This window comes from Microtus pennsylvanicus, chromosome 5, assembly GCF_037038515.1.
Source record: "Microtus pennsylvanicus isolate mMicPen1 chromosome 5, mMicPen1.hap1, whole genome shotgun sequence".
In the NCBI taxonomy this organism is placed as follows: domain Eukaryota; kingdom Metazoa; phylum Chordata; class Mammalia; order Rodentia; family Cricetidae; genus Microtus; species Microtus pennsylvanicus.
In genome coordinates, this window is record NC_134583.1 from 133,715,280 (window position 1) to 134,002,114 (window position 286,835).

The window sequence follows — 286,835 nt, forward strand, 5'->3', positions numbered from 1 at the left end:
TAACGTCCAGCTGGTCCGCCAGCCCTTCTGAGTCACAGGCTCCACAATTCAGGGTAAGACAGGCAGTGGATGGTACAGGGCAGAGGGAAGACAGGAACAAAAGAGGAAGCAAAAGGAATCTCAAAAGGGCCAAGAGCCGGGCAGAGTCCCATGCTGCCAGCCCCACTTCTCTGGCTTGGCTCTGGGGCGAATAAGGCTGGAAAACTAGGTAGCAAGTCAAGAAGGTGGAACTGCTGCGGGAGCTCCTTCCGCTCCTTCAGCCAATAGCCTTTAAGATACCAGCCCACTGGGGCGTGGTCTCTTATAATTTAAAAAGCAAGGGGAACATGGCGCTCTTTCTCTTGCTTCTGGCTCCCTTTCCAGCGGCTAGACTCTGTTTCCTGTTTGCGACGAGAGGACTGTTGTTTGGGTCGGTGATCTGTAAATTTTCCTCCTCAAATAAATAACCTTTTTATTATCCCTAATTCTTAAGTGGTGTGGGATTGTTTTGCAGCTTCATGGAACTGTGCAGACACGGGAGAAAACAGGGAGGCCAGGAGCATACAGACGCATGTGGAAGGCTGGCCCGGGTTGTACAGTAAGTACTTTCTTAAAACAATAAATAGAAATAAGCAGAATGGTATTTTCATGTACTCACACAATTCTCTCATGACTCTCGTTGGGGCAGTAGGATCCCAGGCTTTTGAGGGTGAGGAGAAGCCCAGCGTTCCTGGAAAACTGTGATCCTGGAAAGCTCAGGCACGTGAACCGAGCTGGATTATTTGGAGATAAAGGAGAAGATGGGAGTACATGGTCTCCACAGTCTGTACCATCACTCTCTAGCCTGGATAACTTCACAGTATAGGAGGGCACCAGCCAGAGACCAGGGACTGGGCGTGTTCCTGGTGTCTAGCAAAATCTTTTCTCTTAGAGACCACGAACAGAGGATGGGGGCAGGATGGGGTGGGGGAGAAGATAAAACGATTACAAATTTACACCCAAAATGTCCTGAACATTGGGTCAAAAGCAAGCCACCACATTAAGACCTTGGAAAGGTAAAGACACTGCCATTTTGGAAAATAGTATGAAAGTCCCTCAGAAAATTCAATGCGGGATCATTGTGGGATCCGCCAACCCTAGTTTTGAGCCTAGAAGAAGGCGATTGGAGCCAGTGTGTTAAAGAGGGATCTCCGGCTCTGTTGGCGATAAACAGTCCTGATAGAGAACACTGGAATATGATTCCTCTTCATTGTCAACTTGACTGGACCTGAAATCACCACGGAAACACACCTCTGAGCGTGTCGGTGAGGGCGTTTCCAGAAAGAAATAACTGCGGTAGAAAGGCCCAACCTGAAGGTAGGCACTGCAGGCACTGCAGTCCCATGGGCCAGGGTCCAAAGGACACGTGCCCAGAACACCAGCTCCCTGCTTCCCGACGGCAAATGGGACCAGCTGCCGGCCGTCCTGCCTCCATTACCCACCCCCACCTTCCACCAACCCACTGGGCCACACCCTCAAAGCCTAGCTAAACACCACTCTCTCCTTAAGCGATGTTAGTAGGGTGTCTGGGCACAGTAATGTAGCAACGGCAAGCATGATTCACAACAGCCAAGATGTAGAATCAATCAGACTGATTCTTCTACGAAAAATGATATTCCCAAATAGTGGCTTATGTACGTAATAGAACGCTGTTCAGCCTTGAGAAGAAAAACGAAAAGATTTTGTTACTTGGAAAAAACCGGATACAGCTAGAGAATTTTATTATGCGGGAGCTGGGGTGTGTGTCTCAACAGCAGAGACCTCATCTTGCACGCCTAAGGCTTCAGGCGCTGTCGCCAGCACCACGCGCAAGAGAACATGGTGAGAAGCGAAAGGCTAGAAAGATAAACGCTGAACCGTCTCAGCTATATATGGAAGCTGAAGCAGACAAAGTCCTGGGAGAAGAATGAGGGAGGAGCTCAGAGTGGGTGGGGACCGGGCTCAGGGGGCGTGGCCGTCTTGGCGCCGAGCTTCTGGGCAGTGCCATGCTGCCAGGTGGCTGGAATTCAAGGCGGTGTGTCGCATGCTTCTTTATAGTTTTATATTTCATTTATTTATTTTGTTGGGGGATGTGTGGGTGCTTGTTATGGTGTACACATGAACGTCAGAGGACAACTCGTAGGAATCAGTTCTCTCCTTCTACCGGGAGTCCCAGGAACTGAGCTCTGAGGTTCAGGCTTGGCAGCAAGCGTGTACCCACTAAGCCGTCTGTCTCACTTGCCTCTGTATAATGTATTTCAAAATGTAGGATTATAAAGAGTCTCATCATGAGGAAATGACAAATACCAGATTGCTTGGCTTGTTGACTAGATTCATTTGATCATTTCACAATGTATACGTGTATGAAAAGACCACAAGGCGGCTGCTGGGGGTGGGCTCAGCAGAAACATGCCAAGTAGGTTCGAGTCGGCACTGCTGAAAACACCTCATTGTGTTGCATAGGTTTATATACACAAAATTATTTGTCAATTAAAAATAATAAAGTAGAAAGAAAGCAGAGAGGAAAGGAGGGTGGGCCAAGCCTGGAGCTGCCTTCCCTGCTGGCTCTTCTGGGCCAGTGTGGTGGTTGCAGGGCTAAGCCTGTGTGTGGCAGGATTTGTCTTTACCTTGGTAAGAAAAACATTGCAGAAGCCCGGCTTTCTGGCCAGTGCTCTGCCTTGGGAATGAACCTGAAGTGAGGAGTGTCCTGGGGGCCTCTGAACCCACAGTGAGCGTCTCTTCTGTGGTTCCTCTCCAGGCTCATTGCTCCCAGAATGAAGACTGAGGCCGTGTGGTCTAGATGGCCTCTGAGCACCGTGGTGGCCGTGTGCCCTGGGCAGGACCTCTTCTGGCGTTGCTGGGTTTTGCAGCATGCTCTGGGTCAGCCCTGGCCCTCTCTCCTTCCTCAGCCACGGGGTCATCCTCCAAGTGTCTGTCATTTCCCACCGGCCTCCTTCATGTCCCGTGTGCAGTTATCTGCAGCCGCGGAGCAAATCCTGCCAACACTTAATGGCTTAATATGACGATGGCATTATTCTGTTTGCAGATCTGCAAGTTGGACCTGGCCCATTCTCTTGGCATCTGCTGTAGTGGCAGAAAGGCTGGAACCACCCGAAGCAGCTCTCTTTGTCAGGCCTGCCGTTAGCTGGAGGATTTCCATGTGGCCGTGAGGCTGCTGCCCAGCATGGAGGCTGGACTGCAAGAAAACGAGATCGAAGGGACTCGTGCTTAGCATGATGTCTGCTGTGGTCACAGACCTGCTCACCTTGAAAGGAAGAAAGCGTGTCCCTTACCTTTCGATGGATGAGTAGAATGTTACTTCCGTAAGAAAAGCCATGGCTCACAGCGAGGCAGCCGTCTTTGGAAAATGCACTCTGCCCACTCTGCCCCACACAGCCGCTCTCTCAGGCCACAGGCCCTTTGCACATTCTGTGTCTGGTGCCTGGAACAGTCCTTCTTGTCTTCCTCTGACAGGAACTCATCCAGTTCCGCACTTCTCAACTGAGTCATTTCACCTGCGAAGAATTTCCTCAACTCAATGATCAGGTCAGCGCCTCTCAGTGCTCAGAGGTAAGTTTTATGTATGTATATGTGCATATTGTATGTATATAAGTATATGCATATATGTCTGTATATACACGTGCACATTAATTATGTGTATGTGTGTATGTGTATGTTGTATGTATGCGTATAAGTATATGCACACATGTATGTGTGCACATGTGTATACCACATATGTATGTTATGTGCATATAGCATACATATGGTAAGCACTCTGGACAGCTGAGCCATCTCTCCAGCCCTGGTTCTGTGCTATTTTGTTCATATAAACACATACATCAGACCCAGATCCTCATGAGTGAGCCAGCTCCCACCCTTGTTCTCTTTCCTACACAAAAGTACATGAGACATACTGTATGTCCATCCATGAGGAGGGACTGAGGGGGGTGCTGGGCAGAACCAAACACGGTCCAGTGTACTTAGGAGGCTACAACCTAGGAGCTACAACTGTGTGTGTGTGTGATTGTGTGTGTATATGTGTTTGTGTGTACAGTGTTTATGTATGCGTGTGCGTGATTGTGTGTGCATACAAAAGAGCACAGAACTGGGCTAGAAGAGAGTGCAGCAGCTGAGAGCACTTACTCTCGCAGAGGACGTGAACTCTGTTCCTAGTATTACACAGCCACCCGTAACTCCAGCTTCAGGAATTCCTCTTCTGGCCTCCTCGGGCTGTACTCATGTGCACACATCCATATGCACACACACATAAACACACTATGAAAAGTAAAATAAATCTTTTTTAAAAGGAGATAGGATGATTAATAGAGGAAGACACAGAGTGACTGGCCTTTGTGTGCACACTTACATGCATGTGTGTACATACATAAACAAGTGCACACATATACTGCACACATATGTTCACACATGTATGTCTACCTCTCACACGCACACACATACGAACCCAGGGCACTGAAATGCGTGGACAGCCATGTCTGCTTGTGGCACGGCTGCGTGAAACCCCGCAGAGATCCGGAGAAAGAAATTCTGAACTTTGGACCTGAGTGGCCATGGTGAGACTGTGGCCCAGTGCCCGGCCTCAGACCACTTGCAAACGCTGATGGTTTCCTCTCATTGGTCCCAGCCCAGCCGCCATAGGAGCTTGGGTGGAATTGGAGCGCTGGGGTTGACTGGGCCAACACACAGCTTTCAGGCGGAGTCAGAGGCAGCCCCCTGTCGTGACGTCACACCAGGATTGCCCACATACTCTGCTGGGGCCCCAAGGTCCTGCGTGGGCAGACGTTCCACTTCAGGAAGTGAGAGCTTTAATTACAGAGAGGGAAAAGGGCGGAGTCTAGCGGGGATGGGAAGTGTTTCCAGGAAGGACCCCGAGAAAGGAACAAAAGGTTAATAAGCAGGTCTGCTGTGAGATTAAAACCCCAGGCAGTTTGGGCAAAGCCAGCAGAGGATCTGCAGCCCTTCCCACCAGAAGCGGCTGAGGGCAGCCCAGAAGGGCGAGAAGGCTAGAGATGGGGTAACAACCGGCCAACCTGCCAGAGTTCCTCATCGGCCCAGACTCCTTCAGAGCGAGGGGACACTAGGGCTTGCTCCTTCTGCCCCTGGGAATGCTGGGAGGCTCCAGAAGAGTGAGGTGCTGAGCAAGATTTCTAACCTTTGGTTTGTGTGTCATGGTCCACTCTGGCAACCTACTGAAGGGAATGGATACCCCATGACCCTTATCTTGTTTCAAGGTCATTACATAAAACATATAGAGTTTCACCACTGACAAACAAGGGCAAGCAAGGGATGACATATTAGACTTATTTTTCTGTCCCAACAACTGGATAACCAGAGGCTACAAAACATTGTCCTCGGAGAGAGGAGGAACAAGCTCAGTCAGTACCAGGACACCTGCCGCTACTGCCTGGAGGGGAGAAGGAAGGTGGTTGTCAGGCCCTGAGGTGAGGCCTAAAACTGGGCAGAAGGACAGGCCCAGGGGGGCTGGAATTTGTGAAACAGAATACCAAAGAGGAGAGGCCTGTCCCAGAGGGAACCCTAGGGGGTCACAGGGTTTCCTTTAACTGAGACCCAATCACTGTGTGAGTGTGCTTGTGTTCATATGGGCATGTATGTGTGTGTGACTGACTATATGTGCATGTATGTAAGTGTGTGTGTCCCCATGTGTGTGCACTTTGAAAAGTCAGAGAATCTACACCTTAAAGGGTGCCTGATTCCTGGAGCTCCCCTGCAGGCAGAGCAGGAATGGGGAGCTCCACTGCTGGGATCTGAGGGGTCTTCTGCACAAGGCTCGCCCCAACTCCTGGGAGGCAAAAGTTAGTGGAAGGCTAACGATTTAATCAAGGCTGGCCCTAAGGAGAGCAGCAGACTTCTCAAGTGTCCGTCTTTGAGGAGGAGCTCCAGACCGGCTTTAAGGACATCTGATGGAGGAACAGGCAGGCTAAAGGAATCCCCATGCTGGGTGGGCTTTCTGTGTAGAGCAGACATCTCCTTTTCTTCTTTATCCAAACCATTCTAGAGGCAGGAGTGGTGGCACATGACTGTGATCCCAGCACTCAAGAAGTCCAGACAGTAAGATCCTGAGTTCAGGGTCAGCCTGGACTACATACAATACCCAAGTTAAAAAAAAAAGAAAAGAAAGAAAAAAAGGAAACTCTTATTCAATGCTTATAGCAGCTTTGATAAAAATTGGGAAAACTTGAAAGCAATAGAACGCCCTTTAGAAGGCAAAGGGGTAAACAAACTATGGTGTCTTCCTCCACATGATAGAATAGAAAAAAGGAACATAAAAGATAGAATAGAAAGAAAGGAACAGAGCTAGAAAAAAGGCTCAGAAGTGAGGAGCACTCACTAACTGCTCTTCCAGAGCACCTGTGTTTGATTCCCAGCACCTACATGGTAGCTCATAAACATCTGTATCTCCAGTCAAGGGATCGGACACCCTCTTCTGGCCTCTGCAGACACTGTACGCATGCAGTGCACAGATAGACATGCAGTCAAAACACCCATGCACATAAAATAAGTAAAAATCTTAAATAGAGTTATGGGGCCATGAAAAGAGATGGAAGAAACCTAAGTGCATACTCCTAAGTGAAGGAAGCCAGCGGAGAAAGGGTACACGTTATACAATTCCAGCTGTTTGATTTGATAAGAAGCCAGCAGATAAAGGGTACCTGTTATACAATTCCAGCTGTTTGTTAAGAAGCCCGCAGGGAAGGGTACACATTATACAATCCCAGCTGTTTGATAAGAAGCCGGTGGAAGAAAAGTATGCCTTCTATGATCCCAGCTGTTTGATATCCAGGAAAAAGTGTGATAATGGACATAGTGAAAGAACCAACAGCTGCCAGAGCTTGGGAGAGAAGGAAGGAGAAGCAGAAGGAACTTAGATTTTTAGAGTGGTGAAGTTACTGTTTTTGAAATTATAATGTTGGAGGCATGTCATTACCCATTTCTCGTAGCCATAGAATGAATCCCACCACTTGGGAAGCTGAGGCAGGAGGACCATGAAGTAGAAGGTATCACGGGTTATACAGTAAGACTGTAAGATGGGCCAGGGAGGACCTTGCTTGTGAAGTTATAGAGAGTAAGCTTGGGTGGAAGCAGGCTGCCTGGACAGATGTGTCAGATGTAGTAAATACACCACTGTGGAAGAAGGTGTGTGTGTATAGGGTGAGGGAGGTATGGAAAAGGCTTGCATCCTCAGCTCCGTGCCCTCTGTTCTCCTTTATCAATGCTGGGGTCACAGATGCTTCCATACAGATGCTGATGCTGTGATAACTGTACCAATAAACTGTACCCTCTCCCTGTCCCTAAGGACTGTATGTGTGTGTTTGCATGTGCGTTCTTGTGCTTGAACACAACCTGGAATGCCATTGCTTGGGCATCATCTACCTTGTTTTCTGAGACAGGGTCTCTGCATGTCCTGGGGTTCACCAAGCAGGCTAGGTTAGCTGGCCACTGAGACACAGGCCTCTGCCTGCCTCCGATTCGCTTGCACTGGGATTATAAGAATGAATATACTATTATTTTTGTTTGACCTGGGTTCTGGGAATCCAGCTTAGAGCCTCATGCTTATAAGTGAAGCAAAAACTTTTAAAAGCCAATGCTGCAAGAAATATGAAAACAGAAGAAAATTTTATTAGTTTATATCAATTGTAAATTCACAACTACCCAAAGAAGAAATATATCACCAGATTTTCCTTGGGTAAATATATTTCAGAAATACTTGACTATTTTATGTTAAACTACAAATAATGCATTGGGCTCATAAAATTGGTTCCATATCAAATTTACAAATTACATAATAATGACAAAAGACTGAGTAAGAAGAAATAGAAACGCATCACTGTGAAGTTCTTATATGGATAGAAGGATGTGATTGTTTTATTTGATAATGATAAAGTTAACCATAAAACAATATCAAATGACACAACAAAGAATTATTAGCTAACAAGCCAACAAAGGTAACAAAATGAAAACATAAAAATGCTCAAATAATTGAAAGGAAGAAGAAAATTAAGGAAAAAGGAACAAAGGAAACATAAAACAAATAAAACAAGCAAGATGAAAGACTTAAACCCAAATAGTTGATACTCACATTAAATATAAGTGATCAAAACTCCAAGTTAAAAGGCAGAGACTATCAGACTGAATTTTTAAAAAGCCAATTTTGTCAATAAATGCCTTCAAAACATAAATATCTACAACAGTAAAGACATAAAGAGATTAAAATCAAAAGTATTAAAAATATATTGTCCATGTTGGGGTCTGAGGGATGAGGAAGGATTGGGATGCATGATGCAAAATTCCCAAAGAACCAATAAAAAAATTATGTTTTAAAAAAAAGTATGCTAGGCAGTCGTACTAAAAAATATAATAAGTGTAAGATAAACATTACCAAAAGCGATCATTTAGAAATAGTGAAAGGCTGAGGATTGGTGCAGTTGGTAGAGCGCTCACCTAGTGTTCTGGTTTATCCCCAGCATCCCTTCAAACCAGGTGTGGACTAGCCCTGGGTAAGCAGAGGAAGGCATATTAGAAGCTTAGTGTTATCCTTGCTGCCTACATAGTGAGTGTGGAGTCAGTTCAGTCTGTCTACATGAGACTTGCCTTAAAGAATTGTAAGTCTTACATATGTTGAGTTTGCTTCTTGTTTCTGTTTTATTGTTTTAGAGACAGTTTCTTGTTATATCATCCAGGGCTTTGAACTTGCCATTCAGCCTGCTGAGTGCAGGTGCATGCTACCACACCCAACATAAAACAGATTTAAATAAAAATCTAGACATTTGATATAGGTCAAATCTTGCTTCATTTTTTTCCTTTTTTTTTTCTCTTCCTAAGAGTAGCAATATCACAAGACCCAGGATCTGAAGACCTTGGGACCAGAGAAGCCAGGAGCCACCTGGACAGGGCACTTGGACTTGGGCTGGCTTCTTCCTTTTTGACCCAGACTTCCTCCTTTCTCACCCATGTGGCTGGAGCCAGTGTTTCTCGGTGGCCTCCCTTTGAGAGCTGAGGCCGGATGGGAGTGTAGCAGCCTCCCTCCTTAGAGCTGGTAGTCTTTGCTGAAGGCTGAGCATTCTTCAATGGCTAGCCAATTGAGAGGGAGCCTTGGGGACTTTGGAAAGTTGTCCACTGCTCTAACTGGGCGGGAGGGACTTAGCTGGAGACACCCTCTGAGGGACTGCCCCCTTCCTGAAGTCCAGCCCTTCAAAGGGAGGCTATCAGGCTCCTGCAGCCAGGGCCTGCTTGTCTTTGGAGGTCCACAGTTTAGCTCAGGGGGAGCTAGAGTTCTCTTGTTATCAAGTGGCTGCATCTGGACAAAGTTACCAGGAAGGTATGAGCAGGGATGAGAACGCAGGCCTCCCAGGTGCCAGGACTTGGGTAGTCCTGGCATTCCATACCCTCTGGAGAGGCGAGGAAGGGAAAGGGAGACCGCCCTAGGAAACGCCACAGTCTACAGTAATCAAGGCTATTAATTTTACGTGCTCATTCCCTGAGTCATGATAACCCTCCGACGCAGTTACTGCACCTTCGCTTTATAGGCAAGGGAGGAGTCGGGTGATTTATGGGCGGGCCCAAGGTCACAGGTTTCCGGTCCTGCTGGTGAGGCCCCCTCTGCTGAGTGTGGGTTCTCAGCATGAGTGATGGGGTCTTGTTGAAGGAAAAAAAAACCCAAACCCTCCCAGACCATTCTGCTACTGCCCTCCACTCCCAACCAGTGGGGAAGGAGGGCTGGAGAGCCCCTTCCAGATAGAAAACCAATTTAGTAAGTTGAGTATGGTGGCGTTGGGGGTGCCGTACCAACAGCTGGGAGGCAGAGGGAAGGGGGATCAGGATTCAAGGCCAGCCTTTGCTACACAGTAGGTCTGAGGCAGCTAGGGCTTCCCCAGACCCTGACTGGAACGTGAACCATATACCAGGCTGTTGTCCACTAACTGCCTCGCCTGATACCAGAGGGACCCCAAAAGGCTCTCAAAGGCATGTGTCAATCTCTTCCAAGGCCCCCAGCCTGGAAGAACACTGGTAAAAAGGAAGGCGGGACCGTGGCAAGGGGAGATGAGCTAGAGGCTAAAGAGCTCACATTTCCCCAGAAACTTCTGGGCAGAGCAGCTGTTCCCTACATAGGGGAATGCCACCTCCAACCTCTGCAGTTTTGTTTGTTTATTTATTGAGACAGGATCTCTCATAGCCCAGGCTGGCCCCAAACTTTCGCTGTAGCTGAGGTTGTCCTTGAACTCCTGATCCTCTGATTGTAAAATGTGTCACCATGGTCTGCTTGTGTGGGGCTGGAAATGCAACCCAGGGCCTCATGCATGCGGGCAAGTACTCCACTCAGTGATTGACATCCTAAGCTCTGCATGTCTCCTGACCACCAAAGGGAGTTACTACTGACCACTGTGGTAGGGGTTTCAAATTCGGGTCAGTTTCAGCAGGTGCAGAGAAGGAGAGCCCACTTCCCCACCGACTCCTTCCATCCCTGAAGTTTCCAAGACTGGCAAGGCAGAGAAACTTCAGTGTCTAGTACACAATGATATTATGGGGTAAAACAGGGATTTACTGGGGGAGAGAACTCTGGGCACCTCAGGAAAAAGGATAAAGGGAGGAGCAAATGCCTTTGAAAGAATAGATTTCTCTTTTTGTTGAGATCCCCTTTATTATTTATTTATTTTTATTTTAAAAATGTATTTGCTGTGTTTGAGTGTTTTAGAAACGTTTGTGTGCCATGCTTGTGCCCAGTGCCTGCAGAGGCCAGAAGAGGGCATCGGCTCTACCGACACTGGAGTTACAGACAACTGAGAGCCACTAATCCTGGGTCCTCAGCAAGAGCAGCCCATCCTCTTAATCATTGAGCCATCTCTCCAGTATCAGAAAAATCCTGGGGACGATTCTGTTGTTGACTTGACCGGGTTCCAGGAACAAAGCAGGGCTCGGCTCAGGGCCAGGAAACTGGAGTTCAACTCCTGGCCTGGCCACTCAGCGGCTGCATGACACCTGGGTCTCTTGGAACCTGTTTCCTTACTGGTAAAATGGAATGAGTTTGTTTGTTCTCTGCCTCTGTTGGCCTTGTGGGAGGACCAGAGCCTTCTAGGACAGCCCATTCTTGCCTTTGGGAAGCTTGGGTACAGTGGTACTGGGGAAATTCATCACATATTTGTTACTTTGTTTCTTTTGTTACATTGTGTTGAGCTTGGGATAGAAGCCACGCATCCTTAGTAGGCTTTGCCCCGTGACTGACCCTATCATTTACTTTTAAATTAAAAGAGTAAAATTGAGTATTTTGTCATGTATGTGCCGTGTGTGTGTGTGTGTGTGTGTGTGTGTGTGTGTGTGTGCAATTAGAAACACTCAGTCTCTCTGGCTCTCTGGGAACCTTTAAGGAATAACGATTAATGCTTTCTCGCCTGCTCAGGGTATTTACAGTGTGCCCTCAGGCTATGAAGAAGCCGAGTTTGCTCAAGATGACAGCCAACTGCAAGCTCTGTCATAGCTGAACCCTGTGCTGCAGGCTGCTGTCTGTACTGAGATCCAAAGTCACTCCGGACCGGGGACTCATTTCACTCTCTCCTCTCCCCCAGCCAGAAGGATGTTTCATTAGGAAACATGATCCACCCCCCTCCCCAATGAACAGAGATAACCGAGATTTTACAGTAGAGAAAGGTGTTGATTTTGATCCACACTCCAGCGATTAAATCAACATGATTTTATCCTTCCTCTGAACACACAGGCTTGATGGTGCATGAATTCCTACGGGGCTCAAGCCCTGGACCTTCCCAGTCTGAGTCTAGGAGTCTCTTTTGATCCAGCACCTCTTCTATCCCATGATGCTCTTGGCCAAAGGCAGGTGTGTCAGCCTACACCTAGATAAATTACAAGGAAACAATAGCATTGTCTTCTGAAATTTCACCTGCTCTGTCCCTTGAACATGTGTAAACCACCTTATGAGATTGCTCAACGCTGCCTGATGGTGTGTCTGACTCAATTTAAAGTGCCCACATTTTTTTTTTGTGGTAGTTGCTTTGGTTTGCAAGACACTTTTAAACATGGCACTGGGTCAGAGGGGGCAAAGATGCTCAGTGATACAGGATGGGATCATTGAAGCATTCATTTACTTATTTATTTAAAGAGGAAAGGAAAAGGAAATGCATGGGAGATGGGTATGATGGCTTCATCTGGAAAGCTTTGCCATCCGAACACGAGGACCTGAGTCTGGGTTCCCAGCACCTGCATAAACATTGGGGTATGGTGATGCATGCTGGTTATCTCAGTGCAGGGGAAGTAGAGAAGAACAGGGATCCCTAGAGTTTATTCAAAAGCCAGCCCAGCCTAGCGGGCAAGCTATACTTCAATGAGAGACCCTGTCTCAAAAAAAGCAAGGCGGATGGAGCCTGAGGAATGACCCTTAAGGTTGACCTTTGGCTCCCACATACACATCCCTGCACTGACACAAACACACACCCAACTCATACAAAGAAAATGAAAAGAAAACATTGGCATTTTCACATGTTAAACACGCAAGCCATCATTCTGAAGCCATCCGCAAGATCAACTTACATGGAATTTTTCACCTTTTCCCCATCTGTTTTTGCTGCTCAGAAACATTTAGACCTACCCTATGGCAATGACTGCAAGGAAGGCTCTGCCCTGTATACCAGGCAAGCACAAATAATTTGGTACAAAAGCAGCCTGGCTCCTGTAGCCTGGCATTAGGGTAAGTATATCTTAAGGAAGCTCTTATGCAGACTTGGCTCCAGGCGATGAAACGTCACGGCCGTGTAACTGTAGCAAGTGAGATTTCTAGGGAGCAAATTAGTGAACAAACGTCTGCTAGCGATGGCAAGAAAGGAATCATACGCCACCCCAAAATAAAGCAAGTTGTGCAGTAAGTATTTCATTTATTGGCCTTCTTCTAATGCTATTAGGGTTAAAAGGCATCCTGTTGATAAAAGGGGTCTCTTTAGAGAGGACCGATGTCTTCTGGCAGCTGCTCTCATGACAGATACCTATAGTGGCCATGATCAGTTTACAAGTGTGGGGGACACAGTATTTAACAAGTGTATACACTTCCCACTGGTCTCTGGGACATGGGGCATCATTGTCCCTTTATTACCTGGATGGACGTCAATTGCTTTGGAAGTTGGTAGAACTCAGGGGAGGGCATGGGCAACTCACAGGAGTTGGTTTTCTCAATTTACCACGTAGGCTCTGGAATCTGAACTCAGGTTGTCAGGCTTGGCTAATCTAGTCTATCATCTATGTCTGTCTGTCTGTATGCATGTATGTATGTAGTTGTCTATCTATCTAATCTTAGGTAAGGTCTCCTGTATCTCTCACACTGATTTAAACTCTGGAATCTGAACTCAGGTTGTCAGGCTTGGCTAATCTAGTCTATCATCTATGTCTGTCTGTATGCACGTATGCATGTATGTATGTATCTGTCTATCTATCTAATCGTAGGTAAGGCCACTGATTTAAACTCACTATTTAGCAGAAGATGACCTTGAACTTCTGACCTGCCTTCTACTTCCTGATGTTAGGGTTACAGGCAGGTGTCACCACTCCTCCCTGATGCAGCGCTGGGAGTTGAACCCAGGTCTCTTGCACGCTAGGCAAGCACTCTACCAACTGAGCTACACCCCAGCCCAGATGTCTGCTCCTATGTTGGCTAAGGGAGGAGCCTTCCTTTCCTGAACTTCCAGATGAATGCTCATCACCCACATGGGACAAAAGCAAACAAAAAGATCTCTCAGTGGAATCAGGACTTTGGCTTCTAAACAACCCCTCCCCCGCTCACCTTTATAGCTTCCTTGTACTTCTAAATGCTTTTTTTCTTCCCTCAGTCAGCACACTCCCTGCCAAGATAAGCCCAACACAGTGGGTGACAGATCACCCATCTTACAGCTAGATCTGCAAGGGGAAATCGAACAAGAACAGAAACACACACATATACATGCGCGCACAAACACACACACAAACACACACACATTCACACACATGCGGCCTCATGCACGCATAGGCTGATATCAAAGGTCCTTGAATAGACTCTCGTCTAGTGATTGGAGGAGCTGAGGGTTGCCTTCATTATGAAACCCCCGCTTCTAGATGATGCAAGCCAACCACCCTGGTAACCCCAGTATCACAAAGCCAGCCTCTTACTATGGCTTCTCTTTGCTGGGGTGCTGAGAAAATTTTGGTAATGACTGTAGTCTGGGAGAAAATGATAGACTCATGGGCTCTTTTGAACATAAAAAATGTAACAGAAAATATCTATACCTCATCCCCAAGGTGATGCAGGACAGAAAGGCCACAGGTAACGCGGCTTGGTTTAAAGTCAATCTATTATTCCAGTTGCTAACCCCCCCCCCCCCCAGTGCCGAGAGGATGATTGGTGTAAACAACAGCCACCATCTCACTCCCATGGTTAGAAATCACACCCTACTCTCCTTGGCAACCTGGTCTTTTAGGGCGTATTTATTTATGTAACACACTTCATAAGTGAGGCTCTTCATACACAAACCTAGCTCTTCTGTCACTTACTCCGTAGACCAGGCTTCCGCCTCCTGAGCGCTAGGTTCGCAGACTTGAGTCACATAGGGCTAGTTCAGTACTTAGGTTTTAAGGCAATATACAAATTAAAAAATTTAAAACCACAAAGAGAGAGCCAATAAAAGGAAGGCCTAGGCAAGACCAAGAAGACAGGCATGGAGTAAAGAGGACAAAGGGTGGATGTGGGACAGCCTGGCACTTGGGGACCTGGGCTGGCCCAGGAAGAGGCACCAAATGCTAAGAACAACATCTTCATCTCTTCTGCCTACTCCCACATGCAAGGACCAGGATGTCCAAACGCCATGCAAGGCTCAAGCGACCATTAGAACCAGTTTGATGTCCCTCTTGCATTTTTGTTATCTTTGCCAATTGGTCAGAATTAGGTCATTTAAACCAAGAGTCATCAGGGCTTAGAGAGATGGTCCCTCAGCGCTTGGACATGAACCAGCTGGAGTCTAAAGAGTCCTTGTCAAATCTATAAACCGCAGGTCCGCATGATGGGCCAACCTGGCTTTTCCTTGCTGCCGGCCAGTGGCAAGCCTTACCCATCCCCCCCCCCCACTGCCGCCTTTCTGTGAACCACTATAAGCAGCAACAGGGACTGGAGGTCAATCAAGACCTTGAGGCTTTCTCTCCCCCAAGTCTTTTTATAGCATCATGCAATGAGATTAAATGTGGCACAAGACTTGTTATGGAATAACTTTTAATTGCTTAATTAAGTTGGAGATTGAAGGGACGATTCAAAGGTTTCCTATGAGTGAGAAAAATAAGGCTGTGCCAAACTAGATGATGGTATTGGTCACCGGAGAAAGTCCTTAGTGTTGGCGCATGACAAAAATGCAGTGTTAAAAACAATGACACTTTAACAACTTCAAGTATATTCATAAGCTTTTATTGTACAATCAACCCCCTAAGGAACACAGAAGACCTCCCTACTCAACCTGATTCAGATCAGGGTTTGATTAAAATCCAAAAAGAACCCATCCTACAGGACAGACTTGTTCATTAAACGCAGACTCACTGTAGAAGTGTTCCATTTATGTCAACAAGCTCCAAACAGACTTGGCATAGTCTATACGGGACACGTTGTATACAGTTAGCAAGTGGGGAAAGCTGCAGCTGTATTGGCTGGATGTGGACTCTAAAGGTATCCAGAGGAAAGACCCAGAAAGGGCATCAGCCATCTGTACGTGGATTCAAGACAGGGCTGCGCGTCATGCTTAGCGCCTGTACTTGGTGTCTTGAAATATTCCCCTTTCTGTCTCCACTCTCCTCTTAGACTGCGCCCGCCGTCTGTCTTATTTAGTTAGGAAGTCTGAAGGTTAGTCCTACCTGCTGAGACTAATTAGCCCTCCACTCTGTGTCCCACGCAATCTGCCCAATGAAACGTACACATTTGTCTTGTTTTATTATTTTTTCCCCGGGTTCTTTCTCCCTCCACTTCTGGTTTTCTGATGAATATGGAGGTTGGGAGCTGGTGGGATAGTGATCTCGCTGTCTGCCTCCCCCACCCCATCCTTATTTTGCCTGCATCTTCCGCGTTAGTGTGCTGATGTGCCTGGGATTTTTTTCTTTCCGGTGCAGGGGAATTCGCCGGTCTTGTCAATCTCAGTATCATTATTTTCAGTTGTCTTCTTTCTGAGGCCTGAGCCCGTAGAACAGTTTCGTTGAAACCCCAAACTCTCTAAATATTACACGGCAAATTGGTGACTTTTGGAAATCTACAACAGATGCGCTTTTTAAAGGGGGAGGGTGGGCTAATTTAATGCTTTGTAGACCCCGGAGTAACATCACACCTAATAGTAAATTGACAATTCCTATTCTTTCTTTCTTTGGGGGTGGGAGGGATGGGGGCTTCTCTTTCACCTTGGAATTCCCAGTTCACTTCTCACTGTATACTTACAAGAAAAAGGACCTTCTCACTCTACCATCCAGGAACACTGTTTGGGAATCCGCCTTTCTCCTTTAACATAATTTTCTTCCCCATTTCATAGCAAATCAGTTTGCCCTCCCCGAGCCTAATAACCAACAGATACCTGTCTCAGAATTCTGGGCCTCCTCCCGCCTCCCCAAGGGCTTCCAGGCCAGCTTTGGGCATTTCCTCTCAGACCCTCTTGGGGAAAAACTGCAGTCCCACTCCTCCCAGGGCTTCCAGGCCAGCTTTGGACATCTCCTCTCAGACCCTCTTGGGGAAAAGCTGCAGTCCCGCTCCTCCCAGGGCTTGGTGAACTTGGTGACTGTCTCAGCTTTGGTGACATCTCCTCTCAGACCCTCTCGGGGGAAAAGCTGCAGTCCCACTCCTCCCAGGGCTTGGTGAACTTTCACTTTTACTTTCCCTGGCGCTGTTAACGCCCAAACTTTTCACCTCCAAAGTCAGAACGGACTTTGGATCCTACATCACTTCCTACTTCCAACGTCAGTTAAAAAAAAAAAAAAAAGAAAGAAAGAAGAAAACCCAAAACCAACAACTTTACATTTCCCTTAAGGATATTTTTAGTTACCCCAGACAAACCTAAACTATTTGTTTTTTTGGATAAAACGCCTTCTTGGCATATTTAACCGAGTGGGTCCTTACATTTAATGACGTGACTCACTGTCATTAAAGAAAAAAGGGAGGGGAGCCCTTGTGGGTTAGCCTCCTTGAATGTTCGCGGCCCAGCCCCTCAGCTTCCCCAGGTTTTCTCAGAGCAGAAGGGTGAGCTTTTTGGACCAGTTGTGTCTTATCCCGCCCCAGGGCGTCCGACTTCTCTGCGGGATTAACCATTGAGCACCCTGTCCCCATGTCCCACAGTCCTTCCCTATTGGTCCCCATCCTCCAGACTTCTGGCTAATACTTTTTCTGGGCCTCTCCCCATCCCCGCCCCCCAAGTGGGCTTTCCTTCCGCCTTCCCCGGCTCAGATTCCGGACTCGGTTGCCACCCCCTTCCCCTCCTCTCCCGGTCCGCATTGTCTTTCGGAACCCGCCCCCTCCAGGAGCGGGGGCCCGCACCGTCTGGGCGCCCAGCTCGCGCAGTGCGCACAGGCCGCACCCCGCTCGCCTCCCGCGGCCCGGCCCGCCCCGCTCGCTCTCCCGGCGCCCAAAGGATCATTGTTGGCCGCCCCCGCCCCGCCCACCCCGGCTGTTTATTTATGCACACGTCACCCGGTTCGCCCCGCCCCCTGGCATCTCATTAAGGCGAGTGTGTTCCTCTCGCCCTGTCAATAATCTCCGCTCCCAGACTACTCCGTTCCTCCGGATTTCGATCCCCCTTTTTCTATCTGTCAATCAGCGCCGCCTTTGAACTGAAAAGCTCAGTCTAACTTCAACTCACTCAAATCCGAGCGGCACGAGCTCCTTCGGTGTCTTCGGCTTCCCCCCACTTTGCTCTTATATCTGACTTGTTGTTGTTGTTTTTTTTTAACCCCCGTTTTTTATTTATTATTTTTTTGCACATTGATCGGATCCTTGGGAACGAGAGAAAAAAAGAAATCCAAACTCACGCGTGCAGAAGATCTCCCCCTTCCCCTCCCCTCCTCCCTCTTTTCCCCTCCCCAGGAGAGAAAGACCCCAAAGAAGGAAAAAAAAGTTAACCTTGGACTCGTCTTTTTCTTGCAATATTTTTTGGGGGGCTCGCAAAACTTTTTTTTTTTTTGCTTTTCTTCCTCCTTCATTTTTCTTCCAAAATTGCTGCTGGTGGGTGAAAAAAAAATGCCGCAGCTGAACGGCGGTGGAGGAGATGACCTAGGCGCTAACGACGAACTGATCTCCTTCAAAGACGAGGGCGAGCAGGAGGAGAAGAACTCGGAAAACTCCTCGGCGGAGAGGGATTTAGCCGATGTCAAGTCGTCGCTGGTCAATGAATCAGAGACGAATCAAAACAGCTCCTCCGATTCCGAGGTAGGAAGAGCCCCTCGGGCTGGCGAGGTTGTTCTTGCCGGTTCCCGGGCTCGGAGACTAGGGCTGGAAGGCGAGGCGGGTCGGGGTTGCGGGCGGCGGGCGGCACGGACGGTTGCCGGGGCTGCTGACTGCAAAAACTTGTAACCGTGTTTTTTCTGCACCCCTTTCCCCGCCGACCCTCCCTCCTCCGCACCCCCTCGGCGCGGCGATTGCCCCTCGCCCTCTCCACTTCGCCCCTCCGGGAAGGCGGAAAGACGGCCTCCGCCTCGCTCCGAAAGTTTCCGAGATAAATCCCGGGAAAGTTTGGAAGAAGGTGAGTGTGCCCCGCGCGCCCCCAAACCGCGCGATCGCGTTGCCCCCCTCCCCGGGGTCGGCCTGGTGGGTACCCTCGTCCCGCTCCCTACCCACCCTACCCGAGTTCCCGCGCCGGCCGGGCCCCGGGGACGCGCGGGCCCTCCGGGGGGACACTTGCTAAAAAGTTTCTCCCGCTCTCTCCCGCGCCGCGCGGCCGCCGCCGTCCCCTCCGCCGCCCCGCCATGTTAGCGGCCAAGAGGCAAGATGGAGGGCTCTTTAAGGGGCCACCGTATCCCGGCTACCCCTTCATCATGATCCCCGACCTGACGAGCCCCTACCTCCCCAACGGATCGCTCTCGCCCACCGCCCGAACCGTAAGTGCCACCGCGCTCCCCGCCCTGCCCGCCCTGCTCGCCCGCCCGCCTGCCGGCCCCGCATGCCCTGCCCCTCCCCCGCCCCGCCCCTCCCCCCTCCCCTCCCCCCTTCGCGGCCCGAACTCTCCAAACTTTTTCTCTGCCTTTTGTGGACTGGGTTTGTTTGCGCTTCGCCATGTTCTGGCTTTTCTCGTGCTTGCCTTGCGATTCGGGGAGTCTTTTCTTTCCCAGGCAGGGCTCTGTTGGGGTGGTGGGATGCCAATCTAAACTTTTAGTTTTTCTTTCTCCTTTTTTCCTTTTCTTCTTCTTTTTCCTACTCCTTTCTTTTCTCTCTTTTTTTTAAGCTCTGATTCCCCCTCCCCCTCCCCTTGCTTAGTGGTGTTTGTTTCTTGTCCCTGGGAAGAGGACTGTGTGGCTCTTTCTTCTCCCTCTCTTCCTTCCCTCTTCTGTGCGTCTTGGGCTTTCCCCAGGTTAACCCCTTGGTTGCTGGTTGGGAGGCCGGTCCCCGGCCGCGCTGCGCGGATTCCCGGTGCCTTTGGCTCCAGGCACTGCTGTGCCGTGCGCGCAGCCTTGACCCTGCGGAAGCGCCCGGCCCTGTCCCCAGCCGGTCGTTTTTGTAGCTTTCTAGTGGTGATCGCAGGCTCGCGGGCCTCCTAGCCCCTTCTTCCACGGGAAGGTCACACTTGCCAGGCTTGGTCCCCTTGCAGGCCCGGGGTTCCTGGGCGTGCTTTTCTCTGCAGACCCGGCAGGGCTTGGCTGCCCCACGCTACCTAGCTGCGAGCTGTGCGTGTTGGGAAGGCCGATTTGAAGGGCTTCTGGGTTTGTGTGTAGTCAGGATGGCCTGTTTTGAGTGGACTTTTGTGTCAAGGGAAACTCGGTGTCTTCGGATGGGGTGTAGAGGCCTTCTTTTCCCTGACCAGCTAGCTCACCGTGGGCCCCTGGGAAGGGGGCAGAGGCCAGAGTGAGCGCTTTCAAGGAGGTGTAGGAGACTTGGGGATGCCTTCCTGTCTGGGGCTTCCCAACTTTGAGGGGCCCAGGGCAGCGCGGGGTGCCATGCTCCTCAGGAGCTCTCTGCGGCATACCTCTCACCCACCGTAGACATTTGTTCCTGTTCTCCCGGGGCCTCTGCCCCTGCCCTCACACTGTCCTCTGCTCCCCCACCCCCGAAAAAAAAGAAAGAAAAGAAAAAAGAAAAGCCTGGATTGCGGAGCTCTAGACACATTAGCCCGGTTTGTGCCTGTCTTCCCGGGGTTGTCACTTTGCACCTCTGGCCGTGGTCCCTACCTCGTGTTTACACACACTGGTTTTGTTTTTCCTCTTTGGCTCATTCAAGGTGGCAGTCTGGAATAATGTGCTCACTATGAGCAGAGCTGGGATTGGAGTCAGCCAAATCTACAAGTGTTTTTAAGCATTAAAATATTAACTATCAAGTTTAACTTGTTTTTTTTTCTGTTTTTTTCCCCCCTTTCCCTTTGGCTCTGGCAGAATAGCAAGAGCACGCTAGACCGGTAATTTTTTTTTTTAGTGCCTAGGAAAGAGAAACAATCACCGCCCCCAGCCCCCCCCAGCGCCCGTGCCTTCCTTGGAAGCCGGGACAGAGGTACAGCCTGACCTCGCCCAGGAGGGCCCGCGCTTTCCGGAGGCTGCTCGGCGGCCTCGGAAGCAGCGCCTGGTATTTTTCTTGGTAGCTGACGGGATCTTAAAGAATCGGAGTGTTAGCAAACGAGACCCACAACATTCCAAAGTAATCCTGGGAATTTCCTCCTCCCCCTCCTCCTCTTCTCCTTAGGACGCAGACCTCTTTGGTTTTATTTTAAAATCCACTTAGCCACCCGAAAGGCCATCAGAATATTGAGCTTTGATGGCAGGCTTGTTGGCTTTCTTGACCCTTTTCAAACTGCACGTCCGTGACCGCTGGCGATCTGGCCACACCATCGCTTCAAACCCACACAGTTGTGTTGTGCTGTAATTAGGGAACAGGGAAATTGTTAAAGGCAAATAAATGATTTCCCGGGGAGACAAGGAAGGCTCCCAACCCACGGCCCCCTTTGTGGGCTTTGTAGGAATAGACAGCGTCTAGTTATTTTAATTGTGGACATAGCGGGTGGCCCTGTGCTGTGACATCAGACTGACTCGGAGAAGGCATTTCTGAACCCAGTAGGCTGTTAGGATTTGCGTGTCAGACATCAGACGTCTTTGTGCACACTGCCTCTGCTTCTTTGCTTTCCCTTACCTGGATAAGCTTGTATGCTACAAAATTGAAGTTATTTATTTAGGCTGCTGAGCAGAGCGTTGGCAAGGAGCTGCAAGGCGGTTGTATGTCCCTCTAGTGCCTTTGAACGCTTGGGCCAGCTTGCAATTCCAGATTCGATACAGCCCCGGGTGTAACACACAGGCCAGCCAGCGGTCCCGGGTCTGAAATTCTCAGGGTTTCCTAGGGTCTGGTTTTGTGTACGAGTTGTAAGCACAAATTCAGGATAAGCTCATTCATTCTCCTTCCTCTTGGCCAGGGCTCTTTTTGGTACATTTTCTGTAACTTGTGAGCAAGTACCGGCCAAAGGGCCGAATCCTTTAAGAAACAGATTCTCTGGAACCCCGGCTTCTGCTTTTCTGTTTAAGAATGTGAAGAATTAAGGAGTATCATTAGATTGGCTTTTGATGAATAATAGATCATCTCTAGAACAATCTTTTAATTACCAAAGAAGCCGTAAAGCCTGGTAGTAATGATTTTACTTTAAAACGACAAAGATTTCCTCAGAACGTTAATTTAATCTTTGCTACAGCAGTAGAAATGGCTTATGAAGAGGATACATTCAGATAGAAACATACATTAAGGAGAACTCTAAGTACAGGGGAAGGGCTGGAAGTGCCAATATTCTGATTCGGGTACCATTGTGTTCTGGAGAATACTGTTACAGGATTGAGGTCCATTGGTAGGGCAAGCTTAACTTTTCTGTTTTTCCTCCTGGCTTGCAAGAAATGGTCCTGCAGTGCTGGGGACTGCGACAGGCGTGAGGTGGCATTTCAGGGTATTCTCACAGCGCTTCATCTCCCCAAAGCATTGGCTTTTCAGCACAACTGTTTGCTACTAGGTTGAGCAGATAAGTAACAGCATCTTGAATTCATTTTGGAGCATTTCAAGGAAATCGGGAGGGAGCCTGTTCATTGAGGAGGTTTTATTTAGCCCGGCAATTTTTTTCCCCCCCGGCTTGTGGAAAAATGGATGTTTTCGACTTTCTCAAACAACATAATCCTTCCTGACACAAAAGATTGAGACACTGGAGTGTGAGGGGTTAATGTTGGACCTTCCCTGTTGTCTTCCCACCCCCCACCTTCACCCCTGATTGTTTTGACAACACTTTTCAAAGTGTGACATTCCAAGCCCCTCCATAACAATGCAATATTACTGTGATTACACAGGTCGTTACATTTTAAATAGAGAACAATAAAATGCTTATCGCCTTGAAAAAGAACAGGTGCTCTCAGCCTCCTTTCGTATTTATGCTAATTGTTTTCATCTCCTTCAGAAATATTTATGGCAGACATGTTTAGATTTTAATCTCAATGCAGCAAGTCTTCTATGCTAATCTTGTAAGTTAGGGTTTAACGTCTGGGCTCAGCGTTCACTCAGTAAGCATATGATTATAAATCTAGTATGTTTGTGCTTTGCAGTTTGGCTTCCTGAAACCCCAGAAACAAATGTGGGGTTTGGGAGTCTGAAAGGCTTCTCCAGGAAAACCATTTTGGGGAGATCTTTGCTACCATTTAGGGGACGCCAGCGTTGACTGCTGTCCTTTATCTTAGATGTTGAAAAGATCTGGAGACTAACCATGCTGTTTCTTGCTTGGAGTTCGCCTGAATTTTCTGTTTCCTGAGAGAGATTGCCTTTGGAGTTGCTGCTGGCTGTTGGCTAGCTTTCTGTTCCGTAGCCAGCTATGAAAAAGTTACAGGAAGGTTTCCCAGAGTGACATCTAGAACGCTGCTGCATTCTCTGTTAGTGGCACGGGGTGGCTGCAATTCTGCATGCCATTTAAGGGGGGGGGAGGGCATTTAATGATTATACCAGAGGCTATGCTTTTCCAGATTAGGGTAGAAGTCTTTTCAAGATCTGAGCACCTTCTCCCGTCTCACAAGGTGCCCGGGTGCATAGGGAAAGTGTCTTCAGAGACCATCCATCCGAAAAGTGCTGGCCTGCTCTCTCCCATGCACACAGGGGAGAGGAGAGGAAGGATTTGCGTTTTTTTCAGATGTCACACAACGGGGGCTCCCGAATCACGTTAACAATGCACTGTAGAGAAAGGACAGCTGCAAATTTTTGTGTGGACTCGTGTTTAGGACCGTGACTAAAAACTCCCGAGGACCTTTCCCCCAGCTGTCTGGAAGTTATGTGGAAGTTGGTTTATTGGCAGTTAAGTATGGGACAACCTGGATTTAGCAGATGCTTTCTCCTGCACAGGAAGTAGATGACATTGTACTGGGGGCAGGGAGGAGACGAGGCAGGGAATGATTTACTCCCTTAAAAAAAAAATCTCGGCGTTGCCAAATAAATAAGCTTCCAAGGAAGTAGGTGCTAGCTAGATTTTTAGTCTTGGTGGGAGTGGAATTTGATGATATCTTTGGCTACTTTTATAGCTTTGACGACTCATTTCAACATTTTGAAAAGGAGAGCTGACCAAGATTCTCTAGGGTTTTGTTTTGTGTGTGTGTGTGTGTGTGTGTGTGTGTGTGTGTGTGTGTGTGTGTGTGTGGTGGGTATCTGATTTTCTTTAGGGAGTAGAAATTGGCAACCTTGTAAGTAAATCTTCAGCTTGGATTTATAATTTATAATTGAGCACATTTGTGAAGGAAATGGTTAATTTTACAACCAAAGGCGTGCTTGCGCCCCGACAGGGCCCTGCTGAAAGACATGTGCCCCAGTCCTTTGCTGGCAAGCTCCCCGAGTCATAAATCCACTGGCTTTATTTGCAGCCCATAACACTTATGAATGTTGAGATATTTGACGCCACGTTGCCCTTATGATATTCAAGGTCCGCAGACATTGGCAGTGGCTCAGATTTCTCTCACTAATTATAAGCAATGAGATGGGGGGGTGCATGGCAAGAGCTGTTCTCCCCTCTCCTCCACCCACCCCACACCTCTTCAGTCCCCGTTGACTTAGACAGGCATCCCCTTCTTTTGGCAGCAGACCTGTTCTTTGCTCTAAGCTATTGTTATATAGGTTTATAAAGAGCACTCCGAGGGCTGGGAATTCAGGGGACTCCACTCTAATGCTCTTTTCAAAAGCAAAGTTGCTTGGGGTGTTTGCTTCTTTCTCCTTTTCTTCTGCATTCCCCCTCTTTACTCTCTTAATCCCTCACTTTTCCTGGAGTCCACTTTGACTCTCCTGTGCATGTTTCCCACAATACTTAAGGAAACCTGATATGGGAGAATGGACTTTCATTTAAAAGATGTTCCACTAGGCTAGAAGGGGAAATACACATTGTATAGTGTTCTGGTTGATACTAAGGCTTAGGAAGAAGTGAGGTACAATGAGAAAAGCCTGTAAGAAGAATTTAATAGACAAGCAAGCAAAACAAAACAGAAACAGTTTATGGTGGGATGGGGGGGGGCACGCTGCTCTGTGGAAACTGTATCCAGCCAGAGGTGCAGAGGAAATGATAGAGAAGTATTGAAGAGCAGGGGGTGGGGGCCTTGTGTGGGACAGGAGGACAGTGGGTGGAACCCTGCAGAGCTATGTGGCTTTTGCTCTGGAGTGAGAGACCGGCTGCAATCCTGTCTTTACCCATGCTGTTCTATCTGGCAACCAATATGTTTCCTATCAGTTACCCCCAAACATCTGGAGGTGGAGAGTCTGGCTGGAGAATTATCTGAGGTCCAGATCCAGCTGTGAGAGAAGGTTTAACTAAGTTTTAAAGAGTCGATTGTTTTGGCGAACATTGGGCGAAGTGGGCCACATAGTGCTGTTGTTGCTGCTGCCGCCGCCGCTGCTGTGTGTGCGTGTGTGTGTGTGTGTGTGTGTGTGCGTGTGTGTGTGTGTGTGTGTGTGTGTGTGTGTGTAAGCAAGTGTGGGGACCGCTGAATGGTACAACCATTTCTAGGCAAATGCTTTCCCTCCAATCCAACTCAAGTTTAAAGACCCAGGCTGAAAGGTTTTATTTTCTAATCAATGGAATGCAGAAACTTACTAGCCCTTAGGGATCTGTGAATCCCTTAACAGCTCATTACAAGGACTGGGCTGTGGGATCTTTGAAGGGTTATCAGGCACGGTGTTTTTCCGCTTTTCCCAGGGTAGGTTTTTCTTCCTTAGGCACATCTGATTTTGTGTGGGTAATTCAGTTTGTGATATATATATATATATATATATATATATATATATATGAATGAAGTGGCCCTAGATAGTTCATGCTGCAGTGGTAATGTCAGTTCTGAAGGAGTTAACAATGGTCTGCCCAAGTTTGGCATCATGAAAATAGATGTGAGGCCTGGTAGGCATTAGCAGGGCCCGGCACATTTACAGAGCCTAATTAGTACGCACTGTAATTGTTCATGGTCTGCCAGAAGAAGTAATACTCAGGAAAGCGGAGTCCCTCTCTTGCAGTCTCCAGTTTAAAACCGATAAATCACTTGCATATTTGTGTAGTGATTCAAATGGAGCTAAGACCTCTCCCATCCCAACATGTGGTAAATTGTAAAGTCAATGAATTGCAGATGTAGGGCTACAGTGAGATCCTCCACGAAATTCACGATGAATGGTAAAGAGTGACGCTATAAATATTTACTGAGAAGATAACTAGATTCCCCCGTACTGGGCCAATTATGATGTACTAAATATATTAGCAAAAATGCTTGAAAAAAATTGCGAGGATCCGTGTGGGTCTTTGGGTGGGTTTGTTTGTTTTAGAAAGTGAAATAGAGGCACTGAGTTACTGTCCTGTCAGTGTGAGTGAGCGGGGGACGCGCCATGGCATACCCAGGGAAGGACGCAGGAGAGCCACATTAATGCCAATTAATTCATTATGAGTTCTAACTCTGGGACGACGGCGCATCGTTCTGCGGGTGTTCTGTAGCAAGTGTTAATGAAAACTGCTGCGTTAAGAACATGCTTCAGCACTTCAGCCCACGTGCCCCTGTGTGCTGGAACTGTGGCTTCAGCTTCCCTCCCAGATGAAGAACTTTAATTATGTTTTGATGTTTAAAGCACACCAACTAGTCTCTCCTCAACCCAGGAGAGCCTACAGCTATCTGCACCAAGCTCAGCCCCGGCCTTTCTTTGCCAGGGATTCTAGCTCCAGGAGAAAAACAATGAAGGGAGCATCCCCCGGTAGAGGCGCGAAGAAAACTTTCTTGAAGCGATTCTCCCGACCCCTCCCCCTTGTTTCCTTTTAGAGGATTTTGGTCTCAGGCAATGTTGCGAGTCAATACTTCTTTCCCCAAACGTGAGTAGGTGGGTGTGTATGAAAGCTGTAAAAGTTAATGACCCACGTCTGACTCATAGCTCAGGGTTTCAAGTTGAGGAGAAGTGGGGAATGAAAAGAAAGAAAGAAATTAATGAGGGTAAAGAGACATGCACTGGAACCATCAATGGGACAGTGGGAGAGCCCGTTCTAAGGTCTGAGGGCGCGTTCTGTGGCGTGTGTTTTCCTGTGGTAGAATACCAGGAAGTGAGGAGGCACTGCCTTTGTTAGATGGTGGTTTTAGGGTGTTGCAAAGATTCTCTGTCTGGATCTCCGCAGGGATTGTAAACCCAGGAATCTATTAGCCATTCCCGTTTGCACCCCCCCCCCCCCCAAGTGTGAGACTTCTCTGGCACTTTTTAAGCAGACAGTATCAGAATGTCAGGATGGGTGGAAGTCACCCAAGTCCTGGGCAAGAGTCTATTTTCCATTGAGTGAAAAGCCCCAGTTATTGTGGTGGGGTGGGGCGTGTTTGTTTCTGCCTCGGTCTCCCCAAATGGATGAGGACCTAAGACAAGGTCTCAGATAAACTATTAAAAAACATTTAAAAACTGGTGATGTGGAAATTACAGTTCAAGTGAGAAAAAGGCAGAAGGAAAATAGACCAAGACCCCAAGAAAACCCAAGCTGCTTAGGAAATGGATGAGTGAGTGCATACGTGCATGCGTGTGTGTGTGTGCCTGTGTGTGCTCGCATGTGTGGGCATGCAAGTGTGCTTGTGCACATGTGCATACAGATAGATATGAGACAGCCAGGTGATTCATAAAACTGAAAAGTAAGCCTGTGCCCCGCCTCATCCCTTAAGTCACGTGGACGGTGCAGAAGTTCCTCTTCTCCCCATTGGAGGACTGCTGTTTTGTTTGTGGCTTGGAGCATGAGATTCCTGTGGTTGACAAAGGCCGTTTCCTCTTCTATCCCCCGGGTATCTCTGATCTCCAGTATCTGCAGCATCAAATTTAGAGTCAGTGGTAATGATTAGAAATAAAGCCAGAGGAATCAAGATAGGGTAATAAGGGAAGCAGAGAGTGTTGCAAGCATTTGCCTAAACTGTCGACTCTTCCTGACTCTTCTGGACCAGACGGGGACTGGCTGCTAGGGTGCTCTAATAGGGAGGGGTGTCTGACTGTTGTGACTTAGGAAGGGAAGGTGTTATTTTGTGGGGCTTCCTAGGAGGGAAGGAAGGAACCAAGTCTGCTGGCACCCTGGACAGTCCAAGGGGCGAGGCTCTTATCCTGAGCACCAGACACACCCACATAAGGAAGCCACAGAGATGGGCTGGGGAAGTGACTTGGAGCCTTCCAGGTGACCTGTACAAAACGGGTTAAACATTTTTAATCTCAGATAAGGCATAAGCCATCTTGCCCTGGACCTCTGTCTTCGTGTAACCTCAAAACACAGAGGCCTAAACAGGCTTTGTTTTCTCCTTTCTTACTGTGGGGGTGGGAGGCAGGAAAACAGGAGCTGGTTCGGGCTGGAGTGCCAAGTTCTTATGGAACATCTGCATTATATCTTTAAGAAGCTGGGCTGTAAACAAACAAAAAAGCCGCTTCATGATTTATAGGGAAGCAAAAAATACGCTGGTTACAGCCTGTGTTTCAGAAAAGCATTTTGGGGGAAAGTGAGGGTAGAAACCCCAAGGAGAAACTAAAACATTTGGTATTCTTCGCTCTGGCTGGAGGGAGCCTAGGTTCCGAATTCTCTAGAACACAGTGGTTGGTGGCTGGGAGAAATCTTATTTACTGAGGGAGCCTTTTGCACTGGCTGGGGCTGGGAGTGGGTCAGAGGATTCCTGCACTCTTGGATATACCCTAAGGAAGTTACATTGTTTGGAGGTGTAAAAACGGTGTGGGGGCGAATGTAGGCCCACATGGGCTTCCTGTGCAGGCACGCTTAACTGGAGGTAAATTGGTTCTTGATGTAGGCTTCTCTGCTAGTGTCTTTAGAAACTTTCACATATGTGTGTGTGTGTGTGTGTGTGTGTGTGTGTGTGTGTGTGTGTGTGTATTTTTACTCTTTTAATTGCTGCATTCACTCCAGGCTCACTGGTGTTTTATGGGAAGGTGATGAATGCAAGGATTAAGAATGGAACTGGACAAGTGAAAATTGCGTTTGGCAGAGTCACAGTTTCATTAATTTATTCATAAGACGATGACTACATGAAATTATTTTCCACGGCATATCCGAAGTTATCAGGTGTCCATTCAGTTTTAATTGACAATATAAGATTCCTGTGGTTACCCTGAGTACAGATTGCCTGGGGCTCCGCAGGGTTTGTGGGAACAGAAGCTTGGAAAAGTTTCCATTAGCTCTGAATTGGGCAATTGGAAAAGAGGAGAATAAAACCCTTGAAAGGAAGGACCAAGTTGTTACTGTTGCCTGCTCTGCTGAGGAGAGAGGACCCTCCTCTCAGATAAGAGCTGTTCCCTTGCAAGGAATTCCAAACTCGCAAAGAGACCTGTCCCCCACACAAAAGTTGTTTTAACATGGTGGAAAACTGTCCCAGTAATGAGTGAGATCCCAGCTTCCCTGACTGGGGTGGGTGGTTGGGGGACAAAGGGCACAGACAGACGCACCTTTCTTTTTGAGCCGATTGCTTTGGACAGGCTCCTTGAATGTGGTGGGGAGGGCTGTGTGCACAGAGGCTAAGTTTACTTTGTCCATAGTAACTTGTATGAGGGGAGTGGTTTATTGCTCTGCTTTGGCATGTAGAGAGATTATTGTTATTTTTGCCCAACTTTAGTTTGTCTTCTTTTAATTTGATTACCATGTTTTGTTACAAAAAGCATACATCATTTTTAGGTTTTTATTTGTTTTTGTTTGTTTGTTGTTTGTTTCGAGACAGGGTTTCTCTGTAGCTTTGGAGCCTGGCCTGGAACTAGCTCTTGTAGACCAGGCTGGCTTCAAACTCAGAGATCCGCCTGGCTCTGCCTCCTAAGTGCTGAGATTAAAGGTGTGCATCACCACTGCCCGGCAGTTTTTAGTTTTTTTTTGGGGGGGGATAACTGTTGAGATCCTCTTCAAGTCCACTGCATCCTAAAAATGGGTACTTATTATATTACATTTTGAGTAATGTGGGTTTAGACTGTATTATTACAGTGTTGTTACATTTTAGTTCAGAATTTACGGGAATCTTTATCCTTTTTAAAAGCGCTAACAGATCCTATTGAATGACTTTCTTTCCAAGGAACAAGATAACAAATTAATTGAGTTTACAACTCTGCTGCAGCCCCAATGGTACTTGAAGCACAGGATTCTGATAACTGAGTTCTGAAGCAGTCATGGCTATAGTTTCTGGGGATAAAGATAATAATGTAGATGTCGATCCACGTGTTTGGAGAAGGTACCCCAGACTTGCCTGCTACAGGAGTGGGTAGGCAGGGAAGCTTCCTCAGCTGTCTGAGTATGGTGATGCATTTCAGATACCTGCCGAGACCCTTCTGTGATATTGGGTCAATTATCAAATGTCTCAACCCTGGTGCCTGTTTATACCAGTGGGTAGCAGCCTAAGGGTAACACGCATCATTTGGGAGGAGGAGGATTTGGGGAGGAGTCTTGGTGTTTCTGTAGGGACTTTCCCTTCTTCAGTGGGGGGATGTGTATGGCTGTAGAGGGAAATCCTGGGTTGAGAGCCATGGTCCTAGGACTAAGGCAGAGATTCACTGAGAGGTGGTCCTTCCCGACCTGGGGCTCTTGGGTAATGCTTGGCTCCCTTTGAGGGAGGTGCAGATCACTAGAGTGCGGGTTGTGGAGATGATGCCTTAGAATCTAACGGCTTAGTCATGGTGAAAGAATGTATAAGGTGCGGGGTGGCCCCTGAATTCCGTAGAGACATTTGTTTTCCCAGAAATAGATTTCTGTCTGCGAGCCAGGGTTCAGTTGTTAGAGATATGGGGGTGGGGCTTGCATTGCTGACCGTGGCTGCTCACAGCACTCTCTTTCTGTCTTCGCTCTTGCCTGTGTGTCGCCACCTTTTGCAGCACCCTGTTCAGTTTTCCTTAGCCTTCTGCTCAGCACCCACCGACTTCCTCTGTGTCTTCATGGGCTTCCGTCTGCTTCCTGTGTCATTCCTGCCCCTCCTCCTCCCCTTTTCGATTTTTGAATGGGTGCTTAAAACAAAACAAAAACAACAAAAAACAAAACTAAAAACAAAAGCAACAGTTCAGATGAGTGTGATCCTCTCCTCCATAATGGTGCAAGTCCTCAGGTCTTGACTGAACGCCAGGGCGGCCGTTCGGTCCAGGGAGGTTTGTCTGCTATTCATGAACTGCTTAAGATGTTTCCTTGTAGTCTGTGACGTGAGCAGAACGCTTTGGTTTGGTTTCTTCCTACAGCTCCATTTTCAATCCGGCAGCAATCATTACTCTGCGTACAAAACGATTGAACACCAGATTGCAATTCAGGTAGGAGGCGCAAGAGATTCTGAAGCTTGAATTGCCAATGTGTAGGTCTCTTGTGTCTTTTTATTCTCTGCCTCCCCCACCCAGATGATGATGATGGTGATGATGGTGATGAGGATGGTCATGATGATGGTGATAATGATGATGATGCCATTATGATGATGAGGTGGTGGTGGTTTGAATCATTGAGGGAGGTGGGAAGTCAAGAAGAACAGAAGAAATGTTGCTAAATGATTGAAAGTTATGAAAAGAGTCTGTGTTGTCTAAGACTGTCTGGATCAGGCATTGAGGGTGCTCAGACCCCACGTCGGTTGTGGTTACTGCATGCATTTTACAGAAGGAAGGGCCTTGCGTTGGGAGTCAAACAGGTTGGTGAATTGGGAGAGGAAGCTGGTGAGGAGGCCATGTGACAGCCAGGGATTGTTGTTGCCTGTGGATCAAAATCATGGCCAATGGTGCCAAGAGTACCACTTTCGACCTGATCATCCCGAATGTTGATTTCTTTGGGGCCTCTTGATATACGACATGAGAAGTATTGGAAGGGAAAGGCGACAGATCCCAGCCCCTGATGAGTGTCCTGTTTCCTGCTCACGTAGTACTTCCATCCTTCTAAATCCAAAGGCTAAACAAACCCCAGACTAATATAGACATGGGGTTGAACAGCAGCCAGCAAACAGCCGCAGCGGAGTCAGGCAGACCAGCTCGCTTTTGTCCCGTGGCCTGGCCTTGCTGAGAGGGATGTCTCATGGTGTCCCTCCCCGTACCCTCACACCTTGAGTGATCTGCGTTAATGCTCGACTGGAGAGCAGAAATCTGACTTAGGGTCTCCTAGGTTGCTTTTGACTTGGTGAATGCCCACTTCCTGCTGTCTTTTTGGGAGGACGCCTTTATAGGGTGGTGTGAGTGTGCTTGTGCTTGTGGACATGCATGCCTATGTCCAGATTAGTGTGGACATGTGTGCAAATGCACATAGGTGTGTGAGGGTACATATAAATACACGTATGTACGTGTGTGTGTGTGTACTTGTGTGGCCTGGTAGAACTCCTGTTTCCCACCCATCCTCCTGCGTCTTCTTAACCTTGCCATTTCAAATCTGCTTCAGCCTCCATATTACTCTGAAATAGCCATTTGCCCCAGGTGAATGGAACTTCTCTCCAGCAAGAGGCATGACTGAGCAGGTCTTTCAAAAATGTGGTTGGGTTCCTAGTCTTTTTGCATTTATTTCAAGGCTACAGTAGCTGTGCCTAGCAATATTGAGGCTACACTGTGCTTGGGTAAGGTACTGATTGCCTGTATGTCTCTCGACTGTAATCCCTCCACACCCAGATATTTTCAAAAGTGCTGTGTGTGATGAGCACGAAGCTCCGATTCTTTCTGACACGCTTCCTGTTGGAAGTTGCTTCCTTTTAAGGCCCAGTACGTCTTGCTTTTGGAAAACAGTTTAGACTCAGGGCTAGCTTAGAGAGCAAGTCTAAACCCCAGCCCTGGGTGAAGGGGTGGATAACCAGAGTGTCCGCAGGCTAGGGAGGCCTACTCCAGCACAGGAGGGCTGGAGATCCTTGTTGCCTGGGGTGTGGGAATTGTCGAGACTGAAAAGGACAGTGATCCTTATCTTGGTGTGGAAAGGCTGGCTGGGGCCATGTCACTGGGAGACCAGCCCGAGAGCAGCCCAGCTGCTGGATCTTTACACCAGCGCTGAAGTGGCCCTTGTTTGAAGGTGCAGTTCGTCTTTCTCCAAACCACCTGGCACGATGCGGGCCATGGGAAGCCCTTTCTCAGGAGGAAGATGGAGTGAATTACAGAGCTTATTGTTTGAAGGACTGAAACCATCCCTGTTCCTCCATGAACAGGTAGTATTGTTCTTTTCTGCTTCTGTTTGCTGAGGCCTGATGCCCGTGTGGGCAAACAGAGGGACATTTTATGGAGTCCTGGCTGTACGCTTTCAAAAGTGACCATTCTCCCTCAGCTTCTGCTCGGCCAGCACAAGGCCAAGCCAAATGGCAGCTAGCTGTAGTTTTAGCGTGATCATCAAAGGATAAATGGTCAAAAACAAAACAAAAGAAGCAGAGGGAAAAAAAGGCAAAGCTCAGACAGAATAAGATTGTTCTCTGAATTCTCTGGGTGTTTCAGCAGCCGTCTGGGTTGGGGGGCGGGCAGATACAGCAGCCTTGGGGGGGAGACAGAAGCCTGGGAGGGGGACAACACCCTGGGGGGGGAGACAGAAGCCTAAGAGGGGGACAACACCCTGGTGGGGGGGCAGACAGCAGCCTGGGGTGGGGCCAGCATCTCCTGGCACACAGAAAAACCGACCTGGCCTTCTCTCATCCCAAGCTTAAATCCAGCGTGATGCCGGGGCAGCCGTTTCTTCCCTGGAAACTTAAAACTGGCTGAACCTTAACAAATACTGTATTTCAGGAGCTGAGCTTGCTGCTCTTCGCCAAGCTCCGTCCTAAAATAACCTGGTACTATGACACCGGGCATCACATGAGGTTCATTCCTCCCGCCCGCCCTGCCCTCCCCACCCCTTCTGTCATCTCAGCACTCAGCCAAGCTCACCACGGGTGTGATTCCACGGACCTGTCGCTTTGTCCCCCAGTGTCACTCACTGTGCTGGGCACTTCCCACTTTTGGTTCCATCCCAGCTCTCTGTGGTTCTGACATGACAAGGGCAGTGAGAATGACCCAGAACACAGTATAACTGGACTAAACATTAAAGGGGCATGAATATATGTACTGCTTGGTTTTTATTAGCAGTGATAATAAATGGTTACTAAATTCTCTTGTGTGTGCGCATGTCAGTGATGGAACACAGGTCCTCCTGGATGTTGAGTGTGAGCTTGTTCCCTGAGCAACATCCAGACCATTGGTTTTTTAAAAGTGCCACTGAGCCACACAGCACAGCCCGCGAGTGTTTAGTAAGGAGGAGCATGGACTTACAAATGTGAGAACAGCCAAGAGGCCCCACCCACGTCAGTGCACACTTGGGGGCTCAGGCGTAGTTTAAGCTTTTGAGGCTATGTAGTCAGTCTGGCTAACTTAATGTTACTTTAGTTTGAAAGCATCTTGAGAGAAATATGAGGGAAAAGCATGGCTGTGTTCCAATAAAGCTTTATTTATAAATACAAACACTGGCTGGAATTGGACCCAGGGTGAAGCTTGCTACCCTCTGATGAAATACTCTTGTCTGCCTTGTTCTTCCCCCTTCCCAGTGTTGTGACTTCCTCTCTCTCCAATCTGCAACAAGAATTCCAACAGTAGATTCCTTTAACTTGTTGTTTTTTAATGGAATTGTCCAGTAAATATTGTCCTGTGTTGTGGGATGCTTGGTTGCTTCCAGGTTTACACTATCCCTAATTTGGGACTAGTAGTTTTGGATTTCTTTTGGAGGAACGGCAGTGTCTGCGCCTGTTGTCCTACGCTAGCAAATGCACCTAGGGCTGGTGTTGGGTGTGCATGTGTAGCTTTGCATTGATCTTTTATAGCTAGAAGCCTCCCCTGGGACTGTTGAGTGTCATCTTTGAGATGTACGGTCATTAGTTGTGGGGAGCGTGAGTGGCATATTTGAGGGGAGCGGTGACATAGTGATCTTCATCAGGTCAGAGGTTACTTGCCAATGCTCTTCTGGGTCACCCCATCATGCGGGAGTTTGACCTCTGGTCCCAGCTCTTAGGACCAAATTCCTCCACCATCTCTGTTAAATGGCGTCAAGGACTCATGCTGACTCAGGAGGGTGACCCTGATTGCAAATGTACAGACCGAGCTGCCTCCCGGGGATGGCCTGCAGGTGGTTGTACACAGCTGGGCATCTCTGTAGCCTCTTCCTAAGGGGACCCGGTCCCACATTCCTACTCCCATCATGGTCGCAGCCTCCAAGAGAAGTTCTGTAACCAAGGCGGAGGGAGACAGACCTACGCGAGGTCTTTCCCTGGGCTCTGTGAAGGGCTACTTGAAAACCAATTAAGCTTTGTTTTTAAGAGTGTTTTGGCCAAAGGTTGATGTTTTAACGCGACGTCAGATGTGATTCAGGGGAAAAAGCGTTGCACCCAACAAAAACAAACCGCATCGACCTTTCGTGGTTGTTTCTCTTTGGAGATGCGAAGGGGTTTCTGTGTGTACATACGCACTCACACACATGTGCGTGCTCGTGTGTGTGGCCAAAGACAGCTAGGAGAGGATCCAGGAGAAATGGGCCTTTTTGTTTGTTTGCACAGCTGAGCCGTGGAGACTTTGCCATGATTTTTGCTTTCCCTCTTGTTAAACTTGCAAGATCTTGTGTGAGCTTTCCAAGGCCCATCGTTCTACGCCTCCTCAACAGGGATTCACTGGGCACCCAGAACCTCCTTCCAGATCATGGGTGCTGTCTGGAGTCAAAGCAGGCATGAAAAGCTTGTCCACCCCAAGGGTGTCTTGTCCCATAGACATGTGAGCTACTGTGGCTGGACCGCCTCGTTCTACTCACGTGATGAAGATGGTTAGAGATTAGTATAAGAAGATCTGTTCAGAAAATATGAGGTGTGAGGGTTCCTGGTTGTTCCCTAATTTGGGGTTCTGATGTTGGTCTCCACTGTGGGTTGTTTTGTTGTTTGTTTGTTTTGTGGGTTCCCCCTCCCCCCAAGACAGGGTTTCTCTAGCTTTGGGACCTGTCCTGGAACTAGCTCTTGTAGACCAGGCTGGCCTTGAACTCACAGAGATCTGCCTGTCTCTGCCTCCTGAGTGCTGGTATTAAAGGCGTGTACTATCATGTGTTCTTAATCTGTCGTCTTCCCTACTCTGTTTCCTGCCTTTCATTTCATATAGATGTGCAGAGTGGGGCTCAGTGGAAACATTCCCCAAAATCAGTCCGTTTGAGCTAAAAAAGAAAACAAACCATTATTATTATTTTTAAACTTGAGACAGTGTCTCATGTGGCGCAGACTGGTCTAGAATTCACTACTAATCATGGCTGTGTTGAGCACCTAACTTCCTGAGGTTGCACCAGGCCTGGCCTCCACGCTCGGGGCTTGGCGTAAGCACTTGTGTTAGACATGAGAGTGTGCAGCCTCCACTTCCACGAAGACCACTTGAGAGGCTGGCTGAGGTAGGTGAGTGCTTGCCTGCTCCTTTAGGAGTTTCCTTCACTGGGAATGTATTTGTGAGTAAAACAGACAAAACCCCCTCATTCTTGGCTACCTCTGTGCTGTTTTGAACACTGTTAAAATGTCTGTTTCTTTATGTTGATCCAGTGTGTGTTTTGGTGTGTGTATAGCCTTGGGGATATAACTTGTATGTCATGCTAGTGACAGCTATACCTTTACTTGCTGAGCCATCTTACCAGATACAGATACTGGCATCTAAGTACCATGCCTTGCTCTGACCCAGCAGTCTCAACCTTCCTAACATTGTGACCCTTTAATACAGTTCCTCAAGTTGTGGTGACCCTCAACTATAAAATTATTTTCATTGTTGCTTCACAACTATAATTTTTGCTATGAATTGTAATGTCAATATCTGTGTTTTTCAATGGTCTTCGGCGATCCCTGTGAAAGGGTCGTTGGCTCTCAACTCACAGTTGAGAACCTCTGCTCTAACTGATAGACTTCCTGCTTAGTCCAAGACTCGTCCAAGAGTGGTTGTCATCACCATGATCATTGTTACTCGTGGTTCAGGGGATCGAACCCAGGGCCTCGCGCATGCTGGGGGCGGGAGTGTTCCATCTCTAGTCAGAACTGTGATTTTTCAGCTACCAAAGGTTGGAAGGGCAGCCTTAGAGGCTTCTGAAATTGATCTCTTGGTTATTTATTGGAAGCTCTGACGCTTTCAGGTGCCCAATCAGAACTGAGGGCTGCTAATGTTCCCAGGTGACAGTGTCTTAGCCTGTGAGTGAGGGCAGACTACAGTTCTATTTCAGTGAGCTTTGGCCGGGGGCCTTTGCTGCCCAGGCTTCTGTGAAGAGGGCATTTGGTTCTGAAAGAGCAGCTGGGACAATGAGGTGCTTGGTGTGGGGTCAGAGGCGACAACAACGACAATAATAATAGCTCGTTTATTGAGTTCTGGCACACTGGGTCAAGTGTTGAGTGCTGTCTGTGGGTTGTTCATTGATTTCTCACTGGTGCGTGGAGGGGAGCTTGAGTGGCAGAGTTGCTGTTATTATCGTCACTACCCCATTTTGCAAATGAGGAAGTAGACACCTGACATGTTATTTTCCCCATGGTCATCCAGGATTCCAACCTGGGGCCGTGTGTTTGGAGCAAGGCTGCTGGCATAGGTTCATAACCGTGCTCAAGGCCAAGGATGCACCTCAGAGGTGGAGAGCAGGCCTCGGGTTGGGTTCCCAGCACTAGAAAGACTAAATCGAGGGCTGGCCTGTCTTCGAGGCCGTGGCTGCCTTCCAGCTTCCTAGACTATACAGATGGCCCATGGGACCTGTGCTGCAAACACGTCCTGGGTGTTTGTCCCTGGAAGTTCCTGTTCTGTAGGACTGGGTTAGTGTGTCCTGAATTTGAGCCACTATCTCCTGGGAACATCTTGGAGAGCTTCAGAAGACTGGGATCGCGTGCCAGGCTCATGTTCTGTACTGCTGGGATTGGCACCTGTCTTGGTAGTTTAACCACGTTGTTGGGCAAAGCTGGGGCCCTTCTCTGGGTTGATGGAGAACCATGGCTCCAAGGCAGTGGTTCCCAGCTCTAGCAGCGCACCACAGGGAAGTGTTGAGAGCAGGACTCAGACTCCTGACCTAGACACCTCGGTTAGTGTCCCCTGGGTGTCTGCCTGTCTAGCATCTCTGGTGATAGCCTCCCAGGTGACTGGAGTGAAGCCTAGCAGAGACGCTCTCTGGCCTTGCCATACTGGAGTTTACAGCAGCTGTGGGCATGTGGCTTCTCAGGACAGAGCTGTGCATGTATAGTCTTTGTGGTGAAGGAGAGTTGCATCAAGACCCTCTTTTTGCCGGGGGGGGCTGTGTGTGTGGGGGTGTCTGCTTTCTTTGAACTTGACTTCTCCCACACGGAGAAAAAGGCTGTCTGGATTCTGAGTTCTGCAGATGGCTGGGGTCTGTGGGATGGTAAGAGTCTGTTTTAGAAGGCGCCATCAACGGGGAACCTGTGGTGAGCACTGTCTCCTAGGTTAGAGCCTGTGGGGAGAGGTGGATCATGGTCTGGGAAGTAGAGCAGAGGCACTGGCCACCACGGCAGGTCTTGCTGAAATAACAGGTCTGGATTCTGTTGCTCTGAAGCTGGGCTTGGGCATGCATTTTTCAGACTAGCCAAAGCTGATATCGCCTCCAGGACTACTCTTGGAATAGAGCAAGAAGCATCAGTTTTGATAGGCCAGGAAAGTGAGTGACACAGGGAAGCAGCAGGCTTCACTTTTCCCGGTCCAACACTTTGGTGGGAAGCGGGCAAGACTTGAGGGTCCTGGTGGAGCTTTATTTTTATGAGTGTCTTGCTTGAATGTTAGATTATATGCACTATTTGTATGCCTGGTGCCCATGGCACTCAGAGAGGACCTTGGGTCCCCCACGACTGGAGTGTGGATGGTTGTGAGCCACAGTGTGGGTGCTGGGAACCAAACCTGGATCCTCCCCAAGAGCAACCATCTCTCTCCAGCTCCTATGCTGCCTGTCTTTTAAGTACAAGTTAATGTCCTGACTCTAAGTCCGCCGCCCTGAGCTGATCAGATAGCCTGGCTTCCCCGTGCTCTGCTCCCCCACGGCTTTCAACTTCGGCTTACTCTCTCTGTGGCAGCCTTCGCACCTGTTGAGGCTGCACTCAGGCTGCCCATTGTGAGGCGGGGAGAGACCAGCGTGTGTGTTCATGGAGAGGATGGGCACAGTTCTAGCTGTCTTCGGCCAGAAAGTGAAAACAAATGTCTCTCCAGCTGTCCTGGTGTCCCCTTATGCGCCACCGTGAGCGCATATGGAGTCCTGGTCTGTGGCAGGCAGCTGGCTACGTTTTCTCAGTATAAGAGAGGGTTTCTATATTTTGTTTTATGGTATTTATGTTTTTATAAAGCCCTTGACAATTTTGGGAGCTGCTTAGCTGAGCACTGAACTTTCTAAATGGCTTTTATCAGGCCTGACACTTCGTTTCTGGAGTTGGATTGGGACAGCTGGTATCAAGTCCTAATCAAGCAGATAAGTGGCTGTTGTTTCTCCCCACCCCCCCTTTTCTGGCTTCCCATTGCTGGCAGCAGTCTTATTGTGGAGGGTCCCACCCAAACCATTGCTTGGCAGTGAGTTTAGTGCTTAATAAGATTGGAAAGAAAGTTTCAAAGTCGCTACCTGTACTGTGTATCTTCTTATAGAAAGAAACACCAGCATCAGATGTGTGGACTCTTTCAAGCATCCTTATAGAACCTTGGCTTTGAGGCATGTATTTGGAAAAGCATTGGTCAAACCAGTTTCCATGCAGGCTGAGGGCAGGGCTGCAAATGGCCCTGTCTGCATTGGTTGTTTGCTCTTGGAGGTCAGGGATGGGGTGAATGGCAGAGGGGAGGGGGCAACACAGCTCAGTGTCCCAGCCTCAGGATCCAGGTGGTTCTTCGGTGCAGAGAACTATCCTGTGTTACCATCTCTGGCCTCAACGGAGCTCTCAACAGAGTCACTAAAAGTACTCCCAGAAATGATTCGGTGCTCCCTGGAGGTCAAAGTCACCTTTGGATGGGAACCACTGGCCTGGTGTAAGAGTTTAATGTTTGTGCCCTTCCACTGACTGATGCTACGGTAGCCCCGCCCCCTGCCTTTGCATTTTTAGGGAACAGAAGAATTAGTGGGCATTGAGGGTGGAGTGGCCTAGACAGCCTGGGTTTGCGTCTCGGGCATGCCAAGCTCCCCTCTCCTGATTTGTGGGGCTAATGGTGGCACCTGAGGTGGTTTCCTGAAGGCTGATGAGATACAGAACGGGAATGGTTTGGCATGCTGCAAAGGAGGATGCTTGCTGCGTGCAAGCTCCTGTCTTTGCTCCTCGTCTGCAGGTCTGGAGTCTGGCTTCTCCCCACACACAGTGGATATTTTTTATTTGCTGTCAAGAGCCTCACACATGATGAATTTGATAGCCTTGGCTATCTTCACTGGGTAACATAGATTTATGACTCCTGTTCGCTGCCGTTCGCATTTGTCTTATGTCACTTAAGGATTCTTCCTCAACTCCATGACATTTGATAAGCAGGCAGGCCCTTTCTAGAGGCTGGCATTGTGCTTCGCTCATATCCGTGTCCCAGTAGTTGGAGATGCAGTAAGTGGACAGGAGGTTGTGCGCTTGCCTAGCCTGCATGGACGTAGGTTCAATCCCAGCACGGTACAAATTGCATGCATCGATGACCTGTAATCCCAGCACTCAGAAGGCAGAGGTCCTCCTCAGCTGCCAAGTGAATTCAAGGTTAACACGGGCTACATGAGATCCTGCCACAGACAGACAAACAAACCAATTAATCAGCCGTTGACCCAAACCACATCCAGCTGAGCAGAAAGGAAATATGTTTGAGTGAGATCGGAGTAGGTCTGTGCATTCGAAAAGGCAATGGAGTACTTGTCCAGATTTTGAAATGCTAGCCCCTTTCTAACATAGAAAGGCAATAATAACTTGTTTCTCATCTTCTACTGAATAATTTGAGCCAGGCATTCAAACTTTCTGTCAACTTGATGTTCTTTCCCGGGTTTTTCTGTTTGACTTCAGCTGTCCTTGTTGCTAATGGCTGTGGGTGCCGTGGTATTAGCGAGTAGCCATGTCTAAGCTGGTTTGCATTTGTTTGACTGCTTTCTGGTTCCCAGAATGTGGGACTGGCTGGGTGTTACAAGCTCTTTTAGCCTTCTCTCTTTTGATTGTTCCTTTTGAAATGATGAGTAGTGATGTCCATGGGATCACACCATACTTCGAGGCTGTGACAGCTGTCAGTCATCTCTGAAGAGGGCTTTGCTACATGTGGGTGCCTAAGTCACTTAAACTTGAGCCAGTCCCTTCCGCTCTCAAGTCCGACGCCTCCCTGAATTTCTGGGGCTGAGATGAAGCCTCAGAATGAATGGCCCTGGTTGATAGCTGGACAATTTCCAAGACCTGAAAATGGATGTCTGGGGTGGTTGTCCACCCTAGTGGGACCAGGAGAGTCTTCCCACTCGGTCTCTGGTGGAGACTGCCCTGTGTCCGTAGTTTCTCAGTTGATCCAGGAAGCATTGCTGATGATTGAAATTGAAGAATCGCCAGGACAATTCATCTTGAGGAGCAGAGAGCATCGGGTGTGAGCCAGGCTGCGGGGAGCAGACATTGACATACGGGCGGTCATCAAACTAATTGTTGTTTGAATTACCTGTTATGATCCGATGACAAATTTGCCCCGCTCCTGTCACTGGAGCAGAAAATGGAGCTTGAATTGGCGTGATGTTAGCAAGTGTAAACCGTACTTCAACAAGATGGATAAACCCAATTATGGGGCAGACCTGTAGAGAGAAAATCCATTTAAATCTCGTAATGTTAAGCAGAGCTGTGTTTAATTCATTTGGACCAATTTGGGGATGATATATGAGTGTTGGTGAGCATTCGTCAAAGGGGTGACCATGGGGGAGAGGGATGTGCTGGGCTGTGGCCATTCTTGGTGAGGCAGCTGCGTGTCGGCCTGCACTAATGGCGGGGAAAACAGAATGACAAAAAGATGTACTCAGTGCCGCAGGGGAACGCGCTGCGTAAATGAACCAATAAGGAAAACACGCGAAGCAGAAAGGGGATCTGCTTTTCCTGAATGCCACTGACAGTCAAAATCCAAAAGGACTAGAGGGCTCTGCCCGGTTTCCAGCCCAACACACCCCTATGGGCTTTTCCGAGCCTTGCGATGAGAGACCTAGGAAAGTTCATTCTAGAAAGCAAAAGGAGAGGGAGAGAGATTGTGTCGGGAGAGCTCATGCTTATTAAATATATATCCTGGAGTATTTCATTCTCTTTTGGAAAGTTAAAGGGGTTTGGAGATACATGCATATTTGAAGGTGTTTGAAAAGTCTTGCTTATTTAAAAGGAGTTTATTTCAAACAGCTTTTTGGTGACGTAGCTTTGCACATGGTAACTGCTTTACTAATTACGTAAATGAAAACATTGAAGTGAGGGAGGCGCTTTTCCAGCCAGACACCTGAGCTCCTCATGGGGACATAGAAGTAAGGACCTTGTGTGACGGTGGTGGCACACACTTTCAATCCCAGCACTCGGGAGGCAGAGGCAGGAGGATCTCTGTGAGTTCGAGGCCAGCCTGGTCTACAGAGTGAGTTCCAGGGTAGCCAGGACTGTTACACAGAGAAACCCTGTCTTGAGCAGGGGAGAAAAGGAAAAAGAAAAGAAGGACCTGGTGCCCATTTTGTACTCTGGTCTCCCCTGGCTTGTCATTTTTCATTCCTGAGCGTTTGTTTAATTGTATAACAATGGATGGATTTGATTTACTATGTATTATTTTAAAGTTTTTTTAATGATTGTAATAGCATTTTACTTATTCTGTGTTATTCATGGGTATGCTGGTACACTCATGCTAACATGTATGTGTAGGTCAGAGGATAGCTTGCTTGTGTAAATTCTGTCCTTCCAGTATGTGGGCTGCAGGGTGGAACTGAAGAGGTCTTGGTGGAAGGTGCATTGCCTGCTGAGTCATCCCACCGGCCCTATTAATTCAGCTTTTCTATGAATATATATTGTGTATTGAGCACATCCCCCTGGCTTTCGCTTTTTATTGGTCAGCGTTGCTGGCAGTGGTGTTCTTGGAAGCCTGTAACCTTTTTATATTTTGGGAGGAGGGATGCCAGCCTAGTCACCAGAAGGTGGTAGGTAGGCTACTTGGAGGAATTTAAACTCCTTACTCCTCCAGAAAGTCCCCGGTACAGTCACTTAGCCCTCCCTTGGCTGTGTCCCATGGCAGGTCTCCAAATAGCACAGACTAGGGAGAACATATTTCGGCAAGCATGGAGGAAGTGAGCTTGCATACACCCCCTCCCAATTTGAAGAAGTCTGTCTGCACTGGACAGTGGTTCTTGAAGGTGGGCTAGAGATTGAGTCGGGCAGAGAAGTGAGTTAGGCCTCTGGAAAATGGTTAGGGTCCGGAAGTGTGCCCCCTACCCCTGACTTCCTGCTTTCTGGTACCACAGCCAAGCTGAAATCTTGCAGCCACATTCAGAGAGGAACCCTTGTCCTTTTGATTCGCTCCCAAGATATAGACACATAAAAAAGGGCTGGGAGCGAAATGACTAGAGAGATGGCCACGTAAGGGCTTTATTGGTTTATGAAATGTGTGAGACTCAACTCGGGATTGTTCGAGGAGTCACCAAGTGCTAGACTTGATTCTTATCCTTAACACAGGAAGAGCAAACCTCCCCTGGTCCTTCCTCCTGCTCCTTTAGTGACTTCATTCTCAGGCTGGAAGCAGACAGCCTTCATTTCTTCCTAATTCCTGGAGGAGCAGAGAGCTTCTCCATAATGACACAAACCAGCAGCCAGGGCAGCAAGCCGCAGTCACAGGCTCAATGTATCGAGACGGCTTTTGTTTTGTTTCTTTTCACCAAAGAGAAATTAAAGGAAGGCTGGAAAGTGCCGGGATCTTGTGCACACTACTTTGGTTTGTGTTTTCTTAAAATGTGTCACTGCTGTCACAGCTCTGAGTGAAAGCAGATGACAAACGTCACTAGCAGAAGGCTCGGCTTGTGAAGCCATTTGTTATGAAGGACTGCTACTCAGCTTGAGTCCTTGAGTCTGGATGAAGCTTTGTGGGGATGGGGAGGGGTGAGAACAGGAGGGTGAGGGCAGGGGGTTCTTCCTTGCAGGACAGTCTGTCTCCCCATCCCCCCTGTTCAGAAAGAAAAAAAAGGAAAGTCTGTTTTGGTTGGGTCACTTTTCAGCTGGGTCAGGTTTTCTGGTCAATCTTCACCAGGAAGTAAATGCTCCTGGGTTGTTTCTCCTGACATGACTCTTGTCATCCTAGGGTCCTTTGGGCATCAAGGAACTTGCTTCCTGTTGTGGAGTTGGAGCTTCTGCTGCCCCCACTGTTAACTTAAGTGACAAAGTTGGAGTCGCTGGGTGACTCCTGCACTCTGCTGGTTTGGGATTTTTGGGGCGTGCCAGTTAAAGGGACATAGCAATGGCTTAACTGTGACCGAAACCCAGGACCTGACGCATAAAAGGTGCATACTCAAAACCACAGGCCGCATGCAAAGGAGCGATGGTTTTGATTCTGGCCTCGTGGCTCCCGTATCTCCGCTTTTACCCCAGGGGTGTATTTTTTTTTTTTATCTTTTGGTTTGACTTTTGGTTTGTGGCTTTCAGTCATCACCACCTCTCGAGAATCTGGACGCCGTGGAACCGAGGTGACCAGAACTGGTTTGAGAGGCTACCCAGGATGGTGGCAGAATACTTGTACAGTGGCAGGTCCATTGAGAGCCATTGTTTCCATCACAGGCTTCTCCCTCTGGGGTTTTCAGCCCCTCTTCCTGTGCCTGTTATGTCGTACCTCTGAGGATTTTAGTGGCAGCCAGGCTTGCTTTCCACCGAGTTTCCTGTTCTGTGTGTTTCCCGATTTCCTGTTGCCTTGTTGGCAGGTTATGTTTTCTTCATTAACCAGTTTCCCTCTCAGCGTTCTCTGACGGAGCAGGGACCTTTCTTTTCACCCTAGCATCAATCATTTCCTACTTTGTTGCTTTTTGGTTAGTGCAAAAACAATGTATGTCATGATGAGAGTCTCATCCACAGTACGTACACTTTCACTCCTGCCCAGCCACACTGTGTTCCCTGTCCCTTCTCCCTGCCTGCACTGGACTCCTCCTCCCAGTCTGTGTGTGTGTGTGTGTATGTGTGTGTGTGTGTGTCCGTGTGTGTGTGTCTGTGTGTGTCCTAGGAATTCACCACCCTTGACCCGGAAGCACACGCACTTGCTGAGCCAGCTCTCTGCCTCTGTTTCTGTGTTTCGGAAGTCTCATGTAGCCCAGGCTGGCCCGGAACTTGCTGTGTAGTCAAGGATGATGGGGAATTTCTGATCCTCCTGCCTCCGTATCCCCAGTCTTGCCGAGGTTACAGATATGTGCCACCAGGCCTGTGCTCTCTCTCTCCCCCTCCCTGTCTCACTCTGTCTCTCTCTGCCGCGCGCGCGCACACACACACACACACACACACACACACACACACACACACACACACTCACCCCTAGATTCCGTGTATGACAGAATGCATGTTTTCGTTATCTCTCTGAGTCAGGCTTATTTTTGCCTGGCACGATCTCCAATTCCATCCGCTTTTCTCCAGATGACGTGATTTAGTTCTTGGTTAGGGCTGAACTTTTTGTTTTGACATTCGGTTGAAAATTTTGAGATGGACGGTGGCAGGATTGCTGTGTGCTGCTCTTTTCTGGTCTGAGAGAACTAAGTTTAATGAGAGGTCTGGCGTGTCGTGGAGAGGCTCTCGCCTGTCATCTGACACGTGAGAACCGTGTACACCACTCGCTGTTCCTGAGGTGTGGCACTTAGCTCACCATCCTGTGCCACGCTGTGTTGACCACCTGCGGCGCCCCTTCCCCCATCACATAGTGGTCCTGGCTCGGGAGTTACTTCTTTCTCAAGTGAGCGTGGTAGAGTTTCCCTTCCGAAGAGAAGGGTGTTATGGTGCCAGAGGCCATTCACCGTGATTTACCTCCCCGTGGAGCGTAGACAAAACAGCATCGAGTCGGGGAACTGGACTCAGAATCAGTCAACTTCTGATGGGCATGAAATTAGTGGCCGCAAGACAGGAATTTGTGACCCTCTGGTTGTGGCGTCCCTTCTCTTTGCTTACAGTTCTCTTGCTCAAGTCTTCAATAACAACATAAATTTAAAAGCCGTTCCCTTCTGGTTCTTGAAAGGCAGACTTCTGGCTCCTGGCTTGTGAACTAACAGCACATTTGTTTCCGTAGGAGGCATTTTTCTCCGGCTCTTCTGGTCGGCCTCTTGTTTGTCTGAGTCTTAATGAGCATGTAACAGCTCCCTCCTCCTGCTGCTCTTCCAATTTGCCTCAAAGATACCCACGCTACTTGGTTAGCAAGGATGAGAGATCTGGGAAACTTGGCACAGATGCTCACTTTTGGGTCCCGGCACCTATAGGACAAAGTGCTGGCGCCTCTGTAGCTGAGCTTGAGCCCTTAGCCCAGGCCAGCTTGCGGGAACTTCCTTGTGGTTTTCTCTTGAGTGAGAAATCCATCAGTGGCCAGCCAGCTTGGGTCTGTTCACGCTTAGACGTGGGTGATGCTGGTGCGGAAAGGAGTTTGTCCAGGATGATTCATTTCTCCAGGGCTCGGAGAAATGATGTCTATTCTCCCCATTGACATGAAGGCGGCCATCGTCTCTTTACCATCTCCTGGTTCTAGACGTTAAAACCTCCCTGTTTGCAGATGGCTGGTTTTGAAACACAGTGCCTTAGGGACTGTGGCTGTCTGCTGCTTCCCGGAGATTTTCAGGGGTTCTATGAAGAGAGGGGAGTGAAATGTGAGGACCCGGAGGGCAGTCTGCGTCCATTGGATTTAAATGCTTCTTTCTTTATGACGTGTGTGTGTGTTTGCATGCTTATAAGTACATGTATGGCGTGGTGTGCTCAGGTCAGAGGACAGCTTGAGGGAGTTGGTTCTTTTCTTCTACCATGGGTCTCAAAGACTGAATTCAGTTTGTCAGGCTTGGTGGCCAGTGCTCTTGCTGTCCCCTCTTTGGATTTTCTGTCCATACTCTCTTCCACTTGTCTTGTATGTGTGTCCGTAAAACAATAGGCAAGTGTGATTATCCCTTCTAAACATCCCTAAGATGGTAATAGTAATAATAAAATAGTAATAATAACAAATTAGACTTGTGTACCAATCCCTTATTTTAATTAATTAATTTATTTTTAAGATTATTTTGTTTTATTTATTTCTGTACTAGCCATACCTTGCCAGCTGCCAATGGCTGTGGAAATGGCTTCCATTCTATGCTGTTGTGCCGGGTATCCCGGCAGATGGCCTGACTTTCAACAGCAGCTGTGCTTGGCTACCTGAAATATCTTAATTTATTTAATCTAATATTCATCCTCTCTATACCCAATCAATACCCACACTGACCTGTTTCCCTAGGTAGCACTTGGTAAGACCAGGTATTTTCCTCTGGGAGAACCTCATTTTGTGTATAATGGTGGCAGATGACTTTTAATTATGGGCATATGAAACTAGCTGAACTCTCCTAGATCCCCTCTCCAATGACCTGGCCGTGGACAGCTGACCTTGGCTCAGCTGTGAGATGCCTCTGTAGGATGTATGCAGTAGCAGGGCCAACGAGAAGCCAGAATGCTCTTGTGGCTTTAAAAGCTGCTCTGTAGGGGTTAGGAGAGTGGGTGAGTGGGCCAGCACCCGCCCCACATGTCAGGGCCCTCCATTGACCTGTGCGGCCCATGGCCAGTTCCATCCCTGCCCTGAATGTGAGGTGAGCCCCACTCTGCTGCTGCAGAATCTCTCAGGGTTGGAGGAGACAGCGTATAAACAGCCTGGACACAGTAGCCAGCACCAAGCCACAGTGGTTACTTCTGTCTGAAGGGAATAATATTGTACTCTTGGCCCCTACGACAGCTTGGGTTACTTGGTTCATTGCTCCTAGCAAAATAGATAAACTATTTGGTTTATTTTACTGTCTCTTTTCAGTCCATCTTTTCTGTGCCTTTCTTCTGCTTCTTAGAAGTCATGAGAGGGGAATGGTATTCTGCCTAAATAATGGATATCTAAATAGGGCTTTGAAATAAACTTCAGGCTCATTCCATCAAATGAAGTAAATTCATTTACTCCTAAGAATTTAACTCCTGTTGGAGCCATCCCCTCCCCCAGCACATGTATAAACACATGCATTGATCTCTTTCTTCTTTCTCTTGTATTACTACAAGGATCAGTTTCTTCTGGCTTAATTCCAGGAACAACATGCCTGTCTTTTTTCATCGTTGAGGAAAAACAGTCTGAAGGCACCATAATTCCTTAAATTGGATTTCAATTCTTGATCCCCTCATATTCAGTAAACAGAGTGTTCTATGAACTGTTGTTTAGGAGGGAGACACTGCCAGCCTTGCTGTTTGGAGTGTTGGAGACTTGTAGGCTGAGGCCGTAGGTGGGGGAGCCCTTAAGAGGTGACTGCTGACCTTTACACAAGGTTGGGACCTTAATCACTTCAGAAAAAAATGCTGGCAAAAGTTGAGAAAGCTGTCTGGAGTTTAGCTTGGAAGAAGTGTGTGGGGGGAGTGTATGGTGTGTGTGGTGCATGCACACGCATGTGTGTGTGTCTTGTTAACTCTATTAGTGCCGTGGGCAGCTGCCGCGATGTCACTTGAAAGCCTTGAAATTCCTGTATTCAAATCAAAGGCATCCTGAAGCAGAGATAAAGGGGACAGTGTGATCTTCAAAGATGAGGGACTAAGGCAGCGGTGGGGGATATTTTCCTGGGTAATTCTGCCTCCCCATCCTTTTGTAAGGAACAGCTCCTTCTCCTTCACTGGCGGTTATGTGGGTACTTGGGCTCTGGTCGAACCCGCGGTTGCTTGTGGGTCAGGAGGCAGATGACTTGCAGCAAGCAAAATGGAACTGTTGGCTGCGTCTGCACTTGCTTCAGGGAGCTGGTTCTGTCTCTCGCTCCCTTTTCCTCCCTTCTGAGAACACTGCCTTGGCACCTCCTCACCCAGGAACTGATTAGTTCCTGAGAGCAGCGGGCCAGTTGCTCACAGAGATGAGGTCAGCTTTGCTCTGGGGTCCATCAACTTGGATTTCTCATGCTTTATCTTATAAAGCCTAAATTAACAGCTGGTTTGGTTTGAGTTCTCCGGGATCTGACTAAGGGATTAGAGTCCATTCTCAAGTGGGTCAATCTAGTTTAATTTATTTCAGGTCTATCAAAAAAGATCAATCAAAGCTCTTTTGAAAGTAAAGCGATAATCGGTCTGCACACTTAGAAGTCACTGTTGCTGCGGCACTTGGTGGAAAAAATGCTCGGGCTGCAGCTAAGGTGACTAGAGCGTTTTCTAACCCCCCTTCCTCCTGGCCTCCATGCCACTTGAGGAAGTGTCACTTTGAGAACTTTGCCGAGATGGTGGCCAGGCAACAACTCCCTGAGCTTCCTTTTCTTTGGCTATGCAACAAAGCTCCTGGTTTGTAGATTTCCAGTCGGGTGTGATTTAATACCTGGAGGTGAACACGCCCAGCTTGTTCCATGTCTGTGGTTTCGCTCCCGGGCTTGGAGAGATTGCTGGGTAAAGATGCTCGGCAGGCTCTTTCTCTCAATCTTCTTCAGTGAGGAATTACTTTGCAAGGCTTAAGATAGATGCGCTTTCTGCTGGGGTCGATCTTGACCTTGGGAGCTTGGGAGCTATAGACTGAGCCTTGCATTCCCTTTGTAGTGCAGTCAGGGAAAACAGAGCTGAGCTGAGAACTTTCTAGGTGCACACGGTGTCCCCAGAGAAATGCTGAGACCGAGGAAGCCAGTGGCTGAGAACTTGACTGCAAGCTGCCAGACCTGTCTGTCCATCATGGCTGTATAGCTTTGGGGCTACACCTTACTCTGAGCTGGCACCCCCCAATTTGTCTCCTTCTATAAAACAGGTGCAATAAAAGATCTTTCTCAAGTGATCATTGCCGAAATAAATTAGGCTATAATTTTTGGTTTTTATATAAAATGAAGCTACTTAGAGGCAGCTTTGAGAAACCTGAACCCTTTCTGAAATTGCATTTATTTATGTGTACATGTGTGTGTGAACATGTAAATATGCGTGCATTTGTGTGTGTGCAGGTGCATGAGTGCATGCTTGCTTGTATGCCTGCATGCTACAGTGCCTGTGGACTTCAGAGGACAGCTTGGTTGGTTCTCCCATTCTACCCCTTGTGGGTCCCAGGGATCAAACTAAGGTCATCAGTTCGGGCAGTGAACTGTGTTGCCCACTAAGACACCTTGTTTTTATTCCCTCCCATGCATTAAGTAGGCAGAAACACTGTCTTTCTCCTCCCCCTTTTCCTCAGTCCCTGTGTGGGTTTTTTTTTTTTAATGCTGCAGACTGGCCTGGATCTCTTTATGTAGCTAAGGCTGACCTTGAATTTCTCATTCTTCTGCCTTTTCCGTTGAGTGCTGGAATTATAGGCCTGCGCCACCATACCCGCACCCCACTTCTGCAGTGCTGAGGATCACATGTCCCACATGTCCTACGCATGCTAGGTGAGCACCCTATCACCCTCTTGAGCCACACCCCTAGCCTTTGCCGTGGATGTCTGAAATCTGCCCCAGTGCTTAGCAAATAAGTCAGTGCCGAGTTTTCAATCGGCTGTACTAGAATCCTCTTTAAGTTTGCAGCTGCGGAGGTAAAATCTGAGCACCTCGGTGAATCTGAAATCTCTGGTCACCACAAATTCAGGAAGACTCTTGTGAACCCTACAGGCACGCAAAATGGGTGTGATAAGGTCAGCCACAGGTTTGACATTCTCCCGACTTCAGCTGCTATCATGGACTCAAGCAGTGAGATGGAAACACAGAACTTGCTTTTCTTTTGCTGGAGACGTAGGGCATACATTTTTAAAAAGCCCTGTGTGTGTGCGCGCGCAGATCTACATATATATGTAATGTCTGTGTACATCTGTCTGTGTGTGTACATCTGTGTGTGTTTGTAGTATATGTATACATTTGTGTGTTTGCAGTGTGTGTACATCTGTATGTGTAGTGTGTGTATACATCTGTGTGTATTTGTGTACATCTGTGTTAGTGTGCGTATGTGTGTGGTGTTGGTGTGTGTATACATCTGTGTGTGTCTCTGCATGTGTATATATGTGTGTGGTGTGTGTATACATCTCTGTATAGTATGTATATACTGTGTGTGTTTGTGTACATCTGTATGTGTAGTAGATGTGTATATATGTGTATTGTATGTATACACACACCTCTGTGTGTTTATGGTATGTGTGTTTGTGTGTGTGTTTAGCCCCCACTAGCAAGCAATATTTATTGAGCAATATTGAGCCTGGAGCTATGGCTCAGTGATTAAGAGCACTGACTGTGGATTCCTAGCACCCATGTGGCAGCTCACAACCATCTACTTCAGTCCCAGAGAATTTGATGATGTCGTCTGTCTGCTGCTGACACCATGCATGCTTGTGGTGTGCAGACACAAAATAAATACAATTAGAGAAAAGAAGGAGCTGTTATTTGTTCAGGCTTGTTACGCGTCGACTGTGCGCGTTAGGGATGATGTACAGGTGGTTAAGAGCAAATATGAGCAGAAGAGGAGTCTGCAGTTCCTGTTTCGGCTGAGCCTGCCTCACCTCGACTCAGGAGATGCCAGAAACCCTAGATGCTCTCCACCTGACTTCTTCACTAGCTCCTTTTGGAAAGAGGCCAGCTGAGTGCCCACCTTCCCTGACCCCCAGTTTTCAAGGTGAGCAAGACTGACCAATGACCCTTGCCTCAGTTTCTTCAGCTTGGAAACGGGCCCAATATTAACTCAGGAGTGTGCATTAAAAGAGAGGAAGGACCTTAAAGTTTTCAGATCTTTTCTCTTTTTGTGGTTTTTCTTTGTTTCTGAGATGGGGGTCTCACTGTGTAGCCCTGATTGACCTGGAACTTGCTCTGTAGACCAGACTGGTTTCACACTCACAGAGATCTGCCAGCCTTTGCCTTCCAAGTGCTAGGATTAAAGGTGTGTGCCACCACACCTGCCGTGTGTGTGTGTGTGTGTGTGTGTGTGTGTGTGTGTGTGTGTGTGTGCTGATGCTGTGGGGCGTATGTAGAGGTCAGAGGACAACCTTGGGACAACTTCAACTTTCACCTTGTCTGAAACAGTCTCAGTAATGTGCACACCAGGCTAGCTGACCCGTGAACTTGTGGACATTCTGTTTCTGCCTCCTGCCTCGCTGTAGGAACACTGGGATTATATACATGCCTTATCCAGTTGAACTTTGAACTTTATATGGATTCCTGGTGCTAGAGTCCTTGGTGGCTCTTGCTTTATATAGGGACTTAGGTCTTGTTTGTTCAATCATAATAGTAAAAAGGAAAGGTGACATTTTATTTGAGTGCTTAGCATGGCCAGTTTCTGAATCATCCTATGTATTTTCCTACCTGATGTTCACAATAATGTTATATATCAACTCTATTGGACAGTTGTTTTTTATTTATTTATGTTTTCTGGATCAGCTTGACACTAGAGTTATTGGAGAAGAAGAGGAAATCTTAATTAGAAAATGCCACCCATTTTGGTCTATAGGCACGTTATTGGGGTGTGACTGATGTGGGAGGGCGTGGCTTACTATTGGTGATACCACCCCTCGACTGGTGGTCCTGGCCATAAGAAAAATAGACTGAGCAAGCCGTGGAGAGCAAGCCGGTAAGCAGCATCTTCCGTGGTCTCTGCATCCGTTATTGACGAGAGTTCTTTGCCTGACATCCCTTCGTGAGATGAAATAAACCCCTTCCTCCCAGGCTGCCTTTGGTCATGGTGTTTTAGGATAGTAATAGAAGCTGAAATGAAACACACACGAGAAAAGTGAGTTCCGAAGTCCAGGGTCTGTTGAGGTCCACATGGCTAGCAAGTGGCTGAGATGTGACCTCAGAGTGTCTGAGGCTAGAGCTCTTGCTGTGCTCAGGAGGGAGGCGAGGGAGAGTCTGCAGTTGGGAATATGTTAAGATTGCCTTTTTAATTCTGGATTTATTTTTCAAACCACCTAATGGCGGGTTCCTGTGTCTCCCAGAGGCCAGAACAAAATTGTCCCCCCTCCCAATAAAACAAGGCCTACTGTGTGTCCGGCCATTTCTGGATTTCTCCTTTGACTGGAGTGATTGAGGCCTCCCTTGTACCTCGCCAGACCCATGAGCTCAACATTGAGTCTCAGCCTCAAGCCCAGCTCTTCCTGAAACCCCTCCTCTCCTTCTCTGCCGGTGGGGGCTACCCAGGAGAAAAAGAAGCAACCAAACCACTTTAGAAAGCCACACACTGGGCTTCCACTCTGCCTTAGCCACTGCCTGGGTTCATTTCCCCCTTTACTCTTGCTTGGGTGGGAAGGGAAAAAGAAGATACTGCTAATAATTGTGGCATGGCCTGTGACGGGAAGTTTTTCATTGACATGCTCGTGAGAGTTTGCAGCTTCATCTTTGGGCTCGAATGCAGCACCAGGCTTGCCTTGAGTGTCTGGAGCCTTTGATGCAGGTAGACCATATTATAAACAGGCGCGTTGCTATGGCAAGGACGGCAGTCCTTGCCTGCTGTGGGTAACGTTTCCCACCTTCTCGGACACGGCTTTAAAACACAGCAGCGTGATAGCGTTTCATTTTCTTTGGACTGAGGTGTGGTAGATGAGTTAGTGAGGACATTGAGATCTAAGTTCCTTTGTGATGATGTCTTAGGGAGGGGATGATTTGACTTTCTTAGCATGATGCGGTCCTTCGCAGATTGGGCTTCCTTCTGATTTATTGAGAAATGTATGTTCTAATGGATGGGACGTGTAGTGGGGGTGGCAGGCAGAGGGCCAGGCTTTCTTCTCCTCCTTTCCCTGAGCGCTTCTACGAATTCCTTGGCTTTGATGCCCCACATCTCTTACAGAGAAACCAAAGTTTGGGTTGGCACGGTACAGAAGTGATTATTCTTGGTAGGACATTTGCATTACTGCTCATAGTACCAAGACAATGGCTTGCCTCTCAGAACTACCTGTGGCTCGCCAGAGTGCCTTCTCCATCACACTGGGCACATAGGGATGGGAACAGGGACAGTAATTTCATCCTATGACTCCCAGGCTAACTAAGATGAGACCCGCCTACTTGTTTATTCCTGTTCCTTGAAGGGACTTGTTTTACAGCAACCCTTCACCAATGCAGTTCAAGGTAGCAGCGTTCTTTCTCCACTTCCTTTCCCACCCTGCACCCCTGGCCCCACCATCGCAGAATCTCCGATTTCTTAACCACGGAGTTGATCTGATTCTTCAGTCTTTCGCATCTCCAAGCGTGTTCCTCACTTTTTAAATGGGGATGATGTTTCATTGCTCAATAAGTATCAAGAGTAACAGAATTTGATCCATGTTGGAGGTGTGCGTCATAGAGATAGGCCTGAACAGACGAGAAGTTTCTTTTATTTTATTGCTTGTGCTAGAACCCGGGACTGTGTACATGCTCAACCATTGGCCCTGGAGCTGGAGCCCTGGACGAAGAGCTCCTGTCTATAGTACCATACAACAAACACTCCTCCCTAAAACCTTCCCTGTTGAGATGAGTTCTGTGGCTTTCTCCTGGAATGCTTAGGAACCTTTTAGCCAGGCGGGGAGTATGAGGGTCCAGACTGTGCACACCTGGCTTCCTTGAGCACATTCAGGGCTCAGCTCCTTCCGCCAGCTAGTGGAACATTAGAGCGATTCTGCTGGTACATATGTTGTACTATGTTGTATGTTGTGACAGGATTAAGGTAGACTCCTGAGAGGGTCAGAGAGTGCCCAAGCCCCCCCCCCCCCCCGCAGGGTGAGGAGAGTCAGAGGGTGAATCTCTTCCTGCTACCAAATGGGCCAGGCTCAGAGACTGACAGGGCTACTGAGTTCTCTTCCAGGGCGGCCCAGCCACCAGCCAGGGTAGCATTATCTTTGGGGGCAGAGGTAATGCAGACTGCTGTGTCGTGTCCTTGGTGGAGGCCTCTGTCAACATGTTCAACCACAGACCATACAGTCCCTGTCTGGAGACCACGGTCCCTATTTGGTGCTTTTCTGGGGAAGATACCTTGGAAGAAGAGTTTGTCTCTGTCCCATGTCCTATACTGTGCGGCTATGGGTTTGAACTCTGAGTCCCAGGAAGTCCTAGGAAAGCTGGTGCTGCACCGTAGAGGAGGCATCACTGAGATGGTCCTGCACAGGGACCTGGGGATGGGATGCTTGAATTGACTTAGAAGTTTTCTGGAGGGTACCCTCCCCGGCTCACAGGCTTGTCTGAATGAGAGCTCTGCTTGCTTCTGTCCCCTTCCCCAGGCAGGATGCAGTCTCCCAGTGGCTTGTTGTTCAGGCCTGGGATTCAGAGCTATGAGATCTGATGGGGGCAGCGTGGTGGAGGTCCTGATTCTCTGCAGGGCATCCATGCCAAGCTCTGCCCATCCGTTCCCTCAGGTACTGTTGTTGGGCAACCTGTCAGTAGCATAGATGCCATTCCACACACCACCCTCGCCTCGGCTTCCCAGCTCTGGGAGGGAAATATGCCCTCTGGGAGACACCCAAGCCCTACAAAGGGAGCTTTGTTGGACCTGGAGGTGAGAATCTGTGGGTGTCGGGATTCCTGGGTTCGAGTTCCAGGCGTCTGCCAATCGCCTGAATGCTGGGCGAACGTTTCTGGAACAAGAAGCAGTGCGGCCCGCCCATCAAGTCCCGCTGGGCGCTAAGGTTGCATTTCCTCTGCCAAAGTGTGGAGCTCCTGGGAGGAGACTGGGCTAGACTCAGGGCGGGAGGGGCTGGGCTTCTGGTCCCTGGAGCATCCTGAAGAAGACCAGAGTTCAGAGCGGAGGCTTCTGAGGTCCTGGAGGGCAGGGCTATACTGCTGAGGCTTTTCTGTGTGCTGTCTCTCAGCTCGCTCCCAGTTGAGATTGGTCGTCTTGTATAGTGAAGCAAGTCTCTGGGGCAGGGCCTGGGAACACTCTCGATCAGCAGTGTGATGTCCTGGCTATGGACTGTGTCCTGAATCGGGCCTCCGTGCTTACATGATGAGGTTCCTCAGGTGCGCCTGCACTCATGGGTGCCTGGAAGTTGTCGTAGCAAGCATATGTACTCTCCCAAAGAAGGGACAGGCCAAGCTCGCAGCTGTGTCTTCCTCCTTTTCTGTGGCTGTAACAGCTGTGTGAAGAAATGGAGAGACCCCAGGGCCACCCTATTTGAAGTGAATTTTAGTAGATTCAGAATTGTGCAGCCATCTAACTACAAAACATATTCCCCATCCCCTGTAGTTCCTGCCACAGACTATGGATTTACCTTGTTTTAAAAATTATTTATTTATTAGCATGTGTGTGTTTGTGCATGTGCGTGTGGGGGTCAGAAGACAATGCTGTACAGTCAGCTTTCGCCAATCTTTTTTGTTTGTTTGTTTTTTTGTTTTTTGTGTTTTTTGAGACAGGGTTTCTCTGTGTAGCTCTGGCTGTCCTGGAACTCATTTTTTTTGACCAGGCTGGCCTCACATTCAAAGAGATCCACCTGCCTCTGCCTCCCGACTGCTGGGATTAAAGACGTGCGCCACCACTGCCTGGGTTTGTTCTTCAATCTTGGCATAGATTCTGGGGATACAGTTTGGGTTGCCAAGCTTGCATTTTCGGTAAGCAAGTGCCTTTAGCCACTGTGCCAGCTGGGATTCACCTACTGCTGACATTTCTTTTGAGCATTCGGAATCAGTGGGTGCGGGGCCTTTTATGTCTCGATTCTCCCACTTTTTGTTTTCAAGGCTCATCCGTGGGGCAGCATTAAGAGTTTTTTGTTTCTTTTAAGGGCCGAATAGTCCATTATAGACAACACTGGTTTTGTTCATTCATTCGCTCGTCCATCTGTTGACACTGCTGTGGACACGTGTGCATACTTTTCTATGTAAGTGTGTTTTCGCATCCCGTGTCCATGCTTAGGAGTGCAATTGCCGTGTCATGTGATAACCGTGTTGAACTTTTCCAGCTACTACCAGACTTTTAGAATGAATCTGTGATGCCCCAATTGTGTTAGGCAAGACAACAGTGATAGAAACAGTATGAAATTGCTCATTAGGAGATTCCTCCATTGTTTTAACTGAATGGACCCCCCCCTCCACTCACCCACCCCACCTACACACACACACACACACACACACACACACACACACACACACACTCGCACACACTCGTGTAGACCAGGAAAGGCATGGCACACTGTCTTATAAGGAAGCCTGGGTTGCTGTCAGAGTAGATGAGGACTCAGGGCTTATTCAGGGAAGTGGGAAACTTATGAAAAGCCGGACATGTCTGGGATGGAGAACAATCTATTATAGTCGGAGGTTGCATTTCCCGTTTCCCCAGAAGGAGAGCCTGGCCGCCCATGGTGTCAGCCATGAGATTCTTGTCCCTGGCTAGTAGTTGGTGGTTCATTTTAGCTTTTGCTTCTACTATGGAGATGGGAGGCTGCCCCAGTTTGTGCAATTCATAAGGCACCCATGGTCCAGGGGGAAGGAAGAGCTGGGGGTAGAGAGACCCCATCACATGTGCTGGCACCTGCACGGTACCCATGGGATTCACCCTGTGCCAGGAAGCTGGGGTGGATTCCTTTCATCTGGCTGTTCTGTGATGCAGCGTGTCTCCGAAGCCCACCACGGCCTGTGTTGGTTCACGCGGGCTTAGAGGTCCGTGGGGATATCCTATTCCCCAGACTCTCCTTTGCTTGCTTCTCTCCGTTGGTTTCCTAGAGTTGATTGAACCGTTACATCTTTTTTTATCTCTCTCTCCCCTCCCCTTGATGTTGGCCCCATAAAGGTAGGGGATGCCTATCATGGCTTTTTCTTCCTTTTCTCCGAACTCCAGAAACACTGTTGAAAATAAATTAGTTACTGAATTGTACCCTCAATTCCCAGTGGTGTAGGGTGTAGCTGGGAGCCCCTTGGAGTAGAGAATTCTTTGTCCTTTCTCTTCCATTCCTTCCACCTCAATTGGGTAAACTGTTTTCAACGTAAAATAATGATTAAATGCTGTCCATAAACTCTGTGCCCAGCACAGCTGTGGACTCTATTCATGACCCTCCCATCCCTCCGGCAGCCTTCCAAGGTGGACGAAGGTCTCTAGAGACCCCCAGCAAGCAGACTGGGAAGGAGAATGCCTCCTGCAGGCCCTCTGGCTCCAGGGTCCTTACTGTCCTGTTGCTCTGACTGAAGTACACGGAGACATGGCACTTACCCAGGGGATCTGGGCCCTGCAGCTCATACCCGCCACAGCACCGATGCTTTCATTATGGTGATGTGACCGAGGGAGGTGACGTTGTAATTCCTTACAAGTGGAGCAAAGACTATCCAGGTTCTAGAGGTCAGCATCTCTGTGGCCTCTTGGGGGAGTCTCTCCTCCCAGACTGCAAGAGAAACTCTGGGTTCCTCAGAGCTGTTAGAATTCATCTTGAGGAATAAAATGGGGGTGGTTTGCTCAGCCATGGTTGTGGGGATAAGGAATGGGAGGCAGAGGAATTTCATTTGATGCTTCAGGTTTGGTGAGAGTTCTGCTCAAGTTCCCCACGAAGTAATGAGGCTTCAGGACAGCTGTCAGTCAAGCAGTTACCAGACTAAGTGCTCACGGACATTAGATGATCCGTCGTAGCATGGAGCACACGGCTTTTTAGAGGTGGCACAGGGAAGGCAAACAACTTGCCCAGTGTCACACAGCTGTGAGGGGCTGGCTGGGGCCCCGGACTGAGGCTTGTGTTGTGAGAAGCTCAAACAGTGGCCACACTTCCTCCCATCAGTGCTTGGGATTCCTTTTGTAGACTAGGAATGATACACAGTATCTGGAAATGGTTTCAGAAATCTGATTGAAAAAAAAAATTAAGCACTGTAGCATTTCCTTCAAGGTAAACTTGGGCCCAGCAGTGCCAGAGCTAGCATTTATAGCTCTCCCCAGGGGGAGTCCCCTGTAGACGCTAATTAATTATTCTCATTATCTGTGTTGGGTCCTCTGTAGTCATTCTGCCTGTTCCCAAGGGAATGCCCCCAAAGTGTATTCTAGGCTTTTTCTCCACATGTGACCTTCTGGTCAGTGAGGCCATTACTGGGGGACCCCTATCTGTTCAAAGATTCACAATGCACTCTGTGGTCCCATGTCTTAGCTGTGTGTGCTCCGTAGAGTTAAGCGGGCAGCCTTTAGGAGACTGAGTGGCTCACACAGAAGCCCCATCGCCTGAGTTGCAGGGAGGCAGCGAAGCACCTTTTAGCACACTGGGCATGGGGTCTGAACAAGTCTGCATGCTGCTGCTGTCTTTGTGATGAGCTTCCAAGGCCTTGTTTTCATAGAATAGTAGCCTGGCTTCGCTTGGTGCCTTTCTTTCTGGAAGCTCCAGGCGCTCTGTGGATACTGTCTCTGCTTTATGGAGGGAAAGGAGGAAGCTCTCCATGAGGGGAAGTCCTTGCTGTGGGGCTTGGGTACAAGTCACTGTGTTGTTGTTAGCCGTTTTCTTGGTAAGGATGGGAAATCTGCATTCTAAGATTTAGTCACTTGGCGCATAGGTGGGGATGTATCAAAATCACCTACGCCTAAGCAGTTTACATTCTAGAGTGCGTTGCTACCTAATGGACATGAACTGTGGATCTGGGGAGCCACAGCCATCCAGGTCACTGGTAGTTTTGGCCACTTCTGGTTTGCTCGTGAATGCCCTTATCTCTGTTATGTGTAATATAGAAAGGACTGGAGAGAAGCTGGGCTGGGATTAGGAGACATGGGGCTTACCACTGGCCATGACTTTCCCTTCTGTTGTCTTAAAGAGGGGCCAGGCAGTCACTGTGTATGACCCCTAGGAAGCTCCCCTGAGTATCCTCTCCACAAGGTCAGGGACAACTTTGGGTGGTACTCTTCAGGATCCTGGATACTCTGGGGAGTCCTGCTGCTTAAAGTAAAGTCTGGATAGCTTTGGGGGACGGATAGCCGCCCTATGGGACTGATGCACCCTGGGAAACGTGGAGCTGTCTGAGCATCCTTTCAGACCTGGGCTGAGTCTCATGTCACCCCTCTTTCCTGTTTCCTTTTGCGAACAGGGCACAGGCACCTGCATTTTAAATCAAGGAGTATTACCCACTTAGGTGACAATGGTGCCTGTGGGTGCCAGTTCGCTGCTGGGTGCCTGGAACTTTCCTGTAAGCTCTGGAGAGGAAGGAAAAAACCCGGCACGGATTGAGACTGGGGCCTTTGACAAAGAGAAGTAGAGGCGGTCTGGATTTAGGACGGTTTGACCAGGAGTTCTGTTCCGCACTGGTGTTCAAACATTCAGTCCAGTGCTTGGTGAGTGACAGACGAGTATACAGCACTTCATTGTAAAGTCGGCTTTGTGTGAGATGAGTTTGCTCAATGGTAAGCTAACAGAAGCATTCTAGCACACTGAAGGCAGGCTAGGAGGGGCCACGAAGCTTGCCAAGTCAGCCGCTGTAGTAAATGCGTTTTTGACGTGGTAAGTCAAGGAGCACTTGTCTACCCTTGAGTGACTAGGAGGGCTTGGCACAGTCTGGCCAGCCTCTTCCCCATCAAGGTGAGGACTCTTTAGACGTAGAGAAGCAGAGCGACATGCCTGAGAGCCCGCAGTTAACTGGTGGCCCAGAGCTGACAAATAGCTCGTAGCAGGTCGCCAGGACTATTAATCTGCCAAGTGGCATGGGGATGATCGCTTTCCTGGATGGTGTGTGCCACGGTGTTTGCTTAGGATGGCCTTGGCAGCGCGGCTGTTGTCTTAGCTCTGGCAAACCATCATCTGGGCCCGGAGGGGAGGCTGGAAGTCTCATTCTGCTAGAAGGCACGGCACACACCGTGTGTTGCACGGATTCCTGGGCTCTGTCCATGTTGCCCACGGCTGAAGGTTTACCATGTACATCTGGGAATCTGATGTGCTGGCATGCTGTGTCTTTTCCAGAGGCACCTCTGTTCTCCATCTGCCACCTCCCGGACTTCTACTGGACACCTGTGCCACAGACTCTGAGGATTCCTAGGTGTCTCTACCTCCCTCTGAGCTGACATTCAGCGGGCATGACTAGCAGGTGCTTTTTGGACAGCCAATCGCCCCTCAGTGCAGGCACTCAGGGGTAGGAGGAGCAGGATGTTTCCTGTGCCTTGTGTATATGGAGGAGCTGCCTTCCCTTCCTGCCTTGCCCTTGGCATGTGCTGGAGGGCAGGGGGCTCCTGCTTCAGACAGCCTGAGAACTCCAGGCTCATCTCAGTCGTCGGATGGCTTCTGTGAAAGCGGGGCCTAAAACTTTTATCACTACCGCTGCACCGGAGAAAGGCTTTCATTGGGCTGTCTGCTCCAACAAAGACTATTTTATTTATGTGTTTCCAAGCCCTTAAAAATTCTTTTAGGGCACATCAGTAGGGAGTTAATAGAAACTTTGAAAGAAGAAAAATGCCTGCAGGGTTAGTAGAACCCCAGCCAGCCAGCTTGGAGCTCAGTGCTGTTAGCCGATGCACCATGCTCAGAAGAGACTGGCTGGCTGGGCTGGGGAACAGCTTTCCCCATCAGAGAGGTTTTAATCATTCAGTATTTTCTCTTCTGCTTCTTTTGTGGTGAGGGAAGGTGATTTAACTTTTTTTCTGGACTTGGTAGCAGCTCCTGGAAAGGACCTGTAGTCTTTTCATATGAAACTTAAAGGGTTGGAAAGATGACTTAGTCAATAGAGAGTCTTGTTGTGCAAACATAGGGGCCTGAGTTTGGATCCCTGGCACCCATGTAGAAGTCAGGTGCGTATCGCTTCACCTGTGACCCCCCAGCTGTGTTGAGTCCTCCTTCAGTGCCCACTGCGAGTTAGAAGAGCTGGTCACCAAGGATCTCTGTGGGGGCAGGGAAGTGGGCATGAGCTTCCTTGCTGTTCCTGGGGATTGCTAGTTCCAGGTTGCTTCATTAGTCGTTGTCAAGCACAGGTGATTTGTTCTTCAGGGTCATTTGATGTTTTAGATGGCCAGTCTTGGGCAGAGGTAAGAGTACTGCTGCTGGATCCGCCTCCCATGGCACCCAAGGATGGGCGTCTAAAGGCTCCAGGAAGCTGTTGAATGCCTCTTAGGATTTTTTAGGACAAAGGATTTCATCTGCTTTATTTAGCAGCTCTAGGAAGTTGTCTTAGAAAAATGCAACACAACACTGGGGGCTAGGGAGGTGGTTTGACAGCAGCGTGCTTACTCTGCAAGCATGAAGGCGGCAGTTAAGACCCCCAGCTCCCATGCTCAGTAGGAAAAGCTGGGCATGGCAGCACGGATCTGCAGCCTCAGTGCTGGGGCCTGGGTGGGAGGAGGCCCCCGGGAGCTGAGGAAGTCACTAGCCAGTCAGCCTAGCTTAAATGTTGAGACAGCCTGTCTCAACACAGTGATGATGATGATGACGACGACGATGGTGGTGATGATGATGAAGACATCACAGAGGAAGATATCCCGATGTTAGTCTCTGGCTTCCACGCGTGCCTGTGTGTGCAAGCATACATGCACATTCATAAGCGTACAGCCACAGACACACCACACATACACAAAGTGTAAACACGCACGCACACACACACTAAAAACTACATATTTCCTTCATTTATTTGAAGGGTGTGCATTGCAGAGGAAATGAGAGTCATTACACTTTCAGGTAGCTGTGGCCGTTTTTAACAATTTGATAAGTCTGTTTCGCTCATTTCTAAGTCTTCATTCTGAGCCCTGTGCTCTTGGGGTGCCTGTGTGTGCCCAAACCAGAAGTGTGTATTTCTTGTGAATAGATGTCAAAGGAAATTCATTCTGGGATTCTCACTGCATTGGAGACTTATGTAATGCGAGGCAGAGGCAGGCCTGATTATGTATGGGCAAAGTACTTGTGAACAATATCTCCATTGTACAATCCACAGAACATGCCTTTCTTCCACAGTGAATGTGCCAGCCGGCCTCATCCAATAAGGGCCTGTCTCTGTCCACCCCCCTTTCCCTCCCACCTCTGAGCAAACATTATTTGTTGTGGCCAATGTGTGATCAGGTCTTCATTTGGGGCATCTTTTGATGTCCTTTTCTGTGGGGGCTCACCTCTTTGCCCCAGAGATCCCTTGGCTGCCAGGACATTTGTTTCTCGCCACTCATGTGGTGCCAATTGTGACTGTTTGGTGATGAGCTCTCCCCCGGGCCTCGGCACAGCATGGGGATGCCCGTCTGTGGTTGCACTTGAACTCTTTTGAGTTGCTCTTGGGCTCAGGAATAATGATGGTCCCACCCCTCTTTCTCTCTTCCCTCTCTGACCCCTTTTCCTAGCCAGAACCATTGGTTTGGTTGTTTTTAGTCTTGTTTCTCGTAACTTACCAAATGCTTCATGGATAAGCTGGGGGAGTGGGGCTCATCTGTCAAGATAACCTACTTTGTTTGGGCTGCTGAGTACAGCAGTGGCCTCTGGTGCCGCTGAGATTGGGAGCTGGGATTCTCATCAACCAAGTGGGAAACCCAGGGCTTCCGGTAGGGAGTTTGCTCAAGTTCCCTTGGGTGTCAGGCATCAGCACCAGGATTGGAAGCTCAGTGCTGTTGGACACTGTCCACTCAGGAAGGTGTCCGTGTGTCCTGTGTAAGGGTGTTTAGATGGCTGCGCATCAGGCATGGAGAAGCTGGAGGGGTATGTCATTGGCAACAGGGACCATGGATCCGCTCCTTCCGTGCGGCGAAACTATCTACCTTCCAAGGCTGAAAAGATCAAGCCTTGCTACTGTACTTGTTAGTTTTTAACTCTTTACTCTTTGGGGGCTTTCCACCCAGCTCCCAAATAAATCACATACAGGGAGACTTATTTCTTTCTTGTGAGTGCCCAGCCTTAGCTTGGCTTGTTTGTAGCCAGCTTTTCTTAACTTAAATTATTCCACCTATCTTTTGCCTCTGGGATTTTACCTTTCTCTATTTCTGTGTATCTTTCTTTACTTCTCACTCCGTGGCTTGCCAGGTAGCTGGGTGGCTGGTCCCTGATGCCCTCCTCTCCTTGTTCTCTTGCTCCTGTAATCTCCCCTTCCAGATTTCTCCTATTTATTCTCTCTGCTTGCCAGTTCCACCTACCCTTTCTCCTGCCTTTCTATTGGCTGTTCAACTCTTTATTAGACCAATCAGGTGTTTTAGACAGGCAAAGTAACACAGCTTCACAGAGTTAAACAAATCCAACATAAAAGAATGCGACACATCTTTGTATCATTAAAACAGATGTTCCACAGCTTAAACAAATGTAACCCATCTTAAAACAACATTCTACAGCATGGTTTTGTTGGGGTTTTCCATGCTGGAAACTTAAAAGATTGCGTAGAAAGGGGAAGTAGGCCGCCCAAGGCATGTCAGATACTGTTGGGTTCTTTGTGGAGGAGATGGCACCGCTCCACTTTATTGAGGAGACCTTGCTTGAACTTCTGCTCGGAGAAAGGGAGACTCCAAATGAGCAGGAAGAATCTGGCAGGGTGCTTCGGGTCAGGAGGTGGGAACTGAGGAGTTCTGGAAGGATGGAAGGGTCTCTGTAGCCACATAACTGTCTCCTTGTCTGCAGGGTGTGTGTTCCATTGTGTGCCTGCGTCTACGCGGTACTGAAGTACTGAGCACAAAGCTCCACCCTGCCTTCCCTACAATGCACTAGTGTATGCTCTCTATAATGTACTCTCGTATGTTCCTATAATGCACTGTATGTTCTGCATAATGCACTACTGCATACTCCCTATAATGCAGTAGCTAGTGCATGTTCTCTATAACGCACTATTGTACTTTCCCTAGTATGCACTCCGTGTTCCCTGTATAATGCACACTAGTGTAAGTTCTCTATAATTCACAGTTGATAAAGCTCAACTTATAAATTAAGGTACAGCAACAGGTCAAGAACGACAATAGCAAAACCAGAATAATTATAATGAGTCATTATAATGGAAGTTATTTAAATCTTAAAATTTATTTCTGGAATTTTCCATTTAATATTTTTGGACCATGACTGATTGGGGGTCACTGACACTTCAGAAAGTGAAGAAACACAGATAAGGGGGCACCGCTGTCTGTATGTCAGGAAGCCGCGGTGGGCTGCTGGTGGGTGCGGAAGCCAGGGTGCACAGCTCTCTGCTTCTCCTTTCCCTGCAGAATGTGCAGTCAAAAGGACAGCGGTGCTTTAAGGCCCCCGAGTCTTTTTTCAGATCAAAAGGTTAATAGGGTCATCAGCCAGAGATAGCAGCTGGCTGTGGTGACAGAATTCCCTTTTCAGAAGCCCCACTTCTTCCAGCAAGGCCGCTCTGTCTCGAGCTGGGATGGCATGCCTCCTCTGCCAGCTGTGATTTCCCACGTCTGCAGACAATAGACACGGGGCTTCCCACACAGCTTGGAGGGCACTCTCAGGAGTGGGCCTTTGCACAGTTGAGCTCTTTCAGGCTGCTTCCTGATCTCGGGAGATGGCTTCTGTGTAAAGTGTCTGTTGTGAGGGGGTTGTTCAAGGGAAGGGGGTGGGGTGGGGGCAGGGGTGTCTGATGATTTTCCTGACATACTTCCTGGTACCTGGGAGTTGCTGAGTCAACCATGGATGGAAGAGTGGGCGGGAGCATGGATGTGTCAGTGGTGTGTGGGCGAGCGGACTGATGAATGGGTGGGTGGGTGGATGGCTAGATAGATGGATGAGTGTGTAGGTAGGTGATGGGTGGACAGATGGATGCGTGGGTGGACGGGGATCTTAGTGTTTAAGCTGGTGTTCTTCATGGCCTGGCCCTGCTATTCAGTTTGTCTGGTGGCGCATCATGAAGTTGCTGGGGGTGGGATCCATCCCAACAGTTGCCATGGTGCTGTTTGGGGAGAAAGGTGGATTCTTAGGGTGGGCCAGAGGTGAATCTGCCGCTGTTCCCAAGGTTACTGTGTAGGTGTAGCATCTCTTCACTATTTAATTCTCTCACAGTGGATGAGAGCTTAGAATGGCAACATTTTACTTTTTTCTCCTGTGTTCACCATAGGCGTGGCCTGCTGGGCTCCGCTCTGTCCTTTGGAAACCCTTAGCAGAGCACTGGTTCGTGACTGCATGGCCTCTCCTTCATGCCCTCCCTGCCTCTGGGATTGCACAGGGTTTGACATGGAACTGCTATGCTTGCCCTAGGAGCGAGGCTTGCCCTAGCGGTGAGCCTTGCCCTAGCAGCGAGCCCTGCCCTAGCAGCGAGCCCTGCCCTAGCAGCGAGCCCTGCCCTAGCAGCGAGCCCTGCTCTAGCAGCGAGCCCTGCCCTAGCAGTGAGCCTTGCCCTAGCAGTGAGCGAGCCTTGCCCTAGCAGTGAGCCTTGTCCTAGCAGTGAGCGAGCCTTGCCCTAGCAGTGAGCCTTGCCCTAGCAGTGAGCGAGCCTTGCCCTAGCAGTGAGCCTTGCCCTAGCAGTGAGCGAGCCTTGCCCTAGCAGTGAGCCTTGCCCTAGCAGTGAGCGAGCCTTGCCCTAGCAGTGAGCCTTGCCCTAGCAGTGAGTGAGCCTTGCCCTAGCAGTGAGCGAGCCTTGCCCTAGCAGTGAGCCTTGCCCTAGCAGCGAGCCTTGCCCTAGCAGTGAGCCTTGCCCTAGGAGCGAGCCTTGCCCTAGCAGTGAGCCTTGCCCTAGGAGTGAGCCTTGCCCTAGCAGCGAGCCTTGCCCTAGCAGTGAGCCTTGCCCTAGCAGTGAGTGAGCCTTGCCCTAGCAGCGAGCCTTGCCCTAGCAGCAAGCCTTACCCTAGCAGTGAGGTTTGCCTAGCAGTGAGCCCTGCCCTAGGAGCGAGCCTTGCCCTAGGAGTTCCTGGCAGGTTGGAGAATGGCGAACAAGTCGTGTGCTCAGCGCTGGTCATGTTTCCCAGAGATGCCTGGGCAGAGAAAGGACAAGAAGAAAGTGCAAGGTGAGCTAGGAAGGGCTTTTGTTTATGGTTGGTGACTTCATTTTAGCCTGTTTCCTTCAGGCCTCTGGGCCTCATGTTATTGTCTAAATACCAAATGCAGTGGTCCAAGAATAACAGCCAAGCCTGGCGCAGGCTGTCCTCAGAGGCTGAAGGAGGGAGGAGGAGGGCTCCATAGGATACGGCTGGGCCCTGACCGCAGGGGAGGAGGCAGGTTCTACTGGTGTCCTGGAGGAAGAAACGGCTGGATTTGCAGAGAATGAGGATAAATTTGGCCCTCAGGGCTTGATTCCTTTTAGAGACTTTTATTGTAAGAAATAAAATGGAACCCAGGAGGGGAGACAACTTGGGAAACAGCACATTCTGTCCATAGTGAGAGTCGTCCCACAAGAATTTCTCTATTTTATCCCGTTAGCCAAATTTCTGTTTCTAAAAGTGGAAAGGGGCCAGAGATAGGCTTGTTTTGTTTGCTCAGTTGAAATCTTGGGTTTTGTATTTCCAGTCCATTCTCCGGGTGTCAACAGGCATAGCTAGGGGTGGGGTGCTCTGGAGTCCTCTGGAGCCCGCTCTGCACGGTTCAGTGGTGGGAGCCGACACGGAACAAAATGTCAAAGATTGAGTGCCCATCTCCTGCTTTACTATGCTTATCAGGGTGGCGTCAGAGTGCACAGACCTGGATCTACGCTGGCATGGACGGGTCTGGATTAAGGACTGTCCCAGCCTTCCCTCAGGGGGCACCCATAACCCAGACTTTTTTTTTATTAAAAAAAATCTGTTTAAGTCTTCATCCAAAGCATAATCTGCTGGAATTTGAGGTGTTTCTTTATGTATAAGCATTTGTAGCATATCTACAGAATCAGAGTATAAGGCTCCGAGTTTGGCAGATGGCTGGAAACTCTATGCGGCTGCTGGCCTCTGCCCACCCTTGACCACACTTCATTGTGCAGCTCCTCCAACCTCTTGCTTCCCTGTTGCTGAGCTGGGCCCCTGTGCAGGCTCTCATCCAGGCTTCCTGGTCCTCTTCCTTCCCACCCTACGTGTGTCACAACCTTAGAAGGAAGGGGAAAGGTCTTCATAGTCCCCAACCAAAGCTCGAGGTCAGGGCTGTGCTGTGTGATCTTAAACTTCCATTCCTTTTCTATAGCGCTGGCATCTCTGTCACCCTGTGCTACCTGCTGTGATTATTCAGTTCAGCTTTCCCTTTGGCGCTTGGGACAGCAAGCACCCGGTTCCCCAGTCTGCTCACGTTTCGTGGGAGATGGGCGGAGGTTCACGGTGAATTCAAGGCCCTTTGGAGCAGGGTTTGGCTCTTGCAGGGTGTGTTGTGAGAGTGCGTGACATCTGGCAAGACTGATTCCTTTTGGGGGGGTATTGTGACTTCCAAGCACCTGCAATATATGTCCCTGATGTCTCTGTCACCGATGACCTCATTCCTTCCCTGGCCTTGTTCTGTGAGCTGCCCGCCCACCCCAGGCCTCTCAGGAGCTGGTTCCCTCTCCTGCCTGCTCCTCTTTTGGCCAGGATTTTAACATATATCAGAGGCTGCTAGGCTAAGAGCTTGGGACTTCCCCTCACCACACTCAAAGCCTTTGATCTTTTGCTTTGGAGGAAACATCAAAAGGAAGGCTGAGGAAGACAGCCAGGCTGTGAAGTTCAACGTTCAAGTTAATAGCTTGACTGGAGGTTGTGCCGCGTGGCGACAGCATCACCGGGGCTGGAGTAAACAGTGATTCCACCTTGGTTTCCTGGACGTGCACTTAACATTGAAAACGGGCTTCATTTGCATCTCCGTTGGATTCAGGCTGATCTCCCTCTTTCCTTCTCTCGGGCATGTGAAAACGTGGGAAAAGGGTGTGCACGGGGTGGGGTGGGGTGGGGAATAGGTCTGGTGAGGAGAGGGCTCCCAGCGTGATCAGCACCCTTGAAGCATCCGCATCCCGATGCTGAGGATTGCTGTCGGCCTGTCCTTCTGATTTCTGCAATTCATCATTGGTTCCCATTTAACTGGACGCTTCTAAATTCTGGCGGGACCCAGAGCCCGCCCGAGCAGGTGGCTTGGCTACTATTGGGCCTTGGACCTGAGAACTAGGAAGGGAATTACATCGAAAGCAACAGCGACAGCTCCATGGCCTGGTCTCCGCAGAGTCTTGATGACACTTGTCTAGAGTTTGTTCAGTTTACAAAGCTCTTTAATGCTTTGCCTTAGATTTTCCTCCAAAACCACGTTTGAGTGGTTTCCTTTGTCTCTGACCTTGGTCTCCGACACTATTTGGTGTACGAGTCCCATCTGGAGATGGTCATTCTTGTTACACTGCCGTGGATCCCTTTGTGGGATGTATCCAGAATGCCCTTAGATTCCTTTCACTGCCTTTTGCTCTTGCCCTCCTGGACTCAACTGTCTCTCTGATATCCTGTAGCCACTGCCTCCAGCAGGGTCTTTAATCTGACGTCATCACGGTGGGCCAGAATTCCCACTAGATTTCCTTAGTATTTCTCTTCCTGGGAACACCCCTGTATGATCTTTGACACAACTCTATGCCACCCGGACTGTTATCATTTGATGTATCCAAATATTTGATTCATTAGCTCAGCCCTCTGTAGTCCTTGCCTTTTGGGAAACCACAGTTTTGGTGAGATGTTTGTTTGTTTTTTTTCCTCTAATGCACATTCAACCTAAAAGACCCTTGGTGGCCATCACATATGTGGAAACTGCTTTTTCCCCCTCCTTCTTTGGGGACTCATAATTTGGAGTGTCTCGTATTGCCGTGCTGATCCTTATGTCCCCGAGGCTGGCTGATGCCATGGCCAGGTGAAGTGCTGAGTGCACAGGCCTACTCAGAGTGTGGACATCTCTGTACAGTGATACGTACTGACTCCGGATGCAGTGGCTTCTGTCCCTTTGCTTGTCCCCATGATTCCGCATATGTGATTGCAAGGGTAACCCTCTTTTCTAATGGGGTGTGGAAACTGGCCTGGGGAAGCCTATGCTTTCTCTGAGTTGAGTTCCTTTTTGTAAGATCCCCACATATCCTTCCCACCTCTTTATCACAAGGAAATCCTCCGATGTTTTTGGCTCTGAAGACCCGGCTGCATTAATTTTAGATACCCAAGTATCACCTCGTGGGAAAGGCATCTCCTGCTCTCAGCAGACCAGGACTTGGAGAAACTCATTAGGAAATCGTAGATGCCAACCCCTAGGGAGGAATTCTCTTAAGCTCTGGGGACACATCCTGGCCAGTGAGGAAATGCTCCCTGAAAGTGGCCCCCCTGAGGAAGGTATTGCTGCCCTCCCAGGCCAGCCAGTGCCCACGGGACTTTGCTGGCAGGGTCTTCGTTTTTTGTCTCTGTTTAACGCTGTAAAGGGCCATTGTCAGGTTTGTTTTGCTTCTTGGTTCATTTTCCTTAGAGGATGGTAAATTAAAGATAGCATTCCTGGACAGATTCTTTCATACATTTAAGAAAACCTGTTGCGGCTCCCCGGGGGAGCCAAAGGGAGAGATGAAAGGGTCTTCCAGCTCGCTCTGGAGCACGGACTGTTCTTCTTTTAGGTAATTAAGGAGACTGTAAAAGATGAGGCCTGAGTCCATTTACCTTTCGCGCAGGGATGGGTGCTGGTTCTTCAGCCCGTTGACTTGACCACTTCCCTCTGTGTCACACCCAAGGGCTACAGTGACTCCATTGTCATGGTTGTCCTTTCTAGTTGGAGAATGGCATTGGGAACTTTGCTGGTAGGTTCTATCGGAGCTGGCTTCTGCGATTGCTCTTGGACGCCATTTGCTGGGGTAGGGCAGCTAGACAAGATCCTTCACCCTCAAGGACAAGTGTGCAAAGCCCAATGTCTTTGTAGTTCTCTGTGATAGTAGCCCCAACTCATGGTGCCTCTGGCTTCCCGAGAGTTAGGACCAGGGTTCCCTCAACTTTCAGAAGGTTGGAATCACCTGGAGAGGTTTCCTTCTATGTATGTATGTATGCATGCATGCATTTATGTATTTATTTGTTTATGCATGTCTGTGTGCACATGTGTATATGTACATGTGTGCATATATGTGGCATGCAAGTGGAGGTCAAAGGATAACTTGGGTCTGGTGGTGGCACACGCCTTTAATCCCAGCACTCGGGAGTCAGATGTCTGTGAGTTTGAGGCCAACCTGGTCTACAAGAGCTAGTTCCAGGACAGGCTCCAAAGCTACAGAGAAACCCTGTCTTGAAAAACCAGAAGGAAAAAAAGGACAACGTGGGGGTAGTTCTCTCCTTCTACCATGTGTGGTTCCTAGGAATCAAACTCAGGCAATATGGTTCACCTCCTAAGCCATCTTGCCTGACCCTGGGGAAATGTTTTATTTTTATTACTTTTATTTATGTCTGTGCATGTGTGAGTATGTATATATGAGTGTGGGAGCCCACGGAGGCCAGATTATGAGTGATGTAACTGAAACTAAGGGAGTTTAAGACCATCAGCAGTAGGAGGTGGCTTTGAATCCAGGCTCCCTGCCTATAGGCCCATACAGTCCCCATCCTGAGGACACCCAGCTTTAGCTGATGCTTGATGGTCAAGGACCTGGAGGGGTAGAGTGGGAATCGTTGTTCCTCAGAGACTGGAAAGAGTGTGATACCTGAATTTGGCAGATAAATAGAACTTTCAGACTTGCCAGAAGAAAGACACTGGCAAAGAAAGGCTTGGCATTCTCAGAAGGGCCAGGCAAGAAGAATGTTCTGAAGGCCATGTGGGCATCTCTCACAAATGTCTTCACTTCTCTGTACTGCCTAAACCCCGTGCTCCCCCAGCTCCTGTATGTCTCCTACACTCTCTGCAGTTACGGCTATTGCACCCTCATCGTGAGAGTTTTGTTAGTGGTCCCCAAACTCTGCTGCTCATCAGAATGGCCTAATGTCTCGATTGCACTGTGTTCCATTAAGTCAGACTGTTCAGGGAAGAGCATCCAGGCAGATGTAGCATTAGGTGGTCTCCTAGTGACTCCTTCAGGCTGGAACTTTTGGGAAATAACTGCTTTCAGAGAGTGGGCTAGGTCTGGCTGTTGGAATGTTCACCACGGCTGAGTGCTCCATCGTAAACATGGGAGCCAGACCGTAGCTGGGTTTGGGAAGTATTCGTGCTTTCTTAATTTGTCGAGCAGAGTTTGTTGATTGCCTGCAGTGGGCCAGGGACTCATCTGCGGAGGTGGGAGGTTAGGGAACGGCAGCTTGCTGCTAGGATGATGGTCTGAACTTGTGTGAAGGCCGCGGGGAAGGAAGAAAGGCTGGACGCTGAGAGCAGAGGCATTTTAGGAAAGAGATATGAGGCCTTTGGAATTACAGGTAATTTCGTCAGGACCCAAACTGAAATTTCTCTTCTCTATGATGAAAGGGCTTGCTGGGTGTCGAGCTGGCAGAGGGTCCATTAACTTGTAGCCAGTTCTTTCAGAAGCCCTATCATTTACATACAAGCACCTGCCTAGCTCAGCCGTTCGGTTCTGCACTTCGTTAAGAGTCTATCCAGGGAATATTTGCTTTGTGTATTTTGGGGTTAGTTTAAGTGCTTGAGGAGGATCGGAACATTTTTCTCTCATAGAACACTGATCTTCAGCTCACCGTATTCATACATTTTTAACTAATCTGTGGGAAGTAGTACATGCAAAAGGTCCCTGTGTATTCAGGTGCCCCTCTCTCTGGTTCACATATTTTGCTGAAACTTGGAGTCCAAAACCTGTTCTCTCTATATGTAAGAACTGATGTGTGTACCAAAAGGATGGGCCCAGAGGAGCCTGGTCTGTTGGTGGAGCTTGGTAGAGAGAGTGTTACTGACCTCCAGGTTGACTTCCGGCTGAAATGCTGCTGGTTGAAATCCTGAAGTGTGGGGTGTCCTTGCTGTGCATTCCTCTCCCAATGCTGTGTGACCCCATAGCTGTAAAGCCCCTGCCATGGAAATGGCAAGGGACTGAGGTCCAGGGATCCTCCCTCAGAGGGTCCTTCACTGGTAATTACATTATGAATGTTTCTTTGCCTGGGACCAGATTTAGGCTGTCTGATGACAATTTTGCAAGGTTTCATTTCAAGGCCAAAGGTTCTTCTAGAATGTAAGTCTATGCTTGGTATTGGGTGTCAGCTCCAAAGCCTAGAAAGGCCTAAGTGAGTGGGCCCTCCTCCCTCAGCCCTAAGTGAGTGATCCCTCCTCCCTCAGCCCTAAGTGAGTGGGCCCTCCTCCCTCATCCCTAAGTGAGTGATCCCTCCTCCCTCAGCCCTAAGTGAGTGATCCCTCTTCCCTCAGCCCTAAGTGAGTGGCCCCTCCTCTCTCAGCCCTAAGTGAGTGATCCCTCCTCCCTCAGCCCTTTGTGAGTGGGCCCTCCTCCCTCAGCCCTAAGTGAGTGGTCTCTCCTCCCATAGCCCTTAAGACCTAGACTTGGGGGAGTTTGGAATCCCTGGATGTTAGCAATCCTAAGGGTTATTTTCTTTTCCTTTTCTCCTCATTCTTTACTCTTCTGTCTCGCAGAATTCTGCGAGCAATAATTAGCTAATGTTTTCAGAGCACTTTGAAATCCTCAGATGAAAGGCATCCCAGAAGCACAAAGTATTATTATTTATTATTAGCCTGAGCCAGAATAGGAGCACACTCGGCCTGGCACTGTGTCTGGGCTCTGCTGGTCTTTTCTGCACGATGAGCCTTCTTTATTAAAAATCCAAAGTCAAGAAAGTGAGAGAGATTGGGAGCAGGGAGTGCCATGTGCTTATGACAGAGCGTGGTGTCACCGGTTGATGATGGGCTGGGCTCAGGCAGGGGCTTACTGATGACACCTGCTTGCCTGATGGGAATGCATTCATGAGCATCAGGACCAAGCTACGTCATGCTTTATACATTTGCTTTTATTTTCCTTGATAATAAACTTAATGATACCCAAGGAATCTGTTTCCTGGGGAATTAGGTGTGTGCCCGGGTCCTAAGGGCAGGGATAACTTGTTCTCCGACAGGGCGGAGTGTTCCTGCTCTGTTTGTGTAGTGCTCAAGAGTGGGTCTATAGTCCAGTTCTTGTGAGATGGTGGCAGGCCCAGGCAAGCACCCTGGAGCTCAGGCAGCGTTAGGAGGCACCGTCGGGAATCCGTGGTTCGCGCCTGTCCATCTCAGGTGGCTTCCACTGGAGTTAAATCCGCCATTTGCTGGAGGGCGGGTCATGTCATCTACTCTGACTGCAGAAAGGGAAGACAGGAAGGAGTTGATTTACCTTCATAATGTCCTACACCTGTACCCTCCCCTCATTGCCACCTCGCTCATTGTGGTTGTGCCCTTAATGCTACTGTCCCCTACACAAGAACTCCAGCATAAACGCCAGCAGCCTGGACTGCCTGTTAGCTCTGTGAGTGGGATCTGTTGCTGCCCCAAACTCACAAGCTGAGGACTGAACAGGGTTTTAGCTCAGTTTGCAGAGTTCCTGGCGAGGGATTTATGTAGCAGTACTTTCTCGCCCCATAACCAACAGCACGCAGATACTTGTCTGCTATGAAGCCAAGCTAGCCTCCTGAGCAATTCTCATGGTTCCCTGGGATTCATTCCTAAGACGCTCCCAAACTGGAGAGACATGAGCCCCTCTGGTGGGGAATGGTGTCCAGGCAGAGCCTGGGCTGTCTGTGTAATGTCCATGAGCCAGCAGTGGCGGCTTGGTGAAGGGACACTCTGAGACGGGTAGAAACAGACATTATCCTATGATACAGAGGAAGAAGCAGGAACCGCTTAGCAGTGGAGCAGATGCTGGGCATTTTTGTTCCCTGTTTGTCCTGTGATGTGTTCTTTGTCAGACTTCTGCAGTCACTGAGAGGGGAAGGATTCTGCTTCATCTGGTGGGAGCCTGGCTGAGAAGCAGCCAGGGGCCAGCGTGGGGGTTCTCTTTGATTTGGTCCATTGCAGTTGAGCCAAGGGGAAGGCTGTTCTCCTGGACATGGTTTTTCCTGTCAGCAGACTTTCTCTTCTATGGTCAATCTCCTCCCTGATGGACAGGTGCCTTGTAGGTAGAACCTCCTAAGAAGATGTGTATTTATTGGTCTGTCCAAGCACTGTTGCCCTGGTCAGTGAATTTGAGAGGGCTGCAGAGAGCTGCACGGGGTGATGGTTAGTTAGTCAACGCGTGGTTCCGAGGTGCGCATTGCAGAGCAGGCCCAGTGTTGGGTCACTGGACGCGAGTTGCTCCTGGAGTCTCATCCTAACTGTGGAGGTAACAGACACATTTATGTCATCCGAGGTTGTGAAAATTACATGAGCTCTGCTCAGTGTTTGCCCAGGGTCTGCCACACAGAAGGTGTTCGGTGAAGAGTGCCTTGTCTCACAGGTGTGTTGCCCTGTTTTCTGTTGTCTCTTTTGGACAGTTATGCTTCAAGCATGCTGGATTGAGCAGTGAAGTCTGCAAGCTGTTAACCTGCTGGTTTAAAGATGGGTGGAGGTCCCCTGAGCTGTGCCTGCAGGCATTCTCCTGAGCCCTCTGGTGGAAGGACCCCCTTTGGGGTAGACTGTCCCCTGGGTAGCTCCTGTATACCAAGTGCTTGCTGGCATGCTGTGGGTTGCTGGGAAAAGGTACTTGAGCAGGATGTGGCTCTAGGAGGCAGCAATGCAAACTGGGAAGTCACTTCAGTCACCAAGTTTGTGATAGGACAAGTAGAGCTCCGCAGTAGGCACAAGAGTGAGGTACAGCCCAGTAGATTTCCGGGGCTGGTGAGACGTGGGTCATGACATTGGAACCATCTTGGGTAGAGCAGCCCTGCAGAGCATTCTTGTACTTGACTCCTCTACCAAGTCACCTTTGTGGAAGGTGACTAGAATGTCATGCACCTCAGACTGTGGACAGACACAATGTGAAGTAAATACATTCTTGTGTTGACATTGCAGGGACCTCTTAACAGGCTCGAAACTGCGGTTCTGGTAGGGTCTGGGGTGAGGCATTGGTCGATACCATCGGTCCTGCTTGTCTCTTGGTGATTTGACAATAGAGGGACGAGTCCTTGTTCGTCAGGCCTTCTGGGGAAGCAAATACAAGGTCTGAGTGGATACTGACCCTCTTGTCTCTGACATAGGACTCCTCTGAGGTAGCGTAATGGACCCATTTGGATTTTTTTTAGCCAAATTTAAACGTCATTTTTCTTGTTAGCCCTTCTTACTTCTTATGTCCTCTATTATAAGTTATGGTGTTCAGAAAATCAAACATCATACACAACACGTCCTTCTCAAGCAGACAAAGGCTAGCCTTGAACTCCTGACCCCCCCTCCTTCCCAAGTGCTGGGGTTACAGGTATGCTACCATGCCCGCGACAGTTAGCTGTCAATATATTATCTTAGAAGGACCAAAGAAGCAAGAGTTTTCTGTAATCCTACCACCCAGAGGACAGTGTCAAATGGCCACACTTTCCTTTTTAAAGTAGTGAACAACAGGGCTTTGTGGACGTTGTCGCATGGGTGGCCCAGCACATTTGCCTGTGAGTTTCAGCCACCGCTCCTTAAGGAAAAGTCAACTGAGTCATTGCCAGTTTTAACTGGGATAACCCGGGGGAGACCAGTTTCCATTTGGTTGCAGACAGGGCCAGAAACCCTTGTAAGTTTCTTTGTTGCAGTGCACAGTTGTCACCTTTGCCCTTTTTTAAGAGCAGGGATGCTAGGTGGTGCGCGACGGCTGCTCTGACCGTGCTGGGGGAGCTGTGGTTTGAGCACAGTCTTTACAAGTTGGTATGGACAATGTGTTGTTCTCACTAATGAATCGTTGGAGCCTGAAGATAATGAGGTCAGCGAGGGCAAATGTGTCATCTTGCCATTCACGTTAGCATCTGTGTCACCTGCTATTAAGACCTAAGAACACTCCTGATTGACAGCTGGGGTAGAATGGGAGGCAGAAGCAGTGGCCTTCGTGCTAAGGGGCAGGCAGCCGGCTAGGACTCGGTGGGTGCCATCTTGGAGCCTGCAGAAAGCCTCCCTGTCCGTCACTGGGTGTATGTGGACTCTACTTCAGGCTGTGTGGTGACCTTCTTGCCTGGAAGTCTGCCTGCAGCTCCCCCACCCCACCTCATTTCCAAGTCCCCCTTCTCAATGCCGCCATCCCTGCTTCAGGCTGGAGGACCAACTTGGCTTTGCCTGAAGCAGCATGTTTTGCCACCAAGATGATGGCAGCAGATTCCAGTGCTACCTGTGGGGACAGCTGTGTTCCCACACTAGTGACGGTGTGAGCTTATGTGGTCCACATGGCTTTCAGTTGCCTCAGCTCCTTTAGTGCTCCCCCCAGCTGTGGGGGCGGGGCATCATTGTCTCTGTTTTATAGATGTGGTGACCAAGACTCCGCTGGTGGGGAGGGCATGTAGCATAGAGCAGGGAACCCGCACTGAGTCTGTCCTGAGGCTCTGCCATAACTGTTGCTTACCGAGGAGAAATTATTTTATAATTACAGAGTTCAAGGAGATTGAGTCTCTGCTCACTGCCATATAGCAAGTTGGGTGAGAACCAGGCGTGGCCATCCAGGTCACCTGACCCTCAGGCTCTGGAATGAACACACATTTGCTCAGTGTTCAGTGGGGCCTAAAGAGATAGTCCACACCTTCACAGGGCCTTGGTGAGAGGAGCCTGCACCTGCCCTTAGGACCCTCACATCCAATCCCAAGACTTTGGGCTACTTGAGCTATCTCCCGCCTGTGTCTGAAATGTTCACTGGGGAAAAACTGGGTAGGATGTCACAGGGTGCTCCTTACAGCGAGACTGCAGATGTCCTAATCCTTCCGCTCCCTTGCTTTGCATTTTCCCACCACTCAGTTTCCCTTTTGGTTTCTGCCACTTAGAAAACAAACCCAACCACCCCTTCCCTTCTCTTCCCTACCCCTTTCTACCCAGATCTCCACTTTCTACTCCTATTTTTCTTCTGACGGAGTCTTCATGGGAGCCCAGGCTCACTGAACTCCAGGCCCTTCTGCTTCAGCCTCCCTTGTGTTAGGGTCATAGGACACACGCCGCCACAACCCTAGGGAATGGATTTCAGATGGCATACTGCCCTGCTGGACGGCAAGAGGAACTAAAAGGTCTTATTGACACTATTGCCCAACCCATCAAATGTAGCAAATGTCAGCCTCGTAATAACAACTGTGCCCTAGGAGAGCTGGTTCTTGAGCACTGACCATGTGATGATGGGCAGCTTTTATCCACCATGCGATGGCAGAGAAATCAAGGCGCAGGGGACTAACTGTTCTTTTAGGAAGTTGTTGGTGGCTGAGAGTCACACAGGAGCTTCCCTGATTTCCCTCTGTAAGCCACACTTCGAGCTACATCCCCACATGGGTACATTCTGGGCATTTCCCCGTCGCCCTTGGCTGGATTTTGCATTCCCCATGCTTGGCAACCATTGTCCATGCAGACGAAATCCATGCCAGGCTCTGGATTGAAAGGGACTGGCAGTCTGTTGTGCACTGGGTGCTAAATGGCTGACCGTTGTTTTTATTATGCCTTATGGTATCAAGCCAGGCCAGGGTACTCCATGATTTTTTGAATTTTTCTTCCCCAACTGTGTACCCTCCTTTAGACAATCTTTCTATTAGCTTGGATTTTTCAATCATATTGACATCTTGGAGGAAAGATGAAAAAGAGAAAACCTTGACCTATGGCCGGGGAGAAGGGTGACAAGTTTCCTTTGCAAATTTCTTTCCTTTCCCCTTTTTTGTTTCTTGCACATCGCAGAACCTCTCTGGGTTGATGAGTTGGTGTGGTTTCTGCATGGCCGCGAACAGCTGCTGCTGTGTTGAACCCAGTGCACTGTGGGCCAGCTTGTGCCCCCATGTGCCTACTTGTGCCCTGGGTACTTGCTGTGTGCAGAGCGTGTTGGACACGAGTAAGAACGCAGATGGTTTTGCAAACATTTGTACCACATCTCTAAGTGTGCAGGGCGGTTGCAGAAAGAGAGACAGCAAGAAAACGGGAGTGCTGGGCCTGCAGCTGAACTTGCGGTACCTGGGAATCACCCAAACAAAGAGGAGCATCCTGCTTAATCAGAAGTCAGGGTGGCTGAGCGGATATGGCATGGGGCTGGAAGAGCTGGAGGCTAGTTAGCTAGAATGTGTTTGATACTTTTTTTTTTAAACCAGGGAAGTGTTCTGTCCCCTTGGGGCACTGTGCAGTGTATCTGTCTGGTACTTACTGCTTAGGTGATTGAGCATCTTGCAGTGGCTCAAGGGATTTTCAGATGATGCTGATTATATTAATTGAGATATAATAGTGAGCTAATAATATAATAGCTGGCATTTGTGGAGCACTCACCAGGCACCAGACCCCTTGCCAAGCCTTTGATTTCGACAAGATCCCCCAGAGATGGCTGCTTGTTTGTGTTCTCATTTTCCTGACAAGGAAGCCTCTGCTTACCTGCCTTTGGATGGTCCCCTTCAGTGGCCTTTCTTAAAGCATCCAGCTCTTCCGAATGGCAGCATTAGCGACTCAGTCGGTGTTTCTCGGGCGACTTGGGTCGAGCCTGCCTCCGAGTGCCTTCGAGCTCCTGGATTCGTTCTCCAGCTTTAGGTACTGTTCCTAACAGTGGGCCCAATTAATCCAGCTGCAGAAGGTGGGGATGGCTCAGTGGTGCAGGAGCAAGGAGACACTGCTGTGGCACGGCCTGGACTCCTGGGGTGTTCTGGGCACACAGGTGTTAAGGCAGCGCATAAATTGCCATTGAGGAGAATTTGCTGAGGCAGCACTTCTCTCGGCCGGTGTCAGTGTGACAGTCTCTGGGCTGTGTCTGCAGTAGGTCACTCTACAGGTCCGTTAGATTGGGTGATGCTAACTCACTTGTAGCCCAGTAGGCACTGGGCCGTACTTGCCAGTTCTACAGCTGGGACTTCATTAAACTTCATAACCTGAGTGGTGCTGCTGCCTCCACTCGGGTGACTGGGGAACTTTAGACAACTGGTGTTGAATTCTCAAGGCCAAACTCATTTCTGAGCCGAAGGAGAGAAGGTAAGGTCTGTTTGAAACAAGGGAAGGAATAATTTCTGACTTGCCCATTTGTACGTGGGTAAGAAGGCTGGATTACCAGCTAGTTGGTGAATCAGGCACACAAACCTGGGCAGCCTGGCATCTGGGCAGAGTCTATGTGCATATCAAATGAATATTTCCTCCCAGTGATGAGAGCGTGTGTTGATGAACATACATGTGTAAGACTAGCTCATGCCTCATGGAGCCTAGTTGGTGGGTCAGCCGCTCTTCCCTGACTCTTAGGTACCTGGTAAGAGGATGCAGTTACCACCCACGCTGCTATCCTCATGTTACAGGCAAGGGTTCAGAAGCTGACAGAAGTAAAGGTGTATGTCCAGGGCCCTGGAGTTACCAACCAGGAACCCAGCTTCCCAGTGAGCCCTCATACCCCTGGGTTTGCATGCGCTAACCTTCTGTGTCATCCAGGACAGAATTAGGGAGGCCTCCTGCCTCCTGGCCCTGCCCCATTCCTCAGTGCTGGAGGTGGAACCCAGGGCCTCATGCAGGCGAAGCAAGCCTTCTACCACTGCTGTGGTGTAGCCTCCACGCTAGAGAAATTTTAACTTAGATGTTTTTATTTGGCCTGATCCTTCTAGAACCTTATGCCAGTCAGCTCCATGATGGAGAGAGAAGGTGTGTGTGTGTGTGTGTGTGTGTGTGTGTGTGTGCTGGAGAGGTTGTACATGTGCACATGGGGACAGTGGTAGTTTGGGCCAGGAGAGCCCAGGAGCCATGTTGTGTGGTTAAAAAGGTAGATCTTGGGCCAAGTCCTCTTTGGCCTGAGTCCCCCACTCTGTCTTTGTCTGCTGGATTCCTGGGAGTTCTGGGAGTATATGGGACCAGGTTCTATGGTCATGACTGATTGGGATCACAAATGAACCAAATCCTGGGAAATTCTCTTGCTACAAATAGTGAAGACCCCAGAGAAAGAGAGAGAGAGAGAGAGAGAGATCTTGGTGCTGTTGGACTTGAGTCTGCCTGTCCGGAGGACATACTGGTCAGCTAAGTGGTTAACTTCTGATGGTCAATGCTCCTTCTCCAGCTAGGTTCTAAACCCTAAAGGAAGAGAAAAAGTTGATCTAAAGAGGTAATGTGTCACCTAGAGCATAGTGGTCAGCCCCTGCCTAAACAAGAGCATGAAGCTGGAACTCTGGATCAGGTTCCAAGTTTCTAGCTGGACCTAGGGCCAGCTCTTCTTCGTCTTCGGCTGGGTTTGTTCTCTGGGGAGGCAGGCGTGTGATGTGTGTTCCTTGTTGATCATGTGTCAAGGAGCTTGCTGTCAGCCATGTGCTGCCCCTCTTTGAAAGTCGCACTTAGAGCAGCTCCTGTGATCCTTATCTCCTTATCGCCCCCTTTGATTATAAGACCCATTGTTCTGCCCTTTGCTCCTCACTGTATACAGGCCCGGCTGTGTATACAATTAAAAAATCCTCAACAACCCTGTGTGTCTGAAGTGCCCGGAATCTCCCAGTGTTTCAGAGGTGACTTGGAAGTGAACAGAACTGTATTTCCTTTTCCCAATGAGCTTATTGTGCTCGAAATATCTCCTGCTAGTTTATGAAGGGAAGCCACAGGCCGGGGCCCCAAGGGCACTTCTGAATGCAGCCTGCAACCCCGTCCCTTCCTCTGCCCTGTTACCCCATTAAGCCCGGCCCCAGATGCTCTGTCACCCCTGGGGCATAGCCCTGCTTCCTAGGCACCGGGTGTTAGCCTGCACAGAGCAGCTGGGTGGGGGCTCATCCTTATGGACTGCTAGGAAGGAATTTGGGGTGACTGGAATCGGGGCAGTCTGTCTGTAGGCAGATCGAAATGTGTGAGCAGAGAGAACCATCCTGAGCCGTGTCTGGGGACAGAAAGCCCGCCTTCATCCTTGTGCCCGGTGGACAATTGAGACATTCAGTGTGCCTGGGAGAGCAGAGCGGGTCAGGATGGCCTAGCTGACCTGGTAGACCTCCCAGATGAAGCTCGCAGGAGAAGCAAATAGAGCTGGGGATTACTAACCAGGGGAACAACTGGGCCAGAGTCCTGGGAGAGAATGTTTATTTCCTTGCTCTCTAGGAGGGATTTGGAAAGCGCAGTAATCCTGGGCTAGGAGTAATTTGTTACAGCAAGATGATACTTGACTGGCAGGCTGCTCTGGCTGAGGCAGCAGAGATGAGCAGGCGGGGGGTAGGGGGCCCACAGAAGGTCAGACATCTCTACCCGGACCCGGGGCTCTTTCTTCTCAGTGCAAAATTAACCAGAGGCGCTGCTGACCCCCGGCTCCCTGGGTGTAGGGTTAGGAAGCATCCTTGCTACAAGCTGGTCACAGCTAGAAACCAACAATAAAAGTTGGGAAGGGGAGACCTCCTTGGAGCCACTGACCCTTTTCAGATGTGACGAGGGGAAAAAGTGCAAAGGAGAATACATTTAGGGCTGCAATTTCAGCTGGAATTGGAAGCGGGGCCGGTTGCCTTGTATTTGTTTCCTGTGCGGGCTGGACGAAGTGAGTCACTTCTTTCTCCCACTGCCAGTTTGGGGCTGTCTTCTGTCATGGCGGATGGGGGGATTATGGTATGGGGAACGAGACTCTGCTTGGGAAAGTTTGAGCCTTGAGTGCCCCAAGACACAGAAATAAAGGAATTAAGAAAAGTTTTGATTAAACAAATCAGCAGCAACTGAATGATTTAAAAATTAAAATTATCTTCTCAGAAGAGCAAGACCCTATCACTCAGTCCCTCAACCTCTCAGGTCCCTTGTCTCTTTGGGAGACCTGTCGTTTTAAATCCCCTGAATAGTTGGAAGAAAAAAAATCTAAATATTAACTGTCTCCACTGTGTAATAATTTCCCCCCTTTATTTCATTTCTGTAGTTTATGTTTTTAAGTTTATTTTTGTTTTTTAATTTTTACATGGATTGATTGACTGTGTGCATACCTGCCATGATGAGTGTGTGAGATCGGGGGACAGTTGTGGGAGAGAGGTCTCACTTTCTGTGTGGGTCCTGGAGTCAAACCCAGGTGGTCAGGGGTGCTGGCAGTGTTTCAATCCACAGGGCCATCTTGCCTCTCCATCGTATCTGGGAGGAAGCTGGTGCATGTCGGACAGACACTTGGTCTGTTGACTTGGCCATTTCTCCAGGCATTTCCTGTGTGCCCTTCTGCCCTGTGCCCTTCTGCATGGTGTGTCTTTCTGCGTGTGCCCTTCCACCTTGCTCCTCCATTCTCCCCAACAGCACCTTTCATTCAGGAAGGACTGTGTCTGTGGCTCTTGCTTTTGTGATCCCACCCCCCTTGCCAGAGACCCAGCCGACCAGCTTCCCCTTTCTCTGTCCCATCATTGATATGGTGTGGCTTGGAGGGGGAGCGTGTTCTTCCCTCCCCCCTGAGTCTCCTGACTGTGGTGATGAGACACAGCCATCAAACCACCGGCACCTTCTCTTAAAACAACTACTTTAAATTGGGATATAATTCCCGTACTTTAGAATGTATCTGTTTTAAAGCCCACAGCCAGGGTAGGTCAGAGGGTCAAGCAGTCAAGAGCACTGGTGCCCTTGTGGGAGACCAGAGTTCGATTCCTACCACCTGTGACAGATGGCACACAACCACCTTTAACTCGGCTCCTGGGAATCAGGTGCCCTCTTCTGGACTCTGTGGATGCCTTCATACACCTGCATATACACACACACACGCACACACACGCACACACACGCACACACACACACACACACAGAGAGAGAGAGAGAGAGAATATAAATCTTAAAAAAGTAGAGGACACAATTCATTGGTTTTTAGAGTGCTCACAGGGTCACTGGTACTCTACTTTTGGGAGATTTGATCCTTTATAAAGAATGCCCATTTTCCCTAGCTGGCATTCCCCCACCCCTTTCTCCTCAGCTCCTGTGTGTTTTATGTAAATGGAAGAATACATGTGTGTGTTGCTCCCTCCCCTCTCCCCCACCTTTTTGTCTGCCTGCTTTAGAATAGCATAGAATGTATCCAGGAGTGCCCAGGGTGTAGCGTGCATCAGTATGCTGACTTTCTCATTGGATAATATTCTGTTTTGTGAGTGTAGCACACTTCAGCTATCTGGTTTTAGTATTCTACAGACTGAAAGGCGTGGTGCCTTTTAGTTCAGGACAGCCAGCCCACTGCTTAGCTCCTAGCAGTGCCCACGTTTGCTCCCTAGACTTCTGTGTCTTCCGGTTGATTTTTCTGTCTGCAGATGGCCTGTGTCTCTCTTGGCATGTTGTGGAGGCACAGGTGGTAAGTCAGACATTCCAATTAACTGTTCTTGGCCTTTCTATAAAATAAAAACGGTGGTGGCTGTAATTGGTTGATTTTAAAATGAGACATCGTAAGTGTTTTCTGCCTAAAGGTGACCCTTCTCTGGTCTGCCTGTTCATGGGAGGTTCCTGCAGGGGCTCGCAGGCAAGAGGTCAGTTAATCAGTGGTTGGGGGGCTCAGGAAAGGACCCGTGTGGCTCTGGCTGGAGGCTGGATCATGGTCTGGGAGAGCTCATGTCCTCTAAGTCGGGTCAAGGGATTTGGGTACTTGAAACATTGACTTAGCATTCGTGGCTCTTTTCTCTGGTTGGAGCTTGGTGGCCATAGACACCCGGTAGAAGAGCAGGGAAGGCAGAGGGGAGTTAGGAGATGAGCCTGGAGGGAACAGAGAAAGGTGGTGGCCTGAAGCCCTGTGTCTGTGTCTGCCATGGGACCAGCCTTGTGTCTTGTAGTAAGCTGGGTCCCATCTGATTGGCCCGAGTTTTCTTCTTGTACAAATGCTAGTTAGTTCTCCATCCACTTCCCCTTCATCTCGCAGGGTTAGTCTTGATGTAGCGGTCACTGCCGAGGTATCTCAGTGGTGAGTATTGCTGAGTACTGTTCTGTTCCTGTGATGGAAGCCGAGGTATCCCAGTGGTGAGTTGCTGAGAACTGCTCTGTTCCTGTGATGGAAGCCAACCACAGCATTTCATTCACCTTCTTTAAAATGACACACGGAAACAAAGGCTAATCTGTTGGGCCCTAGCATCTATCTGCACGTAGCTTTTTCTCTTGGTCGTTTTCTGTGAGAAGTAGTACGGTGCTTTTAAGAGAAACTCCTTGAGTTTCTGCTGTGTCGGGTTTTATTACAGAATGAACAATCTCACCAGCTCTCGTGGCTCCATTCCTCGGTTGACTTTGGAGAACATTCAGCTTCAGGCTGGGGTAACTTCTCCTTGTTGGTCCAGAGGGTGTGCTCAGCATGCTGAATCCCAAACCGGAAATCACAGATGCCTGCATCTCGTCATGCTTTATAGACAAAAAGACCTTTAAAGATAGAATTACTGTGGATCGTCTGCAATAGGTCTAGCTCTGGAGTTTGTAATCGCCTGTACCACTGGTTCTCAATCTGTGGGTCTTGATTCCTTGGCATATAATATATGCCAAGTTACATACAATTCATAACAGTAGCAGAGTTAGTATGAAGTAGCAACAAAGTAATTTTATGGTGGAGAGTCACAAGTTCCGCAAATGGGGATCTGTGTTAAAGGGTGGAAACATTAGGAGGGTAAGAACCCCTGTCCTGTACCTTCTGCTGTGGAAGCCGTGGAAGCATAACAGGCCTTACGGGGACAGCCTAGAAGGCTCCGAAGGGACTTCTAGAACGTTCCATGTATTTTCAGTGTCAGTATAGTTGATGGATGTTAACTTTCTGATATAGACAGAACATTGAACAAACTTAATTTTATCACAACTGTTCACATTTTTACCATTGTGGATAAGCTGAGATGTCTTGCGTACCAGGAAAAGACCTCCTTCTTCATAGGGGATGGGCTGGATTGTTTTCTTCCCATTCCCAAGAAACGAAGAAGGGTCAGAAAGGTTCAATTCAGTCTACTCTTGAGGAGTGTGTGTGTGTGTGTGTGTGTGTGTGTGTATGTCTGTGAAGTGTATGTATCTGTGTGAGCTATGTGTGCCTGTGTTTGAGTGTGTGTGTCTGTGTGGGCGTGTGTGAGTGTCTCTGTGTGTGTGTTCTTCCTTACAGCCTGACCTCCTGAAGAGACCCAGAGATGATTGCTATTGAGAAGGTACTCCAACAGCCTGTTTGCTTATTTCTGGTACTTTCTTCTTTGAGCTAAGTGGCTTCTGGTGGTGTTTTCTTTAGTAAGGTTTGGCATATAGTCACTTCTCTTTCTGTCCTGTGTTGCCCATTGGCAGGGGAGTCAGCATCTGGCCCATGCTGCTTTGAGGGGAGGACTTGATTTTGGACATGGTGGACCATGGGTGACCCTTCCCTCCCTTTGGGACGTGTCTGACATTTCATTAGAAACAAGACATTTGCAGCTTCCTGGTACCAGGGCACTAGGAGATCTTGTCAGTGGTGATCCATTGAGGGGCCACTGTGAAGATGGATCCAGACTAATTAGATTTCATGAGAAATAGATTTTCCTAGTCAGAATCGGCTTGAGTTGCGAAGAGGCGCCTGTCACTTGTTTTTGCTAATTGTCTGGGCTGACTGCTGACTCTGGACCTTTCTTTTCTGGAAGAGGCAGTTTCTCTTTCTTTGTCTTGTGTGTGCTTCTGTGCTTGTGTGTGCAGTGCTCATTGAGGGAGGCAAGAAGTCACACTCAGGTTTTCTTTCTCAGGACCCATCCACCTTTTTTTAGACACGGTCTCTTACTGGCCTAGAACTTACTACTTAGGCCAGGCTGGTTGGTCCACGAGCCTCGGGGATCCGATGCCTCCCTCCTCACACGGAATTGTAAGTGCTTGTCACCATGCTGGGCCTGCTATGCCAGCTCCTGGCAGCGAATCCAGGCCCTTGTGTTAGCAAAGCTGCCACTTTACCAGACGGAGCCACCTCCCTAACCCCGAGCTTCACTTTCCCTGAACAAAGTATTTCCTCACTGTTCCCCTAACCACCTCGAACATTGTCTTTTGTGTAAGCCCGTGACCATTGGCATCTGTTGGTGGAGAGCAGAGGAGTGGGCACCATGGGGCCTTCATTCCAGCCTTGTCTTAAGGGAACGTTCTGGAGACAGGAAGTAGACAGTTGCTCTCAAAGCGCTGAGATCATTTCTCTGTGCCCTGAAGACAGCCCACCTGTGGCTCTCTTGGGGATGATCTGATCTGTTGTTACCTGATACACTGCCTCTGGGGAGTGGTGAGCCCTTCCCAGTCAGAACTGCTCAGTGATTTCTAGAACTTCCATCTTGACAGTAGAGGTAGGTGACGGCTTCGGAATGGTGGTCTGTGTGTGATTGTGTGCCTTGGACAGAGACCAGATTTTTGCTGTTGTTTTGTTTGACAGAGGCTCTCATTATGTACCTCTGGCTCTACTGGAACTTGCTGTGTAGACCAGACAGGCCTCAGATTCCCAAAGTCCAGCTACAATTCAGGGTGTGAGCCACACACAACATACAGCGCAGGTTCTTTTATAATCCTTAAAACACAAGCCTGCCTGTGACATCTCAGTTTAAAATGCTGCCTTTGAGCCACGGGACACGCTTTCTTACATGACTGTATTCGAATGTCCAGACCAGTGCCCACGTAGCTCACGATTGGCTTGCATCTGTGTTCAGATGGTTTGAAAGTGAAGAATAACACTGCTTTAATTAGTGAATTAATTTCTTATTTTTGAGTTTTATTATTTATAAATGATTCAAGAAATCAAGAGAAGTCTTCTAGAGGCCTGGTATCCATGTCATGTGGCTCAGATTCCAGCGGTCTGAGGTGCTTCTTCTGACCTCCGTGCCTGAACATGTGTGCCCTTATCCCCCACAGACTCACACAAAGGTGTACAATTAAAAAAATAAAATGAATTTAAGAAGAAAAAAAAGCATGAGGAGAATAGTATCTCTAGGTACAGAAAGTTCAGATATCAGTGTCCTTTAAATGCACTTTATTGGAGTGCGTGGGCCATAATATAACACAACACAACCTGATATAACATAACACAACACAACACAACCTAACACAATATAACATAACACAAGATAATACAACCTAACACAACACAACATAACATAACCCAACCCAACCCAACACAACCCAACACAACACAACCTAAGGTAAAACATCCGTGGATGTTTACCTAATGTAAAACAGCCTGGAGCTGCTTTCAAGTTACTACGGTGAGCATGGTCATGGACCACAGAGCCTGAGATAGTCACTATCTGACGAGCCCTGCCCTGAATAAATAAGGGGGTGGAGCCAGTCTCTGCTCGCCTGTCCATCTGTGGGACGGGTAAATGAAAGGAAGTGCTGGGAAGCCTTGCTGGTGTGTAATTAAGGATGTGAACTTTCCTGGCAACTTTGTCATCTTTGTCACTGTGCTTTGAGTCCTGTTTGTTTAGGAACGTGCACCCGGGCCCCAGCAGGAGCTATGAAGGAGCAGGTTCCGACCGTGGGGTCCTGGAGATGCGGGTGACCCGCGGGGGGGGGGGGCAGACTCTGGCCGGCTGGTCCGGTGAGGGGCCGGCGGCTCTGAAAGAGTCTGTTTGGAAGCTCTTCCCCGTCAGCTTAGATTTTTTTCCTTTTATTGGAGGAAGTGGAAGAAGGAAGACAATTAGAGATGCTTACATTCTCTCTGTGTCTCTCTGTCTCTCTGTCTCTGTCTCTGTCTCTCTCTCTCTCTCTCTCTCTGTGTGTGTGTGTGTGTATGGAGATTATCAGTGAACTTTAAGTGTCTACTTCAATCACTATCCATATTGTTGTGTTATTTTGAGACAGGATGTCAGACTGAACTTGGGGTTCCAGCATTTGGTTAGACTGTCCGGCTACTGCGACCCAGGGGAGAGGGTGTCCTTCTTCCCCTACCTCTCCACACTGATTTTACAGGTGCGCCCTGGGTCTGAACTCAAGTCTTCACGCTTGCGTGGCAAGCGCATTACTGACCGAGTCATCTCCCTGGCTCTTCCTTTTTGTTGACGAGTCAGCAGGATTTTGAGCTCTGACTCCTTGCAGACCCTTGGCATTGTATGTATCCCGTGAGCCTTTACCCACAGGTCCTAAACTTAGGCTTCAGCTCCTAGAGCTACAGCGTAAAACATGATTTGGAGGAAGGCCTAATGGGGCAAAATCAGAACACTATTATTAAACAAAAGATGAAATGCTTAAGCCAAGATGGCCTTATTAGCATTATTATTATTTTTTTGACTAAATGAAAGCTGAGCAGACCCGTTTCAACAGTTCTCAATGTAGGAATTCCCTCAGCCCCGTTTGATTGCCGTTTGTTGAAAAGTTTAATGTTTTTGTAGGCAATTCATAATTTCCATGTGGAGTGCTCGAGAGGAAGCGAGCAGGAGCCCAGTGTTGTTTTTATTCTAGGATGGTGGAGATATTTTCCCCCCGAAGGATATAAACCTGCAGTGGAGCCTGGACAAGAGAGATGGTCCGGCTCTTCTGTGAGTCTCCATTGCATGTCCTCCTGTAGGAGAGCAGAATAGAATTTCTCACAGCTAAATGTCTCCAGGAAGGAAGAGATTTTCCTTTAGGCTGTAATTGTACCTAATTTCCTCCTTCTTCCCTTTATGTATTTATTTTCCCTATTACTCAGATGAAGGAACCAGGGAGCATCACTTTGGGAAGAAGTTAATGTCTTCCTTTAAAATAAAAATCCCAACATAAATGTTTGCTTTCCCAAAAGGAGCCCTGTCACCCAGCATGCTGGTTAGGACTCTAGAGTGAGCATGGATTTGTGGGTGCCTGGCTGCAGTGGTATCAAGTTGCGCCCAAAAGGAGCATTGGAGGCTGTCATTGGGGCGTCCCCGCCAGCCGGCAGGGCCAGGGGCTGCCCTCCACCATCTGGATTTGGTTAACTCTCTCTGGGCAGCAGGGGTGACTCTCATTTCCTCCAACCAGTAATGTTATATAGGCAGCGGGCCTGCGCTGCCCTGACATAATTGAAAATTATGTGTATTGTAGGCTCAGAGCGCTGAAATGTAGGCTCATAAAAACATGTGGTGCAGGTAGCCTATGGAGATTGGAACACAATGAAGCTTTTATGTGCGCTAAGAATTAGAAGTCTCCGAGTTGATAGTGCATTCTGAGTGTGCCAGTTCTTGCGTGGGTTCCTCAGGGCTAGCCTGTCACCTTAAACCAAGCCTACATGTTCTAATTCAATAGAGCTGGCATCAGGATGCAATCAGATCTCCTTTACAGATGGTCAGAGATGCAAACGTCTCCACTCATCAAACCCTCCCGTTGGAGCATAGCGGGAGGTGTGGGTGTGTCTGTTCGGCTTTGCAGTTTCTTCTGTGGGTTCTTGTGAGATGGAGAGGTAGTGCTGGCCAGGCTTCATTTCTGGTTGGCCTCAAGGAAATGACTCTATTGAGTGGTTTTGACCAAGGCAGCCCCTGTAGTTATGTGGCAAGTGTGAATGGGAAGAAGTCAGGGTGAGACAGGGCAGAATAGCTTCCCAGAGACTCTTGGCTCGGAGTCAGGACTGAGGATACCTTGGGAATTCTGTCTTCAGTGGTTTTAAACTTAGGGTTATCCTGGCTCCAGTTTGGAAGTGGTTTGGTTGTAAAGATGAATGGGAGGGTCTTGCTAGGATTCAATGCCTGGAATCTTAATTTCTTTCAAAATTCAGGCAGATCTATTTTTCCGTCACAGATATGGCAACCCCTCCAATTAGTAAAAGGCAGCTAGAGATTGGTAGAAACAGCTTTGGTGGAAGATCTTGTCAGGCTAAAACTTTACCAGGGACGGTTTTTGGTAAAAGTCTCCTAAGCTGTAGAAGATGAACCCACCATGCGTGGATCTAGGCAGGAAAAGCAGACAGCAGCTGTTGGGCTCCGATCACCCCGCCTTAGGTGTGACCACGTTTGGTTTTAGTTTGCCAAACAGGCATGTCTCTGAGCAACACGCGCTTGTTTTCAGATACCTTTGACCTCTCTGTTCCCACATGGAGTCTGAGCAAAGTTTCTTCCTGGACGGTCCTTTGCTGTCTTTTCTTTCTACAGAAGTCCTAAAGACATAGCTACATCTACTAGGTATAGTAGTTTGTCAGAAACTCTGCTATCTTTCTTGGCATTACCTGGGCATGGCTGCCCACATTCTGCTTTGAGCTAGCGGTATGTGTGCTAGCTGCCTCACCAGTATGCACTTCCCAAGGGCAGACATATCATGAGCCTCCTTATTCTCGGCAGGGTGAACAGACACCAAGCAATTTTCCATAGTGTCCATTGACTACACAACTCTGGAACTAAGTAGGGAAAGGTACTTGCCACCAAGCCTGATGACCTGAGCTTGATCCTTCGAACTCTCATGGTGGAAGGGGAGAATGGACTGCCGCGAGCTGTTCTCTGAACCCCGCCTGTGACCCACGGCACCCCTTCACCTGCATTCATTTCTATAAAATGAATATTAAGACTAGTCAGTTTGCTTCAAATCTCTGGAACGATGAAGACTGCTCTTTATGTGCCCTCTAAGCAATACTGATGCCTAGTCACAAGAGATTTAGAATTCACATGCCCTTAGGGGATCTGGAGCATCTCCACACTGAACAAACGATGTCGCCTCAGTTTCCCCATCTGTCTAACTAAAGAGGCATTAGGCCAGTTGGTCTCGTGCCATCCTCGGACCGCCGCTCTGTCGATTTCAACAGAAGTAGCTGGTTTTGTGCCTTCTCCTGCTCCGGAGAAAGGCAGGGAGGGATGTATTGACTCTCATGCTAATTCTGCCCAAATGTAAGAATTGCGCTGTTCTTTTGAAAAGACTGTGTAAATTGCACTGTGCCCTGGGTGTATGTCTACTGCCATGAAGTACTTCAGTTGTCCATGTCTTGGGGTCAGTTGAGGAGTGCCATGTGTGGTCATGACTGGACGCCCTCTGCGTGTAAAGGAAGTGAAGGATGACACTGTTTTAAAGATGAAGGGCCGCCGGAAGAGCAGGGGATCTAGGGGGTCTTCTAGGACTTTTCTGGCTGAGGTTCTGTTTTGGCTTTCTGTCTTCGCCCCTTCTTTGCTCTCCTGCACCCTTCTTCCCTCCACTGCCCATCTCATGCCTCCATCACTTCCCTCTGAAGAAGGTTGCACTATTGAACCCCCTTTTCAGGAGCCACCCCGTAAGTTACCTTGCAAAGACAAGACTGTGCCTGTTAGTGACGTTGATTTTCTGCATTTGAACTTACTCATACCTTTGCCTTTGCATGTTTTTAGATTGTTCTTTACTTCTTTCTTTTTCACTTTCCAATGTAAATAATGCACACAATGCGTATTTCTTGGTAACTAACTTGCCTCCTCTCCTTCCCTGAATGAATTGTTTCCCTTTATTCCCAGTATCTGCAGATGAAATGGCCGCTGCTCGATGTCCAAGCAGGAAGCCTCCAGAGCAGACAAGCCCTCAAGGATGCCCGTTCCCCCTCGCCCGCACACATCGTGGTGAGTGTTTCTCAGTGGCACCCCTTTCTTGGGGGCAAATAGTAGATACTCTCCTTTTTTTATTTTTCTTTTGATTATGAAAACTTGTATTTGTCAGTTCTTTGAGAAAATGTTTTTCTGGAGATTAGCTTTGCGTATGGTCTGTGTGACAAGCTATTCCTCCCCCGTGACGGCACCACAGCGACTGTCATGAGGAAATTTCCCGAGTCTTCCTTCCCCACGTTGCTCTGTGTTCTGGGTTAGACGCTAGACTTGTGGGCGTCTGTTGAGAGGATGCATCCTCCCTGAATCAGGGAAGCTACGGATGGTTCTGAAGCAGTTGTTTAGAAAATATGCATTTTAGGGGAAGCAAGGCTGCAGGAAAGATGAGAAAAAAAAGGGAGTCCTTGGTCTGAAATTTCCATCCACCCTATTTATCTTGATATGTACTTGAGAGTAACACTCTACATGAAGACTGACAAATGATCTGAGCTGACTGACTGTAAGCCTAGAGTAGAAATGAACTTAGAAAGGCCCAAATTAAACTTAATCCGTGCACCCACAGCTTTGAAAGCATGTGGGCGCCACACAGAAAACATTTGTTTTTGCTCAGACTACAGCATCAAGTCTGTGTCAACATATATTTTTAATGCACCTTCCTGGCGTATCGTAGGCTACGAAAGTCAATAAATTAGCCTCCCGAGAAGGTAGCTCAGCCTTATTAGAATATCTATTTCCTTCTCTATATTTATACCATGAGCTGGACTTCAGACATTTGAAATAATTAATGAAAGACATATTTTTATAATGAATTCATGACAGGTAGAATTATGCAAAGCAGGAGATAATTCATACATTTTTTATTTACGCTATCACAAATGTTACCCATTAGTCTGTTTGGCTTCTACATTACTCAGAATCTTTAAAAAATTGCAAAATGATTTAAAGTAGAAAAACCTTAAGATGCATTTTGTCAGATTTCAGGCCACCTCCTGATTTGTTAGCTTGGTCTAATTGATTATGTATTATTGAATGAGTTAGGCCTCAGTTGGATGTGTGTATATCAGAACATAATTTATTTCTGTAAAACCGCATTTGGAACCTTGATTGGTGGAAATGTCTTAACTTCTCATGGTATAAATAGGGCATGAAGAAGAAGGCTGACAATTGCTAGAAGTCTTCCCTCTTCCAGCCCCACGGTCAAATGAATGCTGAGGGCTGGAGGTGATAGCCTTAGACAGCTTTAGGCCCAATCTGATGTCAGGAGAGGAAACTGAGGCCCAGAGATGCCTTAAGTGAACTGCCCAATGTCACACGCCGACATAGAAGCTGGGGCAAAGGCTGGATCCAGCTCTTTGTGCCCTTTTGGGAACCTTCTGGTACATTCTCTTTTGTGAGAGGTGAGAGCAAGGCTCGTGGCTGGCTCTTGTTGACTGTAAGCTGCTGGCCATCAGCAACTGACGAGAGTGAGGGTGAAGAAGCTGCCGGTGTGGGTGCTGATTCAAGTTATTCTGGAACATCAAATGCCATGTTAGAAAAGACAATCTTCACACATGGTTATGGGACCCAAGCGTGCGATGCTGTCAGGGTTTCCGGTCTCCTAAGCCGATGCATTCCCCAGCATCTGCCCAGACTTTGGAATTGATTTCTCTCCCTTTGGAAGCTCTCCCTAGAGGTTTCCCCACATTTTACCTGAAGACAAGAGAGTCTCTGCAAACCTACCCCAATTCAGAGTGTGCACAACTCTGGTAGTGAAGGATCATAGGCCATAGCAGCACTGAGCAAGACCCTCATCACAACTGTCCCCTCTTGTCCTGCTTAAATCCGGCGAGAACAGCTGCCACAGCTGGGGTCGTCAGAGTCTTATTTCCTTGGTGGAAATGGACAGTCTGTAGATGGTGGGGAAGGGGTCTTTGCAGAACCAGTGTGAATCTTGGCAAGGGACTCAGAGGGGAAACTGAGGCTCCTTTTCCTCTACTGTTTTCTAGAAGGCACATGTACCATATGTCCACCACTCAGGAATACCCATGTCATCTTTAAGGTTGGCCGTGGTCACAAAGCCTTGTTTGCTGACTGCTGTGCCTTTAGGGACCTGGGGACTAGTCATCTGGTGGAGGTTATAGGTTTGTGGGGAAAGGTGGTCCTGGGAGCTGAGAAGGGAAAAACGCTAAGTTCGGTCAACAGGAGACCACATTTGGAAAATACTTAATTATCTTCTCACTGGATACGGAGCTGTGTGTCAACCCAAACCACCCACACCACAGCGGGCGCAGCGGCTGAGTCAGCCCTGAGAACTTTCTGCACTGTGGCTCATGCATCATTTGGGTTTCTGTACGGCTTCACAGTGGCCGGAGGGGTTTGTTTGTGTTTGTGTTTGGTCACGAATGCCAGCTTTCCTCCTCACCCTCAGGTTTCCATCCTGTTAGACACAGTGTCGTCATATCCTAGCACAGAACCAGACGCGTTTCAAAATAGCCTTCTACGGACTGTTTCCCAATTTCTTTGAAATCTGGATTATTGTAACTCGTGGGCCGAGCTGTTTCCAAACGACTTCTGCTGTTTCGCTGTACAAACAGGGAAGTGTTGGGGTTCCTTGTCACTCCCTTGAGGTCATGACTATCAGATTGCTCAGGAAACAGCTATCCCCAGAGCCTCCACCTGGAAGAGAATCCTCACCTGGGAATTTCAAGTATTTTTAGTCTGATTGGGTTTTTTTCCCCCCATGTGGTGGGAGGTTTCCATGCCGAATGAAGTTGATGTGTGGGGGGCTGGAGAGATGGCTCAGCAGTTAAAAGCTTTCATTTACTGATCTACAGAGGACCACGTTAGGCGACTCACAGTTGCCTGAAAGAAACTCTAGTTCCAAGAGGTCTGATACCCGCTTCTGGCCTCCATGGGCACCTGCAGACACATTACTCACCCAGCACACACGCTAATGTAATAATAATAATTAATAAACAACCTTAAAAAGTTAATGTGTGGAATGAATGTTCATGTTAGGACACAGGTGTGTCCTCACACTTCACAATGTGTGTTCATTCATCCATTGCCTGGAGCTGGGGTTAGAACCAGAGGCTTTGCTCAGGCTAAGCAAACATTTTGTTACTGAGCCACAGTCTAGTCCTATCCAAGAATGTTTAAGCTGATCCTCCCCCACAAAATATCCGTGCATCTTTTGCTGCATCTTGTTAGACCCTGGTGATTCCCAATCTGTGTTCTGAGAAGAAAAGAAATTATTTCCTAGGGCTGCCTTGATTGGCTGGTCGAGACTCATCAGTCCCCTTGATTGGCTGGCCGATGACTCATCAGTCCTGCAAGGAGTCAGTCCTTGCTCCATCCCCCATACCCACTCTGCCCCACCACCCAATCCTGACTTTGTAAAACCTCAGAAATGCCGAGGAGCCTGTTCTAAGACCCTCCTCTCTCCAATTCCATTTTCTCATTGGGTCCATTTTGCTTTCTCTGGCATTTCTGAAATTTATATTCTAATTCTTTTTTTTCTTCCTCTCACAAGTCGAAGGAGGAAGTGCAGGCCTCTGCTGGGTGGTAGTGTCTCGTGCCAGTCTTGTACAGATTGCCTCCAGCTCCTGGAAGCCGTGGGGTTAGGACTTGCTCCCTGGGTATCACCCCCGGTGCCTTTGCTACACAAAGACTTTCATTTAACTTTCTTTGTACCCAGAAAAGAAAAAAAAAGATTCTAGACCCCAAATGGTGGTATTTTGGTCTAGCATGTGTCTTACAACTCAGTAAAAAGGCTTCAAAAGTTTTTACAATTTTATCTCGGGGGTTTCCTTTTGAAGTCGGCGTGCAGTTTTACCTTGGGGTGGATTCTTCCTGTCTCTCTGTCTTGGTGTTTTGTTGTGTAATGAGCATCTAAGAGTGGGATGGGAGAGCAGGCTGAATCCCAGAAAGAAAGCCTGCCAGACAGTGGTAATACACATTTTTTTTTAATTGCTTAAATGTTGATGACAAGTGGAAATCTTACAAGATGTAGCATAGCCAGGAGGACCTCACACAGGGTCTCTGCCCTCCGTGCTGACATTTCCTAGGGACACAGGGCTCAAGGAACTGGGAGCTTTTTTTCCTACAGAATCTAGGTGGACCTACTCCTTGTTAATTAAAAAACGACCTCAAGAACATTTTCTTTGTAGCTAAATACATGTGAAGGCTTCTAACTTTTTTTTTTAATGTTCCCATGCTTACAGGGATCAACTACATGCCAGGAGGCTCTGTGGTAGAAAGATGTCAAGGCTGGCAAAACATTGTGGAGTGTACCTGGAAAGATTACAGGGCCCCTGCAGGTGTGACCAGGGAACCCCAGCTGTGACTAGGATGTTGGTGGGGATTACGCTCCTGGACATTTAAGGTGGTTAAATGGTGCAGTGATAGGAGGGGTGACTTCTCGCCTTCTGTGACATGCTAGGCTGATGACGACAATTGTCACCACTTAATTGGGCGTTTCAAAATGGCGAGTCTCGAAGATTCTAAATGTCCTTGTGTGGGGGTGTATTAAAGGGATGACAGAAGAGAGAATGAATTCGCGGGGTCCAGCTTCTAAGCCTGTCTACGGTGTACATGCATGGAAATAGCCCATCATAAGACATACGTTTCTACATTTCTTATGAGCCGACAGAAGCTAGAAGTATTAAAACTGGGATTTGGAAGATTTATGGAAGATGGCGTATGAAGCTGTAGAGAGGGCGAGAATAGGAGGCCATGCTAGGCAGAAGGAAGAGAGTGCGTAGCTTCTAAAGGAAAGAGTAGATGCAGACAGAAACAGAGACAGCCTGGCTAAGGTAGAGACCCTGCTGCTGTGCCATCAGATCTATAAGGGGAATCACACAGGGTTTGGTGATTGTGTTACGCTGTAGGCCCTGGGGACGGTGGACATGGACAGAGTTGGATGGAACTGAAGGGGCCGGGAAGGGGTAGGTGTTTGGAGAATGCCATTCTCTGGGTGAAGCAGGTTTGGGATAGAATAGCTCTTTGGTTTTTTAGTTGAGAGATCATGCTTCTGTTGATTCAACCATGGACTCGTTCACGGGTGCTGCAAATACGTTGTGGTTGTTCGCTGTGTGGGAAGAAGCCTTCCAGACATTGAGGAAAATGACACCAGTGGCAACCAGTAATCCCAATGATGCTACAGAGGATTGTACTGGGTGACACTCTGAGTTCATTTGAGATGTTCCAGCCTTCTGCGGAGGGGTTGTGTTCACAGGAGGACTCAGGCTTCACTCGGGGTGGGAGTCAGGGTACGGAACAAGGCCACTGGGCGCCAGCACCCCATCGTCCTGGCCCTGAGTGGACAGCTGAGAGAAGCTGAGTAGATGGGTTCTAAAACATTCTGGACACGCTACTTCACAAACTGTCAGTGAGCATGCCAGTGGGAGCTCCCACTCCCCCTGTGCCGGGGTGTGGCTCTAGGATCCCTGCCAGTTTCTAGAGTGTCTGAGATGTGGCTTCTCATGGTGGAGACTGTAGCTATTGCAAAGGACTCCTTGGCACCATGCAGGACAGAATGTATGTGTACTTGTTTCTGTGGAGAATGGTGGCTTTTAGATGAGGAGCAAGAACCTATACTGAGTCTCCCTACCCTCCTGTGGACTGTCCTCATCCCCTCTGCTAAGTATGTATCTACCTTTCTTGTTATTTATTTAATCCACTTACCCGTGACTCAGCCAGGCTTTCTAGAACACCTGGCCTGTGTTTCCAGGTAACAGCTGAGTCAGAACCATCCCATTTCACAGACAAGGCTGTACTGAGCATGTCTGTTCTGTCTATTAAACAAGCCATCATCACTGCACACTGCCTTGTGATTTTTATGAGGACAGTTAGCGCAGAGAACTAGACCCCCAGGCTTTCTTTTGGAGGGAAAAGAAGCCACAGATGGCATCACTGCGCTCTGAAGAACGTGTGTAGCCAAGTCCCCAAAGTACATTCTGGGCTGGGGTCATGGTGGAGTTCCAGGTCAAACGGCTAAATCATCCTTAGGTCCTAATGAATCTCCAGCGTTCTTGGTTTTGGGTTCTGGTGTGGCAGCCGCCCACCGTGGTGGCAGAACTGGTGTCATAAAGTATTGTGTAACCTCTGTGGTAACCCCTTCCTTCAGAGTAGATTCAAGGTTTAAGGGCCGTGGAATCCCATCTCAGGCCTCCTATTGCCTCTGTGTTACAGCTTCCCTGCTGTTTGGTAGTTGACTCTCACCCTAGAGACTCTGACATAGGAAGGAAGCATCCTAAGGAGACTGTTTAGGTGTTTGGTTTTGGCACCACATGGCCCCCGTGGGAGTGTAGTCCTCATTGTGCACTGGCTGAATGCAGTGCTTCACTCCCTGAAGCACTGGCTCCTTGTTGCCTATACATGCCGAAGATGCTGCTATCCTGACCCCAAGAACAACTTTTTTCCTTAGAATTTCCCTGTTTATCTCTTACTCATATCACTGGGGACTGACAAACCCCCGACTATTTAAGAACGGAAATTGCTCATATTTTAATTACAAACCATTCTACCTCGAGGGAGAATAAAGCCATTTGTTCCCAGTTCATGCGCATTGGTGTTTCTCCCACACGTGTGTCTGTGTGAGGGTGCTGGATCCCTCGGGACTGGAGTCACAGACAGTTGTGAGCTGCCGTGTGGGTGCTGGAAATTGAACCCAGGTCCTCTGGAAGTGCAGTCCGTGCTCTCAACTGCTGAGACATTGCTCCAGCCGTGTGATAGGAATTTTTAAATTAACGTAGCTTCTTTTTTCATAGATTTTGTGCCTATTGTAGACAGTTGGAAACCCACCCATAGCCTCACCTCTCGGATATTTGTTTCCTTTTAGGTTTTTTCCTTCTGACCATGTTGATATTTCTTCCTAACATTCTGTAGCTCCTAGCTTCAATGGTTCCAGCTTTGTCTTTATTTATAACAAAAATTACCAAAGTCAGTAAGTACTTCTCCATGTCATTACAATTCTTAAGGCTTTTAATGACCCATCAGAGCCCCTAATGTGATTTTGCCCTGATTTATAAGATCGATGCCGTGTTGATCTTCCTTTATGTCATGTTTTGTTTCTGCTTTCATTAGATGCCTCGTGGCAATGGTGTTTACATGTCTGTGCCCTCCCCTGGCTCTTTCCTTTTGGGGTAGATTTGGAGGAAGAATTTAGATAAAGAACAGAGTTTTAAGAATTGCTCTTGAGGTCCATAGCCATGAATTATCTTCCCGAGAGTCTCCATTCTGCCGGTGTCACCGCAGTCCGGAGACTCGGTGTCAGTTCCCATGGTCAGAATGGTTTAATTCTCCGGGGGGCATACAAAGGGAGAGGTTTATGTTTCCCTGGAAAGCTGGGCCCCTAACTCCCCTTGCCCCAGAACTGAAGCGATAAGGCCTCACCTTTCCTGCCTTCACGGTCAGTGCCTGTGCTACGCTTTCCCTGAGTTCCGGTTAGTCCTCTTAGCCAGTTCACGCAGGACATCTGCTTCTTCTGCGCTCCACCCCCAGCATGCTCAGCTTTTGCAGGGCTATTTCAGAGGCCCTGAGTGTACTGATAATCTTTGTTAATTAGTTTTTCATGTAATTATTTATTTCATCTTTTTTTCCTTCCCTTGTTGAGACAGAATGTTACTGTGTAGCCCAGGCTGGCCTCAAACTTTCAATTCTCCACTGTGGAGATCTAGGGTTACAGGTGCGAGCTGGGATGAGCATTTAGTTACAGTCTTGTTTTTAGAGGCTTCATCTCAGTGGGCAGAGTCATCTCAGAGGGCGGAGTCATCTTAGTGGGCGGAGGGTGTTCATTTGATGCTCTCTGTGAGCTTGGTCAGACCTCCCGATTGGGTTGTTGGGCAGACACACCCACTTTTCAGAGAGGCCATTGGCTCCCCTGTGAAAGCTATACCCAGAGTATAAGGGGGAGGGCTGGCAGCCTGGCTTGGCTCTCTGCCATCTCTTCTAGCTGGGTCCTGGTGTGCTTTGGAGAAGCGTCTCTGGCAGATCCTGGCTAGCTAGTGTTTCCTGACATTTGTTTCCCAGAGTGTTTAATAAGGTTACTGGGAAAAAAAGATTCTCTCTTAAAATAGGTTTAGCAAGCTCTGGGTCTCTCTCTGGGCCTTGGCTCTGCAGGAGGCTTCAGACCTTTTTGTAGAAGAGGGGGTGCTTCTCTGCTGAAGTCTACTTAGCATAAAGGGACAAGATGGGAACCCTCTTTGTGAAGCCGATTTGGTTTTAGCACCTGCTCTGTTTACTGAACACAGGAGCCTGTTTTAAGTTATCACGGGCCTTAGAGCCCAGCTCATGCTTTGGGCCGTGTTTATCTTTCCAGTATATAAAAAGTATTCTTTCGGCACCCATCCATTCTGCTTGTTGCTTCTTGCCTTGCTGATTACTCTGTTTGGGGCCTGCTTATTTCTCCAACCAGACTGTAAGTTTCTTGAAGCCAAGGAGCCCCATGTTCCATTTCTCTGCATGTGGCTTCCTCCCTTCCCACTGTGGTGCTGTTAATTAAGCAGAAAACCAGTTTCTGGTAAAGAACTGGAGCTAATTTGGTTTGAACCCAGTGTGACTTCATCGTGCCCAGAGTGTTCGCAGTATCTCGGTTAGCCCATAGCTTCTGCATGTGTCTGCTCTCTCTCTACCTAATGTGGTAGCATGTTTTTGGAGAGATATAATTTGGGGTTGTGATATGGGGCAGGGCTTGGCCAGGAACTTGAGAATCCATCCTTATACACTCCAGTTCACGGCTGAGCGTGTCTGATTGCTATGGTAGGACTTAGCTACAAGAAAGCTCCAAAAGTCAGGGTGTGGGGCTTCTGTTTCCTAATTTCCTAATTAGGGGTGCTCCAATGTGATACCCAGGGCTTGGTTATTGATGGGAAATGGTTGCAGATTGCTAATGTTTCCTCAAGTGTTTATGGGGTTTCTTTGTGATTGCAAGTTGTCTTTTCATCTTCCATAACACGGAACTATGTGTGGGAGTCAGTTCTGTCTACATACGGTGTGTGTGCATGCGCGTGTGTGTGTTCCTGATCCCTTTTTAACCCCTTACCATTGCTACACAGTCTAGTCTCACTTGTCTCTCACTTGGATGTGGCGCTGCCCTTCCCTCCCTCCCACATTTGTGACTTCACCCATAAATCCTTGAATCCCTGTAGTTGTTTCTACACTTATGATAGCCTTTGAAAACCTCGTATATACCCCATAATGTACTTCTGAAAATCTGGCCTAAATATCCATCTTAGGAAAAAGGCCCAGAGCAGCTACAAACAGACCCTTGTCTCTGCCAGTGGCTATAAGGTTGGTTCTGAGAACCAAGGACTGAGAATTGACAGCCCCAGGCCAGTTAAGTCTGGACACCCATTATGCTTTCTGCAGCCTGGGCACAAGAAGTCGGTGTGACGATATGACCAATGTCTTTGTTGCAGACCCTCAGTGGGAGCCACATACCCCTGGTGGTGTGCATCCTTGAGCCCTGCCTCACCCTGAAGCTTCTCGTCCACCCAGCTGCAGGCTCTTGCAATCTCAAGTCGCCACTAAGCAGCTCCAGACAGCGTGATGCAATCTGTTTTCCAGCCCAGACCCGCAGAGCGGGTGGATCTGGGCAGTGATTAAGTGTATCACTGAGGCAGTTTAATGAGATTGAGATGGGGGTCTCCGTGGGTCTCAGAGCAATGAGGGGAAAGGCCTCCTCTCCAAGGGTGCAAGCTTCCTGCTACCCTTTCTCTTTCCATTTGTATCCACTGAGTTTGAGGGTGAGGAAAACAGTAAGTGGATAAGTAAGGCTGAGGAAAGAAGGAGAAAACAGCCCAGCGCAGCCTCGGGCCTGGTCCATCGGAGCTCTCCAGAGACTGGGTGGGTCTCGCGCCCTTATCTACATCTGCCTCGTTCACTTTTTCTGTGGCTTTTGATGTTAGGCCCAGCTCAGGGTTAAGAGAGGCTGTCCACGGAGTGTTTATCCCTAGCCTTTTGCTACTCAAGGAAGAAGTTGGCCTTGATGGGCATAGGGACAGAAATAAAATGCATGGATAAACAAACATACCTCATAATGAACTGAGGACATGGCTAGGTTTCCTGGGAAATCTTGTTGGAACTCAGGAACAAAAATAGTGTTTTGTTTTGAGACAGAGTTTCATGCAGCTCATGTTCAGCCTCAAACTCATTGTGTAGCCCAGGAGACCTTGGACATCTGATCCTGCTGCCTGCAAGTCCGGAGTGCTGAGATTACAGGTGTGCACAGCCATCTCTGGTTTGTGCGGTCCTGGGGATCGAACCCGGGGCTTCTTGCATGTTAGCCAGACTTCCTGAGCTACATCTTCAGTCTTCTCCAATAGATTATTTGGGACATGGTAGCAGTCCTCTTCCCCTACAGCACAGTGAGGGGTGATGTGGAGAATCATCATCTGCATGACATCGTCACAGGCCAGGATCAGCACTAGACTGGGAGCAGCCAGTTCATCCGGATGCTCTGGGCAAGAACATTCCAGGGCTTTCCCTTAGGGCCCTTCCCACCCCATTTCTGCCAAGTGCTTGGCCTGCATAGCCTTGGCAAACAGTGCATGGGGGCTATACTGTCCATCCAGCCTGGGAACTGAGACGTTAGAATGGACTCGGTGCTGAGGTCACCTGTCTCTACATTGGTGCTGAGGTCACCTCCATTGCCATTCTTCCTAATCACAGCCTCGCTTCCCTCCTCACTGTGGTGGGCTCCCTTGCCCTGCCCTTCCCGGTCTGTCTGATGAACACCAGGTTGGATGGGGGCACACAGGTGATGCAGGTTTGTGCATTTTTATACAGACAACCTAAACCTGTGGCCTGTACTCACGTAGGCACATAGTGGCCGTGGCGTGCACGTGCCCCTGGCCTGGAATGGAAGGCTGCCATTTGCAGAGGGCTAACATGGGTGCAGGGAGAATGAGCAGACAGCACAATTTAATTCTATGTACCAGCTCTGGGCCTGGATTATCCCAGGGAGCCAACGCCTTAGCTGGTGGTTTTCTGTTGCCAACCCAGTTCTGATGGTTATTCAAGCCTTTAGGCTTATGATGTCATTTTTTTTTTATTTTTAGTTTTATTTCTCTCAGTAAAAGTTCTGGGTCATGGACCAGGTCTGCCACGATTGCACAGAGAGCCCTCAGGTGCAGAGCACACCTGCCTCTCCAAGGACAGTTGCTTTGAGCTGGTCTCAGAGTTCCTGTAGGAAGGGGACAGACAAATCGGGCCCCACACCCACACGAGCGACTTCTAAAGGGAGGCTTGTATGGGTATAGGAGTTTCTGGGATTTGTTCCTGCGGTCATGGGGAATTTTAAAAATGAAGTTTAGGTATTTTCATGAAATTCCTGATTTTATATTTTTAGATCTTCAGACTTTTTCTCTGGCATATTCATGGTTGCCAGAAAATTCTTTTCTTTTGTTTCTTTGTGACATTTACTTGCGTATATTAGAAACATTGTTTTCTGATCCCAGATAATGGGTGGCCAGTGGAGAATTCTGTTGTTTCTCTTTCACTTATTGTGACTACTTTTCTATCTTTTGGAGACTGTGTCCATTTTTCATGAAAACATCACATTGTACAAAGGGTGATACAGTCGAGAAACACGCAGACTGTTGTTCCCAGGCCCTGCTTGTCCCTGCTAGCCCCTTTGTGTCTGCCTGCGGTAGCAAGCACAGCACTTCTGAGGCCTCAGATGTCAGGATTCTCAGGTTTAGGGCATGTGGATGGCTTTGGATCTGCCCTGGGGTGAAGCAGGAGAGCAAAGGGTAGCATCGGGCTCAGCGCTGCATCAGTGCCTTTTGGAGAATGTCAGAAACTCAGCTCCCTACCTGCAAATGCCCACGGAGATGTCATGGCAAATCGTCTTCAAGTTTTTGAGACAGAGTCTCTCTCTATAGCCCTCTGCTGTCTTGCACTCCCTGTGTAGACCAGGCTGGTCTTGAACTCTCAGAGATCCTCCTGCTTCTGCTTCCCAATTTCCAGACCTCAGCCCACCACCAAGAGAAGTTAAGGCGGGAACTCAAAGCAGGGACTTAAAGGTGAGGCTGCTTGCTATTTCACACTGCATGGCCTTCCACCAAGCACCTCACTTCACAGTCAGGAAACAGCAGGAACTATGGAGGGTGTTACTGCTGGCTGGCTGGGAAGCTAGCTTATACTGGCAGTTCAGGCCAGCCTGCCTACTTTGGACTTGACACAGATGCTCTCTCTCATCAATTAACAATTAAGACAATCCCTAACAGCCACAGGGCAATCTGATCTAGGCCATTTCTCAATTGATCTCCTTCTAGATGACCCTAGGCTCTGTCAGATTGATAGAGATATCCAGGTCAGATGGGAAAGGGGACACGTTTTCATCAGAACCAGACTGAAGATGCGCCAAGAAATGAAGTTAGGGCTATGGCTCTGCAGTCAGGAGCAATTGGCACAAGTCTCAATTCTTCCCACCCTTAAGTTACGTGTGCCATGATAAAACCAAACCAAACCAAACCAAACCAAACCAAACCAAACCAAACCAAACCAAACCAAAATATGGTGTTTCTAAAGAGGGTGCCGACTTCTCATGCTGCCTGGACGTTTAGTTTGGAAAGTGGTTTTCTTTTTCTTTCTATAATGCAAGTGTTTTATGGATCCATTTTGCTGCTTTGCGCAGATGTGATGATTCTCAGTTTGATGGATTTACCACAATACACGTTTATCGCGTGTGAGGCACAAGCTCGGGCCTCAAGCCAGTAACCGTACGCGAAGTTTGAGTGCGCGATTTAAAGTCTGGCCTGTGAGCCAGTGTGCATTTGGACATCTGTGTGGAATAAGTGAGTGGCAAAGGACATTTGTGAGGGAGAGGCAGGCAGCCATTGGCCTAGAGAGATGGGCTTGGGCTGTGAGGTGGCCAATGCTAGGCAGAGGCCAGCAGGGCTGGACTTGGTGAAGCCTTCCGCTGTCTGGAACCCTCTGTGAAATTTCCTGTACGGGTTTTCAGCTGGCAAGGTCCGGATCCTTCCGGACCCAAGGCCGTGTACCAAAATTCAGAACAGAAACCAAGTTGACAGGTTTGCCGAACTTTTGGTCATGTTCATTTCAGGGCCAAAGTTACTACAAGATTGCACAAAATCACAGGGCAGAACAATGTCCTCTAAGGCTCTTTCCTGGTCCTGTTTTTTCTTCTACTATTAGACTTAATCCTAGAATTTACATGTTGATAGTTTTCCTGGTAGCAAGCTCACATCTTGTGTGTATACATGTGTATAGAAACCAAAGGCCAACCTTGTGGGGGGAGGGGGTTCTTCCTTCTCTCTTTCTCTCTCTTGAGCCAGGGGCTCTCTTTCACTTGGCACTTGAGGACTGAGCTAGGTTGGCTGGCCAGTGAGCCCCGATGCCTTTCCTGTTTCTGCCCCCCAGCACTGGGATGAGAGGCATGCATCACTACCACCCGGCTCTCCTGGCTTTCTTCTACGGGTTCTGGGGATGAACCAAATCAGGTTCTCTTGCTTATGCAGCAAGCACTTAACACACTGGGCCATCTCCAGCCCATGACTGCATTTTGATAATTGAACCGACACCTGGAGAAGATGCACGGGCCCTGTCTTGGGGGATGTCCACTGAACATTTGGCCAGATCATCAAACCCTTGGGAACTAGCTGTTGCCACTCCTGTTTTAGGGATAAGGAAACAGGAGAGGGAGACTCATTTGGGAGGATGGTGTAAGAAAGGCCACACAACTGGAGGCTGAATTCTGACAGGTGGACTAAGGAGCTGTCGCCTCACACTTTGGAAGTGAGTGCAGGCAAAGGTGGGGCGGATCTCTGGACACCGTCTCCACACTTGTGTCTGTCTTTCTGCTTTAGGACCTTAAGCCTTGTCAGAGGCAGATTGTTCCTCTGTGATGTGTTGAGGAAATGAGACTTTGTGAACTTATGAGCCTTCAATTCATCCCTAATTATATCCCTGTTAACCATGTGGGCTGATGCCTACAGACGTGTGGGCAGGTTACAAGTGGACAATTTGACGAACTTGTGACAGCAGTTTTTGTTGAGTGTTCTTCTCAGAGCATAAACCATGTGGAACTGAGAGGTTTACTTCCTGGTCGATCCTTGAGTCCTTCATAGAGTGTGCTTGCCTGGTCTCCTATCAAAGTTGGGTAGCTCAAGATGAGACCCCAGGTTTGAGTGGGTGTTGTTTCTTTGTTTCCTCTGTTCTCTAGGACAGGTGAGATAGATTACTCCCTAACTCTTTAAAAATGGAAACAGACTAACAACAGCATACAGAAAAGGACCAGGGACAGTGTAGCAACAGCCACACAAAGTAGCAATCCTTAGTCATCTCCTTGTATGAAACCTGCTATTTTAAAAATAACAAAACCAGGGACTGCAGAAGCAGTTCAGTGGTTAAGTCTGCTCTCCCAGAGGACCTGAGTTTAATTTCCAGCACCCACGTCAGGTAGTTCACAATCATCTGTAACTCCAGCTCCAGAAGATTGAACATGTCAGGCCTCAACAGGCAGGCCCCTGAGAAACACATACCTGCATGTACACATACACACCTACACATAATTAAAACCTGCATTCACACACACACTGACTTGCAGACACACTACGGGCACACAAAAAGCATGAACAAAGCCAGAGAGACTTCTGTTGTTCTAAGTCCAGTCCTCATTCCTAAGCAATCACTTTGTTGAACTTCAGAGTCTATGTAGTTCAGTGTAGGCGCTTGTACAGTTGCCCACGTGTGTAAAATCTGTGGTGTAGCATAATCAATGTCAGTGGTTTCCTATTTCAGGAGTTATGCAAATTACTCCTTTTAAAAAAAATAGCCACTGTGTTTGAATTTCATGCTGTACATTTAATTTAGATTTTTTCATTTCACGGCTATTCCATATTCTACCGTAAGGCTACAATCCTAGTTTTCTTAGGCTGTATTGATGGCTCTTAGCTCACTTCCAGTCTTCTTGCTTATTTCGTCTTAAAGAATTGTGTGCTTAAAGAGAAGATAAGAAGAAAAAAAATAAAAAGAAAAAAAAGAAAAATAAATAAAATAATTGTGTGCTTAAGTGTCCGTCTTTAAGTTTCTTTATCACATTAGTGCCTGGTGCCCTTGGAGGCCAGAAGAGGGCATCAGATCCCATGGAACTCGAGTTACAGACTGTGTGAGCTGCCTTGTGGGCGCTGGGAACTGAACCCCAATCCTGTAAGAGCATCAAGTACTCTTGGGAGGCTCCTCAGCCACCTCTCTAGCCCCTGCTAAGTGTCTCTTGAGGTTACGAATTGTGCCGTAGTGACAGTGGTTGGGCGGCTGTGTGGCCGTTAGCAGGCCTGACTCTCTAGGATAAGACAGTGCTTCCAATGCAACAACTGCCCTTTTACTAATGTTCGTTCTTCCTTATGCAGTGAGATCTAATTTGTGCTTCTTTCACCTCTGAGCTTGCGTATCATATTGTATATTTATTAGTATACTCAATTTAGTCCTTTCTTTATTGAAAAGAATCCAGTAATTCTCCATGGTGATGTACAGAAGCCCTGTATAGAAGTTGGAGGCAAGATGGTTAGAGATAGAAATACTTTCCCCTACTCCACGTTGTTACTGAACTTTGTAAAATGGACTTTTTTTTTTAAATAAGCAAATTTTAAATTTCAGTGCATTTGAACACATCAGTATCTTCTGTGTTTATATTTTGTACCTCCAGATTGTAGCTCCAGATTTGGCAAATGCTGCACGAACTCTGTTGTTTACATGCATGTCCACATGTGTGCCTATATGTGTGTGTCCATGGGCACATGTGTTCACGTGTGTGGAGGACAGAGGATACTTTATGTATTGTCATTCTCCTCGCTTCTCTACCCTTTTCCTTCTCCCCTCCCCTTCTGCCCTCCTCCCTCTTTGTGTTAACACCAAAGTTTCTCATTGGCCTTGAACTTGCCCTGGTGGCTAGCTGGCCACCGAGTACCTATGGCCTGCCTGTCTGTGTCTCCAGTGGTAGGATTATAAGCATCTTCCATACACCCAGATTTTTGAATGTGGAGTCTAAGAACTGAACTTGGGTCCTTGCGCTTTGTAGATTGGCATCTCCTCAGCCTCAGGAACTCAGGTTCGATTGCACATCTGCTACCTCAGCCATAACTGCAGAAGTCACCTTTTTTAGGCAGCTAAGCCAAGGAGTCCGTCGGAATGCAGAAGTGTGTCTGGGAATTCGACAGTGCAGGGACAGTAGGTAATGCTGCCATGTATTGATGAGGTGTAAGCCCCAGCACTGAGGCACAAGTGTTCTGATTGACTTGATCGGTCTTTCCTACAGCTCCAGTTGACGTAAGTGCTCATATTCCCATTTTAGAGCTAAGAAACCCAGGATCTAAAGAGGTTAGATTGTTATGTGGTGAGGGGCAGAGCCCGGGTTCAGATCAGAGTCTCTTGATCACAAGTCCTGGATGCAGCCACACCCTCTTCACAAAGATTAACTTGGAGTTCGAGTCCTGGGCATCTTTCTAAGTTGTTATTTTTTTTTTTTTATTTTTGAGTCATGATCTCCCTGTGTAACACTGACCTGCATGGTTGTAGACCAGCCTGGCCTTGAACTCATGATCTCACTGTGTAACACTGACCTGCATGATGGTAGATCAGCCTAGCCTTGAACTCATGATCTCCCTGTGTAACACTGACCTGCGTGGTTGTAGACCAGCCTGACCTTGAACTCATGATCTCACTGTGTAACACTGACCTGCATGGTTGTAGAACAGCCTGGCCTTGAACTCATGATCTCACTGTGTAACACTGACCTGCATGATGGTAGACCAGCCTAGCCTTGAACTCATGATCTCCCTGTGTAACACTGACCTGCATGGTTGTAGAACAGCCTGGCCTTGAACTCGCAGCAGTCTGCCTGCCTCTGCTTCCCGAGTGCTGAGATTACCTCAAGTGTTCTAGGTTGTTAATTTAAAAACATCGCTTGATTATTTATATATTTACTGTGAGATCACATGCATGCGGAGGTGGGATAACAAACTGGGCTCAGTTCCTATTTTCTACCACTAGTAGATTCTGGGCCCTGAACTCAGGGCCTCAGGCATCATGCCCCCTTTCCCGCTGAGTCATACCACTGGCCTTCAATGTTATTTTTGATTTGAATCTAATTGGAAAGAAAGAGGGATATGATGGAGGACAGGATGGAGAAGGGAAGGGCTTGAGACTCTGAGATTCAGCAACAGAAGCTAAGAGCCCCGAGCAGAGAGGGCAGTCCAAGAGGAAGAGGTCCTTATTTCATGCAACTGAAACGTTAAATAAAAACCCAAATAATTACATCACGCAGGTTTGATGCAGAGTCATTAACTTCCCTGAATTGTTGGTGTGTGTGTGTGTGTGTGTGTGTGTGTGTGTGTGTGTGTGTGTGTGGAGGGGGGAGTCAAGAAGTCTGGGAAGCTGTTTTTTGCCTAAGGAATTACATTCCAGGGGACTCCGAGGATTTAGGTAACCACAAAAGCCATTTATTTCAAGTACACCACGATTTCTTCTGCTTTGATCCTAATCCATAGCATAATTAATAAATGGAAGGAGCCGGAGCATGGGCCTTTTACAGCGTGTACTTTTCACATGGCTTTGGCCTGACATGACTCACTTGCCACTTGGAAAAGCATCGTCATTTCGGGTGGGCAGGCTAGAGCTTCTTCCTGGGGTTCAGGTTCCCACCGTCTCCCTAGCTCTGCCATCTAGGAAACATTTGAGAACACAGTGACCAGGAATGACATGGCTTCTGCTCTAAGCCCCCAGACCAGTTCTTACAGGGTCCATCTTTCTATTGGCCCCTGCCCCCCTTCTATCACTGAGGAAGAGTAGCTGCAGGCTGGTCATTGAGGGGGTGGTGGAGGAAGTCAGGCACTGGATGTCTGAAGGGAAGAGCTAGGTAATTGTTGCAGTTGTACCTTCTCCTCCCCGACACTAGTGGGGTGCTCCCTGACACGTACCCTCCAGCACTAATGGAACACCCCCCGACACATAGGTTTGAAAGTGTATCAGAAGAATCCCCACACTTTTCATCCTGCTGGAGACACCCAGATATCGACCCGAGAAATAGCATAGTTCAAATGGACAAATTAATAAACAATAAAACAGAAATGCTATTTTGACAATTCGCAGCATGTGGCAGGCTCTGTGCGTGACAGCTTCCCCACTGTGAACCTCAGTTGTTAGTGTGACTCCCATCTGACAGATAGTGAAACTGACGTCCGGGGAAGAAGGTGACCTTTTCACGGATAGAGGTTAAGAGCGTGGCTGTGTTAGTGTGGTAGGAGCCCAGGTCTTGTTTGCTCTGCTGTCTTTCAGCTGGGATTGGGTGAGGCTTGACGCTCCTGGGAGGTTAAGCTGGGCAGTGGGGCAGAAGAAGCTGGGCCTGGGACTTTTCTAAGGCAGGGCCCAGGGCCCAGATGCTCCCCTGCATGCGGGCACCAGCAGTGCCAGCCATCCTGCCAAGAAGAAGCTCCCAGCTCCTGTGCCTTTCCCTCGGTCATCAGAGCCTCAGAACTGGGAGAAGGTGGTGGCTATAACCTTACCATCTTCCCTTTGACTGGGCTGGGGGAGGGTTCTGTTTTTTGACTAGGGTTGGGTAATGATAACTCAGGGCTGCTTGCAGGGCCTCCTCCTTTGAAAAGGGAGGGAATGGTTTTTTACTTTCAAATATGCTGTAAAACTATTACCACCAGGTGATAGGAGCTGGTGGTGGTGGCTGAAACGGTCTGGGGAGGCCTGTTCCAGCAGGGATGAAAGGGGGTGTGAACGGTTCATCCCGGTACAAAGCGCACGGTGGAGAGATAGCCAGACCCGGGCTTGGAGTGGGTGAGGAGAAAGGTGACAGGGCTGGTAGCGACTGTGGCTTTGGACAGTTTGGGTAGAGTCACCAAGGCAACATGGGCTTGTTTGCTATGGCGCCTTGGGGCAGTAGGAGCCCTGAGCCTCATCTTTGGGCTTCCATGTCTCTGATTTGAATAGTGAGGGGATTCAGGGACTTGGGATTCCTGTGGCTTTCAGGTTGTGAGGAGTCTTATTTCCTGTGAGGAACTCTGCGTGTGTGCGTGCGTGTGTGGACACCTTGTGTGCACTTGGGTGTGACTGCCTGCTTATATCCACCTCTCTATGTGTCCGTGTGTATGCACCGGTGTGGCGTGCCCACTGTTCGTGGCAGAACTGTGTATGCACCTGTGTATGTATATACACACCTGTGTGTGCCTGTGCGAGAGCACCTGTGTGCTCTGTGTGTATACACACACACTCCTGTGCACCCTCCCCTAGGTGACTCCGGGCTAATGGGGGAGTGTCTCTGTGCAGAGTGGTAGGACCGCCCTGCATTCCCTGAGCTACCGCGGGAGTAAAAGTGCTCTCCGTTCTCCAGACAGGAAGCAGGCTGACTGCTGAGTAGGTTTTCACAGACAGAATGTCTGAGCAGGCCCCAAACCTGCAGAAATCACCCCAGCCTTTGCCCATGTCCTTTAAGGATGGTGTGGGGGGGGGCATTTTTGGGCTGTGGTCCGAGGAGTACCTCAGGCAGTAGCCTGGACTGGGTAAATTATGTTGTTCTTTGAGCCTAAAGCTTGGGTGTTTTGGAGGCAGCTGTGGATTTTGAAACGTTTTCTCCCTGCCAGTTTGAATGTGAGGTCATTCGGTACCTACTCGCCTGTACTCATTTTAGAGGAGTATTTTTGAGAGTCCATAAAAACACCCTGGCTTTCAAGGCCGGGCCACTTGTCGGGACTTCTCCTCCCTCCCGCCCACCTACCCCCACCCCTTTTTGACCAAACCATGCAAACATTGGTATTCAAAAATATTTTGTTACTTTTCTTGGCAAAGGATTCCAAGAAGGAATTGCAACAGAGTGTCAGAGTTAGGAGGCAACTTTCTGGGGTAAAAGGCGGGGTGCTGGGGAGGGGAAGTTTGGGGTTTGAATCAAAAACAGACTCCGAAGCTTTAAAATAAGCCAAGCGGAGCCCTTTCAGCTGGCAGAGCTCCGTGTTGCTGTGGGTCAGGCTTTAACGTGCCCAGTGGAAACTGATGGTGTGAGAACTGGGACATAAACAAAAATGTCGTCCCTGGGAGTCTTGTTCACTGGACAATGTCTCAATTGTTCCTCTGCCTTTCAAGGCAGCAGGGGAGGGTGGGATATTAACTGTTTATTGCCCGAGGCTGACGGAGAAACTGCTTAGAGAGAGGAAAAAGGAAAGACAGAAAACAACATTAAAAAAAAGATTGAAAATGTCAGTCAGTGATAAAACAACAGATTGCTTTTTGTACTGTGTGCTGTTCACCTCTGTGCTGGGCACTCCTTGGAGGCTGTGTGATAGCCTGGTATGGTTTCTTAAGTCTGTGTGTTAGCTTGGCGCACCATAAGCTTTTTAGAGATCGCTGCCTGTAAGTAGCTGCTCCCTGGGCATGAGGCTGGAGTGGAGGGAAGGAAGCAGGATTTCTGATAACAAGTCAGCTGGTAGATTTTGCTAGTATTTATTCTTCCTGAAAACTGCACCAGTAGACTTAGCCCCCCCCCCCAAATTTCAAGTAATTGGAATTTAGAGAAACAAAACTAGAGTTTCAGAACTCCCTCATAAAAATACACTTAGTGCTTAAGAAAGAGAGAAAAGTAACTTTGTCTTGGAGGGAGCTGGAGGCACAAAGGGAGGCCAGCGTTCTATTCACACTTGAACTTGGTTGATTAGAGGAGCAAACAGCACAGGCTGCTGTATCGGCCTTTATCTGGGCAAAGTTCAAAACTCAACTGGTAATTATGTCCTCAGAAGCTTTGAAAGAGCTGTTGTTTCCACAGCAGAGACCAGACTCACTTCTTTAGGACAGAGTGCGCTTGGGGTGTTTGTTAGATAAACTCATTTTAATAAATAGGGGTCAGGGGAGAGGTTGGCCATCTTGGAAGAGTTGGCCTCTGCCTGATAAAGGGCTGGCTTCTCTCGAGGGGAACTTGAGGCTTTCTCTCTGTTTAACTTTTCCGCAAGAATTTTGCAGGCAGCTAAAGTGAGCTTTGGCATCTGCTTCCTGTCAGACAGGAAGTCACTTCCTTCGCCAAAATTACAAGCTATGGCAGAACTCCCTGGCCACACTGAAGAGAGCATGTTTTTCCCAGAAGACCATGTTTCTAGATGCGGAAGTGTAAATTGGTACACAGTGTGATCACAGAGCCCAAAATATACAGGGAAGAGCTTTGCTGGGAAGAACGCGTCCTACAGTAAAGGCTCTACTCAGAGTGGTGGCTGCTCCGGCCCTTGTGAGCGTGAGCTGTGGCCTGCCACTGCATGGAGAGGAGGCTGTGTCCCCTTGCCAAGTTCATGCGCAGGGAAGAGCCTCCCTCGGTTATTTAGGAGGCTGAGGTCTTCATGTTGCCAGCTCTATGCCGATAGCCTCAGAGGGTCAAGATCTGGGGTCCATTACTTAGCTTTATTATGATCTTCCTCCCCCCTTAATTTATAGTGCAGGAACTCAATCGCGCACCTTGCCTTTGCCTGTCCACTACCTCTGATCACAGCTTCTTTCAGAAGACAGTTCAGCGAATTGCCTAAGGGTGACTGCAGTTGAAGTGTGTGTGTGTGTGTGTGTGTGTGTGTGTGTGTGTGTGTGTGTGTGTGTACATGACGGCCAGAGGCCAACAGCTAGCATCTTCCTCAATAGCTCCCTCCCTTCTGTGTTGACACAGATTCTCACTGAACCTGGGACTTGACAACTGATCTAGACAGGCCAGTCAGCAAGTTCCAGGGAGCAACCTGCCTCTGATTCCCCGACATCTTTTTTTTTTCTGGCATGGGTTCTGGGGAATTTAACTCAGGTCTTTATGATTGGGTTGCAAGTCCATTATGGACTGAGCCATCTCCCCAGCTCGGGGTCTTATCACATATGGTCCTTTCACCGAGCTGTGGACTGTTCTCCCACTCGGCTGGCGGTCTGAGAGGTCCTGTGTGGATGCCTGGGCATCCTTTCCCGGGAATCGCTCAGCGGCTAGACCACATCTTGGTTTTGTGTGTCCTCGCTGCAGTGGGTCAGTAAAGTGGATGAGTGTCTCCCACGACTCAGCGAACTTCAGGCTCGGTTCCCTCTGGTGTCTAGTACTAATGAGTGCATTTGTAACGCGTGTTTCAGGTATTATCTGGAAAGGCTGCTCGTAAATATTTCACACATTCCTCCTTGGTCAAGACTTCGGAGGAGAAGGAAGGCCTTGTCACCCTGGAAATTTGCTCCTCCCTTGAGATGAAAGGGCGGTGAATTAAGTGCCTGCTTTCTTTCTTTCCTCCTGACGGTTATTGATCTTCCCCTGGGACTGGACAGTTACATTCTGATCTTTTTCTTGACAAAGGGAATTCCCAGTTTGTTAGCTGGCATGCGCACACAGTAGCTGCTCAGTAGTTAGAAGTTGACGGTGTGTGTCCTCTTGAGAGTCCTCGTATTTTCCAGTCCCCCCTTCAGAGGTAGGGAGATAGTTCTCAAAGAATCGCTTTGGTGACTGTGGAGTGGAGAGAGCTTCAGAAGCAAAGAGGCAGTCACTGTCACAGTGGACATCTGTCTCTTGTTGCTGACAAAAGGTGACAGTTTGCTTACTAAACTTTTGCCAGGGAAGGAGGAGGGCACGGAGGGTACAAGTTTCAAGTGTTGCCGTGGCTGAAATAGTCTGGGTGAGACATTCTGTGACAGAGGAGAAAATAAGTTCTATGAAAATGACACTGCTGAGAAATGCAATAGTATTGGTTGCTTTTCCAAGAGGGAAACCCAGAGAACACTGTGGGGGGCTGTCCCCCCATGCTGACGCTTTCCCAGACTGTGTTGAAACTGGTAACCTCCCATGCAGATGGACTTCCTTGGAACCTGGCTAAGTGTTACCATGTCCACATTAGGTACAAGAAAAATAAACTTTTTTTTTAAACCTAATGTACACCTTTCCCTAAAATCTTTGGCTCTTATTGACCCCCATAGAAGCAGGAATTCCTTTGTTTTCCTGGCCATGTTCCTGACATGTCTGGTTCTCTTCTGGACGTAATGCTATTTGTCACTATTCACTTCCATCCTAACCCCTATTTGGGGGCAAGGATGGCAAGCAGATAACAGTTTTTAACAGTTTAGTCTTTCCAGGACAGATTATTTGGTTTTTGACGTCTAGGTGATATTCAATCCAATCAAGAGTCCATTTGGTGTTTGTATAAGCCAGGGAAGGAACTGAACCATGACCTGGAGGTCAGGGCTTTGTGGTTTTGTTATAATCCCCTTGGGGTCTGTGGCCTGTGGGATGCTTAGGAGTCTTTAATAAGTGAGGGAGGGTTTCATTTTGAGCTCTTTACTGCCAATGACCGAGTGATGAACCGGGTGTGATATTTCGTGAGAAATATCAGCACCCACACATATAAAGTGTGTTTGTCCGCATAGTCTGTAATCGATCGGTTGGCGACTCCATGAATCTCTTGCCTAGGAGTGGAGACAGAGCACTGAAGAAAAACTGCACCTGCACTCTTGAGCCTCAGTTCTTCTGCCTGCTGATAACCTCTGTTGTAGGGTTGTGGTTGCTGCTGTTTGTCTGGACCTGAAAACTTGAACGTCAGTTCTTCCGCCTGCTGATAACCTCTGTTGTAGGGTTGCAGTTGCTGCCGTCTGTCTAGGGCCGGCCTTCCTACCTGGACCCCAGTATGGCTAGAGCATTCTAGGTGACTCTGTTACGTTTCATGTGCTTAACTCTGCCTGGCTCCTGCTCCTGCTCCTGCTCCTCCTCCTCCTCCTCCTCCTCCTCCTCCTCCTCCTTCTCCATCTTTCCCTGTGGCTGGGACTGAGCCCAGAACCTGTGCTCGTCAGCCAAGCCTTCTGCCCTGGAGATCCACTCCCGTCCCTGGTTTCTTGAACAATGAGGTGTGACAATTTCATAGTCACGTCTGCATTGTTGACTGGATCTTAATGACCCTGGCGTGGGGGTGTGAGGAAGAGAAGCGGGAGGGAGCATGAAACCTGTAAACCATGTTGGACAGGGTATGACTTTGGCTCAGGTACCCAAAGCTGTCCAGTCTGTCATCCCCTCCCCCCTTTCTGGCTTGCTTCTCTTGAGAGCTCCTCGCCTCACTGATTCTGAGCCTCTTCCAAGGGGCCTGCAGGAGGAGAAAACATAACAGAAGAGAAAAGAACCAAGAAACCATCAGCAAAAGAGTCTTTAGTCAAGAGAAGGGAAATATGCTGAAAGATTTGCTAACTGTGGTCTAGAAAGATGAGTGTGGACGAGATGAGAGAGGTGGACGGAGAGTGGGAGGGGGCAGGTTTTTGTTGAGTGAGCTGGCAAGCTGTGTCACCCAGGCAGGTTGGAGGAGGTTCCTATAAGGCCTTGGTACATCTAGTAGATAAACCTAGAGAACTCCTGGGAGGAAGGAGGGCTGCTTATTGCTACCTGGAAAGATCAATACAGGCTTGAAACTGGCTGGGACGGCCCCTTTTCGCTTTGCAGAGGGACTGTGCTCTTTGGAACAGGTAACAGGTTTCCAGGCAGGTATCAAAATTTTCTTACTCTAGGTTTTTATTCATCCATCCATCCATCCATCCATCCATCCATCCATCCATCTACCTACATACCTCCCTATTTATGTTCTTTGGCTTGGGCTGGCTGCAAGAAGTCTAACTTGTGTCAGGGACAAGCCTCCTCTTTGGGGAGAGAGAGGGAGGGGCCAGGACGGGCTGGCTTCCAGTTGAGTTGTGGCCCTGGATACCTTTTCCAGCCAGGCCCGCTTCTTGCAGGAGGCTAGTGAGCGTTTAACTGTAAGTAGTAGTCTGACATCTGCTTCTATTTTCCCCCTTTCTGCAGGCCAGACTGAAAACTTAATAAATTGTATGAAACCTAAGTAAGCATGGATGTTAGAGAACATTAAATAAATTACATAAGTATGTCTACCTGTAACACTTTTATAAGGTAAATGCATGCGGGTTAGTTTACCATAAATGTGCACATGAACTGAGCTTTATTCTAAAGCCCCCTTGTTGCAACTCAGCCGTTGTGAAGGTGGTGTAGTTCCCAGTTCTTTCCTCCCTTCCTGGCAGGCACCATCCCGGGCTTGGAAAATTCGATAATGATGCCGTAAGTACCCTTGTGTAAAACTTGTTTTTTGTTCCAAAACATTGCCAGTTCATGGCACATAAAACCACCACGATCCTTCAGCCAGTTTTCTCTCTCCCCAAATAAGGCAAGCGTTAATGAAGCGGCCTAGGGCCTGGGAAAATATTTGGTCACTCCAAAATTTCTCCTGTTCTTGGGGCAAACTCATAGATTGTTCAGCTCGAGTGTGCCAGTGTCTAGCCAGACGCTCAGTAAAACTTGTTTATTACCAATGACTTGAAACAACCTCCCATCTATGTAGCGGTCCGCCTTCCCGTGTCCACGTGTGTGACTGGAGAGCCTGGAAAGGGTGGCTAGATCACCCTGTTCTACAGAGAGGAAACTTCAGATCAGTTAGTTCAGCCCACTTCCCTGACCTGTCTCTCAGGCCTGACAGCTCTGGCTTCCAATGGCGGCAGACTCTCTGATACTCAACAGCTCCTTCTGGACCCCTGTGTGAGGCTGTATTTTCAGTAAAGTTGCTAGGGCAGCAACCTCCAGCCAGCTGTGGAAGCTACAGGAAAGCCTGTTTTGAATGTGGGGCATGTAGTTTCTAATTGGGTGTGTGAACACATTATAACCAGGCAAGTTTGGAAGTCTTTTGGGCAGTCTGGGGGTTGAGATAGGATATGCACAGATTTACTATTATATAGAAGACTTTGTTCAAATACCTGATGTGTGTCTTTGTCTGGTATAACTTTGGGGGGGTATTAGGTGGGGTGGGGTTGGAAATAGAACTTAAGCTTTGTATATGGTACAGGGGTATTTTGTCAGTGGGCTACCTCCCCAGCCCAGAACTGCTTTTATCTAGGTTTTTGAAAGTGTTTCTTGCCTCTTAACTTGCATAGCTCACATGGCTGTCTTGGCTCCTCCGCATACAGCTGTGGGCTGTCATAGTAAAAGTTGAATATGGGACCTTGGCTCCTTTCCCTATGAAGCACAGGCTGGCCATGACTCCAGAAGGGAAAGGCCACCATGTCCAGTAAAAAGTGCTTCGGCTTTGGAGGTGGGCTTGCTTTGGAGATCTGGACTTAGCTGTCTCCTTGTGTGCCAGCTCGGAAAGTTGCTGATTGTCCAGTGGGCTTATCTGTGAAGTAAGGAAAGTTATAATTGCCTCCCTTAGGGGCTGCAGTTATGGAAAAGTGCAGGGGTCAGGAGCTCTCAACTGGGGATAGACTCGCTTTCCTTGCATCGCCGCTCTGGGTGTTTAGGAGTCGCTGTTCACGAGAGCTTGGCAAATGACAGGCCTTTGTGCAAATACCAGACTAGCGTCATTCCCCCCCCGCCCCCCCCGACCCCAGACAGGGTTTCTCTGTGTAACACACCTGGCTGTCTCAGAACTCACTTTGTACCAGGCTGGCCTCAAACTCGTAAAGATTCACCTGCCTCTGCCTCCCAAATGCTGGGACTAATGGCAAGTACCACCACTGACCAGCCACTAGTGGCTAACGTCATTCCTAACAGGTCTTATGTCTTGCACAAAAGCAAGAAACAGTGCAGATTCCAGGGCCCAGAAGTACTCTCTTCAACACAATGTTTTCTCAATTATGATACATCTTGAATTGTAATTGTTGCCCAGAGTAATATATTTTCAAGGAGAAAAGAAACACTGTGTTCAATTTGTATGGTTAGGACCCCTGTTGTAGAATTGTAAGAGTGCAGAAGCAGCCTTAGAACTGAGGCGGTAATGCTCCTCTGGGGATACACTTTGCAATCAACAGGCTGCTCTCAGAAGTGCACACTAAGGAAGTTCCAACACGATTTGGACCACATGGGGTGGGGCTGGGGGCGGAGTCTAATGGACCAGTCTGAAGCTGTATTAAAAGAGTGACCCCAAAGCTGGAGTGAACCTAAGGGTCAGTCAAGCAGCTGGGAGGAGCCTCCCGACTGGTTTTGCAGGAGTCTATGAACAAAGGCTCTGCCACCCCAAGTTTTCATGTTTCTGACCACTTGGAGGAATCACCAGCACTGACAGAGGATGCGGTTAGATCGCTGCTTCTCCATAGGCACACCACTGGACACGGGTCCACCTACCTGCCTCCGGGTCCGCTCTGCCCATCTTCCCATGGGGAGGAGTCGGTCTGCAGTGTGAATGGGAACAATAACTGCAGAGTCCTCTCAGGGAGACAAAATCAGAGCATTCAGTGCACTGCTGTTCTGTCAGGAAGAGTGGACCCTGCACATTAACTAACCTTTGTAGAAGTATGGCGGGTTCGAACATCTAAACAAAGGAGGCCCCAAAGAATATGCATTTCTGCAGTGAGTGACTCAGAATAAATCAACATAATAGCCCTTGGTTATTAACACATTATGTGGATTGGACAGCGATATACACTCTGAGGACCTTGAACTAAATCCACCAGCCAAGAGCCTGCCGTACTGGCTCCAGAAAGCCTGGAGTCCTGAGCGTGGATGCTGTCATACGAAGAAATGGGCTTCAGACCGCTCCCTGGCAGGAGAGTTTTCTGGGTCTAGTCAACCCAGAGTGAATTTTCAAATGTTTGCGCTGTAGCACTGATTTGACTAACGTCAGATTAATTGGATCTTGGTTTCTAAATGTGGGTCAGTTGGGGTTGGAAGTGATTTTATTAGCAAGAACCTCCCTGTGACCTCCATCCACCCCCACCTTGAAACATGAGGCCCCACGTGCTCCTCTGTGGCCCAGGCACTCTGGAAGCTGTTGAGAAGCGACGTGTTTTCTCTGTGAGATTTCAAGAGAAGCAGTGCTAGGATTTGGTGAAATTATGTTTGGATTTCGCAGAATTTCTCAGTGTGTTGAAAGTTAAATTCCAGAACAGAAGGCAAGGAGTGCTGGGCTCAGTCCCTGGAGCCAGAATTCCTGTTGGAGCCTGGCCCCTAACTTGCTGCAGGACCCTGGGCAAGTCTTGGCATGGTTTTCCTCAGGGAAAAAAACATTCTTTTTTTTTTCCCAAAGGAAGAAGGGCTACCTAGTATTTTTATCTATCTATCTATCTATCTATCTATCTATCTATCTATCTATCTATCTATCTATCCATCCATCCATCCATCCATCCATCCATCCATCCATCCATCCATCCATCTATCTATCTATCTATCTATCTATCTATCTATCTATCTATCTATCTATCTAATTAATTTAATTTCTTAGAGCCTGGACACTTAGAGGCTGTGGAAGACAGAGTGATGGGTAGAACCTCAAAGTCCAGGGAGAGCCTGGATTTTCTCTTCTCATAGTCTCCGAGGATCCTTAAGAATTCTTTTAACTGGGTCCATGTCTTTCTCTGTGACATGTACTACAGTTTTGTAGACCAGCTAGATCCTGAAGTCATTTTGAAAAAACACTAAAAAAATTTAAATGCCTTGTTAAAGTTTGCTGAGGACACTCGGTCCTAAGGGACTGTCCCTCTCATGTGGAAGCATGCTGGGTCAGCAGATCTCCTCAGTGGAACCACTTTGCATGGAAAAGGCTTTCTGCATCTGAACTGTGGGATCTGTCTACTCTTGGTTTTCTTCCTGTGAAAGCTTACCTGGGCGCTCTCGCACGGGGACTTAGTTAACTAGTGATGGTTAGCCACCAGAAGTCCCCTTTGGGTCATCCAGGCTGCTGGAAATGAGAACAACTCTCTGGGGAGCAACAGTTTTTAGCTGGGTGTGGGGGCAGTTATTATGAGAGGGCACGAGAGTCAGGGACGGGACCCTTTACCATGGCTGGGACCACTCAGAAGGACGTCAGAATTCAAAGTGTCCATAGCTCAGATATTCACTAAACTGCGGCTGCTGGATGCCAGCAGGCCATGAGAGGCCTTGGGGTGGAGGCGCTTGCAGCTCAGCCTGTTTGAAGAACCACCAGAGGTGTTGTTACCAATCTTTTGTGCCTCCATATGGTTTTACATGACCTCACCTACTCTGTTACTTCCTGATTGTTGCAGGTTCACCCTGCTCCCCATCTTGGCCCCTTCATACTTTGTGCCCTAAGTCTACTCACACTCCACCTTGGCTCTTTTCCACTTTGTGAGTGCCCCGTAGCTATCCCTTTACCTTGGGCTCCCCCATCCCTCTCTCTCAGTTTCTAGACAAACAAACAAGGATACCGTCTTTAATTCTGGATGGAAGTAGCTGTACTTAAGCAGGACTGTGTTGCCTGTCGCTGTCCAGGCTTGGATAGCATCCAGTTATCCTGAGTTCTGTCACATGGGTTTGACAGGGAGCCGGCTGTTTCTCAGGGGTTCAGAATGGGGCTGACTTCAAAACCAGGAGAGGTTAGTAAGTGAGGGGGCATTATTAATACCTTAGGATAGCTTAGGGGGCCAGTGTTTTGGTGACCTAGAGCTGTTTGCCACCTGCTTGCTCAAGTCAGAGACGCCTTCCAGAAGACTATGAAGAACCCCCCTTTTCAGAGAGAATGGGAGAGCTCTGGTAGACATGCTGGCCAGCTGTAAGCCTTGATTTCTGCAGTTGTCCTTCTGATGATTAACACTGGGGTTAGTCACTTTGTTGAGGTTCCTTCACCAAAGCTGATTCCCCAGAGCAGCAGGACTCAGGTGACGATGCTTCCTGTGTGGGAGAGCTCTGTTTGCCAAGTTCTCAGTGAAGGCGCCAAGTTCAAGTTCCGAAGAAGCCGGATGAGTCATCCTGAGATGAGTGTGTCCTTGCTCTTGTCTTGATGCTTCCACATGGAGAGCCTCTATTTCTTTGTGCACAGGGAGCGTGGGCCTAGGAGACACACAGGTGCTTTATCACAAGGGATGATTAGAGGCTTTGGGCTTGCTTACTCTGGGGCTTGCTGGCAGAGGGCTTTGTGTGTTTGCACTTGACTCTTGAGGATCCAGGTTTGTACTGAGGAGACTGTGGAGTCTTTAGGCCAACTAAAGATCTCACTGAGTGCCCTGGCGTCCTGTTGTGGGGTAGAGGGTTCTAGTAGGAACGGTGGGTTGGTATTAGCCCGTAGAATGCACCAACCAAAGCCATGGGCTAGAGAGGAAACCAGGTGTTTTGTAATAGTCCTCTCCTGTCTACTGAACACATCTTTAAGACCTGGGAAGCCATGCTGTAGTAATAAGAACGGCGGGGCTGCGTTCCCAGCACCCCGGCTGCCTGCTTGGCTAGCTTATGCCCCGAAATAATTACACGGACACTGTATTCTTTTAATCACTGCTTGGCCCATTTCTATCTAGCCTCTTCTAGGCTAATTCTCACATCTGGACTAGCCCATTTCTAATATTCTATGTAGCACAGCTAGTGCGCTTACCGGGAAGATTCTAGCCTAAGTCCATCCTGGGTCAGAGCTTCATTGTGTGCATCTTCCCTGGAGCAGGGAGCATGGCGTCTCTCTGAGGCGTCTGCTCCCGAGAGGAGAGCTGTGGAGTCTGATCTCACTTCCTCTTCCTCCCAGCGTTCTGTTCTGTTTACTCCACCTACCTATGTTCTAACCAATAAAATGGGCCAAGGCAGTTCCTTTATTAGCCAATGACCTTCCTCCATCATTTCCCCTTTTTCTGTTTAAACAAAAAAAAAAAGGAAGGCTTTAACTTTAACATAGCAAAATTACATATAACAAAACAGTTATCAAGTAAAAATTACAATAATCTTTATCATAACTAAGGAAAACTATAACTATAACTAACTATTCTTAACTTCATCAAAGACTCCAAAAAGATACAATATGACCTAAGCAAACAAGAAAAAAGCAACTTTTAAACTCTAGAAATGACAGAGACATCTCGCTGCCTGGACAGTCACTCAAAGTGTTGTTGTCACGAGCCCAGTCAGTTGTAGGATATTCACACCACTTACCCATAAGCCCACGGGTCCCTTAGTGCAGACTCCCCATTTTTCACAATAACCCCAGTCATAGGTGACAACGGCAGTAGACCCTTTTTTTGTGGACCAGCCTGCCCTGAAATCTGTTCCTTTCACTTAGACAAGTGAGGGTTTTTTTTTTTTATTTCGAGACAGGGTTTCTCTGTGGCTTTGGAGCCTATCCTGGAACTAGCTCTGTAGACCAGGCTGGTCTCGAACTCGCAGAGATCCGCCTGCCTCTGCCTCCCGAGTGCTGGGATTAAAGGTGTGCGCCACCACCGCCCGGCAAAGTGAGGGTTTTGATGGACACCTGGTCAGGCCAGCCTCTCGGTCCCGGATTTCTGGAAATCATTCTACCTTTGCTTCCCTCTCCTTGACCCCGGAAGACAGAAAACCCCCAAGGTGACTTTCTGCGGGGCCTAGCGGGTGTCAGAATGAGTGCAGTGTTGCGTATTAGTGCTTCTGCGGGTGGGTGGCGAGGTGGGGCGTGTGTTAGCGGGCTGGTGCTTCTGCTAGGGTGGGGTGCATTCCTCCCTCACTATGTCTGTTCCCTGCTGCAGGTGCTCACACTTCCAGGGAGCTCTTACCTCAGGGCTCTGCCGGGGCAGGGAACATGACACCTGTCTTCTGTGATGTAGGAGAGTGTGCAGTGTACAGATTTGCCTGTGCAGAAGCCACCTCGGGGGCTCTGCAGAAACCTTCCCTGATCCTGCCTTTCCCTCTGCCACTGCTTTCTTCAGCTCACACTCTGGAGGGGGATCCTACCTTTCCTCCCAGAGCAGCAGCTGAGGGGAGTGTTAGTGGTGTTGGGACCGGGCCCCTGCCCAGATTCTGCTGGTGCCTGAACTGACACTGAGCTGCGCTGGAGACAGTTGGGTGCTTTCATATGAGCTAGCTGTCACCAAGTCCGTAAGCCTGTCCTCAGGAAATTTTCCCTGGTTAGCCCGGCAGGCAGGGGACTGTGGTAGAGGAGATGGTGCCATCCTCCCTGAGGCAGATGTTGCAAGCCTAGACCCAGGGGTTGTGCTCATGGCTTGCTAGCATGAGCCGATCACTGTAGGTCAGGGCTGGCCTGATTGTGGTGCTTGAGCAGAGTTATGTCTCTGCACTGTCTGCAGCCCAGTCCCAAGCACATGCTTATTTCTGCTCCTCTGACAACTTGCTATGAATACATTTTTTCTATCTTTTTTTTTGAGACAGGGTTTCCCAGAACTAGCTCTTGTAGACCAGGCTGGCCTCAAACTCACAGAGATCTGCCTGCCTCTGCCTCCCAAGTGCCGGGTTTAAAGGCGCCATTTTTCTACTTATGCACCTGCTTTTGTGCTAAGTACACAAAGGGAGCCAGCATACCCGGTTATGTTCGGGAAACTTGCATGAGATATTGGGGCGGCTCACTGGACAAAGTACTCACTTCCCAAGCATGAGGACCAGAGTTTGGGTCCCTGGTACTCATGTAAGTATGGTGGCCTACTAGTAACCGTAGCACTGAAGAGACTCAGCCAGGGGTCCCTAGAGCAGCCGGCTAACAGCGCTAGCTGAATCAGAAAGCTCCGGATTCAAACGAAAGATCCTGCCTTGGTATGTGAGGCAGAGAATGATGAAGAAAGACTCTTGAATCTAGTCTTTGGCATACCTCTATGTGCATGCGTGCACACCAGCACACACTGGAGCATTCATGTTCACACATGACTGCTTGACTTCGGGGCGGGGGTGGGGAGGAAGAGAATGAAGCAATTTCATTTTCTGTATGCATCGTAGTAGTCATGGTAATGGATGTGAAATCTTTTTCGGTGTCTGCTGGTGGCCAGAGGGTTCGAAAGACAGAACTAGGTGGGTCTCTGCTTTCCTTCCTTCCTTCCTTCCTTCCTTCCTTCCTTCCTTCCTTCCTTCCTTCCTTCCTTCCTTCCTTCCCTTCATCCTGACAGGGTTTCTCTGTGTAGCCTTGGCTATCCTACAGCTCACTCTGTGGTCCAGGTTGGCTTCAAACTCACAAATATCCACCTGCCTCAGCCTCCTGGGTGCTAGAATTAAAGATGTGCACCACCACCGCTTGGCTGGGTCTCTAAGCAAGCAGCCTTCAGTTTTCACTTGTGACCGCAGAAACAGTTTAGATTTCCTTTCTCCTTGGGTCCCAGAGAGAAGGGTTGCCATGGTAACCTGATTCACCCCCAAAGTCCGGGTTCTGGTGATCATGATTGTTAACATTTGCGTGAGCAGAGACTGTCCCTGACTCTCCCACTGCAACTGCTTCCTCTCCCACCTTGCCTTCAGTTGTCAGCTGTTAGCCTGAACCTGGGTCACCCTGCCAGGCAGCCAGGCCCTCACGCTTGCCGCCCTTCCTTGTGGCCCGGACTGTTCCCAGAGTCGGTAGCTGGCATAGTGTCCAGAAAGCCAGCCCCACCCCAGGAATGGCGCTTTCTCTTTGGTGGGAGTGTTCTGGAGTTGTGCCCTGGGTTTAGGGTCTGAGCACCCCACATCTCCTTCTGCTGCAGCTCTGTCTCCCCTTTCCAGCTGGCGTTTTGCTGCACAGAGGGGCGTGGACCCTTCGGTGAGAAGGAGGTCGGCATCTGACTCATACACCAAAGGTCAGCACGGTGGCCGGTGCCAGCTCTCCTCTTCCCTGGGCATGCACAGCGTCTTGGACCTTTTAGACACTTGGACTGACTTTATGCAGAACATTCTGGGTTTATGAGTTAGACTTGGGCTTGGGTTTATTATTTTGTACTTTGGATTCTTCCTTTAAGAAGACCAGAGATAAAAATACTCTCCTTTGCCAACCATCAGCCTTACCTCACTTCCCTCCAGAAAGGAGAGGATATGAGGGGATTAAGGGGTTTTGTGTGTGTGTGTGTGTGTGTGTGTGTGTGTGTGTGTGTGTGTGTGTAGTGTGTTACGGATAGGCAGACTTGGAAAGCTGTGGGTTTCAAAGAAGCATCTGTATACCTGAAACTTCACCCCGCTCCCATCTGTAACCTTACTCTTCTTGTTATTCCTAATTCTGTGGTTTCATACCTGGTAATTTACAGTATTGGGGACACTTGGACTCGTGGGGCTCCAGAGGTGGGTGAGCCATGGCATGTGCAGTATTTGGGTTTCCCGATTTCCATTGACTCTTTGGATTTGAACTTGAAGGTCGGAGGCTGGCTGCTGGCTCCCGCGGTGACTCAAGTCTTTGCCGGCCAGGGTGTGTGCGCGTCAGCCCTGGGCCTGTGAACATTTTCAGAACCGTACTGTTGACTCAGTGGTTTTCCAATGGGTGGTTGTGTTCAACAGACGGCAGCTGGACGCAGTCTGGATTGTCCCAGCTGGGCAGGGGCTGCTGTGTCATCCAGGGGATAGAAGCAGTTCTGTTCCTCCACCCTTGGCTCCCAAACACGGAGAAGTATCCTCTGGACATTAGCACGGCAGGCAGTAGAGGAGCCCCACTTTAATAGAAGGGTTTATCGGGCAGCTAAAGAATAAGATGTAGAGAGATGCCTCGAACAGAACCAGTGTGCAAGTGTGTAAATGGGTGTTTTAACACTCACAGTTATTTTATACACCTAAGACAGTTTAGTGGTTTGCTGAATATTATTTCCTTATTTGTTCATTTGCTTATTTGTTTTATTAAGACAGGATCTCATAACCCAGGCTACACTCAGAGTTGCTATTTACTTGAGGATAACTTTGAACTTCTGATCTTTTTGCCTCTATCTCCTGAGTGCTGGGGTTCCAGGCGTGCCCCACCACACCAACTGGCTTACTGAGTGTAAAAATCTGTTCCTTCTAGGGGCCTGGCAGTGGTGGCACACACCTTTAATCCCAGCACTTGGGAGGCAGAGGCAGGCGGATCTCTATAAGTTTGAGGCCAGCCTGGGAGAGGCTCCAAAGCTATAGAGAAACCCTGTCTCCAAAAACAAAAACCAAACAAACAAAAAAATCTGTTTCTTCTAAATGTGTTTTGCTTTAGTATAAGCAAGAATATGGGGTGTGTGTGCGCGCGCGCACGCGCCTGTGTGTCTGTGTGTCAGGGTTGAGGGAGAACAGAGTTCTATTAGCTTCCTGCTCACCCAACATTCTTCTTAAAAAGAAAAGACCCAACCCCAGCTTACCTTGCTAGGCACTAAAGCTTCCTCCATACCCAACAGTATAGTTGGGATCTGGGGCTGGCTCAGTTGGGAAAGTGTTCTGTGCACAAGCAGGAGACCTGACTTCCATCCACAACACCCAATTGAAAAGCCAGACATGGCTGTGCACACTTAGAACCCCAGAGTTTGGGAGATGGAGATGGGCCCTGGAGTACACTGGCTGGCCAGCTTAGCCTAAATGGTGAGTCCAGGTCCCAGTGACAGAATAAAGAGAAAGAAATGAGAGGGACGGCTCCTGAGGAGCGACCTATGGCTTCCACACCCACGTACAGACTCATGCACCTGCACGCTCACACAGAAAAATGAAAGCGATAAATCAAAATTAAAGAATAGTTTTATGTTATCTTCTGGGATTCACGTTTGCTTTGTAAATCTTCTTAAGAGGGTGCCGCGGACATACATCATCAGTTGCCTGGCCCTTCCAAGACACGTCTGGGGAAGTAGCTGAAAGGTGTAAATTAAGAAAAGCAAGTGTTTGTGGCTTCCACCTTAACCTTCTGTTACGTTAAATGGCTCTGTTGAAGAGGGCTGTCACGGCTCTTGAAAACTCGGGAAAGTCCAAGCCAGCTGTGCCATTAGTCACCTTTGGGAGACCAGAATGTTTGATGTGAAAATTATATGGGCACATCTAATTGCGTGCTTTCTCACCCCATAAGATATGTACTAAAGGGGTGACACTCTCCCTCCCCTTCTTTTTAAGCTAAATTGTTTAATCTGAATTTCATAATATTTAGAGGAGTTCCAACGAGTCGGCTGCCATTTTTCGACGTCTTTTGTTTCACCACACTGTGTGAGCCAACCACATACATCTCTAGACACCCAGGGAGAGCTGGCGATCCCTCCCTCCCTTATGTGGGGAATTGTGAGACGTATGACCCATAATTCAGTCTTCCTCTGAATGTCCCCAGACTCCAGCAAGCAGGAAAGAGACAAGGAAACAAATCCACCCTGCGGGGGTTGGAGGGGAGAGAGAGAGAGAGAACCTGTGCTTCCTGTAAAATGGGAAGAATAATTCTTGTCTAGTCCGAGTCTCAGAGCCGTGCACACGTTTCCAGTAAAATGTGCTCAGAGCGAAATAGAAAGCATTCACGCAGAGATAAGATAATGGACAATTAAGTTAATTTAAACCCTGGAGTTAACGACTGATCAGTTTACACACACACTGTGGAGTTCACCCATCTCAGCCGAGCAATGGTTTTGATATATTCATTTATGGAGCTGTTCAACTGTCACCACAGTGTTAAGCTGTTGTCTGTTTCCTCCTGACCAAAGCTCTCCGTAACATCCCTCCGTCAGCTGCCGCTCCTGTCCACGTGTTCTCCCGTCTCCAGACAACAGTCACTCTTTTCCTTCTGTGTTTCTTGTTTTAAGTCTTCATGTACCCATGAATATTCCACAGTCTGTGATCCTTTGTGATTGGCTTCTTTCACTTGGCTTCATGCTTTCAAGCTCCATGTTTATCAGTACCTCATTCTTTACCTGACTGAGTAATATTCCATTCTATAGATAGATTGTGCTTTATTTATGATAAATTTCAAATTTAAAAACCACCAACTAACCTCATGTTTCTTTCATTTTCTAAACCTTTTTCTTTTTTTTAAAGTTAAGGGATATTAGGGGACAGTCATTTCCAAACCTACGAAGATCCTGTGTCTTTCATATGTCCATACCTCGGCAGAGGCTACCTAGGTGCAAATGCTGGATGGAGCAAAGGGACATCAACATCCAGTCTATGAGGACTCAAGGTTTACAGTCTGTGAAACAGTTTTTGGTTAGTCTTTCCGTGGGCTGATTGGGTTAAGGTGTTATCTCCAGCGGCTGGAGCAGGCCCTGATAGAGCCGTCCCTTTTGTGCCTGTGTTTTCTGCTAGTGATCCTTGCTGACGTGCTAATCAGCCAGCTGGCAGCCAACAGTCTGAGGAGGTGCCACTGTGTCCAACCTGGGACTCTCCTCCTGCCTGGGGGTTCTTTCCTGGTTATTGTTCCAGGTGTTGAAGGGTTGAGAGGCATAGCTGTGTTTGTGTTCTGAGAGGTGGGGCAGAAGCCGTCTGCTTTGTGGACATTGTATTGGAGAGAAGGCAGCTTGTAGCTTAGACCGAAAACAATCACACAAAAACTGTATTAATTAAATCACTGCTTGGCCCATTAGCTCTAGCTTCTTATTGGCTAACTCTTACATATTAATTTAACCCATTTCTATTAATCTGTGTATCGCCATGTGGCAGTGGCTTACCGGCAAAGTTTCAGCATGTTTGACTCTGGCAGCGGCTCCATGGCTTCTCCCGACTCCATCCTTCTTTCTCCCAGCATTCAGCTTAGTTTTCCCCACCTAGCTCTAAGTTCTGCCCTGCTATAGGTTCAAAGCAGTTTCTTTATTGATTAACCAATAAAAGAAACACATAGATGGAAGGACCTCCCACACCAACATTGCTCTTTGGGTGAGTGTGTGGAGGCAGGGCCTCTCCTTTGGTTGATTGGCTGAAGGAAGGCGGGGTCTTGCTCAGGATGGAGTCTGCCTGGGTCATGTGCTCTGCTGACTGTCCTCCACATTGCCAGCATTCGTGTCCTGTAAATGTGTTCTCTACTCACAGTGTACATGTGGTGCTGGCTTCACTTTATAAAGCAGGGATGTGGTGGTCCAGAGGCAGGCAGAGGCAGACAGATCTCTGTGACCTTGAGGTCAGCCTGGTCTACATAGCAAGTTCTAGGCCACGTGGAACTATATACTGAGATTATGTCTCAAAAACAAAACAAGCACAACAGAAAAAGTTGTAGAGGGCTTGCCCAGCATGTACCAGGCCTGGCACCACACAATTCAGGATGATAGGGTAGACCTATAATCCCAACATTTTGGAGGTAGAGGCAGGAGGATCAAGTCTGCATGGTCTGTCTCACTTCTACAATGAACCTGAGCCTGAGATCCTTAAGACTCTGCCTAGAACAACAATAAAAGATGGAACACCACAAACACTGAAGCAACACAGAGAAACCCTGTCTCGAAAAAAACCAAACCAAAACAAACAAGATGGAACATTGTCTGATCCTTCTACACACACACACACACACACACACACACACACACACACACACTGCACACACACTGTACACAGAGTCTCCTTTACTCATAAAAAGACAAGTATTTAATCAGAAGGAGGAGGTAGGTCAAGGCTTAGGCTCTCCAGATTCTTTTGTACCAGGATTCTCACTTCTCCTTTCCCATGTATATGCCCATGGATGACAGCGGTTGCAATGTCAAAAGCTTAGCCACATGTAGGCATTTCTCCCCAAAGCTGGCCTGGGAGAAAGAGCTCCCTCTATCCACAGTGAGTGCCATGGTGTTTGCTTTATCAGCTGGCCTCCTCAAGCTCTCTGCAGGCTTTTGTTCCTAAGTTTTTCTGCAGTGGGTCACTGCTGAGGCTTGGGCTTGAGTGTGTCCTCCTTGTGTGTGGTCTTACAGGCACTGTTTGCTTACCTCAAGAGGTGACATTGCCCAGAGAAGGGACAATAGGTTACACGTGGAGGTGAGGACTGAGAAAATGACAACAGCGTCGCTTCTATCGGCCTGAGGTCGCATGGAGCCCCTCACTGCCACAGAGAGCAGAGAGGAACACCGCATGGGAGGTCAGCCAGGGTCAGCCAGGGTCTGGGTGTGAGACTTGATATTCCACCAGGCCTGGGCCTCTTCGAACTCTATTTGCTGACTTTTCATACGCTCTGACTGCTTTCTCAAGCCTGGGCAAAGCGGTGGCCCCCACTTGAGCGTGTTACAGGGTTAGAGATTATTGGGGTTGATAACAGATGAAAGAGTAAAAACACCCCTGTACTCAAAATGACTCCAATCACCCTCCCCCTCCTTTCCAAACCATCCCAACTCTTTACACACACACACACACACACACACACACACACACACACACACACACACACACACACACCCTCATTTCTTTTCTGGTGTATGATAAAATATATCATATTTCCAACTTCGCAATATTTGATAACGATTTGTTTTTGAAAGATGGGGAGGGGAGAACAAGTTGTCAAAGCTTTGTTTTATCCAAGAAGGACCTTTGGGATGATGTCATGGGTTCAAACTCTGGAGTCTTCCCTGGCCATGTAGAACATTTATGTAGCAAAGTGGATCTTCGTCCTGTGTTGCCTTTTCTATTGAATACAGCTGTCTGCCTCCAGGTAGATACTTTCTTCGTCTATAATGGCAGTGACCAGAGAGAAGGAGGCCTAGGGCTCTTGGACTTGCTAACTAGCAACCTCATTGACAGGACACACAGAGCCCCTTGGCGGTCCTCATCTGCCAGTATGGAGCTCGGGGGCGTTACAGGGTGCTGGGATCATTAAGTGTGAAGATGGCTTTGCTCCCATGCCTCTGTGGGAGTGCTCCCATGCCTCTGTGGGAGTGCTCCCATTCCGTTTGGACTTTTGCCTCCTGTCTGTATTGGGGTATGTGAAGGCCCAGGTGGACTTCATGCCCATATTCTTTGACCCTAGGGATGGTCACTCCATGCCAGTCAATGCCAAGTAGTCAAAGTCAAGTAGGGTGCTTGAGTGACAAGAGCTTGTGCACTTAGAGAGGGAGAGGCCATGTTTATGGCCTGGACACTTGTCTGTCCTGACACTGAGACTTCTTGCTTCATGATCCGGTCCTGGCTGACCAGGCATGCAGTCCTGCACATGTGTGTACCTACTCACACTAGCCTGAGTTTCTGGAACATTGCTAGTGGAACAGTGCTGCAAGCGCTTGCTTGTTAATGGTAATACCTTAGTTTGGGGACAGACTGGGCTTGTTCTTAATGATAAAAATGGTAGCTTGCCCAGAGGCCAATTACAGTTGCTCTGCCTCCACTGTAAGTTGTTAGAACATAGTTCAAATGTAATTAGTTCCCATTTAAGTTACCTCATCTCCTGAGGTCAGAATTGTTGATGGTGCTTATAAAGTTAGGTCAGCATGACCCGCGGAGCCCCGTGTCTCTCCAAGGTGATATTTATATGTACGTACATGGTGGTTTGTTTGGTTGGATGGCTGCTGCTGTTTTCTGTTGGCCTTGTTTGTATGCACGTGTACATTTGTGTGTATATATGACAGAGAGATGAGCATTCCTCCCGTTAACTTGCACTACTTTGCTTGTTTTTGTAAACTGGTCCTTGTTGGCGACTCTATTAAATGGCTTCTTTATTCCTATGAAGATACAACATTTTCTTCGAGAACCCTGAACTATTATTGTTTCTTTAAAGTCTGGGTTTCTGTTTTTTATTTTTCTCTTTTCACTTCTGCATCCCAGCCACATGGACCTGGGGAGGCTTTCGGATCTGCAGAGTGATTGCAAAATTCATTCCACGATCAAGTTCTGCTCTCACGTAGAGACTCATGGGCAGTCTTTCTACACGTACAGTGGAAGAGAAAAATGGCCTCAGCCATCTATATTAGGGTTCTGCAGAGACAAAACCAAATGAGTGTTGTGTAGGGGGCATAGAAAGTGATTTGCCATCAGGAACTGACCCACAGAGTTAGGCTGAGAGATCCGGCACATCAGACACTCAGGAGGACCGAGGGCTGCATTCTAGTTTAGTCAGAGAACCCAGGACTAGCAAAGGAGGTGGCGTGATGTCCTTTTGAAGCCTGGTGTCTCTATGCTTAGGAAGGAGTTGTGTTTTATGTTCAAAGGCAATTGGGCCAGAGGAATCCCCCCCCCCCAAAAAAAAAGTCTTTATAATTTTATCTCCCCCTCCTCCAACAGGGTTTCTCTGTGTACCTCTGTTTGTCCTGGAACTCCTGCTGTAGGCCAGGCTGACCTCAAACGTAGGGATCCTCCTGCCTCTTCCTCCCGAGCGTGGGATTAAAGGTGTGTACCACCACTGCCCTCATTTTCTTTCTTTCCTGTGTCAGGAACTAAACTAGGGCCTTGAACATGTCAGGCGTCTGCTGAGCCATATCCCGAGCCAAGAATAATGTTTGAATAAATATCTGGACAGCCTGAGCACACTCCAGTCCAACAAACATGTAAAATTGATTAAAGACGCAGAGCCAATAGAAGGTACATATAGTACATGTTGTACATATAATAAAGAGTCTTCATGTAAGGAATTGGCTTGCACAGAGCTGGGACTTTTCTGGACCCAAAAGTAAAGCTTAAACCTTCCTCCCCCACCTCCAGTCTGGTTCAGTTTCTTCCAGAGCGAACAGCTGTTGGCTAGTTTCACTCTGATATTATTTTATGCAAAACATTTAGAATGTTTTAGCATTTTTAGAGCCTGTCATTTTGTTTAGTCTTGTTTTCTTTTAAATTGTTGTCCAGCTCTTTCCGTACTTCCCATTTATGGTGTATACGTGCGTGCCTGTGTGTGTGTGTGTGAGCGTGTGGGCGTTTCCCAGTAAAGCAGTTGATATATTTTAACTTGTTGGCCTCCGTTCTGTCATGTGATGTCGACTATCACCAGCATCTTACGGAAGAAGGCAGTAAGGTCACAAGGAAGTATGGTATTGGAATATGCAAACACTGCTGGACCCTGTGGGTGTCTCCTGCAGCTGTGTATCGATCTGCCTAATGCAACTGCAGCCTGCCTTCCGTGTTAGCATGCCACCGTGCTACAGCCCCTTAATGTCATTTCCTTCTTTGGAAGACATCCCCTTCAGAAATCCACTCACATCCAGGCAGTGTTTCCCGAGTTCAGGGCCATTGCCAAGGATAAGTGGCTCCCACTTCCGGATCCGTATTCTGTATTCCCAGTTTGATCAGGGTTGCAGTGGCTTTGATGGGGGACAGAGGAGAGCAGGGTCACTCTACCGGTAAGTTTTGTGTGGCTGGTGGAGATTGATGGACTCTCAAGTGCCACCCCAACCCTGGAGCAGCAGGGAGCTCACAGGCCTTCGCTTCCTTTCCTACAGAGTATTCCTATTCCTCTTCTACTTTACCACCTGCTGATGGACAATTCCTGAGCTCAGGCTACGATGACCAGAGCGCTCTCCTCCCAGATCTCTTCCTCTCTCTTCATCCCTAAAGCAAGCTAGCCTGAGAAAAGGAGCATGCGGATCTATAACCGAAAAGTCCAGGGGAAGGAGACAGCTCAGTGGCTGGGTCCAGTTGTCTGTGTTTCAGAATGTTTTCCAGGAGCCTTTGCTCTGCCATCCTCCGAGCTGACTTCCTTGCAGAGAAGCTTATTCAAGTCCAGAGAGATCTTATCTTTGCCCCTTAATGTCTGTGCTGTGGTTTCCAGTGGGCAGCTGGGGTAAGGGATTGCAGTGTGCAGGGTGGGCACACATTGAGTACACCTGCCCAGGCCTCAAGCTGGGGGAGCAATGCACTCTACCTAAGCTAACAGCTTCATGGACTCAGGTTAGTGTCTCCTAAATAATTTAAGATTTTATTACTGGAAAAGCCGGGAAAGGCCATGAAGCACAAAACACAGAAACTGCTGATTCATCGTTCTTAGTCCCCTGCTTGAGCTTCCTGCACCTCCGCTGCAAAGACCCTCCCTTCCCTAGATTCCTGTGGATGCCCAGAGTTTTCGAACACTTCCATGTTCTCAAGCTTTTTTTTTGCTTTTTTTAAAATTTATTTATTTACTTATTATGTATACAACATTCTGTTTGTGTATATGCCTGCAGACCAGAAGAGGGCACCAGACCTCATTACAGATGGATGTGAGCCACCATGTGGTTGCTGGGAATTGAACTCAGGACCTTTGGAAGAGCAGGCAATGCTCTTAACCACTGAGCCATCTCTCCAGCCCCCTGTTCTCAAGCTGTTAAGGAGTTTATAAAACTCACTCTATTCTATGAAAATATTATGAATGAATATCTTAAAGACATTAGATAAAGTGGGGATAAGTTGAATCCTACAAGTTCAAAGCTGTTGGCTCCTTGAAGAGAGGGGCTATGACCACCGAGTTTGACTCTGAGATTCCCTGGCTCCTAAGCATAGAAGGAAAGATATCTATGGTTATAGAGTGCTGTGTGTGTGTGTGTTTGGAGAGAGAGAGAGAGAGAGAGAGAGAGAGAGAGAGAGAGAGAGAGAGAGAGAGAGAGAGAGAGAGAGCCCTCTAAGAGGATAGGTGGCAGGGAAGCGTCCATGGATGGTGACGGAGACAATGTACTTGAAGGCAGCCCTAGCTCTTCAGATGGCTCTAGTGTTTCTTTGCCAAGCTCCCTTCTCCAGCCACTTGCCCCTGAGAGACTTGCTTTTTCGTGCTTTTTGCTTTGTTAGTCAGCGAAGTAAGGAGATAAGCATTAAGCCCTCACACTGCTGGGCTCCTTCCAGATAAAGCTGGATAGTTCCTGGTACTGCCCTTGAAGACAGCACTCAGGCGAGTCAGGGTTGTAGACAGAGCTAGGCACAGTCACCTCCACTCTAAAGCTGGTCCGAGCTAGCTCACTCATCTTGTGATCGCTCTATTTATCAGTGAGCGCCGTGGAGGCCTTGCTTCCCAGATGGACCCAAGACAGCTCTGTGATAGCAAGCCACGCTGCTGCTGGCCCTTGGCTGCTCTTCCTGGAAAGGTCTCCAGCGGCCAGCAGTTGATTGCCCTTTGTCACCTGGGGAGCTGAGTTTCCCTGTGAGTGGTTGCAATACCCCGAAGCAGCCCAGCGCACATGGATAGATGGCATTGTGACAGCCTCAGAAGCTGCTCCAGGGTTGTGGCTCCCAGTCTTTATTTTTATTGATTTGTCTTCCAGAATTATCTGTAGTCATCTGGGCTGGACAAGTTTACTCAGTCCATCTTTTGCAATGAATATAAAAAGATAGAATCTCCCTCCCTCTCTCCCTCCCTCCCTCCTTCTCTCTCTCCTTCCCTCCCTCTCTCCTTCCCATGCTGGGTCACAGCTCCGGGGCAGAGCTCATGCATAGCCTGTACAAGACCCTGGGTTCAGCCCCCAGGAGCACTAGCCAACCACCCAACAACATGAAGCGAGTGGAAAGGCATTTGTTCCTTTCAGGGAGCCCGTCTTCACACCCTGCAATTCTATCTCCAAATTTTCTACCTGGTAAATGGGGCTGTAACAAACTTCTGACCAGGAATTGTGGGTCTACACAGCGGCCATTTGCTGGAGAAGACTACACACAGTCCATACTGTCCCTCTAGCTGTGTGACCTTGGGCACGCTCCTTAACGTCTCTGAGTCGGTTTCCTCCTCTGTGAACTAGGCAGAGCACTCTTAGCCTGTGTGCTGGTTGTAGGAGTTAATGGAGCAGTCAGCACAACCTTGTCTAGGGGCCTGGATGGGGAAGGCAGCTTTTGGGACCAGATGCCTACTGAGTAGACTTGGCTTCAGCACACTTTCCTGAACACATGGGGGTCCTGATCTATAGAGGGGTCCCAGATGGTGTTATTGTGGCTTCTCTTAGGAAGCTGTAGTCTAAGAGAACAAAGGGGTGTTAAGACAGGAGCCTCAACAGCTCAGGGAGTACAGTCATACATGAGAGTGTATGACGGCAAGGTATACACACATAGAAAGTATGTATGATTACAAGGTGCAAACACCGGCAAACCCACAAAATTTATCCAAATAGAAGCTGCAGCAAGGTAAGTTAAGAGGGAAGGCTCAGCCAGGTGGCTGGTTGCTTAGAGGAAGGAGCAACTGTCCGTGTACATCAGGGGATGGATGCGGTTAGGGCTGGGCACAGTGGAAAAAGATCATGGCAGGAAGGCCGCTTGAGGAAGCTGTGTTCGAGAGGTCTCTCAGGGACCCCAGCTGCATGGCAGGGAGGCGTGGAGAGTTCTGGGCTCCCGTGGTTGTGGGGCACCTAGGAAAACGTGGGTTAGGTGGTGAGCCAGGCTGGGGCTGCTGTGTGTGCCTTGGGGAGTCTCTCCCGGCCACGCCTCACTCTGTTCCCCTTTCTTCCTGGCAGCAGAGCCCCCTCCCTTGCTGCACTCAGGGACATGCCTGTGAGCACTTCTACCCCCCCTCAGACTTCACTGTCAGCACGCAAGTCTTCAGGGACATGAAAAGCAGCCACTCCTTACAAAAGGTTGGGGAGCCCTGGTGTCTGGAGGTAGGTCTCGGAGCAGAATGACGGTATGAGATGAGCCAGCCCTGAAACGAAGCCACCCATCCAAAGTTTACCTCCCGCGAGGGCAGGGCCCATGCATCCACCTCCATCCCTGAATCCTCCTTGGGTCCCTTTCATTTCAGGTGCCATGATGTCTGGCTGCTGACCACTGATAGGGAAGTCATAGCCGTTAAATCACCACTTTACAAGAAGAGGGTGGAGGCGGTGCTAGGGAGGATACGTGATGCCCAGCTGCCTCGTAAAGGCCACGTGACCCAGCATCACACGCAAGAATGTGCAGTATTCCATCAGACTTGAATCTGGGAAGTCATTTCCTGGCGTTCCTTATGACTCCCGCTGGAAGGGAAGCTGTCACCTCAACTTTGCCATTGCTACTAGCAATTAGTTGTCTATAGTATAGATTTTCTTTTCAAATTCAGGGTGCTGAGAACTGCCCCCCACCCTGCAAGGTCCCTGGCTGGCAGAGGCAGGCACAGCCCAATGCCTGCTCACAGATGCTGTTCTCCAAGGACAGGAAGCATTGTTAATTTCCTTTAAATAATTCAATGCGATGTCAATACCCCACACGACTCTGGGCTCCGGAGTGACAGCTCTCTTCAAATTAGTTGTCCCAAGAATAAAGAACTTCCAGAACATTCTTTTATCTTCAGGAAAGCAAACATCAATGCAGACTTTCAAAAAAAATTTAAAGTAACTCTTAGATTTAGATAGAAGATGATGTTTTGGTTTTCATGAATATTCACGAGCCAATTAGTGGAGACTTTAAAAACCCACGTTGTGTCCCTACTAGGTGCTGAGCTTATGCTATATGCTCGATGGTGCCGGGTGAGAAAGCAAGTTTCTCTAGTGGGCAGAATGGGCACCTGGAGAGATAGGGAGCACGCGCATATATGTCTTGCCTCTAGAGAGGGAAACAGTGGAAGAGATCATGTTAAAAACCCTTGTTCTTCTTAAGAAACAGTAGACAGCCATTTAGGAGAACCAGAGAGATATAGAAAAACATGTAGAAGGCACATCACCCAGACCCTCGCACGACCTGTAGATTGTCTTGTTTTTGACAAGTTTCTTGAGCCGTTCATGTTCACTGATGTTGGGGTCTCACTGACATGGTTTTGCACTCTCCCCTCACCTGATGTCACGGCAGGGGATGTTTTCCTTTGCCAGACCATGTGCTAGCAAGATCCTACGTCTGTGTCCTTGGAATTCCCGTGCTCTAACCTTACTCTTAGTCCAGGTGGCGCTAGAACAGACAGGTGTTCTGAGGCTTTGACCCTCTCCTGCTCTCTTGCCTTTGACATGCCCACTATGGGCTGTACTTACCCTCTGACTACCTGGTGCGTGTGTGTGAGTGTGTGTGTTCAGCCGGTTCTGTGTGGCAGGGCGCTGAGGCCTCCACTCTGCAGTGGTTGTGATCTTAGCAGATCCTGCCTGGTCAGCTTCTCCTAAGGAAAGCAGCCCATTCTGACTCTCAAGGATAAGGCTATCCCACCAGGCCTGGCAGATAAGGCTAGCCCACTGGGCCCGGCAAAAGGTAGCTCATTAACCTTTGGTCAGAGTCGGGACAGAGATAAAGGAGAACCAGGTGCCTGTTTTGGTACAAGGAAATAGAAACAGAAAGACTGGCTGTCTTCCTTGTAGCTTGAGATTTGCAGGAGCCGATTAGAACCCTGGCGCCAGTGACCTTGAACATTTCTTCTGTTTGTCCCTAGTACAGAAAAACAAAAAACAAAAAAACATGTTTCCAGGTGAAGGATAAACCCACAGATTGTGAATAGGCCAGGCACGAAGGTGCCGAGAATGAGCAAGTTACCAAACTGTTCTCTGCCTCAGTTTCTCTATCCTGTAGATAGGCAGTGTAAAAAGCCAGTATGTGTGAGATTGCAAGCACAAACAGCAGATCCCACATGCCTGCCTGAGCATCATTTTGATGGACTGGTCACTGATGGTCTGCTTGGCTATGTGCCCTGCACACTTTCCTCCCTTGCTTTCTGTCCCGCATGGAAAATCATGCTTAACATTGCTAGTACCTGCTACTTCAGGAATTTTGGTGGAGTGTGAAAATCCTGACCTGTGGTGTGAGCATTCTAGAAATGGCTCTAGGGAACTAGATGATTGGCAGTCAGCAAGCAGTAAGTCCCGAGTCTGTCACCTCTGTTGGCAAGGCTCTCGCTCCTCCTTGATGCAATGTTTGGATGTGTAAAAAGCCCGGTAATAGAATACGGGCCAGGCTTGCTCCGCTGGGTACCGAGGGAGATCCTTTGACATGTCTCACAGACTTCCTGCGGTCCGGGCACTACTGTAAAGAACTGTACTACTGTATTAACTCTTTGGACCCTGACAGCAGCCTTAAGAGGCAGCGCTGCACACACCCCTTCTGCAAATAGGGGTAACCTGAGCCAAAGCCATGGAGCTGCTTAAGATCCCAAGCCAGAGAACCCGTGCCGTAAAACACTGCTAATGACGGGACGTGCTGTTGTTCATGGTCCAGTATTTCCTCCATTTTCCGGAAGGAGGGTGCATTTGATCCTGTTGCCACCCTGCGCTCTCGGGAAGTGGAGTAAATGTCCCGGTCAGAAGATCTTTCCCATCGTCTCCAATTAATAACCATTGTCCTCCTCCCCTCTGCCTTGTTGTTCTGCCATCTCTTCCTCCAGGGAATTCAGTAGATAGACCGGTTGAGTAAATATGACTAAGAAAGTCAATACCCACCTGGGCAGACATGAGTCACTTCTTTCTAGTTAGCTATTCGTGTCCACGTTAGAGCCGGCCACACAGCACACTGCCCTGGGGCTGCGAGGAGCCACAGGGATAGGGTGTGACCCCGCACAACTGCCCTCAGATAAGAGGGCTTTCCTGTAACTGCTTAGTCACTGTCGCTGCGGCCTCTGAAATACAGGCAAACAACCTTTGCAAATAGCTCTTTGTCAGAAGTCTTCTCTCATTCCCCATTTCCTTCCTCTTCGGGGGTTCACAGAAGCTTTCCCAGTCGGTGCCAGGGACTAGTAAGCTCCCTCTCGCTCTGCCTCTCCAGTGTTTATTCTTTTGGGCTGACTTACCCCCTGACTAGCATTGAACCTGTTTTGACTTCATTTTTAGGTTGCATTTTCAAAAAGGGCCAAGTGAGGGATTCCCTTATTCTTCAGCCTCGTGACCTGCAATGGAAGGGGGAAAGACAGCTTCGCTCCGTCTGCGAAGCCAGCGTAGAGACAGGGAGTTGACCAGTTGGAGAGAGGAAATGAAACTTCTCTTAGGTTTATTAGACCACATCCTATAAGTCTGTGGCTTCTTATAAGTCAGATTTCTGAAAAGCATGGTTCATGACTGGCTTCAGTTTTGCTTATTCGTCATTTAAAACTAATAAAGATATTACTTCATTTCCCGAGTTCTTCAGTGTTCAGCTGTATAGGGCTGTGTATTAGGGGGGATGCTCTGTGTGTGTGTGTGTGTGTGTGTGTGTGTGTGTGTGTGTGTGTGTGCTGATTTAACTGCTATAACTCCAGGTTAGCAAGCATTCATCTAGTCTCCCTCCCCCAAATAGAAGCATGGTCTGCCCTCTTATTAGAAGCAGCCTGAGTAACAATGTCAAATGCACCCCCTAAAGGCAAAGTTTGAATTGGGATGAACTTCCAGTGTTCCAAAGCTGAGCTCCAAAAGTCACAGGTGGACTCATGTTGTGTATGTTCCCCCCGTGTTTTGTGACTCCTAAATGTGGGGAGGACTTTTACTTTCTCCTGGCTGTCCATGCTAGAAGTGGGGACCGCTTGCCATTGCTCCCAATGAAACGAGGCTCTGCTCTGTGTTTCCCTGCTGTAGGCACTCGGCAGAGGGTGTCTGTTGAAAATCCTGGAGAGGCAGATTCTGCGATGGTTTATAACGACCCCCCCAATGTACGAGCCTTGGTTTCCTTATACAACCCAGGATCCTTCTGTACAGACACGGACCACCCATCTCCTCCCATCTATACTTAGTCTTGTCACTGTGGCCTTCTAGGCTAAGTGCATGGTCCTCTGTCACTCTGAAGTCCCACCCAAGTGTTTCTCACACCTCAGTGAGGTCACATCCTAGTGTATGGGAATGTGGTGACGTCCCCCTCCACCCTCTGGTACTCACTGCCCACAGAAGAGGGCTGTCCCATGTCCTCTATCATTCCTTAGACTGAAAAGACCATGTCACCATGGATATTACTGTCGCCTTGGACACTTGTCTCCTACCCTGTGAGCTGGTATATGGGACCAGAAGTCCCTGTGTGTGGGACAGTGATCTGAGGGATTCACCTGTGGAAAATGGCTGGTTCTTTGCCTTGTGTGAAGCCATGGGGGGTCCAGCTTATCCTGCTGACAGGACAGCCTTTGACTCTCAACACAGTGTCTGCCTCAGTTTCCCTCTTCTGAGCTAGTCATGTATTTCCTCCACATCCCTGACAGAGGTCATTGATATAGAAGACTCAGGCCTCTGTGGGTGGCATTGGGCTTCCTCTTTTATAATTCTTTGAGGTGAAAGACTGACTGGTTTTTCATGGGCTAGGTTGTACCAAAAGAAAGTGTAAATCAGCACAAGACCCCCATTCTTCACCCCCCCCCCAATAAAAACAGTACCTGGGCTCTAACGTCATGTGCCAGTCTCCCTCCCTCCAGCTCCCCCACTGCCCATGTTGTATGTCTGGTTCTGTGTCAGCCTCTTTAGTGATGTCAGAGAAGCAGACATTTGGACTTGGACAGAGAGGGGAACCATGCCTACTCTGGAATGAGACTTTCTTGTATATTAAGGGTGTCACTGCGGAGCGAAAGCTCTTGGTGTCACACCCCACCTCCTGTGTCCTGTGAGCCTCATTTGAAAGGCATTTATTGTCTCAGCTACTGGTTTAGCAAGAACCTATAAAAGAAGCTTGCTCATCCTCTGTCCTTCACACAAACCTTCCTTCCTCTGCCTTGTTTCTGAAAGGCCATTTCAAGTCTGTTTGCTTTTAAAAAAGAAGTGAGGTGTGTGTGTGTGTGGGGGGGGAGGCGTGTATACCTGCTGGAGCGTGTGTGCACTTGTATGTCTGTACATGTGTGTGAAGAAGCCTGCCATCATCCACGGGAACCTTTCCAGAGGCTCGCCACCTTGTGTTTGAGGGTCTCTCACTGAACCTGGAGCTCACTGCGTGACCAGACATTCTGGGTAGTGAGCATCAGGACATCCCCTGTGTATACTGCAACGATGGACTTTTCTATGCAGCTGAGGATTTGAATTCAAGTCCTGAGGCTTGGGCTCAAAGAACCTAACTGAGTCATTACCCCCACATGGCCATACACTCTCAGTTTGGGGGTAGTGTGGTAGAAGTCACATGACCCTTGATGAAATCAGGATCAAGTTTTGGTTACCCTGTCCTGATCCACCGCTGGTCACCTCTGCTCGGGCTGAGAATGAGGATGAGGTGACTCTCATACAGCCAAAGTTTATATAGTTCTGTTCCAACCCACTTGGGTGTGTGTTTGTCTGAGCATACATCTGCCTGTCCCTATGTCTGTGGTGTCATACAACGTATGATCACTGTCACCCTTCATGGCCACTGCCACAGGAGAGCAAAGCCTTTCTCTGGAGGTGTGCGTGTGTGTGCATGTGAGTGCATGCTCGCACGTGTGTGCATGTGTGCGTGCATATGTGTATGTGTGTGTGCATGTATGCGTGTGTGTGCATATGTGTGTGCATGTGTGTGTGCATGTGCTCGTGTGTGTGCATGTGTGTGTGCATGTGCTCGTGTGTGTGCTCTCTCATGTGTGTGTGCCTGTATGTGTGTGTGTGTGTGTGCATGTGCTCGTGTGTGTGCATATGTGTGTGCATGTGCGTGTGTGTGCGCTCTCACGTGTGTGTGCCTGTGTGTGTGTATGTGTGTGTGTGTGTGCTCAGAAGCTTCTGTCTTGAAAATGCCAATTCCTTTCAGAAGGAATGCAGGGAAGTAAAAAGTGAAGACATTGGAGACAGACGAAATGAGACTTGAGAAGCAGGAAGAACTGGGGTGGCCAAAGGACACGTGCTGACCCAGTCCCCTCACTACTCAGCCATGCTGGGCACTTGGCCGACAGACCTGTAGGCCCCACCAAGAAACCCTGTCCTTGGTGCTAGTGTCTCGTGTTGAGAGAAGCGGGTTTGGTGGGAGGCGACTTGATGGTACATGTGTTCTGCTAGGCGGGTTCGGGAGGGGTCCTGGAGGCCCCCAGTCACGGTGTTTCTGGTCTGCCTTCTGTCCACCAGGACCCTGGAAGGCCTGTGTTGAGCTGGGGTTTTGTGTAAGAGGTGAGAAGTCTTCTTGTCCCCAGAGAAATGAGAAAGTCCCTGACTAGAAAACAGACCAAGTTGTAACCATCTGTAGGGGGGTCCAGTTGTGTGACTGTCCCTTGGACAGTCTTCATGTCACTTTCCTGAGAACCGCTGGGAAAGGTGGGTGTCCTTTGGGAGGATGACTTAGGAAGCATGGTGACTCTAAAGGAGCCATTTCCTGTCCTTCCTCTAGGGAGGGAGCAGTGCCTGGGGTTGGCTTGTGGGCCTTCGGATGTAGAATATGCTTGCACCCAAGAAGAATGGGGGCCTGACCCCTAGGACCCTGCCCTGTTTGGACTGCAAAATATTCCCAAATCCGGTTCCCCTGGGTCTCCCTCTCTGTGGGCTGGCTTGATTGGACCTCCTGCAGCTGTCTGTCTTCTTCCTATTTCCCCCTCTCTGTGCACACTTGATTTGAAGTTGAAAGACAAAGTGTCTTTTGGGATATAGGATTAGGAAATTATTACATATATTTACATATACCAACAATAAAATTTTCTTCTTTTTCCTCCCTCCCTCCCTCCCTCCTTGAGAAGATGTCAGTTTCTTCTCCTCCCCATCTCTAGGCATTCTTGGACACACAGAGGGCACACTTGCTTTGGCTTTTGGCTTCTTAGTTATCAGCTCGTCTCCACTGGCCGTTACTGCATTTCCCTGAGAGATGTTCTGGCCTGCACACTAGAGTGCCTTCTGCCACCTTATGGACTTGGGAGAACTCAGGTGGCATTGGTGATGGCGACATGTTATCGCTATCCATAAGAGGCAGCAGGGTGAAATGAAAGGGTCTTTGGGATATTTTCTGTTGAATTACCTGTGATTTGCCCATGCCGGGATAGATGGCCAGTATTTGGGCATGGTGTCTTAGAGTGGATCTGTTGATCTAAACCTGCTTCTCTCAGGCTCTCTCACTTGTCGCCTTAGCTGGAAGAAGGGAAGAGTTGGGAGATGCAGGTTCTCCAACACGCCTGTCCGTGCCTGGGGAGACTTAGCTGTTGTTGCCCCAGCTGTTTGGAGGTTGTGCTTTCTAAGGGAGGAGCGGAAGGAGGGGAGCCTATCTCTGCGTTGTCCTCTTGGGAAATGATGAGAGGTGACCTGAAAAGTCATCTGCTCAGGGTGTCACACTCGAGTGAACCGAAGACGCTGCATTTGGCTAGGGAAGGTGAAAGCGGCCGCACATGTGCATGCTCGTGCAATCTAATTCCTGCTTTGTAATTACTTGGAGACCCGCCATTGCAGCCAAATGAGAAGTATGAGCGGTGACCCAGGCAGGAAGCAGAAACTGGAGGGGAGGAGAAGGAGGGCGTCCAGAACAAGTTGTGGCTTTCCTGTTTCTTCAAACCCCTTTAGAAGCAGGGAAAGACGCAATAAGCATCTTCAGTACACGCCGCTCAGCTTTCGCACCACAGCCTGCAGTCTCCCGGAGCGTGCGAGGGTCTCAAAGCTCTCATGAGTTCTAGTCACGGAGAAGGACGGGTACTGATGAGCAAAGAAAGGCAGCAGGTTGCTGGGGGTAGGGGGACCTTTCAGAAGGGAGAATGAACACCATTTAAAATAAATCACAAAACAAAACAGATGGCTGCCTGGCAAGGGCCGAACCCAGCAGTCCCGGGTTGATGTGGGCACTGTAAGAAACCAGGTGTGACGATCTGTTCTGTCTTGATTCTCACCTGTCTGTGGAAAGCGGAGCACAAAATTACCAGAGGTGCACTGAGAGAGGTTGCCATTTGTCTGACTGACGTCAGGGGTTTGGAAATGTGACGTCATTTCTATAAACACCCACATGAGAAGCGCCACCTCCCCCTCCATTTGGATGACAGATCACATGTCAGGGCACGGAAAGATAAAAGCACTAAATATTTGCTTTAGAAAACGCAGCAAAAGATCCTCTCATCCTCCCAGCTGCAAGCCTCGTGTTCCGTTAACAAAAATGACCGGCTGCAGCTGAAACCGCTGCCACCCTCTGGCCGTGATTGACAAGTGAGTCACAAGTGGACATGGTTAGCGGAGGCTCTACTGGATTTCTGGGGAATGTGGAATAGGAACCCCAGCTCCAAGTCGGCCATAGCAAAGAAAGAGAGCCCTGCCTTCTCCCTTTCCTTTCTTCCTCTTGACTCTTTGAGTTGGGTATTTTCTCAGTGGATTTTCTTCCCATTAAAAGCAACTGCGTGTTATTTGAATTTAGTAATAAAGACCTGACGTTTTATGCAAGTTATGTTGGTTAGGTTGGCTTCACACTTAAGATCCCCCTGCCTCAGCTCCTTCATGCTGGGAGCACAGGTGTGTGCTACCCCGCCTACTCCAATAAGGTTATAATTCATGCAGGCCCTTGTGAAAGGGCGCCCTTAATAAGAGAGCCTTATGTGGTCTTGGTCCCTGGCGGTGGCTGGAGGGGTCTGCTTTACGGGTAATTGAGAACATGGGTCAGGACTCTGAGTTCACCTTGACCTCGCGAGGAACTGGCGGAGTGACCAAGTTTACCTTATAGAACCTGGGGAATTTCCTGTTCCTGCCTTCGTTTGCCAAGAGAGTTGAGTTAGCAGGTGATGTGTGGAAACTGACATAAGTCTGTATTCTTTCATTGGTCCTCATCCCTTGTAGGACCTGGTAGGGTTTGATATCAATACTCCCTATTCTCCTTTGGACATCTTCCATCTTGAGCTGGGTGGCATGTGACTGTAGTCCCAGCTACTTGGAAGCTCAAATGGGAAGGACCACTTGAACTCACAGAGTTCAAAGCCAGCATGGGGGACATAACAAGATCCCACCTCTTAAATATCCGTGAGCAGCCGTCCTGTAGACAGAGCTCTATTCACACATATTCTTGCTTCCCCCTTCTGGCTCCCCCAGGGCACAAATATTCCCTTCTAACTTTGTGTATAAATAAAGTAATGACTAACATTTACTGCACGCTTATTCTATACCCCAGGCTTTGTTTAAAGTCTGTTTCTGTATAATTCTCACTCAGTCCTCCCAGTCAGTAGCAGCTGTTTACTTTAACAAGAAGGAAACTAACACAGTTTTTATTTTATTTTTTTAATGATTCATCCCCAGTTCTTCTGAGAGTAATTGGGACCTGGGGATTGAAAGCCTGGGGCTTCAGATGTTTTCCAAGACAGGGTGCCCACCTCCCTCTGCCAGGACCCTTCTGCCCTGCAACACGGAAGCTGTAAGCGGAGCAGCACATGCTCTCCAGACGCCCTGGCTGAGGATGGTTGGGACAGGAGGCTGGGAGAACAGTCTCTGAGCCGGAAGTTGTTCCGAGTCTCTCAGCAGTTGGCAGCATCCAGTTTTGTTTTGTTTTGTGTGTGTGGTTTTGTTTTTTAAATAATTAGAAACAGTTTGACTCTTGTTACCACCCACAGTAAAAAAATTGCTTAGCTCCCCACAAATTAAGAGAGAAAGGGGGAAAAAAACAAGGCCACTTGGTGGAAGGCTGAGAGCGGTTTTGAGAGAGAGCACTGGACAGGTGTGGGAGTGGGGTCCTCAGTGTGACTCCTTTGTTACCTGTTGAGGTTCATGGCTTATGAAGGAAGGGAGTCTAATGCCCAAGCTGACTCTGGGAGGAAACCCACATTTTTCTGTACTTACTAATGGTATGCCTTCTCTGTGGGTGTGAGCATTGAGAGCGCAAAGCCCGTATTTGCACAGTGTGTGGTCCTCACAGGGCTGTGCTCCAGTGCTCACGGTGGTGGCCCATGAGGAGAGCGAAGAGGAGGAGGTCTTGGCACGGCAGCACCTTGTCCCATTGTATGGACTGAATCACTGAGGCAGGTTCCTTAGGGTTGTGCTTGTGTGGTCAGTCACCACCATTGCTTGTAAAGCAGCCCAGGGTCTGTGAACATTTATGGCTCCATTCACCCACCCTTCTTAGGGCTGACAGTGGCCAGAGTCTGAGCTGAGTCTCTCTGCCAAGCCAGACATGCCATCCACCGGACACCCTTTGCCCATGCTTCCTTCTGTTCTTCTAAGTGGTCACATGGGCAGAGGGATGACTGACTTCCTCATCCTCCTGGGGGGATGGAGGACTTGCTGCAGGGAGTGGAGGGACATCCCACTTGAGGGCCCTGGGCCCCTGTGGCACTCTGAGCCACATTGCTTTGATTTCCATCTGGGACGACTCCTGTGGGGTGGCCTCCTCCTGTCATCCTGACTTGTTTAAGTTTGTGCTTTGTTGGCAAGCAATTTTTTGATGCTATTCTTCTCATAGCCAGAGGCCAAGGTCCCTTGTGGAGCAATGCCTGAACTTAATAGTTTTCATCTGGATACTAGGGAGGGTATCAATAGACAGGGGTGTGGTGGGGGGGTGGGGAGGTCTTAGACACCACTCACTCCATCTCCCAGCCTCGTGGTTCTGTTTCCTTTTAGGTCACAGTATTAAGAGTAATCCCCCCCCCCCCCGTCCCGAGGGTTGTGTTCCTTGGTGTTACATACTGACCCTATAATTGTAGGTCAAAAGACAAAGCTCCCTGATGGTCTTGCAGATGATTTACAAATACACATGCCAAAGTCCCTATTAAAGTTGGTCTGGAGTATCTTGGCAATACCTGGCTTCTTTCCTGGCTGTTCCCAGAGTTTAGGCATCCACCTATATGGTTTGTAACTTTGGGTGACTGGGGGCCTGGTTCCCTGACCAGATTCTTAGGCACACAGAACAGTACTGTTTGAGCTTGGCAGATGAGGAGTAGACACATTGGAAGGTGTGGGGCACATGGGGACAAAGGGTACCCGTGATCTTCAAGTCCTGCTTGTCTAGACTGGACCTCCTCCCCAGTTTGGGCATGTGTCTGTGACAGGGATTGCAGCCCCAGGAGAACTGGACTCCAATTCACAGAAGGTCCTCCAGTGCTGGTACCGGTCTATCTGAAGAGAAGGGATGAGAACAGAAGGGACCTTTCTACTTCCAGCTCAAAGTCATGGGCTGAGTAGTTAGTAGTTAGCTCACACTGAGACCCGTTCTTCTCTGAGGGGATCACCTGAACGAATTCCTCCGTCAGCTTCTAGGAGTCTTGAGCTCTATCCGTAGTCAGAGCCTTTACCTGTGTGAATGGTCTCAGTGTGAATAGACTCAGTGTGAATAGCCTCAGTTGTGAAGCTGTCAGGGAAAGCCGCATTGAAACGAGTGGGCAAATTCACCTCCCAAGCTTCTGGAATTGTCAGAGCTGTGATTCTGAACCGAGCCTGGATACCGTGAGGTCCGTTTCTCGGCTTCTCCAACTCTGAACTTCTGCAGTGACTGTGGCTCTTTTTGCCCAAGTCTTGCTGAGCCACCTCCCCAATCTCGCAGTTTTAGGCTGCATTTCCATCCTTGCCTCTTTAGCACCAAGCCTTTGCTCCTCCCCTCTTAGCCCATATCGATCCAGGGTGCATACCTGCCTGTCAGAAACAGACCCACTGGGTGGTGACTGGCCTTAGCTTCTGAGCAGTCGGGCCTCAGACACTCTTAGAGAGCAGAAGTGACGTAAGAAGCGACCTGTTCAGATGAGAGCGAGCTGCCTGAGATTTTAGTCATAGGTTTCGTAATGGCCGTCCTCATTTACTTGAAAAGGTTGTCTCCAGGACGAAAGATCCTTCAGGGAGATGAGGCCTGTCCTTCCTGTGCGTAGACAGATGCCAGCGAGATGATGGTCAATTGAATGTCACCTGACAGCTCAGGTTTATGTGCAAGTGGGCTTCAAGATTTGTCGGGCCTGGACTCCTAGGGAAAAGCAATAAAATAACTCAGACAAGGAAATGGTCTTATCAGAGTGACCTAAAAATCCAAAAGCACACAGTACAGGCTCCAGAGTAACTAACCCCAGCCAGAGTAGTTTTAATTTGTTCGCAGTAGCTGGTGGGTTGGAAGAAGTCTGCTGCAGAACCCCGGAATTGTTCAGAGGAGATTAACAATACCCGCCTACTTGGTCTCGCCACTTCCTGCACTTTGGAAACTGAGGCCCAGGTACAGAAGACCGCTGTAAGACTCCAAAGCCACATTGCCGGGCGATAAAGGAGCCCAGGACAGAAATAGGCCCCCATGGTTTTCCCTTCCCATCATGCCACTCCTGACTGATGACAGAGTTGCACCCTGTTCAGCAGCATTGATGTCCTGTGCCAAAGTGGAAGCTCCTTGGATGCGTGTGTGGGACCCAGAGTGTCCGCCAGGGGTTCACTTATTTCCCTCTTGAAATCATGACTTTTCTCATACCCTGGATGCTGCTGGGCCCGTCAGGAGGCTTTCAGTGGTGACGAGGGATGAATGCAGTCATCTCTGCTGAGAGACAGCTAGGAAGCAGGGACCTAGAACTTATGCATAAAGAATACTAGGAATCCTTCAAGCAACGACGAGCCTTTTAGCAACACTTAGCAAGACAAGTCACACATAGTGTCTCCCACCAGCATTCCGGAGGCTGAGGCAGGAGCGTTGCTATGACTTTGAGGCTACAGACCACATCCTAACCATTTATAAGAGAGATGTATATTTGTGTGTTTGTGCTGCCTTCTTTCCCCGAGGACTGGTGCTTGGGAATTCTTCTAGGGTGTTGCTTTCTGGGATTTTATTACCAGCTCAGGAATGTGGAAAAGAGACCCTCTGAAAACAGCTTTCATCCCTGCATTACGTATAGGAAGTAGGATGGAGATCACCAAGGTAACCGTGATGCTGTCGACCAAGTGAGATGTTTCCAGCTTTGCTAAGAAGTCCATTCTGCTGTTAGTGTCTCATGTCGTGTAACCAGGAAGCAAGCTGATGCCCTGGTTTGAGTTCAGAAAGTTTGTTTTGACTGGTGGCCCGTGAAGAAAGCGAAGCCCTCATTACGTAATGTTCCCTGGGCCCAGAATGTCAGCCGGGCCCTGCTTGCCAGAGCTTGAAGAGCTGCTTGGGAGCAGACTGAGTCCTACGAGCTATACCAGCGATCCAGCTTGGCAGGCTGAAGGGGTGGGTGTCGCTCTGAGAGCGAAGGATGGCTTATACTGTTTCAAATATTAGCACTTTGTAGCACCATGGCTGTCCCCAAAGTGACTTAAGTAGCTGGCTAACTAAGTTGAGGCCTCATTAATCAAAGAGTACAACGCTGACTGTTGACTGATGGAGTCAAGACACCAAGGTATTCCGTTTGCGATTAGGAAGGAGAGTCAGGCTTTCAGGTCCTGGGAAATGCTTCCTATAGGAGCCTGTGTTGGCCAAGTGTGGCTGGCAGGGTCCTCAGTAATTAAACCGGCATACAAAGTCAACACCAGATTCCGCAATAAAAGTCGCAGTGAACCCCAATAAAAATGTAAAGTAAAAAAAAATGTGGCCCACTTTCCTAATAAAAGATTCCAGAGTGTAATTTAGCCTCCGGTCTCCGACCTTCTCGGTCTTTATTTGGGCGCCTTTTACTCCTTTTCTCCCTCCTCCCCCCAAAAGGTCCCTCTTGGTCCTCCTTATGGGACAAAAGATTCCCATTTTTATGCAGATGTCTTTAGTTGGAGGCAAAAATAATCCAGAAGCATGTTTGCACAGCCATGCTTAAACAGCGCGGTCCCTGCCCCCATCACTGAAAGGTTGCTCTTTGGCGGGATAGATGCCCTGACTGAGGTGAAGTGAGGAATCGCTTTTGTCCCTTCCCTGATGAATGGATGTAAAATGTTCACTGAACCTGGAAACACCTCCTTTTGTGCCCGGTGCCCCCCTAACACAGGCTGTTAAACTTGGGGCAATTGCTCATGGTGGGGGATTGAATGGGGCCATTGTGGGTGGAGGGGCTCACACTGAAGCCATTGTGGGTATAGAGATGTCATTGTTTTCCACGTATTAAGGAGTAGACTCTGGGGACCCCCAGGCATCAGTGTGCCCAGCCACTGTGCTAACTGCCCAGCATTTGTAGGTTTGAATTGTCCCCTAACCCCACCCTCCATCAGAAAGGCCTCGCAGGGTCTTCTTAGACAGGACATGCTGCGCTGCGCCCCCTAGAGGTTGTATATGGTATTTCTTACACCCAGGGTCACAGGGTCTTCTTTTTTTCTTTGATTCTCAGCCATCCTTTCTGCAGGGAGATCACTTCAGGCATCAAGGGGGAAACGTTTGTTAAAAATCATTCTTCCACCTTAGGAATAAGAAAACTCCCCCGTTCTTGCTGGTGGCAGCTTCATTCTGCTTTCCTCTGGCCATATGGCCTTCTGAGGCACTTCTGATCTTAATTGCAGCATTTGGCCTTTGTTTATTTAAAAATCAAAAGGCGGATAGGCTATTGATGGTTTATCTGTATTAATTGCAGCACCATACCTGCCAACTGTCCCTTCGGTTAGTGAAGGAAACCGCTGCAACCCCTGCCAACACTAACACGGTGTGTTCAGTAGAGTAGGAATATTGTGCAGCTTTAGAATTGCCACATGGACGTTTTCCGCTGCGACCCTCTGTTACCTAGTGATGACTCCCAGGAAGGTAGATGTAAGGGTTAGGGAGCACAAGCAGCCAGGAAGTTCTTGAGTTCAAACCCCGAGCCTTCACTTAGGTTAACTTACAGGCTTGGAGGTATATTCTTGGCCACCTCGGTATTGGTTTCTGTAAAATAGGGACAGTAGTGGGGTTAATGTCCTGGGGGTGCTATAAGATTTCAACTACATGCTTAGGAAAGGTGATCCTGTATTTTACTTTCCTTGCAGAGGGTCACATAGGGCTTAAGGACTGTCAGCTGGAACTCCCGTTTCAGCTCCTGAGTAAGCGACTTATTGCAGGGGCACTCATCATGGTGTTCAGCCTGACTCACTGATTGTTTTAACATTATGACTAAACCACGGTTCAGACTAAATGTATAGGAAAGAAGATCTTTTCCAAATGGTTCTCGCTTGAAGATGTTGACAAACCATCGTAGAAGCCGGCCGTGTGGCTTATGCTTCAGCCAACTGAAGCCAGTGAAGAGATGTCAGGAAACACTAAACACATTTGCTTTGCCCCTGTTTTTAACAAGCATGGTAATTCTTGCCTTCTTCCTCTAACTGTGAGAAGCCCTGCTATTAGAAATGTCAGTTCTTCTGGATCGCTGCAGTGTCCGCGTCTAGGTGTCTTTAGATGATGATGACCATTCAGGCGCTCTTGTAGGTTCTCACGCCTGTTTCGTGAGCCCATCTCTCTAGAAATAATGATGTTTAAAGAGGTGGGGTTTAGGAGCTGTATTTAAAAAATTTTTAATTTCAATACTGAGATCTCGCCTTTTGTTTTCCACCCCCCTCCGACGCCTCCTCCTCTTCCCTTCCTTCTTTTATGATTCCATATTCTAGTAAGAGTGTCTTTAGGTATAAATTCTTGCATCTTGCATTTATCAAGCATTTAATCAGTGTTTAGTTGGCTCTATGTATTTATACTCGGCATGGCAGGAAGCGTGTTTTAAACTTACATACTTCATTGGCTTCACAAGTGCTTTTTCTGACAGGCTTGGCTGCCTCAAAATTACAGTGAAGGCAAAGTAGATTCTAATTGTGGGCTCTCGACCCCAGAGCTTCTATATATTTTACCTAATTTAGAGTTGGGAAAGCAGCTAAAAATGTGTGTCTATGCCAGGCATTTAGGTTGTTGTAGTTTATAAAGCCTGGAACCAAACGTGAAAATGCTAAGCAGGACACACTAAGTCCTGGGTCAAAGAGACAAAAATCCAGGGGACTGGACAGACGGCTCAGTGGTTACGAGCGAGGACCTGGTACCCACATGCGGCTCACACCATGAATAACTCCAGGTCCAGGAATCGACACTCTCGTGACCTCCGCAGGAACCAGCCACCCTCACAGAACACTTGTACATATAAAAATTTAAAAATCTAAAATATATTTTTGAAAGAGACAAAAATCCAAATTTGTATTGACATTTATGAATACTGCCTGTGTGCTGATATTTCTGTCCCCGTTGTAGACTAATTTTGCCAAGTGAGTGGGCTACACAAAAGGCTGAGTTTAAGTTTAAGGTAGACTTTGAGAACATAGGGAGTCTGGTTGTTGACGTTGAGTTCCGTGGCAGCCCATAGTTAGATAACTTGACAGCATAGCATAGCATTTAGTTTTTTTTTTAACTTTTAAAAAGTTATTTAAAACTTGTGTTATCTCCCTGACGTGTAGGCAAAGCAAGCTTTTCGTTCATGTTTTCCAGGGAACCATAATTGAGGGGAGCCGAGCTTTGGCTTCCGGTTCTGTTTGATGTTACTTAGTTGTGCCAGAGCTAACTTTCACCAGCCTGAGCCCAGCACTTTCCCTCAATTAATTTACTGATTTAGCTTTAGTAGGAGGAGTCTGCCCGGGTGCTGTTTACTAAATGTGTGGATGTCCTGATGCCCTTAAGGGTGGGATGCGAGAGAGCTGTGAGCCTACCCCAGCAGCAGAGCCTTTCCTTTCTCATCTCCCTCCTAATTTTCCTCCTCTTCCTCCTCTTCTTTCTCTTCTCCTCCTCTTTTTTTCTTTTTCCTCTTCTTCCTCCTGCCTTTCCTCTTCTTCATTTATTAAAATTACTAACCAGCTATCATTAGATCAGTTCTTCCATATTCTCTGAGTTTGTTTGCTTTTTTGTCTGCAAAACGGGGTTGCTGTCGTGTGTGGCTTTATTTGGGTATGAGAAATAGTCTCCCCTCAGCTTCCTTGAAGGGATGTGCTAGGCAAAAACAAGATGGGTTTGAAACAAACAACCCACAGTCCAGACTGTTCCAAGACGCTTGGTTGCGTTCAAAACCAGTTTCCCAGTCTGCTTCAGGCAGGCAATTGCAACATGCCTTCCATCTGGGCCTAATGTAAGTGTGTTCCTAACTCCACACTGGGGCAGGAACCCTGGCAGGGCTTCACCTGGGAGAGCCAATGGGCGTTGTTGCTGTGGTGAGACATGCCATGATTTCATTTTACGTTATTATTCACTGGATGTGCCCATTGGGTGTCGCCCTCTGGGCGTGTTTACAAGAAACTTAGGAAAGCAGAGGCTGCCACATCTGTTGTCTGCCTTGACACTGTATGGTGGGTGAGTTCACGCATGTGCTTGTAGGCACATACACACGCCTTTCTTCCCTATTATCCAGCACTAATTTGGGGGCTGGGGAGACATCCTGCGTTAGCAGATGACCCTCCTTCACAAGTCCCTTTCCTTCAGCCTGGAGAATTCCCCTGAAGCAGCTTGGGCTTAGGCATGTGTGCTCCTAATTTCTCAAATAACACATCTGCTATGAACAAGTCCCCATGCTTCCTCAAGTAAAGTATCAATCAGCCTACTGGTTTTGGGGATGCTCATTGACAGCCGTCCTGAACTTCATGTGACACACAAAAGTTCAAAGTGTACAAAAAACATCATTTGTCCCTTAATAAAAACTGGGGACTTTCAGAATGGCATCATGTCTTCCCGCTATCCCTTGGCCCCTGCTGTGATGACGATTGTGGTCTTTCTGCAGAGATGAGTGGTATGGTGTATTTCCAGCATCCGAGTCAAGACAGGGAGGTGAATTTGGCCAGGGACCACATATTTAGATTCCCCTCCTTATTTGAAAAAAAAAAATGAAGAAGCATCTTTTCCATTTTAAAGCATAGCAGGTGTTTCTGTCATGACTGGCATTAAAAATGCCCATCCCCCAAATAACTTGTTAGTTTTGACTCTTGCTTCCCTTGGCAAGTTACACTGAGCTGAAGGGCCAATTCTCCAATTTTTGTCATTTAGCTATAATAATTCTTAGTTGGATGCCCCATGAATGATAGAAGTCTTTTGGTTCAGTAATCAAAACCCAACCCATGCCATGGCCATGCAGAGTTTTTTGTTTTGTTTTGTTTTGTTTTTTTGAGACCGGGTTTCTCTGTAACTTTGGTGTCTGTCCTGGAACTAGCTCTCACAGACCAGGCTGGTCTCAAACTCACAGAGATCCGCCTGCCTCTGCCTCCCGAGTGCTGGGATTAAAGGCGTGCAGAGTTTTAAGCATCACCTGTCCTTACATACAAAAATAATTCTGGTCAAGCACATTGGTGCAGAAATCCCCACAAGCCTGACTCCCTCAAGCAACTTGCTGTCCTTATATAACTCTTCCCTGCCCTATACTTCATTAAGTGGGCAGTGGCTTTGAAGACTTGAGTCTCATGAGTAGGTTGTATTGTTACCTAGGAGAGGAGGAGAGCTGGCTGCTGGGGCACACTGCTGTTGGGTGAGGTCTCCTACGGGGGGTCTGCGAGGACAGCCGTTTGTCCTCTTGAGAAATTATGATCCTTTGTTCCTATTAGTCTTAGCCCACACCTCTCCTGGTCTCAGAACAACCCGTGGTTTCTCTTTTTCCCCACCATCATTTAAAGAAATATTATTATAGATTGATGGCCTTGTAGGCACTGTAAACTCAAGGATTTCTGTTAGCTGACCACATTGTTTTTAAAATAAAGACTGGGAGGCGGCCGAACCGTCAAGTCGGACACAGATGTAAACGGTTCTTCTAAAATTTGAGTGCGCAGGCAGTCACTCCCTTTAAGGTTCCCAAGGATGATTCGACTTTTCAGAACCCATCACGTAGGTGCAGTGTGACCCAGCTGTTCAGGTCAAATACGGTCTTCTGGTTGTTAAAATCCTGATGATGCCATCGAGTTCTGCAAAGGAACCCCTGATGAACAGTCAGTGATTGCTGCTGCTAACATCTTACTTGTTAGCAGTGTGACTGGCTAAGTTCTCGGTTAGTGTGTTTGTTCTGAGATTGCTATCTATCTATCTATCTATCTATCTATCTATCTATCTATCTATCTATCTATCTATCTTCTGTCTATCTATATTAGAAATGTTTATCAATGAGTTGAGCTTTTAGAGAACATAAGTTTTGTTTTATATTTTCCCAAATAATCTGGAGAATCTCACAGAATGCCCCACATGTACTAGTCCTTAGTGTTGTGATTTCTATAGAAAATTTTTCTTTGCAGAGGGACGAGCAGAAAGTCCCTCACTGGGTGCCGTGCAGGCGCTCCTCACGAAAGCAATGGTGTGTGGTCTTTGGAGAAGCCACAGTGTTAGCAGGTCCGTGTTTTCCTCCAGCATTGAGTTTTGTCATTTCTAATGGTGACAATCCATCAGTCCACACAGCTCGAAATGAAGATAAATTGAATTAGTAAACGTGAGTTAAATGACTCATTGGTATGATTAAACTGTGACAATTTCTGGAGTGTGACCTCACAGGTTTAGTGGTGTTAATTGTAACAGCCTTTCATGGGAACATTTGATTTCATAAGCAAACAGAGTAAGTTATTAATTGTCAAAAATAAAAAAAATCTATGTCAAGGCATGCATTTAAAAAGAATACACGTTTAACTGGCTCAGTTTGCTTCGGCTTATCAAGATGGAAATAGCTGAGAGTTTTCCTGGTTAATTCCAGGTTATATGGATTTGTAGCTACAGTTGCTTAAATCAGTGGTCTATCAAAATGGAGGCAGAGATAGGTGACGTCCAGTAAATCTCAGTAAGTTACTGAACACAGCAGAGGACTCTGAGCGCGGCTGAAACGGTGCCCTCAGCAGACGGGACCGAGGAAGGGTCCAGGAGCTTAGGAGCTGTGCGAATGGCAGGAGACACAGGACTCGAGACACGGGCTCAATTCAAATATTTTGTGAGATGTGGGCATGCTGTGTAAACCCTTTTTTTTCCTTTCTTTCTTTCTTTTTTTTTTTGCCAAAAAGCATGTTTTCTCTTATGTCAGAAATGATCACAGGAATCCTTTTAATATTCATTTAAATAGTTCTTAATTGGCTTCAGCGAGTTTAAAGTTCAGTCCGAAGGTGAGATCTGAGCTTACTAATTAGATAGAATGCAGTTTGACTTAAGGAGCAGACTCCATAATTAAAGAATTCCGCATCAAATGTGCATTTTGAAAACATTCCTTTTCTCATCCTTTAGGTTTTTTTTTAAATCTCCCTCGTTTATCACAAACAGGAATTTTCTCTTATAGAGGATTAAAAAAGAAAACAAAACAACAAAGCCTCTTGTGTGTCTTTTTAAAATCTGACAATCAGATTTTTAGCACAAACCTCTCGTTTGTCAGTTATTCGACATCTCCGTTCGGGTTTTTCCTTCATTTTTCTCCATCCGAGTAGAATTTGACTTGCTCAGAACGCTGGGATGAACACAAGTTGTTGTCTTGTGTGTCCCCCGCGAAGTTGTTTGATGCTGTTGAAATGGAAGGCTGAAGTAGAAGGGGGCACTTAAGCAGTGAAGGGTTTTTCTTTGTAAATAATAGATCAAGAACGCTGGATGTGTATCTAATGGAGCTGTGTGCGGCCTCGGTTTCAAGGACAGTGCGCGGTTTTAGAAACTGCAACTACCGGCCATCCAGTCTGCAACCTGTGGTCAGTTTTAAGCCCGTGTGTGTGTGTTTGTGTGTTTCTCTGTGTGTATTTGAATGGTTTGTTCAGATATCACATTTTATTTAGTAAACCTAAAAAGCAACACACCTCAAATAGTAGTAAAGGTATATTTATCTAGTCCCTTGCTATCAACTGCCTTCTGAAATTGTGGAATGGATTTATAGTAGCCAGGTCTGCCTCACTGAAATGTTTAGCGGAGTCTGTTTGGCTGTGGCATGCTTCACCAAGAAAGGCTGGCTGGAGGGAGCCGAAGTGAATGCACAAATCACTTTGGCAAAGGAGCAGAAAAATTGGGTTGGTTATATTCTCCAATATTCTGTATCTTGACAATGATCATTTTTACTGTGTCATTTTCTCCTCTGTTTTTGGAGTTCACAGATCTGTTCTTGTGTTTGCTACTGAGAAAATTCCCTGTTTAATACTCTGTCAGTGGCTACTGCACATAACTGCCAAAGGCATCACAAAGCTTTGTGTCCCCTGGATATGAAGACACCCTTTCCCACCATCAAAATATGATGCATAATTAATATTTACCACATATGTGAGTACACATGCATTTTGATATCTTAAATGTTTAGCCTCTCCAGAGTGAAATAGAAAAGTAAATGTAAAATATGGTTGTCGAGTGAGAACCCATGTAAGGAAAACGGAAGCAACACCAGATGGCCTTCAATTGTTCCTCAGGAGCCTGTTAGTTTCTCTAAATTGAGCCGACTATTTTTACGTACGTCTTTTCTAAGTGAACTCCAATTCATTTGAGTGCCCACTGCAATTATTAAGGGGTAAAAAGTAATTTCCTAAAATAAGTTTCCAAATAAGCAAAGGTCTAAATAAACAGATTTTTAAACCAAACCTTTTTCTTACAAACAATACTATGTGTAGGTTACTGTTGCTCCTGACCGTTTAGAAGAAAAGCATGCATCTTCTCACACCTAAGTGTAAAATTTGTTCAGCTTACCCTTCCCATTCTCTAAATCATTGATTATTGGATTTTAAAGGAAAGTGTGCGGAATGGGTGTGGTTTGATTTTTAACTCTGAAATTCTGGATGTACCAGGGCTTCATGCAGTCCTACCAGAAGCGTAGACAGCCCTCTGACACAGTGTCTAAAGTGTCCTGTCAGAACATTACTTAATGAAATGGCTTTTAGATTTTAGTTTGTACAGAAGGGGAGATTGGCCACACTGTAGATCTCCTATGTAACTGCTCTGCAGGGAGAAAGGCTTGTTTTGAGGGGAAGCCAATAACTTCGGGGACATCAGTTCCTTCTTTTCCAATCTTTCATCCCTAAGTGTCACAAATTATTTATTTTATTAATTCGGTTCTTGCACTGTGGTGGTGGTTCTGAGGGGAACATGCGATCAGGAGGATGTACTTCTGTCAGATGCTGCAGCCTAAAATACGCTAGTACATCCTTGAAGGGGTTTGTCATCTCTCTCCCTCTCCCTTTCCTTCCTCCCTCTTTCTCCTCCCAACAAATATAGCTAATGTAACAAATTATAGAAATGGATACAATGTATTTTCTCCTTTCTCTCATAGTATGTTTTGGTCAGTTGAGAAAGGACAAGGGTATTAGAATATGATTATCCCGATTTCAGGAAAAAAATGATATAATTTTTTATCTTACCAGTTCTCGGCATTCTTTGTGGTATGCGCTTAGTCAACGCTGGGAAAACCTCGTCGTGACAGCTAATAGATATCTCTGCCTCCATTGTTCAGACATTTCTGTCTTTTGTGACACTGGAGAATAAACAAGGAAGGGGATAGAAACAACTAAAAAATGTCAAAAGATCAAAAAATCAATGGGCAACAGGAATGTGATCTGTGTACCAGGGCGTAGCTGCTCTTTCTCTTCTGCCACGAGTCCGTCTGAGGCGGTGTCCGGGGCAGCCACCAAAGTCCAGCCGGCTCCCTCCCTGGGAGATGCCACACGGCACACAAAGTGGGCACATTAGACGGCTCGCACACCACCCGCCCCCACCTCTCCGGAAATAATAAAATAACTGTAGGATTGTCTCCTAAGTCTATATCTACAAAGCTAGGGATTTAGTTTGTTTATTTGGTTGGTTGGTTTTTTTGTTTTGTTTTGTTTTTTGATGCTGGACTGTTTTTACTCTCAACCACTCCCTGGTTGTCTTTAGTTCTGCCCAGCGGACTTGTTAAGAGATTGACTAATAGTGTTTTAGTTTTCTGGTCAGGGGTGAACCCGTGGCCATTTGTTTGTTTGATCTGAGAAGGAAGAGGTCACTAGGAATGAAATTGGTGATCATTTGGTAGATTGCGTGTACGGGATGAAGAATGTTTTGTCTCTACCTTGGCCAGTTTGAACTTGTCACAAGTTGAGCGAGTCGGTGGGGACAGTTGAGATATTATTTAAATATCTGTTTCAAATAATTCAGTTATTGTTAGCCTTGTTAGTTTTGTATGGAAGATGCAGTGCCAGTTAATTCCCCCAAAGCTCTCTTGGATTTGTGGCTGTAGACAGAAGTTACCATTTTAATTCAGAAAACTTTTCAACTAGTTGGCTATCTGGGGTGGTGTGTGTGTGTGTGTTCACCGACACATTTTCCTTAATCATAATGAGAGACCGAGACAAGGGATCATCCGTTCCAGGGAGATTGTTCTCTGCCAGGGAAGTTTGGTGCTAAGCCTTGTAGTTGCTGTTTGATAGGAAGGGTGGTCCGGGCTACATATTTTATAAACTTTCTATTAGAGTTGTGGCATGTTATCATAAAACTCAATTGTGATACTTTGTATTGCGCTCTGGGATGGAGAGATAGACATAGGATTAAAAAAACAATTTCTAGGCATTTCTAGATGATAAATTTAATTTTCTTTGCTATTTGGAGGTCTTCTTTGAAAATGCAATTGTAATGAACGCATTCAGGACTGGAGAATAGATTTCCCGTTGGCTTCAAATAGTCCACGTTATCAGACTCTGTCATTCGTTCCTTCCTATTTTCGGGCTGCTAATTGATGTTTTTGATGTCAGCAAGAAAATTGAAGAAAATGTCATGTGTGAACCAGTGCGGAAGTTAATAAGATTGACTTCGTTGACAGAATGTACAATGAGAGCAGAGACCGCATAATGGGACCACTGCGAATTCGTGTGCTCTCTTTGGAGTCAAAATTGACACCTCACGCTAGGCCAGTGGTCGATAGGAGAGATGGAACATTTGGGAAAGTTCCTAATCTCATTTTTCCCCCCTTACCTTTTGGTCTCTGATGGTTTTGTAGTTTCTCCAGCAGCTGCTTTTCCAGGGGGCTGTTGCTGCCGACCACGCCAGGCCCTCAGTTCAGGCTCCTGGTGCCCCCAACAATGCTTATTTCTTATGCTGTTTTGAGTTTGAAAGCAAAGGAGTCTTAGAAAGGTTAGATTAAGATGTGTCTTAGGGAAGGATATACTAATATCGGTCAGGGTCATTGTAGATGCTCGGGTTATGTGCAAGAAAAGCCCAAACGCAAATCCTCCCCTGAATAAAAAGATCTGTTGGTAGTAAGATCAGTCCTTGAACATAACAGAAGGCAGAAAAAGAATAAAGTTCTGAGCCACATGTCTCTGCCCTGGGGTGGGGAGCATTTTGGCCATGATGCCCTTAAGGTTTTAATTTTATTATTATTTATCAAGGTTTCAATATAATAGTTTCATTTTCTAGGAGAGTGGCAAAGTTTATTGGAGCTGTATGTATAATTATGGATTGGATTAGTTGAGTTTGGTTCAGTGCATCTGATTATCTTCTGGCCTTCAGGGAAATGCGCTAAAACCCTAATATGTCCAGTACCCCCAAGCGGTCTCTTTTTGAAGGCGCCGCACAAAATGTGGTCTCGACCAGCGCTCGGCCTCCAAGGATCTTCAGTGAGAGACATTATTCTTGGAATATCCAATTAATTCCACGGGCAGTGATCAGTTAGCGCTCCTTCCTCCTTTCTCGCCATTTGAAATGCTAACACAATGAATATTTTCTCATTGGTCTGTGTCCCTCGGCTAAGCTGTTGCCGCGGGCTGAGAATTTCATCGACTGATGAGACCAGAGGCTCCGCCAATAAAAGGTTACAGTACGTGATTTGCATGCCAAGTGGGGTTTGGTTTCATGAACTTAAAAGTTCTTTAACTTTTATTTGACTTTTTTCTTTTGTTCAAAGTAGATTGAGGGGGTAGTATATTTGTGATTATTGAAAATATGAAAATTACCCGGGACCGTAGGCCACAACGATATTATGGACCATAGTATGGGCGAGAAGATGGCCTTTGTGTTATTTATTAGCTTTCATGGAAAACAAGCAGAGCAACCTCAAGATCAAGTCAACAGAAAGAAGTTTTGTGAATGTCACAAGCTGGCACGAGTCCCGCTAGACCCCTTTAGCAGTTTGACATTTTGGGGTGGTCCTGGGAAGACTACCTTGTAGCACATACAATGGCATTTGAGATGACTAGGGAGCCATTGAGCAGGACGTCTGGAGGAGTGAGAGATGTCCTTTGCTTTGGAGTGGTTGGTAAGCAGTTGGGTACCAGGGCTACTATTCCTGGAGGCCCCTCAGAGACAGAACATCCTGTTTCCAAGGGTATGAGGAGGTGGTTATAGACAGCGGGTTATATCCAGCCCTTGAAGATGCCCAACAAACTCAGCACATGGCCACTGGAGGATGCCCATGGTGCCACAGATGAGACCATAACCCACAGGGCCCTAGCTTAAGGAATGTGGGAAGTATGCAGCCAACAGCAGCATTCATTGACTGTGTCTTCCAGGGTATCTTTTTCATCTTCTAACTCTTACAAATAAGTATTTTTTATGAAGTCGGGAGGCTCCTCGTTGATTTAAAACCATCCTAGATGTCTTCTGGCCTCCACAGTAGTGTTTGACAATGGGGTGAGGCAACAGTGGTGGTGGAAAAATAAAGGATGCTCTGTCTCTCTGCAGAATGTGGGGGTGGAGGTGGGGTGGGAGGGCAGAAGTAACGGAAAGCGTTAGCCTTGGGACCATTGTCATCTCCAGTCCTGGTAGTATTACCCGAGACTTGACAGATTTCCTCTGAATGAAAAATCATGACTCCTTTGCCTGAATCGTTAGCAAAAGGGAACTGGCAGGGATCAGGACAGAAGGCCTGTCCCCTCTTCCTCCCCTCCTGCCCTCTTCCTTCCTTCCTCCCTTCCTTCTTCCTTCCTTTCCTGGCTGTCTGTGAGGAGCAAAGCAGGTGGCTCCCTGTGGCTGACTTTTCATGACAACATGCCATTAGAAATTGCCGTGCCGTTGATCAATCCTCTCGTCATGACAGGTTTGCCGCAAGGCCTGGCTCTTTGAGCGCCAGCACTGTGGCTTTTCCCTCCTTTTTTCCTGCACTAATTGGTGAAAGTTTTTTTACTGTGCTAGTGGCAGAGGAAATTCTTTTGAACGTTGTCACAATCAAGTGTTGACTTCTTTAGAATTGCAAGTAGATTAAGTGGCTATCAACATGGGGGGGCACCCAATGCAGTCACTCTCCACCACCCCCATTTCGTGATTTGAGTTGTATTGTAAAATCAGCTAATTGGATTTACACCCCCAACATGCGTGTGCACGCGTGCACGCACGACTGAAGGCAAGTATTAAGATTATGGCCCTTTAAACTCCCATTATCTTTTACCGTGGGGTAGGCACAGTCCTGCTGTTTGGAATGGGGAGCACATGTTGCCATATTGATTGAAGAAAATACATCCATTACTTTCTTCCTATAATTAGTAGATTCAGAACAACCAGAACCCAAATGCTATCGAGCATGCTATTAATCAAAGGGCCACACAGGACTCCTGACTGTAGAGTATGTTTTACTAGAAACTACCCATGTTCTTCCGTCCAAAATCAGCACACAAAGACGACTCTCTTGGCAAAGGGTTTGTTCTCTGGTACTGAGTCTTTGCTCAGATATCAGGAAGCTTACTCTTTCTGTTCTCGCTACATTCCAGGATATTTTCAGCCGGTAATATTATAACCCATTTTATGCTTTATAAACCACACTGAAACAGGGTTCATATTAATGCATCTTGGAGTGCAGGCCCTATTTTTATTTTCTGTGATTCAAAATATTGGCTAGAAAGTTGCAAAAATAAGCTGTGCTTAAGTACATATTCCTTGGCAACAACAAAAAATTAGCTTTTCGATTCAAAGCCGTTGAGATGGCTCACATGAGGAGGTATTGGAGGTGCCGTTTCAGAGTCTGTGTGCTACAATCCTAGCCTTGCCTTGCTGTCACATCAGGTAATTCCTAATTGGAAAACAGTAGTGAAGCGTGCAAAATCCCGAAACTTTGTGGATTTGTGACCTCCTTCCCCCCAAAAAAGTCCTGCATAAAAATAAAAGATTTTTTTTTTTGTTTGGTATTGACCATCATAGGTAGCTAGTAACCACCTTCAGAAGGCTGCTTCTGCTCTGAGGCAGCGACTGACAAGGCAATGGGGCTACAGGAAAAGGCGTCGCCAGGATTGTTAGGGACATTTTTATTAAATTAGGCTACTGTGCAAACAGGAAAGGTGAGGGGACAGAGTGAAGTGTTGTTCAGAATTACCCAGACCGGGGACTCCCCGAGTGACCATAATCACCCAGTTGTTATGTTATAGGAGAGAGGAGAGCAGAGAGCCCGACTGCAGAACGCAGCAGTTCATATAATTAATTTTGCCATTGTAAAAATCATTTGTAAAATTTGCATTATTAACATTATCAAGTCACTGGTTGGTGAGACATCAGACATGATGAGAGTGAAGGGCAGCTTAGGGAGAATTGGGCTTTAAACCCTCAGTAGATCGGAGTTAGGATCAAAGGCGCTTGCTTTATGTGGCTGTGCTGCACTTTGAAGTCACGGCTGCACCTACAGCACTCATTTCATCAAGTTCACTGGTGTCTTAATAGCAGATCAATAAGTTTCAAAGTCGGAGAGTTAATTTGATACTAGTGCTGATGCGGTCGTGCTGGGGAAGCCGGGAGAGGCAGAGAAGGCTGCCTATTAGCAACTCGGTGCCGAGCACACAAAGATGCAGATTAAGGACGTGTGCATGCCCACGAAAAGGCAGGCTCGGGTCACAAATGGGGAAGCTGAGGATTGATAAAGCAAGGGGCTCTTAATTTAGACATCTCGGGCTGTTTGGAAAGCTAGTCTGTGCTGGTAAAAATCTGCAGTGAGATACGCACATGCGTTTGCTTGCACAGGACTGCATTTGGTAGATCGTGAGCAATGCACGCACAGGCCTTTCTGAGTAGGGCTTTCGGGGCCCCACATTTTATTGCATAAAGCCCAATTCATAGATTTTATGGGACAGTGCGGGGAAGAAAAGGGAACTATCTATTTGTGGTTTTGGAAAGGCACTTTGAAGGAATACTTACATCACAAGAATGATTTGATATTTATCTGTTTTTGTAATAGCATTGGAAATATCTCTTGTATTATGATAGATTCTTGTTCATGATTTGATACAGGGCCAAATTTACCCCCTCCCAAGAAGAATCGCTCAAAATAAGTCTGAACCTAGAGTCCTGTTCCTCCGTTATAGCCTGACTGCATGTGCGTTCGAAACGTGGGGCTCATTACGGACCGGACCGTGTCACACACCCACACACACACATTTTGTCTCAGTTCCCCCCACTAGGAAGGTGGTACATTTTGATGATCCATTCTAAAGACTTGTCAGACATAAAGAAACTGGTAGATAAAGCTCTGGTAAATTGAAAGCGAGAAGACGAGAAGTTGGGGCAAAGTGGCATGTTTGTATGTGTGCTGGGTAGTTCTCTTTGTTTTTGATGGGATAAGCATAAACAATTGTGAAGTATGTGGTGGAGGTGACATTAGTGGCCACTGCAGGAGTAGGGGCTGTAAGGGTGGGTTTTTTTTTTTTGGAAGGCTGTAAAGACAGAGTTCAAAGATGGGAATCATAAGAAAGTAAAACCTTTCTTTTTAAAAAAATTGTGCAATAAGAACTTTGCCATCTGACGTTCAGCACAGGCCTCCCAGCATCGAAGGTCAGATTCACACCCTTTTCGAACAAAACTCTAATTTAGAATGTTCATCTAAGGGTTGATAATGGCATTAGAGGGCCGGTGGGGTGGTCAGTGGGTGTCGAAGATTAGCTCTGTGGCCAGGGTGGCTTTACCTAGACCCCCGTGATTCAGTGGGTAGATTAGCTATCACATCTGTCATTTTATCCCTTTTACCACATTTAAAAAAGAAAAGGGGGGTGGAAATACCGTCTCGAAGACAATTTATGTGGAGCAAAGCCGTGAGGCACACTCTGCCTGAAACGCTAAGAAATTGCTCTATGTGTATCCGTCTATATGTATGATTTCTTTATGCACCCCGCCAGTCCGTGTGGCAGAGAGACATAGATGTTGAAATGATTTGGGTGAATTCAAATAAGTTGGTTATACCAGGTAAGCTACAAGTTTTTCCCTTAATTCCTCTTTGCCAGTGTTTTGCCTGTTCGTAGAGAAAGTGCTGTGTGGTAGTGATCTCCTGAGGCAGTTGCTGTTGGGCTAGCTGACTGTGCGGTTCATTAAGTTGCTGTTGGTTATTTCTGACCAAACTTTCATTTCCACTGTGTATGTGTACCCCAAATTAGGCGGGCTCGGCTCCTAGGAACAGGGAGAGAGCCATTTCTAATGGTGTTTCGGGATGCGCGGTGGGTACCAGGGGCTTTCTCCGACTGGGGCTATTTCCTGGGTGCTGGCGGTAGGATGATGCCACTGTGAAAGGGAACTTCAGAGTTTTGGTAAATGTAATGGTTCATCCTGAATAAAGTGAGAGAGACAGGGCTCGGAATCTGGGGAATACGGGGCGAAGGAGCCTCGCTGATGAAGGCGTCTCTTGTCAGATTTGTGTAGAATTATTTACTGTGCTGTCTTTCCTGAGCCGCCACAGTAAAAGTGAAGACATGGAAAATTATCCCAGATGGGACGAACTGCCCATTCTCTGTTCTTTTTTTTAAAAAGGAAAAGATTTCGGGGAGAAAAACTCGTCTTTTTCTTTAGAACAGTATGAATGAACTCTGGACAGCTGTCGAGAAAGATACGCAGTCTGCATTTTTTTTCTTTAAAATTTAGCTTCCACCATAACTAAATAGCTTGAATAGTACATCTTTTCTCTTTTTTCCCCTTCATACATAATGATCTCTACTTCATTAAAAGCGTATTAATCTGGTTCCCAGTCCCCTGGGAGACACCTTAAGATGATGATATTGTGGGTTTTTTCCCCCCGAATTGTTTAAAAAAAAATTCTAGCAGATTTGGTCCCTGTCAGTCAGAAATAATTGTGTTCTTAATCTTGTCCCTGATGGGTGACTTGGAGTTCAGCAACGGACCGGCTCCAATGACAAATACAGTATTAATATTCATTAACTGCTTTGACAATGCTAATTTTGATGCAGTAGTAAAGGGCCTTCCAAAGTTAGCGGCCAAAGCATCAGAGCTGCGCAAGGTGGCAAGATAATTTGTGCTGGTTTGCTGAGCTGAAGGCTTTTAAAGTCCATAGCGAAAAGCTAGGTACCACAAACAAAAAAGAGAAAGGGGGAAAAGTTCTGAAGCATTGGAAGGCAGGGCTGCGGAAATAATACGATCACAGTCCGCTAAAAAATTTGACACCTCTGATGCAGTTTCTTTGAGTGAAATTTCTACAAAGTTGCAACAAAAAAAGCATAGCATGGTAAGTCAGCACATTCTTGATTTTGTTTAATCTTTTTGATCTTTTCAATTATCGCTATTTGAAGATCAATAGTCATTTTTTCCTACGATGCTTAGAAGACGCACAGCCGTGGTTTAATATGTGTTAGGACCATTTGCTTTAAAGAAACACGTCCACAAGTTTTGGTAGTGTTTTTTTTTTCTTCCTTTCTTTCTTTTTTTAAAGTTAGTCATGAAAACTGTTCTACAGCGTTTCCTTGTGACTTCTCGTACATAGGAGTGTTTTTTAATAATGTAATTTGGTTTTTGTACTCCCTCTCCCACAAAAAGTAGAATTCAGCATGATAATTAAGATCTGAATGTTGTCAAGAATTTTATAGGATTCTTTCAGGTGGGGGGGGACCTTGGGAGTGAAGTGGTACTCCAACTTTATCTAAATTCAGCTGGCTTCCTCCTCTTCCTTTTCCGAATGGCATCAGATAACCATTAAAGCTTAATTTCACCGCAGATCTGCGGAGCGTCACTTTCACTAACTTAGGTGAACTCGCTCGGATTATTGAAACTGCTTTTATGCTTGCTAAGTCGGCAAACAAAATATCAGGCTTTGTTCTTTTGATTGAATGCTGGGTTGGGGGGGAAAAAGAGAAGAGGGAAAAAGCCCTGCCTTTTTATATATATATATAACGCCCCCTCCCTCTTTTGGGGGTGGATTGTTGTGGAACCGGGGGAGATCCCGGTTATTGTGCGCTTCTCCGTGAATGGAACTGAGCCTGAGCATCCTGAGCGGCAAGGCTGCTGCGGGCTGCTCCTGGGAGCTGCCGGTGCTGCGCGGGCTGCAGGGCGGGTGCTGCGCGGGCTGCAGGGCGGGTGCTGCCCTCCAGCGGGCCTGGGCCATCCGTGCGGCAGCATGCCCGCGAGTCGGTGGTGGCAAGGACAGCGCGGCGACCCCTAGATGGTAAGCCATGTGCCCCGAGTGCCCAGCCTTGCATGCTCCGTGCCCTGCCCAGGCCATGCCTGCTTTCACTGCGCAGTAACTTTAAGATTGGTGTACTTTGACTGCTAAGGTCCAGGTGGACGGAGTTGTTTTGTTTTAGTCTCGTTTAAAATAATAACAACAAAGATTAAAAGGAGAAAAAAGGGAGGAAGGAAGGGAGGGAGGAAGGAAGGAAAGGAGGAAGGGTGTCTTCATTCCACCTATTATTGTTCCATCTGGAAGTGTCTGCACTTAGAAGGTATCCATCCCTACACTCACGAAGTTTAGCAACAGCCTCCACCCTCCTGAGCCCCCCTCCTTCCCAGCCGTAAGTATCCTCATCGAGTGCATGCTCTTTCACCTTGTCCTGTGTGGATATGTAGGTTTGGGAGTCATGGAGAGACACATCTTTCCTGTAGGTAAATGTTTCCTATCTAGACATGTCTGCCTAATCCTCCAAAGTTGCTGTTCTGTCCTTGTAACTTCCCTGTCTGGCATCTCAGATTTCTTTATTTAAATCAGCAAAGCAAACTTTGCCTGGAGATGGGGATCACGGGACTTGGATGGACAATCTCTGGCCCCTGCTTCTTTCTCCTCCACAGGATTTTACGTAAATGCCCTGCTAAAAATGACTGTTCTCTGCTTTTGGTTTGAGAAAGTTTTAGCTCTTTTTCTTTTTTAAGTGGAATGTTCTAAGCATGGGTGTGTATGTGCCAAGCTGAGGTGCTTTGAGGATTAGTTCTGGACAGTGCCCCAGGACAGCAAATCACCCTGAAGGAGTTTTCTTGGGAGAAGCTCTCAGTTTGCAGAGAATTGAGGGACCTCTTCTCTTTTAAAGGGGGAAGAAACTGGAGTCGGTTTGGCTCTTTCCCAATTTCCTTTTCCCTTGACCTTTGAGAAACCCGGGAAGTAAATTCCTAGCCCGTCACCATGCTGTTGGCAGCACTTTTGAGGTGATCCTTGCTGGGTGATCCGAGCCTGTCCATCAGCAGATAGAGAACTCGCAGTTTACTTAAGAAATTGCGGGGGCCACAAAAGCAGCTGCCGGGAGTGTGGTGGTCTTGGTGAATAGAGGGAGGGAAGGCAATTAGGGGACTTGCGGTTGGGGCTTTTTACTTGTCAGACTGGAACCTCATTGCTTTTGTTACTGCCTTGTGAAGGGAAATGTCAGGGTTTTGTTTTGGTATTAAGGGCCTTAAAGATTGCTGCTCCACACTTTCGCAAGAAGGCTAGATAAGTCCAGAAAGAGCCCACAGAGTGGTATTTTTTTTTTTAAACAAGAGAATAGAAAATGAAGAGGTCCTGCTTTTTTGCTAGCCGCAAGCCCTTCCAGTCCTTGTTTCGGTTGATTCCTTTTGGGGGTGGGGTAAGGGGGATTAACTTGCCCCATGTATTAACAGATCGCTTAAAGACCGACAGTTCTGTGGCCCTGGAGATAAACAGCGGGCCAGTTGGGCACTCCCTGCAATCTAGGGAAACCAGCTCCTTCTTCAAGTCAGGTGTCCTGAGTCCAGGAAACCAAATCCTGGCCACTAGTCTTGCTTTTAGCCAGACAAACCTAGCTTGCAGACTAGAGCTGTGTGTTTGCTTTCAAAGAGCATGAGCTAATTCTGGAGTTCAGTCCATTAGATATTCTGTTGTGTGACTCAACACCACCCTGGGCAACACACCTCTGCATCCCCCTCTTCTGCCTATGCAAAGGGGGATCATTTTAGGCCTGTTCTATCTCAGGGTCTCAACTCAAATTAGGTTAAACTCACACCAATGTACCCGACCCTGGATCTTTTGAAGGCCCCAGGAAAAGTAAGTTAGGGGCAGCCCTTTTCCTTTACTTCTGTTCCCTCTCTGTCTCTTCCCTCTTCCTGGGAGAAAGCTCCGGTATCTATCAGCTAACGCAGTCTGCTTTCCTGTGCTTTCAAGAAGGTCACCTGAAAATCAGGCAGCCTCATGCTCGGGAAGGAAGAGAGGGTATGCACGAGTGGCAGGCAGGGCCTTCCAAGGTGTCACTTCCATGTCACCGTGACAAGAAAATATTCTTTCTTCCTCCTCCCTCTCTCCCACTGTAGCCCTGTCCCTAAGAAATTTGTTTTGAGGGATTTGACAATCTTGCAGGTAAAGTGCCTGCCTGCTGCCCCGGTTGATCATTTTCCCTCATGGCTGACCGTAATTTCTTTGCTACTCTTAGCTTTGTCCCTGCCACCCAAGGTGAGGGAGGGGGACTTTTCTTAGGTGTCCTGAGCTGGTCCGGGAGAATGGGCCTTCCCCGCCTGCCTTCATAGATCCTGGAGTGGTAAAGATTAGGAAGTTGAAGGAGGTTTACATTAAAAAACAAAATTAAATTGATGCTACAGCCAGCTGAATTAGATAACTAAGTGTTTTTATTTATTTATTTTAAGTATTTTTTTTTGTCAGGGAGGGTGTTCAGGGGGAAGGAACTGCAAAGCCGTCCTATGCAGAAGAAGTGAATGTGTCCAGAAAACACCTCTGGCTTTTCCAGCTCTTTAAGTGAGCTGTGTAAAGGGAGGGGGGCTGGGAGGAAGAGGAAGAGTGAGAGAATCTGGGAGGGAGGAAGAAAAAAGCTGGTCCAGTCCCATCTTGAAGGTACAGAGAAAGTTTTTTTTCTTTTTTGAGTGGAGAGAGGGTAAGGCAGAGCTATTATGTACCCCAGGGATTCAGTGTTAGTGGGAATGGAGGATTTAAGTGGGAAGGGAGGAGCAGTGGCCCCCGGGGTCTCTCTCTTGCAGCAGTTGGGCGCTTGGCACCTCAATTTGAATTGCTGGGTGAGTAGTGGTGTGTGTGTGTCCGTCCCTGTGTGTGTGTGTGTCTGTGTGTGTGTCTGTGTCCACACTTATGGTCTTGATCATGAGACCGGTGCTACCTTTTCCTCTTTAAAAGGCTTAAAACAAAAACCCTCAGACAATGGGAAGCGGAACGAAACAAGCATGAATGAACGGTCGGCACAGGCTGTGCCCTGTCCCTGTGGGATTTTGCAGCATCCTTTTGGGGGAGAGGAGAAAGGGTTAAAAGAAGATGGGGAGGAGAGAGAGTCTGACTTTCATCCCAGTTCTTACAGCTCATAGCAAGTGAACTGTAGTGTCACCCACCCCAGAGGGCCGCTACCACAGGCAGAGGGAGGAAGTGGCCTTGTCCGCGGCAGGGGACCGTACCTTTCCAGGAGCAGGCTGCTGTACACGGAGTGTTTCATTGCATACTCACTGCTAACTTTCTGCTGCTGTCTTGGGTGGCGTTTGCTTTCACTTTCCAGATTTAGATGTTGGCTTTCCCAGGCCCTGGTATTGCTGGTGGCATTTGTATTTTCAAAATTTAATTAAGAAAATTGATTTGGAAGGCTGACGGTGGGACCCAGGACAGCTCCTCTTGACGATGTGGTGCTAAGGGTACACTGTGATCCACTCCAGCTCTGGGTCGTACCTTTTGCCATAGGCAGTGAAAATATTTTCTTAAATCTGCAGGCAATTCTTTCATTATCTTTATAATTGCTACGATTTTTTTTTCTGTTGTTGAATGGCCAAATAAAAGTACTTGAGTGATTGACTAGGTCAGATTGAAAAAAAAAACCTGTTTGTTTGTTTTGTTTTTTGTTTGTTCCCGGAAAGAAATGAAGCATTATGCAGACTATGAGAACAGCTGTTAAAACCCCACTGATTGTCATATTAAAAGCTAACTTGGTAAATGGGTCTGTGACGTGGAACACGAGGCAATAACACGTGTGACCGTCCTTCTGCTGCTTCCTCTTGCAGCCTAGTCATGAACCTAGTCATGAAGACTGACAGGAATTGTGGGGACAGGGTGCTGGCTGATGCTGTGTGAGATCACCAGATTCCCAAAACATCTCTGTCCCTCGTTTGCATTAATGACTTAGAACTTTGTTGTTCTCTGGCTCAGGGAAGGGTTAAGCTTCCATTCTGAGAGTAGGGACTTGCTCTTCAGAGGCGGATTCTCAACTCCGTGATAAACAACCCTTATGCTGTCTTAAGCAGGCTGCTCTACCGGCATTTTCTGGAAGCAGCCGAAATGGCAACCTTGCTTTCTCAGGGAAACCTCCCTTGGTGCTTTGGAGTTGGTGAGGAGCTCCACTGGGCTGTGCTCTGGAATTCTTTCTGTAATGCTGTGGAATGTGGTGGAGTCTTGTTATACTATCCAGTGCGTACTCCTACCCACATTGGAGGACTCAAAAAGTTGAGCATTGCCACTAATCTCGGGCAGCTACCACGTCTGCTTCTGCTTGGCCCATAGTGACTCCAGGTCATTTCCAGGGGTTCGCTTTTTCATTCCACATGTTCTTTAAAAGAAAGGATGCTGAAGTTTGGGACATTAGCAGGGCACAATGGAGCAGCCGGCATCTCCATATATCTTCCTTCTGCATGTGTGTGTGTGACTTCCTGCCTCTGGGAGTCTGGGTTTGTGTTTGCTGGACCACATGAGCAGGCCTTCCTTCTCTAGGCTTGCCCTCTTGCTGTTCTCCAGGGAGCAGATGTACTTCTCTCCGAGGAAAATGACTGCTATTGAGCTCTATGAAGCAAGCATGATTTTTCCAACCCAGATCGAAATTCCTAAGGTAGTCCCTGGTGAGGGAGCTGTATGCGGCAAAAGGCATTTTCAGGCAGCTGTCCCTTCCTTGTAAGTAAACTCAGAAGGTGGTGTCAGATTTTGTTCCTTACTTTCCTTAAACTTCCCAGGATATAATAACCATTATGCACTTAAAACTGACTTCCAGCTGAAATGGGTGATTTCCTTTCTATTGTGTTTAGGGACCCCAGGTTTTGGGATTGTTGTGTTCAGGGGGATGGTGGCCTGGAAGTTGTTATTGTATTTTAAAGTTGTTTCCCATTGGAACATTTGGAGGACTTCACTTGGAATAGGTTAGATTTATTCCTGGCTCTTCTCGAAACAGCTGTATCCTCTTACCCAGTTCCCAAACATTCTCCACACGCCCAGACGGCCAACAAGATTGATTATGCTAACGCTAATCATTTAATACCCAAGTAGTGGAGAAATATTGGGTGGGAGGGTGGAGGTCGCAAATTCCTGGGAAATTACTTAGGGGTAAAGTGGCTACTCCTTCAGCTCTGAGACCTGTGAAGGACTAGAACTGCCCACAGACCCTGTTAAGAACGACGGTGCCGGAGAGAAGCAGGCAGAAGGAAAGCCCTGGAAATCTAGCCTGTACCAGTGGGCCAAAACTTAAGTGTGCAAATGTTTTAAAGGTTAGCTGGGGGAGGCATGGGGATGTTTCCTTCTTTATTGGAAAATAAATGAGAATGAGTGGCTATAAATTATGTTTAATGAACTGAACTGGAAGGGATTGTTGGGAGCCTATCTATGAGAGCACAGCTATGTTGAGTGGACCTGGGCTACAGTTCTGCACAAAGCCAGACACCTGGAGTACAGCTCTGTTTGCTAGGTTTGAAGCCCCCCTTTGCTTGTGTACCCCAACGGCACTGCTCCCCGGCTCCTTTCTAGGCATTACAAAAGGGTCACCAGAAACTGCTGAATTTGACTGTCTAGGCTCTCAGCTATTGAGACTGGCTGTCTGTTTGGAGTGTTAGCAGTTGTTGGGTGATTATGGGAAGGCCCCCCTCCCTTCCAGAAGGGGCCAGGTCTGAGGACGGTTTGGGCCAGCATGGTGTCTGTGCATCTGTGTGAGACTCTGACGGAAGCAGACTTCACCTCTGCCCACTCTCTGCCTTTCCTGCCCCGTCATCTCCTTGTGAGGAGAGTGTTAATGCCTGTGAGCCCATGAGAAACTATGAGTCGGCAGAATTTTATAGACGGCAGGGGGGATATCTGCATGGTTTCTGTCTAAATGGATGAGAGAGAGAGAGAGAGAGAGAGAGAGAGAGAGAGAGAGAGAGAGAGAACAACACACAGAGGCAGAGAGATTGATGATTTACAGAATGAATAAGAAACACCAGCCATCACTTGGGCTCTCAGTTGTAGATGAAACTTGGCCTCCTGGTGGGTAGGTACTTGGCATAGCACCCGGCCAGACACGCAGACTGTGCATGGTCGAGGTTGGTGGCCATTTATTTCTCTTCTTCCTCTCACAGGCAGATCCTTTCTCATCTTGTTTCTCTTTGTAAAACTCAAACTCAGAGAAACCTTCCTTCCCCCTTTCGTTTATTCCCTTCAATAGCAGCATTATAGCCATGCACAGACACCTTGCACACAACGCGATGCACGATTAGCCAGGAGCAGAGCCCCTCAACTGAAAAGAACAGCAGTCACACACAGCTTGTGCTAACACCCTGGCCACAGTGCTGGGTCGTCCTGGCTGAGGGAAATGTGGAAAGGTCTGAAGAAGCCTGTTCGTGAGGAAGACCAAGCATTCCTTGTTACATATGATGTTTGAAGATGCAAGATGCTAGCCAGCCAGTTTGGGACAGCTGGTGCATGTCCCAGTAGCCTTCCTTACAGAAGGACATCTTACAGATGGTATTGCTTGGTGTTTGGGGTGCCAGTTGCTGGGGCAGTAGGGTTCCACTGGCTGACTGTCCTACCACCTTCTAACGCAAGGCCCGAGGAAAACGGCATCAGCAGAACTGCCCGAGAGTTGTCCATGACTATAAACAGTTAACCCCTGCCCTCCTCACCAGCACTCTGTGAGGGCTTAACCGGTCTGCTGGGTTCCACGCAGCCATAGTAGTCAGGAAAACGGGTGGCTACACCAGTGAACCCCGTTTGCACGGAAACCCGGTGCCCTGGGGAAGATGGGGTCGTGGACAGCTCTGGTGTCCACACTGAGGGTAGGGAAGGCTGAAGAATGCTCCTGGTTGTCCCCTTTGTTATTATGTGCTGGGCTCCTTCAAGGCGCTTTCTGGCCCCATTTTTCTTCTGCACAAGAAGGGGTGGTGGGGAGGAGGGAAGAGGAGGCGCCATTTGTTTCCACTGTCTTTGATTAATAGGCGGCAGAGGTGAATGGGGAGCTCCCGCGTCTAGGAGGTGAAAGGGTTGGGGTCAGAGGGTGGTTGTTGGAGGGACAGAAGGTCCCGATTTCTGAGCAGGGTTTGGAGGGTGAATGGTGCTTGGCAATGGTCAAGTTGCTGAACACTAAACCTAAGGGCTCTTGAGGGGTCAAAGGGCACCCACAGGGTCACTCCCCCCACTGTAGCTGGATGAATACTCGCATGGGTGGATAGGCTTTGTGTGTTCTGAGGGCCACTGAAGAGTCTTTTCTGCACTATCCGTGCTCACTTGGAGTGTAATGAAGGAAACAAGGAGAGCCTCACCTGGGGCTTGGGAGTCTGTCCAGAAGAAAGCACAGAGCACCAGTGACAGGAACTTGGATGACGAGTTCTGGTCCCTTCGTGCACACAGTGTTTGCCTCCTTTGCCGAGTTCAGGGTTTTAGATATCTTGTTTATTTTCTTTGGTTTCTTGTAAGCCCGGAGCTAACCACATGCAGCACTTATCACCAAAACTCTGCCAGGCCCGGCTGTATTTGGGGAGCTGAGACAGCCTGTTCAAAGCCCTGGTTGCTCCCGCCTTTACTCACCAGTCCCATGCTGGAAAAGCCCCTGAAGGAAGCCAGGGCAAGGGCTTGCCTGGTGGAGTCAGGGGTCCGGGAGGGGCAGGGGACCCAGAGACAGCCTGATTTTGCATTGGGTGACTGATTTCCTCTCGGTCCCTAAGCATCTGTGTTTAGAGGAGATTGACACAGGCTGATCTCACAGGCTGCCTTTTGCTTGCTCCATCGACACGGCAGTTACCGCCCCCAGCCACTCTGGTCTACAGGCATGAGAATGGTGGAGGAATTGGGGTGCCACAGGTTTGGAAACACCACTCTACCAAGGTGTGCGAGAAATACGTGTTCACTGACGTGGGGAACAAATAACAGAGGCCAGCTGTTCATTATGCGTGCCGTGTGGCCGCACTGAGTCAATGTGACCGGTGGGCAGGGGTGCACATCTGGACGCTAAGAAGCAAGGGTGGCTGCTTTTGAATGGTGACAGGGCTTTGGTGTAGCCATTGGTTGCTCCCTTTCTTGCTCTGGGACCAGCAAGACAAGGTGCTTAAAATGGCCGCATGGGTGAGTTCCTGGTAGCGAGCAGAATGTGTGGGGAGCTGTGGTATCCTAGCTTTAAAATGGTATGGAGAATCGGAGTATCTTACGGATATTTGGTTTTTCTGGTGGCACAGCCATGCGTAGCTTTGTGATGTTCTGAAGGTGTTACTGGTAGTAGGCTCTTCACTGAGTCATCCCTGACCGTCATGACCATGACCTTGAACATGAGCTAGCTGTCACAGATCTTTTGACCCAGGTCCTTTTACAGATCCACCACAGTGAAGCCGGTGAACGGGTTTTTACATTACAGGTAGCTGTCTTAAAATTCGGACATTTGTCTATGAGGAAAGGGATGTAGAAACGTTGCCTTCCCTCTCAGCCCCCATGATGCGTTTTTGGGACCTTGACTGCGACCCCCCCCCCCCCAGTGAAGTTACTTTCCTCCCAGTGTCTAGAGTGAGCCCAATGTTGAAGATTTAAAGAAACGAGAGCTGTTCAGGGAGGCAGAGGGAATGGATTTGAATATCTTCCTTCACTCTGCCAGTCCGCTTTAAATGTTCTCATCCCGACTCTAGAGGACCTGTTTATCTCCATGTGTTTGTATGTTTTGTTATTTTTTTTATTGTGAGATCCTCCATGGCAGTCTTATCACTGGTACAGGAAAGTGATTCCCCCCCCACACCCTCCGTGTGCTATTCAAATATATTTGTTAAATACCACATATTTTAAGAAGGATGTGTGACTTGGGTAGAGAGGGCCCAGATCATCCACGCTCAATGTCTAGGTGGTGATTTCTTTCCCGTGTAACCAAGGGCGTGTTCTGAGGCTGCACTTGCCCCTCCGTGAGTTGAATTGGGAGATACTAGCCGAGTGGTTAACCAAACCATGTATATTATCTAGATTGCATTCGCCAAGTTCCTTTGTGTTTATTGTGTATATGCCTTTGTGTAGGGCACCGTGCACACACAATCATATTCAATCTTCATAACCCTGCAGGACAGGCACACAGGCACGGTACGTCCCTGGAGGCAGAAATGAAGGATCCTGAGGGGGTGGAAGGAGAAGAGGGTAGGGAGGGGAGACACTACTCGGCCAGGCTGGTGAAGCAGAATCTCCATCTCAGCCCTCCTGAAATTCACGGCTCTCATTCTCGGTGTCTGAGAAGCCAGCCTAAAATCCATCTTAAAGAGACTGCTGTGACTGAGGTGGTGCCTGCAAGAGCTTTGGACCGTGTGTGCGAACCATCCGGCACTCATCTCTGATTCTGAGTGGTTAGCATTGACGGAGCCCAGCCCTTCCAGAAACCAGGTCCTCTGGTTGATTGGCTCTGTCGTGTTCTACCACATATGCTTCAGTTTGGTGGCTTTCATGTGGCCTTTGAGATGGTACCTACTTCCTAGAACGGGCTGGACATTGCCAGGATTCACTGCCTTGTCTCTCAGGATAAGTGTTGTGTGGGCTAAGAGAGGTGGGCGCTCCACTCCAGTGATGGAAAGAAGGTAATGTGGAGAGAAAGGACTTTGGTCCAAGGCTAGAGAGACACAGGTGTCTACAGGAAGCAAGCCCTTTGTTGTAAGGGATCCAGGTACTGGCAGGCTGTGTGAAGGCAGACCCTGCTTTCTGCATATTTGATCACGGTGTTCTTCCTCTCCTGAGAGCAGCCATGCAGTGTCTGGGGACCTGCTGGTTATGTCGTCAAGGTTGTAGCCTAGTAGACTCCCATGTCACTGCTAAAGTCAGGTAGCAACTCAAGTTTCCATTTGTCTCCCACTCTCTCTACCCCCTGCTCCGTAGCACTACTGGGGAGTGTAATCTGGGCTAGGCTCTTGAATGATGCAGGAGCATTGGCTGAGCTTGGGCTTTGTTAAAATTACCTGGAGGACCAAGATCTTCACCCATCTTACTGTTACCAAATATTGTTGTCATCTCTCCCTGTGCCCCATGCTCCCTAGTAATCCTGCTTAGAAGATAGTTTGGATTGGTGACAGGACCACCGTGTCCCCTGTCAACTCTTGCTAATCAGGACAGTGACAGTGAACCCCCACAGTTGATAAACACCACGTGTTTGGTCTATGCACGCCTTCCCCATGTGCTGTCAAGTTGAAAATGTCCTTCCTTCCAAGTATTTCCCACTCCATCCCTGTCTGTCTCTTTCTTTTCCTCACCCTCCTTACCTTCTCCTGCGATGGGAACTAATCCCTTACTCCTCCTCAGTCATACTTGACAGAAGGCTTTCCTGGGAGTCTCCTCTTGAAGGGCCCTTAGTGCACTTAGTGCGCTTCCAGGAGGAATGGCCACAGGCAAGCCTTTGCTTCCAGACACCCCGCCTGGCCACCACCCTGCTTGCTGACTCTGAGGCCACTCTTTTCAAACCTTAATCATTTTCATCTACAGAATGGTAGTCAGTAACTAGCTAGCTGTTTTTCTCTGGAAGAGTTATGGTTTCATAGGAAGCTGTAAACCAAGTGACTGGAGATGCTCTTTGGGGTCTTCTAGAAAGACTGTTTTTCTTTGCTAACGTGCCGTGGGAAAGTTATGCCTTTTGACGATGCCTTCGCCACCCTCAGCTGTGGTAGGAAGCTGCTCTTCCTGTGTTCTATGCCTTCCTCATCTATTTAAAAAGCCAAACAGGGAGGCAGGAGGGAACACGGGAAGAGAGCTAGCTGCTCAGTGGTCCCTGAACTCGAGGCGCTGGTGGGCAGTGCTGGAACCTGCCTTCTTTGCTTTTAATGCAATTCCTTTTCCTTGATGTTAATGCAACTTGTGCCCTTCCTAGAAGTAATAAAAGGAAATGAAGACACATTCTGAAATGAAACTTGACTCTAATCCATTCATCATCTAATACTAGCCTCTTTATCTTCTCTGGTACCTAATCTGGTTAAATGTCCCTGTTGTAGGATTTTAGTGAAAATCCCCTATTGGGAATAGGGTTTTTTGCAATTGGATTACTCTCAGTAAATGGCCCAGTAGTTCGCTTGTTTCAGCTTAATTTTTTTTTCCTTTGTGATCTTGCTGGGCTGAGTTATAGCACAGCATAGAGGGGGAGGGGCCAGAGCCAGGGGTGGAGAGAGGTGAGTGCTGGGGAAGGCCCGGAAGAGGGCGGTGAGGAAGGTTTGAGATGCTCTTATTTTCCTGTTTTCTGCCTCTCCTCACCATCTACCTTGCCCCAGCATACAAACACTTGTACTTTATTGGTTGGAACTGCCAATTTCTCAAATTCATACTGTTTATTAGCCCAATTCATCATCATCTAGTTAATTTATTAGCGGTCCCTGATGGCTTCCTAATGAATCAGGGCTGCGGTGATCTGCATAAAATATGCAGGTGCTGGCTGGGCCAGAGCGGCTGGAAAAGTTCAGTCTGCCATCCAGACTGAGGGAAAGGGTGGGAGCCTACTGTGTAAGAGCCTGTGGAGTTAGGGGGTGGGTCAGGAGGCTGGCTGCGCTGCTGGCTCTCCAGGTTTCTTGTAAATGAAGATTTCTTTTTGCCTGCCTCACCTGTGAAGTCAGTCTGCCTCTTAGAGGTGCTTGGGGTAGGTGATTCCACCCCACTGTGTGCATAACCCTCCTGAGCCTAAGAGAGTAAAGCTTCAACTTCTGACTCCCCTGCTCATGGGAGAGGTGCAGAACCTTGGGTTCCAGTGGTGGTGTAGAGGAACCTGAAGCAAGCCAGTGTGGGGAGCTCACTGTCTCCCGTCTTTAAATGCATTAGGGAGGTGGGATGGCCATAGCAGCTGGGAGGGTGTTGGGGGGGGGGGAGACACACGCCCTTGCTCTGAAGTTGTAGGCTGGGGTGACCCAGCTCACCATGCTGTCCTCTGTTCTCCCTCACAGTCGAACAAAGTTCCGGTGGTGCAGCACCCCCACCATGTCCACCCACTCACGCCTCTCATCACCTACAGCAACGAACACTTCACCCCGGGAAATCCACCTCCACACTTACCCGCTGATGTAGACCCCAAGACAGGTAAGTTGGGGAACTCTCAAATGAAGGTCAGGAGCCTGGAGTGGGATGATGGAAGGAGTGGGGGTTGTGGGGGAATCTCAAAGCCTCGCCTGGGAGCCGAAAAGGATGCTCTTGGGGGGGGGGGGGGTTCCAGCTCAGTTTGTGTGCTGGGGGCAGGGCCAGTTTTTCCCTCTTGTTTGGAGAGATCCACTTACAGGGATAAGATTTATGACAAGGTTTTTGGAGAGGGTTGCTTGGGAAATCCATTTCTGCCCCCCCCCCCCCCGCCAAAGAAACAAAGTAGTAATGGATTGGAGGTGTCTCCTGGGATGGTTTTGAAGGGACCCAGTCACTTAAGAGTGACTTGTTGGTGCATCCTTAAGGGGCCACATCACCCAGAGTCTCAAATTTCTTGCAGATTTCTTCCATTTCAGTATCTTGGATGTTGTTGTTGTTGTTGTTGAACCCATTTTACAGATGAAGAAACTGAAGCCTAGGAAGGTTTCTCATGTCATACAGCATTTTCTTGAGCGAAGGTTACCACACTGTCCTCAACTTCTTGACCTATCCCTTCTTTCTGTTTCCCCCAAAGGACAAACGGTGAGAGGCAGGACTGTTTTTAGCGCCCCCTACAGCAAGATGCTGTTTGGCAGGCAGCCACTGCTCACAGGCGGGGGCCCTCTGAGCCCTCTGTGTGGATGCAGCCTGGCAGTTTGATTGGCTGGAGGAGGCGACCAGCCTGCCCCAGGCTCCACAAAGTACAGGGCTCCACTTGCAGCCGGCAGCATCTCATTTGAATAATGGTAGGCCAGGGAATAGCTTTTAAATGGTTATCGTAAACCATATGATTAACGTCTAAGGACTGTTTATTTTTCCTCTGCGAACATTCTTTCAAGTGTGCAAACGGCTCGGTGTAGGGTCCAAGCCCAGCTAATCTGTTTGCTTTTTGTAATAGAGAGAAAGCAATGTCTGCATTAAAATATCACCCAGGGAGACTTAATTTACAGATTAAAAGCTTCCTGAATGAATTTCTTGAAAAATGAGATAGTTTTTAATGCACGGACGTTGCTGTCCTGTTCCTTCGATTCTGGGTTAATTCTGGCACATTCTGCACATGTCGCCTCCCACTTGGACTGGGCAGCTAGGCAGAGCCATTCCTCTCAAGCCAGATTGCTCTCAGGACTCCACTTCCTGAGGATGGATGGCCAGATGTGCAGTCTGTGCCGTGAGGAAGTGAACTGTGGTGCAGACTTTCTACCTCCACTTCTGTGGGCCTCGGGCAAGGCTCATGGCCCCTCTGACCCATCAAGTACCCTGGTGCCCACAGATGAATCTGCCGTTCAGGGAATCAGGCCAGAGTTGAGCACCCAAGGCCCGCCTTCTCCCTGTCTATTCAGGTTTGACTCCTGGGGCAAAGACACCAGCTGGCATTTGGTGGTTTCTCTTCATGGAGGAATTGGCTAGCTATGGGAGCTGAGTCTTTTGAGAGAAATCAGAGTCACCTCTCTGAACACTAACTTAGAATGAACTGCAAGACATGTCTATAATCACAGCACTTGGCAAGAGGCTGTGCGTTCAAAGTCAGGGTGGGCTGTGAGCTCTGACTCAAAATGCTAAAATAAATTCATTAATTAAGTCTTACAAATCTAAAGTATAACTCTCACATAGGCAAGGCGTTCAAAATAAAGGGTAATGGACCAAGTAACAAAGCAAAAGGCATTCATGATCATGACTCGCTCACCTGCAGTGTGCCAAGCTTTTTAAATTTTTTTTTTAAAAACTTGAAGTAATCACACAGAGCAAAAATAGCCAAGATGGCATCTTCCTGCTCTCATTCACTCAGCCATACCAGTCCACCCAGAAGGAGCTAACTCACTGTGCGTTGTAGGAAAAGAAGAAAGCTGGGAACAGCCCTCTCCCCCAGAGTCAGCCATGGCCTCCAGCTGCGATTTGAGGAGAGACAGCCCCTTTCCTCATTCCTTCCCTGCTCCCCTCCCTCCACAGTCCCTCTTGCTCTTCCTGCGTACCTAAAACCCACTCCTTTTTCTCTCAGGAATCCCACGGCCTCCGCACCCTCCAGATATCTCTCCTTATTACCCGCTGTCGCCCGGCACCGTAGGACAAATCCCCCATCCGCTAGGATGGTTAGTACCACAGTAAGCAGCTCCAGTTTTTATTTCTGTTTTTGTTTCTTGCATGAGCATGCTGATTATTATTATTATTATTGTGTGTCTGTCTGTCTGTCTGTCTTTGTGTGTGTCTGGTATGTCTGTGTGTCTGAGCACGGGTGAGTCTATGTTGGCAGAGAGACAGCTGATGGGACAACACAGGGGAGATGCTGTCGAGGTGTCCTGTGGATTTGCAGAAATCACAGCATTTCAATGATCTATGTTGAAAAGGGTCATTGGTCATTGGCACTCTGAACCCATGGGACCCAAAGATGTCCTGCAGAAAGCTAGTGAAATGCATTTTGGCTCTCCCCGCAGTGGCAACCCAAACTAGACTCGTGTTGTTGGGTTGAGCTCTCTCTGTTTTAGGTGTTGTTGCTTCTGTGGCAGCAAGTGATGGAAATAGGAGCAACTTAATGGCGAAATCTCAGGGTGAGATCTAGGTGAACTCTTGGAGAGGGAGTGGAGGTCTTTTCCTCTTCATCCCATGCATCCCAGCTACCGTTTAACCCTTCACGCTGAAGGCAGATAGCAACAGTGCTGGGAAGCTCAGGTCATCTCTCCAGCGTCTCTGAGATTCCTGGCATGGCTAGTGCTTTAGCCTGCTATGCGGTTACAGAGTGACAAGTAGAGCCCCCCTGTTGGCATTCAGGGCCTGGGATGTTGACTCTAGTCTTGGCAGTGCCCAAATAATGTGACTGCCGCTTACAACTCAGAAGAATGATGTGTTTAGACACCAGAGCAGAAAGGCCTTTTGTGACTAAGCATACTTTGTGCCATGTAGCACATGCGTGGGCGTGCACGTAATGTTTGAGATTGTATATTTTTATGCACCTTTCTCCATTTTATCAGCGGCCTCTAGCTTTAGAAAGCACAGGGAAAAATCCTGGTGAAACTGTCCAATCTGGGTCTGATGGAAGACAGACTTTTTTGGTCCTCAAGGTGATACAATTTTGGAATAGTGCCCCTGTTCTAGCTTTTGTTTCTCCTCCAGTTGAGCAGAGCTTGCGCTGTTTGCCCATCTAGAAACAACAGGTTGTGTTGGACAATAGCTATGCTAAGTACCAATTGTGGGTGCGGTTTCTTTGTCTTATTTTTGTTTGGTGAGGTAGATATGGGGGTTGGACCTGCTTCTTCTGCGGCTTCTCCACTGGATGAGGCTGAGCCTCAGTAGTTCAGTCATCAGATGGGGAGATGCCAAAGGCTAGATAAAAAGGAATAGCCAACTCAGACAGCCCTCTGTCAGGAGAAGTTGTGTGTCTTTCATGAGGATGCTATTCTGCATGTTGCTGTATTTTTTAATTATTGTAATGAGGTGTGATTGTCTATTGGTTACCCACAATTCTTCTTGGGGACTCTCCCCCCCAGTAACTCTTGTCAACACTTGTTAATTTGACAAAAGGCTACAAATTAAGCTCTGTTAATTTAATGTTTTCTCACCGAGATCTAAATACCGAAAGAGGCCCAAAGCGCAACTGAAGTCCTTTGATTCGCTGTACTTTATTTTGGTATAAATTTACATTCATTATTGTTTTCCTTTGGATGTGTAGCCCTCAATTAGTGTGATGGCTCCATTAAAGCAAGCGAGACTTCGCCTTTAATTATTACAACAAAACACCTAGTCTCAGCTTGGGGAGAGGGTCTCTATTGACATAAGCAGAGGTTATAAAATTTAATTAGCCATTCCTATCAGATTTATGGCATTCAAATTGTTCTGTGTTTCTTCCCTTTGATCCTGCCTGTACAATCCCCAAGATTTTTGTTCTGATCAAATGAGAATAAAGCTTACTGTACAGAGAGAACTTCCCCTCTTCTTCGTTTCCTCGTTCCCACCCCCGGCCTTATTTCTAGTCTCTCACTTTTTGTACCCCCTTCTTTGTAGGCAAGGTCAGCCTGTGTACCCAATCACGACAGGAGGGTTCAGACACCCCTACCCCACAGCGCTGACAGTCAACGCTTCTATGTCTAGGTGAGTTGCAGTGACCGCTCAGAAAGCCCCTCTAGACAGCCGCCAGGCCACCAGGGCCCATGAACATGTGTGGGTATATTAATATAAGCCAATATTCACTTGACTTCCCTCTACAAAATCCCAGAAAGTTGCCTTGACCTTTCAAGGTAAGTGATTGCCTGTCTAAGACATTAGTAGTCTATCCGGATGTAGAGCAACATAGTGTCACAGATTTAGAAGGCAGTTGTGGGGCTGGGAGAAGCTCAGCAGTTAAGAGCACTTGCTGCTCACGAAGAAGGCCTGGCTTCAGTTCCCAGCACCCACGTGGCAGTTCACAACCATCTATAGCTCCAGTTCCGGGAATCCAGGACCCTCCTCTGGCCTCCTCTAGCAGCAGGCAGGCTCGTGGTGCTCATTCATGCAGGTGCAGACACTCACACACATAAAAATAAATAAATCTTAAAAACCACAGCAAAGTGTGCAGGGAAGGGATGTCTAGAGTGGGCAGTGCTTCAGGGAGAAGTGGCTAGAGTGGGTGGTGCTTCTGGGGGAAAGTAGCCAGAGTGGGTGGAGCTTCAGGGGAAAGTGGCCAGAGTGGGTGGGGCTTCAGGGGAAAGTGGCCAGAGTGGGTGGGGCTTCAGGGGAAAGTGGCCAAAGTGGGTGGGGTTTCAGGGGAAAGTGGCTAGAGTGGGTGGAGCTTCAGGGGAAAGTGGCCAGAGTGGGTGGGGCTTCAGGGGAAAGTGGCTAGAGTGGGCAGAGCTTCATGGGGAAAGTGGCTAGAATGGGCAGGGCTTCAGAGGGAATGTGGCTAGAGTGGGCGGAGCTTCAGAGAGAAAGTGGCTAGAGTGGGTGGGGCTTAAGGGGAAAATGTCTAGAGTGGGTGGTGCTTCAGGGGAAGTGGCTAGAGAGGGCGGTGCTTTTGAAGTCATTGTTTCTCTGTTATCCTCTGCTGGGTAAGAAATAAGGAAGTGAGGAGAAGATAGCTTAATGATTATTATTCAGACATTTAAGAAAAAAAATAGATGGGTCTTTAGAAAGTTCAGATTTCAGTTCAGAGTCTGTAATAAGCTGTATCTGGCCTCTTAGGGCAGCAGTGTCCAGTAGAAATGTTTACATTCCCCCCAACCTTTCCTGTCGATCACTTTAAGAAGATTGCCCCCTGTCCACTACAACCCCCATGGTGAAATTGTTTTTTACCACACGTTATATTTATCAGTCATACTGTGTGACTGTAGTATTCTCTTTTCTACACACTGCGGCCATGCCACAGCTGCCATTCTGATTTTCTGGTTTTCTTAACTTAGCTTTTACATGTGCCATGCATTTACACTTTGTAGCACATATCAAATTGGACTGAGCACGTTTGAGGGACATAAGGACACATGCTTGGTGGCCATGGTATTGTCCTCCCCAATGCTGCTAAATCTTTGAAAGTTGTAAAGAAATTATGCGTGCATCCATTCCTATAGACTCATATTTAAAGCATAGATCCTGCATATACATATATATATACTGCATATACATGTATTGCCAGGACTCATTTTCCTCTGTCTAATTAATTCCAGCTAATTTTTCAGTGACTGCTAGTTTATTTACAAACTGGTTGGCATCAGTATGTTTAAGTAGTCACTAATTGCCCCTAATGATAGTTTTATTTTCTGTTCATCTGATTTTCGGTTGAGTTAATTAAATCGGTGGAGGTTTAGACTTTCCTGATGGGCTGAAGCAACCAATCCGTTTTGATGATGCCACGTGATTCAATTAGCATGCAGTACATGGCAAGGCTGCTGTCCCCCTGCCTCTGCCTCCATGCTCTGTGGCCAATGGCGGGAGCCAAAATGAGAGAAGGGACTGAAGGTTGCCTGGAACGCCTTCTTCTCCTGCTTGCAGGACAGCAACTGTTGTTTTGGATAGAGTGAGACTCACACCCCCGAGAGAGGCAGGCTAGACTTTAGAGTTATCCACAAGTATCACGCAGCTTGGAAGATCTGTGCCCTACATGTGATATATCATCTCAATCTCAGAATCCATGCCCATATAAGCTAGGCAGGAAGATGATTTTCTATATCCTCTCTGCTGGAGAAAGTAGAAAGGTTATACTCATTAAATGATGTCGTCACCAGCCCCTGTAAAGCGTGGGAACGAATGGGAACCCTCCTGGGAGGAGAGGGGAGGGGGCTGCTCCCAACTCTTCCTCCTGCTTGTTTGTTCAGTGCATCCACAGGCGGAAAGCAACAAAGTAATCGTAGCGTCGGGAGGGGGGTTAAGCTTATTGATTGAATTATCATTAGGAGGCCAGCTGATGATTTATAGGTCGCAGAGTGTGGAGGAAAGGAAGGGGGTAGCAGGAAGAAAGGTTAGGGGCTGGTGGTACATGGCGGGGGGGGGGGGGGAGGTGGCCAATTCCCCAGGTAGGCCAAATGAAAGGTAGCTAGTTAAAAAAGCGTATACAGCAAATTAAATGCATTATTGTGGTAATGGGGCGACAGAAGTATAGGTCTATTATATGTATGGCAGTTATAGCGAATGTAGGCAGCTTGCCCTGTTCCAGAACACCCTTTGATATTTATTCTATTCAGCAGCGGGGCCAGGACTTCTCGGAATTAAGTGATGGGTCATTATACTTTAAACACCATGGAGAAGCCTAGATTGGCAATTAAACAGCTCTTGCTGACACTCACTTGTGCCACCCTGTGACCCCCTTTAGATTGAGATGTTGGAGCTCCGGGCCCTCAGCCTGCTAAATTGGGCAAGGCTCTTCTCATGACGAGAGCGGGCCCTGAAATCTGCCGGCTTCAAAGGGAGCGAGATCATGTATAAACCATAATGTGGGTGCACCGTGGCTCACAAAAAATAAGGCAGGAAGAGATGAAATGTTACAAGTGCAAGGGGGAAAATGAGAGAATAATGACGATCCTAATGCAACTCAAAGCGGGATTGTTGCACGGGAAAATGCATCCTACTGCTTGTGCATAAAATCAAGGCCGGCAGATGACATGCGGCTAACAGAAATGTGTCGGCACTGAAGCAAAGCAGGAGTGAGTACGAGAGAGGCCCCTGAGACAGCCAGAAACAAAAATTAGTTGTCCTTAACAAGTTAAGGTTCATCATTATATTCTGGCTCGGAGCCATGAAAGCAGACGGGGGTATATAATGAGCTGCTTAGAATTTTTTGAGGGTGTTTATTGCATTTCAGGAAGCGGTTGTCTGCAGGAAAGGGTGAAGGTGTGTGTACCTCGTGGGCCACACACTCACGCGCAGTCTTTCTGCTGGTGTGCAGTTTTCACAGGAACCAGCGTGTGTAGAGGTCAGGGAACTCGCAAGCACCACCCACATCCCCCAGGCCTAGAATGTGCTTGTCTTGACGCCTTTGCCTGGTATTTGTATGTGTGCCTGCACACAGGCGAGGCCATAGTCCCGCACTGTTTTTCTCTCCCTCGTATGTACACGTAGTCACATGTCACAGGAAAGTAACGTGTACTTGAGACATTCATAGGAAGACCTGCCAGCCCACCTGCCCTGCACTGAGGGACTTCCAGGAACGCATCTTCTTAACTTGCTTTTGCTCTGTGGCCTGGGGGCAGCAGGAGGAACAGGGTGTTAACTTGAGAACTCAAGGGTTTGCTTTTCCTTCCTTCCTTCCTTCCTTCCTTCCTTCCTTCCTTCCTTCCTTCCTTCCTTCCTTCCTTCCTTCCTCCCTCCCTCCCTCCCTCCCTCCCTTCCTCCTTTCCTCCCTTCCTCCCCTTCTTCCTTCTCTCCCTCTCCCCTCCCTCCCTCCCTCCCTCCCCCTCCCTCCATTCCCTCCCTCCTTTCTCTCTCCTTTTTGTTTTGTTTTGTTTCTAAGGGCACAGGAGTGGGGTTGGTTGTTACTCCCCCGCACACAGTCTCTCTGACTACTGTTAAAGCATCTCATTGTTTCCGAACGCCAGCATTGCCTTAGTTTGCAAAGACTGTCACAGTAGAGGGTGGGGGTTCTGAGACAGGTAACTACAGTGGCTCTGGGACCTCTGAAAAGATCAACATCCTTCATTGGGTATTTTTGTCTCTGTTAAGATGTACTGAGCCTGTTCGTTCTCTATTTTTTTGAAATCCCATTTGTTATAATTTATTTTTCCGATCCACTTATGAAAGGAACTCTGTAAACAAATACAAGATCCCTTTGAAATAACTGTCGCCATGGCGCCTCAGCAAGACCCCTCTCGGCCGGAAGTAGCTTTCTCAAGAGCAGGGTGCTGGTCCACGCTGGTCCCTGGGTGACACTTTCCTCTTCTGGTTTGGCCTTATTAGAAGGGCAGCCATTGCCTCGGGCCAACTTCTCTTCACCCCATTTGAGCAATCTGTTCTTCCCTCCTTTGCCCTTTCTCTAATCACTGTGTGTGACTTCAGTCGAGGAGGTGTTTTCCCACCAGCACAAACAAAACATGTCATTTGGCAGCCGTTTGTCCTATGGAGCTGAAATTAGCGTTTGTGTCCTGGCAAATTCGTAATGCCGGTCGAAGAACTGAAGTGTGTTCTGGGGACTTTCCCAGAAGCAAGGACTGTTACTGTCTTATCTGTGATTACGGTGTCTGTCATTTACAAGGATTTTGAATGATGCGCAGATAACATATTAAGTAAAAATAAGAATCTTAGAGGAGAAAGGGCATACAAATCAGAATTCAGTGCTTCGCTGTGTGTATTTCCCCATTTTCCTTTAAAAAAGTTATTCAAAATGCCGTGACTTAGGATGGGCGTCACGCAGGAACTATCAGAATCTCTCTCTCTCTCTCTGTCTCACTCTCTCCTATCACTCTCAAGTAGTGGGCACAGCAACAAAAGAGAAAATGAAAATCTGATTGCTCTCCGTCACCAGAATGAGGCCTAACGAGGCATGCAGAGCGTTGTCGAGACATGCATATCCGTGTCAGCCGCGTTAATGTTTTATTTAGCTGTCAGTACACAACAGACGTTATCACCTGTCCTTCTAGAGCTGATCTGTGAGGACGCAGCTCATGCCTCAGAAACCAAGCGGACGTGCGATTTCTGGCTGGCCGTCCAAGCCCACTTTTCTGCCCAAGTACATCAGTTGAATTTGTCTTCTGCTAAAGATGTTAAAAATCATAATGTCTCATGTCAGTAGCAATAATGAAGGGGAAGATCGACTTTAATGACATTATGAGAATCATTATGTTTAATTTATCACTAATTAATGCTGGCAGGTTTCATATGCCCTGGGTTGCTTTCATGTGGATGCTACTGCACTTTTTTTTTTAATTGTGTGTACACATCCCTCCTCATTCATTCATTTGATTCTGACGATTTACACAGCTTTCTGTCTTCTAGGTTCCCTCCCCACATGGTCCCTCCCCATCATACTCTCCACACGACCGGCATCCCCCATCCGGCCATCGTCACCCCAACAGTCAAGCAGGAATCCTCACAGAGTGACGTCGGCTCACTCCATAGCTCGTAAGTGTTACAGTTGCTGTGTCATGCTCTGTGGCCTGGGTGATGGTTGCCACGGTGGCTGCTGCCTGGTGGCTTCCTGGCCACGGTCAGCGTCTCCTGCTTGACCCTTGGCAACACCCCGTCCCTATGGCCTCTGGCTTCCTATAAAGGAGGACGTGCTCGCTAGCAGGTCACACTGATTGTCACACTGCTTTCCGGATCAGAGATCTCCGTGGTGTGTGTTTGAAGAGATGGGGGATGGCATTTGGAGCTTTGTTCGGCAAGCAGGACAGAACCCTGGGAAGTGGGGTCGGCCACCCTGTGCTTCTCCTCTGCCCTGGGAAAATGTCTGTTTGCAAATGGCGAGGAAGCAATCTCAGAATCTCTCACCAGCCCGGCCTCCTCCAGCTGCTCCTGGGCCGTGCTTTGGGGTGGAAACGAACTTTTTAACTTGAAACCGCCAGGCTTGAGTGGGAAGAGGAAGGAGCACGGGCTCTGCTTTGGGGGATGCTGATGCACAGTTGCTTACTGGATGGCATCTGTCCATCTCCTGTCTCTATCCAGAAAACATCAGGACTCCAAAAAGGAAGAAGAAAAGAAAAAGCCCCACATAAAGAAGCCCCTCAACGCGTTCATGTTGTATATGAAGGAAATGAGAGCGAAGGTGGTGGCCGAGTGCACACTGAAGGAAAGTGCAGCCATTAACCAGATCCTCGGGCGCAGGGTAGGTGGCCCTCCGTGGAGAGAACCAGAGTGGGCCAGATACCATGACAGGTGTCCCTTTACACCGTGCTCTGCCGAGCATGGCCACAACCCTGCCACTTTGAGGCCCTGTTTGGCTTCCACTGATCAAAATCATTGAGCTTTTGAACAGCCTTTAGGATACCACATCCCTCATCTTCCTGCGAGGACAGACGTGGTTTCTCTGGGTACCATTGTTAGTGTCAGGCCCCAGCAAGCATCAGTATCTGCACGCTCTACCGTGTCTGCATAGACTCGGGCCCTCGTGGCATCGAGTCTCGTTTATGGCCGTGCTGCTGTTTGTGATGTTTCTGCCTGTCTCTCTCTCCCTGCCCGTGTTCTCTGCAGTGGCATGCCCTGTCCAGGGAAGAGCAAGCAAAGTACTACGAGCTGGCCCGGAAGGAACGACAGCTTCACATGCAGCTGTACCCTGGCTGGTCTGCGCGGGATAACTATGTACGTGGACCACTTTGTGGAGAATTCAGTCTTTCTGGGTATATATTGTATGTCTGCAAGGACCCGAAGGATGGGTTATTGTCTGCTTGAACTGGGCTTCTAGACAGTTCATTCTGTCCACTTATAGGACCTGTCCCTGACCTCCAGTCAAGGACCTTGGCTTTCAGTGTTACTCTTATTATATTAGCAGGAGGCAGGCAGGAAGCTGGCATCTGTGTTCCCACACGGGATCCTGGAGACTGATTTGGGGTGTCTGTATTTTTCTACCTACCTGTTAGAAAAAGTAGAGCTCCAAAACACATTCCAAAAGTACTGCATTCCAGAAATAGAGACCACATTAGATAGATGGATGGGTGGGGCATTTAACTCCTTACAGACCTTCCAGCAGGAAAGGGAAGCCTTGGGGAGGGAAACCCATTAAGCATCTGTCTGTGGCCAGCCAGGCTGTCACAGGAGCCTGTTTTACCCTGAGAACGGCATGATGGGAATATCTCTGAAAGTAGCCAGCAGAAGCCATCTTTTGGTAGGGAAGATGAAATGAGTCTGGGTTCCACAGAGGTGGGGAAGGATGTGTGTCACATGACACATCTGTCACATGATGTGTGTGCTTCTGAGCTCTATTGGCAAATTTTCTGTCTTGCTTCTTAAACCTCCTCTTAGTAGGACTGTTGTTACTACCTGCGCTGATGGCACACAACAGATTTCCAGTTCCAGAGCCCTGTTGTCTCTCCCATTAGTCCCGATCCTGTGTTTACACAGCAGCTCTGAGTTCTGGGCGTCTTCCTTCTCCGGATAGGTAGCACGTCTCTTGCTTTGTCTCTTTGTTGCATCATGTTTGGTCTCATGAAATGTCTCTTCCATCCACTCTGATGTCAAATCAAACCTGTCTTGCTGCCAGCACAGGCTTCTTTTCCTCTTCTCTCTTGGAGCCAGCAGAATATTTTCCTGGTGGTGCCAGTGGAGAAGCTGGGAGGATGACTCCATTCCATTGATATCATCTTTCCAAGGGCTCTCTTTGAATTTCCTTCACTCTTTTCCCTCATAGCTGTAAGAATGGAGCTGGCTTGCCTGCTGTCCATCAGGTAGACAAAGATCCTGGACTGGACTTTATAGCAATGCCCCTACCCATGACCCTTCAGGCTTCCCTGCCCAGACAGCACTTCTGCTCTTGAGAGAGCAGCCATTGTCACTAGCAGACAAGCATCTTAGCTTTGTGAGACCTTGCTGCTTGTCTTTGTATGTGCTGCTAGGACGCCTTTCTTCTGAGACCTAAGGGAAGAGAAGAGCAGTTGAGCTCTCCCAACCCACTCCCAGGTGACACTCCAGGGCTAGGCACCGTCCTGTACATATTCCACCACATCATCTCAGGACAGCTGTCCCCCTGACTCTTGGGAGCTCTGGCTTGTTACACGTCCAATCCTGGAGTTGTCGAGAAGGTATCCCAGAACAGGATCCAGTTTCTCCAAAAGCTACCGTATCCCAAGGCATCCTAGGCACCTGTCTTCACAGGGCCTTCACATAAAAACTGCCCAGTTTGTGGACCATGGGCCACTTACACCGTGGACAGGGTAGATGGTGCCCTCTGGGGTTGCACAGGATGAACTCAAAATCACAGCAGATTTGATGGCAGTGTCAGAAACATTCTGTTTGACTTGCAGGGAGTCATTTAGACACCATCCTAGACATTCTGTGATGCGCTTCCTAGAGTTTTCATGGTCTGCAGGCCACTTGGCTTGACCTCCATTCTGCGTTAGGAGGTAGCCAGGACAATAAGGAGCCACTGAGTACATGAGGAGGCTACTTAGAGGCGGATTGATATCAGACTGCAGGAACTTAGCCTCCTGGGCACAGGCTCTCGGGTTCCTGTTTCAGTGTTTCCTTACACACGTGTGGAAATGCATGCGCATTCCTTCCTTCCATGCTCCAGGGAACACACTGGGTTCAGGAATCTCACACCTGAAGCTTTTGTGAGTTTGACCATGGTGGGAATTTGTTATGATTCCTTTTTAACTAACTTGACAAAGGAGGTTCTGTGGATAACTCTGGCTGCTGCAAAGCCAAGAAGATTCTCTTGGGAGATGTGTTCAGAACCAGCACTTCTTGCCTTTCCAGACGAGTGGGACTTGGAGCCTTTTTGTCACCACCTTAGGGAAGTGTGGTGGAGGGAAACCCCATCTGGCTGCTCAGACTTGGCCTGTTCTTTGGGACCCAAGAGAAGCTAGCTGGTACCATGGTAACAGCTAGCTGACCCGGTGTCATAGCAGAGCATTCCTTTCTTCTTTTATTAAAGGTTGTATATGAAACTTGACTTCTTTCTCTCGTTCTCATTTCTTATGCCTTTTCTTTATCTTGTTGCCTTTAAACAGGAAGTGGTCTTCCCTTGTCTCTTCATGTCTTCTTCCCATTAAACATTATCCCTATTCACCAGGATCTAGTAGTCTGTCTGCACTGCTCTTTGCTTGGCCATGACGTGACCTGCATTCCAGGTGTCAGTGCACAGCAGAGAATTCTGTAGGGACCATGAGATGGCCCTGGAGTGTGGACAGGGGCAACACAGGCACCTTCAGGTTAGACTGCTTCTCTTGAGTCTTTCTTCCAGCTCATCCTACCTACTCTGAGAGTCACATGGCCTGCTTCCATTGTTTTTCCTTTTGTGCCAAGAAACATAAAGGATCTGGTGCAGAGCTGCATAGAGGGCCAGTGTTCTCAGTGACCCAAACCCTGTACCCTCAGAGGGTAGAGCAGCCCTCTCTGGAATAGCTGGACTCATCCAAGCCTGGCAACCTTGGGGTTGCTGCACATCCATCCCTGTCCTTTTCTTTTGGGTGTCACGGTTCCATCAAACCTTTAAGCAAAGGTGGCAACATTTACGTATTCTGAAGCACACAGATTGATTTGTAAGACCGCAGCTGCCTCACCTGGGCCAGAGAGCCTCCCTAGAGCCCAGCAATAGGGCAGGGTGTCCCAGAGTCTTGCTCGCTCACTTGATAGGGTCAGGCTGTCAGGTGGTAATGACTTAAGGCCATCTTTCCTCCCTTGAAATGTCGAAGAAGGCTGCTACGGTAGAAGGCGCAGTCCATGGCTGAGGGCAATGCTTTCAGACCACTTGGGTTGGTACTCTGGCTCCTCTTCATGGTAGCTGTGCCACCTCAAGGCTGTTGCCCAGCCTCTATGTACTGTTTCCTCATTCATGACTCCGGAGTGTAAAGACACATGTACTGTGTAGAGCTCTTGCCTGTTGAGTCATGCCTGGCTCCTAATGTGTACTTGGCTCCTGGTTTTCCAGGGTTTGACTTGCAATTTCTCAGCTTCATGGTGTCATGGAAGCATGCCACACAACTGATCTACTTTCCACGTGTAAGAAAGTATACAGTCAGTGGCACAAGCCATTCAATACTTTTCAATAAGTCAGGCTCCATGGTAGATGACTTTGCCCACCTGTAGCCTACCCTGTGTGTGTTTGCAGGGGGCTGGCTAGGCTGTGATGTCCTAACGCACTTGTGAGTTACGGTCTCTGTGGCCAGTGATGTGTTTGTTGGGGTAAGAGCATAGGGGAACACTTTCCCTTGCCTATGCCTGACCACCCTGTAATTTAGACAGAAGCCCAGGTGGCACTTGGTTCTCTCTTTGCTCCCACTCCTTACCATCCTTTAAGAGGAAGGATCGCACTACACTTCTGAAAGGAACCACTACTACAGAGAAGCTAGAGTCATTTCTCTCTCAACTCAGGACAGGGAAGCGGGGAAGGTTTGTCTTTCATAGTGAGAAGCTGTGGGGCAGGTAGGGCAGCTGTGAACCACTGTGGACTTTGAGGTTTCTCTGTGTCCCTTGGGAGTGTGTCCCTCCTGCTGCCCAGCCTGCTCTCTATCCCTCCCAGAATCTCCCTTGCCCCTTTCACCTCCCTTTATGGAGTCAGACGTCCTGGGTCAGGCTGAAGAAGGGAGAAGGCCATGAGGTCTTTCCACATCAACCCTCTGGCCTTCTCTTTTCTCCAAGAAATGTGTGTCCTCCCAGCTAGGCAGAGTTCAAGGGTTGGATTCATGGCTGGCAGATTGAATAGACTTGGGAGATTAGTGGAGCTAGCAAGCTTGTCCCTCCCGGCTCCCCTGCCTTGTGCATCCAGACACCTCCCTCCTTGACCTAATTTCCTGCATTTCTTCTATTCATCTAGGGGAAGAAGAAGAAGAGGAAAAGGGACAAGCAGCCGGGTGAGACCAATGGTGAGTGATAATAGTCAGGGTGATAGAAGAAACACTAGTTGGGGGGCCACTCTTATGTCAGGCTTCCATCTGGGGGAGGCAGGAGGAATCCAAGGCCAGGACATTGTGGGGAACCCATCTTAGGGAGCCTTTTCTGTTGATGTGTTTTAATTAATTGCTTCATGACTGCCCTTTTAAAGCTAGTAACATCCATTGTTGCATGAAAAGCCCGTTGTAATTCTGGCGGAATGTGTTTTTAAATAACTGCCAAGCCTGTAACTAGAGAGTCCGCGGTAGGCATGCCTCTGCAGGGCTTTGGACAGCCTGCTTACGTATGTGCCTGAGAAGGGGTGAGGAGGGGCCTAGGGGACCAGGAGGGGCATGTGTGAGTGTTGGGGTAACTGGCTGTTCCTGAGTGTTCCAATGCATGCCTTTACAGTGGTAATCGTGCCCATCTTAAATTAAGGAGGTTTGCCATTCAGCGACAGAAACTAGAAATACTGCATAGGCAATGAAGGGCCCTTGGAGAAGGCCAGGCTTTACAGACAAACAAAAAGTTTGAAGAATTTGTGTAATTTGTTCTTTTTTTTCAGAACACAGCGAATGTTTCCTAAATCCTTGCCTTTCACTTCCTCCGATCACAGGTGCTAATGTCCTTTTGAGTCGTTAAAATAGTTGATAAACTGTTTTTTTCATTTTTCCTGCCATTTATAGTTTTATTAACATTAAACACGTATGACATTTGAACATCCTTTAAAATGATCATCTACACGGTTTCATTATGTTTCAGTAGATTTTTTTTCCAGTTGCTTTGTTGGTTTTATTTATTTTTTATTTTAGCTTCTGTTTCATTGATTGATTGTTCCCATAACCGTTGTTTAAGCAGCGAAGACAGTGGCTTAGAGCGGAACTAACTGTGCAAATTGAATATGCAGTATTTCTTTAAAAGAGACTGGTGAAGAAAAAAATGGAAAAAATTTAGTAATAAACCTCCTTAATCTAATGGCTTTTTCCGTTGCCCCACTAAGTTTTCTCACGCCAGCATGCAATCGCACTATGATTATTTTTTTCTTTGCTTATTATTTATTTTTTTCGTTTGTTTGTTTGTTTGTTTGCTCTTCCTTTTGCTTTTTGACTTCATCATTTGCAAACCTGCTAGCGCTTCCTGACCATGCCTGCTTCCATGCCCGTTAGGAGCATCTAACACCTAACAGCTCATCCCATGGCCTCTTTACCCTTCCTTCCCTCTTAATAACAATGAAAATAGATTTAAAAAAAAAAGAGAGAACGCCCAAAAGCTGCAATATCCCAATACCCACAACCCTTTTCTTTCTTTTTTTCTTTCTGTTTCATTTCATTTCGTTCTGTGTTCATTTGTAGTTTTTCTGTTTGTTTGTTTCTTTTCAAAACTGTGGTACTCAGAAGAAAAAAGCATGTTACGAACCTAATTCCTTCCTTTGCTTTGTTTTCTTCTTTGAGAAAAAAGAAAATTGAGAGAATAAAAAAAAAGAAAACAAAAAACAAAAACCAGAACTAAACTAAAAGAGGAAAAATAATGGAAAGAGCGAGTTCTTGGCTCTTGCCGTCCTGCGGCGGCTGGACCCGGATCTGACCGTCCTTGAGAAGGGATACTGCAGCTTTATTTGCCACAGCTAATTTCACAAGTTGAATAAGTGTGATTTTTACATTTTTTAATTAAAGAAAGTTTTTTAAAAAAGAAAGAAAAGTCAATATTTTGCTATTAGTAACCCGGTCATTGATTTATTCCCTTTTTTATTTTTATTTTTTTCTTGTTTGTATCTCTCTCCCCCCTCCCTTTCTCCTCTCTCTTTCTCTTACTCCTCCTCTCTCTCTCCTCCTCTCTCCCTGCCTCCCATGTCCTCCTCTGCTCGCTCCTTTCTTGAACTCATTCAGACCTGAGCGCTCCTAAGAAATGCCGAGCGCGCTTTGGCCTTGATCAACAGAATAACTGGTGCGGCCCCTGCAGGTGTGTATAGTCTCCCAGATCCGCTGTGCTGGTTTGCAGCTGTCTCTTCCGTTCTTCTCCCTCTGGCCTGTTGCTTTGTAGCTTTGTGTGTGGATCGTAGGAAATACCAGGGAGCGGGACACTGCCAGTGTATGGGCTCCACGAGGGATGTGCTTGTCTGCCAGCTGCTGCTAGCCAAAATGCCACTGTAAAACAGTGTGTGTGCCTCCTCAGGGCCGAGACTCAGATTCCAGCGTGCCCTCGACTGGGGAGTGTTGCCTGTCAACCCCCTTCCTGTGATAGCCCAGGATGTGCTCATCCTGGTCTAGGTAGAAGCCAATGACGTCACCCTCTCCCTTCCTCTTCTCTCTCTCTCTTTTTATTTATTTTTCATTGTTGGTTTTCTTTGTTTTGTTTTGCATTTTTGTTTTTGTTTCTGGTTGTTTTCCTTTGTGCGTGTGTGTGTGTGTAGTGTGTGTGTGTTTTATTGTTTTGTTGTATTTATTTATTTTTGGTTTGGCTCAGAGAAGCCCCTTCCTTTCAACCCCTTGATGAGGGCCGATTGTCAGGTAGAGCCAAGATGATGCAGAGAGCCGTTAGTGGAGGACTCAAGCCAACCGAGCACGACCCACCATTGTGTTGTATTTTTTTTGTGTTTACCTTATGCTAACAGATGCAAATACTCCAAAGAAGTGTCGGGCACTGTTCGGGCTTGACCGACAGACTTTATGGTGCAAACCCTGCAGGTACATGACCATTCTGAGGCCTTGGGGACAATCAGAGCCTTCTGTCCTTCTGCTACTTAGTGGGTCGATTTATTTTGCCCTCATTCATGTCTACTTTCCCCCACTGGCATCAATGACTAATAAACTCTCCTTCTTCAGATTTTCCTTGCTAATTTCATACTGTTTCCTCCCTGCCCCCTATTCCTCCCTGTTCTTGTGAAGAACATGTCCCTGGTAGCAAGGACTGACAGCCATGAAGACAGGCACTGAGGATCTGGCTTTGAAAGCCAGTGTCCTGGAACTGGCCGGCTGGTGAATGGCTCGGTGTCCTGTTCTGAGCAGAGAGCCACTGTGCCCCCCCCCCCCCAGGTGTGAAAGAGTCAGAACTGGAATTTGGCAGTGGTAGCATTCCCAGGCGCTTTCTGTTAAAGACACTGAGAGAAATGCATTGGGGCAGGCTGATTTTTAAAAATCCCCCTTTTTTTCTTTCTCTCTCTCTCTCACTCTCTCTTTCTCCCACCCCACTTTGGTTGTTCTATGTTTAAAACACGTATCTGTATGGAGGAGCTCGTTAGCGGACATTGTTTTACAGTGCTGAAAAAGAAGCGTGGCATTGAATGGCGTGCACCAGCTAAGAGCCTGTGCGCAGCAAGGGCTGCAGCCAGACACTGCAGCGCTGCCAGGCCTGCAGAGCAAACAGTCGAGCGTTATGATACGCAGGTGTAGCGTGGGTTCCCACATGCATCCGATCAGTCCAGAAGAGTCCAAATTGAGCCCCATGATCTGCCGGCAGGTCTCCCCACTTATGGCACTGGCAGAGAAGGTGTAGGTACTTCCTTCTTGGTGGAGGGAATGCGCTCTCGTCCCCATCTCCTTTCCTTTCCTTTTAATGACCACCTTTGGTTAAATTTGTTGTTTCTTTGTTCTGATACAAGCAGTCTTTGAATTTGGAATATTATGATGGTAGGTATCTCAACACCCCAAACACACATCCCTGTTCGTAGTGCCTCCCGCGTCACGTGTCCCTCTTCTCCATCCCCTTTTGCCGTGCTCCGTGTCTAGACGTTAGATCAGATGTTCATCCCATCACGTGCATGCCCACGAGTCTGCTGTGTCTTCTCTGGTGCCAGTGTGAGAGACCCCAGGGGAGAGGGGGAGCATCGCTGACAGACAGCTACACAGATTCTCAGTGCTCCAGAGTAAGGGAATTGGGCCCTAGAAGGCACCCAGCAGGAGAGCAGCTTCCTGTGAGTGGACAGCCCCAGGGACTTCCTGAGAAAGCCACATGGGTATGTTAGGTATTAAATTAGGGAGGTCAGGGACCTGCTTGCCCTCTGTAGGTAATAAGTTGGTTAGCACTTTATGAATGCCCAGGGTAAGACAGCGGAAAACCCTGTCATAGCAAGTCACAATAGGCACCGTTGCCTGTGTCCCACAGGGAGACTGGTACAGGTCTCATAATTTTATTCCTGAATGGCTTATTTACGAACCTTTTTTTTTTTTTTAGTATCAGATCAGTTGCTGCAAACTTAGCCTGGTCTTCTTCTTTAGAAACTATTACTGACGTTAACAAGGATAGACCACCCGCCCCCACGCCCCATTCCTCAAATACAACCCATCTTTGCTTAAATCCATAATGGGTTATCATCCTCTCACCAGAAATTTCTTGATACTTTTACCACCACCAACAATAACTTTTTAAATTGGGTTTTTATCTTGTTTTGCCAGTTTAAAACCCTTGTAGTCTCTTTGTCCTTGAGCGCCTTGGTTCTCTAAAGCACACATTGGGGGCTCACTGTCCACAATGCACCATTTTTTCTGTTGTCAAAGAGACTGAGACATCCCTGGACAGAGGACGTGAAGTCCATCAGGTCCCTGTCACTTCCCAGCCTCCAGACCTCAGCCCCTAGAAAGTTCTAGCTGCTGTTTTTCTGTGCTTGGGGAGTCTTTTTTGTCTTTTGGCTGTAGATGTGTTAGCAAGCTGACTTCAGCTGTCCATTTGAGGAGGACCTTCCAAAGTAGGACCAGGAAGCATACTTAGAAGCTACACATGGGTGTGTATGAGATGCCTCTAAAATGGGGTGGGTCACAGTATGGAGCTTGAACTAGGAGCTACCCATTCTCCTTCTGCCAGCTGTTCCATTATACACTGCCAAACCACACTGAGCTGGGTGCTAAACTCAGTGAGACATTCAGTAAACAAGTCAAGCAAAAATCAATGAGAGAGAGAGAGAGAGAGAGAGAGAGAGAGAGAGAGAGAGAGAGAGGTGCTTGTGAATGGAGGCATTTTCTGACCCATCCAGATGTGCGTATTCCAGCTGCCCCACTAGGGGCGCGTCAGTCCACCACCACCATAGTTCCCCTGTCCTTTGTTCAAATGCTCCCCACACAGCATTTTCGAATGATTTGGAAAAGAGGGTGGGAAGGGCGAGGAGAGCCTTAGCAATGCTCCTAGCCAATCAGGACTCTAGGTTCTAATTTTATTTGGCATTTGAGGACATTTTAACCAAATCCTGTTTTGAGCCCACCAAGTTGCTTTCCCATCTTCTTGCCCCATCCTAACAGAGCCTGGAATGCTGGCTGCTTCATGCTCCCCTCTGGCTGTTCCTCACTCCCTCTCCCCCACCTCTCCTCTGCCTCCTTTCTCCCCCGTTGCTGCCTCTGTTTGCTTACACCCTCCCCTACCCTCTTTTTTTTTTCTTCCTGTTTTTAAAAATGCATGGAGACCCTAGTTTGTGAGCATGCTTCTATCTGCAGGCTAAGGTGGTTTAAAATGGAGAGGTTAAATTATTTGTTTCATTTCTGGGATGGGAGCAGAGCCCATAGTCTGTGCTAGTCTGTCCAGAGAGAGAAAGGAAGCCTGCTAGACAGGGTAAGAGGGGACCATCCTTGTTCCCCTAGAGTTCCTTCTGGCCTACACAGCCCCAGCCCCAAGGCCTGAGCCTTAGGGAGGCAGGGAGAACTGAGCATGCCCTCTTCCACCCTTCCCTCTTTTCCTCTCCTCCTGCCACCCCACAGAGTCCATGCCCCGTGCCCCATGCTCTGGGCCTAGACCACAGGAAGAACCAACTCATACAGTACAGTCCCATCCTTGTAAATGCCAGAGACACTGTTCTATGGGGGTTGCCTTCAAATTGGCAGCATCTTGGAGGTTCTTCAGTGACCAGTGGCTGACCAGTGCTCACACACTTGGTTATAGATGGAGCAGTACTCACCTACCATTGTTCTGAGTCTTTGGATGAGCACTTTCCCAAGTCTGAATTGTCTTTACAGCAATAGTGGGTTGATCTCCAGGGTCCCTTTTCCTGCTAAGTAGATTCCCATCAGCCAGCGATCAATGGTGGGCAAGGCTTTGAAGTCACATGCCTGATTTCTTGATTTGGTTTTCCCCACCTTATCCTTTGATAAAGTCAGAAAGGCTCTGAAATTCTCATTCCTCCTTCCTATACAAATGGGTTGTGGAGAGGGGAGACCATGGCTTTGGCATAGGACAGGTTTAGTCTTTCTGGTTCAGACCCTGATCCAAGCTCCCTCCCGGCCCCTCTTGCTGGCCATTTCTCTGTGACTGCCTTGTGCTATGTATTTCATTTCCTGACCTCAGCATAGGACAAGAACAAGGCACCCCATGTACCATTCTCACTCCGTGCGACCTTCTCATGAAGGGGTAGGGACGTCCCAAATCTTTAAGGGTGGGGAATTAAAAAAAAATCAAATTTTTTTTTTAAAAAAACAACCTTGAATCTTAATTTTATCCACAACCTGCAGGCCATGTCAACCAGTTATTCTCGTACTTTTGAATCATTTTCTGTTTTTCTTACTCTCCCTTTCCCCTTCTTTGTTTACCCTCTTCTACCTGTTTTTTGGTGGTTTTTCTTATTCTTTCTTTATTTTTTTTAATTTACTTACTTTTTGGTTGGTTTTGTTTTTTTAGTTTGTTTTGTTTTGTTTTTGCTCTCCCTCCACTCCCCTCCCCTCTCACCTGATTCTGACCTCTCGATTTGGTGTGGTTCGGAACAGACAAGCCCAAAAGCTCTCTGGGACCCACTGCCTCACGGTGGTGGTGTGTTAAAACCTTTAAGCCCCTTGCCTGCTCTGCCTTCAGCTATGTGGGCTCAGCAGTCAGCATTCTGAGAGTTTCATATTGATAAGAGGCCACTGGGGATGAACCTTTCTTTCTCTTTTAAATATACTCAGGCATCATTGGAGATTGGGGGTGGGGAGGGTGGGAAAGAATTGGGAGGGCAGGCAAGAAGATGTGATGGGAAAGGGAAGGTAATCTAAGCCCAATGAGAAATAAAGTATGTTAGTCTTCGTGTAGATAAAAACCCTTCCCGATGAATCTGTGCCACCCTCTGCACTGACTTCCGTTAGTCTGCTCACATATATTCTGGAAGGAGTGGGGTCCTGGGTGTCCTGTGAGGATAGGACATGGATAGGGCAAGTCCTTTGCCAGAGCGGATGTAGACACGGGAGCCACACAGCCCCCTGAGCCCCCTGAAGTAACTGCTTTAATCGCTCCGTGCTGCCTGGCATGACCTGTAGGGGGCGTCCCTTGAGTGACATCAGCTTCTTGTGAGCATTGGCTAGCTCTCTACCTTGGCGTTTTTGCCCTTCATTCACAGATAACTCTCTCCCCTGTTTCTAGGAGAAAAAAAAAGTGCGTTCGCTACATACAAGGTGAAGGCAGCTGCGTCAGCCCACCCTCTTCAGATGGAAGCTTACTAGACTCGCCTCCCCCATCCCCGCATCTGCTAGGCTCCCCTCCCCAAGATGCCAAGTCACAGACTGAGCAGACACAGCCACTCTCGCTGTCCCTGAAGCCTGACCCTCTGGCCCACCTGTCCATGATGCCACCGCCACCTGCGCTCCTGCTGGCTGAAGCTGCCCACGGCAAGGCCTCCACCCTCTGTCCCAACGGAGCCCTGGACCTGCCACCTGCTGCCTTGCAGCCACCCATGGTCCCCTCTTCATCGCTCACACAGCCGTCAACATCTTCCTTACATTCCCACAACTCTCTGGCTGGGACACAGCCCCAGCCTCTGTCTCTGGTGACCAAGTCTTTAGAATAGCTACACCTCGTCCACCGTCCCCTGCTTGATTGACGTGTGTCCTCCTGGTTCTTGGTTTGCCCTTCCCCATCTTGGAAAGCTTTTGTTTCGTACTCTTAATTTTGTGCCTCTGTGGCTTACATGAGTTGATGTTTATCGAGTTCATTGGTCAATATTTGACCCATTCTTATTTCAATTTCTCCTTTTAAATATGTAGATGAGAGAAACCTCATGATTCTACCAAAATTTTTATCAACAGCTGTTTAAAGTCTTTGTAGCGTTTAAAAATATATATATATATACATAACTGTTATGTAGTTTGGATAGCTTAGTTTGAAAAGACTGATTAAAAAGCAAAAAGAAGAAAAAAAAAGAGAGAAGCCGTTTCGAAGCACCCTCCAGAAGGAGTTGGTTCTGTATTATTTGTATTAAATACGAGCTTGCGAACCAATCACTTTACATCGCGGTTTTGAAACCATGAGGGCACAATGAATGCAGTGCCGTTTCTTTCCTTTTCTTTCTTTCTTTTTTTTTTCTGTGTGAAACAACTTTTATTGTGATGTTACTTGTTATTGTTTAAATGTACAGAAACAAAGGGTTAAAATGTGTTAATATACCTTGTTCCATGGTGTTGTTCTTTTGGGGGGAGGGGGACGCTACTCAACAATGAATGGAATCAGAGCTGTTGGACCAGTAGTATTTATTGCTTTAGAGATTGCTTGTACCTGTACGTCCGTCCCTTTAAAATATGTTTTGCTTTTTTTTTGAAACTGTATAAAGTCCACCCCCTCTTAGCATAAGCATCTTATATATAACAACTCATTTGTACAAGGTTTTTAAGTTTATATATAAAATGTGTATATATTTTTTTGTTTTCTTTTTTTGACTTTTGTTTGTTTGTTTTTGTTTGTTTCTGTATGAAACCCAGATGCCACCAAATGGACATTGATAGTTGCATTAAAGATCAGTAGCATTAACGAAAGTTGCTTTAAAAGCCATTATGTAAAACAAGACTTGAACATTAGTGAGAGAATCTTAGCAGCTGTCTGAGCAGCCGTGGGAACCACCCTGTTTCCCCCCTGACCTCCTAGTCAATTGCCCTGTGCTCTTAGAACATGGACTGACCGCGTGCAAAACTTTTATGTGCCAAAACTCTCAGTGACTTTAGCTCTCTCCCTCTTTTCTGATGCTGTACTTTCCGTTCGCCATGTTTTGCTGTGATGTTACATAGATAGATTTGTATGTAGTTTTAATGTCACCTATAACAAAATGTGTTTGGTAGCAGACTGTCCAGAAAGCATTTTAAATGAAGAGGTCTAAACCCTTAAGGGCCAAAAATTCTGTATATTAGATTACTCTTAAATGAAAAAAAAAAAAGAAAAAAGAAAAAAAAAACCAGCTGCCGCTTTTATGTACGCATATTACATACAAGTAGGTGGTGAACTTAACACAGGAGAACCTAGGCATGCTGATGTTGTAAAATCCTGTATAAAGCCGAGACCTGTTCCTCCAGTGCCATCGTAGTTGACATGAAGCGATTGTAAAACTGTCTCCGGTTTTCTCTGGTTTATTAAAATGCTAACTATAACATTTTTTTGTGAATACTTTGAATGTTTCCTAACAGTTGTGATGTTATTGTTCTGTTTTATGCTTATTCCGAGTTCATTTTGAATGGTTTGGAAGCCATTTTTGTAATGAATAAATGTCCATGCTGTACAGTATCTGTAGCATGCTGTTCTGGATTAATAAAAGCAACTTAGTATGTGCAGAGAAAGGCTTCTCTTGCTTCTGTGATTTGGGGTGGCGGTGTCTCTTTCGGAAACTGGACTTCCTGTGGAGGGACAGGCCGGGCTTCGGCTTGAGCTGGTGTAGTGGTATGCGGTGATGTGGCTGGCTGGGTACCTAAATGTTCTTCAGGGCTTCTCCACTCCCCCGCCCTTGGTGAACGGTGCGTCCTGTGTCCCCAGTTTAGGGTATGTCTCATTTGCAGTGAAGATGCCTGTATAAAGACTAGATCTAGGGTGTCGTTTCTGTATGACACCGAGTCACAATAAAGGCACAGACGTTGCTGGTTTGGCCCTCCCTTTCTCATGCCCTGTTCACTGCACAGTGAGAAACGGAGTTCAGTTCTGGAAAGGGTGCTTTCCTTCCCCCAGAGTGGACTTACGGAACTAAATGCGTCCCACCTGAGGATGCTGAGTGTGAGAGTCTCCTGATTTGCTCATCACTGCCTGACGGAGGGAGGCAAGGAATCCTTAAGCAAGCATCTTTTTAAAAAAATTGGCATCCCACTCCCACAGCTGTGCTGGAGGGGAGGTAAGTGATTCGCCCAGCTCTGCAGAAAGGGTCTTGCTGTTCAGGGGACCCATGTTCTGGGTTAACTTCAAGTTGGCCACCATCACTGAGGAGGGTTGCAGAGAAGATCTTTCTGTGGTCCCTGGGTGTCTCTTCTCGCTGTTGAGTGGCTGGGCTATTTGTTGTTCGTGTGTTTAGGATCTCTGTGCCTTCCGAGGGGGGCAATTTCAGCTACCCCAGAAGCCCTTCATGTGGCTCTTACTTAAGAACACCATGATGTTGGGTCAAGAACTTTGAGGAACCCTGCTTTGCTTGAGCTAGCTGTGTGTGACTTTTCTGTATTTTGTTTCTGCCCTGCTTTGTAGTCTGGTAAGGGAATTTCTGACCACTCTCCCCTACTGTATTCTCTATGCAGGGCCCAATTGACCTTTGAGGACAGAAATAAGAACACTGTGTGCTACTGATGGCAGTGTGCCAAGTTGTCCCTGCCCGTTTTCTCATTAATCCTACCACCACCAGTGGAAGACTCCCCTGCTGGCCTCTGCCTTATTTCTAACAATGAATTGAGAAATACAATATATCTTGTCAAAGGCAACAGTTGGTAGAAGGGGGAATTGGAGGAACTTCAGTGGAGACCTGGCTTCATGTCATGTTCTCAACACCAAGTTAAACCTTCGGGTGCTAGAGTTGTCCCTTCTCCCTGGCGGATAATATAGGACAAGCCTCCCTTGCTTAGCTTACGCCTACCTCTATCTCACCAGTTCACTCTCAGGAAACCCACCTCACAAGAAAATGAAACATTGCTGCTCTTTATCTCTCTTTGGGATTCTGTGAGCCCAGCCTTTCACCAGCCCAGATAGAAAACCTCAGAAATCTAGACATGGAAGGTGCATGCATGTCACCCAGGGGTAACAGGCTCACTCGTAGCATTCATTTAACCTGGAACTCAATGGTCCCCTAAGAGTAACACCCTTATTAAGAAGGCTCCATTCCTGGCTGGTGTGCATTTTGCCGTATAAATGAGGTTTTAATTAAAGCCCTCTGGAAAGACCCTTGGGTAGTTTGAGGACTCTTGCAGGTGGCACCTGTGGCAAGAGCTTCAGACCAGAATTGGGATCACTGAGGAACTTGGTGGAGACTGGATTTCATGAAGCATTCCCAGCTGAGGTGACCCTCTTTGTTTCCCACCCAAGGGCTAGGTGAGCATCCCCATTCCCAGAAGAGTGATAAAAGCTAGACCCAAGATGATATGTGTCTGGGAGGAGCACCGGAGAGGTCCAGCTGGGGCTTTTTAGAGCTGGCCTCTTGTGAGTATGCTTCATCTGTGCTGTGATTGGGCTCACCGTTCATTCATTCATTCATTCATTCATGCCTCCAATGGCTGTTTCTTGGAGACTTATCTGCACTGGGGGGATTCCAGGCCATGGCACATGTATAAATTAATCCAGCTTTCTCCCCTTTCTTCCTCTCTTGAGTTTCCTCATGTGTCATCTTACAGTACACACTTTGGATAACGGTGACGCAAGAGGGGGGCTGAAATCTCGGCTCACATCTCTCATCTCATCTGCAGCAGCAGAGCTGTGGCCTGGGGGTTCATTCTATAAAGACAGACAGCCAGGTTTAGGCTTGGTGAGTTTCCCTGAAAGGACCTGTGCGGAAACAGCAAGTCTGAAGTTAGACCTGAGCCTCGGAGTTACCGCCATATGAGATCAATTGTGACACACGTACAGACAGCTGAGTACCTGGGTAGATAGGCCACAGGGCAGAGTTGAACCACACCCTTAAGTGGATTTTTCTGAGCCCCCCAGAGATGGGTCCTTTCCCAGTATATATGCAAGAGCATTTTCTTTTTACTGTTTTCTCATCCTTGGTTTCTGAATGAAGAGGAGGAAGGAGGAGGACGGAGGAAGGAAGAGGATAACAATGAAGACAGTTGACAATTGCATGGGTTGAGCCATTTTTGGACGCAGCACTAGAAGGTAAAGAATCTTAGAAAGACTGCAAGAAAATCAAGTGTATGTCACTACGTATATTTTCCAGTATTGTCTGTTCACACCATATAGTGTTTTCCACATAATGGCTGTAAGCCACTGAAGGTCAGGAGATCAATGTAATGCATCAAGGTTAGCATTTTAAAAAGCAAGACAGAACGAGAAAGAAAATAGACTCTTTGTCATATGTGTTTGCTACATTATCTAAAGCCTTCCTTACTATGGTGAGAGTAAAACAAAAGCCAAGTCTGAACAATAGAAATAGCTGCAATACATTAAGATAATAATTTTAATATACTAAATGCAATATTCACATGTAGGGAATGTAGTTAAGAGAAGTTTATTGATAGACAGATTTTTTGTCTTTTTTTCTTGATTTTTATTGAGCTCTACATTTTTTATCTGCTCTCCTCCCTGCCTCTCCCCTCCCCTTGAACCCTCTCCCAAGGTCCCAAGCTCCCAATTTACTCAGGAGATCCTGTCTTTTTTTTACTTCCCATATAGATTAGATCCATGTATGTCTCTCTTAGGGTCCTCATTGTTGTCTAGGTTCTCTGGGATTGTGATTTTTAGGCTGGTTTTCTTTGTTTTATGTTTAAAAACCACTTATGAGTTAATACATATGATAAGTGTCTTTCTAGGTCTAGGTTACCTCACTCAAAATGATGCTTTCTAGCTTCATCCATTTGCCTGCAAATTTCAAGATGTCATTATTTTTTCCACTGCATAGTACTCCATTGTGTAAATGTACCACATTTTCCTTATCCATTCTTCAGTCGAGGAGCATTTAGGTTGTTTCCAGGTTCTGGCTATGACAAACAATGCTGCTAGGAACATAGTTGAGTACATGTCCCTGTGGTACAATTGAACATCCTTTGGATATATACCCAAAAGTGGTATTGCTGGATCTTGAGGAAGGTTATTTCCTAATTTTCTGAGAAATTGCCTTACTGATATCCAAAGTACCAGCTTGCACTCCCACCAGCAATGGAGAAGTGTTCCCCTTACTCCACATCCTCTCCAGTATAAGTTGTCACTGGTGTTTTTTACAGGTGTAAGATGGAATCTCAGAGTTGTTTTGATTTGCATTTCTCTGATGGCTAAGGATGTTGAGCATTTCCTTAAGTGTCTCTCAGCCATTTTAAATTTCTCTGTTGACAGTTCTTTGTTTAGGTGTTCACTCCATTTTTTATTGGATTATTTGTTCTTTTGATGATCAATTTCTTGAGTTTTTTTTTTTGTATATTTTGGAGATCAGACCTCTGTCTGATGTGGCATTGGTGAAGATCTTTTTCCATTCTGTAGGCTGCTGTTTTGTCTTGTTGGCCATGTCCTTTGCTTTACAGAAGCTTTTCAGTTTCAGAAGGACCCATTTATTAATTGTTTCTCTCAGAGTCTGTGTTACTGGGATTGTATTTAGGAAGTGGTCTCCTGTGCCAATGCATTCAAGTGTACTTCCCACTTTCTCTTCTATGAGGTTCATTGTGGTTGGCTTTATGTTGAGGTCTTTTATCCATTTGGACTTGAGTTTTGTGCATGGCGATAGATATGGATCTATTTTCATTCTTCTACATGTTGATATCCAGTTATGCCAGCACCATTTGTTAAATATGCTTTTCTTTTTTCCATTTGATATTTTTTGTTTCTTTGTCAAAAATCAGGTGTTTGAAAGTGTGTGTATTAATATCCAGGTCTTCGATTCAGTTTCATGGTCCTGTATATTCTTATGCCAATACCAGGCTGTTTTCAGTACTGTAGCTCTGTAGTAGAGTTTGAAGTCAGGGATTGTGGTGTCTCCAGAAATTCTTTTATGTACAGGATTGTTTTGGCTCTCCTGGGTTTTTTGCTTTTCCATATGAAGTTGAGTACCATTCTTTCGAGGTCTGTGAAGAATTTTGCTGGGATTTTTCTTATAGGCATTGCATTGAATCTGTAGGTTGCTTTTGGTAAGATTGCCATTTTTACTATGTTAATTCTACCTTCACAAAAGCATGGGAGATCTTTTCACTTTCTGGTGATGGAAAGATTAACTTATTATACTAGTATTCTCCCAGATGGGTTGGTTGGGGTTCTGATCCTATGGATTCTACTTGGCCAAACTATTGGAACATTTTATACTCTGTTTCCTCTTGCAACTTCAGAGTGTTCACTAATTAATTATGCCTAGGCTAGGGAGATGGCTTTAGTGGGTAAGAACCCTCGCTCTGTACACAAGAACACCTGAGTGTGAATCCCAAGGACCCACATTAAAATCTGGGCCCCCATCTGTAACCCCAGCACTGTGGAGTTTAGCGAGTCTCGGGAGCTCTATGGTCAGCCACTTGTATGGACAGTCCACTTGTATCAGTTTGGGCCATTTATGAATGACGCTGCTATGGCCATGGATTCATGTATTCCATATGCCTTTTGGACAGTCCTTTATTTGTGAATTGCTGAGTCTCAAGTTTGAGGTTTTGCTTTCTTTTGAGCTAATTTACCACATAAGTTCTGTGTGGTGTCACACTGCAGATACCTGCTGCCTTGCGGCTTGTCTTTTGTCTCTCCAAGTGACTCTGCGATAAATGCTCTTAGCAAACTAAGAAAGGAATTTTCTTAACTTGATAACACATATCTACAAAAACATACAGCAGCCACCATATGTGTGGTGAACTAGGGCTTGTGCTTCTGTGAGTTTAGAAGAAAGATAAGGAAGCTAGCATTCTCAAGTCTGTTATTCAACTTGCCAGAACAGACATGAATCTCTAAGCCTCAGTTTACGTGTGCGTAAAATAGGTTCAGGAGCTACAGTTACCTCAGGTAACTGCTGGAAAGATTAAATAAGACGAGAAAGGTGATTGATTCGATGCTTAAGTAATAGTATTCGTTTGTAGTTATCCCTGCTTTATAGAATTATACCTCCATGACCTGTGACATTTGACCTTTATGTTCTGTCATCCATGGGCAGGATACATTTTGCGCCCTCATGGTGTATGAGTAGCCTTAGGTTTTGACAAAGGACTGTGGTCAGAATTAAGGATGTTACCACTTCAAACAATCTTAAGATGAGTCATTTCTGCTGTAACTTTAGGGAAATGAGTTGACTATCTACAGCTTCAGATAAAGAGATGCATTGAGCACAAGTCCAGCTCATCCAGAGCCAAGTTCAGCCATCAGAGCCACACCCCACACAGATTAAAGCAAGAAAAAGAAATGCTTGTTCTAGTAGACTTCTGGTTTTGGGGCTAGTGTGTTATGTAGCATTGTTGAAGAACTAGCTGGCAAATACACTGGGCACATAAGTGGAGCTTGATCTATAGGCCCTATTTTACTTAAGTCTGTTTCTTCACCGGTGTATGCTACATACTACTTTAATACAGAACTGCTGAAAGGTGGGGGGGCTAACACGCACACAAACTTTATATATCTGAAGACATATGTCAGTGTCGGTGAATATTCATTCATAAACAAATCAACAAGCATTTTCCTCTACAAAAATCTTCTACGGTCAGTCACAGTTGGGAAATATAGACAAGGTGAAAGAGGAGTCTAAAGCAGAGAGAGAGAGAGACAGAGAGACAGAGACAGAGAGGCATGAGGATCCATGTCCACCCATGCAGAGGTTAGAGCAGGATGTCAGCTATCTTTCCTTTAAAGAACTCCCCAACTACCCCCTTGAGACAGGATCTCCTACTGAACCTGAGACAGGATCTCCTAGTGAATCTATAACCCACCATCTGAGCAAGGGGGGCCTCTATAGATACCAGGCGCAGGCCCCTGTAAAGGCTGCAGTTCACCGATGTAGTACTACTGGCAGGACTTTCCATGTCTATGGCTCAGCCTTTGGTGAGTTTGGCCTGGGCAAGGCTGTGTCTGTGTTTGGAGGGAGGGGCCCTTGCCCAACCATACAGCATCCTCCCGTGCAGCTTATGTCTCCCTTCCCCCTTACATAATGGTACATTATACAACATCGCCAAGCAGGTGGTATTTTTAAAGACAGCAAGTGAGCATTTTTTTGGCCTAAATTTGGGAATGAAACAGATGGATTTTTAAGACGCTGGGATTTTCCTATGAATAGTAACCCTTGTTCTCTGTCTTTAAACACCAGTTTCTAGACCACCTCCAGCAACCAATCAGCACCCTGTTATTTAATTCTAACGAAATTCTTAGCTCTGTCTGCTGCTGCACGGACAAGTGGGGGGCACTGGATCAATTTCTGGAGCCAGGCTGACTTGCCAACAACAATTTTCCTTTTCCCAGAGGGCCTTGGAGGCCTGGAGCGGGTTCCAAGTTCCTTCTTTCCCTCCTGCTCCGGGTGGGCTCCGTGACAGCAGCCTGAAAAGGGTTATAGAGAGGCTGATAAAGGCTGGGTTTGTTGCGGCCCTCCCTGACACCCCTCCCCCGCCAGGCCAGTGAGCTCATGCTGGCCTCATTACGGCCGGTGCCAGGTTTTTTCCATTAACAGGTAATTGAGTAGAAACTAAAATAAGCGAAGTTTGTTTCATCCCTTGAATTTTCTTGCTGGGGTTTGAAAGAAAAACACTTTAGCATCGTTAGTGAACGAGTGTCCTTGAAAACGTATTTATGTTTTCCGAGTGATTTGTCGCTTGGTAGGTGTAATTAGCCCATTCCCGGGCCTCTCCCCTTCTTGATTTTACTCTTTAGGGGCCACTGTGTTCAGAGAGTTGGAGCTGCTTTCCTGGGCCCCAGGCTGGCCAGCACCTTGTGTTAAGAGTGGATGGGACTCCCTTCCATAGCGCAGAGGGCTGTAGATGAGGAATGTCTGAACTAAGTTTGTACGTAATGGACAACTGAGCACCGCCCCCCCCCACCCCGCTATCTCACGAGCATACACGCAGCACACACGCAACACACACGCTCCCTGGTAACTCGGTAGAAGCAGTCTTAGTGTTATCACCCAGAAGGCCCTGCTCTCACTTGGCCAGCTCTACCCTTCCGGACTTTTCTTCCTTCTGTGTGTTCTGGGTGGATAGGTCGTGGGGCAGGAGGATTGCCTCACTTGGTCTCTTTGCAGCTTTCTTTGCTCACAGGGGCCGACGTCTCTGTCTCTCTGTGTTCTAGCCACTTCTGCCTCTGCCTTTGGTTGCAGGAGCCTCAGCCTAAATCTCAGTCTACCTCAGGTGGTCCATGGTTAACAGCACAGCTCAGGCTAGCTCAGGCTAGCTCAGGCTAGCTCAGGCTAGCTCAGGCTAGCTCAGGCTGTAACAGCTGACAGCCAGCCCTTGAGGCCAAGTAGAGGGAGGGTGGGTGACCGTGGTGGTTCATGTTAGAAGTGTGGCTGAGTCCAGGGGCCAACTACTCAGGGCCTTGTGTCTGAAGGCCAATGACCGGAAGGAGGACACATGGCTAGAAATGAGAAGAGAGACAGCTTGCTTAAAGAGAGAAAACACTTCTGAGAATGGTCTAGTTAGCTGAGGGAAAAGCTGAATAAAAAATGTTGGGCCACAAGCCACGTGACCCTGTACAGGATATTCACATAGAACCTGTCTCTCTCCCCTTTGCACACTGGGAATTTTTCTTGAGCATGCTCTGTTTATTTTGTGAAGCCTGGGTCGGGAAGGGCTTTGAGTCTGTCTTTGGCAGCTAGCCCCTCTTACCTGTCAATCTTGATGTAGCTTCCTCCAATCTCTCTACTTTCACAGCCAGACCAGGCATTCGGAGGCTTTTCTGCACACCTGCACAGAAGCCTTTCTGAGGTGAAGTGTCCAGGAATTGCAAGTTTATGATAAGCAAACAGCTCATATTTTTTAATTCATTTGTTATTTGAACAATGACATTAATAACTATCACTTGCATGTCCCTCTTTTGTGTCGGTGGGGAGTACCCTTAGAATAAAGATGAGCACAGGAGATGAGGTTGCCTTCTGCCTAGGGAGACAGACAAATGGCAAGCTGGTTCAAGGACCACTTAGGATTTTAGCAAGCCCACAGAGACACGCAGATGTTGGGTAACAGCCACTATGGGTGCAAGACAGCCCCTCGAGGAGATTTGCTTCAGGGCTGGAGATGAAAGGTGATCATATCTGCTCAGATTGAGCGTCCTGAGGCCATTACCCGCAGACCCTCACATTCCAGAGCCGAGGGCTTAGTGTCCCCAAAGGTTCATATGCTGGAGGCTGACTCCACCTGGAAAGGAAGTGAGTTGGTGGAGCATAGGTCACCGGGTCACTGGGGTACGACCCTCAATGGGAACTGCTACTCACTTTCCTAGAGTAGTAGGCGTTTCAGGACCAGATTAGTCGTTCTAAAGTCAGACTGTCTCGTGTGCTTGGGACGTCTGCACGTTGCGGTCACCTTTTCTTCATGTAGTGCAGTCAGGATTCCCTTGCTAGACCCCACGATCTGCTGTTCAGACTTTCCAGTCACCTTCTTTTCATGTAACATTTAATTCTTTCTTTGAGAATTTCACGCACTGTATCTTGAGTATATCCAACTCCCATTTCTACTCCCAAATTCCTCCCGCATCTCCCGCATCTCCCGCATCTCCCCCATCCTCCTCACCACCCTCATTTCCTTATCCATTTTCTAACCACGGCTATTCTGATATAGCAGTAGTGTATCTCACATGAACCCTCACAGTCTCCCAAAGATGTGGTTAAAGGGGACACTCTAGATGCTGACACCAAGGCCTGCCTCAACTTTCCTGGAGCGTGAGAATGAGGCAATGGAGCTGGGGCCCTCAGATCCACACGTCTGCTCTCTTCCTTAAAAATAAACAAATAAACAAAGCCTTACCGGAGTCAGTTTAGACACCAGAAAACTTGCTTAGTTTAAGCACAGACTTGGTGAGTTTTAGGGAAATGTCGAAATGGCACAGCTGTTACCGCTGTTTGAGTTGAGGCCATTCCCATCACCCCACGATCACTCTCTCTCCCTACTCCACCCCAGCTCCCGACAGCCTCTCATCTCTCTCTGAGCGCCTGACTCCTCAGGCCTCTTCATATCCGTGTGGTCTCTGGCCTGGCTTCTTTCACAGAGCATGGTTTCTCAATCTTTCTTTAATTACCATCCACGCCTCTTCCAAGGAAAAACTTTCAATTTAACATCTCCTTAAACATAGAAGTTAAAGGAAGTAACCACAGCTTTGTTGATTGGAGTTGAGCTTTAGAGGGTCTAAGCCATTGAAGTAGAGACTAGGTGTGTGTGGCAGGGGAGGGTACGTGTGTACGCGTGCGTGTGTGTGAGTGTGTGTGGTGGTGGTGGTGGTGGTGGGGTGTCTCCATGACAGAATTTTCTCTCTCCTCAGGGATTAGGTCATGGTAGTTGAGAATATTTTTGAGATGTGTCCATGCTGAAGTTTGGGTCAGTAATGTTGTTACTTTCCCTGTGCTGTGGTGTGCCGTCCCCTTGGATACATCCTTCAAGCATTATCTTTAGGCTTCTCTCTCTCTCTCTCTCTCTCTCTCTCTCTCTCTCTCTCTCTCTCTCTCTCTCTCTGCATGTGTGTCTAAGCTAGAGGATGACTTCAGATGTCATCCCTTAGAAGCCAGCCCCCTTGTTCAAGACAAAAATCTCTCATTGCCTGGAGGTCACTGGTTGGCTAGGCTGATTGTGAAGCCACAGGGACCCATCTGTCTCTGCTTGCCCAGGGCTGGGATTACAAGCACACACTGTCATGGATGGCTTTTATATCTTTTTTAAACATGTGTTTTGTGGAAATACTCAAGTCCTCTTATTGTGGGCTCTCTCCTTCCTCAGCTTTCCCGCGTTCCTTAAAGCACTATGCTGCCCATTCCCCACTTAAGAAAGAACCCCACAGACATCTGAACTCTGCTTCTAGATGACGGACTCATCCTCAGTGCCTCAGTTTCCCTTCTTCAGCTTACAAGCCATGTTCCTTGTGTAGCAGTGCTGCCGTGGCGGTTTTCTGAGATTCCGTCTGCCTTGTGTGTTGACTCAGCATTTATCCGTGGCTTTCGCTACCCTCTGCCTCTTCCATGGCTTACTGCCTGCTTTGAGATTTGCCCCACCGGGCTCCAGCCCCTCTTCCACCTACGTCTCCACGGATTATGTAATGTCTAGCGTTCTTTTGTTTCTGTGCTGTTATTCAGGTCAAGCCCAACATTGTTCCCTAGTAGGAATCTCAAGTATTTCTTCCCCTTGGCGCTTGTCTTCTGGTCTCAGCAGTTGACACCTTTCCAGGGTTCAATTGATTTCATCTGCTGCTAACGCCGTGGCTCCTCACACAGTGTGGTGGTGTGCTGAATGCTGAACTGAAAAGAGCACTGGAAAGAGAGCCCTGGGCCCACGCCTGGAGTTGAGCTGTGCTGAGCAAGTGGGCTTCGTCCCAGAGGGGTCCTGGGTTAATCCTTCCAGTGAAAGGCATCCTCATACACGTGTTGACTTCACAACAATCCAGGGTGAATGAGAAGTGGGCTTGAAAGCGCTTTGCAGAGGGAAGACCTGCTCTCAGGAAATAAATGACGCTGTTATGCCTTGTTGTATGGTATTTTCCTGGTGACACCTCCTAGTGCCTGCTGTGCGCTAGCTGTGGTGACCACAGCTGTGATGCCAGCACTATAAGGCTAGGGTAGGGGGATCTGAAGTCCAAGACCAGTTTAGGCCACATAGTAAAACCCCGTCTCAAAACAAACACCAATATAAACAAAAGCTAGTACCTACCACATGCCTAGAATCTCAGAATACAGTTTTTTCTCTCCTTACAATCGAAAACCATGAAAAGTAGGTACTTTGTCCAGGGTGTAAGATAATTTGAGAACCATAAAGAAGGTGGACACCCTGTGAACTGTGAGAGTAAAGGAACTCCAAACCAGCCAGGAGAGGCAGGCTGAGTCTTCTTAAACACGCTGTCTCTCTTCTGCCTGTTGATGTTTTCCCCAGGGATTGAACCGGGGGTGGGAATGGGGGGGATGGGGAAGGTGGGGAGGTTGCACATTCAAAGCAAATGCTCTACTCCTGAACTGCATCCCCCTGGTCCCTCTGTGAGTGATACCCACCAGCTAGCCACTCTCTCTCTCTGCAGCTCCCTCCACCTTTGTTCTTTCCCTGTTTCCATGCATCGGGCCTAAGAGGAAGCCAGCAGGCCTTTGAGAACCACTAGGCCAAGCCTGTCAGCCTCCTAAGAACCAGCTGAGGTAACTCTTAAGAGAGAGCTCTAAAGGTAGATTGAGTGAGTCTGCGTCCCTGCTGAGCCCTGTGAGCCACACTCAGGGTCTTCTCTAAGTCTCTAAGAGGAAGCTGGGACCAAGTCACCACTTGTTCCTAGGAGGCTCAGATGAGAGTCAGTCACCTATGCCACACGTCAGCATGGAAGGCCTGGGCTGTAAATGCAGGCTGTTAACCTAGTGGCTGTTGCCTTACGCTCTTTCAAGGAGGAGCAAGGAGGGCCCTGAGCAAGGAGAGCCCTGAACAAGAAGCCTCTGAAGAGGGGTCTAGCAGTTCCTATAAGACGTGGTTGTAGATGGCCGCTAGACTTGGATAGGCAGAGCCTCTCCCAGTACTGACCTTCCCCAGAGGATCAAGTTGTGTGGCCTTAAAGGTGACTTAATCTCTGTAGATTGATCCTTGCAGAGCTGACAGCAGAGGTCCACAGAGAGAGGCCACTGGACAGCACAAATGGACTGAAAAAGATGAGATCCTCAGAGCCTATCTTTGTCCATCCCAGTGTCTGTGTCTGAACCCAGGACAGCCCTCGGAATCAAGTGTGACCTCAGGATATTCTCATTAAAAGCAGACAGTGCGGAACTAAACAGGTGGCTCAGCAGTGAGGTACCTGCTGCTCAAGCTTGAGGAACTGAGGTAGGATTACCATCACCTGCATATAAAGCCGGACACGGCAGCATGTGCCTATAACCCGGGCCCTGAATACAGGACGGTCCCTGTGAAATGTTGGTTAGCCAGTCTAGCCAGCTGGTGACCTCCAGGTTCTGTGAAAGATGCTGTCCCCCAAAATAAATGAACAGTACTAAGAAAAACTCCTGAGGTAAGCCTTTAGCTTCTACACACACACACACACACACACACACACACACACAGAGATGTGCACACACATACACACAGAGATGTGCACACATATACACATGCACACATATGTACACACACATGCACACACATATACATATGTACACACATACACACATGCACACACACATATACACACTTATGCACACACATGCACATGCACACATACATCATGTGGTCTTGGAAGCAGGAGGAAGTTTTCCTCCCGACACATTTTCTTTTAGAGAGAAAGTACAGAAGTTGCGTGAGTGAGGGTGGGGCCAAGACGCTCAGAAGCTGTTAGTGCTTCGTATTCTCAAGCTGTTTTCCTTCAAAATGATTTCTCATCCCATCTCTTTCCTTTCTTCATCCGTCTTCTGTCAGAGAGAAACTGACTTCTTTCATTGGTTTTGGCAACCAAGTGTCCAGGCCGGATCATTCCCTAGACGGTGAGCTGAGCTGGCAGACACCTAACAGCTAGCTCTTCATGAGAGAAGACCCTGATCACTCCACTGTGGCCTGTGTCCAGCTATCCCTGTGCATGGAGTGGGAAGAGATGCTGAGAAGCATGCCATGATGTATTCCTGCCGTATACACACAGCGTTGTGCACGGTGTAGGAAGGGATGCTGAGAAGCACAGCATTGTGCACAGAGTGGGAAGAGAAGCTGAGAAGCACGCCATGATGTATTCCTGCCATATACACACAGTGCTGTGCACGGAGTGGGAAGAGAAGCTGAGAAGCACGCCATGATGTATTCCTGCCATATACACACGGCGTTGTGCACAGAGTGGGAAGAGAAGCTGAGGAGCACGCCATCTATTCCTGCCATATACACACAGCGAGCAGACGTAACCCCAAGACCTTCCCAACCTTCCTAACACTGCCACCCTTAAATTCACCCCCTCATGTTGTGGGGACCCCAGCCATAAAATTATTGTTGTTGTTACTTCCTAGCTATAATTTTGCTATTATGAATCATAATGTAAATATCCGTGTTTCCTGGTGATCTTAAGCAACCCCTCTGAAGGGTCATTTGGCCTCAAAGGGGTCACGACCCAGAGGTTGAGAACCGCTGCCGTAGAATGAGGGACGGTAAAGAGGGAGGAAGTGGCGAGTCTGGGCTGTTCTTACATTTGTCGCCTTTCTGTCCATGGAAGTTTGTATCATTTAATTTTTAAAACTGGCTTGTGAGATAACATTTTTGTTTTTGTTCAAGAGGCTCCACATAATTTATTACTGAGCCAACCAGCTCTCTCCTGCAGAGCAGATCAAAAGCAAATCAGATTCCCAATTTAAACATGACCAAATCTCCAGAGGTTAAGAACTTCCAGCTCCATCTGGTGGGGCCGCTCGTCTGCTGACGGCTGTGACTCAGCAGCATCGGGGAGGCCATCATGAGTGGATTCTTGACGACCCAGCTAGGTTCTCCTCCAGCGGCTTCCCTCACAGTTACCAGTTTTCTTTCAAATTCGTTGGGGGAATGGGATGGTTTTGCTCTTGTTTCTCGGCCAGGAATTGCTTGATTCTGAATCCTGTGTTGATTGCAAGCATAACCATCTGCCTGAGTCAGATCCATCAGCACCGAGTCCAGGAACTCTCCTCACCAATTGGAGCCATCCACCTTGTATGTTTTGCCCCTAGTGCTTGGCTTCCATGGCTGCCAGAGTGTGCCTGGGCACTGACTGACCTTGTACGTGCATTCTTTGCCACGTCCACCATCTCCCAAAGATGCTTGTGTTTGTCCTCTCTCAGTCTGGACAGCTCTAGAAAGAAGCATATTTACTGCTTGAGAACATTCTATCAACTTTTGCAAAGGGAATTTCCTGCTAAAGGAAAAGTACTTAGAGGTTCAGGGAAGCCAGAATGGGGAATTCCACTTTCCTTTGGGGAAAGTGTGTATGTGTGTGTGTGTGTGTATTCTTTGCTGTGCTTTGGCATCTTGGAGGAAGAGCAGGGCATTGTGAGTAACCTGCACCACAAGGAGCAAGGTCAGAACCGAAGCCCCATGCAGGCTGATGACCACCCTGCGTCCTGGGCACTGTGTTGGGGCTGGATGGAAGAGGTGACCGGAGGGGGCGGGAGCCAGTTGCTTTTAGTCTCCTGTGTCCATGTCTCACCCGTGATCCCCTGGGCTTCTGTTCACTCTGGGAGTGGGCTGGTGCATTATCCCGGAAGGAGGGCACCTGGGCTGAATGGGCAGCGTCTGTTTTCTGAAGGAGCACTTTTCTGCCCCGTGACCACCTGGCTCCAGGGCCTGCGCCATTGTGGAGAAGACAAAGCTGACATACATCCAATCCCATGACAATCTTCTCTCAGCCCTTTCTTCCTTGTGATGGCTATGATTGTGCTTCAAACACGCCAGTTCCTTGGGCTTGTTATTGCTGGTGAGGCCTTTTGGCCAAAGTGTGTGGGGGCGGCCTCTCCCTCCTTGCACCCCTTCGCCCTTATGGGCCCAGCCTCACTGCTGCTGTCTTTGACAAAATACATAAAACCCATACTGACCGGTTAACATACATGACATCTTTAAACTTTAATCCATTCTCCTTCCCTCGACGCGGCGGGCCGGCCTCTGAGAGGTGCCCGTCCATTGTTCCTCGTCAAAGCCTTCTTGAGTGGGTTTCCCACTGAGCTGCTTTTGTGTGACTCACATCAAGATTATAGGTAGCAGAGAAGAAAAAGCTGAGAAGAGAAGGTTAGCCCCTCATTTCAGACTTTAAGAAAAATCTACCAGCGGGTGCCAGTTGGAGTGGGTAACACACATGAAAGACCAAGTCCAAGCTGGGTCGCCGTGTCACAAGAGGAGTTTTTCAGCAGAAGAACACAAAACACAGATTGTCGTGGTCACACACAGAGACATAAATTTAGGATCATGTTCGCCCTTCGCCTGAACATAGTTAGCTCTGATAATGAGGAACAATGAGCCGGAATGAAGCCGCCAGACCGAGGAGTGAGAGCTGTAAGACTCGCTCCTTTCTGCAAGACTGGATTCGCCTCTCGTCCCTTCCCAGGGGCCCCAGACCTCCAGCTGCTTACCTCTGTCCTCCCACACCCTTGGCCTGGGGGCAGTGGCAGGGCACAATCTCAGCAGGTGGCTCAAGAGGTGGCTAATAAATAGAAGGACCCCAGTTCTGGAATCCTCCCCTCTGACTTGAGTTCCTGTACCCCGACCTTGAGTTGTGTACTGCAGACAACTTCCAGATGCTTCCCTTCCTGCTACCAGGTCAGGGGGGTCCACAACCAGGTGAAGTTTCTCTCAGGGGCACAGCTCACGGTGAATACTCGACAATCTTGTCCTTTGCTGTTGATACAATCTTTGGGTTTACATTCCCGTTCTAAGACTAGAGAAAGCAGTTTGATAGTGAAGGTAAAGCTGTAGGTTCCATTTAAAAAATATGTGTGTGCGTGTGTGTGTGGTTTGCACGGCATGACATACATGTGGAGGTCGGAGGATAATTTATGGGAGTCAGTTTTCTTCTTCCCCCATGCTGGTACTCAGGTCACCTATTGTGGGAGCTCCTTCCGCTCCTTCAGCCAATAGCTGCTGAGATACCAGCCCATTGGGGCGTGGTCTCTCGCCCTTTAACCTGGAGGGACTGCGTGGGTGCTGGGAACCGAACTCATATTTTTGGTCGTGAGCCTAGCCTTTAACAGCTGAGCCATCCCTCCAGGTTAAAGGGAGAGAGACCATGCCCCAGTGGGCTGGTATCTCAGCAGCTATTGGCTGAAGGAGTGGAAGGAGCTCCCGCAACAGTCACCATGCTTGGCAGAAGCATCTTTACCCGCTGAGCCATCTTGCTACCCCAGTAGTCTCATGTGAGCTCACTTTATATAGAAGTTCATCAGCAGCCCCCTTTCCATGATTAAGGTACGCTGTCTGGGAAAGAGGGGATGACATATTCTAGGTGCCAGGCAGAGAAGTTGCCACAAAGTGCCCCTTCCACACACACAGGGGATATGACTTGACCACAACAGTAACAAACATACCATAACCTGAGGTAGGAGGTTGAAAGAAAATGACCTTTTAGTTAATTTGAGAAAGAGTCGCTCCATAATCTACCATTCCCTAAGCGCCCTGGCAAGGCCACGTCTCTTGGCAAATGAGGCTTGGACCAGATGGTGTCCAGAGCAGGGCCAGTTTAGCTCCATGGTGCAACAGCTGGGCTTGCCTCTGCCACTTCCTGGCTGGTTGCCTCTCTGCATCTCTGTTTTTTCCCTCCTCCTCCTCCTTCTCTTCTCCTTTTTCTCTCTGTTTAAATATAACTATGGCTTGTACATTGTAATATTTATCCTTTCTTGGATCTATGTCTGTAAATTTGACAAATGTATACAGTGTAAGATCACTCCCCCAATCAAAATATATGCAGAACCTTTTCAAGTCCAATTATATAGCCCTTATGCTCTGTCCAAACCCCATCCCCAGGCAACCGTCAATCTTTTCTCTCCCTATGGTTTCCCAGATATGAGGACTTTCTATTGGTCTGTGGTCTTTCAATTATGAAAACTTCCCATTTAACAGGATACATTTGAGATTTGGCTATATTTTTCAGGTGCCAGGAGTATATTCCTTTTTATTGCTAAGTTGTATTCTGGGGTACTAAAGAACCAATTTGTTTATTTGTTGATCAGCAGAGGGAAGTTGGGCTGTTTCCAATTTGGGGTAATCACAGGCTGTGTGAAATGTGTTGGGACATGATTTATTTCGACGGATAAATGCCTAGGAGTGCCGCCTGGGTTGTGCGACCCGTCGATGTTTAGCTACGTAAGGAGCTGCCCTATTGAAGAAGGGGTCGGAGTGGCCTGCTGTGAGATTGTGTCTCGGGGTGACATCAGAAGTTACATCTGTAGTCTTACCAACCCTACACAAAAATCTACAGGCACCCAAGGAAAGCTGGCAATGGGGAGGTGGTCCTTCCCAGGGGAGAGCACACCAATTGATTGTCCAGTGCGAAGAGGTCAGCAATGAAAACAGGTTGTATTTAGGAATATATATGTGAGCATACATACAATAACAATGAATGAAAAAAGAGGCCATATAGATTTGAAGGGTGTGGTGAGGGGTTGAAGGGAGGGGTTTGGAGGGAAGAAATGGACACTCCCACCATCACCCCCAAAAAGAAAGAAACCTTGCTTCCCACGGCGATTGCACCATTTTGCAGTACCACTGTGGTGCTCTGGTCGCTCTGGTTCCTCTGTAGTATTTGACACCCGTGTTTACACCTGTCAGAATGGCTAAAATAAAAAACACCAAGGGAAGCCTTTGCTGGAGAGGTTGTGGAGAAAGGGGTACACTCATCCATTGCTGGTGGGAATGCAAACTTGTGCAACCACTTTGGAAAGCAGTGTGGCGGTTTCTCAGGAAATTCGGGATCAACCTACCCCTGGACCCAGCAATACCACCCTTCGGAATATACCCAAGAGATGCCCTATCATACAACAAAAGTATATGCTCAACTATGTTCATAGCAGCATTGTTTGTAATAGCCAGAACCTGGAAACAACCTAGATGCCCTTCAATGGAAGAATGGATGAAGAAAGTATGGAATATATACATATTAGAGTACTACTCAACAGTAAAAAACAAGGACTTCTTGAATTTTGCATGCAAATGGATGGAAATAGAAAACACTATCCTGAGTGAGGTAAGCCAGACCCAAAAAGAGGAACATGGGATGTACTCACTCATATTTGGTTTCTAGCCATAAATAAAGGACATTGAGCCTATAATTAGTGATCCTAGATAAGCTAAATAAGAAGGAGAACCCAAAGAAAAACATATAGGCATCCTCCTGAATATTAACTTTCATTAGGCGATGAAAGGAGACAGAGACAGAGACCCACATTGGAGCACTGGACAGAAATCTCAAGGTCCAAATCAGGAGCAGAAGGAGAGAGAGCACGAGCAAGGAACTCAGGACCGCAAGGGGTGCACCCACACACTGAGACAATGGGGATGTTCTATTGGGAACTCACCAAGGCCAGCTGGCCTGGGTCTGAAAAAGCCTGGGATAAAACCGGACTCGCTGAACATAGCGGACAATGAGGACTACTGAGAACTCAAGAACAATGGCAATGGGTTTCTGATCCTACTGCACGTACTGGCTTTGGGGGAGCCTAAGCAGTTTGGATGCTCACCTTACTAGACCTGGATGGAGGTGGGTGGTACTTGGAGTTCCCACAGGTCAGGGAACCCTGATTGCTCTTTGGGCTGACGAGGGAGGGGGACTTGATTGGGGGAGGGGGATGGAAATGGGAGGCGGTGGCGGGGAAGAGACAGAAATCTTTAATAAATAAATAAATAAATAATAAAAAACAAAACAAAACAAAAAAACAATTTGAGCCGTTCTCCTAGGAGTGTGAACTTTGGTTTCTCATTGTGCCAGTCCGATCCAAGCGAGCTGATGCGGCCTATGCAGAATACTTAGCGTGGTTCCTGGCTTCCAGAGAGAGTTTGCTAATAACACAAGTGGCTTTATTTATTATTCTGTCCCAGCCTGACTCTTGCATGTGATGAATCTTGTGCGTTCTGCCTCCCAAGGCCCCTTGCCTGTGTAACCATCAGCCTGTATTGGTCCCAGTTGTGGCAGAGCTCAGAGAAGAGACCACTTTGTGTCCCTGTTTTAAATCAGGCTCTGTTTTGTCTCCTTGGCTCTGCAAAGGGACTGAGCAGTGGCTGCTGGCAACGGTCCAGGCCGGTCCCAGAGAACTCTGAGGCCAGGCTTTGGTGAGTGGGCCATGGGTATGAACCCTTCTGTGTAGCCTGAGGCCAGGGGAGGGGTGTTCCTTGGCCTGTTCCCACCCTGCTGCCGGGCTTCCTGGCTGGCCTGGCTTGCCAGGTCTGAGCTTCTACACAGAAGCACAGGGGCCTTACTCATGGTTTCCTATTAAACTTGGATTATCAAAACGAAAGTGGAAAAAAAAATCACGTGGCTAAATGGGTCTGTCTTTGGGGGATGTGGCCTTGGAGGTCTCACAGAGTGAAACAAGCCATCGAGTCATCCTTTCAAAGCAGGGACCCTTGCCCTAGTCACAATGGTCACCCCTGGAGGCCTGATGTAGGAACATCCAGCCCCTCCCTGACAGCACTCCCTGGTAGCCTGACAGTCAGCAGCAGCCCAAGCTCCTGGGGCTTTGGATAGTTTGGCAGCAGGCCCAAAGATATGACATGCCTCGTTTAAATAATCCCGAATGCAAAGCCAGAAAAGTATGGGGTGGACGCAAAGCCATCAGGAGCCAACAGGATGCAGGCATTGAGCCATGTGCCTAAACCATGCAAAGGAGGTTAAGAGATAATGAGTGGCAGGCTCAGAGGTGCCAGGCAGCAGGCCGAAAGAAACCAGGCAGTGGGGTTGAGTGGCAGCTTAGTCCACCACACCAAGCAAGCGTGAGGCTCTGAGTTCAATCCCCAGAAACCATATAAAAAAGACCCAGGTGCTGGTTTGTAATCCTACTGAAGAGAGGTGGAGCGAGGTGGACGCCGCAGCTCTCTGCTCAGCCAGCCTACCCCGTGTGATGGGCTCCAGGAAAGCTGTGGAGAAGCACTGTCCCCGAAACAAAGCCAATGGCTCCTGGGGAGTGCGCCTGCAGGTGACCTCTGGCAGCCACAAGAACACGAACCTCCCTGCACACACACAAAGAAATGAGAAGTGAGCTCAGAGTATATTGCCAGGAACAAGACATGGAGGAGATAGGCCTCAAATCGCGTCTCATTCTACTGCTCTTTCTGGGCAAGCAGTCTCTAAGGGTGCCTTGTTACAACAAGCATAGCATAATGTGGGCAGTCCACCTGCGGTCCTGGACCAGTACGATCCCCTTCACTCCTTCCGCTTGACTTCTCAAGGCCATCAGATGTATTCCCACCTATGGGCTCTGCTCCGAGCATTCCGCTGGGGGTCACCGGGTTATTGTCCTAGGCCCCCACTGTGCTGGGGCAGGAAGGCCTAGCAAGAAGAAGGACTGAGCATTGTGTATGTGAGCCATACCTATGTAGAGGCCAGAGTTGAGGAGCGTTTGCCATGGGTGGGGAGAGGCTGAGCCTGCAGCCACATTGGCACAGGGAGAGCTGTCAACAAGAGATTGCCATCTATGGCCTCCTCGTTTATTCCAGGAAGAGGTGAGAACCCAGCAGGGCAAGACGTTGGCAAGGTCTAGTCAGCCATTTGGTGCCAGGGTTCTGAGGAGACCAAAGGGACTGCTCTCTGCCATTGGCTAGATGGGTGGGTGTGGTACCGCTGAAGGGCATTGGGGCCAGTGGCCAGAAAGGGAGCTTTGCAATTCAGCAGGGTATGGGGTGGACTTCGGAGGATCTAGAGACAGACGTCAGGGAAACAAAACTGTAAAAGGAAAGTAACTTGAACCTCCCTTGCTCAGCTTCTAGAACTTAGCCTTCCCTCTCCAGCTAAGCTCAGCTAGAGCCATAATGTGAAATATCACTGTTTAGGGTGCTGTAATAAAGTGCTATAGGCTGGAGGCCTGAAATGACTAAAACCACAATCAGAACCCTGGCAATATTCGGTGTGCAGGGAGAGTCCAGTCTTGGTTTACAGCTGGCGGTGTTCTTACTTCATGGCATAGCAGGAAGAGAGGGGAAGCAGGCTCTTGTGTCTTTTATGAATGTGTCCATCCTGTTCTTGAGGTTCCATCCTTATAAGATTGCAATTCAGTCAGGCTCTTTAAACCCTCACATTGAGGGACAGGGCTCCAACATTTGAATCTGGAGACAGAGACTGGAAGGGGAGACATGATGATTCCTTCCAGAACGTTCTATCTATACATCCTCTCCCCTGGTAAACTAACTTAGATCTACAATGTTACTATTACCTGAGACAGATGCAGATGTTCATCACATTCATATGTGCTCTCTCATAGAATCTCAAACTTTATGGCCAACTCTGACAGGACATTTCCTTCACAGACCTGACAGGCATCTAGAAATTGGAACAAATTATGGCCACCTGTCTTAGGATTTCTCCTCTGCTCTTCATTCCTCTTTCATGTTAAAGGGCATTCCAGTTTCTCTTCTTCATCATACCTCCTGTGGTGGTTTGAAAGAAAATGGTCCCCAAAGGGAGTGGCACTATTAGGAGGTGTGTCTTTGCTGGAGTAGGAAGTGTGTCACTGTGGGGCGGACTCTGAGGTCTCCTTTGTTCAAGCTTCACTGAGTGTGACACCCAGTTCACTTCCTGTTGCCTGGAGATCAATATGTGAAGCTCTCAGCTCCTTTTCCAGCACCGTGTCTGCCAGTATGCTGCCATATCCCACCATGATGATAATAGACTGAACCTCTGAACTGTAAGCCAATTCCAAATAAATGTTTTCGTTTATGAGAGTTGCCATGGTCATGGTGTCTCTTCACAGCAATAGAGACCCTAAGTAAGACTCCTCCCTATATCTAATTCAGGAGTATTTTCTATCAGTTCTACTCTCTGAAACATTAACAAATCCAAGCAACATGGGTTCCTTCCAATGCAGGTCCACCCACTTCTCTATATCATTACAACATTTATTCTAGCTTAAGCCAACATCACCTTCTGCTTGGACTGGCAGACGAGCTTCCTAGCTGGTCTTTCTACTTTTGCTCTTGAGTTTGCCCCTCCATTCTATTTCTACATGACATAATCTCTAAACTTAGAAGAACAAATCATATCACATCCCTGATAACCAATAGACCTATCTTGTTGCTGTGATGAAGTACATTGACCAAAACAACATAAAGGAGAGAGGGTTCACTTCAGCTCACAGATCCAGGTGACAACCCCATCATGGTGGAAAAGTCAACGCAAAACATGAAGAGCTTGAGGGAGTTGGCTATAATGCATCAGCAGTCAAGAAAGGGAAGTGCATGCATGCTTACTGATGCACAGTTGGCTTTCTCTATTGCAAGCAACCTAAGAGCCCCCATCCTATGGAATGGTTCCATCCATAGTTAAGATGAATCTTCAACATCATTTAATATAAGCAAGAAAATCCCTTACAGATATTCTCAGAGGCTAACCTTCATGGAGACAGTCCTTCATGGGTGCACCAGGAGGCTTTACTCCTAGGAGATTCCATATTGTGTCAGCTTGATCGCATTAATAATTATACCCTCTGATGGACTTCTATTCTGCTTGATCCAAATAGAACTCCTGTAGACAGGTTTTTCTTTGGGACTCCAACTCATAAAGAAACATCATGAAGACTTACTATTAATTATAGCTTAAGCTTGTCCCACTAATTATTATAACATAAATTAATCCATTTATATTAATCTATGTTTTTTGCCTTATGGCTTTTTACCTCTCTTCCATTGTTCACTCCTTGTTTCCTCTCTGTGTTTACTAGCAAATCCCCCTTTCTTCTTCCCAGAGCTCTCTCTGTCTGGAAATCTCACCAATACCTCTTGCCTAGCTATCGACCATTTAGTTTTTTTACTAAATCAATCGTAGTAACATATCTTTACAGTAATCAAATATCTCACAGTATTTACCCCTTTCTGTCTAAATAAAAAGGAAAAGGTTTTAACTCTAATATAGTAAAATTATATACAGTAAGAACATTTATCAGGTAATAATTACATTTATAATATCCAGTCCATTTGTATTTAGCAGTTTTGGAGAAAATACTCTAGTATCTATTCTATGAGTCCAAAGTTTTATAACTAAACTATTTTTTATCATAACTTGTGTTACCAACCCAAAACTATACTTTTAGACCTCAAAACATTTTTAGATAAACAATTTAAGCTTTTATGTCTCTCAACATTATACACTTTATACCTCTTTTGTGAGTTTCTATTTTGAACTTAGTAACAAAACAGTAACTATAGCTATCTAGTCTTCAACACCATCAAAGACCCAACGAGGATATAATATTACCTGAGAAAATAGGAAGTACAGAGAAAACAACTTCCAAAACTCTGACAAATGACAGAAACAACTGGCTGCCTGGACACTCACCCAAGGTTCCTCTGTAACTTTGGGTCATCTATCTTCAGCCTACAGGCCTAGAGTATCTGACAGACTTTTCTGTGAGGCAGGAATTTTTGAAGGACTGTCCTACCCTTGATGGGGAACCTCTATCAGCCAATGGCCTTTGAGAGGCTGGACCGGGTATTAAAAGGGGCATAGCCTTGGGTACCAAAAAAAGCACATGGGTCCATCCATGCTCTCTCTCTCCCCACTGGCCACCCCTGGATGATGGATTCTTTTCCCATCCTATTCCTTTTCTTTCCCATTGTGATCTGTGAGTTCTCCTTTAATAAATTACCCCTTATTATACCCTATTTGGAGCTAGCATGGGATTCCTTTATTTGTGTTCTCCCCATCTGACACATTCCTCTTCATCTTCCACGCAGTGTCCACACTTACCGGAACCCCCTCCCCCTCACTCCTGCCACATTCCTGGTTCACCAGTTCAGGCACCTTTCTGACCCACCTGCAGCCCACTTGCCACTGCCTAGGACCCTGACTTTCCTCACTACAGCCTACCATTTTGCACATCATGTCTTGTGACTGAGGAAAAGCTTCGTGTGTCTTATCCTGGCCACCAAAAAACTTTCTCCCTGTACATAATTGCTTTAATTGTCCATAACTGCTTTTAATTTGTTAAACAAAGCATATTTGTCAGTATGTAAGTAGGCAACAACTCACGAAACCAAACCGGGACTGTTTGCCGTTGCTCATGTCTCTCCTCCACATCTCTGCCACACAGCTGCAACCGTGACACCTGCTGACCAATAAAGATTACTGCATTTATTTACTAAAATTTCCTAAAGGAGGTAAGCGAATTGATAATTTGAAAGTTATATGATGACTGACAATATGACCATTCAGAAATTTAATAACTATTTTGCTTACACGATGAATGGTATTCTGCAAGGTTTATGTGATTTTCCTTATACATCCATTTATTTGATTTTGAGAATTAGCTTTGTTTTTCTTATTATATCCTTAAGAAAATGGTTTGATAACAGAACCGAAAATGAGACACTTTTAGAAATGATACAGTCTTTACAGATTAATCATAAACAGCCAGCCAAAAAATTAATATCATTGAAAAGAATAACATTAATTTGACAGACAAAATTCAATCCATGTCAAAGGGTGCTGAGAAATTATCTGAAAAGAATTCTTACAGTTGAATTTAACAATTGAAATCTGTTGCAAAATTATGACTGGTTAATGGATAGGGTATCCCTCCGGAAAGGCAATATGTATACCATCCAAATAATGTCCAAGAATAAGATGTTCTCTTTACTGGACAAATTTCATACTCTGAAATCATATGTGCAGAATAAGGACCAAAAGCTAAATGAATCAAGGAGGGTGCTAGAACTGTAGGCTGGACAGGAGATTAAGACTTTACAAAAGGCAGTGGTAAAAAAAAAAAAGATTTGAAACAAGTGAGAAATTTATTGGAACTGATAAGTAGGAAGAGAAGGTACAAGAACAGGATTTAGCCTTGCCAGTACATGCCAGAGTCCAGGATGACTTACCCAGAGTTTTAGCTGCTTATGCAGTCATCTCCTCTGAGAAGCCATCTGGTACTAAATACCTCAAGTATTCAAAGAGAGTAAATGGCAACCTATAGGTATGAGCAATCTAAAGAAATTAAGCAAGCAACAGTATCTTATGGCTTGCATTCACCATTTGTTTGGGAAATGGTGAAAATGTGAGCTTCAAGTAATTAGGCCACCTCACACAATTAGTTTCAGCAGTCCACAAAGATGGACCACAGCTGCTATGGAAGTGTTACTAGTGAGAAGAGTGAAAAATTTTAGAACAATGGGGGAAAGCAAAAAGGACTTAAGTTTTCCCAAGTTCAAATTCGTGATAAGGGCTATTATTCAGACCTACAAGATCAAGCTCTATATGATGAACACATCTTGTCCCTGTCCCACACAGCAGTTTTAAATGCTTGGGACAGGTTTCAAGAACTAGGAAAAATAATTGAATCACATACCAGGGTTAAACAGGGCCAGAGAGAATCCTTTACTAACTTTTGACAAAGATTAACTAAGGCTGTACAAATAGGAGTAACAGATCCAGAAGCTAGATGAGTACTTATTGAATCTCTAGCTTTTGAAAATGCCAACTTAGAATGCAAGAAGATAGTTGGGCTTTTAAAGTTCATATCAGCACCAACGGATTAAAGGTTCCTGCATACAAGAATGTTGAGACATTTGACTATAATACTGAGGCTTGAGTAGGAAAAGCAATTTCCATTGGTATGAGGAGACATTAAAATGCCAAATGTTTTAATTGTGGTAGAATAGGACATATAAAAAGGGATTGTAGGCAAGAAATTACTAGAAATAATGTCTCCTCTGGAAAAAGCAAAAATAGACAATCTCAATCTGGAATATGTAGGAGATGTGGCAAAGGCCAACATTGGACCAATGAATGTAGATCAACAAAAGACTGACAAGGCAACCCAATACCATTGGGAAATTCCTTGGAGGGGGGCTCTCACAGGCCTCTAGGTCAAACGTGGTCTAGTTATTCTGTGGAGAACATGTCTTACCAGGAAAATTAAAAAATCCAGTGCATACTGTAAAAAGCATACTGTTTTGGATGATGGAATAGATATGGAGGATGGGTAAAGAAAACTCCAGTAGGAAATAGAAAACATATATTTTGGCAGACTTCTATAAATGATCAAAGACCAAAGCTAAGAATGAGTATAAATAACATTGTAATTGAGGGGTTACTATACACAGGTGTGGATGTGACTATCATTACTTCAGAATCTTGGCATCCAGATTGACCTCTTCTAGAGGCAGATGTTCAACTTTTAGGGACTGGAAATCTGTCTTGTGTAAAACATGCTGCTCTTGGCCCAGGGTATCCCTTCACACTGACCTTTGCTGTTCTAATCTCACCATTTTAAGACATTGGCACCAGCTGTCTCCTTCCTAAGATACTTCTGATCAGCCACACTCCACAGAGCCAGCTCTTCTAGTGTTTGTCGGTTTTTCTCTGTTTTGTCCTGAGAGAGGCCTTCCATCCCTTGCCTGACCTAAGGTGCCCCCTAGCTCAAGCTCAACCATGCTGGTCTCTAATGGTCCTACAGCTGCCATCATGACCCCTTCATTCACCATCATGTGTTATTTTCTGTCTTTTCCTGTAGGGGTCAAACACTATGACAGTAAATAACTTACCTTTCTCTTCTCTGTGTGACATGCACTTGGCAGAGGGCCTGGCCTGCTGAAGGTTCTCAGTAGATTTTTTTTTTTTTGCACAAATAGGTACAGTAATAGAAGAAGGAACCCTGGACTCATCAATGGAGACCTGAGGTCGCATCCTTTACTCCATGTCCCTGGGAAATACTACTAACTTATTCAATCAATGCATATTTTCTGAGCTACTATTCCAAGGTAAAATGGGTGTTAAGAAGTGGTCTCTACCCCCAGAGAAGATGAATGAGAAACAGTTAATCATGGATATCAGGCACCAAGAGACACCAACAGGAGGCCACTTTCTTAGCCTAAAGAAAAAGATAGCTAAATTGATACCCCAAAGATGAGCAGTTATGGCAAGACTGGGCCGGAGAGGGTCACAGAAGGTACAAAGACCCCAAGAAGACAGAGAGAAAACAGAGGGGGAGGAAGCAGCAGTGTCTAGACACAGAGCAGCAATAGAAAGATGAAAGGAAGAAGAGGGGAATGTAGGGAGGTGGGGAAGGGAGGGAGAAAAGGAAGAGGAAAGAATGAAGGAAGGCAAGAGAGAGGAAGGAAGAGAGAAAGAGGAGGAAGAAGAAGAGAGAAGGAAGAGAGGAAGGAAATGAGGGAGGCGAAGAATAGAGGGAGAAAGGAGTGGGGGAAAGGAAGGAACAAAAAGGGCAAAGTGACAGAGAAAATTTTAACCTTGTGTTCAAGACCCTTTTATTTGGAAGGTGGGAGGAGCATGGAGAGATTCCTATTCTGTGCAAAACCTCCTCTTGGCCTGGTTCTCTGATCCCCAGGACATGATGTCTTGCTTACTGTTGGCTCTTCCTTATGGTGACATCTGAGGAGATGCAAGGGTTGCCTCAGGCTGCTGTAATTCTACCATGCCCCATCAATACAGTACTTCACAGTAGGCTTGAAAAAAACGTACTGTTATGTGTGTGGTGTGCATACATGCTCATCCCATGTTCACATGTTTGAATGGATACACATACAAATGCCTGTGTGCACTTGCCTATGGAGGCCTAGGATTGACACTGAGTGTCTTCCTTGATCACTCTCTGTAGATGGGACTTTTCTCCGCCTAGCCCAGTCCCACTTGACCGTTTTCTCTCTGCCCACTGGGTTCACACAACCACTTATGAAATAACCATTCTTATATCAGTTACAATAGTTTGGCCAACAGCTTAGGTTTCTTGCTGGCTAGCTCTAACTATAAATTAGCCCATTTCTGCTAGTCTGTGTATCGCCACATGGCCATGACATTACTCCTGTTCTAACATCTTTCTCCTTAGGCTGTTGCTGGCATCTCTCTTCTTGGACAGCTACCTGGTGTCTCCCAGACTCTGCCTTCTCTTTCCCTTTATCTTTGTTTGGACTTCCTGCCTAGATATATTTTGCCTGTCCATTGACTGAAACAGCTTTATTCATCAACCAATAAAAGCAACACCTATGCAGAAGGCCATCTCACATCAACTCTCCACTTTATTTCTCAAGTCAGGGTCTGCCAATTGAGCCCAGAGTTTTCATGTCAGCTAGACTGGCTGGCCAGCTTGCCCCAGGGATCCCTGACTCTGCCTCCCAAGTGCCGGGATTGCACATAGCTACCATGTGTGGCTAGGTTTTTCATGATCTTTACGAATTCCAACTCTGGCCCTTAAATTTGTATCACAAATTCCATACCCATTGAGCCATCTCTGAGGTACATATTAAGCTCTTTAACAGTCGTTTTGAACACTGTTCATGGGTAAGGACAGTGAACCTCAAAGCTAGAGGGACCTGCTTGGAGCTGCAGAACCAGCATCAGAACTGGCTGTTTGTTCCTCTAGAACAAGGGTTCTCAACTTTTCTAGGGCTGCGACCCCTTAATATAGTTCTTCATGTTATGGTAACCCCCAACCATAAAATTATTTTTGTTGCTACTTAATAACTGTTATTTGCTAACTTTACTACTGTTATTCATCAGAGCATAAAAATCTTATAGGCAGTATATCTGACATGTAACCCCTGTGAAAGGTCATTTCACTCCCAAGGTGTTGCGGGAGGTCCTCCCACTCCTCCAGCCAATAGCCGCTGAGATACCAGCCCATTGGGGCGTGGTCTCTCTCCCTTTAAAAAAGCAGCCACTTCCCTCTCCTCTCTCTCTTCACTTCCTGCTCCGCCGGCGACTAGACTCCTGGTTGCGTTGCGTAGAGGGCCGTAGCCTGGGACAGTGATCTGTAAGTTTTTTCCCCTTTAAATAAACATCACCCTATTAATCGTAATCCCAAATTGGTGTGGCATTGTTTGTGACTTACGCCTTCACAAGGGGTCACGACCACAGGTCGAGAGCCACTGCTCTTCAGGCATTCTCTGTGCCGACCACATCTTTGTCACTATAATGCACTGTTTTAGAAAGACCCAGCCTCTGCCTAGGGAGTGTATTTTGAAAGTCCCCAAAGGTCCTCTGGCACCTCCTGTCATGTTGCCTCTGCTCCAAGAACCTTCTAGAGGCCATTAGCACCTATGTTTGCTGACAGAATCTGCTCTGACTTCAAGCATTTTCTTTCTCCATCCACTGAGTTGAGCTACATGTTTCTCAGCAGAGCCTAACTGGCAATTAACTTGACCTGGCTGGTGCTGGGCTCTGGGAAGCAGTGTCTGTGTTGTTGAAAAGACGCAGCAGACAGCCCTGTGTGTATTGAGGAGGCCTTGTTCCCCTGAGCTTTCAGTGACAGGCGTTTTATTTGTGCCACACCGTTAAAGGATTCCTGTGTGAGGGTCTGCTTTGGCCTCTTAGTGTCCCTACAGCGAACCCTGCAAACTGCATCCTTTGCAAAGACTAGAAATATACTCTCTCATTGTGCTGCAGTCTAAGGAGTCCAAGTTCATGGCACCACGATGTTCAGTCTCTGGTGAGGACTGCTCTCTGCCTCCAAGAGGGTCCCCTGGAGAAAAGGGATGGTGTTATGCTGGAAGACTGTGGGCAAGAAGGATGGAGTCTTCCCTCAAGTCTTTTGGTAATACACTTAACCCCACTCCTGAGGATGGAACCCCATGACATAATTTTCTTCCAAAGATCACATCTCTCAGTGCTGATTTATTAGGATTACATTCTACTTGAATTTGGAAGGAGCATGATCACTCGGTCCACTGAAGAGACGATGAAGTAATTGTTTGACTTAAGCTCAGTTTAGGACCTCTCCCTGCAGCTTTCTTTGAAAACATGTGTGCTCTTGGAGATGGCTAGATCCTTTGCAAGAATATAAAGCAAAAAAATAGTGGTGTGTTCTTGGGACTCACTAATATGTGTGTATGTGTGCATGCACACATACCTAAGCATGTTTATTTGAGTACACATGGGTGCATGTGTATTTGGGTTCATGTGCACACGTGCATGTGTGTGCACACACGCATGTGTGTGTATGTGTGTGTGTACATGGGCATATTCTTTTGTGTGCTGTTGTGACTAGAACATTACCAACTAGCTACATCCCCAGCAGGGCTATCTGCTGTTGGATGATTTCTGCTTCTGCCTAGTCTGTCTCAAATGAATTCTGTTTGTTCTGGAGCTGAGAAAGAGACCCTGGACCTTGCATTTGCTAGGCAAGCACTCTATCACTGAGCAAAATCCTCAACTATCCAAATGAACTTTCAAGGAGTATTCCTATGGGTTATCTCCTCCATCTGTAAAAGACACAGAAGGAAAATAACTGAAGAATTTTGTTTGCAAACCCAGAGGCTCAGTGGTGCCATCTATTGTAACTAGCATCTAACCTCCAAGCATCTTGTTCTGTTTTTCTGTGAGATAATCTGTAGCTCAAGCTAGCCTCCAGTTCATGATACCCTTCCTGCATGCTGGGATTACAGGCACGAACAACCACTCCCAACTCACCAATAATCTTAAGGACAAGTACTGAGCAGCTGTCCTGCCCGAGCACTCAGCACTCCAGGAGTGGACGCTTGAGATCTGTTCTCTGAATGCAGGAATTATATTGTAATATAAACAAGGATATGTACACTATTCACAGAGAAGCATTGGGCATACGTCATGGATGTCATTCTTGATCAAGCAAAGTGGCTTCTGATGATCAGGACAGTTCCCATTTTCTTTTCCTAACACAGTTTTCAAATGACCGCACAGCACCATCCAAACCAACTGGCAATATTCATATTTCATGGACTCTGAAATTGGTACTGGTGTTTTCAGCCTTACTGATGACACTGTGATGAACTAGCTTTTGTTTAAACCTGTGGGTACATTCTCTTTTCTTTTTTTATTGATCCTTTGTGAGTCTCACATCACACATCCCAAGCCTACTCATTTCCCCAACCCTCTGTATCTGCCCTCACCTCAAAGAAAATCGAACATAAAAATAAAAATTAAAATGCAAATTAAAGAAAGAAAGAAAAATCTTGCAGTTGAGGCTGCGGTGTTGTGGGTGTATTGCCAAATTATTTTGTCGCAATCAACTTTTGGAATTGGCTTCACTCACTGGAGGAGAATGGGCACTTTCTAAGGGTTTTCTTACATTCTACCGAAGTGTTTTATAGAAAGGCGCTTTCGATTAAAAATCCATAGATAAGAATGCCTGTCTCCTCCCTAAATAACTAGATATTATTCAAGTTACAAGGCTGTAACAGTTTGTTAGATGATACCATAGATATTTAAATATGCCCATATTAACACACAGAATTTCATTCTCTTCCTAGTGAACTTAAACTTTTATTTTTGTATTTTACAATCAAAGGTCCAATCTCACACAAGATAAATTCCAGAATGTTCAGGACAGCAGCCATGTCTCTGTTCCCCTCTGAAAACCGTGTCTTCTGGGATGCAGGGGTGACAAGAAGCTCAGTTGGTAAAGTAGGACCTGAGTTTGATGACCCAAAACCTACATTAAGAAAAAATAGCCTGGGGTAAGAGGTAGAGAAAGGAGGATGTCTGGGCCTTACTGGCCAGCCAGTCATGGAATCCATGGGCTTCGGGTTCAGGGAGAGACTGTCTCAGATAAGAGATGGAGACTCATGGAGGAATGCCCACTGTGAGCCTCTAGCCTCTGTACACATGCACACATGGATCACATGTGAGTGGTAAGCGCACACACACATGCACACATCACATCCTCTTAAATTATGTTAATTTTTTTAATAGCTAAATGTTGCCATTATTTAAACGTTTATTCTCAGTCCTATGCTTTTCCAGGCCTTTCACCATGCTGGGAGCACTTTTACTCTGAACATTATAAAGCATGTTTCAGTGGCTCCGCCTGCATGCAGACAATGATGTCTCATCTGAAGCTTCCTGAAACATCTGTTTGCACCAAAAAATATGTGGACTGAAATATCCTTTGTGATTATTGCCAAATGGCACTTTAAAAAGATACTAATGACCTAGGCATGCCCATTTCATTCATTCTCGTAGGCACAGGTGGATCCGTTCTCAGTTTTTATCAGATTGTTGGGTAAGATCGATATAGCAATGGTTTTATAATTTTGCTAGTAGAGTTGAGTGCCCTTATAAAAGGATGTGCGTCACCTGTTACATTCCTTGTCAGTGTTAAAACATTTCTAGTGACAACATTCCCTTTTTCTTCTTAAATTGCTTTCAAAAACTCACATTCTTAATATCTTCAAATTCCTCCTTTCCCATTTTTTCTCATACTTGGCCTTCCCAAAGTCCCAAATGGATCTGTAAACAAAAGCTCATTGCTCTTAGGATAGAAAGGTAACTGTTATTTTGGTATTTCCATTATTGCCCTCTGATTGGATTCGCTATCTTCCCTTTTCTTATTATTATTTCTTTTTATTCATCTCCCTCTTTCACAACAAGTAACTCCCAAAGAAGGAATGCAAGAAAAGTGAGAAATTCTAAGCCTTTGCACGTCTGAGAAAGTCTTTGCTATGCATCTTTCCGTGTCACCTTTTCTGGTATGAAATTATGTGACAATAATAAAGACCTTCCTCTGTCAACGGATATGCAATGATCCGATGACAGACACCGCGCCAATTGGATTCTTGAACAATCTTTCATTTTTCCAAGATTACCTGAAGGATCTTTCCTTTATTCTTGATATTCTGAAATGTTACACTTGTTTGACAGTATGTGGTTTTTTTTCATTCATTCTGTCAGTGTAGGTTGAATATTGTATACTGGAATTTGGGGAAATTGGACCATTTTCTCTTCTACTGGTCTTCAGTAATTCTTTATAATCTACTGTTGGAAAGAGAAATTGTTCTAATTTAACTCCATTATATCATCTCTCATATATAATATGTGGGTGTTTTAATCTCAACAATCATATTTTCTTATTTTTTACTTATTATTATTACTATTTGTGTGTGTGTGCACGCACTCAGGCATGAGCATGCCACAGTGCACATGTGGAGGCCAGAGGACAACTTTTGGGAGTCAGTTCTCTCCACCCACCAGGGAGACACTTTCAGCCCTTGATCCATCTCCCTGACCCTGTATTTTTATCTTCTAATCCAGTTCTAATCCCCAACTTCATTTCTTTCTTCCCTCAATGGCTTCTTCAGATACCAGTGAGCAAACCTTTCCTTCTGTTTCCCAAGCTAATACTATTTTGGAAGTTTTTTTCTGTTACCTCCCTTTGTCTTTTCCTTCCTTTTCCACATTTATTTCAATTCATATTCAAGAATGGGTTACAAAGGAAAAACCTAATGTCCTTGTACGACCTTACTATCTGTACTTCATCCCTTTTATCTTGTCCATCCATTTCCCCTCTTTGGATGGGGATTGGGGCTCCCTTTCCTGAAGGTATCTCGTTAGCCTAACAGTAAATGCTAAGTGTCTGTTAGGACCTGATGAAATCACCAAGTATTTATCCTTAGTGTGTGTCTTTCACCTGCCAGGTTTCCATTGTCCCTCCCTCCTCTCTCTCCCTCCCTCCCTTCTTCCTTCCCTTCTTTTCCGAGACACAGTTTTACTACACAGTTTAAAATGGTCTTAAATCTGTGATCCTCCTACTTCTGCCTTCCAGGTGCTGGGAACCTTGATGTTCATCAGCATTGCCAGTTTCATCCAGATTTTAGAAGTATGTCATCTTTGGGAGTATTTTACTGGATATTCTATTTTTAGATTTATAATTTAATTGTGGTCAGATAACATATTCTGATTTTAATCCTTTATTTGTGTCGACATGTTTTGACAGCAGCAAGTGTTCTTTGTTGGCAGATTTGTCTCATGCCCTTGGCAATCAGTACCTTACATTGTTGCTGGGCACAGCACTCTTGAAAGTCACTTGGACGGCTGTGTTGCCAGGGCTGTTTACAGTATATGTTATACAGTATTTTTATTGTGTGAAAGAAGAAGTGGTACAGGGAAGTACTAAATATGAATCATAATTATAAATTAGACCGTTTTTCTTTGGGAATCTACTCAGTTTATATACTATGAAACATTGCTATCCAACAAACAAATTTGCAATTGTTGTGTCTTTCTGACAAAAAAAAGTCAAACTTTTTTGTTTGTTTGTTTTTTTGAGACATCCTTTCTCTGTGTAGCTTTGGAGGCTGTCCTGGAACCAGCTCTTGTAGACCAGACTGGCCTCAAACTTACAGAAATCTGCCTGCCTCTGCCTCCTGAGTGCTGGGGTTAAAGGTGTGTGTCACTACCTCCTGGCTAAATTCATACTTTTAACTTTGAGAAATGTTCCTCCCTTTCTCACATAATGCTCTTTGTTCTTGAAGTCTACTTATTGTGCAACAAAATAATAACTTATCTTCTTATAAATATTATTTGTTTGAAGTTATTTTTAGCAACTATTTGGGATTTATGTTTGAACCAAGTCTCTTATTGACAACATACAGATAGGTTTTACTTTACTATCCTTTTCTTGATTTTAGATATTAGAGTTTCTGTTTATTTGTTTGTTTTGTTTTTGATTTTGAGACATGGTTTCTCTGTAACTTTGAATCTTGTCCTGGAACTAGTTCCTGTAGGCCAGTCTGGTTTGGAACTCACAAACCAGCCTGGTTCTGCCTCTCAAGTGCTGGAATTAAAGGCGTGTGCTACCACAACCTGGTGGTTTTAGAGTTTTTAATCCATTTACATTTATTGTAGTTCATTTCATGACTGGATTTTATGTTCATTTTCCTATTTGCTTTTGGTTTATATCATCTGCTTTTGGTTTCTCTGTTTCTTCTTTCTGATTTTATTTTGGATTTATTGATTATTATAAGAATTCTACTTTTTTTTTGAGACAGGGTCTTACTGTGTAGTTCAGAATGGCCTGAATCTCACTGTAGAACAATTTAGCCTTAAAATCACAGAGATATGCCTGACTCTGCCCCCTGGGTAGTGGAATTAAAGGCCTGTGCTACAATACCAGACCAGAATTCCATTTTATTCTATTTATTTAAAAATATTTTATTCAATTACTTGGAAAGAGAGAGAGAGAGAGAGAACTGAAAACAGAGGGAGGTTACACATTCTCAAAGCCATTATCAGAGATGCTTTCCATACACTTTTTTGTTAGATTTTTAAAATTATGGGTATTTGTGTGTTATGTGTGTTTCTCTCTGGGTATGCACATATGTACACACATGTGTAAGTGCCTGAGGAGGCCAGAAGAGGACTTCAGAGTCCCCGTGTCAAAAACAACAGGCAGAGGAAGAGTACTGGAGAATCAAAGCCGTGAAAACAAGGCAGATTTATTTTAGATTCTGCAGAAGCTGAGAATTACCCTGGGCAAAAAGCAAAAATGGTGCAACACAGTGGTTTTCTCACTCTAATCACACACCCCTGTACTCTTCACTGGCTGAGTTCTAGGGAGGTACAGTCGTCCTGGGTCTAGTACTGCCCACTGTTCAAATGCTTCGTCTTCGGGACTCAGGACACAGAGCCTCATGCAGTGTGTGTCCTGGGGCTTGCCATCACTCCCCAATTCCTCACTTGCGGGATCATTCACATAGCAAATTGCCCAAAGCTTTCCACCCTGGGATGAACTGAGAGCTCCTGGATAGCAGGCACCAGCTACAGCTGGGCAAGACCGGGGCTGAGTGCCTCCTGCTCATTCCTGCTGCTACCAATGCACCTCATGCTGAAATGGACTACGTGGAGTTTCAGGCAAGTGAGTACTGGATGAAGGCACCGGAAACATGCTCTAGGCCTCTGAGAAGACAGCAAGGGCCCTTAAAGGCTGAGCCAGCTTTCCAGTCCTTCCCACACACTTCTTTATGCTTCTGTTAATGAAAGCAAGCTTGCGTGCCCACACACTTACACACTCACACTTACACACACTCGCACAGTCATGCACGCACACACTCTCACATACACACTCACACACACGCATGCACACACTCACACACACTCACACTCACACAGTCATGCACGCACACTCTCTCTCTCTCTCTCTCTCTCTCTCTCTCACACACACACACACACACACACACACACACACACACACACTTGCACATGCTCTCATGCTCTGTGAATCTTAGCTTCATTTTTTATCCCTTCCCATCTCCTTTTGTTCGGATATTGACAGCATTTAATATTTTCCCAAACGCTATCCCATCAAAAAAAAAAACTTGTGTCTAGAATTCTTCATCTGTTCCTTGTTTGAATCGTTTTGTTTCTGCTGAGGTTAAGTCTTTCAGAGAGTTTGAGTTTAACATTAATAAATGTTAGATAAACTCCTCTAACATTGTTCATTTGAATTACTATACATAAAGTATTTATTTTACACTTGAATACAAATTGAGTGGATATGAGATTGTAGCGGAAAAATCTTTTCTCTTAGATTAGAATACATTCCCTTTTCTCTCAGTAGGCCTCCAAGATTCCTTTTTTCTTGTTCTTTTGTGGATATATTTTTTTCTGTCTGAAAAAAATATTAAATTTCTTTTTGCTTCATCAGTGATTTTATGCAGTTTTACATGATGTATTTAAAGTTATTTTTAAAAAGGAACTTAGTGAAGTATTGGCTCCATTTACTTTCTCCTGTTAAAATAATTTATCCTCTCTGACCCCTTTCCTCTCTCCTACTGGAAGTTAATCAATAAAATCACAACCTGCTTTGGACCCGAAATTTGAAATTGTTGATTTGTATCTATTTTGTTTGAACATCTCTGTTTCTAAACGATGAGATTGTTCCAAGTGTGCCTCATTCTTGTTTTCAGCCTACCCATGTATATTCCCCAAATCTCCCTCCCCCTCCCTCCCTCTCTCCCTCCTTCCCTCCTCCCTCTATCCGTCTGTCCCTCCCTCCTTCCCTCGCCCCTCCCTCCCTCCCTCCTCCCTCCTTCCCTCCTCCCTCCCTCCCTCCCTCTTCCCTCCTTCCCTCCTCCCTCCCTCCCTCCTTCCCTCCCTCCCTCCCTCCCTCCCTCCCTCCCTCCCTCCCTCCCTCCCTCATCTCTGTGTTTCTGTCTCTCTGTGTCTGTCTGTTTCGGAGTCTTACACATGCTGGGCAACATCCTTAGCCCTCCCTGTCCTTTTATTTTTGCCAATCTTATTTGTTCTTCAAAATGTCTGCTGTCTGAGTACATCTGGTGCTTTGGCTCTAGTGCCCATGTCAACACTGATCCCTCTGGCACACTGGATCATTCCAATTGTTCATCTTCCCCTGGGTCCCAGATTCTCTGTAGAATGTGTAACTATTTCAGTGTGGCTCAGGAGGAGGATTTGGGGGGCATCACTCTGCCAGTGTGTTAAAGAGTTAAAGAAACTAACTTGAACTGTGTCTTTGGGACAACATTTAAGAGCAGCACGTGAAGGACCGCCACACCAACAAATGTAGAAAGTCAAGTCCCTAAAGATCTGGACTTTGACCTATATTGGGCAAATGAGAGAAAACGAAGATACCCTGATTCTAGGATAGGACAAAAATCAGGATGCACTTTCACGGAGAAAGGCTCTCAGCCTAGCAATGGCCATTACACTTAGAATCAATTACAGCTTGACTACACTATGTGTGCATAGCATTGTATTCCCCAGCCTGGGACTCTACAAGGCTTCATGAGGCATAATTGGACCTAGCTGAGCAGAGCGCGTGGGTACCCGGAGGATGTGATTGTCTCCTATTCCCTGGCTGGCACCATCTGTGTCTCTCAAGACCCGAGAGACAATAGGAGTGGAGCAAGTGTTACAGTTGAGCGTCACGCACCGTGGTCTTGCCTGAGATGCATTATTTCTGTAGGCCCAGCTTCCCAGGGCATGCTGCTGGGCCTAATTTCTGTGCTTACTCGTTCTGCTAGGACTGCAGACCTTTAAGAGCGCAGACGGAACATAGGCAGTGTTGGAAGCATGGAATTTACCACAGTGATGCTTCTCTCTCATAACACCGTGTTCCCCCCAGGATAGCATCTAATTGCTACTTGAGCAAACCCACTGTCTTTACCTCAACAGCCTTGCCCAGTAGGCCATGGCAAACATTTATTATTCTTTGAATGACAAAGCTCTGCCCATCTGTCTGTTCTGAATTTGTTTTTCTTTTCTTTTTTGAACTTCCATTTTTGTGCCCACTCCTGTCATTGAGGCAATATCAAAAGTAGCAACATGCCTTGATATTCCCCACTCCGCTAAAGAGCTTGTGTTCTGAAGTCCACCCCCTTCGATGTCTTTTCTGAAGTGAGGGACAGGGCGCGTTGTTTTCTAACCTTCCAGGAAGTTCCACACAGTTTTCAGGAAATCAGCAAGAAGGAAAATATTTTGCTAACATCCAACTTCTCTTCAACCAAAGCCTCCTGCTCTGAAAAGAGACACACACTTACAGAAGGCTTGTTCTCAAGACAAGATGGTTGCCGTATTCCCGTGACTGTTGCTTAGTGCACTTAGATGAAAGGATGGGAGAGTCACGTGTGTACCAGGGAAATTCAAACACGGAGCAGAGGGAGAGGGTGGAGCCTCAAGGAAGCCACATTCCTACCCAGCAGGGCTCGTCACCATTTACAAAGGGGCACTAGGGGCCAGGCTTAGCATGTCACATCAAATTCAATCACCCTACAGGGAGCTCTTAATATTATCATTTTTTGTTTTGGATAGGTGGGAATCTGAGTCAAATAGATGGGTGCAATATTCATGGAAAATTGGATTTTCTGGGCATCCATGACCTGCACATCATCTGCCTCATCCCATTCAGGCAAAGGTGGTGAATCAGGACCTGTGCATATGAAGCAGATGTTTTAGCACCCAGTTACATTCCCTGAAATGCCTGGAAAGTAAAATGCAAAACAAAACCAGGATGTGTGGTCCTTGCTGCTTAGGTAGTGTCTGCCTCCCTTGTCATGGCGACGTCAGGATGGGAACAGGATCCTAATGAGTCAGAATCTTCCTTTCAGTCCCTAGTGGCTACAGCAGGGGGCTAATCCTTTTCTCTTCGGTTGCATAAATTGAGTGGATGTGGGTTAGGCAATTGTTCTCCATTTGTTTACTGTTGCTCTGACAGAACACTTGAGGCTGGGTAATTCCTAAAGGAAGGAGGGTTGTTTCACCTCATAGTTAGAGAATCTGGGAGGACCAAGAAGAGCGTGGTGTTAGCGCCGGCCCTCTTCCAAGAGAGAAGCAACCCAAGGCCCAAGTTCTCTTTACAATAACCCGCTCCTGTTGTAGAATCGTGAGAACTCGCACAGGAAGGAGCCTCAAGACCTACCGCCCTCTCAGCCTCACCTCCCAGCACTGCTGCCTGGGACCAAACTCCAATGTGGACTGTGGCAGGATTGAAGGGTACTCAAACCATCGCAGTTACCGTGTGCTGCAGAGATGGTCCCTGTCCGTAGAGTCAGACTCAGAGGAAGGCAGAGCAGAAACAAGGAGTCTCCAATTTCACTCTTTGCTAAGCTTCCCTGCAAGTTCCTCTGCCCTTGGACTTGCTCGGTATAGCGACAGCTAAGTTTCTGTTTCTATCGGAATGGTTTGAAACCTTCTGTCGTCTGCTACCACTAACCCAGTTCTCTGGGAGAGGGAAGAACCAGCTTTAGATGGTTCATGCTTGCCTGCCACTGTAGTGTGAATTGCTGCCCCCAGCAGATACTAAGTGAAAAATCTCTGAAAAATCCAAGGTGGTCTGTTTTTCTCCTTTTGCTAAAAGTTTTTTTTTTTTAAAAAAAAATATTTATTATTATGTGTGCCCTCTCTCCCTCTCTCTGTCTCTGATTCCCCTCCCCCAGTGTGTGTGTGTGTGTGTGTGTGTGTGTGCGCGTGCGCGCGCGTCTGTGTGCCACAAACCATGGCACACACGTGGAGGTCAGAGGACAATTTTGTGGAGTTGGTCCCCTCTGTCCACCTTTACGTAGGTAACTGCACCGTCATGCTTTTTCTATAGGAACTTTTATCCCCAGAGACCTCCCATCCACTCAGCAGGGTTTGTGACCCAGCTCTAGACAACCTCCGATTGCAGCTTTGATAGTCATTGAATTTGCTTTCTCACAGAGCCGGGAAGGTGAGAGATATTGTTATTGGGTCACTTGGCTGGCCTGTTCCGGCCTGCCCTGTATCCCAGGACTGGCTCCTCCAAAGGCACCGCTGGGTGAGGAGGGAGGAACGTGGAGGATAACAGCCGCCACACTGGGTGCGGGGGAATTAACCCCTCCCCTCTCTCCAGCCCTGGAGATGGAACCCAGGACCTTCCTTGTACATGGCAGGCAAGTGAGCAAATCCGCCAGTGAGCTATCCCTCAGCAAAGGATTAAAATATCTGATTGTCATGTTCAGAGCTTAATTTGTGGCCACCTTTCTCTTCAGAGCCATTTTCTGACCCAGAATCCACCCGTGAACGTGTACCTGTCACATGCTCCTCTGTGGGTCTGACCCGCGCTTTCTTCCTCTGCTTGGGCTTGATTCTGTGTCCCAGGAGAGCTAGGGTTCTGCTCAGCCTCACGGATGACTCCAGTGTGTGTCTGAAATGCTCATGGGAGTTTTCTCATTGTTCAGTGAGCTCTGCCTTATCAGGAATCTAAGGAAAAGGGGGACAAGGGCCATGGAAGAAGAATGTGGGGGTTCACAGGTTTGTTTCTTTCCCTTCTTGTGCGCCCCTCCCTCCCCAACTTCTACTTTGCAGCTTCCTGTTTACTCCCTGGCTTGTTTTCTTTACATCTCTGAGATGAGACTGTTTCTACCTCTGTGGAATGAGACTGTAACGGAGTAAACAAATGCAGACAGATTGTAAAAGTATATATATACAGCTTTAATGGCGAAATAGACTTACAGAACCACCGTTCCTGCGGAGACCAGGAAAGCAGAAGCGACGGCTGGGAGCACCCAGCCAAATTTATAGGCAAACATTAGCCCGAGGCGAACACGCCCCCCAAGGGGCGGGACTTATCCCTACATCTCCCCTTTTTGTCTAAATAAGACAGAACCAAACCAAATACAACTATATACAATAACAACAAATAATAAATATAACAAACAATATTGAGAACAAAAGCTTTGCTAAACATTCTTTCTCAAGGAGTCCAAATAATGTAAAGAGTAACTACAATTATATAATCTTCAACTCTGTCAAAGATCTGAGAAGGGAATAAACACTACTCAACAAACGAGGAATCCTCAGTCTGTAGAATTCTGGGAGGAAAGCTTGCCCCAGAACCCAGCATCTAGCACCTACATCCAAACACCCAGAACCAAGCACCTGCCTAATACATTATACCCAGGTGACCTTCTCTTTTCTTTTTGCCTTCTCTTGATCCCTGGCTATTTCTGTGAGGCACTGGCACAGGCAGAGGCCCAGTGGGGTCTGAGAACCAGAGTGGAAATCTTTAAAATCCATTAGCAGGTTTCTAGGCAGTGCCCTCTCTGTATTGATACCTGTGGATTCTGGCGTGGTGTGTGTGTGTGTGTGTGTGTGTGTGTGTGTGTGTGTGTGTGTGTGTGTGTGTGTAGCAGTCATTTTGTTGACCTGTTTCCTGAAGACTCTTCTTTAGGGTCCACAGATGGCAAGGAAGGGGAATTGATGTGGGCAGAGGAAGGAACTGGTCTGTGTCTCTCTCTCTCTCACTCTTGCAGCGGAGCCACTTCCACAGGGCAGTGACTCACCCTGTATTAATTGTGCTGCAATTATCCTGAGGAGCCCGAGTTTCCTCTGCTGTCTGGTTCCTTTTGACCTGCGCAGCTGTCTAATAGAGATGCCTTTGCGATTTCTTGGTTAATGCGGTTCATTATTTCCTGCACCGCCTTCGGTGACTGGAATTCTTTCTCCCCCAGCTCTGACTAGGAGACTTTCATGAGTTGTGTCTTCAATTGGGGCTCCCTGGTGCTGCCTGCGTTGTCTGTGGGAGAAATTTCATTTGCAAAACAGAAGGAGTTCACAGAATGTGTTGCGGTGCTGCTTCCTGAGACTCCAAGACTCGGGTTTCATCTTCCTGCGCCTCTCCCCAGTCACCTCTGCGTGCCTTGGTTGAGGAAGAAAACGTCCCTGTCTCCCAGACCTCCACGAGAGAGAGCCGCATCGATGAGCAGTAGGCAGGGATTTGTTTGCGCCTTAGCGGGGCTAATTATCTGCCGGGGACTGTAGAGCAAATGCGGCTCTTCTCTTGGCATCTCGCCTCATGCTGGGTCAGGCCACAGAGACCCGGACGTTGGAAGTCCTGGAAGCTTCTGATGTCAAATGTCTTTATGAAATTATAAAAATCACACAGGCTTACCTGAAACTTTCTATTCCCTTCAAAACCCAGCAAAGAGAGAGCCTTGGGTGGCTGTGGAAAATCTGTGAGAAGCACACGCACCCTTTGTGAGCTGAGGCCAAATGATCCAGAGCTGTAAATTCGTGAGCAGTAACTACCCGGCTGAGTCCGCTGGCAAGGGCAGGAAGGTAGGCTCACTAAGAAGGAGAAGAAAAGCTCTCTTATCTCCGGAGATGGTCCAACAGGATCATCTCTCAGTGCCTGGGATGGGCCATTTCTGCCAGGGTTAAGAATAGTGTGGTCTATTCCTTTTCCTTCTCGAGAAAAGTACCATGAAGAAGGAAGGGTTATTTGCGGTTGGAGGGTAGAGTCCGTCGCGGCAGAGAAGTCGGGCAACAGGAGCTTGCGGTAGCTGGTCACTTTGCCAGTGTAGTGAGGAAGCAGGATGATTCTCACTGCTGGTGCATGGGTCACTGCCGCCCTAGTCAGGAAGCAGGGTGATCCCCACTGCTGGTGCACGGGTCACTCACTGCCTTTGCGTTTAGTCTCAGGCCCTTCCTTACTCATGGAATGATGCCTCCCTCGTTTTAGGGTGAATCTTCCTAACTTACTTAACTCAAGCTAGAGACTCCCCTACAGACTTGCCTAGAGGCTTGTCTCCCAGGTGATACCGGAGCCCCTCAAGTTGACAACCCATGCCACCCATGGTGGTGGGTGGCAGAAAGGTCAACTCATGGGAACTCTTTATCCATTCTTCCACCCATACATTGTTTCTCCAGAAGAGCAGGGACTGTGTTCCCCTCCCTCATTGGCTTGAGATACTGCCCAGCTGGGTGGTTCCTGTCAGTTCCTCCTCCATACCTGGGAAAGCTGCCTTTCTCTGACACAGAAATAATGAGGGCGCTGACTTGTTCCCATTGGCAAGGCGTCAGGGAGCCAAAAGGGAAAACACATGTGCGGGGGACTTTTCTACTCCAAGCTCATGGGTTGTGCTCCAAGTTAAGGCAACTGTCAGGAGCGAGCAGAGGCCATTTGAAGGTCACTCACTCACCACACTGGTCTCGATCTGTAGCACCTGTCCTAGGCCAGGTGCGCTGTGGGGGAAGAGACTGTGGAAGGCTTTTTTTACTACTTAGGTTTTGAGGACTCAGGGCATCCTTTCTCCTAGGGACAGGATTCCCAGGAAACGTAGCACAGTCTTTGTAGTTTGGGGTCAGTACTGTCAAGTGACCCTTGAACTTGCTAAAAGGAAGAGCCAGGGGTCAGTTGGATCCAGTCCTTCATCATGTCTTAAGAAATAAGTAAAAGTTTCTTGAGGTATTCTCTTCAAACTAGTTTCCTGTGAGACTGTTAAAAAGATAAATAAGTAAACAAATAAGAAGACATGGGGCATAGCTAACATGGATGTTTAGGCCTCAGTTTATTTTTCAGGTTTTATTTTTATTTTTTATTTATGTATATATGGGGGGTATGAGCATGTGACTACAGTGCCTTTGGAGTCCAGGAGAGGCTGCCGGGTCCCCTGGAGCTGTAGCTAGAGGGGATTGTGAGCTGGGACCCGGGGCCTCTGGAAGACAAGTCGGAGATCTTAAACACGACCCCCAAGTTTTCTAAACGGTGTGTCACGACACCCACGTGAGGGTGCAAAGCAGAGTGGGGGAGGGGTGTTTATGGAACATTTGGCAATGATGAAAGGTTCCTAAACGTGCAACACCTACAAATGAATTCCTCTGTAGTGCTCGCCTGGGCTGCAGCCCGTGCCTTCCCTGCAGCCTGAGCTCCGAACACGTGGCACCCGCCCTTGGCACTGATCATGCTGTTCCTCCACACACACCAGCACATGTTGCCGAGACACCTCAGCTCAGCTGTGAGACTGTCGCATGCTATGAATGGTACCATTTCTACCCTTATGGAAATAAAACAATTCCTCAATACTCATTAAATCTGTGCACTGCGGTGTATTTGAACATTTACTTTTAAAAATTTCCCGCTGGAATGCATAAGTTGAGTTTTATTTTAAAATCTCAGTGGATTTTGACTTAGGATTGGGACAGAATTTCCTACAACTTCTGATATGGCCCTAAGCATTCTCCCGCCGTTTTGTTTTTTTTTTTTTTTTTGTACGATGCGTTCATGCAAGGAGGCCTTAACCGAATCGGCAACTGTAGAATCAAAATGTCATTCATCCGTGGGAAGTGTTGAAGATGCTCCGTGGCCTGCAGTATCAAATATTCAAATATATAATGCTTTATATAAAAATAAGCAAACATATCCATCTCACTAGCATGCGAATCAGCATTCGTCTTTAATAAATGATAAGATTATATGTGAAAAAGATTTATCAAGGTGGCTGGATCCATTGCTTTGTGCCTTAGGTGTGGCTGAGTTTTGTGGCAGTGGGATCCTGTGGATGTGGTAGACACTGCTCCTCTGCTCAGGGCCAGGAATCGGAGGGGACTCAAGATGCAGCCAAGAATATATCCCTCAACAACCTACCTTCTCCTCTAGGCTCTGTCTTCGAACGTCTCCACCATCTCCTGCTAATGCTGTCAGACTATGAATCCATTCATTACACTAGTTCAGAGTGGATTATCCAGAGACCAGAGCCCTCTCCTCACAGACACACCAAAAAGTCTGCTTTACCGATCTAGACATGTCTCAGTCTAAAACCTTGACAACGAGATTAGCCAGCACCACTCAAGAGACATGGTTTCAGAAATGGGCTTGAGACAGGAAACACCCGAACCAGTTTGGACTGATCCTCCTGTGCTGATTTTGGTCATTACTATATCTGTTAAAGTTTCAGATGTCACCAGATAGATTCACCAAACATGGGCTACCGAGACAATAGCAAGTCTTTCCCATTGTCCCATCCACACTTGCATTCTGGCCCATCGTGTGTTGTAATATGGGGCGGCGGCAGGGCTATGTCCCCAAAACCCCAGCTGCCTGCCTTGCCCGGCTAGCTTTACCCGAAATAATTACACACAAACTGTATTCATTTAAACACTGCTTTGGCCCTTAGCTCTAGCCCTTACTGGCTAATTCTCACATATTAATTTAGCCCATTTCTAATCATCTGTGTAGCGCCCCTAGGTGCGCTTACCGGGAAGATTCTAGCCTAAGTCCATCCTGGGTTGGAGCTTCATAGCGTGCGTCTTCCCTGGAGCGGGCAGCATGGCATCTCTCTGAGGCGTCTGCTCTGGAGAGGAGAGCTGTCGAGTCTGACCTCACTTCCTCTTCCTCCTGGCATTCTGTTCTGTCTACTCCTCCCACCTATCTTCTAACCAATGAAATGGGCCGAGGCAGTTCCTTTATTGCTTAGCCAATGAAATCAACAGATTGATATATGACACTCCCACATCACTTCCCCTTTTTCTGTTTAAACAAAAAAAGGAAGGCTTTAACCTTAACATAGCAAAATTACATATAACAAAACAGTTATCAAGTAAAAGTTACATCAGAAACATTTATACATATAACAAAATTGACTGTAAATCTCTATCAATACAAATTATTCATACCTATATCATTTCCCCCTTTAAATGTAAAAGAACATTTATAAACTATATTTGGGAACATGGGCGCAGTTTTTTCTCTCCAAACTGCTTCCTGCTGAATGGGGGCGTCGTTAATTAGGTCTTTCATGGTATAACCTGTGTGCTAGTTTCATCTCAGTTGGCAGTTGAGCAAAGCAATTTTCTGAAGATGTTCACAGCAACCCTTCAGGAGGACGTGGTCCATCATACCAAATCGGAATAGAAGAAATCCATAGAGTCTCATCCTCTGTGAAAACAAAACAAGAAACTCCTTTCCAAAGCATCATGTCCTTAGACCCAAATTCTGAAATCATAATACCCTTATATCCATTCTGGTTTAGCTTGGCAGCCCATGTAATGAAATTTCTCTCTGTACTTAGCTCCTTCACAGTTAAAAATTTTAAAGAAAACACAATGTACATAATCCAGACTTTCTGTGAATTTTCCATCTTTACGCGGCTTATTTTTATTTATATCTATAACTATCTGTACTCTGTCTCTTTAAAGACTTTACTTTTACTTTTTTCTTTTTAAACCATTAACTTTATTCTCTATATTCTTTTTCTTCTCTCTCCCAAGCCAACGTACATTCAGTGTGATTCATTTAGTGGTCTGAATCTGTCCTATTGTGAATCTGCAATTTTTTACTATCCAGGAGCACTTTTGATTTGCGCCTTTAAATCACTAGGCGCTTAAGAATCTAAGCTGTGACATTCCTAAATTAACTTTTTGCTTTTTGAGCGTATATCTGTAGACCAGGCTGTCTTTGAACTCTCAGAGATCCTCCTGTCTCTGCCTCCCAGGCATTGGGATTAAAGGTGTTTGCTACTACACCTTGAACTCACAGAGATCTGTTTGTCTCTGCCTTTTAGGCACTGGGATTAAAGGCGTGTGCTACCACACCTTGAAGTCACAGAGGTCTATCTCCCTCTGCCTCCCAAGTGTTGGGATTAAAGGTGTGTACACACAACAACTCTCTTCCTTTTTTTTTTTGTTTTTTGCTTTAAGAACTTCAACTTTCAGCTTGCATATATTTTAACACACTTTAAACCATTCAGAAATTTTCTCTGTCTTTGAATCTCTCTTTAACTGTATATCTCTCTTTTTCTGACCACATGAGTCCTTAATTTAGCAAGCAATATCAGTAGAATTAAAGGTGTGGCTTTGCCAGCTAGATCCAGTCCATTCCTTAGCTTTCCAGCCTCATGGCGGAAATACAGGCTGCAGCCATGTTTATAGCATTTCAAGGTCCCTGCCAGCCAGCGAGCTACAACAGACAACATTCAAGTCCTCTCTCGGTAGCCGGCCCTCCTGCCTCAAACAGTCAGAGTTTGCCCTGGCAGGATGGCCCAGAAAGCCAGCATTTTAAAACGGTGCAGCTTTTTTTCCTGCTACGGCTGAAAACCGAAAAGCATGTGTTCAGCTTTTCGTCAACACCGTTTAAGTGTTTCGTGGCAGGACCTCTTAATGAGCTGCAGGGTTTTGCAGCTGAAGCTGAGTCAGGAAGCCTCTTGGGGCTACCAGGTAGGAGCGGCACTCAGCACTTTAATTCTGAGACTGAGCATGCAGCACAGAAATTCTTTTCATCCAAGTAACATCCAAATCTGACACGCAGAGCACTGCGCAGTCTGAAAACACGTCCCTGTATGGCAGCAGGAATCCGCCATGCTCTTCCGCCTGCCTAAGCCTGATTCTGCCTTCTGCCCAGGAGCAGGCGGGGAGCTCTGAGTCATCGCACAGTCTCAGAGCACTCTCCTTCCGATCCCAAGCGGGAACACAAACATAAAGCCAGAGTTTGCACTGGCAGCACAGCCCCAAGAAGCTGTGCTTTAAAATGACACAGCGTTTTTTCTGCTGCTGTTGCCGAATCAGGAAATCTCTCTACAGCACGCCACCAACAAACAGCAAAAATCTGTGTTAAACGCTCTCTTCCTTATTTTTAAGCCTTCTCAGGTGTTTTAAGTGGGTTTAGTCCATCACGTCGGGCGCCAATTGTAGTAATAGGGAGCAGCGGCGGGGCTGCGTCCAACACCCCAGCTGCCTGCTCCGGCTAGCTTATGCCCCAAATAATTACACAGACACTGTATTCTTTTAAACACTGCTTTGGCCCTTAGCTCTAGCCCTTACTGGCTAATTCTCACATATTAATTTAGCCCATTTCTAATCATCTGTGTAGCGCCCCTAGGTGCGCTTACCGGGAAGATTCTAGCCTAAGTCCATCCTGGGTTGGAGCTTCATAGCGTGCGTCTTCCCTGGAGCGGGCAGCATGGCATCTCTCTGAGGCGTCTGCTCTGGAGAGGAGAGCTGTCGAGTCTGACCTCACTTCCTCTTCCTCCTGGCATTCTGTTCTGTCTACTCCTCCCACCTATCTTCTAACCAATGAAATGGGCCGAGGCAGTTCCTTTATTGCTTAGCCAATGAAATCAACAGATTGATATATGACACTCCCACATCAATCGTGTGCTCGTCCAGCCATGTACTTAGCTATGTGTTTCTATTTCCTCACTATTAAGAATAATTGTTGACAGTTCTTACTCACCCAGCCTATACTTCCTGCCTGGCTACTGGCCAATCAGTGTTTTATTAAACCAATGTGAGTGACAAATCTTTACAGGGTACATGAGCATTGTCCCACAGCAGGGATTCAAATAGGTTGTGGGCACGCTAGAGAAGTGTTTTCTGTGAGGTGTCTACAGTGTTCCAAGTGGAACAATACACAGAAGGAGAAGAAACAAGACACCTGTAGAGGGCTTAGGAGCCGCTTGTAAGAACTGAAACAAGACTCCAATGGTGTGGGTTTTGCGAGGCCAGTGAGCACTTGCAGTGGAGGCAGGCAGTGGGGATGAGAGAGGGGATGATGACTCTACCTCAGGAGCTAGATGGGAGTATGGCAAGGGAAGGCCAAGCGATCAAGAATGAGTGAGAAAATAGGGAAAGCAGGAAGACAAGGAGATAAAGCAGGGGGCGAATGTGTGCAAGCCTGTGGCGTAGCAGCAGGATAACTCAAACCAGAAGCCAGATGTTCTGTCTTGACTAGCATGACAGATCCTAGAGGCAGACACCAGCGTGTCCCAGAGTCCTTGTCTGAAGGGGCGGCTCGCCCTGAAGTAGGCTCCTGTCTGTTGACTGGCACAGAGGTTTGGCACTGCCCGTGGGTTGATATACAGGGGCAAAACAAAAATGTCAGACTTCCAATTTAGGTCCTCAAACTTGATTCCTACTAGGTCAGTGCCCTCCTCTCGCTTGTTGTTTCAAAGGACAGGCCAAAGATGTGTCCTTGTTTGGAAAGGAAAGTTCTATGACTCTGCCACAGCGGGTTCTGGGTCCTTGGCAGCACTTCCTGTTCAGAGCTGCTGGTCTATGATAGCACACACATGAACACCCTGCAAGATGGCAAGAAATTCATCTTATTGGGTGGCCATGTGTTTACATGTATGCACAGGGTTTTTTAGTATCTGACGCTGAGTTGGTGGCTTCCAGGCATGGATTGGTTTCAGGACATCAAACAGTTTTCATCAGTTTCAAAAATCAAGGCCCAAATATAATAACAAGAAATAAAACTAAGAAAGTTGAGGAAAATAAAAAAAAATAAAGGAAAAATGGCCACCCCCTGGTCTCTGCAGCACTTGGCTGATGTTTTGAGAATTGAGCATGGGATATTGACAACTAACAACTACAGACATGTTTTTTAAAAATGATTTTTGATGTCAAGGCCTAATATTATTCAACCTTTTTTTTCACAGCCTCAAACAATGTCTTCAGATAATTCAGGTAAAAGCAAGCCCCATGGAGGCGTCATTCCATACAGACGCTTTGAGCTGTGCTCTCCGCCTCTCAGTGACTTTGAACCTCACGTGTTGAGTGAGCATCTTGTTCTCTAGGGGATACTCTGGGAGCTGTTTTCACTTCGACACAGGACAATGAAACCAGATTCTCTGGCTTTAGATATGTGTTTGTTTCCAGCTCCACCAAGCTCTATGCCTTCTGTTTACCATCTATCAAGGCTATGACTGGGAGGTGGTGGCGTGCCCAGGTATGTCCCTGACCTGTGGCCCATGGGTTTTGACTTTGGAACCAGAGGTCTGGGCTAGCCCTTACCTTATGGGTGGGTGCTACAGAACTGAGGAGAAGGCTTTCATCAAGAATTTGGCAGGAGAAACTTTCCCGGCCCTGGTTCCTTCCAGAATAATGCTGGCCAGCATCATCGAATAATAATGAGGGCTGGGATGTTCTTTGAGTGGACGGAGAACCAGAGAAAGGTAGCGAGAACTATTCCCTTGGGGGGGGGGCTCTCACTCCTCAGGACTCTGATTTAGGTGCCAGCAATGTCTCCGCCAAAGCTTGCATCATCCTTCCTTCATGGCCTCCCCTGAGTCTCTCTGTGAGTATTCTTCTCCAGCAGACTGTTCAGTAGCTCTACCAGCTTCAAGTTCAAGTCTCCGATTCTTAAGCCAGTCTTTCCAGCCAGTACATCCTTAAGGGTCCTTCCATATTTCCTACGACATCCACATTCAATAGCAATCATGTTCTTTCTAGAGTTGTTAGGCTTAGCTGGTGGGGCTGGTGATGGATGGATTTATATACTGATGTTTGTTCAGATGTTACCTTTCCCACGACCACTTTCTCTTCCTCCTCCCACCTGCTCTCCCCACCCCCAGGTACCTGGCAGGGAGTGGACATCTGGCTAGTGTTTGCAGATCCATTGTTAACTCTTCTTCCAATTCTTAAAGAAAGCAAAGCCTTGGGCTGGGAGATGGAGCATTCGGATGTTAGTTCAGCCCCCTTGAGCTAAATAGTGGTGGCACCTTCTTGCAACCCCAGTGCTGGGAACGTAGAGTAAGCAGATTCCTGGGGTTTGCTGGCTATCCAGCCTAGCCTAGTTGGTGAGTTCCAGACCAGTGAGAGACCCTTTCTCGAATCAATAGGGTAGATGATACTCGAGGAAAGAACACCTGGGGTCATCCTTGGTCTCGGCAGGCGTATGCACTTGCACACTGTGTCTACCTGCACACATGAACATGTACACACTTGTTCTCACACAGAGAGCAAAGGTTGAGGGTGTCGGTTGAAGATATGAATGACTTCCACAAACCTTGGCCAGCTCTGTATCACAACAATTGCTGGAGGCCATGTGGACCATGGCTTCTACAGCTCACGGGACTCTGGCGTCTTGGAAACTGGCGTGTCTTTTTGCCTCCACGCTGTCATCATAAGATTTATGCTATGTCCTGAGCTAAAAACAATTTATTCTTTCAATTTTTACTGTGCCATTCAGAGGACACCTGGCCCACACCCACATGTCTCCTCTTCCAAGAGACAGAGCCAATTTCTACATGATACCCCCATATCCGTTCCATAACCATCCTTTGTGTGTTCCTGTGGTCTTTTCACGTCAGGTGCTGGCAAGAAGAGCCCAGCAAGTTGATCTGATTCTGTTTTGTCATCATCTGAGAAACCTGCAGGGTTGTTGTGAAAAAGGAACAAAACTCCAGCCTCCTCAGACGGTGTTTATAAACCTTAGACAATCAAAATCAACAACCAGGGCTGCTACCATTTCTTCTCTCTCCTTCCTCCCTTCTTCCTGTTGGCCAGTTCCCTCCTGCCCTGGACTCTGTGTGCCTCCAGCAAGGACAGTCACTTACTGGGATCTAATTTCAGTCCTTCAAAGGTTAATTTATCCTTTCCAGGCTATGTACTCATTTAAACCAAAATTGCCCAGCTACTAGCCTTCTCGATCGCAATTACATCCAAAGGAAGCAGACGACTGAGCTTCATGTATTGGTAATAGCCTTCCTTTCTAGGTTTTTCCTTAGGGATAAAGTAGAAGGGTAAAATTAGTCACATTAAGCTAGAAAAACAGTGAACAAAATACATATTTTATATATATATTTAAAAATCCTCCTGCTACCAATTACAGCCTTTATTAGGAACAGGTATTTTCGTGTCTTTATACTAAGCAGAGCAAACCCAAATGAATGGCTTCTTAAGTGGATCTTTTACATAAATACTCAAGTCCATTTTAATATCTAATAATAGTGCCTGCTTAAGTCTTCACATTTTTGCATAGCCAGCAGGAAAACTGTTTGATGTTTTAATTATGTTCCTGAAAATGCTGAACGGGTTATAGAAAGCAATTTAGAGAAAAATTATTTTAATTCCTTTTTTCTTTATTGTTGGTGTTGTGGGGAGAAAGACATTTTCCACATCCTATTAAAAATCTTCCTGCATTATAAAATGCTATCTTCTGATAAACTACCCTCAATAAGCCAAGGGTTTACCTCTTTTGTAAGTATTTTGACTTGGGGGTGATGGGGTCTAGAATATTAAAAAATAAAATAAAATAAAAACTAAAAAAAGGAATGAAGACCACAGAGGAAATGTGTTCCAAGGAGGGGGGATATGAAAATGGAGCATGCCTTGCAAGAAAGGGAGAAAGAAATCTTTTAATTACATTTAAAATTAGCCAGAACCTTGTGCTTGTCCCAGAGAGATTCCTGGGAGGGCTGGAACATTTCTGATGAACAGGCTGATGTAATCACTTCAAAAGACCCACCTGGAAGTCTGGACTTAGGAGGAGGCGATGGGGACATTCCGAGCTAGAGCCTGCTGGCCCCAGGTCATTCTTCTGGGCAGGAATCAGGAAAGTGGTCCCCAAGGAGAGAGAAGCACTGAGAAGGGAAGACATTTCCAAGGAACGGAACCAGATGTACAAGCTACAGGGAGGCAGATGGGATGCAGGAAGGGGGCTGAGCGGGCTGGGTCTGAAGTTCAGTCTCTCTTCCCTCAGCAGAAAGAGACCCAGCCTGTGGAGCCGGGCACTCAGGTGATATTAAAGCTGTCTTCACAGTGGCAGATATGTGGTACTAGGAAGAATTGAGGGAAATGCTTCTCTGGCAGGACGTGGTCCCGGCAAGTGTCTCTGCCTAAGCTTCAGGTCAGGATCCTCTGCTGGAAATCAAGTCACTTTCTTCTCTTCTTTCTCCTGTTTTGCTTCCTCTTCCCTTCCCAGGTTCCCCTTTGTCACCCACTCCCCCCCCCCCCCGTTCTCCTAATCACTTTGCATTCTACAATAACCGTCCGAGCGACTCAAAGTTAGAACTCAGATGCTAATTAAAAACAACAAACAAAACCACAAGCTCCCCAGATGGTGCGCACTTAGTGTAGAAAACCAGTGTCAGACTGACTCAGAGAATAACTGCATGCAGGCGTGTGAAACACAGATTCCATCCCCTTATCCCAACCCAGCCCAAGACCCCGCCTTTCTGAACAGGCTGCCAGAATGACCCAGAGGGTGGCGGTTCACAGTAAGACTGTGATTGCTCAGAGCATGTACAGACTTTGCTCTACCTCTCCAATGCTGTACCTGCCAATCCTTCCCAAACAGGTCCATCATCTGGGGATCAAGTTTTCAACCATGAGCTTATGGGGGGCACTTTCATTCAAACCCCTGCAGCTGACTAGGTAATGGAGATGCTGCCTCTATAAGTCCTTGTGAACTGAGCAGATGAATGCATGTACATCCTGGTGTTTCTGAGTCTAAACTAAGAGACACCCTTGTAGCCTCTGAGAGGGAGGGAGAAACAGACAGAGACCAAAAGACAGATAGAAAGACTCCAATTGAGCCGGGCGGTGGTGGTGCACGCCTTTAATCCCAGCACTCGGGAGGCAGAGGCAGGCGGATCTCTGTGAGTTTGAGGCCAGCCTGGTCTACAAGAGCTAGTTCCAGGACAGGAACCAAAAGCTAAGGAGAAACCCTGTCTCAAAAATCAAAAAAAACAAAACAAAAAAAAAAAAAAGACTCCAATTTTAGGACCCTCAAACCTGCAGTTGTTCAAGTATCATATAAAATGGTACAATTTTTGCATAGAATTTATGTATTTCCTTCTATAGACGGTAAATCACGGCTAGCTTCCTTATAATACACAATGTACTATAAACAGTTGCCAGACTTTATTGTCCCGGGGAAATGGCAGGATGAGAAAGCCTGCACAGATTCTGTGGCTATTTTTTTTTCTTCCCAAATACTTTCAACCCTTGGTTGAGTGAATCCAAGGTCACAGAACCTGAAGATTGGGAACCCAAAGATAGCGAAGGCTGATTGTCCTCATTACATGGACAGGAGCTTAAGTGGATGTCCGCTCCTGGGGCAGAGGCCATTAGCCTGATGACCTGTGTTATGAGTGCAGGCTGATCCTGGTCTTAGGAGACATTTTCTCCTGTTTAGCTGGAACACAGTGGGGGCACCTTGTACTCAGCTGGATGTGAAGAAGCACCAGCATGCTCTTCCTTCTTCCTTTCAGTTTGCTTCGTGTTGTCTTTCTTTGGGGTATGTTTCTGTTATACCGTTATTCAGACCAGAAAGGCGGCTAGACCTTTCATTTATTTATTAACTATTATTGTTATAATTAGCCTCAGTTGTCAACTTGGCACACCTGGGACATGGAAACCTCAGTTAAGAAATGCTGTCATCATATTAACCCATAGGCATGTGTGGGGGACATTTTTGTTAATTTCTAGGTGATGAAGGAGGACCCAGGATACCACGGGTCGTACCATCCCCTAGGCAGGGGGGCCCAGCCTTTACAAGAAACTGGCTGAGTAAGCCAGGAGAAGTGAGCCAATGAGCAACACCGCTTCAGGCTCTCTGCTTCAGTTCCTGCCTTCACTTCCTGCCGTGGCTTTCCTCCCTGTATACCAAGCAAACCCTTCCTTCCTAAGCCGCTATTGGTCATAGTGTTTAGCTAGAACACTGAGAAGTCCCTAACTATGTGCAGTCACCCTGATGTGAGCTTGGAATAAGCAGCTAAGTTAGACTCTACCCTGGGTGTCTAAACCATGAGGGCATTGCTGCTGGTAAACTTGGCTTTGTTATGTTCTGTTACCTTATTTGGTACAGATTGGAAACATCTGCCTTCTTGATGCCCCATGAGCCCTAGAGATGGTGGAAGAAACTAACAGTGCTGAATTCTAATTGCCATCCTCTTACTGTAAGGGAGTCGTTTTGTAGCAGTTCTATAAGATGCGTGCAAGTTTGCCCACCCTGCAGGTGAGGAGATATGAAAAGACTAAGAAACACTTGCAAAGTTATGTAGCAAGTGGGCATCAGAGTCAGTATTTAAGCACTATTATACCACAATAATGTAAATGTCTCATTATAGTAAGTTATCCATCAGAGAACAGCTGAAGGTCAAAAGAAGGTTAGAGCTAGAAGGCAATCAATAATTATAATTATCATGGCTCTCCTTTTGGCTAGTGTCTTAGTTACTATAGTCAAAGTTATACCATGATCAAAGGAACTTATAAAAGAAAGCAAAGGGGCTTGTAGCATGATGGGCCCACTTTTTGGGGTTTCTGTCCTGCCTGGTCTTTGTTATGCCCAGTTCCCGTAGTCTTTAGGTCCCAAAGAAAATCACAGAGATCTCCATAAACTGATTGGCCCATTAACTCAGGCTTCTTGTTAACTCTTATAGCTTATATTAACCCATTATTCTGATCTATGTTAGCCACATGGCTCGGTACCTTTTTCAGCAGGGCAGGTCACATCTTGCTTCTTCCGTGGTCTGGGCAGGACTCGGGAAAGAGCTTACTGCTTCCCAGAATTCTCCTGTTCTTATTGTTCCACCACTACTTCCTGTCTGTTTTTCCGCCTATACTTCCTGCCTGGCTATTGGCCAATCAGCATTTATTTAAAATATAATTGACAGAATATAGAATTGTCCAGCTCCAGGGGCTTCCACTGAGGTTGGGTTCCCTAGAGAGTTTGGCTGATGGTGAGACAAGTTTGCCAACATGCCCTGGTCTGAGAGCTGGCTGGACTGTGTGAAGTTAGGGCTCAGGTAAGCAGATGTGGCCCATGTTGGTGCTCCTGCAGGTTTGAGTGTGGAGGCAGGGTGCTCCTGAAGACTCGGGAGTGAACCTGACCAGGTCACCTTCTAGAAGCTCAATGTCAAAAGGAAGACAAAAGACCTAGTATGAAATCATAGCTCTGCTACTGTTTTTTTTTTTTAAGATTATTCAGTGCCTACCACATGCAGATTGCATGGCACTAAGGACATTTAACTATTGTTACTCAGTGGTGTAGAAATGTGACTGCAATGAATGGATTACAGAGGGGGTCTAAACGGGAGGGACATGTTGGCTGGTGCAGCCTGGGGTGCTTGGAAGGTGTGCAACAGGGGTTAGTCATCAGGGGATGCAGAATCATGTCAGTATTTTAACAACTGTCCCGTCACGCAGGTGCATAATGACTGAGTGCAAGCTAGCTGGTGTCTGGCACCTTGCTAGGTGCCGGGAAACAACCGAGAAGCAGAACAGACTTCATCTTATTGTCTGGGGATGTGGACTGTCTTCACTTCATCCCACTAATGAGCACATGATTATAAACTAAGATGGATGTTCACAAGGAGAGAAACTTGGCCGCGAGAGTATGAAATACAGGAGCTTCACCCCGTGCCAGGTCGTAGCTGACTTCCCCAAGGAAGCTTAGCAGCCAGTGCCTGCAAATAAATTAAGGAGGTGCCTAGACCTTGTCACAAATGGGACGTCCCTGGAGTGGGAGAGAATGCAGCATATCAGAAAAGAGAAGAAAGTCAGTGTGCCCAGAGCCAGTAGAATGAACATAGGGAGGGTCCAGGATGGCGTGATGGGCTCACAAAGGGGCTAGGCTGGGCTTGGTGAATGCTGGGATTTAGGGCTCTAGGGCTAGCACTACTAGGAAGTTCCTTCTGCCCTACCACCCCACAACAAGGCACATGTGAGGATCCCAGCTATCTAGCAAGTCTCAATGACAGTGACTAGTTTATCTGGCAGGCTTGGAGATCTCCCCAGACGCTGTGAGTGTCTGAGAGTGGAGACTGCTGGGAGACTCGGTGAGAGAGGTAGCTGGTCGGAGCCTGGCTGGCTGGAAACTCATCTAGCTTGGAATCATTGGGGACATAGCTGCTCAGCCTTAGCAAAAAACTGGAGAACCAGAGCTCAGCCTGGGCTACTTTAACCTAGGTCTGTCCTTACTGGGCACACAGGGGAGTGGAGTGGGTGTTTATTAATGTATTTTTGCCAGAGGCTTTGGTTCTCCAGTAATACCCCAGAAGGCAACCCTGCTATGTTGCGGTGGCTAGGCCCGGCCTCTCCCCTCTCCCTTTTATCTTACTCAGTGCATAAATCCATTAGTATGGCTTTTTCTTGAGCAGCCAAGATGTTAGGGCCCACCACTCAAGTCATCCACATGGCATTTCAGCCTTTCACTGGAAGACAATTGTGGCTTCAGTCAAAGCCCTCTTGACAGGAGAAAATGTGAACCGAGGACAGAATAATGCGGCCAAGTGCTTGCTGTCCCTCTGCAGAATGGGACCGTGTGTGCCATTACTTCCCAAATTGTCCTGCTGAAAGAATTCGCTTGTTTACATCTCTTTACGCCCCAGCATTTAACCTTGGGCTCTGAAGACTCTCTCCCCTTCCTCCTTTTTTCCCTAGCAATTATTTCCTTTGTGGCCTTCATTTTATGTAATTACGGTGGACGGTCATCACGCAAGCATTTTGCTGAGCGGCATGGCAGAAACGAGCTCCCATTCCTTCTGTCCTGGGAACCGGTGTGGATCATGTACTGACTTGACTCATCTGGGTTTTCTCAAGGGTTTTCCCCTCCCAAATGAAATGGAGAAGCTATGGACCTAAAATCTAACACACGGGAAGGGGCATCAAATTGTGATGTTCTGTGATTTTTATCTCTGAGTGCCGTGTCAGCAGACGTGACACAGAAACCAAATCACAGTTACCAATGTTGGGATCATGCGTGGGTGGCTGTTAGCCTATGCAGGCAGGTGTTTATATTTTAAAAATGTATTCTGGAACATTCCAAACATCTGGAAAGAGACAGGATGTTGCTGGTGGGGACGTGAAGTGGTACAGCTCCTTCGGAGTGACAAATTGTTGATTTCTAGAATGTGTAAACATAGTGTCACCATAGGATTTAATAACTGCATCTTAGGCGTGCAGACAAGAGAAATGAGGGCTCTTCTGTGTGCAGAAAAGCTTACACTGCTGCTCATAACAGCACCAGTCAAAGTACCCCAAAGTAGAAGCAGCCTAAATGCCCACAGTCGATGAATCAATACCCATAGAAGAGGATATTTTGCCTCAAAAGAAGCCAAGTGTTGATATATGGGACAACACAGCTGAACCTGGAAGACAACGTGAAAGAGACCAGATGCATCGTGTAATTGCACTTGGGTGAAATGCCCAGAATGAGCAGACCTGCAGAGGTAGAAAACACGCTCGTAGATTTAGGGAGTAGGGTAGAATTGCGAAATCATGGCTAGGAGACATGGGGTCTTTGGAAGCGGTAATTAAAACTCAGCTCTGAAGAAGGATGCTTGACTTCAAATATAGCAAAGGTCACCGAGTGACATGCTTCAAGTGGGCAAGGTGCATGGCTTCCAAATTATCCCTCAATAAGACTATTAGAACAGAATAAAATGTGGAGTAGCTAGGTGAAGCTTGGACTCCAAGTTCACAGCTTCACGAGTGACCAGCGTCAGGCCAGTCTTGTACGGCCTCAGAGTTTCATACTTCCCCTTCAGTCAATACCACCCCTCCTTTATTTTAATATGAATTCCTGAAAAAACAAGGACTCTCCCCCAAAAGGGAGGAATCATTAATATACCTAAACATTTAACTATAATTATCAATGCCGTTGAATATATGTTATCCACAATGCCATCTGTCTTATATTTTTACAGTTGTTTAAGTCAGGATTCAGATTAGGTATATATCTTAATTTCTTTTCTTGTTGCTATGGTAAACCATTCTATCAGAAGCAATGCATGGAGAAGTGGTTTTAGCTCACAGTTTGAGGTGCATGGCAGGAAGCCATGGAAGCGAGAACGTGAAGCAGATAGTCGCATTTTCTACTGGTAGAGAAGAGCCATGCTTACCCTCTTTCCCCATTTCACAGTCTGAGATCCCTTCAAGGGGAATGGTCCCATCCACAATTACACCGGGTCTTCCCACATCAATCAATGTACTCATGATAACCCCTCTAGGCATGCCCAGAGGCCCAGCTCCCAAGTGGTTCTGTATTACATCCACAGTGAACACTAGACATCCCAGTACGCATCTTGAAAAGGTTGAACTATTCCCAAATGTCTTTTAAGCCATAGCTATCCCAGCCCTTTCCTTCTAAACTCATGTAAAGTATTTAAGAAACTAAGCCCTTTGTCTCAGACAGTATCCCACAGTCAGGAGTACACAGATAGATTCCCAGTTGCACGGCCTAATGTGTTTCTCTGTGCCCTGGTGTCTATTGTCAGAGCCTGCACCTGCTTCATTCGTCCATCAGGAGGAAGAGCTCCCTAGCTTTTTCTCTGTGGTTTTAGTTGCTTGTGACCTCCAGGGTTTGAGTCTGTAGGTGCATTGGGATAGTGGAGCATTTAAAAAGCAAAAAGAATGTGGATGATCCCTTCCCCACATACGAACTGGAGCTGAGCTTCATCTCATTTGTCTGCAGTCACTAGAAACTTGTCCTGTCTTGAAACCATCTTGAGCTTGAGAGAGGAGCACTGGTCTTAGGGACCTTGCCCTGCAGCTTCTAAAACCCTATCCCTCACTCCAGAGCACCATGGGAGCTGATCCAATGGCTCTCTGCAGGGATCGGAATGGCAGAGACTCATCTGCCCCCTGCCCCTTTCCCCCCATGTCCACCTGTCCTTGCCTGAGCACTCAGCATGCTCACACCTCTCTGTGCTCCTCCTCTTGCTCTTCTCCGCTTGGCTCGTTCATTTACTCAGCAAATGTTTACTGAACACCTGCTGTGTACCCAGCATGCCAGGAACTAAGGGGAAAAGTATAAACAACAGACTATTTATCCCTGTAAGGAGCTTGTGGTTAGGGAACCCACAAGTCAATTGATCACAATGAGTTCTTCTTGTCAATCAAGACTCAGGTCCCTTGCCACCTCCTTTAAGATCCATCTTTCCTCCTTCCTTCTGATCCAGCAGAACTGATGATTCTTTGTGTGGTCCTTTCCCAGATGTTGGTCCAGTGCTCATCATACTGGGGGGAGCTAGGGGGATGAACATCCTCTGGCTCATGAGCTCTAGTGGGAAACAATCTGAAAAAGGATGCTATTAATCTTGGGATTTCTTTCTATTACTTACTAGCTGTGTGGTTTGGGCCAAGTGACTTCATTTCTCTATTCTCGGAAGTCCTATGGGATATGACCTCCCCTAAAGGGTTGTTCTGAGGACTGAGTGATGAAGAAAGAGTATGTCTGCAGTTACCATTAACTTTTTTCTCATATCTGAGTTTAAGCATCACTTGGCACTAAGCATGAAGGAATGGGATGAATACCTATTGCTTGGTGCTATGCATTTGTGGGGTCACTCATTACTGGATGGAGTGGCATCTTTTAAGTCATTTATAAATCAAGTTACTAATTAAGTGTGGGAAGATAGCTAAGAGGGGGTCTGTTAGTGCTTTGGGTTGGCAGATAGAGGGCTTTGAGATGCTAATCTCAACATCTGTCCTTTGTAGCAAGGATTCTCAGTGTGTGTGCATGTGTGTGTGTTTGTCCCAAGAACCCTTTGATTTAAAATATCAATAGTCCTGAGGTTGGGAAAGCCAGTTTAGAGCCTTTCTGCTCAAACCAGCAGCATCACCATTGTCTCGAAGATTGCCAGAGATGCAGAGTATAGATGGAAGTTTCTATCTCACCAGGTCCCACAGCCATTCAGTTACAAAGAAACACACAGAAGCTTATATTAATTATAAACTGTTTGGCCGGTTGGCTCAGACTTATTATTAACTAGTTCTTATAACTTAAATTAACCCAAATTCTATGTGTAGCCATAAGTTTGGCTTGGTACCTTTTCTCAGTAAGGCATTCTCATCTTGCTTCCTCTGCATCTGGGTGGAGACTACAGACTGATCCTTTCCTCTTCCCAGAAGTCTCTGGTTGCCCTACCTATACTTCCTGCTTGGCTACTGGCAAATCAGTGTTTTGTTAAACCAATACAAGAGACCAATCTTTGCAGGGTACAAGAGCATTATCTCACAGCAGCAGAGTCCTGGGCTCTTACCTACAGTGGGTGCAGTAGAATCTGGTTTTATATTAGATCCTGCTGGATGTGAGGGCACACTCCAGGAAAGCAGGCTTCTTCTAGAATAGACTTCTCAATCCTGAAGGACTGTTAAAATCTCCTGGGTGTAGGACTGCTGTTAAAATCCCAGTGCTGTAGGATGGAGTCATCCCAGGAAACAAGGGTGCCCGGGTTAGAACCCACACTGATAGGTTTCTCAGATGATTCTCTAAAGGAGCTAGAGCTGAGAATCTCTGTTCTCCAGGTCTTCACTCTGATGACGTGTGAAGATTTGTCAGCATCACATAGTGAGCAGTGACTATTTGTTCAAAAAGAAAAACAGAATCCAGGATGGGGAAAGAGCTCGTCAGTAAGTGCTTGGCCCACAAGAACGAGGACCTGAGTTCAAAACACAGCATACAAAAACGGTAATGCTGGGAGTTTGTCCAGTGCCTGGGAGGCACAGAGAGGCAGATATCTAGCACCCGCTGGCCAATAAGCTGAGCCTTGGGTCTTAGTGTGTGTGTGTGTGTGTGTGTGTGTGTGTGTGTGTGTCCTTAGCGTGGCTCAGCAGGGAAGTCCTTAGCATGGCTTTCCGAGAGTGGGCAGTTGAGTGAGCATATGAGTGAATGGTGTTTTACTAAGCGTCGAACACTAGTCGTATGGAAGATAGGTGTCCAGGATATTGGGAACAGGGAATCTCTCATCAATAGTGCTTGGACTTCAGCAAGCTCTGGAGTCGGCCCTCCCATGGAAGAAGACCACACATCTGTTTCCTTTTGCAGCTGTTTGAGGAAAGAGGCCTATTTAGGCTTAGGGTCTCCAAGGAGATGCATCCCTTCTAAATGTCTCCCATCCTGATTCCTAATTAACACAGGTCCCTATTTCCTCCCAGCTGTAGATCATTAATAATAATTTTCAGCGCTCAGCAGGTAAGGACTTCTCCTCATGGGGTTGAAGGAAAATAAAAGTTCCAGCAGATTCCATAGCTCCTGCCTCCTGGTGCTGTATGCAGAACAGGAGCCCAGTTCCTTCTGTACACCAGCATGTTAAAGCCCTTCACTTCTGAGAGCAGATGATGGTTTTAAACACTGGGGAAAAGGGTTAGAAATGGACTAACCTCATCAAACACTTCCATATCTGATCTTACCTTCCCAGCGGAGGGTCACGGGTGACATGAAGTGGTTCCATTCGTCCCTGATTTTCAATGTGCTCTCCCCCATGCACCTTAACCTGTTGTGTTAGGTCAAGGAGCTGGGTAAGTATGCAGTGGGTACTTAGGGGAGAGGACCCCATTCATAGTGCCTGGGGAGTGGGGAGGATGGAAAGCAACCTACATGTTGTTTGGTTGAGAGAGTTTGTCAGATTCCTGAAAATTCTGGGACATGGGTTTTCTTGGGGAGCCTGCAACAAAAACTCCTTCCAGTTAGGGAATTCTCCATTCTGCTGAGTCTTGGAGGAAACAGAGGTTGAAGGAACAAGATTGGCCCTCTCAATGCTCCAAAAGCTAGGTCATAGCACACACCCCAGTTCTGATGGATCAGGCACTCCCGTTTAAGGAAAGCCCACTGGAAATTGTAGGGAAATAGCTGTTGCAAATGAGTACCCCACCTCCATCTTTTCCTTTCCCCACTTCTTCTCCATCTCCTGAACAGCCACCATGTTGGTTTTTAACTCTTGGTGCTGTGTGCTAGCCGTTGCAAATGAGTACCCCTACTCCATCTTTTCCTTTTCCTGCTTCCTTTCCATCTCCTGGACAGCCGCCATGTTTGTTTTCAACTCTGGGGCTGTGTGCGATTGTTCTTACATTTCTTCCTTTAATCTCAAGGGGTGTGCATGTGATAGAAGACCACAGATGCTTCAAGATGTTAAAGTAGAGCCAATCCCATGGTAGGATTTGGAAATTCAAGGTTCTTCCTGGGAGAAATAGTTAGACCCATCATGAGGTTGGGCAGAGTTGAGGGTGAAGTGAGCAAGGGTTGGAACAGGTGGATTTTGGTGCTCAGCTTAGTGACAAATGAGCAGCCTCCGCCTACAGTGACTGGCTATTCATCTGCCGAGATGGGAAGCCAAGCAATAGGGAGGTTCTAACGGGAGGCCTTTGTGAGTGTGGACAGGGACTTTCTGATGCAATCTGGGTCTCACTGTTTCTGGTACCTGCTAGAAGGCAGATTCAAGGAAGTAGGATGACTTTGTTGGATGATGCGGTGGCCCCTCACCTCCTGGGGACTGGCCTTCTACTACCTGTGCCCAAAGGCTTCTTTCAGACACAGGGTAGCCTCAGCACTCTGATACCTCTGAGATGGATGCTCTAACCCAAAGGCTCAGCCCTGGAGAGGACTGAGAACTCTGCCTCTGTTCTGACAACATGGAAACCAATAGAAATAACACCTGACAAAACAGTATCCTCAGCTTTCTAAGTTCTTCCCTGTGAGGGGCTCTGAGTGTCTTTGAGCGTACGTTCCCTTGCAAGGCTTGGCTCTGCCATGCGGCACCCCCACAGGCAAAGGTCTGGTACAAACTCTCTCGGTGGCAGGGGTCTCGTCTTACTTTCCTCCTGTAACTCAGATCTCACCTAGAACTGTTTGTCTGGGTACTGCTTTCCCTTTTCTACGCTATGGTCTTGCCCTTGCTGTATAGGAGTAAACAGATGCAGGTGCACAGAGGGGTCTGAGGACTGCATCCTTGTAGTGTTGGGAGCTGGTGGCAGGATACCCTGGATCCTCTGTGGTCAGTGGAGCTTAGCCAGCTGCAGCTCCCTTGGAGGGTCTAGGGACATGCTAAGTTGCTGGGCAGTTATCCGCCTTCTAAGCAGCTCTTCCCATGATGCTCAGCTTCTCTGCTCCCAAGGGAAAGACTAGTCAGTGTGAATCTGAAGGAGGGAAGGTGGCTGGAAATGACCTTGGGCTGGCATGACCCCCATAGGAAGCCATCAACCCGTCAAATCACCTTCCTCTTGGGCTCAGGCTTTGATCTCTACCCAAATCCAGGTCAAAGCAAGGCCTGGGGCATCTTTTCCAGGAAGCTGTGGCCAACACACACCTTTGTCTGTGTCCCCTAGGCCTCTCACAGCACAGGTCCTCCTGGGTCCTCACACTCCTGCCGTGTGACAGGGAGATGCCCGCTGGCGCTCGGGCCGAGCAATTAAGAAGCTGCGTTTTCCTCCTCTTCGCTTCCCTAATTGTTATTTTTGTCCCCGCTTTCAAACCATCCCTGGTTTTTATTTCATCTTGCCCCAGCCCAGTGCGCCCGGCAGAAAAAGCCAGCCTGCTCAGTGGGAGGCAATTTTCCCAGCGTGTCCGGTGATAATTCCAACAGGACTGCTTTGTACATATAATTATAAAACTAGGGGCCACCAAAGTGCACCAATAGAGCAGAGTCTCGACTGTTCTTGCTTCTGTTTTAATTATTAAGCCTTAAAGCAAAAACTAGGTTTCAAAGAAAACTTTCTGTACAGCCCTCAATAGAGTTAAAGGAGGACCGTTTTAAGCTGATGAGCTGACACTTGTAGAAGCAAATATATTAAATAAATCATGATTCGTTTTGGGGGCAAAGTCTGACTTACATCAACTCTGGAAAAAATGGCTCTTAATGAGTGACAGTTGGGTGTTTTCTGTCACTTCCTGAGGTAATGGCCGCAAGCTGACATTGCTCAGTGGGTGTCTTAGACTTCTGAACAAAAGTTTTTCGGAGTGAGATAGACAAGGTAGAAATCCCAAGGTGACTAGGGAGAATGTCTAATGAGTGGAAAGACATATTTACTGGCAGTCTGTATGTAAGCTGTGACAGTTGACGGGACTTGATTGTAACAAATATAGTTGATGAAGAAAAGGCTGACAGACCGGGAGAGGGGGCCTGTGGTGGGGGGAGAGAGAGTCAAAAGCCCTGCGTTGGCTGAACCCTGTTAATGGTAGGCTGGGTACAAAGCCCGCAGCCATGAAAGGGAGCTGGGATCTTGCAATGATGTCTAAACAGAAATGTGTCGAGCTTGCAGGAGGCTGTAATAGGTTCGGATCTGTTGACCTTTTCGCCCACAACTTGACAAGCTGATGCTCTGGCATCCGAAGCCAGAAAAGGACCCCGGCTCTAAGGCCATGTGAAAATTCAGTAACTTGGGGGCTTAAGATACCCATGTCTGGGGGTACAGGCAGGCTTGGGTCTTTAATTTACAGATGTCACACCTAGGTGGCTGCAGTGACCAAGAGCCACCAGGGTCCCGATGGTCCACCCCTGTAGGCACTTAGGGAAATCTACCTGGAGGTGTGAGGGAACTTGGACAGTAAAGCATTTCTGTAGCCATCGTCTTGGCTGCCCTGGCCCCTTCATTCTTCTGCTCCCTTCCTCCTCCGCACCCCACTCCTACTCTTGCTCCAGCACAAAGGGGTGATCAGCCTGGAAAGACAGAGCTGCCTGGCATATTAAATAACGACACTTTGTAACTGACTGGTCAGGGCTTTGACAATAGGCTTGCCAAGGAGCTCTATCTTCTTCCCCCAGGCAAATGTCACACTGAAACTAAACAGGATCTTTTTTTTTTTTCATCCTACATGCTGTTTTTCTATGCCACATATTATTTTATAGTTGAAAATAGGCTAAGTCTTTAAAATGCACACAGCCCGTTGCGCCTTCATCAAGCACTCGTTTTGGAACAGAGACAGGCTGGAGAGAGGGAGCAGGAAGAAGGTTCCAGGGGTCCTGAGGGGTTGGCCAGCAGACGTTTTGAGCCTGACTTTCTTGGATGAATGAATGCAAAAGTGTGAAAATGTTAAGGGCTGAGAAAAGACTGGATGGAAGAGCCAGTGCCGAGAGGGCTAATGAGCGTCGGCCTCATCCACCAGGGCAGGGAGCTGAAGTTCTTCCCCAGGTACCTTGACTTGGCATAGGACTCAGTTTCTTGTTTAGATTGACCTTTAAGTAAGTATTCGCTACCTGTTTGCTGCATTTAGGTCTGCTCCAAGGTCTAGAAGGTATTTTTGTTCATTCCTGGAGTCCCAAATAAAGGCCCAGTGTCTTGACTTAGACAGCGCTCAGCTTATGTGGAAGGAAAGCCCTTTCCGACAACCTTGGCTAACCTGACCCCCTCTCTGCAGGTCACCAACGGCCCCGGTGGTAGACCTCAGACAAAGCTAAGTGACACGAAATCCTTTCTCCTCCAGGAGCTACGGCACGGTTCAGTGCTGAAGCTGTGGCTCGGTGAGTTCCTGCTGTCCTGGAGTCCAGAGGATTGCGGTAGGCCAAGAGGTGGGTGTCATGACTTAGCAAGAAGCTAGGCTCTTTCAATGAAAGCAATTTTTAAAATCAGGTTTGGAGCCTGGGAAGAAGTGGCCCAAGCAGAGGAGGGGCGCAGTGGTTTAGGAAGAAGAATGTACCAGGTTTGTGGTGAGACAGCCACTGTGGTGCTGATGAGCATGGCCTTTCCTGTCTCCTACCTAGAGGCACGGATCTATTATTATACATCTTCTTCTTCTTTTTTTTAACTTGAACAGGTTATTTTTTAGGTGTTCTGAGCTCCAGCACCCTCGCCTATAGATACAATTGTTGGCTGAGATGACCTTGGATCTTCCTTCCTGCTCCTAATCCTTTGAACTTCACTCTGCAGGAAGTGAAGAAGCGAGAGCAGGGCTGAGATGTCCCCTAAGCTCTCAGAGAGTGGCTTGCTTCAGTGCCCCCTGACAGCAGCTACACGCCGGTTAGGAGCATCCTCATGGACAGCTGGCTGGGACTCCGAAGTCAAGAGATCCTCTTGAGTCTAGGGAGAGTCGTTGAATGCCAGCACGTGCAGTCAAGACGGCCTGACTGGGGCTCCCCAACCGGCTGCTGCCATCAGTGAGTTGTCATTGCCAATGGCTGGGGGCTGCAGGCCCCAGAAGGTCCTCATGAGAAGGGCCTGGGTGACCATGTCTTCGAGCTGTGGTGGAAAGACCAGGGCCCCACTCTCTCCTGTATAAAGTGAGGGAAATAGATGAAGATTTTTAGGATGTTGAAAAAGATCCGCTGATGCTCTTTACTAAAACCCTTCCTGAGATCCTAGCACACTCACCCTCGGAGCTCCCTGTTGTGCGGGGTGCGAGGGTACTTCCCCTTTCCCACTTCCATGCCTGTCTCAAGACCCCAGCTCACAGTGTAGGTGTCTGAGGTCCAGCAGTCTGGGTTAGCTTCAGCAGTCTTGAGTTGGGAAGGATGCGTCTTTTCTTTGAAGGAGGCAGATTTCTGTTTTAGGCTGTGTTATATATAGTAAGTAGCCCTCCAGATGTGTGGAGGATGGACAGTCCTGTCAGGATTAATCTTTGCCCTCCGGGTCTTTGTCTTCTCCAAGGAGAAGTGGGTGGAGCGAAGGAGCCAGCTCCAGAGGCTGCTGTGTGAACTCCTGTCTTCTGATCCTCTGTTCTGGGGAAAGCTGAGGGTCCCTTGTTTCCGAAGGCAGAGGCAAGGTTGCCATTTTCATTCAAGGGGGCAGCGTCCTTTGGGTGTGTTCTAGGATTCGCTATGGGATCTGAATAAGGCAAACAAGAGTTAGGACCGCAGGAGCCGGCCAGTTCACAGGAGAGGCTTCCCAGATCCTTTCCCACAAGTGAGAGTGACTGTGGCAATGGCTGTGACCACACTGCACACTCTTCGTGTGTCTGTCCCCACACTACCTGAGGAGAGGGTTCTCTGACTATCCCTGTTCACAGATCCGAACACAGAAACCTAGGAAGGCCAAGGAAATAGTCCCATGGTCACACAAATGGAGTCCTTGGTCACACAAATGTCACCCTGAAGGCAATCATTCCTGCCTGATAACAAGGCTTTTCCCCAAAGAAACACACGGCCCTGCGAACTCATGTGCACAACAGGCCTCCTACAATACCTTGGGCAGTGGGCTGTTGACTGCGGGTCAGCCATGTCTCGAATATCTCATGAGTATTGTTGTTCTGAGTAACCTACTTTATCTCTGTTTACCAGATCAACAAGCAAAGCTCAGAAAGGTTGAGAAATTTATCTTTGTTACACAGCCTACGGCAGAAGGGGGCAGGAAGGCAGGCAGGCTGACTGCAGAGCCTGCTTGGGAAGCATTGGTCTGGCGCGTTCTCTTTTTAAGTTATGTAATCATCTCAGCGACTATTTAGGGAATGTTTTCAGTCTGGCACTTATGGCTACAGTGGTGAACAAGGGAAAATATCAGCCATAGCTTCTGCTCCCTTTGAACTTGCGTTCCAGAACAAGGGAGAAAGACGGTGATAGCATGTGTGCAACCACGTGCTAAAGTAGAGCTGAAACCTTCGGCAGGACTCTGGAGGGCAGGAGCGTGGTGACCCAAGGACTGGGCAGTAAAGGACTTGACCTAGTTAGGGAGGACTTCCTGGAAGAAGTGTCAATCAGCTGAGTGGAAGGAGTGAGTGGGAGTGCAGCAGAGGGCATGCAGGTGCATTCCACACGGAGGGAGCAGTGTCCGCGTGGGAGTGCAGCAGAGGGCATGCAGGTGCATTCCACACGGAGGGAGCAGTGTCCGCGTGGGGGTGCAGCAGAGGGCATGCAGGTGCATTCCACACGGAGGGAGCAGTGTCCGCGTGGGAGGGCAGCAGAGGAGAGGGCATGCAGGTGCATTCCACACGGAGGGAGCAGTGTCCGCGTGGGAGGGCAGCAGAGGAGAGGGCATGCAGGCGCATTCCACACGGAGGGAGCAGTGTCCGCGTGGGAGGGCAGCAGAGGGCATGCAGGCGCATTCCACACGGAGGGAGCAGTGTCCGCGTGGGAGGGCAGCAGAGGAGAGGGCATGCAGGCGCATTCCACACGGAGGGAGCAGTGTCCGCGTGGGAGGGCAGCAGAGGGCATGCAGGTGCATTCCACACGGAGGGAGCAGTGTCCGCGTGGGAGTGCAGCAGAGGGCATGCAGGCGCATTCCACACGGAGAGAGCAGTGTCCGCGTGGACTATAGTGCAGCAGAGAGCATGCAGGCGCATTCCACACGGAGGGAGCAGTGTCCGCGTGGGAGGGCAGCAGAGGGCATGCAGGTGCATTCCACACGGAGGGAGCAGTGTCCGCGTGGGAGGGCAGCAGAGGGCATGCAGGTGCATTCCACACGGAGGGAGCAGTGTCCGCGTGGGAGGGCAGCAGAGGGCATGCAGGTGCATTCCACACGGAGAGAGCAGTGTCCGCGTGGGAGGGCAGCAGAGGGCATGCAGGTGCATTCCACATGGAGGGAGCAGTGTCCGCGTGGGAGGGCAGCAGAGGGCATGCAGGTGCATTCCACACGGAGGGAGCAGTGTCCGCGTGGGGGTGCAGCAGAGGGCATGCAGGTGCATTCCACACGGAGGGAGCAGTGTCCGCGTGGGAGTGCAGCAGAGGGCATGCAGGTGCATTCCACACGGAGGGAGCAGTGTCCGCGTGGGAGTGCAGCAGAGGGCATGCAGGTGCATTCCACACGGAGGGAGCAGTGTCCGCGTGGGGGTGCAGCAGAGGGCATGCAGGCGCATTCCACACGGAGGGAGCAGTGTCCGCGTGGACTATAGTGCAGCAGAGGGCATGCAGGCGCATTCCACACGGAGGGAGCAGTGTCCGCGTGGGAGGGCAGCAGAGGGCATGCAGGTGCATTCCACATGGAGGGAGCAGTGTCCGCGTGGGAGGGCAGCAGAGGGCATGCAGGTGCATTCCACACGGAGGGAGCAGTGTCCGCGTGGGAGTGCAGCAGAGGGCATGCAGGTGCATTTGACATAGAGGGAGCAGTGTCCATGATGGCTTCTGCACAGAGGGAGCAAGTATCTGTGAACGTTTCTGGGAGAGGGGCCTGGAAAGGAGCATGGCTTTTTGTAGGAGGCAGAACTGGTTATGTGGTTTGAAAATGAGTTTCAGCTACTGTTTAAAAACAAAACAGTTGTTGGAAATTTCAAAACAGCGGGAGCATGACCTCCCTCTTTCCACATGTGTGCATGGCCTGTGTGGCTGCCCCATTCCAGAAAACTAGCTTGAGGGGCTGAAGAGGAAATACAGAAAAGCCTAGAATGCTCCAGGCCATGTTCATAATTGCTGGTAGCCACAGGAGCCCATCTGCTGATCAGCACAGGGGGATCCAGTCCTCAGCTGCTGGCAGAGAAGCACAGTCCGGAGGGAACGTGTCTTGTTGACATAGGCATAGCCATGCTAAGGACACCAGTGCCTAAGACCCAGGGGAAATGGCAAGGCCTTCCTTCTGTTCTGTGTGTGGATAGTGTGTGTAGGAAATCTCCACCATAGTGTTCTCTCCATGATGTTTATGGTCTGAAGATGGCTCCGCTACAGAGACTGGGCCTATCGATATTAGCTTGGCCTCCCTTCTCGTACAGCTATGTGTAACAAACACACTGAGCTTCCATGTGCTGCTGTGAGCACAGCTCACATGATTCCTGCTCTTTTGTTTTTGTGCCTGTCCTTTCTCATTCCCTTGTCATCTCGGGGTTCCAAGACCCACGCACTGCAAGGACTTAGCAGAGGAAAAGCAAGGAAAGGCAGGTGGGTAAGCTTGTAGCTGAGGGGTGCCAGGCAAAGCAACTGAAGGAAGGTCTCCACCCCCACAGGCCTGGCCAACTTTCCCTCTCCCCAAGAAAGAGTGAAGTTCTTGTCACTTGAGGGCAAAGATCTGGGCCGCTCAGCCTTCCCAAGCTCTATTTGCATGGCCCTCACACAAAAGTTCAGCTCTCCTTGCCCACTGACCTCCCCAAGACTGGTATATGTGTTAACTCCCTGTGGAGGCATCCAAAGCCAACGGAGGTGGAGGCAGCTTGTAGGGGAAGTTTTTGATGGGCATTCAAAAGGGGACCCCAGAGCTGAGGACACAAAGGGAGGAATTTCCAACCCACAACACACACACACACACACACACACACACACACACACACACCACTACCAGCCTTTAGTAAGGGCTGCCCCTGTGTGCTTATCTCTTTACAGAAAGATAGACATCTATGATAAAGCAAACCCAGCTAGGACCTTCTCTTTTCTGAGCCACAGAGAACTTTTCAGAACACCAAAATCAATGGTTTTCCCCCTCCACAGCCTGGTGCGTTGTATGCAGACAGACATTTTACTGTGACAATTATAATAGCTCAGTTGGAAATTACCGTCTGGCTAGGGAGCTGAATCCAAGCCTGGATCCAGCTTCAAACGGCAATATCAGAGGTGAATTAACACTGACATCCAGTTTGGGCTGTATGAAAACTGCTAGGTTGGGAGAAGAAGTCCCTAATTGTTCCTATAGCTCTGGGTAAAGGTTAATACTTGGGGCCTTGGCTGCCGACATCTGGGGCTCTCCCTTATGCTACACAGCACTCTCTCCAGAGACCATCGGGCACACGGAGGCTCATTGTGTTTTACATCTTCATAAGGCTCCCCTGGAACACCCATCTTGTCCTCACTGCTGGGGAGAAGGACCAGCTGCCCTGGGTCTCAAGGGTATCAGCTCTCCCTCCTTCTTTTCTCCATGTCTTTAATTCAGAGGGACACCTCTGCTTCCACCCAGGGGTCTCTGGGACAGAATGGCTGAAGACCCCAGTGTCTTCCAAGTCTGTCTGTTTAGGTTTAATTACCCAGGATACAAGGCATTGATGCTTCCTCTCCGGGTTGGTTGGCAAACTTGACTAGACTCAAAATGAACCTCTTTGATTCCATCTGCAAAATTAGATCAGATTTGATAAAGTAAAGATGTACCCTTTGAAGTATTCCCTATCAACATAAGTGCTGAGAACACTTGAGTGAAGGAATTTGAGCATTTTTGAAAGCTGCAGCCCAGCAACTTCAATGAGGATTGCAGCTAAGGGCATGCCCAGAAGGCACAGGGCTAACCGCGTCTATCCTGCGGGCAATAAGCAATCGCTAAAGATTCTAGACTTCTCAAAGTTCAGAGTTCAACATGCAAAAACTTTGTCGAACTTGCGATAGGCTGGGCTCTGCCTTTTGCATCCTGTTTTCTGAGGCTCTTTAGAGTCTTGAGTGATTTTTCTGGTTTTGTGCCTAGTCTCTGCGCAGCAGGAACAAGGCTCGCTCTTTCCCTTTAACTTCCGTGGAGAGGAATGAATTAAGCCCTCTGCTGCTTTCCGGGGGTGTGGTCCCTCCAGAGCCACAGGGCAGGGACATCAGCAGAAAGTGTGTTTATACAAATAAAAAGCAAGTGGTCTGTGTCAAAGACCGGTGCTGTCACTAGCTAGCTGTGTGTCCTGGATGAGGGTCTTTCGAATAAGTTTTCTCTATCTCTCCAATGTTCCCAGTATGGCTCCAAGTCCCCAGCTCCCTTCTCTGCGCCAATGATTTCTACTTCCAAACTGCTCTTGGCTCCGCTGCAGCACAGCCCATGGAGATGCTGGAGAGAAGGTGATGCCGAACCGAACGAAGCGCTGTGTGAGCCCTTCAGGTCTAGCCCGGTAGAGAGAGCAGTGAACGGAGCTTTAATGGAGAGTGCCACGCACGCACGGTGGGAGGCGCACCTATGAAGTGCTGTGGGGATTCGGAACAGGGAGCAATTAATTCTGCCACAGGAGGAGCCCAGCAAAGGCACCGAGGTGAAAGGAGAGGGTCTGATGTGAGGAGCCAATGAAGAAGAAAGCCGTGTGTGATTTGTGGAGAGCCAGAAAAGGCAAGCTCTGGTTCTGATAGCGGGTAGTGAGGGACAGCTCGCCATCGGATTCTTTCCTCTTAGCTTAGAATGGATTGATGGTAACTTGGGGAGCTCTTTAGCTTCAAAAGAACAAAGGGCTGCTGTGAAGGTTTGAATCCAATAATCAATGCTAAGGGGAAATGCTCTATTAAAAATATTAAAGCTTGTGAGCACGGCCAATGGAAGGGACCCGAGGTGGGTATCCTGCTGTTCAGACAGCTCTGGGACCTGAGGCTGTGCCACAGTGCTGGGTCTCGTCTTGAGGGGAGCTGGAGGTTTCCCAGTGGGAAACCTGGGAAGGCCCACTAAGTACACTGTTTCTTCTCGGCACCATGTTGAAAAAGTGTAGCAAGAATGCGCATGTTTGCCTTGTTCATTTGAGGAAAGAAACATCCAGTCTTTCACAGGATATTTGTTTTGGTGGCATATTTTGGATTTAGGTGTAGAGATTCTTTGTCATGTTGAGGATGCTCTCTATTCCTAGGTCTCTGACAGTTTTGTCCCAAATGGGAATTAGATTTCTGTGATTGTTCTCATCATGCAATTTTCCTTCTCCAGTCCATTGCTATGATAAATTATGTTGATTTATTTTCTAGTATTGAGCTACCTTTATGTACTGCGGTAAATCCCACTTAGCCCTGATGTGTGAGCCTCACTGTACACTGGTGAGCCTGATTTCCTGACACCTGAAGGAATTTTGTGCCTAAATTCATGAGATATTGGTTGGTGATTTTCTTTTAAAAATTATCATCATCATCATTATTATTGTTCTGTGTTGTGCTGTGTGTGTGTGTGTGTGTGTGTGTGTGTGTGTGTGTGTATAGGAAATGAACTGACCATAAGCAGGCGAGCATGTATGAATTTATTTTTCCCTGCTCTTGAGCATGGATGTGTCATGGCTAGCTGCTTGCAGTTCCTGTCTTGCCTATCTTAAATGATGGGCTGCTACCTGGAATAGTGAGCTGGGATGGAGAGCTGGGATGGAGAGCTGGGATGGAGAGCTGGGATGAGCCCCCATTGGCCCTAAGCTGCTATTTGTCAGGATGTTTTGTCACAGCAGCAAAACTGAAGCTAGAGGGGCTGGAGAGATGGCTCAGTGGTTAAGAGCATTGCCTGTTCTTCCAAAGGTCCTGAGTTCAATTCCCAGCAACCACATGGTGGCTCACAATCATCTGTAATGAGGTCTGGTGCCCTCTTCTGGCCTGCAGGCATACACAGAGACAGAACATTGTATACATAACAAATAAATAAATAAATAAATATTGAAGCTAAAACCTACATGTAGACAGCATAAATGGACAGCACTACAAAAGAGGTGACCGTTTTTGAGAATGCGGGTGTCCTTTATTGACAGGAAATGGATCTGTGGATCTTTCCCTGGATCTTAATGTGTCTTTTATGCTCCAAACTGTTTTATACTCTATCCTTGTTGTACATACATGTATAGTAAATATGTATATTTCCTAGGTCCTGCACTGTGGTCCACACAGACACCCACATAATACTCTTATTCCCAGTGACAGACACCAGGCTGCCCCCAAGTCCCCTGCAGTGTAGACGTTGCTGTAACAAGTCCTCTGCACCTACCCCTTGTGTGTAAGGTTGGACTTGATTCCTCAGAGGGTGAATGTGCTCACCCTGCTCCGCACTTCCACCATCCCTGCCCGGGAGCTTACACCTCTTTAACACGTGAACTCCACCCACTTCCCAGTAGGAAAGTAGCAGACAGACAGACAGGGGAGGAATTCATCAGCTATCCAGACAGGGGAGGGAAGCAGCAGACAGACAGACAGGGAGGGAAGCAGCAGACAGACAGACAGGGGAGGAATTCATCAGCTATCCAGACAAGGGAGGGAAGCAGCAGACAGACAGACAGGGAGGGAAGCAGCAGACAGACAGACAGGGAGGGAAGCAGCAGACAGACAGACAGGGAAGCAGCAGACAGACAGACAGGGAGGGAAGCAGCAGACAGACAGACAGGGAAGCAGCAGACAGACAGACAGACAGACAGGGAAGCAGCAGACAGACAGATAAAAAGGGAAGCAATGTAACTAGTCATCTACTATGTGGCTGACTAGAATCTGATTGCTGGGTGTTTCCACCTTTAACCCAGTCTAATTTTAGCTGCATCCTATTTGGTTACTAACACAGAGAGGATCCTTCAGTTCTCTGACAAAGGTCTCATGATTAGTAAGAATCGTGTTCAAACCGGGCAGTGTTTACTGTCAGTTGTCCCTGTACCCTGGGCACCCCTCACTCTTCACATATACAGTATCCAAAGTTAAATGGCCAACATGGCAGAGGGGCTAAGGCTGCATAGAGGCAGTCTCTTAAGTTTGGAACTAGGACTCTGACTCCATCACGTCTTCAGCTGTGTGTTTGGGATGAGGATGCTCACTCCTAGCAGCCTCAATGTTGTCATCAGGAGATGAGAACAATGCCCTTCAGTTAGGCCAGCAAGTCTGCTACTCAGCAGCATGAAGAGCGTAGAAGCCTGCGGTACAAATGGCAGGCATTGCTCTTTTCTGCCCGTCTCTCACCGAGGTCCTCAGCAGTCAAAGCTACTCCATTAATCTTTCTTCCAATGTTGTACTGAGTTTGCTGCTTTGCTCACAAATGGCAGTTGGTTATACCGTTCAGTTCCGAAGTCCCAAAGCCTGAAGGTTCCCACAGTCCCTGGGTGAGAAGACTTGGGATGGTAGGGGAAAAGACCATCTGTTATCTTGGAGCTCTTTGCTAGACTGTCTTCATTTTGTGTGTTCTCCTGCCTCAGTTTCCCCAACTGATTATTTTGGATGCTACATTTGGTTCCTCTGGAGCAGTCTGGGTACTGACCCCTCTGTGCTGGTGACAATACCCCTATTGGGGTGGGCATCGCAGTGCTTTGGACACTGGTTTCTTTCTTGGCAGGAAGAGGGCTCACCTTCACTCTCTACATAACTGTCAATCAGTAACTTGCCCTGCCCTCTGTGATTTCTAGAGTGCTAATAAAACCCGAGTGTCATTTGAGGACCTCGGGCAGTATTTTCTCACATGACCATTAAACAACATTGCAGATGGATAGAGCTAGAGCCAGCCTATGGGAGGGTGTGGCTTCTTATAACTTAATCCCTTTTCAAGCCTGAATGGACGTGTAATCAAAGTACAAGGAACCAGTTTCAAAGTTCCAAGCCTTGCGTGCAAAGGTGTAATACATCAACCAGCCTACATTTCTATCTAAATGTTCAGTGAGGGTTGGCACTTAGTGTTGCACTCAGAGTAACTACACACACACACACACACACACACACACACACACACACACACACATTGATGTCTTGACAACCTTTCAAGTTGGAGAAGTTGTGATTGAGACAGGTTCTTACCTGATGTCGGAAATAAACCCACAGGAGGTTTTCCTTAAATGAGTACTATGTAAATGGAGGATGTTCCTTTGTTTCCTAGCCACCCAGACATGGATAATCACACAGAAACTGTATTAATTACAACCCTGCTTGGCCAATGACTCAGGAATATTTCTAGTTAGCTCCTACATCTTGAATTAACCCATTTCTATTAATCTGTGTATCACCACGAGGCTGTGACCTACCAGTAATGTTCCTGCATCTGTCTCCTTCGTCAGCTACATGGCATCTCCTTGACTCTGCCTACTCTCTCTTTATATATATTTGGATTTTCTGCCCTGCTAAGCCATTGGCCAAAACAGCTTTGTTCATTTCCAATTAAAGCAACACATATACAGAAGAATTTCCCACCTAAGTACCAGGGTCAGCAGCTAGAACCAAGATCTGAGGAGTTCTGGCAAGAGCTAGGCTTCTCTGCAAACTTGGAGTTGTGCAAAAAGAAAGCCTTGTTCTGGAACATTATTGAAGCCCAAGAACAAGTAGGGCACTTCCCAGCCCTGTCTGTGGAGCTGCAGATAAATTGGCTCCCAAGGAGCTGCTGAGCAAACACAATAACATGGCAGCCAAAGAAATTTAGAGTTGTTTATAGCACGATTAATTAAAAACACAGAGACAGAAATCAGAGTTTAACTTGAAGGTCCAAAGCAAAGCAGCCAGTTCCTGGCTGTTACCTTTACCTCAGTCCGAAATGATGATCCCGCTCCTGAATCATCAGAGTGAGACTGTGTCTGAGAGCTGTCTCCTCCCATTTTATAAACCTCTCTAGGGCTGGGATTAAAGGCGTGCACCACTACAGCCGGGTTTCTATGGCAGACTAATGTGATTACTGGGATTAAGAGTGTGTGTCACCACTGCCCGGTCTGTAAGGCTGACCAGTGTGGCTGTGTTACTCTCTGAACTTCAGGCAAGCTTTATTTATTAAAATACAAATGGAATATCACTACAGTTGTTTGTGGTCAGAAAGTTATAGTTTTTGTTCCATTGCCTCCAAGTCTGGCTGATGCGTGAGCTGAAGAAAGCATTCCGTGGGAAGCGGGAGTGGTACCCAAGGCCCACTGCAAAGCGGTTTAAAGAACAGACAGAAACATAGATGCTGCACCTGACAGCAATGCACACTGCCATCCCTGAGGACTCAAGTCTTCCCAGGTAAAATTGTGGGGCAGAGGGTCCCCGTGAGACTGGCGGTCAGCTGGCTCATAAAGGTGTCTGGACAGAGCACGAGGGAGCCATGTGGAGCCCGAGGGGGAACCTTCCTGGTGTGCATAAGAAGCTCGCAGACAATAATGTTAAATCTGAATGGTGACTGTGGCAGTCACCGCTGCATCAGATGCAAGGGTTAAGTGTAAGGTGCGCTGCTCACCGCTGTCTTCTGGTTCAGGAGCTGCTGGCATAGAGAGCTGGCCACTACATAGGAAGGTTTCTCTTCCCCCACAGACCATCTCCCCTCCGGGCCTCACGGGTTGTCAGACTTCAGGGTAGGTTAGAATCAAGGGACTTATTTCAAATGCAGATCCCTGTGACCCACCAGAGTAGACGGCCTGGTAGAGCTGGTGACCAGAAACCCTCAACCTTACCAAGCACCCAGGTGATTGCAATGGAGGTTCCTAGGCTACACTTTGAATTCTTGTGATTTAAAGACACCCAGAGGAAGAGGCAGAGGGAAGGCAGTGTGTGCATCTCCATGAGAATTGTTCAGTCCCATTTCTTTCCTGCCAAGGATTAACTAACTATTCTTTTTTTTAAAAAACTTTTTTTCTTTTCAGATTTTTTAAATTTTATTTTATGGGTATTGAATGTTTTGCCCGCACATGTCTGTGTACCACGTGTGTACTTGGTGCCAAAGTAGGTAAGAAGAGGGCATCAGATCCCCTGGAACTGGAGAGTTACATTGGGGTCCTCTGCAAGAACAATACAATCTCTCAACCACCAGGCCATCTCTCCAGCCCTCTCACCAACCACCCATGAGGGAATGGTGCTTTTCATGATTGGATATTTGGGGAAGACGAGCCTCCAGATGCTACAGCTTGAATAGTAGAAGTCTGTTGGTCAAATGATAGGTGGCATAAATCTTTAGATCCTTTTGTTTGGTGACGGCTATTCCACATCCAGACCATCCCCTCTCCCACACCGTGTGTGTGTGTGTGTGGGGGGGGATTTCAGAGCACCCTCGCAGTAGAAGGCCTGGCTGAGAACCTCTGTTTGTGCCAGCTGAAATTCGAAGATGAAGCTCTTCATATCTTGGTGGACCAGAAAGCAGAGGGCAAATCAAAACCAGGGGTGGGTGTAACCTTCAAAAGTCTGCTCTCGCGATCCCACTCTATCAGCCAGGCCTCACCCCTTAAGGGGTCCACAGCCTCCCCAGACACTGACACCAGGTGACACATGAGCCTGGGTGTGGGGGGCTAAACCACAGCAGCACCTGATGTCAGGCATCAGATGCCTGGATCTTCTCCTGAGTTTCTGAAGAATGTTCCGTTTGCCAAAGCAGCTTAAGGAGGGGAGGGTTTCTCTCTGCTCGCAGTCAAGGGAGAAGCCCATCATGCTGGGGAAGGCATGGCAGGAGGGGAGCGAGGCAGCTGGTCACATTGCATCCACAGTCAGGAAGCAAGTGCATGCTGGGGCCCACACACTTCTTCTTCAGTCTGGGAGCCCACCCAATGGAATGGTGTTGCCCGCTTTTGCGGAAGGTCTTAACTTCAGTTAAACTTTTCTACAAACACCCTCATAGATTAAGTCCCAAAAATGTTGCCCATGAAGATGAGCCATCACACATGGTGATCCTTGAGGTTTTTTTCTTTTTTTAGAAAAGAAAGGGGAAAGGGTGGGTAGGAGGTGGGTGCAGAAGCGCCCAGCCATTTCTGTATCCTCATGGACCACTACCCCCTGAACTAAGGGGAACAAGTCCTCTGAGGTGAGGATCACGCCAGCCTTTGCCTGAGGACTGCCGCTCAAACACTCCAGGGGGATGTTGGAGAACAGCTCTGGATGGCACCTCTAACAGCCCTCAGAGTAAACAGGAGCAAGGCTCTGTCTTGGGATGAGAGTCAGGTGATCTACTGCCTCCCCCTGCCCCCCCCGGGGGGCGGGGTAACCCACTGCCTTCTCCCAGGGTGCCCCAGGGGAACTTCTTGAGAAACAACCAAGTCTCAACTAAAATTCAGTTTCACATTTCCTGTTCTCCTTGCCACCTTAAGCAATCCTATTTGAGTCCTACAGATAGTGGGGGGAAACAGTCAGGAAACAGAGTCCTCAGGGAGAGTGCGGGACAGAGTCAGTATCAGGCAGAGGGAGGTGCAAAGTCCCAGGGTCTTAGGGCTTGCTGATATTTTCAGCAGAGACCCACCTCCCAAGTCACCTGCGACCTCAGGCTGCTTGGGAGAGGTCAAGTTCTTAGAAGCCACAGACTGGAGGGAAGGGGCTCAAGTATTCAATTCCCAAGGGAGCGTGTCTGTCCCTCAGGTTTTTCTTATTTAGTAGAAATGACCCTTTAAATGGACTATATTTATTTTTTCCATCCACCCAAATAACCTGTGAGGTGACTGGGCCAAGATAATTGCTGAACACCTGCAAGAAGCAGGCTGGGTGCCATACGCACGGTGAAGCCAATGGAGGACTTGCGGCAGCATTGATCAGCTGACGGGTCGCATTGTCCCCCCCCCACCCCTCCCCACACAACACCTGCAGAGGCCTGTCACTTGGGACAGGAAGGCCTAATAGAGCTCTTGTAATTGAGATGGGGTGAGGGAGTTTACAATGGCTCCAGAGCAGGAAAGAGGGAGGCGGCTTAGATGACAGGAAACCCTTGTCTCCTCTGCTTGGTGGAGCAGACTGAGAAAGGTAGCCTGGGTAATAATGGACTTAGCTAATCCTGCTAGAAATAAGCACGGGATAGCCTATCATAATCACGGCTAATGGGCTGCAGATGGAGAAATGAGATTGTTCTCATTAGCATGCTGGTACATGCTCAAGCCACACACATGCACGCATGCACACACGAATGCGTGCACACACACACACACATGCACACGACATATGCATGACCGCACACATACCACATATGCAGGCACACAAATGTCACGCATGCATGCACATACACCACACACACATGCACACACACATGCATGCATACACATTCCTTCATGCATACTCATACCACACAGGCGTGCATGCACATACACAGTCTCATTCTTTCTCTCTGTAAGAGATTCGTTTCACTCATGTGCCTGACTTTGATAAGTTCTGTCAACTAAGAACAGCCGTCCTGACCAAGGCAGGGGATTATCAATTGGGTCTTTCCTGTTCCTTTCCCACTCCCTCCCTTACCTCTTCCTCAGCATCGACGCATAGGCATGGTTTCATTAACCTTGAGTCTCCTGGAGTGGAGCTGAAAGCCCAGGCTTACACGGCCAATTAAATGGAAGTCCATTTTGCACTCAGGGCGAAAGTGCCTTTCTCTCTCCCTAATACTGCTGGACTTCTCAGCTGTATTTCATACGTGTTAATGTAATGTTGCTGAAAGGAAATACAGTCTGGAGCAGGAAGTTCCCCGCCCCTCTCTGGGATGCAGCTGTTGCTTCGGTCTGGGTTGTTAATTCAAACCATTCCCAGGTGCCCATTCCACATTATCTCTTGTTTAGGACAAAATAAAACGAAACCGTCAAAACCTTTCTGCCTCGCTCAGGCCTGGGCTCCATAGTCCCATAAAGAGGCCCATGCTAGGAAGCGACTGCTGGAAGCCTCGTTCCTCGGTGAAGCTCCTGTCCGCCTCCATGTCCTCCAGGCGAGACCCTGAGCTGGAGCCTATGGGCTTCCTGTGGTGCCATCTTCAGGGATGTCCTGCTGCAGAACTGCTCAGCCTTCCCAGGTTTCTGCCTCGCCTTCCTTGCCAGGAGTACCCTCCTCCTTTTATGTTCTCCCCACAAAGCCTCCTTCCTGAACCCTTCCCTGAGCATCCCAGGTTTCCAGTTTGGACACACAGTAAGTGCTCGATAAATCCCGAGTGTTGTTTCTGCTGCTCCGTCAAAATTCCAGCCAGTTGTTCAGTGCTCAAAAAATTTTTAGTAGAGAGCATGCATGTGGATTTGCCTACGAGTTACATATGTGCCCACATGCTATTCTGCCCCTGAGATCCCCTTGAATATGGAACACCTGCCTAAGCTGGACTTGCCTCTTCTTTGTCGTCTACCTGTGACCACTCTGTCTCTGTGCCAGCTGCAGATGTTAGAGAGGCTTGGGACCAGACTCACAACTGCTTGGAGGCCAGCGTCCTCTAGAGAGAAAGGAGTGTGGTTTTCAGGCTCCAAGCTCTTAGGACATCCTGTAACTTTCCTTTCTGTTCAAACTGTCCCCTGTTGCCAGCAGCGCAGGAATAAGGCTTCTTTGTGTGACTTTGTCTATGACACAAACTTTCTAGGAGTCGGTCACATGATATCAGGGTCTGCCACTACCCATTTGGTAAGAAATAGTCTCTTATCAACAAATCAGAGACCCCAACACTTGACCCCCATGACAATGAAGTTCTGCGTGTCTTCCTTGTGCTTCACTTGGCTCTTGTGTGATGTGGGGAGGCCCTCTACTAGGGGACTTTCTGAATAAATCATCCCATAAACATCTGATCTGGCCTGTGCTTGCTCCATGGTGTCCTGACTCTCTCTTACTCTCTCTCTCCCTCCCACCCTTCCTCTCTCCCTCCCTCCCTGACTTATTTTATATAAGAGGTTGAAAGCAGGGGAAGGGAAGGTTAAAGTGACCACACAGTGCAACAATTAGGTGGGAAGAATTTCTAGAAAACAGTATTTCAGTATTTCAGTGAGTGACAGCCTGGAGGTGATTGTGTGTGTGTGTGTTGACCACTTTAGACTGAGACCTGTGCTATATGAGAAAGGCCCAGGGACAGAGCTCACCCAGGTTCTGAGAAGGATACATGTGCTTTGTGCCCAAAAGCACACTGTTTTAAATATGTAGTTATTGTCTCTAAAGCTCAGGGTTGGATTGACTCTGGGTTCAGCCTTGTATTGTGGCCTCAGTTTTGTAGAGACTTGGAGAGACTTAGGGAAACAGTTCAGACCTGGGGGCCTTGGTTTCTGAGAATTGACCCTCCATCTGTTGACAATCAAATACGGAGCCTATTAAGAGTGGCAGGGAGGAAGGAAGGAATTTCCCACAATCCCCGGAGACAAAGGACCTTTTGACTACACCTGGGGGTGAAGGGCGTCTAGCTGGGGTCAGAGCAATCCAGAGATCAGATGGGCTGAGAGCAGCTGCTGTAGAGAGAACTGCACACCCATCTAGCAGAATCTCGTCTGCCAAGTGGGGGTGGGGCAAGGGAAAGGAGGACGCTTCAACCCATTCAAGACTCCAGAATTCAAACCTGGGTCACCCCGTATCTGTGCTTTCCCACGGTCTTTGTGTGTGCCCCTCTTGGATCCTCAGCTCCTCAGAGCTGTCATCTTTAGTAACTTCCACACAGCAGGCACATAGTAGGTGCTCAGCAGAAAATCAAGGAATAAGTAAGTCGGGAGTCCCGGGAAGGAGGTTTGCTGCAAGTCAGACAGCAGAGCCTTCCCACATTGCTTTGCATAGGTTAGCAAAGGTTACCATTTACAGGCACGGACACCCTGCCAGGCACATGGAATTTCAAATGAAGCATCCCTGCCCTGTGGCCAAGCGGGTTTGTGCAGAGGACAGACACTGAACAACTGCA

At 47.6% G+C, this 286,835-nt stretch overlaps 1 protein-coding gene and 1 non-coding gene across 51 annotated transcripts; one reads left to right on the forward strand and one right to left on the reverse strand.

Annotated features, from left to right (window-relative positions):
* Positions 1–13,584: 13,584 nt before the first annotated feature.
* Trnaa-agc (transfer RNA alanine (anticodon AGC)) lies at positions 13,585–13,656 on the reverse strand. The gene has a single exon. It is a non-coding gene; the product is annotated as a tRNA-Ala (tRNA).
* Positions 13,657–18,250: 4,594 nt separating this feature from the next.
* Positions 18,251–204,334, forward strand: Tcf7l2 (transcription factor 7 like 2). Of its 50 annotated transcripts, none has more exons than XM_075974450.1 (17): positions 18,251–18,439; positions 18,686–18,752; positions 18,983–19,107; positions 30,893–30,961; positions 91,639–91,740; positions 136,543–136,686; positions 179,771–179,903; positions 181,936–182,038; positions 183,933–184,019; positions 189,306–189,446; positions 189,990–190,149; positions 190,515–190,622; positions 194,794–194,842; positions 195,415–195,465; positions 196,736–196,808; positions 197,461–197,533; positions 202,158–204,334. In XM_075974450.1, the coding sequence occupies exons 1-16, from the start codon at positions 18,251–18,253 to the stop codon at positions 197,501–197,503; spliced, it is 1,644 nt and encodes a 547-aa protein (XP_075830565.1). In that variant the 3' UTR covers positions 197,504–197,533; positions 202,158–204,334. The 50 variants fall into 50 exon arrangements, with proteins under 50 accessions (XP_075830565.1, XP_075830569.1, XP_075830570.1 ...); XM_075974454.1 differs by lacking the exon at positions 197,461–197,533 and adding an exon at positions 198,448–198,475 and having other exon boundaries at positions 189,321–189,446; XM_075974455.1 differs by lacking the exon at positions 197,461–197,533 and adding an exon at positions 198,451–198,475 and having other exon boundaries at positions 189,321–189,446.
* Positions 204,335–286,835: the final 82,501 nt, after the last annotated feature.

What these genes read in the sequence shown, in the direction of transcription:
- Tcf7l2 (XM_075974428.1), top strand. Translation starts at nt 18,251, where the DNA reads ATGCCGCAGCTGAACGGCGGTGGAGGAGATGACCTAGGCGCTAACGAC. An exon ending in GGGAGCCCTGGTGTCTGGAG is followed by an intron (nt 136,687 to 179,770) that starts GTAGGTCTCGGA and finishes TCTCCCTCACAG; the next exon opens with TCGAACAAAGTTCCGGTGGT. An exon ending in AACTGGTGCGGCCCCTGCAG is followed by an intron (nt 196,809 to 202,157) that starts GTGTGTATAGTC and finishes CCCTGTTTCTAG; the next exon opens with GAGAAAAAAAAAGTGCGTTC.